Source organism: Aedes aegypti, chromosome 2 (genome assembly GCF_002204515.2).
Source record: "Aedes aegypti strain LVP_AGWG chromosome 2, AaegL5.0 Primary Assembly, whole genome shotgun sequence".
In the NCBI taxonomy this organism is placed as follows: domain Eukaryota; kingdom Metazoa; phylum Arthropoda; class Insecta; order Diptera; family Culicidae; genus Aedes; species Aedes aegypti.
This window is the reverse complement of record NC_035108.1, coordinates 309,009,992-309,271,185: the sequence shown is the minus strand read 5'-3', so window position 1 is coordinate 309,271,185 and position 261,194 is coordinate 309,009,992. Positions and strand designations below refer to the sequence as shown.

The following is a 261,194-nucleotide window of genomic DNA, read 5'->3' as shown; positions in this document are numbered from 1 at the left end:
CACAGATATCTGTAGGCAAAAACAGAAAAAATCTGTGTAATTACAGATAAATCTGTGTATGTGGCATCACTGCTCGCGGTCCGTGCATATGAGGCTGGTCATGATTGAACAGAGCAGAGTGCATCTTACTAATTGTGCCTTGCGTGGAAAAAATCTCTCTGCTGATGGAAGTTTTGAGACTACCAAAAGCAATCATTTACTGTATTAGTATCATTTCAAACATAACATTCATATTTTTTTATCTCTAGGTTATCTGTGTTAGAAAACACTATAATCCTAATTTGGTAAAACTAAAGTAAGCTTTAATTAACATTTTGTTAACAACATATTACATATCATTTATCTTAGCAGTTCAATTTTTTTACAGCTGTGTTGATAAAAAAATGCTTTCAATTTACTCAACCTAACCTAAATATATAATGCACCAATCGTGGCAAGGATGCAACGTTTTTAGTCTGAAATGATTGATAATTTCATTTGACATTTGTTCCAATATTTCAACATTGGATATTCTATGTAACTCATTAGTACTATCTCCAATCAATAGAGAAAAGGCTGCAATAGACCGGAAGTCTTTCTGTTTAGAAGCAAAAAAGTTATACCTAGCGAAACTAAAATGCGGTTCACCCCCGGAAAATAAAAAGTTTTCGGATCACCATAACCGGAACAAAACCGCTTTCATGCCAAAACAAAAATAGACCATCGTTGTTTGTTTGTTGATAGCCATGAACGAGCATTCTATTTTTTTCTAATTTATTATTCATTATGGAAAAATAGAGTGGTGTTGCAGTGGTAAGCGTGATTGCCACTCACTCCAATCGGTTGGGTATCAATTACTGTTGATTCGGGATTTTCTGAGGCATAAATCTCTGATTACGTCTTCCTTCGGAAGGGAAGTAAAGCCGTTAATCGCGGTGCATGTATCGATGGGTTCGATATGTAGGGTCCTAGGTGTGTGGAGGGCTTCTCTGGGCGTTCTTGTTTAAGCTTAGTACCACAAATTGGCGGACATATCACTACAACTGATGTCAAAGGGTGTCAGTTGGCCAGAGAGAAGTTATTCAGCATGACCATGCTGAGGGTCGTGGGTTCGAATCCCGCTAGTCGAGGATCTTTTCGTAAAGGAAATTTTCTCGATTCCCAGGGCATAGAGTATCTTCGTACCTGGCACACGATATACATATGCAAAAATTATCAAACGGCAAAGAAAACTGTCAGTTATTAACTGTGGAAGTGTTCAAAAGAACACTAACCTGAGAAGCAATACCTATCCCAGTAGGACCGTAACGTCAGAAAGAAGAAGATTAATTATAAGAACAAGAAAAAGATTCATCCTTCAAACTACTCTTGACTTATTAATCGACTCGCTCAACTCCCACTGCACACATTTATGAATGACTCGACTATCAACTCTTTGGAATGGTACACAAATTATGTCAAGCTTAATTTCATGCTTCCCTTCATGCTTCATGCTTCCCTTCCCTTTGTCACGTTTTTTGTATGAGTCCTCCGACATTTTTGTATGGCTTGTCACGCTTGGCTCAACCCCTCCCCCCCCTCATAGCGTGACGCAATTTGAGCAAGACCCCTTTTTTGAGTAACTCTTAAATTACTCTTGGTACTAATTCTACAACCTTTTGTTGACCTTAACTCACTCAATCATTCCTTTTGCATAACTCTGGATCAGTTCTCATCTACTTCCATTGGCGTAGCTGTGATTTTATCCTGAAGGGGGCCTAGGAGGGCCAGCAAATTCTTTATTTACCGAAGTAATGTTGGTAGCAATAATCACGATATTGGTTTACTTGTTTGTGATTTTGTCTCATATGTTCGCCAGTGCCAACAACTTCGTTACCAGTTTTCACTGAGTTCCTTCTGGGATCCCCTCGGAAAATTATTCCTGGGATTAGTAGATTTAGTTTTTTTTTTGTCCTGAAGCTTCTTAAGATTTCTGATCTTACCAGAAAATTTCTCTAATAATCTGTACCAAATTGCTAAAAAGAATCTGTGTAAAAATTCCGAATTCGAATTATTTCTCCATGAAGGTCCTCTACGTACTTATTGCACATACATTTAAACTTGTTGGTTTAAAAACCCAGTTGTTCATTGATAAATTATTAATTGACAAAACCGTCGTCAAGACTATCAAAAAGATTCTTATTCAAATTCTTCATAAAGCGTTCCAACAGTTCTTCAAACTTTAACTTTGAGATTTTCCCTAAAATTCTTCTACAGATTCCTTCCACAAAATTTTCAGAAATACTCTCAGAACTTCTTCAAGGAAATTATCCAGGGCTTCCTGCAAAAAAAACCCATTAAATGCTTTTTTTTTAGTTTACTTTAAAGATTCCCCCTAGTATTTCTAATTACCAAGAACTTTTTTTTAAATTACATTCCTTTAAAGTTCTTTCATAAACTGTTTCGCGAAAATATTCAAAAATTTCCCAAGCTATTTGTTCAGAGATTTCTTCGGAGAATTATATTATTGTCTCAGAAGAAGGATGTCATCCTAGGGTTCTTCCAAAACAAATCCAAGTACTTTCCAGAGATTAGTAATCCTTTGCAGAGATTAGGATTTTGAAATTCATTTTCGAATTTCTCGGAAGTATCAAGTGTTTTTTTTTTCAGGTTCTGAAAATTACTCCATATTTTCCGAGTATTTATGCAGGTATTCTTCCATTTATATCTAGAAATCTTCCTACTCTTCATATTTGGTACTCCAGGAATACCTTAATATTTTTTATGGATTTCTTCACAAATTACTCATCAAATCACTCTATATAAATATCCCATTTTAAAAGTTTTGGAAGAACTTCTAAAAATATTTTTGAATAATTTCAGCTTAAATTGAATTTGAAAAATTCTTTTCGGAAACTCATGAACTCAACGTAAAATTTCTAAAAGTTTTAAACGAAACTTCGCAAAAAAGATAAGATATTTTTTGTAAGATGTACCGTATAACGGGGTAACATTGATAGTTTTTTCAAAGAAAACTTCAATATTTATACATTCTGCTTCAAAAAATTACAATTTATATTTTTAAAACAAGTACTGACATCCTAGCAATCGATTGCACTTGATAGATTTCCAAAAGAATAATTCTGAATGGACATATGATTTTTCATATAATCGAAAGTCGGTTTTCTGTTTTGGGGTAACTTTGATGATAGAGTATAAATCGAACAAAATTTAACTAATTACGGAACATTCATATGACGTTGCATACCTCTAGGCGTTTAACGCTATATGGAAATTTCTGACTTAGATTACAAAAATGGTCCCAGTTTGTAAAATGGTTTTCGCAAAGAGATTTGAGAATAAATTCATGTTCTACTATAACTAGGCTGTCAAGGATAAGTGACGAACTCATTATGACTTCATCAAATAGTAATCGTAGAACATATTGTTTGTAAGCGTAGCAAAAATGCTAAAATCTTATAATTTTTTAATATTTGCATATAAATCCTCAAATTTACTTGATTCCAACGGAAATAGCTTTGACATGAAGTGTCATACTAATACTCTTTACTTTTGCATTTGTTTTGCTAAACTGATCAACAGAAACCTCGTTATTTCGTTTAACATGTTGTGGGTCTCGCACTATCAAAGTAACCCGCATTATCAAATTTACCTCGTTTTACGGTACTACAAAAAATCTTGTTTTTTATTCGTCTTCAATAATAGTCATTGATTAACGTTACAACAGAAGGAATTTTAACTGAAAGTATTTGTATCTATCATTTTAGATATTTTTGAATCAACTCCGAAGTGTCATGATACTATGGCAAACAGATTAATGTAAAAAATAATTTCTTTCTACCTGCATTCCAAACAAACTTTGTGGAGGGATTATTTTCAACTATTGTGGCAGAACTGCAGAAGATTAACGTGGCTATATTACTTAAGAAGATTGTCAAAGATGTCATCTGGTAAAATTCGTAATATAAGATTTTACCGAATTAATATCTTGAAGGAAAGTTTTGCATTACTTTGTTTTTTTTTTTTCGAGGGACTTTTAACAGATTTTCAGAAATCAGGAACCATACAAATTTTTCAAAACTTCGGAATTTATTTTTTATGAAAAGATTTTTTGTATAAAGTTGCTTAACCTTCCTTAGTCCCTAACAAAAAGTATCAAATTGTGACTTAGGGTCGTTTTCGATTGATGAATATTTTGGCATATTTTTTTTTCTGTTATAAGGAACCAATTATCGGCGCACATTCCCTGCAAAATTCGGTCCAGTATAGTCCATGCGAAGGAGTAGTCCCGGGAGGTGGTCTATCTGGACAACACGATGAAATTACACGGATTTTTACCGCAAAACCAAACGAATTGTGCCCAATTCTTTACGATTTTTAATGTTTGGATGTAGTTTGGCAAAAAAAAAATGAATGGATGAATATGAATATCATGGAGATTGAGCCGTCGAATGCCTACTTTTGGTGCTCAAAGTTTGTTGTCCAATAGTACGGGTTTCCCGGTGGCCATTCCGGTGCTCCAGAAGGACCAGAATAACCACCCTTTCATTCTTTAGGCAAAATACATCCAAAAAATCCAGATTTGTGCTCTTGAAAATTTGATGCTTGGCTTCGATTCATTTCCACCTTAAGGAACTAACTTTCCATGATACTGACGCATTTTAATATCACTATTTTTTTGCAACGGAGATGTCGACAAATTGCGTTTATTGCCAAATTTCGCCCAATAAAGCGTAAATGATAAGTAATCAACCATAATTAGCACACCAAACGAGCATAGCTTTCGCAACAAAGTTTATGCTTATTCACCACTATGCCACAACGAGGAAAGCTTCCGTGTCTTAAATTTATAGCGTAATCGAAAGCTTTTCCTCTCTCGACAAACACACGCTGAGATGAGGCAACTTATTGGAAAGATTCGAAAAAAGAAAATTTTCTCTTTGGTTTTTCTTAGTAAAGTGGAAAATACTTTTATGAAGCTGCAGCAATTTAATATATACAAAATGTAACGCAAATCAACAAACGCTTATGCTGTTCACTGTCAACTAAAAAACGATTTGTCAGAAAATGTCACCTCTAAAAACTGCAGCATATCTTGCCCTACTTTTTCAACTAACTCTGAAAAGCTCTGCAGGCCATGGCCTTACAATTCTGAATGCCTCCTGAATGAATCCAAGATTACTTATCTCTTATTACATTATAAATTCGTATGAATAATTTCAACGACTGTTCTATAAAATTCATGTCAGCCGTGATAACTCGTAGAAGCAACTAAAATACCAAACGGTAAAACTGGATCCTTTTCTAAATGCGTCTGACACGAACGCTGAAACGCACGTTTCCGGCCAAGACGAAGGTTCCGTAGGTTCCAGATGGCGAGGATAAAACAAGATACGCGTTGTGAAGGATGGTGCTCATTACCGAGATGTGTACAATATTTTTCACACGGTAACAATTGCCGCCTTTTCTCGAGTGTGGGCTCCGTCAACCTACCGAGGAGAAACTTGGAGCACGGAAGCCATGGCAATTCGCGTGCATGTGTATCCAATGTCGTGTCTGATGCAATATCTAGTATCTACCGTTGACAGAGTGGGTGATGATGCTGCGAAGAAATCGATAAGGAGCATATTTGGTCTAAGGTTCATACTGCGGCGGGATGAAATTGATGTCAGGTGGTAGACAAACAGGCATACAAAGTCGGTTTGATATGGTGGTTTAGCTGTAGAAACGCATTGCCATCTAGCATTTATAAATTGTGAGGAACTATAGGAGCACTCGATGCCAAAAAATATTTGTCTGGGGAGGAAAAGGAAAACTTAACACTTCAATTCTATCGTCCAATTAGTTTGCTTACTCCCATCGGTAAACTTTTTGAAAAGGTCATTTTGAACAGAATGATGGTCACCATCAACGAAAATTCATTTTTTGCCAATGAACAGTTCGGATTCCGCCATGGAGATCCCACCACTTATAAACTTTTACGTGTCACAAATTTGATCCGTTCCAACAAATCTGAAGACTATTCTACTGGTCTTGTTCTTCACACGGATAAAAATCTGATCCCCACACCATGATTTACAAATCATGAAATTCATAAATTGGTTAGGTCATAATATCAGGATCACAAATCTTGGTTCCTGGAGTCATAATCATGATTCCTCATAAGCGTAACATCCAGTGTGAAAACACTAAGGGGCTCATTTTGCTTCATCTCATTCGTATTGATCACTCCTAATTCAAGATGACGAAGCGGTTGAGTGGCTTACAATCGGAAGGTTCTTGGCTCGAATCTCAATGTATGCTATTTTTAACTTTTTTTTTTTATTTTGTCGATCATAAACGGATGCGCGACTCAGCACTTTTGGCATTTGAATCATGATTCCGAGCAATCAGCAACAAAAACCTAACGCGTGTGTTGCGTTACGGCAATCTGACTCATTATATCATGAGTCTAAATCATGGTGTATTTTCATAAGATGAAAACACGCTGCAATCATAATATCATGAGTCATAATCTTGTTTTTGGATTCTGATTTCTACCCGTGTAGACATAGAAAAAGCATTCGAAAGTGGTTGGCATGAAGGTTTGATCGTAAAATTAAAAAAAAACATTAATTTTCCAACATACATTGTTAAAATAATTCAAAGTTATCTGTCAAATCGTACACTTCAGGTTAATTATCAGAACTCCAGATCTGAAAGACTTCCTGTAAGAGATGGAGTTCCGAAAGGCAGCATTTTGGGACCAATATTATACAATGTTTTCACATCTGACTTACCTGAGTTACCTCAGGGATGTCAAAAATCGTTGTTTGCGGATGACACAGGCCTCTCCGCCAAAGGACGAAGTCTGCGTGTCATCTGTAGTCGATTGCAAAAAAGTTTGGATATTTTTTTTTCTTCATACTTGCATAAATGGAAGATTTCTCCTAATGCTTCCAAAACTCAACTAATAATATTCCCACATAAACCAAAAGCTCTTTATTTGAAACCTTCAAGTAGACATGTTGAGATGGGAAGAGTTCCAATAAATTGGTCAGATGAAGTTAAGTATCTAGGGCTCATGCTGGATAAGAATTTAATTTTCAAAAATCACATTGAGGGCATTCAAGCCAAATGTATCAAATATGTAAAATGTCTCTATCCCCTTATTAATAGAATATCAAAACTTTGTCTTGAGAACAAGCTTTTGGTATTCAAACAAATGTTCAGGCCAGCCATGTTGTATGCTGTACCAATATGGTCTAGCTGTTGTAATACCAGGAAGAAAGCTTTGCAGGGAATTCAAAATAAAATTTTGAAAATGATTCTGAAGCTTCCTCCCTGGTATAGTACCAATGAGTTACATAGAGTATCCAATATTGGAACATTGGAACAAATGTCAAATAAAATAATTGATAATTTCAGGCAAAAATCGTTACAATCTTCTTTTGCCACGATAAATGCGTTTTATATTTAGGTTAAGTAAGGTTCAGTAAACTGAAAACATTTTTTTTTTCTCTGATTAGCAGGTAAAATCAACTCACCTGTAAAAAAACTGATCTGCTACGGCAAATGAAATGTAATATATTGTTAACAAAATGTTAATGAAATCTTAAATTTGTTTTACCAAATTAGGGGGGACGGACCTGGTGTAGTGGTTAGAACACTCGCCTCTCACGCCGAGGACCTGGGATCGAATCCCATCCCCGACATAGTCACTTATGACGTAAAAATTTATAGTGACGACTTCCTTCGGAAGGGAAGTAAAGCCGTTGGTCCCGAGATGAACTAGCCCAGGGCTAAAAATCTCGTTAATAAAGTCAAATCAATCAATCAATTTACCAAATTAGGATGAAAGTGTTGTCTATTAACACAGGATACCCAGATATAAGAAATAAATGTAATGTTTGGAATAATACTAATAAAGAAATTGAAAAAAGTCATACCATTGTTTTTACTCTCCCCCTTTCTCTACAATTCGCTTTTTTTAATTTGTTCGCTAATGCACTCTAATTTACACAAACATATTCAATGAGTAAAATTGACACTTCAACCAAAAGTTTCACACATCTTAACTGAAATGTGAGCTACTATTTTAGTCAAGAATTACATACATAGCGGCTTGCCAGCGGCCTTGTTGTTCTTGAGCTGTTGAATGGCATCCTTAACTTCCCCCATCGTGGGAGCTGGTTGGTTTCCGCTGTCCGCTGTGCTGACGTAGCCATCGCCTTCGTTGTCCTGACCTTCTGTGCCTGTGTTCTCTGCACCATTCAGGTGTTCATCGTAGTGCTGCTTCCACCTTTCGATTGAGAACGGTACAGCAACTCCATCTCTTGGCATTCCACCTCTTCCAGGCGGCGTTTTTTGTCCCGGAATAGGCGGGTTTGCTGTTTCCGCTTCAGTCTGTATCGTTCCACGTTTTGCCGTGTACCATGCTGCAGCATTGCAGCCCGCGCTGCATTCTTCTCCTCTAAAACCTCCTGGCACTCCTCGTCGAATCAATCGTTTCTTGAGCCCCGTTCCACATATCCGACAATGCTTTCGGCAACGTCGTTAATGGCTGCTTTGACTGTCCTCCAGCAGTCCTCAAGAGGGGCCCTATCGAGCTCGCCCTCATTCTACAACGCTGCTTCAAGATGCTGCGCGTACGCATTGGCGACATCCGGTTGTTTCAGCCGCTAAAGATTGTACCGGGGTGGGCGTCGGTACCGTACATCATTGATGACGGATAGTTTTGGGCGCAGTTCACCATCACCAGGTAGTGGTTGGAGTCAATGTTAGCGCCACGATAGGTTCTGACGTCGGTTATGTCGGAGAAGTGCCGTCCATCGTTCAAAACGTGGTCGATTTGCGATTCTGTCTGCTGAGGTGATCTCCAGGTGTACCGATACGGGAGGCTGTACTGGAAATAGGTGCTACGAATGGCCATATTCTTGGAGGCGGCAAAATCTATCAGTCTATGATGATCTTGACGTCGTGGCTTGGGCAGCGGTCGTACTCGCGTTCGAGCTGCGCGTAAAATGCGTCCTTGTCATAATCAGTGCTTCCGGAGTGTGGGCTATGCACGTTGATTATGATGAAGTTAAAGAATCGGCCTTTGATTCTTAACTTGCACATTCGTTCATTGATCGGCCACCACCCGATCACGCGCCTTTGCATATCATCCATCACTATGAAAGCTGTTCCCAGCTCGCGTGTGTTGCCGCAGCTCTGGTAGATGGTATGATTACCTCTAAACGTTCACACCAATGCTCCTGTCCAGCACACCTTCTGCAGCGCTACGATGTCGAAACCGCGGGTCTTTATTACATCGGAGAGTATGCGAGTACTTCCAATGAACTTGAGAGATTTGCAGTTCCACGTACCGAGTTTCCAATCGCTAGTTCTTTTTCGTCGCTGTGGTCTTTGCCGATTGTTCCGGTCCGTATTCTTTCGTTGACGTTCCTGTGCTGATGTGTTTTTACGGTTGGCTTGCAGGGCCTGACACCAACCCCCTAGATTTCCGGAGGACCATTCCCAATAGACAACATATTAGAGTTTAAATGTATTTGCTCGCCTTACTAGTGATTTTAATATATTATTTTTTGTGCAAAATATGAAGTGTTAAAGTTCAATTACTTGGAGATGAACCAGCCACGGGCTGAAAATCTCCCTAATAAAGCTAATAAAAATAAAGTTCAGTTAGTAGTTTTAAACATACTCTAATAATCCCTCCCCTAAATTTAATAAAAAAGTGTATGGATAAAATGCTTAAGATCGTCGTCCATAAAAACTGTTACCTTTCTTAAAGGTCTCATTTTTATTGTATATTTTTTTGCATAATCTTCTTATTTTTATTCTTTATTTTAAAACTACTATAGATTAATTTGTGTGTGTGTGTGTGTGTGATACAATCCACCTCCCACTGGCCGGCAGTGCTTTTATGGAAGAAAATTGTATGCATGTATTCAATAATACCCTTCGATATATTTATATCTGCAGACAATTTTAGCCCAGGAGATGAAAGGTGATAGCTCTACTGAAATTCCAACGACCCATTTCAAGAATGGCAGTAAATACACACACATTCTGAGGTCATTTTCATTTACAGTAAGCCCCGCATAAAAACATCCAGATATCAAATGGATATATGCAATGTTTTTACACTTCCCGAATCGAAAATTATATTTTCGACCCTGGCACGTATTTAGTTTGAATTGGTAATAAGTGAGTAAAGTAAACAATAATAAAGAACGATTTTACCAGGATGTGAAGCAGTTTTTCTCCGTCGCCGCACTGGGGTTTCCGTAAAATACTATACACTTTTTCACCGCACTCCACGCGTAACACGTTCGATCCTGACCGCATCACCCGCCCCGCAGGAGCAAGTGTCGTAGTCAAAGGATCACACACTACTGAACCGATCCGCGAGTCACGCCACTTTTTTTTCCCTGCACTTCGCGCGTAACACGTTCGATCCTGATCGCATCACCCGCCCCCGCAGGAGCAAGCGTCGCAGTCAAAGGATCACACACTACTGCAAAACAGGGGAAAAAATTCTCCGGCAACGAAAATACGCGCGAATCCGTCAGGAAAATCAATCGGACGACGCAAAACCGAACTGTCCTGCTTGGGCTTCACAAAGCACTACCCAGCAAGGCGCTCCAAAACAGGAAAAAAAAAAAAAAAAAAATTCTCCGGCAACGAAAATACGCGCGAAACCGTCAGCCAAATCAATCGGACGACGCAAAACCGAACTGTCCTGCTTGGGCTTCACGAAGCACTACCCAGCAAGGCGCTCCAAAACAGGAAAAAAAAATTCTCCGGCAACGAAAATACGCGCGAATCCGTCAGGAAAATCAATCGGACGACGCAAAACCGAACTGTCCTGCTTGGGCTTCACAAAGCACTACCCAGCAAGACGCTCCAAAACAGGAAAAAAAAATTCTCCGGCAACGAAAATACGCGCGAATCCGTCAGCCAAATCAATCGGACGACGCAAAACCGAACTGTCCTGCTTGGGCTTCACGAAGCACTACCCAGCAAGGCGCTCCAAAACAGGAAAAAAAAATTCTCCGGCAACGAAAATACGCGCGAATCCGTCAGGAAAATCAATCGGACGACGCAAAACCGAACTGTCCTGCTTGGGCTTCACAAAGCACTACCCAGCAAGACGCTCCAAAACATGGGCAAAAAATTCTCCGGCAACGAAAATACGCGCGAAACCGTCAGCCAAATCAATCGGACGACGCAAAACCGAACTGTCCTGCTTGGGCTTCACGAAGCACTACCCAGCAAGGCGCTCCAAAACAGGAAAAAAAATTCTCCGGCAACGAAAATACGCGCGAATCCGTCATGCAAAATCAATCGGACGACGCAAAACCGAACTGTCCTGCTTGGGCTTCACAAAGCACTACCCAGCAAGGCGCTCCAAAACAGAAAAAAAAAATTCTCCGGCAACGAAAATATGCGCGAATCCGTCAGGAAAATCAATCGGACGACGCAAAACCGAACTGTCCTGCTTGGGCTTCACAAAGCACTACCCAGCAAGACGCTCCAAAACATGGGCAAAAAATTCTCCGGCAACGAAAATACGCGCGAAACCGTCAGCCAAATCAATCGGACGACGCAAAACCGAACTGTCCTGCTTGGGCTTCACGAAGCACTACCCAGCAAGGCGCTCCAAAACAGGGGGAAAAAATTCTCCGGCAACGAAAATACGCGCGAATCCGTCAGGAAAATCAATCGGACGACGCAAAACCGAACTGTCCTGCTTGGGCTTCACAAAGCACTACCCAGCAAGGCGCTCCAAAACAGGAAAAAAAAAAAAAAATTCTCCGGCAACGAAAATACGCGCGAAACCGTCAGCCAAATCAATCGGACGACGCAAAACCGAACTGTCCTGCTTGGGCTTCACGAAGCACTACCCAGCAAGGCGCTCCAAAACAGGAAAAAAAAATTCTCCGGCAACGAAAATACGCGCGAATCCGTCATGCAAAATCAATCGGACGACGCAAAACCGAACTGTCCTGCTTGGGCTTCACAAAGCACTACCCAGCAAGGCGCTCCAAAACAGAAAAAAAAAATTCTCCGGCAACGAAAATATGCGCGAATCCGTCAGGAAAATCAATCGGACGACGCAAAACCGAACTGTCCTGCTTGGGCTTCACAAAGCACTACCCAGCAAGACGCTCCAAAACATGGGCAAAAAATTCTCCGGCAACGAAAATACGCGCGAAACCGTCAGCCAAATCAATCGGACGACGCAAAACCGAACTGTCCTGCTTGGGATTCACGAAGCACTACCCAGCAAGGCGCTCCAAAACAGGAAAAAAAATTCTCCGGCAACGAAAATACGCGCGAATCCGTCATGCAAAATCAATCGGACGACGCAAAACCGAACTGTCCTGCTTGGGCTTCACGAAGCACTACCCAGCAAGGCGCTCCAAAACAGGGGGAAAAAATTCTCCGGCAACGAAAATACGCGCGAATCCGTCAGGAAAATCAATCGGACGACGCAAAACCGAACTGTCCTGCTTGGGCTTCACAAAGCACTACCCAGCAAGGCGCTCCAAAACAGGAAAAAAAAAAAAAAAAAAATTCTCCGGCAACGAAAATACGCGCGAAACCGTCAGCCAAATCAATCGGACGACGCAAAACCGAACTGTCCTGCTTGGGCTTCACGAAGCACTACCCAGCAAGGCGCTCCAAAACAGGAAAAAAAAATTCTCCGGCAACGAAAATACGCGCGAATCCGTCAGGAAAATCAATCGGACGACGCAAAACCGAACTGTCCTGCTTGGGCTTCACAAAGCACTACCCAGCAAGGCGCTCCAAAACAGGAAAAAAAAATTCTCCGGCAACGAAAATATGCGCGAATCCGTCAGGAAAATCAATCGGACGACGCAAAACCGAACTGTCCTGCTTGGGCTTCACAAAGCACTACCCAGCAAGACGCTCCAAAACATGGGCAAAAAATTCTCCGGCAACGAAAATACGCGCGAAACCGTCAGCCAAATCAATCGGACGACGCAAAACCGAACTGTCCTGCTTGGGCTTCACGAAGCACTACCCAGCAAGGCGCTCCAAAACAGGAAAAAAAAATTCTCCGGCAACGAAAATACGCGCGAATCCGTCATGCAAAATCAATCGGACGACGCAAAACCGAACTGTCCTGCTTGGGCTTCACGAAGCACTACCCAGCAAGGCGCTCCAAAACAGGGGGAAAAAATTCTCCGGCAACGAAAATACGCGCGAATCCGTCAGGAAAATCAATCGGACGACGCAAAACCGAACTGTCCTGCTTGGGCTTCACAAAGCACTACCCAGCAAGGCGCTCCAAAACAGGAAAAAAAAAAAAAAAAAATTCTCCGGCAACGAAAATACGCGCGAAACCGTCAGCCAAATCAATCGGACGACGCAAAACCGAACTGTCCTGCTTGGGCTTCACGAAGCACTACCCAGCAAGGCGCTCCAAAACAGGAAAAAAAAATTCTCCGGCAACGAAAATACGCGCGAATCCGTCAGGAAAATCAATCGGACGACGCAAAACCGAACTGTCCTGCTTGGGCTTCACAAAGCACTACCCAGCAAGGCGCTCCAAAACAGGAAAAAAAAATTCTCCGGCAACGAAAATATGCGCGAATCCGTCAGGAAAATCAATCGGACGACGCAAAACCGAACTGTCCTGCTTGGGCTTCACAAAGCACTACCCAGCAAGACGCTCCAAAACATGGGCAAAAAATTCTCCGGCCAAAACTACTATAGATTAATTTAACACAAAATGAACTTGAACTTAATGAGATGAAAATAAAAGAAATAAATTTGAATTTGAAAATCCACCATTTGCCGTTACCACCGATTGCCACAGTTCATCTTTACTGTCGGCTAACTAAATCCTATACCAGCGAGGACGAACCCCATAAAAGGAGTTGTCATCGCGGTGCGGAGTCTCTATTAGGTGAACAATCATTGCACCCAGACAGTCGTGCGCGTTATGTTAACCGTCTAATTTAACCCCCAGTGAACAGTTTGCGGGACCGAAAACCTCAAGAAATCGGCAATTTAATTCCCGGTGGCGAATAAGAGTGACCCCGAAGACTGTGCCGTGGTGATTGTGGACGAGGACCAACTACTAGCAAGCCCGCCGGAGTTGCAGGTGAAGTTCTTCGGAAGTGCGCCGAGGGCCAAGTCAAGGCTGGAATCCGCCCAAGGGCGAAAACGTCACTCGTCCGGAACGGAAAGCCACCCTCGGAGAAGGTTTAGAAGGTCCAATATTCCGGAGCTGAAGGCCGCCCAGTTTTGAGGAGATCAAGTGAACCGAAACGACATGCAGAAGGTACCGGAAATCCAATCCTACGGGCCGAAGTTGCATGCCACGCCGGAATCCTCCGATCCAGCCGGTCAAGTATGCTGTCAGGTGGAAGTAGATCGATATGTGCCTCAATAATCCCTTACCTTTTCCTGAAATTCCTATGGAAACAAAATGAATATAAGATGTTGAATTGAACTACCCTCGTAGTCGTGAATTTTTTTACGTAGCTAATCCCTATTTTTCACTTCTTCACTTGTGAGTTTATCCACCTTGGCTTTAACGTAGAAAAAACGTTCAGTTTTAAGGAAGTCGTTCCACCCACCCTCTAATTCCTTCACGGAGCCATTTTGAACGACCCTGAGGTCCAGGATAAAGCCAGGACCGTGGACAAAAGGTCCCTTATAACAAAGAATTTCTAACAAAACCTATTAACATTCTTCTCTGTACATTTTGGTATAGTAATACCCCTTGGCACCAACAATGAAATTCTTTAAAGTTAAGAGAAGTTTGTTATTAACAAAATTTGTATAAAAAGAAGTGTTAACGACAAGATTTCTTGCAAACTGTGTTTTTCAATCGGCTCTCAAGTAATTAAAAATGGAATATTGATTGAGAATACCTTCATGGGAAATTTGAAATGTACCAGGGACATGATTAGAATCAAAGTCATCGTAAGTTTCCATTGGGCTTCAAAGATGACTAGCATCGATTAAGACAAATGACTTGGTCTTAGCAGGGTTTCTAGAAATGGAAATACAATAATTTTGAAACGAGGGACACACTGAAGAGCACTGGGTTTCAACAGCAATACCGATAGTTTCAAAAATTTTGGTTTCAAATGCTGAGAAGAGTTGATGTCTTATTTGCCTGTGGATGCTGGTAGCAATTTCACCACATGCTCTATCCAAGCGATCATTACGATGTATGAAAAAGTTTAGATCTCTTTTGAATTTAAAGAGTATGTTTAAATGGGTTTCAGTAATTTTTTTTATTTATTTATTTATTTATTACATGTCTTCGAACAAGTCGCACAGACTGATACTTATGAACTAATACTTCTTTTGAATGTTAACTTAGACATATTAAAATCAAATCTGTCAGATACTTCGTTAAAACGACGACAACAAACAAAGAACGGATTGTTCTGTCCAAACAAAGTACGATGCACAGGGAACCGGAGAAAATCAGCTTGTCGAGTAGTTCTAGCGGGCACATTTAAATTAATGTTGGTCAACAGCACTGAGCAGTCTACGTTGTTACTTAAGAAGTCAAACACGAACAAGCGTTGAAGCAAAACCCTCCTGCAAGCCAAAGTTTCTAGATGAACCAAGGCGCATCGATGCTCGTACGGTGGAAGTCGAACTGAATCAGTCCATGGTAGCCGACGGAGCGCGTAACGAATAAAGTTGCGCTGAATTCGTTCAATCCGGTTGGTTTGGGTGGTATGGTATGGCGCCCAAACAAGTACGCCGTATTCCAGAATACTTCGTACTAACGAGCAGTAGAGAGACTTCAGGCAGTAGACATCTTCAAACTCCTGAGTGTTGCGTTTGATAAATCCAAGTACCGCATATGCCTTGGCAGTTGTTGCAGCTATGTGCTGAGCGAAATTCAATTTGCTGTCCAATAGAACCCCGAGGTCCTTTACGGTGTTGACTCTGGTGATATTAGTTGCCGACATTCTGTATCCGAAGTCAATCACATTCCTCTTTCGGCTAAAAGTGATGACGCAACATTTTTGAACATTCACTTCCATTCCATTCAGCATGCACCATCTCACCAAGGCGTCAATATCAGCTTGCATAGCGCAACAATCAGTCAACGATGAAACCACACGAAATAATTTCAAATCGTCCGCGAACATTAGTTTTTGAGATTTAATAACTTCACAAAGGTCGTTGACAAACAGCACAAACAACAGCGGACCCAGGTGGCTCCCCTGGGGGACGCCTGATGTAATTTCAAAGGGATCGGAACTTATACCAGCAATACGTACATGAGCGCTGCGTTCGGTGAGGTACGAGAGTATCCATCGTGTCAACCAAGAGGGCAGACCCATTTTATCTAATTTTTTCACCGACAGTGAGTGCGGTACTCTATCAAATGCTTTCGTAAAGTCAATATAGACCGCGTCGATTTGTTGGCGCTTCTCCATCGCTTTCACCAACGAAGACACATACGACATTAAATTTGAAGTTGTTGACCGTTTTTTCACAAAGCCATGTTGGAACTCAGAGATGATGTGTTGCACGTGAGGGTAGAGGGAATCGTGAATGAGGCTTTCAAAAGCTTTTGGCAGACAACTTAGAATGGAGATGCCACGGTAGTTTTCGACGTTGTTCATATTACCCGATTTGTGTATGGGAGTAATAGCAGCATTTTTCCAAACGCACGGGAATGTTCCTTCGGACAATGAACGGTTGAAGAGAATAGTCGCAGGAACAGTAAGCGAGTCAGCACAGTTTTTGACGAAGAGAGGAGGAAGGCGGTCAGGTCCAGCGGTCTTTGAGTCGTCTATTCCTCGCAGCTTGCAGCACACATCCCTCGTCGAAAAGTTGAAAACAGCAACGTTCAAATCGTATCGTGGCAAACTGCTCAGGTACTCTTCAGACGAAGGTGATCGGTTATTACTTAGCACACTTCGAAAGAATGACGAGAACAGATTTGCCGAATCAGATGGTGTTTCGGCGTTCACGTCCTTGTAAAAAATATAAAATATCTGCTGTATGTATATTAAAAACTGATTGTAAGTCTTTACCACTCAAATAACGAGCAGTCTACTATCGAATATTAAAAATGGATCTTTTAATGATGCATAATTCAATTACAATTTAATTTATGAATTTGACGCCAACTTATACTACTTCAGCCATAGTTGCGGTTCTGAATATTGCATCAATCATTTGCTACATTTGCCAACCAAATTAGAGGTAGGCTTCTTAAGAAAATTAGATATATGTATAAGAGATATATTTCAATATTTTTCCATTAGTTCCTTTGGAGCCGCTACGTCATTGGTAAAGTTACCTTCGATTGTCAAACAAAAGATAGTGGATTGAAAAATGAGAATTGTTGGGGGTCATTTCAGTTCAGCTTTCAGATTTCTTACGCAATAAATAATTATTTTTAATTCACATACAAACATTTAACCATGGGGAGAGGGTTTAAGGGAGCAGTGTTGAAATAACGAGAAAATTATTGAATGTAATTAATAAAGAGCCTCTTACATTATGTTGAATGCAACTTCATATTTGTTAAACGACGCGAATCCTGTGGAGCGAAAAGGACATACAGTACAGATCTGATTTTGTCAGCTATCTATTGCTATCTTTCAAAGCGCAGTAGGCCGTCATTGGAATTTGTAAACGTCGTTGATAATTGTTGATAAGTCATGTTACAATGGACCAATGCATGAGTTCACTTATTTGACGTTTGAGCGGTGCTGAATTCACTGGTTTCCATGGTCACATAAATAACACGGCACCACTAAAACGTCAAATAATGAACCCGTGTTAGCCCTTGTGATACTGAGCAACTTTGCCGAAGACGGCATCTTTCTAAGTGGTCAGGCGACTGAGCTATGCGCAAAACAAAAATTCCACGCCCACTAGCGCCGCCTGGTGGCGTAATTCCATATCAGAATGACCACCGCATGTCAGCCCTTGAGCTACTGAACAACTCTTCCGAAGACACCAACCTTCCAAAACATCAGGATCTAGTGATATCATATGTTACAAAATTTTGCATTCTTATCCCTCATGGTTCATATAGTGCAAATCAGAAAAAGCGCCCCTACCAGCCAAGTTCTCAACTAATAGGATGATCCTCAACTCCTAAAGGAAGATCGTACGTAGCACTGAAATATTCAACAACACCCCCAAAGTGATGAAATCCCATAAGCCCTGGGTCTCCTATAACGCAGATTCCTATTACGCCCCCCAACCATGTGTCTAATAGGAGACCTGACTGTATTCGGAGTACCGTAATTTCGGGTGAAATTGATCATTTCTTACGGTTTTTCTTGTCTGCTTTCTATAATGTTGACAATACCAAACAACTGAATGCAGGAAAATATGTACGAAGGGGAGCCTCATCGACTCATGTACCGAAATTTTGTAACAAATGTAATTTTAGTGTTAACAAATATCTCTAAAATGAAAAAATCAGAGGACCTCATATCGGGGTGAAATTGATCACTTGTTAATGTTAGTTTTCAAAACAACTCTACATGATAAATTTCAGCTCCCTGAATCCGAATATGCTTGTCAAATTCTTAACAATGCAATATTTATATAAATAATAAATATTTAAATTTCAAGAATTACGCGGAAAACGCCTAAATGTATGCAATTTCCTAAGGGATTCAATGATATCTAACAGAAATTCGATTACTTCAAGCATATGTGCTAATTGGTACGAGTTTTGGTGATTAAACCTGGTTTGGGGATATATCTCAAGCATCCTCACAAACTTTTAGGTTTATACCATGTTCAAATCCTTGTTTAGAACTAGAAGTTCATGGATGTTTGTCAATAAAGCACTGTCCATGATTTTGAAATTTACATTATTTCCATAGTAATAAACATTCTTTAACGCAAAAAACTTCACAACACACAATTCGACAATAGTTACGACAAACAACGTTCATTTACTGCAGGTTACATTGATATTTGTGCTCCATTAGGAATAAATAAAATCGTGGGATACGATGATCAATTTCACCCTTCTGATAAATTACACCCGATTTTACGGTAATGGTGTATTAGGAGTAGTATCATTAGAGGGGATGGCATTCGGGGTAATGGGGTTGAACCATATACCACAATAGATAAATATGCAAAGAACGATATATATTTTTTTTTTTTTTATTAACGACACTTTACACCGATCGGTGCATTCTTGTCGAGTAACGTTTTTATTTCAAATATTACTACATCTACTTTACATCTAGTTTTTTCTTCGATCTGGTATGGTACACTTTCCATTCTGAATCCTGCGTTTTCATGGGTTGTTGGCTGACCAGGCTACACGGTCGTTTCGATATGTTTTCTTCCGTTTCTTCATTTGTTCCATTGGATGTTCCAGTTGACAACCGCCGCTTACCAGCAAGTTCAGTAACTGTTTCGGTTTCGCGCTGGTCATTGCTTCCATCATCGTTGTTGGCGTCCTCGTCATCGTCATCGCTTCTATCGGTTGATGCAGTCGAAGGGAAATCGTTTTTAGTGCGATTGATTTGTTCTTCGTTGTGTGTCGATTGCGATTGAGGTTGTTGTTGTTTGCGAGTCGTTTTTTCAGCTTCATTTGGTAGTGATGTTTTCGGCTGTGGCTTGACGTGATCTTTCGGGTAGCTAACATAGCTGCTTTGACCGTTGATTACAATGTTTGATGGCACTGGTTTGTCCAATATCATACGAACCAATCTGACACCGTTTGGCAATCCGGGAAAGAAGTTTTTCCACACATCATTCTGTATGGACAGAACTTTGCCATACTGCTTCATATGGTCAGAGATGTCAGTGTTAGCCATTTGCGGTGGGAGATCATGGATCTTAACAGTAGCTGTTGGACCATCTACGAAGACCGGGATGGTGTACGTCATACCGTGATAACTGTACGAGTGCCGCAAATGATGTTGTTTATGTATGCGTGCGGCTACTCCTGCATTGCATACTTCAATGTACAGGCAGTTTCGGAGGTTATGGAGCTGGATGCTTTTAACATCAGCCATATCAATTTTGATGCAATCCTTCACAAATTCCTGCACTTGCTCCAAAATAGGTCGCTTTGGCAAGACACTAAAGTCGACGACAATGGTATTTTTCCTGTGCGTCATTGTGCCACGGGTGTTACACTTTTCGCTATAAGAATCACGAAGAAATCTATGTAGATTCCGCAACGTATAAAGACATGCGTCGCGCACGAAAAGCGGTTGTCAACTGAAAGAACGATATGTTTCTTTGTTTTGCATAGAAACAATTCCGTTCCGGAGCACTGAATAACATTCAGATTCGGTAACCCTACGGTAGTTACAAAACATTGCGCAACGGAAAAAATAAAAACTTCTTCATCATTAACGCGTAAAGGTTTTCGAAAATGTCATGAAGTTACACGTGCTCTTCCCAGCCTCAATGCGTAATCCCATTCCTCTCTATGCCATTAAAATGAACGGTGTTAACGATTTTCTCTATTAATCTTGCCATCAGTTTCAATTCATTTCCTGCAAAAAAAGAAATCCGAATCATGTCAATTTGACTCGCACGAATCAAAGTATAAACATCAGTAGCTCGACGAGCGAAAATGAGTGCCTGCCGAGTTCCCATATCCTAGGAAAAACGCAACAGGAGCTTCATCCGAACGCGGCAAGTCAATCAGTAAGAGTTGGGATCTCCGCCTCGGTAGACGTGTCTCGCGCGCCGTATTCATCCCTCGGTGACCTCGGTTATTAACGGTTGACTTGCTGCTGTCTAACTCGCGACGAGCCTCGATCTTGAAGCTTGGAGGCTGCAGAAGTCAGTCAGTGTTCAGTTAACGAACGTGTGTGTACAAGGGAAAATATTGATTTTTCCGACCGCTTGTCGCCCTTTTTCCTGCAGCAGCGCCTAGGATTAGGGTGGGGTTTTTTACAAAAAAAAAAATCGTAGTCAAAATTTACAGAGTGGAATATGAGCATGAATCCCAAAATAACTTCCTGTGAAATAATACAGTTTTTGGTGAAGGTTAAGGTTCAAGAATCCATCATCCAATCATCAGCAATCATCAAAACTTAAAAACCAGTTTTTTCGTTCCAATTTAAAGCAATCATCATGAAAATCTATCATCGTATTTCAGATAGCAATGGCAATGCAATGATAGATTTTCATGAACATTGCTTCCATTTTGAGCAGAAAAACTGGTGTTGAAAATTTGTAAAACGTTGATGGTTATTTTCCTCTTAAGAAGTGGTGTTAAGAGAGTAGGTGCATTTTTCTTAAGTTTAGTGAATTCTTGATAATTTTGATATGGTTTAGGCCATGGTTTCAAAATTGCGATAGCCCTACTCTTTCAGGAGATATTTGACAAAAAAATCTGATTAGGTTGACTGTTTAGAATAGATGAATTGACAATTCGAGTGACAATTAGAAATTCGGCAGTCAAAACTTCGGCGAAGGTCGGCGTCGGCATTCTAATTTGGTGCTTCACCGAAGCATAAGGATTACCTTTGTCGACGTAGCACTTGGGTAGAATGCCGACGGCGAACTTTTGATGGTGATATTTCACTTCTCTTATGAACTTTGGTCTAAAGATAATCTGAATGCACAATACCAAATATGGCTATGGTTCTGGCCGCATTGGCTCCGCTTCCGTTGCCGTTCCGTTATTATTGCGTTTGGACCTTAAAGGGCACTAAAAGATGTCATGAGACTACGCCACGGCTCTGATGGCAGGAACCTTATTAGAAAAGACAGAAATCATGAAATATTTGGAAGATTACCGATTAAACATTTTTCGGAACTTCTATTATAATACTATTTTGTACCAAAGTCCAACCATGACTCATATTCCGAACAGTGACCATTTCTAAAGTAAGAATTGATATCTTCTCAATTTTTAAATGTAGAAGACTTGAATCATACAAGAATGTATCATCCAGTGAAGAAATTTTAGTGTTTTTCTTGAAAAATCGATATAAAAAATCGAATGTTTGGAATAAGAGACAGAACGGTAAAAATGAAATAAAAATGTATGTCAATACCACTGAGAGGAAAATTGTTTTTTTTTTTATCTTTATTAACGAGATTTTTAGCCCTGGGCTAGTTCATCTCGGGACCAACGGCTTTACTTCCCTTCGTCACTGATAATTTTTTTAGTGACTATCTCGGAGATGGGATTCGATCCCAGGTCCGCGGCGTAAGAGGCGTGTGTTCTAACCACTACACCAGGTCCGTCCCCGTCAAAATTGTTGAAAATTATTATTACTGAATTTAGGTTTTTCTTGCTTGTGTGCTGTTGAAGCTCTGAAAATTTAAGGAAATTTTCTGTCCTTGAATAATCAAAACGTCCTAAAATCATCAAGAGGTCTTTAATATTTAAAACAACCTTAGAATCATACCCAAATTATGAAAAAATAACTATAATCGCAAAAACGTGCTTACGCCCACTGTACCACTTCTAAACCTTCACCAAGAAATCTCATTTTTTCACAGGGTGTTATTTTTGGACCGATGATAATTTTCAACTTCGCAAATTTTCACTGCAAAAGATTTACAAAATACGCCCCACCCTAGCCTAGGATTGTACAACGATGCTACGACGTTGACAACCGACGTGAGTGAAAGTTGCAAATTTTCCGGATGGCGCTACATTTCAGTTTGGACCGTAACCGTTTCGGTTAACATCAGAAGCGGCAGCAGTTCGTTGGCAGGGTAATGTTTCGCCACTAATTAAATGGATTAAATTGAAGTGGCGGCGACGGTGGAATCCCTTCGCGCGGTGCGTGTTTCCAGTAAGTCAGTAAGCATTTACCGCAAACAGCTTTCGTAGCTTAATTTGTGTGATAGTTTTTGCCATATGTAGGCTCCTTCTCGTGAAGAGTGAAGTTGATTGATGAGCAACTAGGATTCGCACGAGTACCTTTCCGTCACGCCAATTGGGCACCGTAACGAACGTTGTGTCTGTGAATAATGTGCTAAGTAGTATACCAAGAACATGAGAGCTAATTGATATTGATGGACTGTTGGAAATGTCATCACTGATGGAGAATCGTCGGTCGGTTGAAAAGTATATTAATGTAATTGCCTGAATGGTAAGTGTTTTGTTGATAATAGTTTTGTTGAGGCTGATAATTTATGTTTCATTTAAAATCAGTGTTTTTCTTACACAACATCAAATGGTTTTAAAATATAAACAGTCGTATGCATTAAATTGCAGACTAATAACTTTAGAGACAAATCACTAATTACAACTTATGTTTCAATTCAAAATATTTAATTTTTTCATCCATATACCTCATTGATCGAATAAAAACAACGCTTTGAATTGTGTTCAAACGATTGGCTTATGTTTCCTTTGTCATAATTGGCATTCATTTATACACAAAGCGTGATAAAATATAGTGAATTGTTCCACACGGAATAAATGGTAAAGGTAAATCATTTAAACGAGTTCGATATGGATGAAACAGTAATTAAGTTGTGATTAATATGGTGCTGGCTGTATTTTGGCTCACCGGTTTTATTTTGTTACTTTGTCATACCGAAAAATAAGCTATTTTGAAAACTGGATTAGGTTAGGTTGTGGCACATGCTCAACCTTAGTGACATCATCAATATTCTCGAAAAAAAACTATAGCAGTTAAGAAGTAATAAATACCACAAAGTGGACTTTCAGCATAATGGCCACAATGAGCATGAGCATGAGCTTAGATGACCGTACAATTCGTAGTTGCTACTCCGTGATTGACCAGAACAATCGAAGTTGCACAGAAATCTAATGAATAAAGCTTGGGATTAGCTTACCATTCTTCAATGTGCACAAATCGAGAGCTCAAATTTTAAAAGTCAATAACGGCACCGGCCACGTCCTTACGGTCATCGGGGAAGGGAAGGAATGTTAGTGTGACTACCGTTTTTACTAGAGACCGAGATCACCATCTCCACGGTTGTCATGGAAAGGATATTGGGTTTGTGGAATAAGGTAGAGATCTGGGAGTCACCAATTTTTGGTGATGTGATCCATGACATAATTACGCCTCACCGTATTCGCGAAATTATTCGATAATCGCAGTGTAAGCCGAACAAGTGTTCATCACTCGCCCACGCAGAAACAAGCGACGCGATCAATAGATCAAACACTAGGCTAACGATCCGCGGCGCTTTTTCCTTTCACTAAGCGAATGACGCGCGGCATGTTTGATCCTGCCCTCATCGCCACCCAGGAGAAAGTGTCAAGGTCGAAGGATCAAACACAACTCCTTTCAACGTAATGGCCACAATGCAGCTGAACCAACTTGTGCCAAAATATTTACCTATTTTTAGTTACAAGTGTTGCAAAATTGATTATCTTTGACGAACTTTTGCTCCACCAGTAGGTAAGAGTTTAAATCAAGTGTGGAGCATAAAATATCGAAACTTTTGTCTAACTAAGGGTATGCGAAATACCGAATGATTCCGTCAAATACGCTTCGAAACGAAATTCCGCGGAATTCCACGGAACTTGCACAGGCGAAATTTGTATTTTGCTATTTCGTTTCGTTTCGCCAAATTGTTAAAATATTTCCACGGAAAATTGAAAATAAACGGAATTAAACGGAATTTCGCGAAATTCAAGTTTTATTTCGAACAAAAAAAAGCAAAGCGTTCGCTTCTACTCCTAGCTGCAGTCAGAAATGGGTCCGTATTATGGATCAAATCGACTCATATCATGAATCAGAACACTATAACAGCAAATTATCTGCGAGGCAAACGAATGGTGTGTTAGTGAAAGCATACGTTTTGGCGTTTCTTTATGAATCGTCTTATCTTGGATTCATAACTGTGGAATGGGTTTCAATGCCCCACAAATATGAATCAACGCTTCTAGGCATATGTATGACATTTTATTTCCTACAAATGGAACAAATGTGTTTAAGCATGTTACAGTTAAACCTCCATGAGTCGATGTTCCATTACTCGATATCGACTCATGGAACCATACTAAAAATCAAATTTCATGGTTACTATGATGGTCCCGTCAAACAGCTTTCCATAGCATAGCTGTTCCATGACTCGATATTTCCATGAGTCGATGGTCCCTTCAATATCGACTCATGGAGGGTTGACTGTATTTTTGATTGCGATGCTGTATAGATTTATGGTTCGCGTAGGTAAAATGGGTTCTGCGTATTTGCTACTTTATTTGATGAGATATTCGCCGTTTAATCCAACTTTGATCCATATCTGTGTGCTATTCATAACTGTGGGATGACTGTAGTATTGACTGGTCCGCAGGATATGATAAACTGCACTGCCGTTGTAAAGTTTCCAAAAACACCCATTTGCCCTAAATTCCTCACGGCGAATAGCCCAGGAAAGGAACAACTGCGTTTGATGAACTACCGCAATGTTATCTTCCATAAGAATGAAAAGAGCAAAACCACAGTTCCCTACGGGGAACATTGCGTGTCCTTTTGAGCAAATCCGTTAATATATCGCAAAATTTTTTTGTACACAAATGTCAAAAAAAGCTGCGGAGCGTGAGTCCCTGATGTTCTGGATTTGCTCAGGTGGTGCAGATTATTGATGCACGCATTAGTTCTCTCTCTTGCTTTCCCGCTATGACGTCACTTTTAACTCTGCATAAGAACAGCGGGAGAATAGAAGAGAAAACAAATAGTACGCATCAATGAGTAAAGGCTCTCCGCGATTTCGTTGTTGTGTCATAAAATTCTACATGTAGCAGCGAAACCAATTGTTTGTCGCTGTCGCCGTAAAAAATCGCGTTGATTTGGGTGATCCAAAGCCACACCTAAGACCTTCAAGAGCACAAATCTAAAGAACCAGACGTCCATTCAAGCTGAAAACACTATCGTTTGATTACTCGATGACCAATCGATCGAGTGTTCAGCTTGAACCGCTGTCGGGTACGTTAAATTTGTGGTCTTGAAATTCTGAGGTATGCTTTTGATATATATTCACCTTAAACAAGGAAGATGCATACATTATTTTATATCGAAAAATAAATCTAGGTTTATTCACGCTGTACCACACCACCAACTCCCTCTCTCCTCTTATAACGTGACATAATTTCCTCACGACCACCAATTAAAAAAAAATGCGAATATTGATAATAAATCATTACAAAATTCTCTAGTTTCGCCATCTTTCGATCGATTTTGATGATTTGTTTTAGTAAAAATCACAAATCAGTTATAAATTTGCATGCATCATCAAAATTGATTCTGGATTTAGATTCAAGTTTGGTGGCGTACCTAGGGCATTTCACAATAGAAAAGCGCAACAATTTTTTTGCGATTTTCGCACATCTAAATCTTGAGAAAAAAATAAGCCAATCATTAAATTTAGCTCATTGAAAGACGGATTGTCTGAACGAACATGGGTGAACTGTCAATCTTATTTGCGGTTCCTCTATGCTATGTAGTCCAGGTTTATTTTTCGAAATTTTCAAATATTTTTTAAAATACTCTCGAGGCTCAAAATTTAGTGAAAATGTGATTTTATAGTCAGTTTTACACAAAGAATCTGAAAATGAGATAATATCAATTCCAGAAATCGTCCAGAAATTCCTTCACAGATTTTGGAATAGGATCATTTCTCCAGTATTAGCTCTACACAATAATAAAAATACCTTCAGTATTTTCTACAAGGTTTACTCTAAAAGTTTGCATTCATCTAGATTTGATTCCTCCAAGAATTAATTCACAGTTTATGCAAGGCTTTTCCAGAAAATTTATTAGGAATTTTAAAATTAACCCCAACAGACAATCCTGGTTAAGTTGCTGTCGCAATATTTCTTGGAGTTTATTACTTTTGCAGTTCTTTTAAATTTATGTTGATTGATTTCTTAGGTATGTGTTGATGGATTTTTTAAAATTTAATTTAATTCAATACTCCAGCAAATACTAAAGCAAATATTCTAGTGATTCCTCTGTTCTACTTATTTTTCTTCTTCTTTCTGGCGTTATGTTCCAACTGGGACAGAGTCTGCTTCTCAGTTTAGTGTTTTCATGATCACTTATCGACTTGTGTCCCCAATCACACTCATTCAAGCCACAAAGCATAAAGTACAGCAAAAAAAAATGAATATCATTTTTCCATGGTATATATTAGCATAACATCACATCCACATGATTAAAAAAATTGTATGGCATTTCTAAAAATCAAATTAATTTTGGGCTCCTCTCAATATTTTTGAGATTGTTTTAAATGTTTGTAAGTGCTTTTCAACCCACTTCTTAGTTGTAACATTTAAATTAAACCCACTCGTTGCCTTGTGTGAGTGTCAGATATATTGAAATGAAACCTTATAAAGTTATTAAGAAAATTTCAAACAAACAGAAAAAAGTCTTACCAAAACATGTAAGGATTCCGCTGAGGAACGCTACACACTAAGGTCTTACGGTGAATTTCACCGTAATCTCAACAGCTGAACAGTTCGGTGAAATAAAACACCGTAATTCCGTCGAAATTTTACGGATTCCGGTGATTTTTCACCGAATACTGTAAAAATTTACCGTACTCCGTTAATTTATTTCACCGAACTGTTCAGCTGGAACAGGTTCAACAGGAATCCGTAAAATAATTTAAGTGTGTAAGGTTTCCATATGATAGAGGATTTAAAAATACGTTTTTTATGCCTATTGTCAAATTTCCAGCTTTTGACAAGAAAAAAAAACTTAAACTCGTATTCCGCGAAACAAATTCAAAAATTTCGTTTCGTTTCGAAAAATTCCGTGAGATATTTGATTTCGTATCGAGTTACACGAAACATTTTTAAATTTCGTTTCGTTTCGTCATTATCAGCGCAAGATATTCCGCGTATCGTTTCGTTTCGTATCGACATGGAAAAAATCCATATCGCATACCCTTATGTCTAACTCACCGTAAAATGATTTTTGCCTAAACATACACTCTAAAATTGGGTCAAAAATTGGCTCAAAGTGTAATACAGTTAACTCTCCCTTACTCGATATTCCGTATCTCGATATCGATTTAGAGAACCATAGCAAAAGTTGGTTTTCAAGGCAACATCGATGCTTCCTTGCAAGGATGGAAATCTAGTGATCATGAAAAAATCCATGATGCCTCACGTTGTTCTTTATCGTACGATCATAGCAAATTATCACAACGATTAACTTTTTGTCGTCAAATTATCCAAACTACGCTCCGCGAATAATGCATCATGTTGCACGTGTGCAAGCGATTAACTGTTCGCGAATAAAAGTTTAATCATTTTGAGGACTTTTCCACTTTTACTTAATGATCTACCTCCATATATGCTGTTTGTGATTCTAAAACCAATCGGACCTTGGTTGAGTGATAAATAATAGCGCGAATGCGGCATGATTCAAGTTGATCGCTACTTGTAACAATATCCGAAGGGTTTGTCCCACGACAAACAGTGCATCTGATGCTTCATATATCAGCTCTACGCGCGCGTAATGAGGTGTTGAAATCATGCTGCTGCGAGAGCAATGGCCCTCTTAGATTATTCCAATTCTATGTTGTTGATCGCTAGGGACAAACTCTGTTAAAACGTGAAATTTTTGTGACTTTTTTCACAAATTCAGGCATACCGTTTTGATTCATATTACGGACACTTAAGGACTCAGTGAAGTACAACTCAGCATAGAGCATACAAAATAAATCATTCTGTATGATTCCTTAGCGCTATCGAGCGTAGGAAGCCCTTATCTTTCGAATGGTGGGTAAAGAATACGCTTCCGCAACTTGAATAATTTTAAATAAATCAAAATGTGTGGCCTTTTCATGATTCTTATTCCGGACGCTTCCTCACTTTTGCCTCATATTCCGGACACTTTGAATCGAATTCCGGATAGCTCATGATAATCATTAATGGAACAGTCATATCATCAATTGAAATCATCAAACCACTAAAGAGACATCTAGGTAGTTGGGCATTATAAATTTTCGGAGATATTTATGGAAAAAGCTTACTAAAACGAGCCTCGAAAATGAGAACTTTTGAACGACAAAAATTGAAACATTTCGTGTGAAATGTTTCCCATACAAAGTAGAGTGTCCGGAATTTGAAGCTGTCCGTAATATGAATCAAAACGGTATTAACTAAATTTTAGGCAATTTGCAAGTTTTTTAATGAGATAATATCCCAGCAAACCAGAGATCATAAAAGCATGTTAATTTCAAATTGTATAAATGTACAGTATACGTTGAAATCGGATACGATGCAAAATTGAATCGATTGAAATTGTTTATGGAGTAAGCAATATGATCTGATTTGAATTTACATCTTACCAAATACAAATTTCATCTGACAAAATATGCAGCTTAAAATTGTCATTTTTTACGATTTGTGTTTTACTTGATTTGCTTCTATTGTAATCTTCAATGTGAGATTGGATATGAGTTCATCTGATGTAAATATAATATCATACAGGGGAAGCATCACAAAACCAGGCATGAATAAAAAAAATGTTCATGAATAAAACTAACAAAGTAGATAAAGCTTCATAGAAACACAATAACATCACTTTATATTAGCATTTCTATATATTTTTCAACAATCACTTCACTTCACTTTGAGGAGGGGCGACTGGGGTCACAAATCGTTTCCAATTTGTTCCCCAGTCTTATAGTGCTGTCACAGCTGCATACTTACATTTGATCGATGAAAATTTTAAATCACACAGGAAAAGGAACTATCACCCAACCGTTTCACTCGCAAATTGTAACAAATTTTATTGTTTTAAAGGTACCGACGATCAGAAATCTGCAGCTTGTCTCGCGATCCTCTACTCGTGTTCCTTTTCTTTGTTTGTAAAAATTAAGTTATTTAAACTGCAACACACATTCATACACGAAGTTATAGTAAATGCCAAATAAACTTCTCTGGAATTGTATTGACCATAAGGCATTGGCTAAAATGTATGTACATATATGGCCTCCATATTTATGCGAATCGTGAGTATTCATTCAAAAATTTATCTTTATCCAATAAATGATCGTTTCATTGAGTCTCCGTCAAATGAAGAACAAATTGATTGCTTCATAACATGTTTCAACTGTGTTATACTTGGAGATAATTGATGTAATTATGAAATATACCTATAACAAATTCTCTTGCACATAGGTGGCAGTATGAATGCTCTTTTGTCGCACAAGTGCAGATGAACTATATTGTTGGATTTATATGTAATTTCCGTGTCATTCAATAATGACTCAACAGCACAGTGGTAGCTTGTATGATTAGCGATCTGAAGATCATTGCATGGAGGCTTACACCTACATGTTTTACCTTTTTTATGTTTTGTTTGTTTGTAAAAACAAAGTTACATAAAATGCAAAACACTATCACATGCGAAGTTATACAAAGCATCAAACTCAGTCGTCTGAAGTTGTATTTATCACACTGAGTTTTCAGGAATGTACGTATACCCGAGATGAACTAGCCCAGGGCTAAAAATCTCGTTAATAAAGATAAAAAAAAAATGTACGTATATGGCCTCCAGATTTGTTCACATAGAGGGAATCTATGCATTTTAAACAATCTATTATTTCCGAATAAGCGTTCACATTTCTGAGTTGAAACTCTGCTGTGTGAACAAATTTGTTGGCTGGGATGGTCGGCGTTAAGTCAGAGTGGACCAAGTGACATTTTTCATTTTTTTGAGAAAAATGGGCTTAAAGTCTAAAGCTTTGTAATTTTCAAACTCGTTAAAATTTTGGTTGAATATTTATACACATATTTGTGTTCCTTTCAAACAATATAATGTGAAGTGATAATCATGACGAATCATAATCCAAACCTCTGATATAACGATTTTTTGATGGACTATGTGTACTTGGTCCACTCTGATTGAACTAAAGCGCACCGTTCAGTGAGTTGGTTCACTCTGACTGAACAATTTATTGGAAAATAACAATCATTTAATACTTGCATGGTCAAACTGGGTACATATCTCTAAGATAAACAGATTATCAAAACCCATCGACACCAGTATTGTAAGCTCTTCATTAATCCATATCGTCAATCCCGAAATGAATGGCATTACGATAGCTTGAAAATTAAGATTTTGTTGGGTCAGGGTATTGAAGACCAGATATTCAAATATGCGTTCAGTCAGAGTGGACCAAGTGAAAATCTTCAGTACCGACCAAACTAAGCTGGTCCAATAAGCGGGTTTCAGGACATTCTTTACATACTCCATTGAACTACCATAAACTTCTATCGAACTCTGAAATTGGCTCAAAAAAATACAATAGTCAATCAGTTTAGTGCTTTTCAACACTTGGTCCGCTCTGTCTGCACAGAAATTGTTGCAATTTCTGATCACCCATCAAAATATGATAAATGGCCAAAACCCAAAGTCACATGCGTCGAATCAAGTAATATTTATGAATTCCTATTGATAGATGAATAGAAGAATCATTCAATGTCGAAATATCTGACAAATCTCCTGAAATATATTTAATTTCCTCGTATTCCTCAGCGCGCTGATTATTTTCGCTGAGTTGGTCCATTGTGCCTGCATACTTTTATCGATTATTGATCATCTAAAGTAAATTTGTAACATATCACTCGCAGTTCACGAGATTTATCAAATCTTTTTTTTTTAGTATCATTCCAAACATTACATTCATTTCTTATATCTAAGTGTTCTTTGTTATTAGACCACACTATCATCCTAATTTGGTAAAACAAATTTAAGATTTTATTAACATTTTTTTAACAACATATTACATTTCATTTGCCGTAGCAGTTCAGATTTTTTTATAGGTGAGTTGATTTCACCTGCTTATAAGAGAAAAAAATAACACGTTTTCAATTTACTTAACATAACTTAACCTAAACATATAACGCATTAATCGTGGCAATAGAAGATTGCAACGATTTTTGCCTGAAATTATTAATTATTTTATTTGACATTTGTTCCAATGTTTCAACATTGGATATTCTATGTAACTCATTGGTACCAGGGAGGAAGCTTCAGAATCATTTTCAACATTTTATTTTGAATTCTCTGCAGAGCTTTCTTCCTGGTATTACAACAGCTAGTCCATATTGGTACAGTATACAACATGGCTGGCCTGAACATTTGTTTGAATATCAAAAGCTTGTTCTTAAGACAAAGTTTTTATTTTCTATTAATAAGGGGATAGAGACATTTTACATATTTATTACATTTGGCTTGAATGCCCTCAATGTGATTTTTGAAAGTTAAATTCTTATCTAGCATGAGCCCTAGATACTTAACTTCATCTGACCAATTTATTGGAACCCCTCTCATCGTGACAACATGTCTACTTGAAGGGTTCAAATAAAGAGCTTTTGGTTTATGTGGGAATATTATTAGTTGAATTTTGGAAGCATTAGGAGAAATCTTTCATTTTTGCAAGTATGAAGAAAAAAGATTTTTGACATCCTTGAGGTAACTCAGGCAAGTCAGATGTGAAAATATTGTATAATATTGGTCCCAAAATGCTGCCTTGAGGAACACCAGCTCTTACAGGAAGTCTTTCAGATCTGGAGTTCTGATAATTCTGATTTGACAGATAACTTTGAATTATTCTAACAATGTATGTTGGAAAGTTTTTTAATTTTACAATCAAACCTTCATGCTTAACACTGTCGAATGCTTTTTCTATGTATAGAAGAACAAGACCAGTAGAATAGCCTTCAGATTTGTTGGAACGGATCAAATTTGTTACTCGTAAGAGTTGATGAGTGGTCGAATGTCCATGGCGGAATCCGAACTGTTCATTGGCAAAAATTGAATTTTCGTTGATGTAGACCATCATTCTGTTCAGAATAACCTTTTCAAAAAGTTTACTGATGGAGGAAAGCAAACTGATTGGACGATAGCTAGAATCTTCTGCAGGATTGTTGTCTGGTTTTAAAATTGGAACAACCTTAGCATTTTTCCATTTGTCAGGAAAATATGCTAATTGAAAACATTTGTTAAATATATCAACTAAAAATAATAAGCTACTTTCTGGAAGTTTCTTGATGAGGATGTACAAAATTCCATAATCGCCAGAAGCTTTCATATTTTTGATTTTTTTAATAATAATTCTCACTTCTTCCAAATCAGTCTCACAGGCATTTTCGAAAACGTTCTCTTGATTAAGAATATTTTCGAAGTCCTGAGTAACTTGATTTTCAATTGAACTAGTCAGTCCTAAATTTAAATTTTGCGCACTTTCAAACTGCATAGCAAGTTTTTGAGCTTTTTCGCAATTTGTTCGTAATAATTTGTTTTCCTCTTTCAATGCCGGTATTGGCTTCTGAAGTTTTTTCAAGATTTTAGAAAATTTTCAAGAGGGCTTAGAGCCAGGGTCCAAATGAGAAATTTTATTTTCAAAATTTTTGTTTCTTGTGGGCTTCGTGGCCTTGCGTTTAGCGGCGTCAGCCGTTTAGGCGTATTGTGCCACGAAGCGAGGGTTCGATTCCCGCTTCAGTTGGTGAAAACTTTTCGTCAAACGAAAAATTCATCACTGGACCACTGGGTGTTCCGTATTGTTCGTTGCCTACTGTATGTGATTGTTCAGTCTGTGCAGCCTTTGGCTGAAGACGGTGTAGAATGTCTTTTTAATTGTGAAAAACGTTTCTTGATTTCTTTCTGCCAATCCTGCCATATAATTTTCATAGCAGGATCGCGAGTGCGTTGAAATTGCCTTCTCCTCACGTTTTTAAGACGGATCAAGAGTTTAAGATCATCGTCTATAATCACGGATTCAAATTTTACTTCACATTTTGGAATTGCAATGCTCCTGGCTTCAACAATTGAATTTGTTAAAGTTTCAAGAGCATTGTCAATATCAAGTTTTGTTTGAAAAGAAATGTTTACATCAAGATTAGAGTCAATAAATGTTTCATATATATATTCCAGTCGGCTCAAAAATAATTGAAAGTGGAGTTGATAGGATTGAGAATCGCTTCATGGGATATTTGAAATGTAACAGGGACATGATCAGAATCAAAATCAGCATGAGTAATCAGTTGGCTACAAAGATGACTAGAGTCGGTTAAGACCAAGTCAATCGTAGATGGATTTCTGGAAAAGGAAAAACATGTAGGGCTATCAGGGTATTGAATTGAGAAATATCCTGAAGAGCACTCATCAAATAATATTCTGCCGTTGGAATTACTTTGAGAATTATTCCATGACTGATGTTTGGCATTAAAGTCACCAATGACAAATAATTTTGAATTATTGCGAGTCAATTTCGCAAGTCAGTTTGGAGCAAATTAACTTGCTGTCCAGAGCATTGAAAATACAAATAGGCAGCTATGAAAGTATATTCACCAGACTGTGTTTCAACAGAAACACCTAAAGTTTCAAAAACTTTAGTTTCAAATGACGAAAACAATTGATGTTTTATACGCCTATGAATGATGATTGCAACTCCCCCACATGCCCCACATGGGACTCTCTTGCGTGAAAAGCAATTCCAAAAATTTGACTTATGATTGGCCCCGCAATTAGAGCATATAAACTTGGTGGTATCTTCCTTCACTGGACAGACGTCCTTGGCGTGAGAAGAACCACCGCAAATCATGCATTTAGCATCCATTCGACAATTTTTTTGTACCATGACCCCACTTTTGGCACCGACGGCACTGAGTGGGGTTCTGGTAATTTCCCCCAGATTTCTGGAAATGTTCCCATGTCACACGGACATCAAACAAAAGTTTTGCTTTTTCTAAAGCTTTAATATTATTTACTTCTTTTTTGTTTAAGTGAACTAAACAATATTGTTGAGAAAGCCCTTTCCGAACAATGTCAGATTGGATTCTCTTTTTCATAATGATTACTTTGACTGGGGAAAATCCAAGTAAATCATTTATTCCATTTTTGATCTCTTCAGGTGACTATAGTCACTTGAGAGACCTTTCAAGACAACTTTGAACAAACGTTCAGTTTTGTCGTCATAAGTAAAAAATTTGTGCTTCTTCTCTTAAAGATGTCTGAGAAGAAGTTCACGATCTTTAAGAATTTCCGGCAAAACGCGACAGTCTCCTTTCTTTGCGATTTGGAAGGAAACCTTGATTCCCCTAATGGAGTTCAAGATCTCCTGCCTAAATCCCGCAAATTCGGAACAACTGACCACGATAGGCGGCACACTTTGCTTCCTCACTTGAATCAAAGAGCCTGGGCTAGAGGCTGCTTCGATTTGGTGTTCGGAAAATTTGTCTAGAGCTTCGAACTGATTGCTCATTTCGATACAATTATTCATTTCACCCTTTCCGGGGAAACGTCCTTTCTTCCATTCTTGCCACGTTTAGTGACAGTTTTAAAACCCACTTTTTTGGAAGGAAGTTGTGAATTCAGAGATTCACCCTTCCTTTTGTTTGTTGTTGATACCATGTTTAGTTAATAAACGGAAGAAGACGTGACCTCCTAAGAGGTTTTTTTTTTCCCAAGACGGTGTCCAAGAAGGATTACCACCGCTAGCTTTCGCCAACGGGTCCAACGAAAAATCGAAGGCACGGGTCCAAACAAGGTTCGTAAAGGGATCAATAGTAGAAAAAATAGTACTGAAAAGTACTGTTTTAGTAGCACTGAAAAGTACCGTTTTTAATTTTAGCACTGAAAAGTACTGTTTTATTGCTTTAGGTAGTTTTTAAGAAAACTTCCAAGAGAAGAGAGAATTCGTGTACGCACAGCACGGAGGTACGATGCGCACTATAAGAAAGTATTGTAATTATTGTACATAGTCTACCTATGCTTGACAAAATAAATAAATAACCAGGCATGTAATTTGTAAGCGTATTTACGAGAAAACTATAAGATAAGTATCCCATATCGGCTTACACTTACAAGACAAACCTCATTCAGCTTTCTGCCGAAGATCCTACCAGAAATCATTCATTTTATCCAGAATACGCAGCGGATCTTACCAGAAATCTGCTTAAAAAATATTTCAATGTACAGCTAAAAAAATGGTGTAAATTTCAGTTTATTTGCATGCACATATTTGGAGCATCAAAATAAACTGAAATGTCAACGACAAATCGCTTATTTTTCAATAGAATACACTTTATATTTATACGATCATGTAACATTCAAGCGTCTTTAGTTGAAGATCAAACGTGATGCTGTAACAATAAATGAATTTGGTTTACTTTTACTCTCTTCTCCTGTTTACGCTACATTGAAATTTAAATATTTTTATCTGTGTGGGTTGTCAAGATTTTTGTGAAGGATGTTGCCAGCAGAAAAATCAATGATCTCAAAATCTATTAAGCCGTGAAGGATAGCTGATAAATTCATTAAAAAAAAAATCATGTGATAGATATCCCTCCAAATATTTTCCTGAAAATTTGAGCAGAAATTCATGCACGAATCATTTGACACTTCTTATTTTTCTTCTTTCTGCTATTTGGCATAACGTCTACACTATAACAGAGCCTTCTTCTCAGCTCAGTATTCTAAGTCCACTTTCGCGGTTATTACCTGAAAGCTTTCTTTACCTTAGTCGTGTGGCAGGCACAGTGGTACTCTATGCCCAGGAATATCAAGGACATTTCCATTACGAAAAGATCCTGAATCGACCAGGAATCGAACCCCAACACTTTGTTTGTAACCGCGGACTTTACCACAAGGCTAAAAAGTGTACACGTATACGCTATCCCCATTTTAGGTATACATAATATTATATAAGTTATCCACGGTGCTTCAATTACCGTTATTATCAAATAAAATATACCATCCAAACGGCAGTCGGCAGTTGATTCCTGACATTGTTCTGCACCTCTGGGCCGAATTTGAAAAAAATCCTTAGGCAGAATTTTGAATTACGCCCTTTTGAAGTTTATATGACAGAAATACCACTTTAACTTGTTAAAACAAACAGAATTAAATTTTGTAGTTTTGTTTTTTTATTGCATCTGGTTTAAGATATTGAAAAAATCTTTTTTCTAAAATTTTTCTAGACCGACATTTGAAAAGGGCCAATGCTTTGTTTAGTTATTACTAATCAGCCAATACTCGAAACATGATATCTACCAATCTTATGCCTGATAGTGATTTTAGGAAATTGTCCAAAGCAATCAAATATGTTTAAGCAATTCTTGAAAAGGATTTCTAGATACGCCTTTTTGAAGTGTATGGAAAGAATATTGCATGGTGAATTTCGTTCCATCTATAATCAAAGTTTGGCTGCATACACAATCATTCCACCTTTGCGGTTGTTCTTATTTCATTCAATTCATCAAGTTGCATAAAGTTTACACATACACATATTTTCTAGACTGAACAGTAGAAAAGGGCCAAAGTATAATTAAAATATATACAAATCAATATAGCTGAACAAATTATATCAAAGTTGATGAAATACTCGAACTTCACATATCTGCATATGTATTATATGTCTGTATTCTATTCAATTCTTTTATATTCTAGTGTGTTCTATTGTGTGCAATTCTACTCTATTTAAATTTATTTCATTCTGATCTACTCTACTTGATCTTATACATTTTTTTACAAATAGACACTGCATTAATCAACAACTGCGCCCAAAAGATTTGAACGGTACACCTTCGATGTTTGTATGGTTTTATAGCGCTCCCAGGTCTGTGAAAAATAGCTATGCACAGATTCTGACTCCTCATCAGTGCTTCTTATGTGCTCTAAGAAAATGAAGCTTCAAATGTTTATTTCACTCTAAGTTGAAATAAGGGTTTTAACTTATATATGTTATTTTTTTTATTTATTTTAAGGAATAATTGAAGCATTTTGTATTAAATGTTTTTCTTTCGAGCTAAATCCCAGTTTTAAAGGTAATATGGGCAAGCTTGTCGAGAGCTGTGAGGAGCTGAGTCTGCCGAAATCTTCGAAATATCAAATAACCATGTTTGATGTATACTTCTGCAATGCGACTGGTCGAGGGCTAGGCTGACATAATGAGCAGGTGTCGGAGTCTATGCGAAGCGCTTTTTCACAGACCTGTCAGCGCTTTCACCTTTCAGTCGTCGCGCGGTTTGCTACCTTCAGGACCACCACGCTGATGCCGTGTACGATAAGCGAGGTTTTTTCACCACTGCTGTACAAAATACAACAACGCGACGACTGAAGTGTTAAAGTCGTACAAACTTCGAAAGTGTACCGTTCAAATGAGTTGCACGCAGTTGTTGATTACAGCAGTGGTTATTTGTAAAAATATGTATAAGAACAAGTAGGGTGGATCAGAATAAAATAAATTTAAGTAGAGTAGAATTGAATAGAACCAGTAGCGCAACCAGGATTTGACTCTAGGGGGGGTTTTGTGAAGCTGAAGATTATGTGTTTTTGGTAAAATAAAACGGGTGTAAAAACTTTCGGGCTGAATAATTTAAAATTAGGCTGATACAAATATTAATTTTCTTTTATGTCATCCCCCTTCAAAAATCTGAAAATTTTGCAGGGGAGAAAAAAAAGATTCATCAATTTGTTGGCATCAGTTGGGATTTTTTAATTTTCGAAGTAAAACACAGGTAAAATAAAGGTCCAGAGGACGATTGAAAAAAGTTGAACAACTATCGTTCAAAATAAAAATTCGAAAAATAACTTTTTTTCTCTTTTTATTTTTTTGTTCCTTATTTATTTTTATCCCCCCCCCCTCGTACCTTTCAAGTGGTCTCGGACATAAAAGAAAATTAATATTTGTATCAGCCTTATTGCGAGATTACCATAAGAAAAAAATAACACCAAATGCAAACTTAAGCTTTTCTCTTCCATTCTGGGCATACATTTTTATATATAAGTTTACAACTCTATTCAAAGGAAATCTTTTGTACCTGGTGAAGTTTTCCAAAATGCGTATTACATATCGCGTAGTTTGTTCGAAAGTTTATCCAATTTACATATGGATGCGCGCACATACACTGTAAAGGATCAACCTCTGGCAACCAGGCCTGTATGAATACCCAATACTGTATGCATACTTTTATAACTACTTGGCTGTATTTTGCTAATGTCAAATGTGTTTACTTTGTTCTTTTATTACCAACCACGAATTACAAGATTATGTTATCTCCCGAAGTAATATCTGGATTTTTAATCAAGTTTCTCCGTCCATCTGAAATCCCATTTTATACACACTTTTCAACTATCAGAATCTTTCAAGTACAAGTCGCAGTAATAAGCATTGCGACTGTCATTAGCAGTTTGTCGAGGGCAAATCAGCATTGTAGATATTGAAGCATTTCCATATTGCAGACGAATTTTCAGCTTAGCAATGGAATCACCATCTTCCATTATCTTTCCTAGGGTTTTTATTTGTAATCATATACTTAAAACTAAAGAATTGCTTCTCCGGAAATTCACGTGCTATCTGGAGATCTTGAAATTTGCCAAATGCTGAGCCAACTAAAAGATTTTTCAAAGCATCGAATTTTGCATCAAACAGCTTTTTGAACGGTATAGATATACAAACATATTTGCATGTTAGTTTGATACAAACTTTTCTTCGAAAATCTGTGGCTATTTTATCAGAAAAAGCTAGTAAACTACGTTTTTAACTCCTTCAAAAGTCTTAAAATTAGAGATCCACAACTCAAAACAACATAATTGTCAATACAACTTACTGGTCCAGTGTTTGTGGACTTTGGTGTTGAGTTTCAAAAATATATTTAAAATTTATTATAAAAAAAAATCTGCTCTGGGGGGGGTTTGACCCCCAAAACCCCCCCTTGGTTGCGCCACTGAATAGAACAGAACAGACTAGAATAGAAAAGAATTAAACAGAATTGAATAGAATACATATTATATTTTTAGTATCATTCCAAATATTACATTCATTTCTTATATCTAGGTGTTCTGTGTTATTAGACAACACTATCATCCTAATTTCGTAAAACAAATTGAGGAATTTATTAACATTTTGTTAACAACATATTACATTTCATTTGCCGTAGCAGTTCAGATTTTTACAGGTGAGTTGATTTCACCTGCTTATAAGAGAAAAAAAACGCTTTGAATATACTTAACCTAACTTAACCTAAACATATCACGCATTAATTGTGGCAATAGAAGATTGTAACGATTTTTGCCTGAAATTATTGATTATTTTATTTGACATTTGTTCCAATGTTTCAACATTGGATATTATATGTAACTCATTGGTACTATACCAGGGAGGAAGCTTCAGAATCATTTTCAAAATTTTATTTTGAATTCTCTGCAGAGCTTTCTTCCTGGTATTACAACAGCTAGTCCATATTGGTACAGCATACAACATGGCTGACCTGAAAATTTGTTTGAATATCAAAAGCTTGTTACGATCAACTTTGATATGGTCATTGTTTAGCTATATTGATTTGTATGTATTTCAATTATACTTTTGCACTTTTCTTATGTCAGTCTAGAAAATATGTGTACGTATAAATTTTCTGCAACTTGCTAAATTTAATGAAATAAGAACAACCGCAAAGGTGTAATGATTATGTATGCACCTAACCATTGATTATAGATGGAACGAAATTCACCATGCAATATTCCTTCCTTACACTTCAAATGGGCGTGTCTAGATATCCTGTCCAAGAATTGTTCACGCATATTTCAATGCTTTGGACCATTTCTTAAAATCACTATCAGGAGTTGATAGGTAGATATCATGTTTCGAGTATTGGCTGATTAGTAATAACTAAACATAGCATTGGCAGCACCGTGTATCCATATCGGAATATGCTTTTTTCGCCTACTCGGTTGCCTGTCCTAGTTTCTGGAATAATTCTAGCAGAAGTTTGTGAGAGACTTTCGGTTGGAAAAACTTTAGATTTTTTTGTGGCTTTCAAAATTAGTCATTGAAAAAGCTCGAAGATTCATTATCATTGAAAAAGTACCAGGTTTCCATTTATAGCAACTCACGGAGAATGCTTCTTAAAACTTATGGAGAGATATATGAGGAGAAATGTCATCAAATATATACATATATAATTCAAAAGTATACCGTATGCTTTTCTGATGAAAATTTGGCTACACCCTTCCATGCAGCATATGGGATTTTAGTCCCTACACGGTATCATATGGCAACAATCATAATCCGTTTTCTCCATCGTTCAGCGAAATCAACTCTATATAGGTGCTTGGTGGAGCTCAAATTAACAAAAGAAACCAATTAGTTCAAATCCTCCAACCGCTAATCCGAATCCCATCGTCTGTTAAAGCGATAGACACGCCTAATACTCCAGAATAAGCCGTCCGTTTTTGGTTCTGTGTCTGATTCACATCTGCAGATGAGGTTTCTGCAACACGCTACACTGAGGCCTCCATTTGAGTAAATTCAATTTATGTTACTTCCATTAACGTAATATTATGTAAATGGAATTCAATACCATCATACTTCTGAATTTATTATCTTGATAAAATCTTTCCAACAATATGTCAACAATTCATGTTGCTCCTGGTCAATCCACCAAGTTCATTGCACCCCATGCCTTATTCTTCTGACTGGTTTCGAAACAATTACCATTTAAACAGGTATAGTTTTCGGCATTCTTACAACATGCCCTGCCCACCGTATCACTCCAACTTTAGCTACCTTCAGGGTACTGCGTTCGCTGTAAACCGTTCTGCTGTACACCGCCAAAGATCGTCCTCAGCTTCCGGCGTTCGAAAACCCCAATAGCTTACAGATTCTCTCAAGCAGTGGCGAACACACGAAGGAGGGGTAGATTTGTGTTAAATCCACTGCCGTTATACGCATAATTGCCCATGTTACATTTTGTGCATTTTGGCTTTTTGTCATCAAACAGTTTATTTTTACGTATAGTTTTAGAAAACACTCACCAAAAATTAACTTTGTTCGGAAACTCAATGAAAAACAAACCAAGTCATTTTGTCCCATTGTTGAATTTCCACGCATAACTGTCCCACTACTGTATTTCTCCGCATAACTGTCACACTATACAATTCGCTGCGCTGGACTCGAGCAAAATATTCAGTAGGCAGTTTTAAATTAGCTGGTTTCAGTTGAATTTTCAGGGTCGATCACAAAATTCTTCTAGTTTTTGGAACCGTGGTCATCGATTAGAAATTTATCGTAATTTTGGATTCATCACGGGAAGTACTGAAATAATCCCACTTGAAGAATCAGTAACCTCTTCAATTTCGAGTGGCTGGCTTGCGACAAACCAACTTCATGATTTAGCAAACGAAGTCTAAATAAAAATAGTTCGACCGATATTGAATGACTTGGGCACATGCTGGGTTGTTCCGTATACCGGTACACTGGTGGAAGTGGCCATTATATTGGCGAATCTAAAACCTGGCTTGCGACATATCAATGTCAAAGGTGGTTCAAATCAAGTCTTAAGGTGGTTCAAATGAATTTGAATGACTTGACCACATGTCGGATTGTCCCAAATTCCCGGTTCCATGGGGGAATTGGCCACTAAAATGTCGGTTCTGAAACCTAGCTGGCAACATTAAACTTCATAAATTCCCAAATCTAGGCTAAAGAAATGTAACTCAAAGGTTCTTGGATGACGTGATAACATGCCAGGTTGTTTTGGATATCCTGTTCCCCAGAGAAAGTGGCCATTATATTGGCGGTTCTGAGACTTGCGACATATCAAACGGATGAATTTGCAAATCAAGTCAAAAGAATAATAGTTCAAGAGGTTTCAGATGACCTGACCACATACTGGGTTATTACGGATAACTGGTTCTTCGGCGCAAGTGGCAAATATGTTGGCGGTTCACAAACTTAATTTGCGATGTATCAAATATCATGATTTTGAAAACCAAGTCCAAAGAAATGTCAAATCGTGTGATGATTTGTATCGTGAATTTTGAGTTAAATAATAATTCCGCAGAATAACCTTGAATTCGCAGATGAGTTTCTGTCAAGCCTGTAGCTGGAAGAGTCGATATAGGAATTTATTACATCTTATAAACTCTTTAGCTTACTCATCCACTCTTTCTATCACTAACTCATACATTTTCTCATTATCACACATACAGAAAACTTTGCTTTCCATCTCATACTATAAAATCGTATTTCTTCACTTCCCCACACGTGGCTCCGTTTGGCACATGTCACTTGAGCCTTCATTAGGTGCCTTAACATAGTCTTGAGGTTATACGTCCTCTACATTCGGTACAATATATACGTAAGAACAGCATCTACATCTACAGCAGTATGCTTAGCACATAATTGTTCACTACTATCAGTGGGACTGTTATGCGTAGAAATTCACCAAAAACCTCGTTTTTCTAGGCATAACAGTCCCACTTTGAATTTCGTAGCTTAATTTACTTTTTTCCAGTAACACAAACTCTTGACTTCAATAAACACGCTATTTTTTATACTATTGTTAAGATTTTAATTTAATTTACCACACACCTGATCAATACGAGGCCTAAATGCGTTAAAATCTTTAAACGCGTTTTTCTCGATTGCATGTTTTAGAACATGGGACAATTATGCGTATAACGGCAGTCCACTGCAATACCATTTTTTCATAAGCTTGGCTTAAGGCATTGTCTGGCAGGAAGATCAAATTTTCTCTCATAAATTCATCAGCAAATGATACGAGAACCTTTTCTAGCGATCGGCAATACAATTCCGGATTTTTTTTTTTTTTTTTGTAGGAATCAACAAATTTGAGTTTTATTTTCTATCAAGCTGAATCAAACACAGATCCTTCAAAGTTTTCCTTCTCCTTTGGTTGGCATATCACGTGCTCTCTCATATCAATTACTACTGAATCCATCTGAACCATCCTAAACTGTTTTTGTCCTTGAAGACAACATATGAACATTCGTTATTACAGAATTGATATTTTTGGACAAAGGCAAATCTAGCCTGCGAGTTTTTGAACAGGATTATCGTTTGTAATTTATATTTGTTGCGATCGCTGTCTGCTGAAAGTAGAGTGCCCTTACAATCATTTCCCCCAGTGTATTACCTTAAACGGACATTACAATAAAAACTTGTGATAACTAATTTTCATGAGCCTAAATAAGTATGTATTTTGTTCATAAACTTCCATAAGGTTACGCTTGTAGATTTGAAGACCTGTTTTCTACAGTTTGCCGCTGACCCAGAACACCAAGGTACATATCATATAGCTAACTTAGCTTTACACAACTTTTGCCACACAAGTCTAGTTTTCAGACTATTTTATGTTAATCAACAAAACTTTACACAAATTAAATTTCAAATGTGAGAATTTCATTTAGGTATGTGAAAAATAATTCTTTGCACGTAGTAGTTCCATTTTGATCCAACATTTTGAGAGGCATACCATGCTGTGGTGAATCTACGAAAAATTAATTAAGTGTGCTCTTAGGCATACTAGAAGGAGATACAAACAGAAAGGCATAGAAAATAAGTTAGGCTCTACTTACAAGTTTAGTTCGAAAACATTAGAGAGTTGCAAGAAATCATCATTTAAATAATGGATTTTTTATGTTACCTGTTGATCAAAGAAAAGCCCACTGATAACAGTTACCCTCATCCATCACATCATCATACCTCATGTCACAGAGGTAAACCTGTCAACCTGCCAACCAATTAGCCTAATTGGTATTTACACATTGGTGCTCAGCTGGTGTAGGTTACAAAGATGGACGGCCTGGTTGGGTAACTCACACAACAGCGGAAATCCGACCTTCCTCCTGTGCGCTTTGGCTTTGGATCGATTGGGCAAACAGATAAGGTTGACTGTGATGTATGCCCAATCAGAGAGAGGGACACTTTCAGTACCAACCCGAAAGTTTGCCCGAGCGGAATGTGATAATGGCCAGACGATGCCTCTATGAATAAAGAGCCATGGCACAGCTCATAACCGATGTGGGATGAAATTTCTTGCCCTGCATCCTTCGGTCTTCCGTGACCCATTATGACCCTGGTGTACGGGATGCAAAATATGAAGTAGGTATGGGTATCGGGATATTCAATCAATTCTTCAGCCACGGCTACTCACTGAGAGAACACGGTAAAAATATGTAATATCACATCGCTACACGATATACACATTCAAAAATGGTCAATTAGTAAAGAAAGCTCTCAGTTAATAACTGTGGAAACTATCAAGAACACTAAACTGAGAAGCAGGTTCTGTCCCAGTTGAGAAGTAACACCTCAGAGAAGAAGATGTTTTACTGTGTAGAATGTTGATCCTCGAAGGCTTTCTAGCTTCAGAAGAGCTCAGACAATATACTAAATTGAAATTTTGTATATTTACATTTACGTCTAAAATACAACTTCGAACAACTTAGGCTCTCAAAGGGTTGAACTCTTGCTGCCAGGGCTGATAAAGTGGAATTCCTTCATAACCCACTGGAATTTTTTTTCCTCCGTTACGGTCCTATGAAACAGCGACGTGGTGAGATGCTCCACTCCTGTAGCTTCATAATGAATTCAACTGAATTATCTTTACTCTTGTAATTGAAGCGAAATAGGAGTGAAACAGGGAAGGCAAACGCAATAATGCCGTGGAAAATGTCGTTTACAGCCACGCAGTATTCGCTTTGTAACTAAGTATCATCCTTCTGCAATTTATCAGGGCATGTGACACCGCGATTGACTTCCCACTTGTTGAGTAACTGTACGCAGGATAAAAATTTCTTCAGTTAAATGTCAATTGTCGCGCTTATTTCAGCTTGAATTTGGTGATGCAAAAAATGTCACGTAGACGAAAAGTTCACGTTCACAGTGGAACAAACTTTTTAATTGTATCCGTATCAACTTGATATTCTTTTGTTCACTTCCAAAAAGTCTAACAAGCAAAGCTTTCAAAAGTTTTCATGAAGAACAACTCCAAACATATCCAGCCCCAGTAGGATTTTTTTCATTTTGGAGAAATATCCAAGCCCCAACCGGATACATAAAAGGCACTGTTGCCATAGGAGAACGATGAGAGGTTTTCGGAATATCGTTCAAAGAAAATAGCCAGTATTGGATGGCAGGTATAACGTCCAGATAAAATGTCTGCTTATTTCAAATAAACAAATATCAGGTACCAACCTCCGTACCGAAAATTCTGCGAATCAAAGCGTATGCTTCCTTTGGTGAATAGCCTTCTGAGAATGAGGTGATTGAAATCAGTTTTAAATTTCTACGTCTACCAAGTACTCTTTAACGATTTTTGAATGTGGTATATAAATATTGAAAAATTGAGAATGTCTATGCATTTGCCACTTTCCATTACAAAGTAAACGTTTATTGTTTGTAATTCAAAATCACAAGGATGTAGCCAACCAGGGAAAACGACTGCAAGAATTCTGTCTAGGAAAACTCCAGCAATTATTCCACAATTTTGTCAATAGCATTTCTAAAAATGTTTCCTAGATATTCTGCAAAAATTCAAGGAATCCTTGATAAGAGTCTATCTTAAAAAATCCGAAAATGACTCAACTTTAAAGAATAACACGATTCTAAGAGTTCAGATTCACCCGATAAACATAGTGCTTTCTTCATATCTCTTGAATAACACGTTTAAAAAAACTCTTTATGACTCATTCAAGAGCCAATGAGTTGGTCTTACTTTCAGGTATTTTAACCTAAATATTTTTTTTATTTCAGAAGTAGACTACTGAAAATGCAAAATATTACCAAAATTGATATGTATGCCTCGCACGTGAATTCAAAACTTTTGCACGATACATACACCATACTAGGAGATGAACTCAAAATTTTATATTATTATTATTATTTATCTTTATTTAAGTTGCTTTTCGCCCTTGGCGAGTTTGACACTTTCAACTCAAAATTTTGCACAATGGCCTGTATGGTTGTTTTAATGATTTTAAATAGTTTTCAGACTTCTCTGTCAAAATGTTGCAACAAATCTTCAAACATCCAAAGATTGCAGTTCAAATGCTGCATTGATTAACAATTTTGGTCGATTCAATGCTGAGATAATTAGCCATGTATTTTTTTATTGTAAATTTTGAAAAATGTCGTTGTAAAAATTGATTGAATAAAATTAAAAAAAAATAGAGGGGGTTGTGTCAAGACATGACCACATGACGTTAACTTGGTTGCATGCTGATAGTTTCTAAGTTCGATACTCACATGATCCATGATTTCTTCACAATGCAAATGTTCATGACTTCTAAGGCCCATTGTAGCCCCACGTATCCTATACGATATAAGAAGTACATTACTTTTAAATGGCTATAACTTTTAACCCGTTGGGTGTTTTCTATTAAAATGTGGGGTGAAATTTGTTCAATGTGTATTTGTTTAAGCTGTGTAAGTTACACTGGCAGATGTACAATCGTTGTGAAGATGGAGTCGGAAGAACAGCAGCGCACGTTGCTCCCCTGACCGTTATTATCAGAAAAAAATCTCCATCAAATCTGTGCTCACCAGTCGTTTAAAAAATCGTAGGGCCCGTTTTGAAGTTACACCCTTTTGATTGTACAAGTCCACAAATTCAAAGAAAATCTAAGATATTTGAACGGATTTTTATTGGTCGTGATTATCAGAAGTACTAAACCATCAAAATTTGGTTCGAAGTAGGTGTTTTTAGTTGTTTGTAACCTCTGGGCGGAGTTTTGAATGAGAATGTTGTCGAAATTTTGAGTTACGCCCATTTTTAAGTGTAACTATTAAAATCACTAATTTTAAATAGATTAGTTAGCCATTCTATTACCGGTAATCATTTTCAAATGTTTTCAATGGCATATTGCAATTACATGCCGTCTAAGTCTTTCACAATTGATCGATTTTCCATAGGCTCAAGCAATCAAGGCATTACGGAGCCAATTTTGTATTGTTATCTATAGTCATAAAATATTGTTATATCCCAATAAGCTGCCTCCGGCTATTCTGGAAGTTCAAAGTGAACTGCCCCAGAACTTGAACCTTAATAACTGAGTAATGCAGTATTGGCCAAACTATGGCACTCAAGACGATTGTCAATACTTCAGTCACAGACAAACAGACGTAACACTTCTATTGTTTTCATCGTACAGTCGAATAGTGCCCAATTTTAATATTTGTTAGCTGGCCGACGTGCTACTCTTGGCGCTCGCATTGCTTTTGTTCGAGTTTGACGTTTGCTCACTACCGCCACCTAGTTCGCGGTTGGCCAAATGGAGTATTTTTAGCAAGGGCGTGGCAACTTTCAGATAATCTTTAATTTTATCTTTTGTCGGTCTTTTCGATCACGAAAACACGTAAGAATCCTGGATAAATGCAATAGAGAAAGAATTGTATGAATCAATCAACCCATTCTGCTGAAACATCAAATATGTCTACTTGTGGATTACGTTAATTGAACAACAATGCAAAGAATTCGGACAGCTTCACAAACCAGCAACAGTTTTTCGTGTGGATCAACATCGCACAATAATCAAACAGTTTTTTTTTTTCAAAATCAAATTATTATTAATATACCATCTTATAGAAACTTCTCACGGAAATACAAGAGAGTTGATGGATCTCGAAATTACCGGGATTATGACTTCAACAACTTGGCAAACTGCCTGAAATCTATTAATAGCTGAATGTCGCTCCGCAAATAAACTATTTCCGAAGGTGTAAAATAATCACGTTTTCAGTGCACTTTAGGGGAAACTGAATAGACTATATTTTAATGAAGATAAGATTTTAAAAACAATTCGATTAAAAACAACAAGAGAAATTATGTAAGCTTGATGATAAATGCTGGTTTTACATGCTATTTACATAGCTATTCTATTTTTTTGTACAATCATACTTTTAAAAGGGTTTGTCATGCTTGTGAAACATCTTTAATGTCATTTCATCTTGTTTGTATCGTACTTCATCAATATATTTCATCAGTGAATGGTTTCGAAATCATATCCTCAAAAACAAGTTATTTTAATTACAGTGTCACCCATTGGAGAGGCGAATGAGCGCTTTTGCGGTTAAAGGCTCTTTAAACCAACAAACAAACAAACGACAGTGTCACCCCGTTTATTGAGTGAGATTGGGTTATTTTTCTTTCGCTTGTAATGCTGTAGTGGATAAATATTTTCCTTTAATTTTTTGGATAGTTGAGGATGTATTATCAAAGTACATACACACCAAATTTGAAGTTTATTGGAGTTAAACAATTCGTACATATCCTTTTTTGACCCTTTCTCACCCCCAACGACGGTAGGTGACAAAAACAAATATTTAAAATTAGGCTCTGTAAGTGCTACAATTTCAAATTATATTTGACAAAATGATAACGGATGTTCTATACTTTGCATTATTTTTTCCATTTTTTATCGCTGCTTCTACTAAATGAAATTTTATTCTATACCCTGCTACCCATAATCTAAAATTGACGTCAATTTACGCTTTTCTGACGTTAATTTACGCTTCGATATACATGATGAATTGCATGTTAAATAATCTGAATCGTGAGTTTATTGCTTCACCAAACTATCCAGAATATTGTTGTATGAAAACTAATTTGGTAACATAATGAAATTGGTTCCGTAATGCCTTATAGCACTTGAGCCTATAAAAAATCAGTTAATTGTGAGGGACTTTTGCGGCATGTAATTGCAATTTGTTATTGAAAACATTTGAACGTGCCTGACGTTATTATAATGCCTAATTAAAATATTGTAAATTAGTGTCTTTAATGGTTACACCTCCAAAAGGGCGTAACTCCATATTTTGTTGATCTTCTAATTCAAAACTCCACCAATAAGTTACAAATAACTTGAAATACATAGTTTAAACCAAATTTTGATGGTATATTTCTTCAGATAATCATGACCAATAAAAATTCGTTTTAATATCTCAGATTTTCATTGAATTTTTAAGCCTAAACAATCAAAACGGCGTAACTTCAAAACGGGTCCTACGATTTTTTTTTAAATTTTTCCCAGACATGTAGCTTGGCTATAGAAAACGACTGGTGAGCACAGATTTGATGGAGATTTTTTTCTGATAATAACGGTCAGTCAGAGGAGCACCGTGCAGCGGTGAAAAGAAATTTTAGGCCCGTGCCTCGAAAATTCGAATCTACATATATCATCGTGCCATCGGCAGAACGCTGAGAATGGTACATTCTACGCTGTCTCGTGTTTTAAATCGGTACCACGAACGTTGAATATAATTGTATGTATTGTAATATGGAATTGAAATTTAATATAACTCCCTGAAAGTTTGAAAATGATTGGCTGAACGTGCGAATTTTGCCAAATATTTTTGTGTGCCGCAATTTGATTCCGTATACCCTTTAGTTTGCCCACACAATCATAATTTAATTAATCGATTATATACTATTGAACAGCATCGCATCTATTATGTGCTGGCAAAATAAGCGAAGATAGGTAGAAGATAGAAAATATTACATAAGATCAAATCCTCAGTGGGTCTGCTGTCAACTTGGTAGAATATTTATTCAATGGTTGTTTTGAATGATGTAATAAAAAAAAAAACTTTAAAAAAGATAGAAAAAAAAATACGACGTATTTCTCGCTTAACTCAATTGTATTGAAATGATGACCCAGAAAAGGGCTGATGGTCAGATTGGATGATGTTACCGATGGATAGCACTATCGGGTTGTTATTAGTTGATTGCCATAGCCATAATGTAAATGGAATGAATCCAATCAGACGAAGGTAGTATGATTTAAGCCATTAGAGTAGCTAATAATGCTCCTACTTTTATTACTCTTCACTTTCTGATTTGGGAAACTGATGTCTTGGCAATGGAAGTACAATATGAGCATTATGATGCATTATTGCATCCTAACGGCACTGCAGCTGTGTCATCGGGTACATTCTCAAATTTCCGTGTTGTCAATTATGGCAAACCAAATATTGTATGGTACTATATGATAATTATTAAGGAATTATTACAATTAACTCTTTTGTACACATTTGTTGGCCCTGAAAAGGGCCGATTGAACTGTTAGATTCGAGGCTGTCGATATGGAAATTAACAATTTTCTGCAGATTATCAGGCAGAAAAATACATCAGTTGATTTTCAGTCGACTCACATTTTATCGGTTGAATTTCATACCGCCAGTAACACGGACACATATATGATCCGCTGAATTTTGACGGTTCCAATACTCCACTCCCGATTAAATTTGCGATGGCGATGGCACTTCTCCGATCTTCTTCGCAAGGCTGTAAATGAGCCTTGCGTCCTCCGCGTTGAACGTCCAAAACAGAACTGAGACGGATGTCCAAACCAGTGTTGCCACATTTTTTTTTCGAATATCATCTGTGTTTTCGACTGAAAACATCTTTTTTATCTTAAGTCAACCTCCATAAATCTTGGTAAAAATCAGCGATGTGAAAAAATTCGATTCAAAAGAATTATGAATGTATTTTGCACATCAATAATTATTAGTTTGAACTTATTCTACTAAAAGCAAGTTGAAGATGTATAACTGTTTCTTAAAGTTTAAAATACTTAAGTTTTTGAGAACAAACTAAACAGAGTAATGGCATTTCAACTTTATATCTTCCAAACGTGTGTCCTAAACTCGTGAAATATCCTAAAATTTTAAAAATCTTTTCCATTTAAAAAATCTGCGATCTGCGATCACAGATATCTGTAGGCAAAAACAGGAAAAAATATGTGTGATTACAGATAAATCTGTGTATGTGGCATCACGGGCCCAAACGCAATAAGGGAATGATTATAGAGCGAAGCAGAACGCAAAAGAAGCGTGGAAAACTGCTTGAACGTGATTGGTTGCGTAAGAAAGGGGTCGACGTTTTCCCAATTTTCGATAGTTTATTGTCGATAATCAATAGTTTTCTCCATTTGAGTAATTTTCTTTATAAATTTCCAACCGATTGGTGGGAATGACTAGGTTGTTAGCGTTCCAAACCTAACATAATTTCGTGACGGTCTCAAAATTTTAGATTTTTAAAGAATACCTAGTATACCTATACACCTATTGTAGTATACACCTATTGCCGTAAGATGTATTTAACGTCAAAATGGTAAAAAATATAAGAAATGAAGAATTCTCAATAAACTTGTAATTACTGAACTATGGACAGAACATATCTGTATGTTTCCTAGGGGGTGACCACGAACTTTCACACGAGAGTGTATCTTTAAAGCTTCGATTAGTGCAATTCGCAAAGTAGCTTATTGAATGATTCCCACAGAAACCCCAATAAATAATTTAGAAAAAATACTAACACAATTCTGCGAGGCACTTTTATAACTATCTTATGATTTCTAAAGATTTCTTAGAAAAAAAAAAAACCCTATACGAAAATTCATTGTTAATAGTTATTATTCATGTTCCTAGTTGAAGTTTTTGATTATTTCTTGGATAAATCAGATTATTTTCTAGGTTTAGAAGATTCACAGGAGATTGCTGAAAGGAATTTCAACAGTAATTCATGAAACTATTTTAATTTGAGCCTTCCTGAGCCTAGTGGTATCGTCCGCATCTACAAAGAAAGCCATGCTGAAGGTGTCTGGCTGCGAATCCCACTCGGTCCAGGATCTTTTCGTTAAGAAAATTTTCGTGGCTTCCCTGGGCATAGGGTATCATCGTTCTGCCACATTTGTGCTGCATTCGTATGCTAAAATGGCTTAGCTTAGCTTAGCTTAGACTGACTACACATATCAATGGTTGCTATTCCGTGATTGACCGAAGTCAGTGAAATTGCACAAAGATTCAACTAGAAGATCGGCTGGGATTGGCCATAATCTTCTTCAGTGTGCATAATTCAGTGCCTCTATTTATATATGGTCAATAACGGCGCCGGCCACGTCCTTGCAGTCAGGTGGGATTGGGGGAAGGAATGTTTGTGTGTAACCTTTGCTATTTGGAGACCGTGTTTGCCTCTGCATCTCCACAAAGGTTACTGGGAGGGATGTTTGTTAATGGGGAGGATCGTTTTGTCACAGGATTCACTTTGATAAGCGATTAGACCATGATAAATAATTATTGGTGAGATATAAACATGCTTATATGTAAATATAATATTTTGATTTGATATGGACAATATCTATGTAGAGAAAATTATGCCGACACTTGACGTGACGAACCTTTCAAAGTTTGTTGAATAAACTAAACCTTTCGCAAGTCCACACTCGTAGTGTCAAACCATTCAAAGTTTTTTTTTAATTACAAAAATAAAGGTAAAAGGAAAAAGGTGTTTTGAAAAAAAAATTAGACATAAATAATTTATGAATCAGGGTTTATGTCGACACTCACAGTGACGAACCTTTCATAGTTTGTTGAAAAATCAAATTTACGTCTCACCGTTGTAACGATTAAAGGTGCAGTCATACATATTTTATAGAATAGAAATAGTAGTATGAAACGAGCTCACCAATTGATCCGTCATCCTTGAGCAGCAACAATCCACTTTCAGCTTCACTCGTATGCTCGGCTATATAAAAGCACTCAGAAAAAATAGGCGCGGACCCGAGAGGGACAACAACTGAAGACTGCTCGGGCTTTCTTGACGCACTGGAGCAAGCGTCAACGTCGAAAGATCAAAAAGAACTAATCGAACGCGGCACTTTTTCACTTTACTCGACCGATGCGCGACATGTTTGATCCTGCCCTCATCGCCGGCCCCCGCTGGAGCAAGCGTCAAGGTTGAAGGATCAAACACAACTCGATATACGAATGCAAAAATGGCAGTTAAAAACTGTGGAAATGCTCATTAAACACAAAGCTGAGAAGCAAGCTCTGTTCCAAAAAAAAAACTATTTTCAAGAAGTCTTGGATCTTTGAATTTTCACCGAATGGCCTAAAGAAATTCTGATGATATGTTGAAAATGATTCTAACAGGAAGAATTCTGAAGTCATGAAGCATATCCGTAAATAATTTTCAAAGTTTCTTACAGTAATCTCTTAGCCAATATCTGCAAAATTAGTTCTTATAGTAATTTCTCCAGCTGTAATACAAGAGGTACATAAGTTCAGAAGTTCAATGATGATTTTTTGGAGCTGCTTGGGTGAATTCCTGTAGTAACTAAGATACGATTCATTTGATGAGTTAGTGCACGAGTTCTCACAGCAATTCTTAGATGTGTTCTTAGTATTTCTGGTTGATCAAATTTGGGAAACACAACAGTTAGTGGAAGGAACGAGTGGTATGCTCCATTTTCAAGAAACGTGAGAATTTGGAGTGAGAGAACTTCTAAGCGATAATCGTCATAAATGTGTTATCATTCCAGATGATCTTCCATCGTCTGTCACATGTGGTAAATATGTTTTTGAGAAGTCTTCAAGCCAACTTCGTTGACGACCGATCGCCAACCAACCAGATTTTTATTGTGCGACAAACCTTACAAAATAACGTAACACCAGGTAAACGCAATCGATGTCACTGGCATGGGATAGTATCAATCGCGTTGAGCTTTCCCGAGATACTTAAAACAGCGACGACAAACGGTGTGACAAACTGTGTTTCAGGCGAACATTCATTTTGTTTGAGTCCCACCGGAGACTATGTCATGGTGATGGACTTTTGTGCCTATTACTCTACAGGGGATAGGCAGAATGATTGAGATAGGTAAAATTTTGCCCAAATTCAAATGCTCATAACTTTATGAAAAATAGACGAAATTGGATGCATCTGGAAGCATTCGATGGCAAATTTGGTCTAGTTTCAGAAAATTGCTTGGTCATGCATATTGGCCACCAGATACCGGAGATGTTCCGGATTTTCCGAGGTCATGTCCAAAACACCTTTTTTCTGTCACTTGTAATTTTGTGTGGTGTGACGTTCTATGGATGTTAACATTTTTCCAAGAAACTAGATCCAATTTAAAATTAAATGCAGGCGGACGCAATAAGTTTCGTTGGAAATCTTCCGAGATACGGCCATTTCAACCGGAACTCTATCCAAGTAGGCATCACATTTTGAGATGATGCCTCCGAGAAAATATTCAGATCCATTAGATGCTCTGACCAATTTATAGTGGGTTCTAGGTGCCGTGGGGGAAGTGGTCAGTTAGGAACATGTGCGGTGAAATATCAATGTGGGTGTCAAATTTTAAGATTTTTGAATGTGATGCTTTCGAAAGCACATCCAGAACTACTGGCTGTCCAGACCACTCTATAGTAGGTTCGAGGTACCCCGGGGATGTGGCCAATTTCGAACCTGTCCATAATTATATTAATATAGGTATCGAACTACGGTAAATTTAAAAAGTCAGTAAAATCAAAGTACCGTAATTTCGGGTGAAATTGATCATTTATCTCGGTTTTCCTTGTCTGTTTTCAATAATGTTGACAATGCCAAACAACTAAGTATATGGAAACAAGTACAACGGTGAGGTTCATTGGCTCGTGTACCGAAATTTTCTAACAAATGTGATTTTAGTGCTAAAAATCATCTTCAAAATAAAAAATCGGGGTATTCCGTTTTGGGGTGAAATTGATCACTTGTCAATACGATTGTTGTTAGTTTTCAAAACAACTCTACATACTGAACTTGAGTTCTCTGAATCCGAATATGGTTGCCAAATTCTAAGCAATACAATATTCATTGAAATAATGAATGATTAAATTTGAAGAATTACGCAGAAAACGCCTAAATGTAGGTAATTTCCCAAGGAATTTTATGATATTGTACAGAAATTCAATTATTTCAAAGGAATGAGCAAGTTGGTACGAGTTTTGATGATGAAATCTGGTTTTGGAATATATTATAAGCATCCTCACAAACTTTCAAGTTTATACCATGTTCAAAACCTTTTTCAGAACATGAAGTTCATGGATGTTTGTCAATACTGTTCCATACATGATTTTGAAATTTTGCGTGATTTTCATACAAATAAACATTCTATAACGCCAAAAACATCACTGAACACAATTTGACAAAAGTTCCGGCAAACAACGTTCATTCACTGCAGGTTATATTGATATTTGTGCTCCATTAGGAAGAAAGAAAATCGTGTGGCATGGTGATCAATTTCACCCTACTGATCAATTTGACCCGAATTTACAGTAGATTGTTATTTATCAAGATAATAGACACCGAGTGTATACATTGAGGTTCTAAAAACCATTGAGTTACGGAACTTATTGACCATCGAGATAGGGAGAGATCGAGGCAAAGAACATTAATTTAATGAACACTAGATTGAAAATCACTCCGTTACTAAAAGGCGAACACGAAATTATTGCGACACCGAAAATGTCATGCCAATTTTCTTATAATGTTTAGAAATAATAAAAAATAGGGTAGTTTTATACATATATTTAATTCAAAAATCAAAAGAAAAGTTAATCGATGGAGCCTTGAGTGTAAAATTGAAAGCATTTTCGCTTGATGCCCTCCATCCTTCTCGTCTTTGACTGTCTTCTTGCTCTTCCGAAGTTCCCGCTTAATTATTGCCCAGTACTGCTCCACCGGGCGCAGCTCCGGACAGTTTGGCAGATTCATGTCCTTTGGAACAAAATGGACATAATTGGCCTCATATCACTCCACGACACTTTTAGAATAGTGACATGATGCCAAATCTGGCCAAAATAGCGGAGCTTCGTCGTGCTGCTGCATGAACGGCAAAAGGCGCTTCTCGAGGCACTCAGATTTGTAGATCTCGCCATTTACTGTGCCCTTTGTCACGAAAGGCTCACTCCTCAGTCCGCAAGAGCAGATGGCCTGCCAAATAAGATATTTGAAGGCGAACTTCGATAGTTTCTTCTTCTTAAATTTGTCGTCCACATCGTACTTGCTCTTGCCGGTGAAAAACTCCAACCCCGGAATTTGCTTAAAATCGGCTTTTATATACGTTTCGTCGTCCACCACACAGCAGTCATATTTTGTCTCGTAGAGCTTCCGTGCCCGAGTTTTAGCCGTCGATTGTTGCCGCTCATCGTGGTTTGGGAAGTTCTGTACCTTGTATGTATGTAGTCCAGCTCTCTTCTTTGCATTCTGGACGTAGTTCTGCGACATGCCGATCTTTTTAGCCAAATCATGGCTTGAGACGTTGGGATTTGCTTTAATCATCCGCTTCACCTTTCCCTCCGTCTTTTTGTTCTCCGGTTCCGGTTTTCTTCCAGCTCCTTTGCCGTGGCCCAACGTCAACCGCTCCTGGAACCGCTTCAACACTCTGAAGACGGTTGAATGGTGAATGTTCATCATTTTTCCCAACTGCCGGAGCGACAGGTCAGGAAATTCCAGGTGTTTGGAAAGAATTTGTTCTCTCGACTCGCGTTGGTCCACCTCCCTTTTCGTTGAATCGAAAAACACGACTTCGAGTTTGACAGCATGTAAACAATACACATCAATGAAAAAGTGTGAAAAATTTGGTTGATTTTTACCCAATTCCGACCAACCAGTCTTCATAATTCTTTATAGATCTTTGACCAACGATGACGATCGCTAACGGTTCAAAATGAATCTATATCGATCGCTATCGAAAATCACTGACTGGTTGACCGGAATGGTAGAAAAGTTATGCCCTGTTGAATGTGTCGCAATAATTTCGTGTGCGCCTTTAGGAAAATAATAAACAAACAAACTTCATTTCGAGTTTCCAAATTGTTCTGAATCACTTAAATCTGGTCTAGTAACCTTTGATAATGTTCATATCGATATATGGAACGAAAATTGGGAACAAACAATCAACAGGAACACATCGAGATATGGAGATATCGAGATAACGAGATCGAGATATGGAGGGAGAAATCGTGTGCAGAATGAAGGGACCGAAGCAATCATCGACATGGGGAGAGATATCGAGATATAGAACATAGATATGTGGAGAGTCGACTGTTTATGTATCAAGTTGAAATCTGTTGATATTTAAGAACTTATTCTGGCTGATTTTCGATGTTTCCGTGAATTCATCGAATTCCATATCAAACTTGCATAAACCTTTCAGCAGAATAATTCAGGATGGTCTCAAGAAGTGCGTTGCCGTAAATAGACTCTCAAACTTATTCTCAATCAAGTTATCAATTGGTTTGTAACGCGTGCTCTGAGAGTATTTTCGAAAGAACCCTTACGGATACGCTGAGAAGCGTACAAAAACCATATTCATTCTATATGAAGTATGCATAAAAACGAAACTTTCTCCAAAGCAATCATACAAGATAACTCCTAGAAAACATGTGGAATGAATAGATAATTTGAATTTCATCAATTTAGATTGTTGGGTGATTTAATTGAAGGTGTTTGAAACCTATTGCCAAACAATTAGTTCAATGTCATGGCATGCTAGTCAGACTTATCAAAACAAACTCGCCAACTGTCATATGCGTTTCCAACATGGTTGAATGGGCGATTTTACACATTGAACTACCTCCCTTCTAGATACCTTGGTCCCATCAATATTCGTCAGCCATTTGTTTCCGACAACCGGTGTTATTGAAAGGCTTATCATTTTAGGATTCTGGACAAACTACAAAAGCGTATAATTACACTTTATGAATAGAAGTAATGCACTTCGAACTTGCAATGGAATCAGAGACGAACATTTCACCTTTGATGGAATTGTACACTGCCCGTTTCCCGCGTTTTCTGATCATCGGATACCGAAATAATACATTAAGATAAATACAAATAGGTATTTGCAAGAGACTGCAATTAACTCAGAGTATTGAAAAGAAACTAGTTGTGTGAACACCACAGGGATAACGAGAATTCGCCACTCTACAAATCGGATTGAAGATAAGATAATGGGAAAGGAGGAGAAAACAAGAAACAAAACCTAGACTGAATGTGAATCGTGCTTTATAAAACTATTACAAATTGATGAATTTAAGTCGAAAATAATTGAATTAAAAACTAAAAATTGGTGGTAATTTACGAGCATTTATTAAGTAAGTTGTTGTTCATGAATTTGAAGGATAAAATTATAAAATACATTCTCAAATGAAGGTTTGTGCTTAGGTGAACAAAATCTATCAACTAAAGTTTGGCAACATACAATCCGAACAAGCTGCCTTTGGTAATGAACTATCCTAGTGAGGAAATATACTTCTCCCTTGCATTACCAATTTTTAAGGTCCATGGAAAGTGGCCGTACATTACGTCCCTTTTATCTGCAGCAGTGTTGTGAAAAACTCAATTTCCAATAACTCACTCTTGAGATTTTTCATGCGTGAGTTGTCAATAACGCAACTCAGCAGTCAAAAAATCATGGATGAGTTGACTCACCTTTTTGACTCATAGGCTAGGGGAAGTGGTTCACCTAGCATGAATGAGGGATGAACTTATCGCTGAGAAAAAGTAGATTTTGTATGAAATTTGACAAGTATTTGAATGACAGATTCATCCTTGTTCATCTACTTCTCCTAGCCTATTGTCTCGTATTTCCATAGTTTACTCACACACGGCAATAATTTCTTGTTAGTCTGGTAAAATAACAGTAATACTTTCTAACATAAACAACAACATTTGGGTTTCACGAGTTTTTGACAGGTTTGGCGACTGAATCATTCTTTACGGTTTGAGTTGATTGAGGGATTTTGCATCCAAATCTCAAGCGTGAGATTTTCAAAGCAGATGATCTCTAATGATGGGGGCCCAGATAGCCGTAACGGTAAACGCGCAGCTATTCAGTAAGACCAAGCTGAGGGTCGTGGGTTCGAATCCCACTGGTCGAGGATCCTTTCGGGTTGGAAATTTTCTCGGTTTCCCAGGGCATAGAGTATCTTCGTACTTGCCACAGCATTTTTTTATGACAGCTCGAGAATCTTGTCGGTTTACGGAGTTGTCAGTTCTAATTAAAATTACAGAGAAAAGTCTGCTGTTTAAAAACCCAGTAATATTTTACTATTTTTGGTCACATTCTGACTGGTTCAAACTCATCATCCTGGCCACCTAGAAAATTAGTGTCTTTAGAAAAATTGCAGTGTACAAGTTCGTATAAATATACCTTCTTCTAAATTTTCGTACTTAAAAAATATTACTTTTTGAATATTTTGTTATTTCTCTCAAAATTGTTTCATTAGTTTCTCATAGATTAAACTTCAAGTTATTTCTGACATGTTGCTTTCAAGCTTCTGAACAACTTTGCTGAAATCACAAACTTTCTAGATGATCGAGATCAGGCTAGAGCCTGCTAGAATATGACCAAATTACATGCACGCTAGCGCCACATAGCGGCAAAATTGCGCTTTTAAAATTTTACCTAATGAGCGCGATAAGGCTGCTGCAGACCGCAAAGAAGTAAAGATTACGAGATACTGCAACATATAGGGAGTCAGACCCAATTCTTGGCACTCTTGATTCACTTCGGCAGTGGGGTTTCTTGAAAGCTACTGAGCTCATATTTTGCCACAATATGCGTCGTACTGAAGTGCTCCTTATTGCAAGGAATCCCAAAAGTGAAGTTTTTGATTCCGGGGTGAAGTTTATCAGTTACTGCGATAGTTTTCATAAACTAAAGAGGTATGCTATTAACTAAATTTGGGGTCATTGAATCTGAATCAAGTCTCAAAAATCTTACACTTGTTGATAAATCGGTCAATTTTAGAATTGAATGTTGTGAATTACAGAATACACCACACCTAACGCCTAAAGGTATGCAATTTTCTTTGATATTAATAACTCGCTCACTGGAAGAACATGTTTTTCTCTGAAAATGATTTTTCATCCTCAATATACAAATTCAAAACTGCAACAATATGCAATCCAAAACATATCTGGAATATGTGAAACAGTTCATTTTAATGGTATCTTTATATAGCCTTGACAATAGTAGATTGTTTGGAGAAGAACCCTTCAACAGTTCATCAAAAATTTCCTAAAATATCTGTTTTTCCATGGTACAATTAGCTTGAATGTTGAACCGAAGTTAGGAACATCAAGAGCAGCTATCAGGTAATGCGACATCACATAAATTGTGATAATTGAAATTGGATCATAGTTCTCTCGACAGTTTATACATGAGGGTACGGGAATGATCGACTACTCCCCACTGGTCAACTACACCCTGATTTAAGGTATCGCATAATTAGCCCCTACCGGAAGCTCGAAGCCACGCATTGGTCGAATTCTGAACTAGATTGTTTATGTTGTTTGTTCATCAACCAAGATTGTTGCCAATGCGGAAGTTATTGGACCCCGAAGCAAGTTTTCTGAAGACAGTACGTTTCCGAATGATCTGCATCTCGACCAATTTAGTAATGACTGCAGCTTTCGGGCATGAGTGTACTGTAAACGATGGACTGTTATTGCGCTGATTTATTTTGCTCATTTGTACATTTCTGAGTCATAATGACCCCAGCTTCTTATTCGATTTTTTTGCGAAACAAATTAATCTGTACCTTAATTTATCCTACGCGAAAAGTAATATTGGAGTGGATCCAGATCTAAAGAAATGTCAGACTCATCTCGGCAAACTTCCCAGCATAAAAACCCATCTTCAACATCTTCCAAAAACCACAAGCAAACTGAATCATCAGTCATCCACTTTCACGTATCACCCGCACCAGCATGGTGCCTCCGGCAAAAACACGGAACGGAATTATTGGATTTATTTCAAATGAGAACGAATGGCACTTTCTGCCCAGTCAGAGCATCATCATTGTGCCATCAACAGAGGGCTGAAGTGGGGACAACAAACTGCTGCTCCGTTTTTATCACTGCCAAGGATTGTCATATTGTTCGGTCCCAGCTTCGTCGTATTCCGTACCAACCGTGTGGAACCATCACTGATATTTATGACCAGAAAGCGTAAGCGATTTTTTTTTTTTGTTGCACCTTTGGATTCGTCCACTGATGGTGGTGCAAATAACAGCAAAAATATGACAATCCCAGGTTCAAATCAGATGAAACGCTGTTAGGGGTAGGTATTGTGGAGAAATATCCTGGAGCACGAGTTATTTTTAAATTTGATTTTATGTTTTAAGGCGACAACTCTCCGTTTTGTTGTACATACATACTCAAAATCTACAATAAGAAAACTTTGTAACGAAGAAATAACCCGCAGTGCTCTCTTAAATTGATATTTGTGAACATGGTTCGAGTTTTATAGGAATTTTCAAACATGAAGTTCCCTCTTGTGTTTTTATGACTATCATGTATTTCTGTTGCAAAAAAAAAGTATCGATATGTTGTGTCAATCAATTTTGTAACTGTCATAACAAAAAATGGATGAATATTTTGGCACAACATGTTGAAAGTCCATTGTGAAGTATTTATTCCTATTCAACTGTCATAGTTTTTCCTAGATATTTTGATTATTTCACTAAGCTCAAACTTGTATCCAACCTTAATCTACGTAGCGGTAGAATAACACATAACTTTTCTGTGGAGGAAATTAAAAAATTGTTTGACAGACAAAGCTTCGCATTTTAAACTCATTCATCATTCCACATTTCCCCCATCAATGTCACCGGCAGGCAATCAGAATGTTAATCCAAGCGAATAATAATTGTTGCCGCCGTTTTGCGCTTTATTCATCCATCTTCGCTGTCAGACATACATATACAGATGGGCTGAAAAATAGCTCGCCAACAACGCTTGGCACGGGCACAATAGCACACAATGTATTATTCTAAACAGTTATCCCCGACAGCTACTTCGGGGCACATCTTTATCGTTGTTCTGTAGCGCTGCTGTAACGACGACTCAATCTAGTAACGGAGGCAGACAGTTGTAAGATAGCAGCTAGATAGATAGGGGAACTAGGTGTAAAACGCGCCATTTTTTATTTCTTTTCTCTGAGATATGGTTGCCTCAATCCAATGAATATTTTCAGTAATTGCTAACTCATTTATTCGACTTCTCTGTAAACCCAATTAAAATAAAGTTTTAGATGAAATTCGTAGTTACAATTGTGCTTTCCTTAGGGAGCGCACATTAGCCCGTCTTTCCTTACTATTGGCACCAGCACGCGTCCCGACTGTTGCTTCTGGCCCAGGCGACAAACTTGGTAACCCGTGCGTACACTCCGGGATAGTTTCGCTGGGCGCACTCTTTGCCCCACGAAACGACTCCCACTATCTCGTGCCGACCGGTCGAGGGATTCACCAGCTGCAAAGGTCCACCGCTGTCACCCTGAAATGGATAAAGGGAAATGAATGAGAAAAAACACGAATCCATTTCGATGAGATAGCAAAATGGACCTTCACTAATGGCAGTTATTTTTTTTATTTTTTGTGTCTATTGGTGCCGTTTCAAATATCTCGTTCCTTCTTTATATCGAGGTTTTCTGTGTTAAGCAGGACTATCAGCCTAATTTGGTAAAGCATATTTAAGCGAGCATTGTTTTAAGAGAATTTGCCATGACCGGGCATTCGTGGAAAAAATATCATCTACAGGGTGTCCGCAAATTATCCGTACAAACTTTGAAGACATGGCTCTATACAACCAAGCATAATAAATTCAATATTCTTGCATGGTTTTAAACATTGGCTTGTTATATTCTTAAGAAGTAAGTTTGACACATTTCCAATTTCAAATAATTGCACAATCAACCCAAATGTATTGAGGTGTCTTAAAGGGAGCTGTTTCCGAGCTTTATGACGGAAGAGAAATGTCCATGCAACTCACTGGATTTGAACCGTAAAATTTTCTATTTCCAGTCTAACTCGAAGCCACTTACCTGTAGATTACTTCAAATAATAATAGGACATTTGGATTCATCTCTTTGCGGTTTTAGGGATAACACATCTCCAGTATGACTAGCGGCCCTCAGGCAAACGTGGCGCCATACCAGCGTCGAAACGTCGGGTTAAATAATAAAACTCGTTTTTAACAAAAAACACTGCGTTGCCGATATTTCATCAATCATTGAAAATACAGTCGAACTCTCAATAGAAAACAAAATACAACTTTAAAAAATTTCGAAATAATTGCTTGATACTGATATAGGCAAATTTCAATTTTTCGGAGACGTTTTGCCTGAGGGCCGCTAGTCATACTGGAGATGTGCTATCCCTAAAACCGCAAAGAGATGAATCCAAATGTCCTATTATTATTTGAAGTAATCTAGAGGTAAGTGGCTTCGAGTTAGACTGGAAATAGAAAATTTTACGGTTCAAATCCAGTGAGTTGCATGGACATTTGTCTTCCGTCATAAAGCTCGGAAAACAGCTCCCTTTAAGACACCTCAATACATTTGGGTTGATTGTGCAATTATTTGAAATTGGAAATGTGTCAAACGTACTTCTTAAGAATATAATAAGCCAATGTTTAAAACCATGCAAGAATATTGAATTTATTATGCTTGGTTGTATAGAGCCATGTGTTCAAAGTTTGTACGGATAATTTGCGGACACCCTGTATATAGGCTGCATCATAATCATCTCCTAAATTGCATTATGAATCCTAATCAGAGCATTCTTCCTGGTGTTACAAATTGGTACAAAAAAGGAATGGCTCGTAAATTAGTTTGTAAATCAAAAACGTGTTTTCACATTTTTTTATCTCTATTGATTTTATTCAAACAGTACAAATAACGATTGAGCTTATATCCCGAAATTATCATCAATGATTACGTTTCCATAAAATAAACAGTTTCATTATAAAAATTAAAGTCTATGATGAGTAAGCGTTGAAAAAATATTTTCGGTTGGAAACTTTTAACTCATTTACTACCGTGGTGGAGAAAACTTAAGCTCACAATAAAGGTTAAAAAAAATAAAAGACCATATTTGGCAATGCATATCTCCGTCGTTTTCTAAGCGATTATTATATTTTTTGCAGCAATGGAATAAAACACTATTCAAGATCAGTATACATTTAAAATTTATTTAAAAAAATTGTATACCAAAAGTTTTTAACAAAAGATACTTCTTATTGATATCTGGTTAGGATTTGTGGCACAAATTAATAAAAACTCATATGTTTGGGTTGAAATATAAATTTTTGATTACATTCAAAATTTGTTTCACTCAAGAAACCTCGGAAAATTCTATTTTTAATTTTTTTTTTTTTTTTCCATAAATCAAAATTTAACTCAGGGACATGTAGTTTTTTCTACATCAATTTGATTGTAGAACCTCAGCAAACATTTTAGGGCATGAATAGAGTTTTTTTTTATTACACTCAAAATATCTTTCAATAAACAAACTGCAAAACATTTAATTTTTTATCACTGTTTGCCTATGAAGCGAATTTCAAAGCAATGACTGTTGGAATTCTCGACGGAAACATGACTGTTGAAGTCTGTTGAATATATTTGTGCTGAAATATGATTTTTTGATTACATTCTAAATCGATTGCAATTTCGAAAATGACGAAAAGCCCATATGTTTATAGTATTTGCCAATAAATCAACATTTAATGCGTTGACGCTATAAATTTTATTATAGGAATCTGGTAAACATGTTTGGCCAGGAAATAAAAATTTGGAGCGTATTCAAAATTTATTTTATTTCAAAAATTACGAAAAGCCCTTTTTTAGACTTTTTCCTGCAAAACAAAAATTAACAACATTTTTTCGACTTCCACGTTCCCCTACAAACGATACGATCTTAGCGAAGAATGAAATTGTATTTGTATTTTTGTCATTGGTTGTGCTTTAGTTTGTAACAGGTAATAATTGTCAAACTGAATAAGTCATACATCATTAAGATCTGTTTTTTTTCTGTTGATGTCATGCAAATAAATAAAACAAAGACTTGTAATATATTTTACATCAATCATCTAATATAAGTATAATGAAAATTTATGGTTTGAAATATAAAGTTTATATTATGCTTAAATTTATGTTACCGTAAAACGGGGCAACTTTGATAGTGCGAGACCCACAACATACTAAATGAAATAAAAAAGTTTCTGTTAATCAGTTAAGCAAACTAATGCAAAAGTAAAAAGTATTAGTATGACACTTCACGTCAAAGCTATTTTCGCAAGCAGAATCAAGCAGGGTTGGGAAAAAATCTGAAATTCACTCTACAGTAGCCAAGCAAAGCCGATCACAGTCAGCAAAGTCATTGAAACTCACGCCCATTGCTGCTGTAGGCAAAAAGCCTTGAAAATTGCAAAACACCCGTTGCTAAGGGCAACGCAAAATTACTGTAGAAAAATATTCTATTTCCCGCTGCATTTCCCGCATTTAGAGCGTTCAATGACACTAACGTTTTAGAAAATTCATGCACCCAACATAGGCTACTTGATTAGATTCACGTTTTTGAACTACTGCACTGGGAAGAGCCACGTGATTTTTGCGAAATTCAAGCCTACTACTAGTACCATTCCAGTGCACTATGGTCCAGGGATTAGTTTTACGCGGAAAGATGCAATTTGAGCTTTAGAATGAAACATTAGACAAAAACGGTCTTCTACAAAGTTGTTTGTATTAGTTGAACCCTTTGTTAGGTTTTATTGAAAATTAGGGTGGACCACATTTTCATAGAAATTGTGTAACTAACTTTCTTATTTGTAGAAATTATACATGCTTCAGCAAAGTTATAGACCATTCAATTTCAAGCAACTTTGCCAAAAAAAGTTTTTTTTTGTATCTCTTAAATTGATCGATTTAGAGCTTTTTTCCTACGGTGACATAGGGTGGTCCGAACAAAACTAGTTTTCTGGCTCTAGAGTTTTCAATTCAAGTTTCTCATCAAAGTAGTCTATGAAACACTTTAAGTGCTTTAAAAAATGCGTAATTTGGTGAGTGAAGAAACTTGCTATCTCTTTCCGTTTAGGAGTTATTGTTGTTTTTCTCTCAAAACATGCCTGCTTTGATTGTGAATTTCTCTGATTGGGGCAAACATAAAAAATACCTTTTGACGGCGTTCAAAAGACAAAATAAAATTGTATATTATATCAAAAAATTACAGATGTGTTATTTTTGTAACTCTAATAAAACGTCTTGAAAGTCAAATATTTTTTATCACAAAAACTTTAATAACTTTTGAACTAAAATAGATATCAACAATCTTTTTGCATGAAAATTTGCGTTTTGTTAAGTTCTAAAAGTCGTTTTCAGACGACTTTGACGAGAAAATAATATTAAAAAAAAAAACTAGAGCTTGAGCTTGAGCTTGAGCTTGATTGGCCGCCCGTGGATGCACTCCAGTATCGCCAGATCAGCTGCACTTACACAAGGATCCTACCGAATGACTGCTTGGGACTAACAGGCATCCTCAGTGTATAAGTGCTGGTGATCTTCTATTTTTAGGCAACAATGGCACCTGCCACGTCAGAATGCAGACCAATGAGGGGAAGGGGGAGGAATTGATGATGCATTGAACTGACTCCCACGTAGACCGTATATTCCACTGCATCCACGTCAGTTCATGCGGGAGTGTATGGATTGGGGGAAAGGCATGGCAGAGAGGTTTGCTTTTGTGGTTAGCAGACTGCCTATGTATCAGGCGTAAGAAAGGCGTGCGCGTGGAAGTAGGAAGCGTTAGGGAAACGGTTTCTTGTCCGTCTCTGGTTCTAGCGTTTGCTATGAACGAATAGTTTGAGTGTGATATATTTAGAATGGAAGATAGAAGCAAGTGAGAGATATACAACTACAAAGTACGAGGAAAGGGACGGGCCTGGGATTGAACCCATGACCTTCTGCATATGAAGCAAAAGCGGTAGCCATCAGACTACCAACCCCGTCCAATATTAAAAAAAAAACTAGAGTTTAAAAATTTATTTTTGTTGGACCACCCTGTGATGATTAGGAAAAAATGCTCTAGACTGGTCAAATTTTGAGCTACAGAAAAACTTTTTTTGGCAAAATTGATCAAAATTTCAAGTTATACCGCTTTGCCTAAGAGCATATACCAGTATTTTTGCAAATAAAAAAGTTGATTATATGATATGTGTGATACTGTGGACCACCCTAGTTTCAAATGACACAGTATGAAAGCATACATTTTTAGAAACAAATTTGTAGAAGATCATTTTTGTCTAAAATTTCATTTTCATGCTCAAAATGCAAAATAATAAAGAAATACATACTATGAAAGTCTTCAAAATAGTTTTAGAGCCCTATCTTTCTTATTTCAGATTTCTCGTCAAAGCGGTCTATGAACGACTTTAACCCTTAAAGTGGCAGGACGGACCTTAGTGCACAAAAATGCTTCAATCTCAGTCAATAGTCATCCGAATCCAATTCTTTAAAAAGTTATGGAAAGGGGATTAGTGTACCTACATTTTGGGGGGTGACCCATCCCTCCATACCCCTCCCCGCTTTTGTTTGACTCGAAAAACCTTGGCTCTTTAGTGTTTTTCTATAGCAATTTTACTAAGCATCATGGAAACAAAAATGCCATGCAGATTTTCGCTCTCAAAACTGGTCAAAATGATGAATTCAGACCAACGTAGGCATTTTGGACCGTTATGGTCCTCTCGGAAGAGGAAACCGGTGAATCCGGATTTATATAGGAGTGTTGATGTGAAAATGGCTGTATCTCAGTCATATACGAATCAAATCGCATTCTGTAGCCAGCATTCGGCAGCAAACCCTTAGGCTTATTTTTTTGGTGGCGCTGGAAGTTGACGCATCCCCCGTAGCCCATCCCTCTCGATGTTTAGTTTAAAATTTTTATAATTTTTTATGCAAAACTATAGAAATTTTGCTAACTACCGCAAAGAGGCTGTTTTCAAAGCAGTTTATATCTTCCACATATATCACAATGATGGCAGAATTCCTTCCTGGCTTATAATGACCTTTCTGGCCCTTCTGAAACTGATCTGGACAGCAGTGAGTACGAATTTTTTGGAAGGACTTTTATAGATGGCAAAATATTGGCCATACGTCAATACAAAAAGCATTCGATAGGTGCATCGTAAGTCTACTTTTTGAAGATCACAATTCAATAGGAAGTATCACATCCGTTGGCGAATCAATGATTTCAAATTAGTTGAGTCCTGATATGTTGAAGAGATTACCAAGAATCCGGTAGAAGCTTTTAGAGTTACTATACGAATTTCTGGAAATTCTTGGAATACGAAATCCTGGGATTTCAGTAGGAATATTTCTTGCATGCATGTAGGTATTCTAGGGTATTCTTCGATTCTGGTAAGAAATATTACAATCAAAAGGAATTTTGGACTTTCGATAGAAGTTAGTTTTAGTGGGAGTTAGGGATTCTAGTGGTTTATGGTGCATGTTCTATATTTTTGATTTTGGATCCCAATTGGTGTTCAGAAATCTTTGAGGATGCTTCAAGACACCGGTATGAATTTTGAGATTGCAATGGAAGTTCTAAGTTATCAAAACTTTTTTGTTCTGAGATTTCAGTTGAAATTGTTGGTATTCTAAGATTTAGGCTAGAATTCCGAAGATTTATAGAGTTTTCTAGGATTCCAATAAGAATTCTAAAATACCTATGAGAACTCTGAAATTCCAATGAATCCTAAGGTATATTGAAGATTATCTACGATTCCGGAAGAAATTATGAGGGGTAGCGTTGAGTTCCGGTTGAAGTCCATGATTCCAATGACAATTCCCTTGAGATTTCATGTAAGGTTTTCTGGGACTCCAATTGGAAGTCTGTGCTTCTGGTGGGAGTTCTTAGGCCCTGAAAGCAATTCTGAGATTTCTATAGGTGGGAATTTTTAAATTTTGCAAGGATTACTGCAAATCCTGTAGGAACTCTCAGGATTCTTATATGAAATCTGGGTTTTCGATGAAAGTTATGAGTTTTTAGTAAAAAATCCGGGATTTATAGGAACCTACAGAAACTGTGCAGGTTTTATGGGAGGTTTTACAAATTTTTGGTGCGAATGCTGGATTTCAATGGGCGATCAGAAATTTTGGCGTGAGTTCTGGGCATCTAGTTGAAATCTTTGGATTCCTGTAAGAATTCTGAGATTTTGATGGGAGTTCTGGGATTTCAGTAGAAATTGAATAGAATAGAATAGATTTTGGTAAGAATTCGGGTGTTTTTGTGGTAATTCTAGAATTCCGAAGATCATCCTGGAACATTAGAGAGAATCTTGTGATTCCGGAGAGAATGCTGTCTGGAAATTTTGGAAGGAATGATGGAATTTGAAAACAAATCTTTCGATTTCTGAAGTATTGGTATTTCGATGGAAATTTTTGGATTTCGGTAGGAAATTCCACGATTTCAGTATCATTTCTTGCATTTCGGTATAATTTCTTGCAATTTATGGTGGAGCTCTTGGGAGTTTTTATTCACTACCAATGAAAGTTCTTGGACTCTGAAAGTAATTTTGAGATGTCAATAGAGATTCTGGGATTCCCGTATGACGTCAAGGGAATCAGTTGAACTACACTGAAATTTAGGGTTTTAGTGTAGGTTTTCAAGGATTTCGGTGAGAATACTATAATGTCTATAGAATGTTTAAGAATTTGAGAAGAATCCTAAGTTTTCAATACAAATTCTCAGATTCCGAAAGCGAAAATGTTAGTTTTATGGTATAGTTTCTGTAAAAATGGCAATCAGGATTTTTTTAGGGTATTTTATTATCCTGATCAGCATCTAGGGATTATGGGGGAATTACTAACATTACAAGGAGAATTCAGCCATTTCAATAGGAATCCTGGTATTATGGGAGAAATCCTGGGTTTTCAATGTGTGATTTCAATCTTCAATTTCGGTGGAAATAAATGGAAGTTTTATAATGGGTATTGTGACATAAGCTGGAATACTGGAACTCCGATTATTACTGGAATTTGGAAATAATATATATGATGGAATTCAGATAAATAGTGAATATAATATAATATCTGGTGTTGTGGTAGGAATCCTAGGATTTTGATAGTGATAGATAGGGAAAACTATAGTTGTGAGATTTCGATGAGAAGGCGATTGAAACTGCATTAGAAGTTCAGGTTTATATTGTGTGTACAAAAATTTCGGCTATTTTTTCTGAAGAAATTTAAAAAATGATAATTGTTGTAGGATTTCTATACAGAAATTAGGAGATACAGGGATTCAAGAAAAATCTCGTGGATTGGATTATTGTATTCCAAATAATAACGATTATTGGAGATTTTTTTTGTGTGGAAATTCTTGGATTCCTGAAGATCTTTTCTAAATTCCAAAATTCCAATCAAAATTCCAGAATTTCAACCGTTTCTCCTACTATAGTCATAAGCCAAATTTCATATGCCATTCGACATCTAAAATATACCTGCCAATGCATTCAAAATTCCCAACAAAGTTTCAAGTGTTTCTTTCGGAATGCTAGCACTTTTGAGGTATTTCATATTTTTTTCTTGACAATTTTTATATATCCAAGACTTTTCCATATTCCTATTTTATAAATTCGAGTTTTCCATCGGATACCTGCACCATATATTAAAATTCCTGAAATTGCACCGAAAAAATCCCTGACAGAATCCAAGAATTTTATCGATATTCAAATATTACAACCGGAAATTTTGAGTTTAGAATCCTCCCTTGAAAATCTCATTAAATCTATAGAGAACTCAGAGAATGTCTATTCAAATGAAAGGATTTCATCCTCAATCACATAATGCTTATAGGATTTCCTCAATCTCGGAATTCCCACTATCTCATCAAAATATCAGCATTTATTTCGAATTCCAAGAATTCTTCAGAACACTCATCATGTATCAAGAACTTCTATCAGGATTTCCATAAAAATATTACAACTGCCTTCGGAATAAAAGATTCTCTGCCAAAATCCCAGTAGTTCAAACCAAAGTATTGGATATATACATTTTCAAATATAGGAACCAAGCATGCAATCGATTTCTCCGAAATTCCAAAATTCCCATTGAAATGCATGTACGTAATGAACAAAATCCAGAATGTCTATACCATTACCAGCACTTTCTCGGAATTCCAGAACAATGTTCATAAAACCTAACTCCCACTGCAGTTCAACCAAACCAAATTTCTATCGAAAATCCAGATCCTCAAGATATAAGATTCCTTTTTTTTTTATTTCCCAAATATTTGGCAAAAAAAGCATTTGCCAATGGTGCCTGTTTTTGATGTCTATTTTCTGATAAGTGAAATTCTGATGACATTCCGATTCTTAGATTTTGTTAGAGGTTATAAGATTTCGGTTGGTGGCAATCTCAAGGTTCAGGAAAGTTTTCTGAGAATCGGGTAGAAGCTCTTAGCAGTCTCGTATGATTTCTGAGATTCCGTGGATTCCGAAACGAGTTCTAAAATTGCGATGTATGTTCTGTGATTGCAATAGGAATTCATATAGTTCTTCTGGTTTTATTGTGGGTATTCTGAGATTTAGGTGAGAATGTTGGGATTTTGAAGTAAATTCTTGGAGATTCACTCTGGGATATTGGAGCAATTCTTGAGTTTCTGGAGAAAATTCTGAAATTTCACAATTCTGGGTCTGTGGAAATAATTCTGGAATCATGATGGGAATTCTTGGACAGGTTCCTCAATTTTCTTACTGTTGAAATTTTGGTAGGTTTTCTTAGGAATTTAGTTGTAACTGTTTGGACAGCAGTTGTTGTTCTGGGATTTTGGTAGAAAATTTGCTATTTCGGTGGAAGTTACTGAACCTGGAAGGAATTATCGGTATTTCTTCTGAGATTCAATGAACAATTCAATTCAAATATACATTCTGAGATTATGGAAAGGGTTCTGGAATTTTAATACGAACCTTCCCGAATTTTCAGTTGGAGATTCTAAAATTTCAGTTGAAATTCTTAGATTCAGGTAGGAAATCTGTGCTTCAAGTGGGTTTTCTCCGAAATTGAAATTCTAAGATTCCGATAGGATGTTCTGGGAGTTTTGTGTGAATTCTGGAGGGAATTTTGGTAAGGATGCTGTAATTCTAACAAGCATTTAAGTATTTTCATGTTACCCAACATTTCAAGCAAAATTTCAAAACGTTTGTCGAAATTACAGCATTCGAAAGAATTCATGCCCAACTAACAATTCAGAGCCACAAACAAGCATGCATGTTTAATTATTGTTCAATAATGGTAATGGCAGCTGAATAAAAAAATTGCTCTATAAAGAGCTGAGAAGGTGCTTTTTTAACACAAACTTAGATCAATGTTCAACGTTATGCATTAGAATGGACAAAAGTTGAATCGCCACTTATTAAACGTTTCCAAAAATTCTCATTCGACTAGTCAAGATTGTTCTACAAATGAGCTGAACAAGACATGTTTCCCCCAATTAAAAAGCCAATATTCCACTGTACAAATGTATATGTATAAAAGAATATTCAGAAGACGAACTAACGTTTTACTTGCGTCGCACTTCAGCTATTCCCACATGTTTAACATAAGCATGAATAAGAGCTGAATAAGTATCTTATAAAATCCTAATTCAGCTTCAGTATATTATAAGAACAGTTGATCCAATAGAGGCCAAAATGACGATTAACAAACACATTGTTCAGCAATAAATAAGCCTTGTAAAAGCGATCACACTATAGCTAAATTTCATAAAATGGACAAAATATCCGAAACTCGTTTTGAGTTCCGAATGCATTTCAAAGCTCATAAATTCTGTTTTCATAAAACTTTTGAAATAGCAGTTTAGAAAATAAACATGGTCAGTCTCCAGAAATGCAGAATTATTGTGAAAAACAAAAATAAACATTTAAGCTAAGTATTCCGAGTAGGAGCAAAGTACTGACAAACAAAGCGTGATATTGACTTGATTGACATAAGAGATAAAATATCTGAAGACAATATCAAAATTTTGTTCCTGGAACTTCTAAACCTATGAAAAATTTGATGCACGCAGATCTAATGAATAGCTCGCAGCTATTGGTAAAATCTTGCAGAATCTAAATATGACATGCCAATTTTGTTCTAGTTATTTATTTTAGATATCATTTCCAGATATTTTATATCATATATCTATCAAGTTAATATCACTTTTAGCTATCCATATTATATTTTCTATTGCTAAGCTTTTTTCGCCTGCTCGGGATGTTTTTCCGTACAAGAAAAATAGAAATTTCTTTGACAGAATTGATTAAATAAATTTCTATAGCAAGCTACATTTGAAATGACATTTCTTCACAACTGAATAAATATTGCGCTCTAAGAAAAATGATTTACTTGGCCATTTCCGAAAATAAAAATCGCATCAAGATATTCGAATATTTTTCTATTCAGGTGGGTTCTGAGGACTAACCCTTCAAATCTCGCATGATTTGGGATAACGCCCTAAAAGCCATTGGTAACCATGTGTGTAGCTCGTTGTTTCTGAGCAAATGAATGAATCAGCATCCAAGCCAACATCACTGGCGTGTAGATAATGATCCTTTCTTCACCATACCGTTGTAAAATAACATGTAACTCAATTTAAACGCTCAGAAACAACGAGCTACACACATGGTTACCAATGGCTTTTAGGGCGAGATCAGAAGTTATGCGAGAAATGATTCAAATATATTCATACAGAGAACTTTAACTTCAATACATATGTAATAGGTTTATGAAAAATACAAATAAAAAAATAATCAAACTATTATTTATAAAATTATTGATGTTAATTAATCATTTTTGAACAAACTAAAACTTATTATGAAATTAGATTAATCATTTCAGGCTGTTTTTACTTTGTGTAAATAAACATTATTTTGACCAACATCGACTTAAATTTTCTCACTGTGCGCTAAAAATAGCCGACTGAACTCAACGTGGATCAGCACTAAACAGCAGCTGAATAATATGCTTGTTCAGTTGTAGATTAGCGTACCATGTGTTGATTAGACGTTGTCGAATAGAAGCTCGAACATGGTCAATATTCAGCTATGAGAAGTTTATATTTTGCACTGGACGGTATAATCATCAATTCTAGGATGGCGCAGATGGCAAGGCATACCGCTGACGATTGGAAGGTCTCGAGTTCGAATCCAGTATACAGGCGATTTTTAAATAAGATTGTTATACTATCATAATAATAGTGCACACTACATTTATAAAGTGCCTAGAAAAATATTTTTTTGTTTTTATTAGTCTTTAATTATTTTTAGACCAGTCGTATAAAAGCTAAACTAAATGCTTGTAAAACGCTTTTTAAGCTGAAAAATAAAATTGGTATTCAACGACATGCTTTAAAGTTTCTCCAAATTTGTGTGAACAATGCTTTAACAAAGGTTGGCCATGGAAATTATTAAATTGTTATAAAACATTATGCTGGATAAAACTGCCATAATGGTGTTTGTTAAATGAGTGAATGTTAGTTGGGTGTAGTATAGGATGCCTGATTATACTTTTTAGAATCTGATTGTATTTTTGATATTTCGATTGTATTTTGATATTTCGTTGCATAACATTGGATTCTGGTTGGGCTTCGAGAAATTCGATGGAATATCTTAGATTGTGGTAGAAGTTCAGTTAGTTTGATTTGTTACATATAATATTTATTCAGTTCAATGTTATTCATTTCTTATCAATTGCATGCTTACAGTTAGTACACAAAATTATAGGTTTTTCTATAGAACAATTACGGCAAACAAATAGACTGCAGAAACAACATTTTATGTTCGTTTTGAATACTCTCCGCTTCGAACACTTTTGGCATCTCCTGCTCACTTCTTGAGTATTTTCGAAATTCTGGACTTTATCCTTTTCCCCGCAACTACGACAACACACCATGTTGTGGATATCTATATCTCTTTCGCAGCTGAAATGCGTGCATTGCACGCATCTGATGCCGGACATGTTGCCACAGGTATAACAGATACCCTCCGTGTCGAATTTTCCAATAAATTCTTGTATTTCATTTCTCAAATCTTGGCTTAGGTGGCCTTTAGCGATCATATCGTACATATTGTCGACGGCAAGCTGTTCGGAAAGAATTCTTAAAAATTCCGATCTACGAGTACTTTTTTTCGCCAACCAGTTTGGAAAAATTTTCAAAAATATGTAATAAGAATTCAAGCAGGCTATATCGAGCTCTTCAAAAAAAATCTTTTTCGACCATACTCGGCTCCTGCGAGACACCGTGGTACTTCTAGTCCGCTGGTCGCCAACATCTACGCCACCTTTTGTTTTATTGTAGTACTCTATCACGGCTGGCCTACCGGAGTCGTTACCAATATGGAATTTCTTTGACGTTATGACGTTGGCACATTTTTTTCCTTTTCTTTCATAATAAGAAGTCAGCATCAAATTTCCGTTATAACCAACAATGGCTGATTTCGACTCTCGTCCTTTACCCTGCAGGAACTCAGGTGGTATTTGAGGTTTGTTGGCTCGCATTGTACCTGTATACACCGTGCGATCCTGCCAAAGATCTTCCACCAGTTGTACGGAAGAGAAAAGGTTATCAGCAGTTATTTCCCTGCTCGATCCAATAAAAGGAGCCACCAGGTCTTTGACAACCCGCATCGCCTGACCTTTCTCTGCTGTATTGCTTTTTTTGCCGGAATATATCTGCAAATTACATATATACCCGTCAACCGCCGAACACACCCAAATTTTTATCCCGTATTTGCCAGGCTTGCTTGGAATGTACACTTTGAAGGAACACCTCCCTGTTCATGGGAATACAAAACTGTCAATATTGTATAACTCATAACAAATATAATTACCTCTGAATAAGCAAAGCCTTTCGTCGACGGTCAAAATTTTGGGTGCGATGTAATTTCTCAGACAATTTGTAATAAATTGGTCGGATATTGTTTTTATTGGTTCGAGCTTTTTGTCAGCGGAATGCTGAACTCTTTCTGACCGAGTTCGTACATCGTCAAACCGCAGACAAACGTAAATAAGCTTGAATCGCCTTTGGCCCATGGAGTATGCATAAAAACCCACTCTCCAGGATTTTTGGTGTGTCCACAGCACGTCAAGGCTCATGTGATTTTGTTTGTTACGTCCGGTGGCGATTAGAATAGCAATGAAGCTTCGCATTTCATTGATAGTTACCGGTTTCCATTCGTCTTTCCTTTTCCTCATTTCAAAATATCTTTCACCGTATATATTTGTGCATCGAACAATATGATCGATCATATCATTAGTGAAGAACTGCTCGAACACTTCTCTTGGTGTTTTGAGTCCTAACATATGTTCTGCGGGTCCCACATTTGTGTCATCGAACTCTCCAATTTCCTCACGATCTTGAATAGGCTCACAAGACCACTTCATGCCATCTTTTCCGTAGTATGCTTGAGATGTTCTTCCAGTACTTTAGAACAACGTGAATTTTTGACATAACTGTATTATTCAATCAATATTTACTCTTACCTCTGGGAATTTTTTTTTTTTTTTTTTTTTAATTTCTTGATTAGTATCATTCCAAACATTACATTTATTATTTCTTATATCTAGGTGTTCTGTGTTATTAGACAACACTATCATCCTAATTTGGTAAAACAAATCTAAGATTTTATTAACATTTTGTTAACAACATATTACATTTCATTTGCCGTAGCAGTTCAGATTTTTTACAGGTGAGTTGATTTCACCTGCTTATAAGATAAAAAAAAAGTTTTTAATATACTTAACCTAACTTAACCTAAACATATAACGCATTAATCGTGGCAATAGAAGATTGCAACGATTTTTGCCTGAAATTATTGATTATTTTATTTGACATTTGTTCCAATGTTTCAACATTGGATATCCTATGTAACTCATTGGTACTATACCAGGGAGGAAGCCTCAGAATCATTTTCAAAATTTTATTTTGAATTCTCTGCAAAGCTTTCTTCCTGGTATTACAACAGCTAGTCCATATTGGTACAGCATACAACATGGCTGGTCTGAAAATTTGTTTGAATATCAAAAGCTTGTTCTTAAGACAAAGTTTTGATTTTCTATTAATAAGGGGATAGAGACATTTTACATATTTGTTACATTTGGCTTGAATGCCCTCAATGTGATTTTTGAAAGTTAAATTCTTATCTAGCATGAGTCCTAGATACTTAACTTCATCTGACCAATTTATTGGAACCCCTCTCATCGTGACAACATGTCTACTTGAAGGTTTCAAATAAAGAGCTTTTGGTTTATGTGGGAATATTATTAGTTGAGTTTTTACCTCTGGGAATCATCGTCTATGTCATCAGAGCTATTCTCGAGATCAGATATAGTGCAGTCGGATACATTATCATCATCTTCATCGCTGAGCTCAAATTCGTACTCTTGATCACTCATTTTGATATTTTCACAAAAAAAAAGGCTGTACCAATTACACTCAATGACAAATGAATTCTGCAGACATTGTTCTGCAAATGTAAGCAACAAATTACAGCGTAGGCTACTTATCATAATTTATAACATAGCCTACTCTATAAAATAAAACAAACTAGATAGGATGTCGGATATTATTTTTGAATATAAATGCAGTTTCTCGATCAACCAGTTAGTGAATTTTGATAGCGATCGATATCGATTCATTTTGCATCGTTGGCAATCGCAATCGTTGGAGCTCTAAGAAGAATTATGAAGACTGGTTGATCGGGCATTAGTTTACCTACATATGTACATATAAAATAAAATAAAATATAAAATTAGCTACAGCTTTATGAATCTATATCAGATACGTTATAACTTTGATAAGGATTCAGATGTTAGGTTGAATTCAAATGCTAGGTTGACCAAATCCTGTTTCATGGTTATAATCAAATTGTATGTAAAATATAAAAGTATATCGAGGATACATAGAAATTATAGACTTTTTAGTGAAATATAGAAAGTGATGGATCGATAGGATCTCAAATACTGGTTCTAGAAATAATCACGGTTCACACATATATTTTGGCAGTAATATACTTTATTAGGCTTCATCAGTATATATTGTGTGATTCATTAGCTTGAGAAACACTCTGTCTGTAAACACAGTAGAGTAGGAATAAGTCACTAGCAACATTTTTATATAATTGAATTCTTTTCAAGCTGATAGAAATATGTACTAACGGCAAGCGCAAAAAAGTCATATGTAGGAAATTATCAATGGGAAGTTTTATATTTCTCCTGTCGAAAGCTTGGAGCAAAATGTTATTCATGCACTTTATAGTAATACTCCTAGATAACCTAACTAATGCAAGATTTACAGACCATCACTTTTATATGAGTAACTTCACAAAATATCAGATTTCCAGCATTTTCGAAGTGATCAAAAAACAGCCTTCATAAAAACGAAATTTCTATTGAAATTTTCAGCAAAATGTCGAAAGTTTGATCTTATTATCAAAACTCTAAACGATATTTTAAAATTTCTACTGTAATCCAAGATTGTTCCTATTGAATTCTTCTAGTTTCTAGCACATCAGAATCTTAAATTTTCTACCAGTTACTATTACTATAATCCCACTATTTCTAACTGAAATTCCAGAATTTTCTATTGACATCTTTTAACTCTCATCTAAATCTTTCTGGACTCGAAGAACTTTCAAAAAAAAAATATTTTAAATTCCAACAATTCCCACCGGATTCTCATAAGTTCCTCCAAAATCTAAGGCCTCCTATCATGATTCCCATTTACCGTAATCCCAGTAGTTTCAATATAATTTCTAGGATTATCTGTAAAATTCTAAGTATTGTTTTGAAAACGAAGGATTTCCACATGCAAGTTAGGTGTTCCTCTAATATCTTAAGATATTTATTCAGATTCAAGTATGCACATCAACATCGCATGACACTCAGTGCAAAACCAGTATTCTTCTTAGAATATGCAAAAAAACCTGAAATTTCCCATCAAAACCCAAAATTTCTAAAAAAAAGAAAGAACTAAATAAAACCCAGGAATTTAAAATCCTAGAAACTTCAGACTTGTATTGAATTTTTAGGATTCTTACCGGAATCTTATGATTCCCTCCTAAATCTTCATCCTTACATAATGTGGGATTTGGGATTTAGGCTAAGAATGAATAAGTCACTTGAGCTTATTTGTATAGCACGCGATATGAACATGTGAACCATCTCGTTGTACTCACATGAATTTAGTGAAAGTTGGACGAGTTGACTTCAAATGAAATCAACTCAGTTGATTCGACTGCAATCTATTCCGAATTGATCAATCTAATTCATAACTCAAAACTTTTATGAAAATCTCAGAATTTGAACCGATATCCAAAACTCTTCTCAAGCTAAAAACTACACTCAAATTCAAGATTTTCCATCGAATTCATTGGTTTTTTACAGCTTTACAAAATTCTAGGATTCAGATTGAAATCGCAGAATTCACTGGAACCTACATCTAAAATTCCAGAGTGCTATGGGAATCCTATTGAAATCTCACAACTGTTACTGAAATAAAAGAACCTTTTCCATAACCTCAGAATGCATATTTGAATCTGAAATTTTGTCGCTATCTCAGAACACCATTGGAATTTGCACTGACATCCCGGGACTTTCATTGAATCTCAGAAGAAATACCGACAATCCCTTCCAGGTTCAGTTACTTCCACCGAATCCTAGAAAACTCTATAAATCTTCGGAATTCTAGCCTAAATCTTAGAATACCAACAATTTCAACTGAAATCTCAGAACAAAAAAGTTTTGATAACTTAGAACTTCCATTGCAATCTCAAAATTCATACCGGTGTCTTGAAGCATCCTCAAAGATTTCTGAACACCAATTGGGATCCAAAATCAAAAATATAGAACATGCACCATAAACCACTAGAATCCCTAACTCCCACTAAAACTAACTTCTATCGAAAGTCCAAAATTCTTTTTGATTGTAATATTTCTTACCAGAATCGAAGAATACCCTAGAATACCTACATGCATGCAAGAAATATTCCTACTGAAATCCCAGGATTTCGTATTCCAAGAATTTCCAGAAATTCGTATAGTAACTCTAAAAACTTCTACCGGATTCTTGGTAATCTCTTCAACATATCAGGACTCAACTAATTTGAAATCATTGATTCGCCAACGGATGTGATACTTCCTATTGAATTGTGATCTTCAAAAAGTAGACTTACGATGCACCTATCGAATGCTTTTTGTATTGACGTATGGCCAATATTTTGCCATCTATAAAAGTCCTTCCAAAAAATTCGTACTCACTGCTGTCCAGATCAGTTTCAGAAGGGCCAGAAAGGTCATTATAAGCCAGGAAGGAATTCTGCCATCATTGTGATATATGTGGAAGATATAAACTGCTTTGAAAACAGCCTCTTTGCGGTAGTAAGCAAAATTTCTATAGTTTTGCATAAAAAATTATAAAAATTTCAAACTAAACATCGAGGGGGATGGGCTACGGGGGATGCGTCAACTTCCAGCGCCACCAAAAAAATAAGCCTAAGGGTTTGCTGCCGAATGCTGGCTACAGAATGCGATTTGATTCGTATATGACTGAGATACAGCCATTTTCACATCAACACTCCTATATAAATCCGGATTCACCGGTTTCCTCTTCCGAGAGGACCATAACGGTCCAAAATGCCTACGTTGGTCTGAATTCATCATTTTGACCAGTTTTGAGAGCGAAAATCTGCATGGCATTTTTGTTTCCATGATGCTTAGTAAAATTGCTATAGAAAAACACTAAAGAGCCAAGGTTTTTCGAGTCAAACAAAAGCGGGGAGGGGTATGGAGGGATGGGTCACCCCCCAAAATGTAGGTACACTAATCCCCTTTCCATAACTTTTTAAAGAATTGGATTCGGATGACTATTGACTGAGATTGAAGCATTTTTGTGCACTAAGGTCCGTCCTGCCACTTTAAGGGTTAAGAACTTAACAAAACGCAAATTTTCATGCAAAAAGATTGTTGATATCTATTTTAGTTCAAAAGTTATCAAAGTTTTTCTGCTTAAAATCCTTTGTTTTTCAAGGCATTTTATTAGAGTTGCAAAAATAACACATCTGTAATTCTTTGATATAATATACAATTTTATTTTGTCTTTTGAATACCGTCAAAAGATATTTTTTATGTTTGCACCAATCAGAGATATTCACAATCAAAGTAGGCATGTTTTTGAGAGAAAAACAACAATAACTCCTAAACGGAAGGAGATAGCGAGTTTCTTCACTCACCAAATTACGCATTTTTTTAAAGCTCTATAAGTGTTTCATAGACTACTTTGATGAGAAATTTGAATTGAAAAGTTTAGAGCCAGAAAACCAGTTTTGTTCGGACCACCCTATGTCACTGCAGGAAAAAAGCTCTAAATCGGTCAATTTAAGAGATACAAGAAAACTTTTTTTGGCAAAATTGCTTGAAATTGAATGGTCTATAACTTTGCTGAAGCATGTATAATATAATTTCTACAAATAAGAAAGTTGGTTACACAACCTCTTATAGGGTGCCTTGTGGTATTTTCGGCAGCTTTCTTCTCTTCGTCATTGGTGGTTTCCTAAACCCTATTAGGCTCAAAATCTGCATGAATACTTTTGACATATAAACGCAAATTATTACTGCCAAATTTCAAGAGATTTTTCCGGACAGAAACTCGACTCCTTGTCGAAGAGAACGTAACTGCCTGAAAAAAACGTTAATTCCCCCATATATTCTAATTAGCTCTGCAGTATTGGAAGTGGAACTGCTTGTTTCGCGGAAAGTTTGAAATGTAACTGGGGCATGATCTGACCGTTAACCGTTTAGCGTCAGCGACCGTTAACCATCAGCGTGCGTTACCCGTTAGCTACAAAGCTGACTAAAATCGATTTAGACTAAATCAATCTTAGAAGAGTTTATCGCTCCTGGACGAAGAAGTACAATTAAGAGGCCCAAGCGTAGAGGGTTGTAAGTGACATTTTGTTCGCCTTTGAAGTAAACTGACAATAGGGTCCTAAACTGCCCATAACTGCATAACAGTCACATTCGACATTTTTGACAAACTGGAGTTAATACCATGGAGAGTCATCAAATGATAAATACTTTCAATCAGCTTACTGAAAACTGTGAGATTGTTCTAGAAAATTCGAAAAAAAAATACCAAGTTGTTTTGTCACATTGGTAATTATAACCGCATAACAGTCACATTGAGATTATAAATAAGCCTCGTAATGTAAACGGGGCCCAGATAGCCGTAGCGGTAAACGCGCAGCTATTCAGCATGACCAAGCTGAGGGTCGTGGGTTTGAATCCCACCGGTCGAGGATCTTTTCGGGTTGGAAATTTTCTCGACTTCCCTAGGCATAGAGTTTTTTCGTACCTGCCACACGATATACACATGCAAAAATAGTCATTGGCATAGTGAGCTCTCAGTTAATAACTGTGGAAGTGCTCATAAGAACACTAAGCTGAGAAGCAGCCTCTGTCCCAGTGGGGACGTAACGCCAGAAAGAAGAAGAAGAATGTAAAAGCAATGAAATTTCTATCAGAATTATTTTCTGACTATTAACCTAGTATGCGATATGAGTTGTACAAAATATCAGCCTCAAATAAGCACTTTTGAGTTCCTGGTAATTTTTGGAAATTTTAGTTTCCTCCCATACTGCCATAAAATGCAAGCTTGGCATTCCATTTACTCAACGCCTACTTTTGTCGAATGTTACAAATATGCAGTTATGGGCAGTAAAGCCCTGTCCCAATTTTAGTGCCAAACGCTTAAGTTTTGGTTAAAAACACATGTTTACTCATTTTTTTAATGTTTTTCGTTTGTTTAAGCCCAAACACATGTTTTTAATGTTCCTTTTAGATTGTGTCACACCCCTTGGCTTAAACTTAAATTTTGGGTGTATTTTGTTTTACATATCTCTTCCGAAATGTCAGATAAGAACAACCCCGGTGTTGAAACTAAAACCCGTGTGGTGTTTTGGTCGACTAAGCGAACGTCAAACATGATCAAAAGTATCAAGGTTCATTTATGAATCCAATTTTTAAATTAAAGTTTAAATATGATATAGTCGTTATTTGAGCGTGAAAAATTGCTAAAAGAGTTGCAGTAACATGCTCGTTCGTGTTATTAAATAAGAACAAGATTTCATTTAACATTTTAAGACCCTATTTGCACTGTTTCCTAGCATTCTAACGGTATTTTATATGATTTTTCCATCCAACAGAAAAAATAACATGAATTTTGAAAGATTCTCTTGTATTTTTAGGATTAAATATGTCATATCTGTACGTAACATAAAAGAAACTCGAGCTCAGGAAGTGGTACCCAGTTTAATTTTTTCATGTTGGTATAAGTACATCGAAATGTCAAAAAAGTTATACCACCATTACAATAAAGTGAACCAAAGATAACAAGGAATGAATCAGGAAGAAAATGGATATAACTATTATCCCAGTCAACATTTTGGTTGGTATAACTTTTGTTATACATCATTCTATATGAATCAATTCAATCGTATAGAATGCACAAAAAGGCTATATACCTACCAAAATGGAGGCTATATGCGTACTTGGCACGACTTTTTCGGACTTTCTGCAATCAGATATACGATGTCACAAAATTTGGATGAAAATTTAAAAAAAAAGTTTTCAGCTAGTTTCGAATGCGGGACCTCTGGATCAGGAATCAGGCACCTAACCACTGTACCACCAAGGGTTACATATCCGACGGGTGATAATTTGCCAATATTAATACAAGTTTCATGTACAGCGACACATACTTTGTTGTTCTTTGAGGCCCATCGTCAGCAGATACCAAGTTTGGGTGGCAATTTTTGCTAAGTTATTGCGATTCCACTCGATGCTTTCTGGATTGATATATGATCTGTCAGTTTATATAACATAACGCGATTCTATGTTGCACTATTTACGACATGGTTTGTTGTCAACACAGATTGTCGTTTATGAATCGTATTGGGGATTTATATACAACTTGTATTGACATTGATAACGCTTAATATGGCATCTTGTGTGATTCTGATTTTGGACGTATGAATATGTGATTTTGGATGCATATTCTTATACGATACGTGGTTCACTGGGATTGATACAACTTTGGAATTAGATTTAGGCCAGTCATATCCGAGAATATTTACTCAATATTTAAAGTATCTATATTAATTCTAACATGAAGTATTTTCTCGGTGAAAGGAAGTATTTTGGAAAACAAAGGCTTTTTCACGTAATGAAATATTACCTGTTTGGATACGAAATAATATTTTACATTGGATCACATTCTATGGCAATGAAACATGAATATGAGTGAAGTTGACTGACTGTAAACATTTAGTATTGGTATTGATGTCAGCCTCGTATATAGGCTAACCAACGCGCAGATAGCCGTAGCGGTAAACGCACAGCTATTCAGCAAGACCAAGCTGAGGGTCGTGGGTTCGAATCCCACCGGTCGAGGATCTTTTCGTGTTGGAAATTTTCTCGACTTCCCAGGGCATAGAGTATCTTCGTACCTGCCACACGATATACGCATGCAAAAATGGTCATTAGCATATTAAGCTCTCAGTTAATAACTGTGGAAGTGCTCATAAGAACACTAAGCTGAGAAGCAGGCTTTGTCCTTGTGGGGACGTAACGCCAGAAAAAAGAAGAAGAACGCGCATGATGTCGACTTGCTGTCATTTATTGTTTGTTTACCGCGCACGATGAAAGAGCGACATGTTCCGGCGGTTGAAATCCGACGGGGTGAAGCGGAATTTCATTTATACCACCATCCGTCCAGAGACGGGCTCGGTCAAGGACCGTATGAGATCCAGGCGGCCACATTTGGAAAGGACGTCTTCAGCCATGAAAGTAGTGAGGAAGCGGGTTCACCGAAAAATGAACCAATCGATCCGGAAGACCACTGCTGACCTAGATGACCATCATGACGAAGGACCTGCGAAACAAGCCAATCAAGAAACGCAAGGTTCACGGATTAACGGAGGTTTCAAAGAAAAAGAGGTTGGACAGAGCCAAACTGATTCTTTCGCGGCACGCAGGTCAGCAGTACGTGTGTTTTGATGAGAAACTCTTTATCTTGCAACAGCCGCACAATGTCAAAAATGATCGGCTGTGGGCGCCGACGTTCTCATCCCCCCGTCCCTCATAAACATTCCACTGTTTCGAAACGCCGCAAGGGTGATTGTTTGGGGGCCGTATCTGAGCGCGAGAAGCTCCCACTATGTTCTTTGAGAAAAACATGAAAATTATTATATGACCGAAGTTCTGGAGAATGTTGTGGCCCGGCACTTCAGGACATCTACGGGAAGAATTATCACGGCTTTCAACCGGAACTTACACCGGCCACACGGCGAATATCGTCCAAGTGTGGTGTCGAGAGAATTTGACTGATTTTCTCGATAAGACTATATGGCCTCTCAGCTTCCCGGACCTTAATCCCCTGGAGTTTTATGTATGATCGTACAAGCAGAGCAAATATCAAGTGAGCGCTATGGACCAATATTAGAAGCTCATTTTCAAGATCTGGGACGAGATACCGATGGACCAGGTGCGTGCCACGTGTGATTGTTTTGAGAAACGTCTCAAGCTCATCATAAAGCACAAAGTGCGTAGAATTGATGTAAGCAGCAACTGGTAACTCAATGAATATGTATTACTTCAATTAAGCAATATTTGGACCAGTGCCATTTCTAAAACCAAGCACTAAAATACTCATTGGTGCTTATTAGTGACTGAGATCAAACTAGTGATATCATGGTGCTAGCAAAACTCGACCACCAAAACCCCGTGTCGTGCATATCTCCCTATCAAAACTCACCTGACACGAGTCCCGTCCGCCATCCAAATAGCCAGCACACATCATGCGGTTGGTTATCTGGAAACGAAAATAGCCGGAACGCTTGCATTCCTGATTGGACATAATTGGAACGGTTAGCTGCTGCAGCGTATCTGACAAATCTCCATCGGCTGTGGTTCCCCATCCAATCAGCATTGCCTGCGATTCGAATGATATGGTATACATATGTAAGTAATAAGGTTTTGCGGTTCCGGATGGCTGTAATCGAAAAGCAATGCTCTCAAATTACCTCTCGCCCCACATAGCTATCTGATCCTTCGGGTAGGCAAATTGGCACCAAATTTGGTTCGATTGAAACGGGCTCCGTCAAACGTAACAAAGCCACATCGTTGTTGATTCTGCCTCCCTGATAATGGTTGAGGGTAATTGATTCTACCTTTCTCTGAAGCATCTCTACAAGCAAATTAGAAATGTCACATGGTTTTACTTCAAAGTCTTTTGATCGTTCCAAAATACACCCAGCGAAATAAAAATAGCAGCACTCTGATTTTTTTTATAAACAGCCACATGAAAGCTACAGTTAGGTCTCCTATTAGATGCTGTCACCCACTTTACGCCCACCGCAATTCCTCAGTTGTCGTGTGGCAGACACAAACAAAAAACAGCTTAAACTCATTAGAAACTGCTTAGAAATTGCGGTGGGCGTAGAAAATAATGTTCCAGAGATCGAAAGCAAATTTAATTTGGAGAAATGATAAACCGGTGCACTTGATCCGGAGATATTAGAGTTTAAGTAAAAGCATTAGTTTAAAGTATACAAAATTCAAAATTCGAATGTATCTCAAAAACGGTTCTACTTACAATTTTTTCGACCGCAGTTTGGAATCAGCGCGTGATTTTACATAGAAAATAATGATCAGCTCATCGAGTTCAAAAATGCTGTAAACTAGTGTAATTCTATCGAATATAATATCGACATTTCGCAATATCGGAACGTCTCTAGGACAACAAGTGAAACAAAATTACAATCGTATTTAAGTTATAAATTTGAATGTTTCGGTACCCCGCTTTCATTGTAAAGGCCGGTTTGCTACTGACAAGAAAAGGAATCGCCTATCTCGATGCGTGGAAAATTTCTCCCAAGAAATGGTCAAGAAAATCACTTTTTTCTGATCGCAGTACGCAGTTGAGAAGAAATGTCACTTCAAAGGGGGCTCTCTGTAGGAAATTTCTTGACCCTTTCAGTCAAGGAATTTCTTTACTTTTCTTGAGCGAAACAGCATACTTAGCTTAAAAATGTATTTTACAATTATTTCAATGGCCTAACCAACAGAAGATATGATGAATGGAATGGAAAAAAATACATTTTGTTCAATGATAAGCTTGTTGGAAAATATGAAATTGTTACAATAAAAACTATTATTTTATGAATATTTTTTGACGGAGGATAAAAATAGCAAACATTTTTGAGTGTTCAGAGCATGTTTGATTGGATCAATCAGCATAACAGACAAATTTGTCTAGAAAATAGTTTATCACAGCTGTTGTAAGACTTGTGGTATAATGTAAAGAATTTAAACAATTATTGGATTGAACTTCATGTGGTGCTTTATTTATTTCGTACCCTTTTTTTAAGAATCTGTGCTAAACAAATACATGGTCTTCGAAATCAAATACAACTACATTTTAACCTAGCATACATCAATGCATGGTTCCTTAAACAGTTCAAATCAGAGAGATAAATCAAAAAGTTTTTATGAAAAGCATAACAAATGTTTTGATATTCCAATTTCGCTGAGTGTAGAAAGCAAAGCAATTTAAAACTAACCATACCTGGATTGCTACCTCTAATGTTGATTCGTCGTAAAAACACTTCGAACTGTTTAGCGCTCGATCTGGCGACACAATGTGCTGCGGTTAAAATGTAACGATCATTAATCAGGCTTCCACCGCACGTGAACTGGCCCTGGTAATAAAGTGCTGCCATCCATGGATACGCACTTATGTTGCTTTGGTTGCCTCCAATTATGCGAGAATCCGAGCTCATACCACCACACGCTTCAACGAAATGCAATCGATAAAATTAATTATAACTTTAATCCATACCATCTTAGAACTTTCAGACTTGCGGCAGAATCTTCAATCAACAATCAACATCACTAGTCTCACCACAAGTCGGGCAATTTTGCCTGGTAGATGAGTCTCCACTCTCAGAATTTTCCAGTTGCCAGGAAAATGCAATCAGATGGAAGCACAATAAACTTGATACCAAACTAGATATAACTTTGGCGGGCATCTTCTAACTATCAGTGGTTACGTTGAAAACTTTTTAATCACTACCGCGCGTCTTAGCTATTGCGAGCTAAAATAGCAACTGATGGAGTGCTAGCCCGTGTTGGAACTTTGGAACACCGGGAGAAAGTGGACAAGTTTATGGGCTGCGGTTATAACTGCCCTCCAGCATGGCAAACCGCACATGAAGAAAGTGCTTTAGAGAGAAAGAAAGCTGCGATGTTGAAATATACGATTACATTAAAATCGAAGTTGACATATACGATTACATTAAAATCAAAAACTTCGTTGAATATACATCTCAGATACATAAAAATGCATAGCAATTCAACGCGAAGCCTAATAAGCATAAATAATTCGTGTGCTCTTCTAAATTAAAATCACATGAAAAGTCAAACCTCAAATTTTGAGCTAGTAATATTAAGATCTAGAGGTGGCGCAAGCAACTTGAAGATGAATTTTCAAGTTATGAAACATGACCTTCAGTGAAGTCTTGATAACTTTATTGTTTTCAAACCACCATTCTCTTCAAATTTATAAAAAGTTTGTAGAATATCAATTTTATTCTAAAATCAAAACTAGTTTTAGTTAAAAGTGGTTTTCTCCAAATGATTCCTATTTTTTACTAAAAAAAAATTATCTTTGATGCCCTAGAATTTCTGATAGGTTCAAAGCTGAGATAACTGAAATGAAAGTTGTTCCCCGATCATAAGTCATTGGATTACCATTATAATTCACCTTCATCACAAATGGCAATTACATCCTTGCACGCTTGCCTTCTCCAAAAGTGAAACGTGACCTGAATTAGCAGAGAAGAAAATTAATTCGCACTTCGGAGGATACCGCTACTGCTTTCACGGTTCAGAACACAAACGTGAAGAAATACCGTATCCTTGATAATGAACGGAAGCTCAATTTTAATCAAATTAGCATCATTTATGTATGGTTCATCGTTAGATATAGGGAACAAAAACCTAGAGTAAGTTTTGGGACAGAATTCATAGTCGTAAATTACAATTAGGACGAGGGAAGATGACAAACCATAAACGATGACGAAAGGTCAGAATAAATTAGCGACTGATAGGGTTGCAAACGCATTGAATGTAAATATTATTCAAAATGGAAGGGGAAATTTGGGTTCATAATCTAAATTAGCGCCTTATGAAACATCGTTTAAATAATAACGGATATGTTGTTAGTTAAGCTTAGTTGTCATAATAGTGACATCACTCGTCTTCTACAGTGTATTATGTGCTCTTTAGACCTTGACGACTTCTAATAGATACCGATCCAATTATATCGTTCTCGTGCTGTGATTGATAAAAAGCGTAATTGTGCCTAGTTCGGGTAGTAGCTACGGTTAACATGGCTCAGATCAGTCTTTAGAAGGCGATGTGAAGCACGGAGAAGTTATTCACCCTCATTCTTGTTTCCGGCGGATCAAACTTTCGATCGATAGGGTTCGAATCCAAAGCCCACTTGATTTTGCTGTCGAAAACGAGAATGCGAAACGGTTTTCGATCGAAAGGGCATTCGAACGTAAACAAGAATATGGGTGATTGTCGGCGCAGATGTGCGGAGCATAAGGCGGACTAGGATTGATGAAATGATCCTAGTCTTAAGGACGCCAAGCAAAAGGGTGCCGGCACAAGAAGTACTTGGCGACGAGGTTGAAGTAAGGTCCATGACTTCAGAAGCGACTCTCCAGTGTAAAAATCTGGATGAGATTACCGATGCAGCGGAGGTCTCGGCGGGTGGTGGCGATCAGGCTGCCGGTCGCAGAGGCCAACAAAGCGAAGAACTTGGGCATACTCAAGGTAGGCTGGTCGGTTTGCTGGCTGAGCATACAACAGCCTCCTGATGTTTGCTTCAGGTGTTTCGGAAAGGGCCATAAGTCGTGGAATTGCAATGGTCCCGACAGAAGTAAGATGTGCAGAAAATGGCACCGAAGGCCATAGGGCAAACGATTGTAAGCAAATCGTTGTATATGTCGACAGAGCAGACAACGGACACTTAACGGGTGGGCCCAAATGTCCGGGCACTAGCGGAGTATCAAAGCAGGCAAAAAGGAAGTAACACAGTTAAATTTAAACCACTGTGATTCAGCCCTGCAGCTACTTTGGTAGTCAGTCTCGGAAACTAAGACTGATGTGGTTTTACTATCGGACCCATACCGCATACCAGCCGACCACGGGACCTGGGTGGCGGACAGGTCTCAATAGCTAGCAGTTATTGCAGTCGTTACGCATCCCCAAGGTGGTCGGTCGAGGAATTTTCCCACATAGTCGACAGGATGATAGCCAAACTGGCTAATCGACAGCCAGTAGTGATAGTAACTTTAGTATGACTTTAATAGTAGGTGACTTTAATGCATGGGCAGTGGCGTGGAGTAGCCACTGCACCAACCAAAGAGGACAACTATTGTTGGAATCCTTCTCCGCATTAAATGTAGAACCGGCAAATATGGGTACAGGGAGTACCTTCTGCAGAAATGATGCAAAATCGATCATCGTCGTGACGTTCTGTAGTCCCAACCTTTAAGGTACCATGAACTATCGCGATGATGACGGTTATACTCATAGCGATCATCAATCGATTCGCTATAGTATAATAGCAGGCGGAGGGCAGTACGATGTAACTAGATCCAAGTCCGAGGTTGGAAAACAGCGCGCTTCAACGACGACGTATTCACTGAAGCTCTGAGGCACGAACGGAATACTCTGGACCTGAACAGTGAAGAGCTAGTTTCTGTGATATCACGAACGTTTGATGCTTCCATGCTGAGAAAAGTTCCTCCCGGAGAGAACAGGCCGCCGGTGTACGGGTAATGCGAATCAATTGCAAATCTTCGAACGATCTGCTTTCAGGATAAACGAAGATTGCAACGCACACGCACAGAAGCACAAAGAAAAGAACGTAGTTGAGCATTCAGAGAGGCAAAGTTAGCTCTTAAAAAGGAAATAAGGAGTCAAAAACGGGCATGCTTTGATAGTCTATGCCAGACTGCCAACTCGAGTCCGTGGGGTGACACCTACAGAGTGGTAGTGGTCACGGCATAAAAATTAACAAGGCAGGCTCTTTACTGATGTAACTATCAAGTTTCATTGTAAACATGGGACGTCACTCCTATCGTACCATATACTATCCGGACCACTAGATCATTTTTTCGCAAATTTGTTCAAGGTGGATAGGAATGACGTCGTCAAGTAGCTGTCAGTTTTCGGAATATATCACCTCTTTAATATAGTACATCGTTGTAGTGGCTAAGACCAAAGGTACCATAGTGACCCAAGAGAAGTTGCCCGAGTTGCTGCGATCGATGGTATCCCGAATGTTGCCTTAAAAGCGGCAGTGAATGCGGATCCGTACAAGTTCAGAACCACGATGTAACGCTGCATAGATCAAGAAATCTTCACGGATGTAATCGTGGACACCACGATGAAATGAAATTGCCACACACAAAATTGATTCGCAAAATTCGAGTTTTCACCCGATTGCCATCAAATTTCAGGGATTGAAAAATAACTATTAAGCTTCATTTTACCATTTTATTCGTATTTTATTTACAGTCCATACGCAAATGCCCGCACCTTGGCCTTAACCCCGGCCATAAGATTCTGCACAACCTGTGAACAACCATTTTTTGCATGTAAACCTATACTTTCTTCAGTTCCTCGATTGTCTTCACTACCTTAGGTCGTTTAAGAAGGTGCTGCTTCATAATCGCCCAGTACTTCTCGATGGGGCGGAGCTTCGGAGTGTTGGGAGGGTTGAACATTTTCGGCACGAAATTGACCTTTACCACTTCAGCACGTCCTTGGAGTAGTGGCATGAGGCTAAATCTGGCCAGAAGATTGTTGGGACGTTGTGGGCCTTCAGGAGAGGAAGTAGCCGCTTCTGGTGGCACTCTTTCATGTACACCTGTCCGTTCATCGTGTCCTGGGTCACGAAAGGTGCACTCCGCTTCCCGCACGTGCAGATGGCTTGCCAAACCAGGAATTTCTTCGCAAATTTGGACATCTTCTGAGTGCGGACATGTTCCGGAACGCTGAACTTATCCTGGGCCGTGAAAAATAGGTCGCTGGAGATTTGTTTGAAGTCGGCCTTCACATATTTTTCGTCGTCCATGATGCAACATTCAACTTTTGTCAGCATGTTGAGGTACAACTTCCTGGCACGGGTTTTGGCGGACTTGTTCTGCTTCTCGTCACGATTAGGGGCCTTTTGTACCTTGAACGTTCGAAGCCCAGCCTTAGTTTTGGCCTTCTGGACAAAACTTTGGCTTAGGTGCAGGTTCTTAGCCACATCCCGAACGGAGACGTTCGGGTTTCGGTTGAAGGCCCCAACTACGCAATTGTGATTTTTTGTGTTGTACGGAATACTTTTTCCTTCACTTCTGGGCTTCTGATTGGTGGTCAATCGTTCTTCGAACCGATTAATCACTCGCGACACCGTGGAATTCGCGATTCCCAACGTTTTAGCGATGGAACGATGCGAGAGATCCTTGTTCTCGTGATGAATGCGCAAGATTTTAACACGCACGAGCTGTTCTTTTGACTCCATTTCCGCGAGTTTTGATCACAGGACTTTAAATAATGCACTATGAACTAAATCCACCCAAATTTTCATTAAATTCTACCCAACGGTTAAAAAGTTAGAGCAATTTCATAGTGTGGCAATTTCATCGTGGACACCCTTTATGGAAGCGACAGAAATTGGTGCTACTACTAAAGGCGGGGAAACCACCAGTTATCTGTAAACTAGATACGACGGCAAGTTATTGGACAGGTTGATCCTCAACAGGTAAGTGCCGTATACGGAAGGTGCGGTGCCTGTTCAACAACCAGTTTGATGTCAGGAAAGGTAAATCTTCTCTGGACGCTATCCAGTCAGTCGTTCAGACAGCTGAGGTGGGAATCTAGCATAAAAAGAGTGGCATCCGTTACTGCGCGGTTGTCACTCTGAATGTGAAGAATGCTTTCAACAGCGCAAGCTAGGAAGCGATAGCCTACGCACAAAAAAGGTGCAAAACAGCGTTCGAATTAGCGTGGGAGTACCTCAAGGTTCAATCGTGGGCCAAGTAGAGGAATGGATGAAATCTAGGAAACAAGGACTGGTCCATCACAAGACTGAAGAGGTGGTGGTCAACAACCGCAAGCACGAGCAACGGGCGCTTACCTCGGTAGGTGATTGCACCATATAGTCCAAGCGAACCCTTAGACATCTTGGGGTAAATATCGAGAACAAGCTCAGCTTTGATAGCCAAGTTGAATATGCCTGTAAAAGGGCATCTCAAAAGGGCTTAGAACGGGCAGAAACCTAAAGTGGTTGTAAAGCACATACAGAATCATGTGCTTGAGAGTAGCAAGTGCATATCGAACGGTTTCTAAAGAGGTAGAGTGAATAATAGCCGGGATGACGCCAAATGGGCTCATCATCAAGGAAGATGCTTAGTGCTTCAACCAGAGAAGTCCGCAACGCGTGTAAAGAGGCAACATTCAGAGGATGGCAGCAGAAATGAGATAACACCACTAATGGTAGATGGACCCATCGGCTAATACCAAATGTTTCAGATTGGTATAAAAGAAACCATGGGAAAGTGAACTTCCACCTGACGCAGTTTCTGTCAGGACATGGTTGCTATAGGCAGTACCTGCATAGGATCGGGCACTCAGAATCTCCTCCGTGCCCCAATTGTGCTGGTGTGGAGGAAACAGCGGAGCATGTCGTGTTCGATTGCCCCGTTTCATTGTTGTGAGAGAACGCATGCTCGCTACAAGCGGGGACACGTCCCCCGACAATACAATAGAGAGAATGTGTGGGGATGCCGAGTGCCGGAATGCTGTAACCACGACTGTCACTCACATTATGTTAGAATTGTAGCGCCAATGGCGCGATGGCCACGAGTTGGCTGCCGAGGCTGGTCCCTTGTAACATTGTTTCAGTCGAATAGGATAAGCAGGCTTCTTTTGCTACATGTGCTAAGTGCTATATTCACTGGCCCCTCCCCGAAGAAATACCGGAAGGTGGAAACACCGGAGATGAAGATCTGAGGCCAAGGGTAATGTTTGTGCACTCTGTACACCACTTGAACAATACAGTGAGAATTGCTCATGTACAGTCCATGGGTTTACGAACTAGGACCACCAGGTTCTCGGCGAGTTTAGGAGTTGTAGCAGATGAAAATGAAAAAAATACTAATGTAACAATTATTGAAGTTCAAATTATACTGAACAATTAAATACACCTTGTGTTATTAATTTTATTATGCCTATCTAAAATATCGAAAGGATTTAAATGAGTATGGGTCTGTAGTCATTAATTTGCTTATTAATTGAATGGGAACTAAAAACAAGACAAGATTTTACAAATTGATTTATTTTTCCGATTAGATAGAAAAATCTCCCGAAAATACAGCTGTAAAATTTGAAATTTTTCAGTATACTTAACTCAAACCCGACCTTAAAGAAATCGCGCCTCAAGCCATAACCAGCACTAGCATGCTTGTGCAGTTCATGACAAGCATAATTTAGAAAAGGTGCGGGTAATCAAAGCACAATCCGACCGGTCTTGGGTTAAATATATTGTTGAAGCTCCCGAATTCTTAAAATCCTTACCCTTATGCAGTTATGTATGCTTTGTTCATGATTACCCAAACACGCTGTTCATTTACTATATAAATGTGTTGGCCATTATGTAATACATAAATTAGCTAGTTTGAAACATATTCAGCACGCTCAGTAAATATTTCATAATTTTAAAGCTTGTTAAACGATAGCCAGTAGCCTCGACTGAGAAGACTTTAGTCTGCCTTTGGGTTCCTGCTGCTCGCTGGTACGAATTATTTTCCCAACCAAACACGCGTGCAGCTCGACGTCTCCACACCCATTTTTCCTAAGGTAAACGTAGGCCAGATGGCACAGTGCCCCTCTACAGGTGATGTTTACTACCTCCGGAAGCTAGACATAAGGTAACTCATCGGAAGTCCGCGCTCGACAACGGCTTCTCGTTGGGAGCATGCGCCCACCGAAACGATGAACTGGGTTACCGAATGCGGGAGTTACCCAGGGAGCCCATATGGAGGCAACAAGTGTAATGTTAGGAATTCCAACAATTCAGTTCACTAGGAACGGTATCTCGTGGCAGACGACACTCTAGGGAGCTTGGGAAAATTCCGTCAACCGTTGTCGCTGCCATCCGTCTGTGTTGTCTGTGAATCCAGGATAGAACATTAATATTTAATCAGTAGATTGGATCAGTGAAGACACAACGCCACATTGGTTGACGACGGACAGCCACCCGACGGATGCTAAACGGAACTGTTGCGTCCATGTGGTGTTGGGTTATCGATTTTATGCTCGGTATCGGTCATACGCGGTTCGAACGGATTCTCCCGGTGCGGTGGATTGGAGTGTTATCCAGATTGTGTAATTAGAATTAAGTGTCGCTGTACATTGACCTGATAATAACATATGTACTTGGCATGTAAATCAACAGATGGCTTCGTGTAGTCCCACTTAGTACATACGCAGTGGATGGGTGAATTAGCACGTTCAACAAATTATCGTATTGTCCTACAGCAACCGTCGATGTGTGGTTCGCAGTGCATGTGAGAAAAATGTTTTCAGCTGCTGTTCAAAATGTTCGCGTAGTTACAAGTTACAAGCCTACGAAGACCGAGTGATAATAAATTCGAATACTAGCTAAAGCAAGGCAGATGTTCTGCAGGAAATCTATTTAAAAACAGGTGAGCATTTGTTCGATATCTTCAAAGCGTTACCAGCAGGGCAGCGAACGGCAAACTTGCAATAAGATTCTCATCTTTCGGTAGAAGCTCGTGCAGAGGATTTATGAGTGCTAAGAAAACATTTCTAAGGTTGTTTTGTAATCCTTTTCCAGGAATAAAAGTACCATCTCTCGGTCTGCAAGAGCGTTCTACCAATCTTTAAATTAACCTTTACGTTCCCAGCGTCTGCTTTTTGGAATTGTAGATTTAAAAATCGTCAGATTTTCAAAACTATTTTTTTTTTTTAATTATTCATTCAAACTCTTTTCGAGAATTATTTTTTTAATATTTAGAATGCCAAGAAATACTTTGAACGAGCTCAATAACTCACTATATTACTCTGAATTGCGTTATGTTTAATTCATCGAAAAGATGGTGATGATGGTGAAATCATGTGATAACATACGTCAAGGTTAAGTCAATGGTATTTTTTTAAATATTAGCCTAATTTTCAAATTTTCGATTTGTCACATCATTTGACTCAATTTTTGAAAAAAAATCCACTGCAAGAGCAACTTAGAATATAAATCGTTATGCAGACATAAATTTCTCAAGCTTTTTTGTTTCAAATCCGACATGTATTGCACAGTGGTACAGCAATCAGATTTATTAAAGAGAAACTCTAAACGAAAACTGTCCTCTTCAAAGTTGTTTGTATTGGTTGGGTCCTTATTTGGTGTTGTTTAAAATAATGGTACTCCAAATTTTCATAAAAATTATATAACCGACGTTCTTTTTCTTCTTCATGGCATTACGTTCTTACTGGGACATTATACTTTATGCCCAGGGAAGTCAATGCAATTTCCATTACGAAAAGATCCTGGACCGACCGGGAATCGAGCTCAGACACCTTCAGCATGGCTTTGCTTAGTAGCCGCCGACTCTAACCACTCGGCTAAGGAAGGCCCCTAGCCAACGTTCTTATTTATGATGGATTTCACGCCAACTCGATACGCGATTGGCCGCACCCCTTCAGAATTCAATGAAAAATTCAGGATGTCAAAAGTATGTGAAACTTAGATTCTTTGCATATTTTGTTTTTTTTTTTCAAAATCGATCTAGACTAACATTTGGGAAGAGTAAAAGTTTTTTAACTTTTTTTTATAAACCCGTATAACTCGAAAACAGTAAGACCTACAAAAAAGTGTTTTATGGAGGCTGTCGTAAAAATTCTTGAAGTTATAGAAAAAATATTTACAAAATAAAATAAACATTTTCTATACTGAAAAAAAAGATTCAAAACTTTAAAGTCGATTTGAAAAATAAACGGCCATCTTAGATTTTGATCATCCTTAAGCAAAACGTTTCGTCATTAAATTTACTAAAAGTCGTCCATACAATTTGGGCATATTTTAGAGAAAAAAGTTTTTCTAACATCGAATTTTTTAAGTCCAAAATGAATGTTTTATTTCATTCTTATTCCGCTTTAAATAGTCTAGTATGATCATATTTTCAAGCGATAAATGAGTTTGAATCACAAAATAGATTATATTTGTTTTATTGGAAAAGAAATAAAACGAAATCATACAGTTTTTTTTTTTAAATTAAATACAATTGATCTCGCACCAAACCGCTTTTGAGAAAATCAACTCCGTCTAACAATGCGATGGGTTTTGTATGGTTGGAAAGATATCACAATAATGTTTCAATTCCTATTTGGTCAAAGCCAATCTTAACAGGTGTCTGGAAAGGGTCTATATTATGCTTATGAAAAAAAGTCGTGGTGTGTTTTTATCATGCATAATTATTTTTATTATTGCTATATATCCTAAAACGTAGTATCTGCACATATAATATTTACATTATTTTTTGGGCTTTACTGAATAAACTGAATATTTTTGGTTCATCCTCTGAATTGGTATACCGATTGGCTGCAATTTGTGTATCACTAATAGGCATAAAACAATGATATTTTTGGGTACCAGGGACAGTTTTAACCTTATCAATCAATTCCATCAATTCCTCTGACATTTTATCATATTGTTCATTAGATATATAACAGAAATTTAATTTGGTGATACTTGTATCACTTTGTTTCACTGCCCAGTCGAATAGTTCTCGCGGAGTTGCGATTGTGTTTCCATAGTCTTTTGCAAGACATGCTCATTTGGCCATTCGCTTGAGAGTGCCACCAATAGCGTCACAGGGGTCTTTGCCATGGGATGTGGCAAAAAAAGTGCCACTCTGCTTCCAATCCATGTATTTTCTTGAAATTACGTAAGCTGGCATTTTTTTTTTTTTTATAATGACCTGCAGCTCCATCTGACATAAAAATAACTTTTGAGAATTTTTTTTTTTTTGTTCAACAAAATTTATCAATTTTGAAACAAATAGCTAAACTGCTACTGTGGCATGGGTCAACACTTCTGATATTATAATAAAACTAACGTTTTCCAATTTATTATCTTTTTTATGGTAAATCTCGAATGGGTGTATCGTTGCTTGGGAATTATTCTAGTGATATCCTTGAGCAGCGTTTTGTATGATTAAACTATAATTTTCAGAAAAGTCGCTAATTACCAGTATTTTACTTTGTTTTAAGGAGTTTTTTTTGTTTCGTAGAAAAGAAGACTGTTCTTTGCAAATAAAATCATGAGTTATGAGCTTATCAACTTTCTCCACGAAATACGTAACAAATACTTCTACAGGCTTTATTATAGTTTTTAAGTTGCAGCGATCGGTGATGAGCCATTGCTGAAAAACTACATCTTCTTTGTCGCTTTCCTCTATTGTTTGATTGTTAGACGGAGTTGATTTTCTCAGAGGCAGAGGCGAAGTCCATTGATTGCCTTCATTTAAAAAAACATAATCACTGTATAATTCCGTTTTTAACTGTTCTCAATAAAAAATACAATCTATTTTCTGATTCAAACTCAATTATCACTTGAAAACAGGATCATATTTGACGGTTTAAAACAAAATCTTTGAAAATATTTCAGTTTTGGGCTTGAAAAATTCGTTGTTAGAAATTTTTTTTCCGTTAAATATGCCCAATTTGCAATGTATGGACGACTTTTAGTAAATTTAATTGCGAAACTTTTTGCCGAAGAACGAACAAAATCTTAATGGCCGTTTTATTAAATCGACTTTAAAGTTTTGAATCATTTTTTTTTCAGTGTAGAAAATGTTTTTTTATTGTTTCAATATTTTTTCTTAAACTTCAGGAAATTTCACGACAGTCCCCCATACAACACTTTTTTGTAGGTCTTACCGTTTTCGAGTTATACGGGTTTATAAAAAAGTAAAAAAAAAACTTTGACCCTTTCCAAATTTGAAAAAAAAAAACAACAAAGTATGTAAAGTATCTTAGTTTCACATACTTTTGACATCCAGAAAGTTTCATTCACCCCTTCAGGTGCTGCCAATCCCTTTGTCGAGTTGGCGTGAAATCCGTCTTGTAGAAATTCTGATGCACATGCTTCAACAAAACGAGAATATGAGGGCGGACCTCCATCGATATGTGAAATAAACCATCAAGGGCTTTCCTGTCTTCTGGGTTTTCCACTTTATATATACTATATTCTGCAAGAATCTGAAAAAGATTCTGCAAGAACCAGGGACAGATTCTGCAAGAATCTGGGACAGATTCTGCAAGAATCTGAGACAAATTATTCAAGAATTTGAGACAGATTCTGCAAGAATCTGAGACTGATTCTACAAGAATCTGAGACATATTCCGCAAGAATCTGAGATAGATTATGCAAGAATCTGAGACAAATTCTGCAAGAATCTGAGACAGATTCTGCAAGAATCTGAGACAGAATTGATTTTGCAAGAATCTCAAAAATATTCTACTTTGCTTTAATATGCTTTGTACAAAGTACACCATACTACCTAGTTTCTGGTTATTTTACCGAAAAATCCCTCGATTCCAAAGCAAAGCATGAAGGCGCCCAAGGAATCCATTATCCTGTTGAGAAAAATATCAAATGTTCTGTCCAGAGAAATCTTTACCGTATTTGAAGAAACAACCTTCGAACTGATAATATATGAAAATGAAAATATTAAACTTCCAAAACATAATGAACCTTTCAAATTGCAGACGCAACAAATATTCATGCATATTTAACATCGCAGCCATCAACCTCGTATTTCAAGGATTGCTGCAAAACATACAGCAACCAGCAGAATATTCTTTTGCTTTTTTTGTTTCGCTTGTCTGCAGGTTTAACTCACTCGGTTGAATTATTTTTTGGGAAATAATCCGTTCTTCTTTAAGTGAACTCGAGCAAATAAATACGCTTAAATGCCTTACGATCCTTGGAATCATCTGAACTCAACCGTCACTACCCCGCCGAGGTTTTACATTTGAAAGGATGTAAGTAGGAGGACCTTGAACGCAACAAGAAAATTGCTCTGCTGCTCGGGGACAGTTACTGAAGAGTTTTCAGAAAGTGTACATAGCACATTTCCTCCAAGAAATGAAATGTATCGCATTCAGTTGCAAGAAGAAAAGACAACCGTGGAAAATAAAACATATTGTGTTTATTTGTCCTCACACCGAAACTATGACCTCGATATATATCCTAATGCATTATAAAACTTGATTGCAAATTGTTGAATGCGTTCATAAAAACTGAAAGCTGGAAACAAAAGTGTATGGGGAGGAAATGGGTCCGAGAAAGTTGAACAAATGATGATAACGTTTTCCATGCTCATAGTGTATCTCGCGCTGAAATACGCTCGCTCTCAAGGGACTAACTCATTGGGGTGCTCCACGATTTTCAGGAATTTGCTTTTTGGAATTGGGATAACATAAATCTTGATCTAAATTATTTATAAGATTTTGCTCATGGAAACGTTTCAAATTCAATCACGGTGCTGACTTGCCCGAGTTACCTCAGGGATGTCGAAAATCTTTGTTTGCGGATGACACAAGCTTTTCTGCCTGTGTGTGTGTAACCTATTATAACCTACAACGCATTGATCTTGGAAATAGAAGATTGCAACGGTTTATATCTAAAATTATTAATTATTTCATTCGAAATTTGTTCCAATGTTTCCACATTGGATATTTTAGGTTACTCATTAGCACTATACAGGAAGAGAGCTTCAGAATCATTTTCACAATTTCATTTTGAATCCTCTGCAGGGTTTTGTCCTGATATTACAACAGCTAGTCCATATTGGTAAAAGATTTTCTGTTAATAAGTGGATAAAGTGGAAACTATTTATTCTCATTTGAATTTTTCCCTCTCAACAACTAACATGCGCGAAGAATTAAAATTCATCCACTTGCGGACAAATTGCTTGCATAGAACTTAAGTCCTTCTGCTTACGGAACTGATTATTTCATAAATCCCAGCCGTGATCGTGATCCACCGATGCTATCTCTTCAGACACGCACCAACATCCTATCCCCCAAGAAGCATCGTCTATTTTAAAAGCATACCCATTGTTTCAGCTTCCGCTCCTCGAAAACCGTTCAACAAGACATGACGTTCATGCACGTACCCTCCACCCACTCGTGTTTACTAAAAATAAACCTTAGGCGCTTTACACTGCACATACCAACACACTTAAGCACATATGTTACCGGCGATTTCCCGGCTATGAACGCAATGTCGGGAGCTGTTCTACGAAAATTCCATAGCGTAGGTGCACCGAGGTGCATTGGTGGATCTTGTTACACTAGTTTATTGTTCGCTGGTACACTGAGCTAAAACGTGGTGCAAGTTTTTTGACAGCTTGATTTTGCTTCCAAGATACATCATCATCATAGGCCACATTCCACAGATGTTTTTTTTAAGACACTGACACGTTTATGGTTCCAGTGGGCATTTATGCCCTTTGAAGGAAGCACCACACTAGACAACGGACTAGCACGCAAAGCCCAGTGGCACAGTCGAAAAGCATTACTCACGAGAAGTTTACCGGCCTGCGGCGGGAATCGAACCCACACTCCCTAGCACGATGCGACTAAATGCCTGGTGACACTATCCGCACGGCTACTAATCCCAGCTTCTGCAGGATTACAACAACCTTTTAGTCTAAACGAAGACCTAGTCACGCCCAAACCGAACATCTGTCAATTTTGCCCCATCGTAGTAATGAAATATAAACATATTCATTACTGAACGTTGGAAAATATTTGAAGAGCAGGATAGATGCATTTTACGCGTGAAATAACGCGTTATCAATAAAACGCTTGTATTTACAGAATGCGCTGATTTAGATAATTGATCGCCTGGTTTGAAAGATATTATGATGTTCTATTCAGATGACCAATGATTAGAAATAATACAGATTCTAAAAACAAAAGTTTTCCAAAAACTTGTAAAAATGGCGCAAAAATATCAGAAAACCAAAAAAGTTATCGCGATTCAAGTTCATTTCTTTGTGGTAAAGGAATGGAATGGAATTGAAAACAGATATGATCAAGAATTAAATATTATTCTTGTAAATCAAAAACCTTCTCTGGCGCACATTCGGAGCTGGTCTGGAAAATTATTTTATTGGATTGTGGTGTGATGTGTTAATGAGGCTTAAAATACTATTTATAAATCTGTTGAACTGTCATGACCTCCACATAAATAAAAAAATGTGTAAAGCGTTTGTAAGAAATCAAGTACCGTAACTCAGGGTGTAGTTGATCAGTGGGGAGAAGTTGATCAATCCCGTACCCACATGTATAAACTGTCAAGAAAGCTATTATCCGTTTTCAATTATCACAAATTCGCATTACTTGATAGCTGCTTTTGATGTTTCTGAATTCGGTTCACCGTTCAAGATAGTTATACTATGAAAAAATAACAGATTTTTATGGAAATGTTCGATGAACTGTTGAAGGGTTCTACTCCAAATATTCGACTATTGCCAAGGCTATATAAAAAACACCATTTAAATAAACTGTTTCATACATTCTAGATATGTTATGTGAACCCACTTTTGAATTTGCATTGAGGATAAAAATTCATTTTAAGAGAAAAAAAATGTTCTTTTTGTGAGTGCTTTGCTAATTCCAAAAAAAAAATTGCATACCTTTAGGCGTTTAATGTGATGTATTCTGTAATTCACAACATTCAGTTTTAAAATTGCCGGATTTATCAACAAGTTGTAAGATTTTTGAGACTTGATTCGGGATCAGAGACCCCGAATTTAGTAAATAGCATGTCTCTTTATTTAGGACACCTGTCGCACTAGCTGATTAACTTCACCACGGAATCAAAAATTCCATTTTTTTGATTTCTAAATAACGTTTTTGATATTATGATAACATATCGTAAAAAAATTGTTTGTATAATTCGATAAACATCCAACCAGTACAGGTTTTAGAAATATGTGGATTATTATACATGCATCCTACTGGCGATTATAGAACAAAATCGATCAAAACTGATCGACTTCAACCCATTTTACGGTAAGTAAAACGGTTTTTGGCTTTATGTGACGACAACAGAGGCGCTTTCACTTACTTGACGCGTTCGAATTCTACTCAGATTTTCAATAATGCTCATGTGTTGATAAATGTTTCACATGTTTAAGGCATTCAAATCAATACCAAATGGAAGGATGTGAAAATAACATTACTAGCTACACTTGATAGCAGGAATAGATCAGATCAAATAGCTTTTAATGTTACATTTTGACGTAGGACTACGTCTTTCTTCTCTATACAGGAGTGAAATTGGAGTTTCAAAACCTAGAGCCTTACGTTGGCATGAAATATTTTTAACTCTTATAACTTTTTGCTGGTTTAACGAAATTCCTTGAATGGCACCTCAATTGAAAGACAAGACATCAAAGGGTCATGTCGTTTACTTACTGAATCCCACATACCTGTCCAAATAGTTTAATAACTGTTTTAAAAGAGAGCGTTGATTTCAAGCAAATCTATGAATAGGGGTGCTAGAGAAAAAATGACGTCATTTGCTTTCCACTCTCCGCTTGGATCGCATCTCAGCAGGCAACAGGTCGGCTTGCTCTGACCGGGCGTGCTTCTCAGGCACAGACTTCGATAGCGAAAGACTTGCTCAAATTTATACATATGAGTTGAGGATTCCCCGTTTGACCATGGCAATCAATTGATAACATCCCGCGGTGTTATTTATCTGTAAGAGCATCGAAGCTAACAAAGCCATCGGCCCTTTTCAGGGCCATCAAATTAGTGGAAAAGAGTTAAAAGAGAAATATTTCCGACTTATTTATGACTTCTTATATTCCTAAATCAATTTCATACCTTTATTCAAAATTTCATTTGTCATGAATAATTTATGACTCAACAATTTGAGACTGTATTCGCGGACGCTGCTGCAGTGCCGTCGGGGTGAGTGCTCAACATTTCACAACGATTGTAAAATAGAGTGGCATTTCCAACAGTGTCTTTGAAGTTCCATATTTTATGGGAACACTTTGATTAGGAAAATTATTACATGTAACAAAATTGCGACAAATTTAGAATGCTTTTGAAAAGACATTCTCATTGAACAATTGTAATAATTTTGGCACCCATGAATCTGAAATTTACCTCCATAATAGAGAAAACTCTTGATTATCAATAACTCAATTAATATTTGGTTAATGTTAACCCTTCCATTATGTTAGGGGACGGACCTGGTGTAGTGGTTAGAACACATGCCTCTCACGCCGAGGACCTGGGATCGAATCCCATTCCCGAGAGAGTCACTTAAAAAAATTCAATGACGACTTCCTTCGGAAGGGAAGTAAACCATTGGTCCCGAGATGAACTAGCCCAGGGCAAAAAATCTCGTTGATAAAGATAAAAAAAAAATTCCATCATGTTCGACCAATTTCTCACGCATCAGCAATGTTCACAATTTTCAATTAATTCAAGCCCAACACATTATTGGCACATACCCATTTCCCAGATTGGTCGATCAGAAAGCGAAGAGCACAAAAGGGAGGAGCATCATCTGCTATTCTAAAGTTATAATACATTCTTCCTTCGTCGGTTTCAGTTTCATTCCATTTCCGCTTTCGAGCTGGTAAGAGCTTCTCCGAAGTACCTCGCTGCTAGAAACCTCTGCTGAGCTGTTAATCTTCAAGCTGCCAATCCAGCAACTGGTTTGTGAAATCGCTCAAGATTTCTAGGTTGACCGACCCACGCTTCCAGATTTCGACTCGTGATAAACTCAGCATCGGTAGTGCAGTCAAGAAACAAGCCCGCTAGGCACCAATACCAGAGCTGCTGATCCGAGGAGCTGCTTATCGAGTGTCTGGCTTGTGAAATCGCTCAATCCCTGTGATCCGCTATCTTGTTGCTGTTGTGCACCTATGAAATATTCAGCTGGTTTGTCGTATAAACAGAGAACTTATTCACATATACACTTTCGTTGAGTTTTCCCTATTTAACCATGGCAATCAACTGATAACATCCCGTAGTTCTATTTATCTGTGACAGCATACAAGCTCAAACAGCCCTTTTCAGGGCCAACAAACATTGTTTAAAGGGTTTATTGAATAATATTTCCTAATTTATCTATCATGATCTAAATCTAGCGGTATTGTACAAAACTTGATTTGGTTCACATAATTTATCCCACATGAAATTTGAGAATTTACTCGTGGACGCCGCTGCAGCGCCGTCGGACCGTAATAACATCATAGTACTCAGCATTGTTTGGCATTTCTAACAGCCCCGTTGATTTATCATATAATGGGGGAACACTTTTTAAATTCTCAAGTACGGAATTTGAGAAATGTATTACAATAGATTTTAAATACTGTTCACTAAATTTTTTCTTGACCAGATGTAATAAGCATCTATTGATCTGAAATTTTTCTAAATGTTAGCTTCAATAAAGAAATCCAATGCAAATGTCATACTATATAGAAAAGATGAGCATTCATATTAACGCTTGTATTGGGTTTCGAATTCCGATTTCCATAACTTTTACGCACATTGATCAGAAATATTAAAAATTTGCTAGAAGGCAAAACATTCTTGTTTTATTGGCCATCCAAACGCGTCCATTAATTTTCAAAGGTATGTAAATCCCTAATCAAGACATCAACTTTATATACCTGATGCACCAGATTGGTCGATCAGAAGAAGGCGAAGAATAAGAAAGGGAGGGACATCGTCTGCTATTCAAATTGTGTAAAACATACTACTTTCGACTGATTCGGCTCATTCCATTTAAACTCTCGAGCTAGTAAGAGCTCTTCGTGATAATCGCAGCATCGGTACAGTCAAGATACAATCCCGTTAGGCACTACAAGAAGCCTCATGATCGGCTGATCCGAAAAGCTGCCAATCTTCGGGTATGTGGAATCGCTCAAGATTGAGCTATGTTTCCAGATTTTGACTTAATCCCTGTGGTTGTCATATAGCCTATTTCCCAGATCAGAAAGCGAAAAAATAGGCTTAATAGGAAATAAGCTATATGAAATTGATGTCTTGGCAAGGGATTTAGAAGATGAGCATTATTGCATCCCGACAGCACTGCAGCAGTGTCCCCGGAAACATCCTCGAATTATCGTATTCTCGATTATTCCTAATAAATCAGATATTGTATGATGCTACGAGATGAATTAGGAGATTATAGCAAGTATGCAATTTACACATTAGGAAATAATACACAAATAACTCATCAATCAGTGGGGGCCTTCCTTAACCGAGTGGTTAGAGTCCGTGGCTACAAAACAAAGTCATGCTGAAGTTATCTGGGTTCGATTCCCGGTCGGTCCAGGATTTTTTCGTAATGGAAATTTCCTTGACTTCCCTGGGCATAGAGTATCATCGTACCTGCCACACGATATACGAATGCGAAAATGTCAAGCTTAGGCAAAGAAAGGTTATCACTGAAAAAGGCCAGAGGCCGGGTTAGGCTTAGCGTCTACTAGGCCGAAACGTGTGCTGCTGGAAATACACTTTCTCTCCCAATTTGTACGGATACCACTCTCTTTTCTTAAAACTTGAGAACACTTTCAAAATTTTCCTTGAGCACACGAACACCTTTTACAGAGTGAAGCAATGGCGATTCTTTAAGTTGGCTTGACTCTCTTGTATAGTTTTTCTCCCTTCCCCAACTTCCTCAATAGTTGATTGGGGGTTGTTACCACCTGTTGCGTGTAATACGCCTGCTGGCCTACTTATCGTTTATGTTGTGTACTTGTACCCACAGCTATTTTTACATTTTTATGATTTGCAATTAACAATTCTACTACTCTACTAACAATCATATTGTATACATTTTAACAATCAACTAACATTGATAGCATTTACTAACTTTTTATCTACTAACCCTGTACAAATCCAACACCACTAAACACTAGAAACGTGACAGTATATACATATAAAAATTGCACGAATTTAAAAAGTACTACCAATTTGTAACACATGGTAACAAAAACGATTACAATTTCAAAAGCTTCCAAAACTCCAAATAAATCATTTAGTACATACCGCATGAAAAATAGTTTACTAACTTCTCTAAATATACCAATGTATTACTCGAAAAAAACTCGAAACACACGAATTAAACATGGAAAATATTTGAAATCTCTGCGAATAGTTTTTGACCAAGAAAAATTTACGAGAATTTTTAAGCTGTCAAACTGATATCTGGTAATGAAAACCTTACCAGGAAAAATATCTTAGAATTGTTAGGAAAAATATATTTATTTCATAGTATCAGAAAAGGAGAAGAAATCTATGTTGAATGTTGTAGGATAATGATTCACAAAATACGTTCCAATAAGCTAGTCACTGAACATACAGATTAGCCACTTAATAGTAAGTTTGAGGTGTCCCGGGGTACCCAAAAATGTTTTATGTAGAATCAATCATATATAGGCAATATAGTTATCCAATTCAATCGTTTCTCAAAAGGTTCACACTGATGCATTTTTCTTCAAATTCTTCGATATAGTGGCCACATTATAGGCGATCCCGGAAACTACATGTCACTTGAAATTTGATTGCCTACAGGGGCTTAAAAGCACAGAACCTTTTGTACCTGACCTGACTCAGAGACCCAGCGGAACAACTCCGGCCACAGGAACTGTTCTGCATGTTTTTTTGTTAAACTAAGCTAAAAGGTATTTGGTAGACTCCTGTCTGAGTTTTTAGTTCTAAGCAATCTTGGCATAATTCTCGGATAGATTACATGTCATTTTTAAGTTTTTCCAGTATATCTGTAAAATCGCTCTGAAATCTTCAGCAGATTTCCATTAACATTGATTATAAGATCGTCCATGTTTAGGGGTCCACGATGTGTTTTTAAAACATAAAAGGGGATCGCAGCTTTAAAAAGATTGGTAACCACTGCTTTGCATATTTCAATAAACATCCAACTAGTACCGTCAAACGGGGTATCTTGCAACAGGTTGGTTGGTTGGTTTGACTTTATTAACGAGATTTTTAGCCCTGGGCTAGTTCATCTCGGGACCAACGGCTTTACTTCCCTTCCGAAGGAAGTCGTCACTATAACGTTTTACGTCATAAGTGACTATGTCGGGGATGGGATTCGATCCCAGGTCCTCGGCGTGAGAGGCGAGTATTCTAACCACTACACCAGGTCCGTCCCCCTCTTGCAACAGGTGTGATTCTTACAACATTTCGACATGTAACCGAATTGTCGTTTCTTTCAGCATTTAGTTGGATTATTATTATTCATTTCACCATTTATTGACCTTAGGTATACAACAGAAGGTTTTGACGAGAGTTTGAGTAATGTTTCTTTTTTAGTTGGTTTGCTGGAGATGAAAATCATATCACACGTTGGAATGTATAAAATTAATGTTGAAAAACGTTCCTCGTACCACATAAACAGTAAAATTATGCCATTCGAGGCATTTGCTATCAGTTACAGTACGTAGCAGTGTACAAATTGATAATAAAAATAAATATAAAAGTTTTGAAAATTTGATGCTTAAACACTATAAAAAATCCAAAACGTTTTTGACTACCCTTGTTGGATAACTTGCTACAGCATATTTGATCCTATTTTTGTTTATATTTCTGGCCGTTTGTCATCGAAAACGCATAAAAAGGCAAAATTGAACATATATTTTTTCAGTAACATTAAAACTTTTGTAACTCAATCAATTCAACCCAAATTTTGGTACTAAATATTAGAAAATTTACATGAATCGCATTATTATTAGATTTAGTTTTATTTTTTTCATGAAAATAAAGAAAATATTTAGAATTTATATAATAATTAACTTGTATATCTGTCATTGGGAACTTTCTGCATGAAATATGATGAAATTTATGTCAAAATACTAACAGAGACCATTTGAAGACAAACATATTAATATATAATACGTCACTTCGATATAAATATGCATAAACAAATAGGTAATGTGTAGTATAAACTAAAATGCTATTGTATTTGTATAACTCGATATCTCCACTAGTCGATGTCACGTGAGAGGGAAATTTCTCTCCATAACTCGATATCTATTTTAAAATCTTTCTTATTTGGGGAAACGTGGTTTAATTCTTGTTTGGAGATGAAAAAATACTTGCAAGTTGTAATAAAAGTTGAAAAAACATGAAAATAAAACAAATATTGTTAGTCAAAATAATGTGATTTTTTGAGGATTTCGAAAAAAGTTTTCAAACAATAGTTTGTAAAGTACAATTAACAAAATAATATTACTTTCTTACAGAGGTGATCATTTATGTATTAGAAATACAGAAATTTGTTCCTTCGATTTTGTGATTTTTTGATTCGGTACAGTCTATAACTCGATAATTCTATAAGTCGATGGTCCCTTGAATATTGAGTTATGGAGGGTCGACTGTAGTTGCATTACAACGTTTCAATGACATTCCAATAATTGTCAAGACTTATGATATGCATGATTTTCCTCGTCTATGTAATGCCAATGGAGTTTTCAATCGAATTGACCAATAATACTCTTAATTCAATCCATAATAATTAATTTTCTGAAAGTAGAGTAGCGTGTTTCTGCTTATTGTCATGCTTTCACTGCAGAAAAGTATCAAATGATCATAATAACACGATAAAGGTTAAGTTTTTAATTAAAAATAAATAATGTTTAACTTCAGGTAGCACCATGTGTTGCATGTTACCCCACAAAAGGGGTAGCATTAAAAATGCATATTTTTCGTCTCTCCTGATCCCAGAAAACCAAATACTGATAAAATTAAAACATCGTGGTATTTTTTACAATCCTCCCATTTTTCATCCATATAGTTTTGAAGTTGAAAATTGTTGCAAGTTACCCCGTTTGACGGTAACACTGCGGAACACGTTTTTGTCTCCAGTACCAAAATACCGCTATTCACTTAATTAAGGGTTGCTGAATCCATTGCCGTTTTCAGAAATATCATAGCACGTCTAGTTTTTGAGATATTGACTGTTGAAAATGCAAAAAATGACTATTTCAGCCAACTTGCATGCAAGTTTGCCAGCTTGTAAGGTAATATATTGGCTTAATTTGCCACAGAACTCAAACTTTATGTGTATAACAATACTTATCATCAAAGTTTGTATTACTTTCGATACGGAAAAGCTATTTTTTGAAGGTTTAGAGAATTGTTGTATTTTGCCATATAGAAGAAACGAAGAATTTTGTATGGAGACTGCAAGCATGTTGAATCGAAATTTAATCGCGCAATTTCAATCAAATTATGTCTGAAATGAAAGTTCAAGTTCTATTTTGCATGTTTGGTGGATTAGATTACAAAAAAGTATGATAAATTGTACTTTAAATTTCATGTAAACATTAATAAAACCAGTGTTTTATACAACTTTGGCGACCTGTAGCTAAAAATTGTGACGTGTTGGAACATTTCTGAGAATTGCACCAGATTCAGCAACCCCAAATCTACTAGAGACACATAATTTGATCCTTGAGACACGCAAAAATGTCATTTTTGTAACGCTGTGTAATGGTTTAAATAATACATGCATCTCCTTAGATCCCATTGAACAGAATCATTCAAAAATGATCAACTTCACCCCATTTTACGGTAAGAACGATAGTTTATACTTTAAAAATAATGAAATAATTCATAACTAAAAGAAGAGCGATAAGAATTTTGGCTGCGAACATTGATTACGTTACGCTAAAATTGAACATTTTTGACCCCTCTTCGTATTTGAAAAAAAAATAATAATTTTTGTGTGAGCAGTAACGCTTTCTAGAGCGTGACATAATTTGTGGATGATCACCTTTTTACTAAATAGGACGGACCTAGTATAGTTGTTAGAAAACATGGTTCTCACGCCGAGGACCTGGCATCGAATCTCGTTCCCAAGATAGTCCACTTGGTCCCGAAATGAACTAACCCAGGGTTTAAATCTGATTAATAAAGATGTAAACAATAAATAAAAATTAGAACTTTTTAACTAAAACACTAAAAACAGTCGAAAACGTTCACCTGGCCATGTTATTAGCGTACGAGAAAATCGATCATTGCATTTATGCCCTTATGGTGCTGAACGCGAGAGTTGTACACTATGAGAGAAAAAGAATAATGTTTCATATGCATTATGGTAGATAATTTAGCTCAGTCTATCTGTATCGGTGCACTTGCATACGATACTAGTGCGTTAGAAAACTAGAGCACCGTTAGTTCCAACATGAGATTTTAAATTCAATCTATCTTTCTTGATACGGTTATGAAACAAATGATGATGTATTTCATAATGCAATTTAGATAAATATTGGATTTCATTGGCAGGGTAGACGATAACCTCTAATGAGGGCCACATATAACACTCTTGCGCCATCAGATTTTATAAAACTGCACTTTTTAAACGTATAGTTTTTCGTTGTTGTAATTAGTTTCTGAGAATATAGTGGATGTTGAAGTATTATGTCATTACTTTCTATGTCACGCTTTTTCCAATGCCGTAAAATTGGGTAAATTTGATAATGCGGGTAACATTGGTTGTAGAGACTCACAATACAGGTACTAAACGAAATAACATAATTTCTGCTAATCAGTTAAGCAAAATGAATGAATGAATGAATGAATATTCTTGTGAGAACTCTTTTCGTAGGAAGCGATAACATTTAAAGCTTTATATTTGAATTGGGATTTTAGCATTTTTGGAATTCTTACAAACAATATACGATCATTATTTGATGAAAATTTAAAGAGTTCATTACCTACCTAACAACTCAGTTAGAGTAGAGCATGAATACGGGCTCTAACCTCGTAGCGACAATTATTTTAAACGAATGGAAGCCATTTTTATAATCGAAGTCAGAAATTTCCATACAGTGTTAAACGACTAAAAGTATGCAACGCCCTATATTCTATAAGTAAATCATTCGGTATTGTTCGAACTATATTTGTGATTTATGTTGAATCCAATGTCGAAACGTGAATATCAATCGATATATTTTCAGAAATATTTTCCATACCATTTCATACATACTTAATGGTGAAAATACATTTGAAGGCGAATTTTTCAATAAATTCTGTTATTTTCAAATCAGAATGCAGAAACATTCAGATTTTCTTTCAAACTATCAAAGATACCGCGTTTACGGTACTTTTACACGTACTGTCACACTTTCGTAGGGGGGGGTCCCCAATGACAGACTCATTTCTGAATAAATCCGGTCGAACGAAAGGGAGCAGTTACGTGTGGTTGTCCATGATACTACCTTCCCATTAGTAATATTCAACTCTCCGGATAGATTGGGTAGATCAATATCCGCTGAATATCAAATGTTATGCTTTTTGAACTGCTGACCACATTTTCTTGAAAATATCGATGGAGCTTGCTTCTCTTCCATCCTTCTTAAGATGCCGTTTGATTATTGCCCAATATGTTTCAATGAGGCGTAGTTCTGAGCAATTTGATGGATTCGATCATTTTTCTACAAATTTGACTTATTCCTTCTTGAGCATCTCCAAAGTAGCTGAAGCATAGTGAGCCGATGCTAGGTCTGGCAAAAACAATGGAGGCATGGTATGCTTTCAGTAGATGGGCAGAAGCCATTTTTTACTCTTGCTGTTCAGCTTTCATTGTTACTTGGGTATTTAGGTGTCCACTTTCTTAAATGAACAGTCCTTAAGTGTGTCACATTCAACTCGTTTACTATCAAACCTGTGACTACAGTTTAACATGTTTATGTTAACCAATAAATGTGCAGGAGAAAACTCTCAGCAATGTGGTTATTGCGGAAAAAAACTTTTCCTTTTTGTTTAGCTACGCTGTTTCATGAGCATTGTTTGACTATGCTGAAGTTTAGCGGATTTGTCGGAGGTGACACACTTTCAAAATAATCCTATTTATTTTTGGTCCCGTAATAGACAATTATGCATGCTGGGAATAAAGCTGGTCTTCAACTTAAAACGAGATTTGTCTGAGCTAAATTCTAACTGCAAATTTAATTAAAAGACATTGTATACCATTTTCTTGGCAGAATAGCTCTAAACTGAAAATAAGCTAAAGCCGTCAGATTTTACAAAAACCACAACGGTTGGTTTACAAAAACCACCACCAAAACCAATTCAAAGCACCAGTCCATCTACCTTACATGGTAAAGCAACGCCCACAATCAGAGTACAAAATAGAGCTATCAAAAATAAAAACCTTCAAACCACTTAATCGAATCATAAACCCATTTCCGAACGGACGCCCGAGCCGATGGGAAACGCATCAGGTGGACGATGGAAAAAATAACACCCATTTCGGCTAGGCACAAATCCTTCCGCCGCCACCAACAGTCAGCGATCTGAACCCTATTGAAGAATGGCTTTTCCTGCCGCCATCACGTTGAGTTTCCGTTTTTCCGCTAGGTTTTTAATAGCCCTCTGTGGCGATGACGTCGAGAGGACGTTAAATTGCGTGCCGTTCGGCTTATACGTAAAATATCAAGACACTCGATGGAGGACTACTGTCAATAATTGATTTATATTTTGATATATTGAGTTGATGTATAGATAGCTCCTTGAATAGAAACAGATAACACAAATTTTAAAATTTGTTTGGACAGTGGCCTTTGGCCACGCTCTTCCCTGAATCTATCACGCGGTTAATGTAGCCCATTATGACTTGCCATTTTTCAGAGCGGCAGCACCCCACGTGTTCTGTAAATATGCTTAATCATTGATAATTTTCACATTCGACAGCATGTGCAAAAGTGGAACGTGATCAGGAAAAATGTTTGACAATTCACATGTTAATCGAGCTACAGTTTGGCACTTATCAACGTTGTACTGAGGAGTCAGTTAGAGGAAGTATTTCATTTTTGAAATATATATATTTCATTGCTAAGAACTGTGTCGAAAATAATTTATTTTGTTTGGTCAAAATTGCATGGTGGTGTAGCTGTTTGATGTCGGATTCTGAAACCAGAGGTCCCGTGTTCAAAACTGATTGGATTTTTTTTTATTTTCATCTGAATTTTGAGGCATCGTATTGCTGACCACGGAAAGTCTAGAAAAGTCGTGCTAAGTGCGTGAATGGTCCACTATGGTACGTATATAATCTTTCTATGCTTTCTATACGAGTATCAATTCAATAATAGAGAATGATGTATAGCAAATATCATACCAACCAAAATGTTGACTGGGGATTCGCCGATTATTTTATGACTGCACACAATACTTTTTTAAAACATGTGGGCTTCGTGGCCGTGCGGCAGTGTTGTGAAAAACTCAGTTTCTCACAACTCACGATTGAGATTTTTCATGCGTGAGTTGTCAATCATGCAACTCAGCAGTCAAAAAATCATGGATGAGTTGGCTCACCTTTTTAACTCATTGTCACGTATTTCCACAGTTTACTCACACACGGTAATAATTTCTTGTTAGTCTGGTAAAATTACGTTAATCCTTTCTAACGTAAACAACAACATTCGGGTTTCACGAGTTTTTGCCGGGTTTTGCGACTAAATCATTTTTTACGGTTTGAGTTGATTGAGTTGATTTTGCATCAAAATCTCAAGCGTGAGATTTGCAAAGCAGATCTCTAATGAGTTTGCTCTCACGGGAGAGCGTATTGATTGATATTTTGAGTGTGAGTCAATCAACACTGCCGTGCGGTTATAGTTACCAAGCATTTAGCCGCATCGAGTCAAGGGGTGTGGGTTCGATTCCCGCTTCAGTCCGGAAAACTTTTCGTCAGGAAGGTTTTTCGGCTGTGCCACTGGGCGTTGCATGCTAGTCCGTTGTCTAGTGTGGTGCTTCCTTCAAAGGTCAAATCGCCCACTGGAAGCATTAACGTGTCGGTGTCTTTTTCTTTTTCAAAACATCACCTTTTAAATATCAGACATATTACAATATACGTTGATTCGTATTCTATAATGCATGAAAATTGATTTTTGTAGTGAGTTAAGCACATAATTTAGCATACAAGATTGCCAAATTGGATTCAAGTTGACTGAAATAGATAAATAGTGCATTTTCAAAAGCAAGTGTCAACACATTTTAACCTAAAATTAAGCATACAGCAATATTTGGTGATTTGAAAATACTAACGCTGTGTTATTATATTTTTAAATATACCCTTAGTTATGCCTTTCTTTCCACGACCCCACCCTACTCGAAGCTTCTACGCTAAATTTCCCATATTTCCTGCTTACATGTGATTACCGGTTATTCCATAAGGCTCCCTTCGAAGGCGATCACGCAACCAAGTCTGCATCTTCTAGGGCCTATGCCGACAAAAAAAATCATTAAACGAGAGAGAAAAAATGTCCATATATTTCATAATGCTCACGGAAGCAACTAAATGCTTCCGACGCAGCATGTGGCACAAAGGAAACGAACCTTCCAAGGATTATTAGGAACCAAACACACATTTGCATTGGCTCCACAAATCCTGGTCAGAGAAGAAAAATTTAGACTACATGCGGAACTGTGTTGCCGTGAACAACAATCAACAATTCTCTGGTACCGTAAAATCGAGTGAAACTGATCAGTAGGGGGAATTGTCACATGATTTCATATCTCACAAATAGAAAACCAACAACAATATTATTTTAGCGATATATATTTTATTACATAGGGTAAGTGATCCATTAGTTGTGGGTGTTCCTATAGTTGCGGTAGTGTCATTTTCACTGATTTCATTGAATTACCTGCAGATCCGACATCGTCAATCAACGTATTGACATGTTGATACAGGAAATAGCTAAAAACATCTTTCAAATTGCTTCAAATTTGATGAAATGCCACCAAAACTGCTAAAACTCGCCTCACTTGTACCAATCAGTGGCGCAACCAAGGGGGGGTTTTGGGGGTCAACCACCCCCCCCCCCCCCAAGAGCCGAAAAAATATATGGCTTGCCAAGTACATTTTTTAAATGCAACACTACAAATCATACAACTACAGAGCAGTAACTTAGTTTGATTCGTATTAGCACTGGGAATGTTGGTGGTTTTCACAGTTATATTATTCTAAAGCTATCAGTACACTATGGCAAATATTTGGCATTGATTGATACAGAGCCAAACAAATGTTCGTCATCGCAAAGATTTGATCGGTGTTGAAACCGATGTTTGTCTGTTGGTTTATGCCTTGCCAAATATTTGCACATTTGGCAAAGCGTGTACTGTTAGCTTAAGTTGTGTTTATTTGAACTATTGAACTCTTCAGGAAGTTTGATAATAACAAAATCATCTGTGAATTATTACTACAATAAGCTGATAAATAAAAAAATTCTCTAGCCTTTTTTGAAAACAAACTGATCAGAAGGTTGGTTCCAAAGGCACGTTCTCCACCATTCTTCCCCACCATTGCCTCAGCATTTTGCCGAAATTGGCGAATTTCAGAGCATACGAATTCTTTTATTTGAAGATACATCTGTATTTAGCTGGCAGTGGAAGCATTTGGCACCTTTGAAAATTTCGACAATTGGGTCCTAAAATGTTTAATGAATTCTTGTTTTTATTTAATAATACAAAAGAGCATGTTATTGCAACTACTTTAGCAAGTTTTCCAGCTCAAATAACGGCTATAACATTTTTAAACTTCATTTTTAAAAATGGCTCCAAATATGAACCTTGACACTTGTGATCTTGTTTGACATTCACTTTTTCGACAAAAATGCCACAGGGCATATAGTTTTAACACTGGAGTTGTTCCTACACTCAAAAAAATCCAAACGTCATTGCTACGTGAAAAATCACGTAGATCATTACAAATTCATTTTACCTCCACTTCACCTGACAAAGATAAAGATCACTAAACCATTTATAACTACCAAATAGTGACTCGGTAATATTTACTAAGGTTACCTATCGCACTTACGTGGAATTCACGTAGGTGCCTAAGTTCATTTTGACATCTGCATATTGTACGTACATTCGGTGTTGAGCTCAAATCCTAAGATGGCGCCCGCTTGATTTTTACAGAACTTCAGAAGCTGCTGAACTTTAAACCCTGTGTAAGATTGATTTCAAGGTAAATATGCTTTGAATACCGAAGAATCCCTGCATTACTTCATATTTTATATCTCATTTATAACCTCTATCAATTACAGCACGCGAAGGCTACAACAAGACAGACCAAACTCAAAAAAATGGGGAAACAGGATTCAAAATGCTCAGATTGACAATAAAAATATCACAATCTTTTAAGTTTGTTTACATTTTCCAGTTGGGAATTATTTTCTTCCAAAACCTATTAGAAATAAGGTTGGTCTTCATTACAGTTAAATTTAATGCAAAACCATCTAGGTCCTACTGAAACGCTTTACGCTACCGGAAAATCCACGTAGCTCTTACGTTTAGCGACGGTGGAATGGACGAACTTCCAAAGTTCATGCGTTCATTCCGGGCTACCTATGATTTACGTAAGAGCTACGTGAAAAGTGCGATGGAAAAAAATCACGTATGTTTTCACGTAACAATGACGTTTGGATTATTTTGAGTGTATCTGACATTTCGGAAGGGACACGGAAAACAAAATATACCCAACATATGAGTTTAAACCAAAGGGTGTGACAAAATCTCAAAAATCGTTAAACAAAAATTTTGTACTTAAACCAATGAAAATCATTTAAAAATTGAGTAAACATGTGTTTCTGCCCTAAACTTAAGCGTTTGGTACTAAAATTTAGACAGGGCTTTAGGACCCTATTATTAGATTTTATTAGTGTGGATAATGAATATTTTTTTTATTTTTTTTTAAATAAATCGTGAAAAAAGGGTGTTAAAAACTTTTGGAACAAAGTGACTTGGATTTGTCCATAAGAAATATGGATGCATTAGCGTCCTACTCAATATCAAATCAATCGGATTACAAAATCATCCAAAACAAAGTTTGTAAGATGTGACAGTTAGTTTTCCACCGCAGTTTTAGTTTTGCAATGTTGATCTACTTTCGAACTACTGCAACAATAATGTGAATGATTTCTATTGTAAATTACTGTGCTTAAAGATTGTTCTCGAAGTCATTCTCATTGTTGCAAAACTCGAAAACATATAAAAAACAACACAGGAGAGACATATAAGGAACAGCACAGAAAAAGAGCGGATGAATAGCATCACGATAATTTACTAAAATAATGCTTAAATCATTTTACTATCCAAAAACATAAAACTTACTTAAATGTTTAAACTCGATTTTTTATATCAAAAATATCTTCTCAAAAAGTATTTTAAAATTTGCAAAACCCCCCCTAGAACCAAATCCTGGTTGCGTTACTGGTACCAATAGTTGCGGTAAAGTGTTCCTATAGTGGAGGATCCTATAAGAAAACCACGGATACCGCAACTATAGGAACACAAATTAAAAATATACCGCAACTAAAGGAACAGTGTACCAATAGTGGAGGTATTATTTTTCACTGACATGCCGATGGTTACTGTGATGAAATCAATTTTCTCATTAAGTGAATGGTCGTTACTTCCCGTTACAACAATAATATGTACATGCATTACGCTACCGTCGTTGGGGGTGACAATGAGTCAAAAAGGGATATGTGCGATTTATTTTTTTAATAACTATCGCAATTTAACTCCAATAAACTTTAAATTTGGTGTGTATGTACTTTGATGGTACATTAACAACTGTTTAAAAAATTAAAGACAAATATTTATTCACAGCGGCACCACAAGTGAATGAAAAATGACCCAATCTCACCCCATAGAGGGGGTGACATTGGGTCACTATAATTGAAATAACTTGTTTTTGAGAATAAGATTTCAAAACCATTCACAACTGAAAAATATTGACATAAAACGATGCAAACAAGACAAAAAGATATCTAAGATGTTTCACAAGTATGATAAACCCACTTAAAAGAAAGATTATACTGAAAATTGAAGAGCTGTGAGAAACAATCTGTAAACCCAACATTTATCGTCAAGTTTACATAAATTTTCTTGGTTTTTCCCTCAAATTGTCTTCAAAGTCTCATCCCCATTGCTATAAAGCCCATTCAGTTTCCCCAAAGGTGTACTGAAACAGTGATTAGTTTAAACCTTCGCAAATAGTTAAATTTCGGTGCTACATTCCACGATCAATAAATTTCAGGCAGAAGTTGACGTCATAATCCCAGTATTTCAGCGATCCAACTCATTTATACTTCCGTGAAATGTTTCTTTAATATGAAAACACTGATAAATAATCAAATTTGAAAAAAAAATACCCTTTTGATAAAAAATTACGATGTTGCTGCGCACGAAACACAGTTGCTGGTTTGAGAAGTTGTCAAAATGCGTTGTATTGTTATTCAATGCACGGAATACTCAAGTAGACTTGTTTGATGCTTCAAAGATGCTGTATTTAGAAAGAATAAACACATCTTAATGAAAAAAGAGAACACCCGGCACCGTAAAATGTCAAAAAAGTGGACTTGGAATTTCATTTACTATCGTTCTTGCTTGACCCAATCTCACCCCCATTTTCAATGTTTTAGACATCGTACCGAAAAAAATGATTTTTTTGTGAGAAAATCAAACAGATTCCGGAAAATACCTGTGATGTGTAATGAAAAGACTTTCAACATTCTACTAATAAAACGTTAGAGGCTAGAGTACATGTGTGATACTTTGTACAGGAGAAATTTTATGTTGTAAATTTTATCTAGTTTCAACATGCAAGTTTACTGATGTAGTACACAAATACTACTATTTCTAGAAATGTATATTGTTATGAATTATGTGTAATAATATGTTCCCTAACATATGAATTATACATTTTAGTAATATCAGCGTTATTAGCTGAAATATTTCACAAAACATATTTTTCCGTTTTGACCCAATCTCACCCCCTAGACCCATTGTCACCCCCATCGACGGTACTTGAATTTTGAGCGGTTAAATTAAGTTGAACCGTGCTTAGTACCTCCACTATTGGAACATTTACCCTATGTATCAAAAGACAACTTTTGTAAAAAGAAACACAAAATCTTCAATGGTACCTTGATGATGCAAGTAGTTATACACTCCCGTGCAAAAGTTTGGGTTTACCCCCTAAAAAACATGCAAAAGTGTTCAGTCCATATCTCTGTGATTACACGTCATATTGAATCTCTCTAAGCCGCATTCGAAAAGCATAGAGTTATTCTTACTTTGTATGTATTTTTCCAAAAACATTTTTTGAATTTTGTATACAAAATATTTACTTAAAGTTGTGACATTTTTCAAAAAAAACACATCGAAAAATCATATCTAATTTCCTCAGCATTGGATCGATCAAAATTTGTAATCAAAGTGTCATTAGAATCGTAATCTTATATTCTATGAAGAGCACTCACGTAATTCTTGCGGAAAAATCTGATAACTATTCAAAATCAATGAAATAGTCATTCAAGTCATCGTGCAAAAGTTTGGGTTCACCTGAACATACTTTAAACATGAAAAATCTGTGAAATCTCAAACCAATCATTATTTGCACTCGAAAAAACTTTAAACTATTAAAATCGGTTTAAAAATGGCAGAGATATTGACAAAAATGATGTGCGTTTCATTGATTTTGAATACTTTTCAGATTTTTCCGCCAAAATTTCGTAGGGTCTCTTTAAAGAATATGAGATTACGATTCTAATGACACTTCGATTAAAAATTTTGGTCGATCCAATGCTAAGGAAATTAGATATGATTTTTCAGTGTGTTTTTTTTTTTAATGTCACAACTTTAAGTAAAAATTTAGTATACAAAATTCAACAAATGTTTTTGGAAAAATACATACGAAGTAAGAATAACACTTTGCCTATCGAATGCGGCTTAAATAGTTTCAATTCGACGTATATTCACAGAGATATGGACAGAACACTTTTGTATGTTTTTGAGAGGGTGAACCCAAACTTTTGCATGGGAGTGTACAAAGTACCGTAATCCGGGGTATCATTGATCAGCGGGGTAACATTGATCGGAATGACTCATCCCGTAAAAAGTTCGTACCATCATTTATTGATGGCACATTTCCAAATCATGAATGGTGCTTCTTTTTTTATATTCATGGGCTAATGAAAGTGAACATTTTTGCGAAAATTGCGTTTACCTTACGCGAAATTTGTTAACTTTTCGAAACAATGTTTTTAATGGGTAAGGATGACACTACCGAAGATTCATGTCTCACATACATTCTGCAAACGATATAAGCAAGGAAAATGCGGTTCTTACTAAAAATGGCATCGCCGAAAACGATTCCATTGTCAAAACTTTCATAAGTATTCTCAATTAGGTAACATTAACGAATTACTGTTAAGAATATAGAAATCCCTTAGGAAATTGCCTATCTTTAGGCGTATTCCGTGGTTCGAGGTGTTTTTAATTTTAAAATAACTCAAAAAGTAAATGACTTGTAAGCGTTTGGCCTTCATATTCGGCTTCCGGGGTTATGATTTAAGAAGGTAACGACATTTTCAATATTGCCGAACGTTGTTTACATAGGTGATCAATGTTACCCCATATCAGCTAAATAAAAAAATCGCATAAAACATTTTTTTAAATATCCTTAATTCTCTCAAAAACCAAAATACAATACATAGCCACGAGCTATGGGTGACAGTACTTGTTTTAAAAATATAAAATTCACAACATTTGCATTTGCAAACGGCATGTTCAAGAAATATTCAAAAAAAAATGATCAATGTTACCCCGGATTACGGTATATTTTTTTGCTTCGGGAGAATCGTATGAAAACTATTCAAATCTATCAAAAGAATGTTTTGAAGATGTTCATGACAAATTCTTGTAGAAATCGTTCTATACATTTATATTTTTGTTGCAAATATTCCGGTGACTTCTTCACAATGTTTAGAATGGATTTCTAGTTAATCCTTTCAATACAGATTTAAGTCACATATTTTTTGTTTTTTTTTTTCAGAAAAAGAAGAAAACGTCGGATCCTCAAAGTTTTTCAAAAATTCTGCCTAGGAATCTGTGAGAATTCCGGTAAGCATTCTCAAAGAATCCTGTACAAGATATTCATTTTTATTTTGTTCTTCTTACGATTATAAAAATCCTACCTCTGGTGCTAGGGCACCTGTGAGTACTCTGCCAAAGATTTTGTGGGGATTTTACTTAGTATTTTATGAGAATCTTGGCCAAGATTTTGTGAATGTTCTGCAAAATTGTCTGTGAAAATCCTGACCATATTTCTGTGTGAAAGATTAATACTCAAGGTTACTTGCTAAACGAATTTGTGAAATGTTAATTGACTGTTCAATGATGATTTCAAGAATTTCTCTTTAGACATCTTAACTTGCAATAACTTCTAAGACACTTTCAGCATATATAGTTTCTACTACTTAATGTTTCTCCAATACTGAGCTGGGCAACTTGTCATTGATAACAGTTTTCACTCTCGCATTGCTTCCAGGTTAATCCTCAACTGAATAGTACAAACAACATCCTCAAGAACCCAACCGAACACGTCGCCATCAATATGTTGCATTCGCATGAGTAGTTCCTAGAAGTGAACGGTTATCTCTTGGGCTCGTCGTAAGAGTCGTCAATACAACCAGCCGGAGAAAAAAAATGAAACTACTGAATGGTGTCTTCGGTGGGCAGCAAGGCGAAGAAGACGAAGACGGATCCGGTCAATCCTTGGCGCCACTGCAAGTGATATTGTACGTTTCGATCTCCTTTCTGATAGTGTCCCTGCTGGGGGTACTCATCTACATCACATGCTCCAAACGGTACCGACTGAATTGGTTCGAGAAAAACCTGCTGGAGACGGCCAAGGAGCGGGAGGCCTACCGGCAACGGTAAGTGTTGCATGCTGCTGGGCTTTTGAGGGGATATATGTTGCTGGTTTCTGGGATAAACTGGTACGATTGTAATCATACTGACTAGAGCCTGAGCGTTAAGCAGTTGGGAAAAAAGTAACCATATACAAGAGCAAATACATTTCATTTTTTATTTCTGTATTAGTATCATTGCAAACATTACATTCATTTCTTATATCTAGGTGTTCTGTGTTAGACAACACTATCGACCTAATTTGGTAAAACTAAATTAGGCATTTATTTACATTTTGTTAACAGCATAATACATTTTATTAGCCGTAGCAGTTCAGAATTTTTACAGATGAATTGATTTCACCTGGTTATAAAAGAAAACAACGCTTTCAATTAACTTAACCTAGCATAACCTAGACATATAACGCATTTATTGTGGCAATAAAAGATTGAAACGATTTTTGTCTAAAATTATTAATAATTTTATTTGACATTTGTTCCAATATTTCTATTTTGCGCATTATATGTGACTCATTGGTACTATACCAGGGAAAAAGCTTCAGAATCATTTAAAAAAAATTTAATCCTGTGCAGAGCTTTCATCTTGGTAAGTAGATGCATTAACCTAAGAATGCTAATGTCGCTGCTGTTCGTGTTACCAACATCTAGTTTGCCACGCGCTGACAGCTTGAGTACCGGTCCTCAAAGTGTCAAATAAATTTTAAAATCCTCCACTTCAACATGGCATCGAATAAACAATGGAAAGATACAGTTAAAGGTGATGATAAACTAATTGAGTTTTGTGAGAACAGCGCCATTAGCGTTCTACTACTAATATTTCTATTTCTTGGTATTACAACCAGAGTTGCTTAATATCAATCATATCAGCTGATGGCTGATGGTCTAAAACTATCAATATCAGTTGCTAGCTATCAATATCTCTTTGATTTGACAACCAACAGCAATGATGAGACATCGCACTCTAGATCACTGCAGAATAAGTGATCACGTGGTCATTATCCATGCTATTTATGTTTTTCAGTGACCAACACATAGTTTCAATCTATCTGCAACACTGTCAAAAATATCGTATTGATAAATTGCCATTTTATCTGCTTAATTTAAAGTTAAACTCAACCCATCAGTGATATCCATAGTCTATCGCCCTCAATGCACTGGTGATTGAGTAGACAGCATGATGTTGATGTGATATGGAATGATCCGATTTGTATCGCAGTCGGCCTGTACAAATCAGCAAATATTAAACATTGATAGTGACAGCGAGCAACTCTGATTACAACAGCTAGTCCATATCGGTACAGCATACAACATGGCTGGCCTGAAAATTTGTTTGAAGATCAAAGTTTTGATTTTCTATTAATAAGAGGATAAAGACATTTTACATATTTGTTACATTTGGCTTGAATGCTTTCAATGTGATTTTTGAAAGATTAATTTTTAGAAACTTAACTTCCACTGACCCATTTATTGGAACCCCTCTGATCGTAATAGCATGTCTACTTGAAGGTTTTAAATAAAGAGCTTTTGGTTTATGTGGGAATATTATTAGTTGAGTTTTGGAAGCACTAGGAGAAATCTTACATTATTGTAAGTGTGAAGAAAAAGTAACCAACCTTTTTTGCAATCTACTATAGATGACACGCAGATTTTTTCCTTTGGCGGAGAGGCATGTGTCATCCGCAAACAAAGGTTTTTGACATCCCTGAAGTAACTCAGGTAAGTCAGATCAGGCATTGAAGAAGTGAGCGATCATAGTGAGCATGAGCTTTGCGCAATCATAGCGACCATGGTCTGTGAGCGAACTGTGCCACTCAATCAAATTCCAGCTTGCGATTATGAGCGATCACTGTTGCAATAAACAATGAGCTTGAAATATCACTTAGCAACAGTGATGCAACACCAAAGCGTATCAGTATCATGGAAGCAAACCAAATGTCACAGTAAAAATTAATGTTAGGAGCATCATTATTCGACGTTTTGCAAAAATCTGTCTTACTAAAGTGGTATCAACAAGTTTACCTGTAGGACAGTCGTGACCTCAATAACCCTCAACAGCACCAACCCTGTGAAATGCTTTTCTCAGACTGCGTGAACAGTAATGATGCAAACAATCTTGTCAGTTGATTTCTGTTGCTGATTTGCTCTGATCACAGAGGGTTCAATCAATGATCGTCAACGCTCAACGAGCTTGACAAATCACGGCCCACCCCTTAGCTAATCATCAAGTGCGCCTAAAATAAGCTGATTTCAGCTCATGAGCTGAGCATTTTCAATACCTGAGTCAGATGTTAAAATATTGTATAATATTGATCCCAAAATGCTACCTTGAGGAACACCAGCTCTTACAGGAAGTCTTTCAGACCGGAAGTTCTGATAATTAACCTGAAGTGTACGATTTGCCAGATAACTTTGAATTATAGAATGTATGTTGGAAAATTAAAGTTTTTTAATTTTACGATCAAACCTTCATGCCAAACACTGTCGAATGCTTTTTCAATGTCTAGAACTCCAAGACCAGTAGAATAGCCTTCAGATATGTTAAAACGTATAAAATTTGTTTTACGTAAAGGTTGGCGAGTGGTCGAATGTACATGTCCGAATCCGAACTGTTCATTGGCAAAAATTGAATTTTCATTGATATGGACCATCATTCTACTCAAAATGACTTTTACTGATGGAGGAAAGCAAACTGATTGGACGATAACTAGAAGCTTCTGCAGGATTTTTGTCCGGTTTTGAAATTGGTACAACCTTAGCATTTTTCCATTTGTCAGGAAAATATGCCTACTGAAAACATTTGTGAAATATATCAACTAAGAATGATAAACACCTTTCTGAAAGTTCCAGAAAAGCCAGGAGCTTTCATATTTTTGAATTTTTTAATAATAGTTCTCACTTCTTCCAAATCAGTCTCCCAGGCATTTTCGAAAACGTTCTCTTGATTGAGAATATTTTCGAACTCCTGAGTAACTTCATTTTCAATTGGACTAGTAAGTCCTAAATTAAAATTGTGCGCGCTTTTAAACTGCATAGCAAGTTTTTGAGCTTTGTAACATTTAGTTAGTCATAAATTGTTTTCTTCTTTCAATGCCGGTATTGGCTTCTGAGGTTTTATCAAAATTTTCTTTTTTTTTTAACTTATTGAGCTCTTATTCGCCAGCTTGGGCATCACCAGAGCGAATTCCAATTAGACAGTGGTTCTTTTTTTTTGTCTGCTTTATCGATTAAATCTATTTGTTGGTTTTCCAGAGAGAAGTTCATTATTCCTTGCCGTTGGTCGATCGTCATGTTATCCAGGTACATTAGAGCATGTTCGCTCAGAAGAGGGTCAGTTGTCAGTCCGCTTTCAGACGGCCATAATGTTGGATGGGTGGAGCTCGTGTAGTTTTTCAAGCGGACTGACGAAGAGTTTTTTGTTGGGGGGCTGGGAATCAAACCCATGACGATCCGCGTTGCCCCCCTTTTCAAAATTTTAGACAATAAAATTTCTCAGTTAGAGCCTGACTGTAAGCCATTTTGGAATCCAATTGAGAAATCTTATTTTCACAAGTTTTGTTTCCTATTATGTGATTTTTTTTTAATTTCTTTCTGCAAATCCTGCCATATAATTTTCGTAGCAGGATCGCGAGTGTTGAAATTGCCTTCTCCTCACGTTTTTAAGACGGATCAAGAGTTTAAGATCATCGTCTATAATCACGGATCCAAGTTTTACACATTTTGATATTGCAATGCCCATGGCTTCAACAGTGAAATTTGTAAAAGTTTCAAGAGCATTGTGAATATCGAGCTTTGCTATCGATATATTTTTCATATATATTCCAGTCAGCTCGAAAATAATTGAAAGTGGAGCTGATAGGATTGAGAATCGCTTCATGGGATATTTGAAATGTGACAGGGACATGACATGATCAGACTCAAAATCAGCATTAGTAACTAATTGCCTACAAAGATGACTAGAGTCGGTTAAGACCAAATCAATCGTAGAAGGATTTCTAGAAGAGGAAAACACGTAGGGTTATCAGGGTATTGAATTCAGAAATCTCATCACTCACTCATCAAATAAAATTCTGCCGCTGGAATTACTTTGAGAATTATTCCATGACCAATGTTGGGCATCAAAGTCACCAATCACGAAAAATTTTGACTTATTGCGAGTCAATTTTCACAAGTCAGTTTGAAACAAATTAACTTGCTGCATTGAAAAAGCAAATAGTATGTTTACCAATCTGTGTTTCAACAGAAAACCTTGAAATTTCAAAAACTTTGGTTTCAGATTACAAAAATAGTTGATGTTTTATACGCCTATGAATGATGATTGCAACTCCCTCACATACCCCATCACGTCGATCATTACGATAAACAAAAAAGTAAGGATCTTTTTTTAGTTTGGCTCCGTGTTTCAAATAAATTTCGGTAATAACTGCTATATGTATGTTATTAGCTGTTAGAAAATTCAACAGCTCGTCCTATTTACCATTCAAAGAAAGAGCATTCCAATTTAAAATATTTAAATAATTATTTGGATCCATTAGAAAAAAGTAATCCAATAACAATTTGATTAGTAAATTTTACACCAACTTGGACTGCTTCAGTCATAGTGATGGTTTTGAACATTGCATCAATCATTTGATTCAATTGTTCAGTTATGAAAATAAAATCAGAGGGAGACATACATATTACTTAAATTAGATGCATTATCTGATGGTTTTCCGTTAGGATTTACGGTACACGGGTAGAAATCAGAATCCAAAAACAAGATTATGACTCATGATATCATGATTCCAGCGTGTTTTCGTCTTATGAAAATACACCATGATTTGGACTCATGATATCATGAGTCAGATTGCCGTAACGCAACACACGCGTTAGGTTTTTGTAGCTGATTGCTCGGAATCATGATTCAAATGCCAAAAATGCTGAGTCGCGCATCCGTTTATGATCGACAAAATAAAAAAAATGTAAAAATAGCATATACTGAGATTCGAGCCAAGAGCCTTCCGATTGCGAGCCAAGTACTCTACCACTCAACCGCTTTGTTATCTTATATTGAGAGTGATCGATACGAATCAGTTGAAGCAAAGTGCGCCGCTTAGTGTTTTCACACTGGATGTTACGCTTATGAGGAATCATGATTATGACTCCAGGAACCATGATTTGTGATCCTGATATTATGACCTAACCAATTTATGAATTTCATGATTTGTAAATCATGGTATGGGGATCAGATTTTTATCCGTGTAGACAAAGAGGCGGAATAGAAGTTTCTCGTGGCGGCAGGGTTTTTTTATTTGATTTGAAACAATAAGAACGGTTATTCGTAGTATGAAAAGGGGAGGAGTCCAAATTACCTACTACAAAATCGGCATAGGATTTTCCTTAAGTAGATACATTCGAAATTAAAAGGTTCGAACGGCTATCCGACGGTATAAAATTAGTTTGTGAATAAGCATGATTGTAATCTTCCTGATGGGTATGATTTTTAATCAAGGCATTGGGCATTGTTCAATACTCTACCAGGAGAATTCCGGAAATGAAAAACATGGCCGTTCATCTGCCTGGCACGAGTCTCGACGACTCGCCTACGCGTAGGGAAATGCTAAAAGTTTGACTTAAGAGGGCCCCCGCAATTCGCGCATACAAACTTTGTGGAACGTATCATCCTTCACAGGACAGACGTCCTTAGCGTGAGAAGAACCTTCGCAAATCATGCATTTGCATCCATACGGCAATGCTTTGTTCCACGGGCACCGACAGCACTGAGTGGGATTCTGGAAATTTTCTCCATGTTTCAGGAATTGTTTCCATGTCACGCGGACATCGATCATAAATGTTAATGTAAACTAAATAATATTGCATGAGAATGGGCATGAGCATGATTGACCGTCCGCATTTGCTACTCCGTTATTGCAAGAACAGCTGTACTTACACAGGGAACCAACAGATGCTACTCAGGATCAGTACACGGATAAAAATCTGATCCCCACACCATGATTTACAAATCATGAAATTCATAAATTGGTTAGGTCATAATATCAGGATCACGAATCATGGTTCCTGGAGTCATAATCATGATTCTTCATAAGCGTAACATCCAGGGTGAAAACACTAAGCGGTGCGCTTTGCTTCAACTCATTCGTTTCTATCACCCCGACTTCAACATGATACAGTGGTAGTGTGGTATGATGCAGGACTCTCAATCGAAAGGTTTGTGGTTCGATTCTCGGTTTTTGTTTTTTTATTTTGTCGATCAAAAACGGATGCGCGACTCAGCTTTTTTGGCATTGGAATCATGATTCCGAGCAACCAGCAACAGCGTGTGTTGCGTTACGGCAATCTGACTCATGATATCATGAGTCCAAATCATGGTGTATTTTCATAAGATGAAAACACGCCGGAATCATGATATCATGAGCCATAATCTTGTTTTTGGATTCTGATTTCTGCCCGTGTAGCATCTTCAATGTGTAAGTACTGGTGCTCCCATCATTATAAAAAAATACCGGCACCGGCTGCGTCCGAATGCGGGTCAATTTGGGAATTGGAGGGAAATGTTGACGTGCTACTTGCTTTATGGAAGCCGAGGAGTCTTCTGCACTTCCACAAGAAAACACTGGGAGTTTGAATATGGAAAAGGATTCTTTTTGGTAAACTATGAAGATATAATTTTAAATTAATACGTGAACATATACACGGATGATCGATACCGATAGTGCGGTTACTATGCGAACCGGATACGATCCTGATTCCGTCGCTCGCCCTCAAAGGATTATGCAACAGATTCAACGGATCAAACACTACCCCTTTCACCGCCCCGTTGTATGGAGAGACAAAGTGACTTAACACTTCAGTCGTCGCGCTGTTGTATTTTGTACAACACTATTGAAAAAACTTTTTTCGTTCAAAACAGCAGCGTGGTGGTTTTGACGGTGACGAACCGCGCGACGACTGGAAGGTTAACCAAAAATCAAAACAAAACACTACTTGAGTCGATTTTACACTGGTACAAAAACGTCGTAAGGAACTGAATGAAACGGCTTATCATTTTGCCATACAATTTTTGTGGGAAATGATTGATATATCTTGTATTTTAACGCGAGCTGATTGCATGCAAAGCTTAAGCGAAAATTGACTCGCAATAAGTCAAATTTTTTCGTGATTGGTGACTTTGATGCCCAACATTGGTCATGGAATAATTCTCAAAGTAATTCCAACGGCAGAATTTTATTTGATGAGTGCTCTTCAGGATATTTCTGAATTCAATACCCTGATAGCCCTGCGTGTTTTCCTCTTCTAGAAATCCTTCTACGATTGATTTGGTCTTAACCGACTCTAGTCATCTTTGTAGGCAATTAGTTATTAATGCTGATTTACGTCGAAAAATGTCAAAAAAAAATGAATCATTTTCAAACAGTTTTAGAAGACAGATTGTGATTCTTCCTAATTAATTTTCTCGAAAGTTACTTAGGTTATTTGAAAAAGTAATCGAGAAATCATGATGAAATTTAGACGCACGGTAAATGGTGCACTAGTGTGCACGGTGAATGGTTACATAGAAAGGTACGAGGCGACCTTAACATAACATTTGTAAACACAATTGTTGAGAATTTTTGTGTAATGTACCTACCACTAATTTCGGATTTTTTCCTGAATTATGGTAAAATTGTACGCTTCGTAGTAATATTCTAGTTTGCTTTAATTTGTTTGGAAAAAATATATAATTTTTTGGAGTGTAGATTTTGTTTAAATGCACGGTGAATGTTCTCTATTGACGGTATTATTGTATAACAGGCAAAAAAAATGGAATGTTTTCATCTATGTTTCATTTGTTCATGAACGCCACCCAACTGGAATTGTACTTGCCTTCACCAACATAACAGTTTTTTCAATGAAGTTTTAAATTCTCCAAAAAATATAACATTGATTTCCCTACGACTTTCTCCAACATTCCCGTTTAGATGTCCTTCAAGAATTCAAAATTGCTTCAGGAATTCCTACATTTTTTTCAATTGCTTCAGGAATTTCTCAAAGATTTTATTTAGTTTTTCATACAGGGCACAATGGTCGAAAAAAACGAAGTTTGGCCAAAACTAGTTTTTTTCGACCAAAACTAGTTTTAATCGATGAAATATGTAATCTAAATATGTTGTATGGCGTTTTTATTGTTTCAGAAGGGATTATTCACATATTACGTAACTTAAACATTTTTTGTAAAATCTAAGGATGCATTTTAAAGTGCAATATTCGAAATGGCGGCGACATGACGCAACAAGAGTTGTTTTTCATGTTCAATATCATCAAATTTACTAAAGTGTAATATTGAACAGTATTGAAGCTTCAACCAAATATTTGTTTCCATCCTCATGCTCGATAAAATTGGTGAACCATAAGCTTTCAGATAGTGCGTAACTTTGGGAAAATATTGCATTCCTTAAATATGAAATTGGTATTTTATTATGTTTTTTTTTTCAATTTTTTGACTTCTGTCAGTTCGACGTCATAAAAGTCAAAGAAATTTAAACTTCAATTCAATTTCAATTAATGATTGCTAATTGAAATGGAATTGAAATTAATTGAAATTAATATAATACATGAGGTATTTTTTAAAATGATAAAAATCTCAAAATAGTGTTTTGGTAGTTTTGGCCGCTCCTTTATATGGAGCCCGACCATTGTGCAGGGGTGTCTCCACGGAAATGCCAGGGAAATTTTCCAGGTTGTTTTAGAGCAAAATTTTACAAAATATCCGCGAAGAATTTCGAAAAATAAGAGTAACTTCAGATGAAACTTGTTTGAGTTCTAAGTATGCTTTGATGATTTGTTACAAGGATTTCTGAAGAACTCCTATATCGTTGATAAAATTCTTCGCAAAATTTTCTTGATAAATTGCAAGAAAATTATAATCTCTGAATAATTTCCCACAAGACGTTCTGAAGAAATGCTTTGATGAAATTCGAACACAATACCTGAAAAAAACTATCTATGAATAATCGGAGCAATTACCGAATTAATTGCTGTAGTATATGTCGTGACGAAATATATATATATATATATATATATATATATATATATATATATATATATATATATATATATATATATATATATATATATATATATATATATATATATATATATATATATATATATATATATATATATATATATATATATCCCTTTCGGGACGAACCAGCACAATTGTGCTGTTCGGCACCAATCACATTGAATGATTATTTTAGCCAATAAATCATTGTTTTACTAAACTTTTTTGATTTCGATTATTGAATTATCATTGCTACTTGTAATTAGGAACAACATATTTTGTTTACATCGTGTTTAGAAAACACCAGCTCAGGGTAAACAAAATGTAAACAAACACCGTAAGAATTGAAAAAGTTTTATCTGTCGCAACTTTTCAACTACCGTAATTTCGGGTGAAATTGATCATTTTTCACGGTTTTTCTAGTCTGTTTTCTATAATGTTTACAATGCCAAACAACTAAATGCAGGAAAACAAGTACGAAGGTGAGCCTCATTGACTTATGTACCGAAATTTTCTAACAAATGTCATTTTAGTGTTAACAAATACCTCTAAAATAAAAAATCAGAGGATCTCATTTCGGGGTGAAATTGATCACTTGTCAATGCCATTATTGTTAGTTTCCAAAACAACTCTTTATGATAAATTTGAGCTCCCTGAATCCGAATATGCTTGTAAAATTCTTAACAATGCAATATTTATATAAATAACGAATAGTTAAATTTCAAGAATTACGCGGAAAACGCCTAAATGTATGCGATTTCCTAAGGAATTCAATGATATCTAACAGAAATTCAATTATTTGAACCATATGAGCTAATTGGTACGAGTTTTGGTGATGAAATATGGTTTGGGGATATATCTCAAGCATCCTCACAAACTTTCAGGTTTATACCATGTTCATATCCCTGCTTATAAATAGAAGTTCATAGCTGTTTGTCAATACTGCACCGTGCATGATTTTGAAATTTTACGATATTTTCATAGTAATAAACATTCGTTAACGCAAAAAACTTCACAACACACAATTCTACAATAGTAACGACAAGCAACGTTCATTTACTGTAGCTTACATTGATATTTGTGCTCCATTACGAATAAATAAAATCGTGTGGTACGATGATCAATTTCACCCTTCTGATCAATTACACCCGATTTTACGGTATTCGTTTTTTCTAGGTATGCACAGATACGAATCGAGATTGAAAGAGTCATCCTTTGAAATGGTGAAGACCAAATGAGAATTGATTCACACAGCAAATATTTCTGGAGGGACAAAGTGAGACCAGCACAATTGTGCTGGTGCCGGCACTTACCCGGTCGATGTTCGTTGTAGACTACCAATTTTCATTTTCAGTATTTTGATCGAATTAAGTGGCTGAATCTGGTTCTAATGTACAGAGCCTGCTTCTTTAATCATTGCATTGTATGTAAACAGTTGATCTGTGTTAAAATCAGAAATTGTATGGCGACGTGACGTCCAACGTAGAACTGTTGCTTCAATTATTATTGTGTTGTATGTAAGTACAGAGCATATATTGGTATTTCAACGAAATTGACTACGAGGTATAAAATACTAGTGTAAAAGTTCTCCTAATGTTCAATGTGTATAATTGGCCATACATAATGTGTGCCTGCAAACGTAATAAACGTGATTGATGCTGACAATAAAATTGTAACAGCAAAAAAAAAAAAAAAAATGTCCACAATAGTGCATAACATTGCATTAAAACATGAATGAGTGATTTCCTACGAATCAAAAGGATGATGTACCGTTCGAAAACTATGTAACAGAAACTCATAGCTTTACATCAAAGCTTAACTCTTATTTTTTATACGTCCATATTTGAAATAGATTGGGAATCACAGTTAATGTTTTAAATCTCCTACAGCAAAGTTTAAGACAAAGTAAAAGTTTAGGGGAACGTTCAAAAATTACGTCAATCATTTAGGGGAGTGGATGTGTATGAAAGTGCGACAGTGCATGTGGGAAAAAGCGAGATAGTGGACATGGGGAGGATTTAGATTGACTTAAAAACAATGGACGTAATTTTTGAATTTCCCCTTGCTTTGATAATCGATCAATACCATGTTGACGCGATAATCCATTTTGGTGTTCTACAATGTATGCCGGTTCAATATCTGCCATAATATATATGGAATTTGACAACTGTAGCTGAAAACCTTTACTTACTATTTGCTTCCGAACCACAGAGTCCTTTAAATGGCATACTATTGATGTATGCATCCCATGCTGGTCTTCCTCTTCTTCTTCTTGACTTTACATCCTCACTGGGACAGAGCCTGCTTCTCAGCTTAGTGTTCAATGAGCACTTCCATAGTTATTACCTGAGAGCTTGCATTGCCAAAGTTGTCATTTTCACATTCGTATATTATGTGGCAAGTACGATGAAACTCTATGCCCAGGGAAGTCAAAGAAATTTCCATTACGAAAAGATCCTGGACTGACCGGGAATCGATCCCAGACACCTTCAGCATGGCTTTGCTTTTTAGTCGTGGACTCTAACCACTCGGCTAAGGAAGGCCCCTGCTAGTTTTACTCGCAAATATGTTGTTTATGATGTATGAAATGCGTTTGAAATACTCTACTTAACTATTAAACAATGTATGAAGTAATGGAGTCTAGATTATCCGCTCATATAAAAAATATCGTTTCATTCCTTTTACGTTTGAAAATATATTGTCCAAATCTTGAATTTTGAGACTTAGATAAGCTAATATATTAAAAATAAAAATCTGTACTTCATCGCCGTGCGTATAGTGTTGCAAAATAACTAGCAATATCGACCAAAGAAGTTTAGGTTCAATTCCCGCTGCAGTATTTTTTTCGTCAGATACGTATTACGATTGTGCCATTTGGCGTTGCATGCTATTCCGTTGATTCGTGTGATGATCCCTTTAAAGGCCATAATCGTACAAAAACCGAAAAACACAGCCCAGTTCACGAAAAAGAAATTTGGTATGTATGTTCATTCATGAATTCCTCTAAGAATTTCTCTAAAGGTTAAGATGCATCGAAGCCAAAACTCGAATTTTCTAGAGCACAAATCTAGAGGACCAGGCAACCGTTTGTACTGAAAATTTAACTCATTGGTCACATTTTGTTACATTCTTTCAGGGTTTTTTAAAGTAATATCTTGAAGATTTCCTTTAAAATTTCCTCCTAATGTTTTATTGGTTTTCTGCCTTGAATAACTCTATAAGCTCTTGAAAGTATCCCTTTAAAACTACATTTTGATGAAATTTGCTCACAGTATTCTTAATATAGTTTGGCCTAGGACTCATCAATAGTTTCAAAAACTCCTCTTAAAACTGTCTTAGAGATTCCTTAATTTCACTTCTATTTTTCTTTTTTTTTGCAAAATTGCTAAGATTGTGAAGGATTCTTACTGGAATCATCTCACGAGATTTTTCAATAATTCGACCAGGAGTTTCACGAAGATCTTTTTCAAGCATTTAATCATCCCATGAGTATAGAAATAATTTCAGATATTTATTCACGACTTTATCGAATGTCATTTATGAATACTTCTAAGAACACGAAAAAAAATCGCAAACTAAAGAAAGTTTTTAAAAATATTATTTTTTAATTTTATACTGGAAACATTTTTTTTTTTTACAACAATTCCAGGTCAAATTCTTGATGAAATTCCTGCGAAACTTTTAAATTAATTCTATAAAAATCTTAAAAACAGTTCTGGATGAATTTAAAAATGTTTTTAAATTTACATAGAAATCTCCAGTTGAAATATTCATTATACTTAAAGGAAAGAGCTTCGAGGCAATTACTGATGCCATTTTAAAAGAAATTCTGGAAAAAAACCTAAAGAAATTTTTGTTTGATTTTTCTTAGGAATTTCGGTGTCCTAAGAAAAATTCTTAGATAATTCAACGGTTAGGTAGAACTAAGATTCAGATTGATGCCGGTTGTCTTACAGGCCAGAACAAAATTGCCGATTAAAGGGATCCTTTGGCGCGAAATTTGAGAATGAAATTGTGAGGGCCGCGTTTTTTCTCCCTGATAAATAAAAAAAAACCTGACTACGCCCATGTCCCTCGCCCCCTTTAAAGGCTATGTAGGTCGTTACGTAGTTCATAAGCAAATATTAACACGTTAAAATTTGAAAAACAGAAACAAAAAATATGTCCCGATTTTGTCTGGTTCCCCATTTTGTCAGCCTAAAATTCATCGGGAGGCTGACAAAATCGGGTCTCTACTGTATTACAATGACTTAAAATCCATTTTAAGCAAATAGACTCGATGTAAACAAAAAAAAAATAAAGTCAATTTGATATTGGGAGCCAGATAGCCATAACGGTAAACGCGCAGATACTAATCAAGATCAAGCTGAGGGTCGTAGGTTAGAGTCCAGCCGGTCGAGCATCTTTTCGTAGAGGGAATTTTCTCGACTTCCCTGAGCGTAGAGTATGATCGTACCTGTCACACGATATACACATGCAACATTGGTCGAATGACAAAGAGAGCTGTTAGTTAATATCTGTGGAAGTGCTCATAAGAAGTTGAGAAGCAGGCTTCTTTAGCGTCAGAAAGAAGAATAATAAATTTTATGGTAATTATTTGCACTTAAAAATGTGCCATTCTTGTTAATAACCGTCCAAGCTGTCGGCACATATGACGTAAGTTTACATGAATTTTTAGGGAAGCTGCTTACGCAGACTGAATATTTTGACGTTTCCATTTTAGCTATAGGAATAAAATAAATGATTCCAGTTATTTAAAATAAATTAGTTCCATGTTATCAACCTTAACAAAAACATCGTTCAAGCATCATTTGAAGGAGGGCTGTGTCATTTCAAAAGTGATAGTGTATATGTTAGGTAAAGTGAGTGAAAGAGGTTGGAGGGAAAAAATAATTTAATTTTCGAGTCAAGTACACGACTCTGACAACGGCCTTATAGTGGAGGTCGAATTATGCGTAACTGTCAAAGGATGGAAACTGTAGTGGAATAAAATGATATAGTTCTCAATTCGGTTTTCATTTATTTATAGGTATTCCACTAAACAAACATAGCAAAACCAAGACGTTTTGATTGAGACAATTAGTTTTCAAGTTATTCACACATGTATGTTTACCCATTTTTATATGACGTAGACTAGTTCTTGAATAATCTCGATAAACGTCATCGTCACGTGATGCTCTAAATCTTAGAGAGAATATGAAGTATTTTTATCTCTCGTACATTGTTTTCGTTCCATTTATAAAAAAAATCATATAAATTAAGGTATATTATTTTTTTTTTAATTTCAATGTGCATTAAAAAAACATAAATATTTCTGAATTCTTGGGTCACCCTATCTCACGAAAGAGCACCCTAATGACGAAATAAAAAATACGGGTCCATTTTTTTTAAAAGGCATGACTTAAGCAATTTTCTAAAAAAATTAAAAAAAATTTTTTTTTGATGGGTTTATAAGGTAAATTTTGAAATAATCACTCAAATATGGTCCGTCCCGAAAGGGATATATATTTTTAAGAATCTGCCGAATAACGTAATTCTCCAGATTTAAACAACTGCTAACGTCCATTGTCCATTTACTTCGATTTAAGAAACACGGAACTTCGATTAAACACGTCCGATCGAGCTAACATTAGCCAACAGAATACCTTCCTATACCTTCGTGGTGACTTCATACCTCTACTCTTTTAATTCTCAGTACCGATTCGCGATCGGTTTCCAACTTCGTTTTTTCCGTTTCAAGCGAATCGCAAGCTCAACGAATGTCTCCCCAACGCAGAATGCGATGTACGTTCTCTTCCGGAGAACCAAAGCCATCATCACATCCGCACACATACACCCCACTTTCAACATCTGAAACCATACATAGACCGACGTCGTCCCGAAATCGACAGACCAAATCGCTTTCCACTCATTATGCCGAAGTATGCAACCAAGGGGCGGGACAGCCTACTGATCTTGAGGTAGATCATGAGTTACTTTTGAGCAACTCTGAGTAACTCGATTTGCTCGGCTTCATGTGGACATAGCAACCATAAGTGTTTGGTTGTTTGTTTCACAAAGAAAAAAAAATCATATCGTGTCATAGGTATGCGGAACGCCTTCGTTATCAGAGGTCTATTTTTTCCAGTTACAATCTGGAATCAAACACTTTCTTTAAGGACATATCCCCATGAGTACCAAAATGGCCTCTAATATGGCACCTTACTTCCCCCTTTGCTTTCCGCTCCCTCCTCCCACACTTCTCACAGTGTTTTGGAGAGCGATCACAAAAAATGATTATTTGAAGTTACTAACCTTATTGTAGCGCGGTGGTTTCTTAACTGAAAGCATTCCATAATATGTTTTTCACAAATCACCAGTTTTTGAATGCAAATACGTAGTTATTGCTGTGATTTGTGTTGTAAAATACCACGCACTTCCGAATCACTTCTTCTTCACGCACCGAGATATTGCTTGATGGCTTTCCGGTGCCCGTTCTAAAACTCACTTTTAATCATATTTCTACTCACCGTAGCAATTCAAAAATCTAATGAAATACTTTGATTATTCACGCACGATGCTCCTGGGAGCAAAAAATCACTTATATTAATCAATTTGTGCTCGAAAACAGCACCGGAACGCGAATTCACTGAGCCAACATTATTTATGATTCGGATGCACCGCTCTCACTGATTGGAAGTGATGCCAGTTTTTATGTTTGCAATTAGAATGGTTTGGATATTCATACACTTGCTACAACCACGTATTTTACAATTTCATAATACTCAAAAGGTGTACAATGTCACAAGTGTTGCAAAACGAGAAAAACAATGTACGACGCAATTTAACAGCAAAAATGAATGTAAGATATTATACAGTACAATTGACTGTAGAATTCAAATGCATACTGATGGCAACTTTCTCCGTCCGTGAGAAGCGAGAGAAGAGAGGAGAAAACTGCCAAAAATAGTAAACAACACACGCATGGTGTGAAAAATGCTTATAATTTTGGTCAAAAAACATGTTTTCACTACCAAATGAAATAAATTGTGATTTTGATTTTTTATGAAGTTGTTGATGAATTCATATCGACAACAATACCTTTGTATGAAACGTGTGCAAGTAACACTACCCGACTAGAGGCTTGTAACAAAAATATAATAAAATTTTATCAGAATATGATATGCATATCATATTATGATATAATTTTGTTAGGCTCCGTCATTCATAGAACATAATAAAACAGAAATATAGCATAATGTATTTCATTTCCCTTTTAGATATTTTTTTGTTCATTTTTAACAACTTTATAACAACATAAATAGATAGTTATGCATTTCAATAATATTCAATATTATCGTATATCGAACAGTATTACAATTTTGATACTTTGTATCAAACATTATAACTTGGTTTGAAATGTTTTTGATAGAATTAAAACACATTTTGTTATGTTTATGTTACTATTCATACACTTTTTGTTATAATTTTAGTTATTTTAACAACATCCTGCATCAAGTTTGTAACAACCTATGTTCGAAAAACACTTATAACATAATAACATATGCTGATATAATTTTGTTATGTGCCCTTAGTCGGGTACCTACATAATTTTGTTGGTGGAGGTATACATGAAGCATGATGATTTATTTTTGGCCGACGCACATAACATTGTGCTCCGCCTTGTTGGGTGGCTCGAGAGGGTGCTTTAGCGGGTGGCTCGAGTGGGTGGCAACATTATGTTTACGGGCTCAATGAACCTTCACCTTAAGTTTTGCGTGTGAAGTTTAGCATAGGTACTGGGGCAAAAGAGATGATGCTTATAATTGCCCATTGAGCTATTTATTTGCATTACATCAACCCGAAACGAACCTCGTGATGTTTATGTTGCAGTGTGGGACGGCTTCGCTAGTCATGTACTGCAAGGACCACCCTTGCACCATCGCGTTAAAGCAAAATTACAGTAAGAAACATATGTGCATATTATCTGTGATCAACGATCAAAATTGCTGCTTGAACGGCTATCTGATTCCATACATTCCATGCTATTGAAATTCCGAGGTTTTATTCATGTTTACTTTGAATTAGACATTTCAGGTATCTCATTTCAGGTATCAATAATCATTTTGATTCGCCTAATATTTGATATAAACCCATTATCTACTACAGTATGGAACCTCGAATAATGTTATGAAGAATACATGGAGATTGGTAATTTTATTAGATTTTTGTGGGTATATGTTTGAACAGCAACGATAATATTTTGATGAAATGCTGGGGAAATGCCATGAGAAAAATCTGGAGGAACTTAATGTGGAATCCCAGGTCAAATTTATCGAGGAATTCTTGTAAAAGTTTATATTGTGTATTTCTTTCACTACTAGACTGAGAAGTGCGGTCTCATAAATGCGAAAGCGCGGGATTGCAATGAATCCTGTTGGTGTCTTCAGAGCAATTCTTTGATTAACGAAGGATAAGTCCCCCCCCCCCGATTTGACGCAATTGTGCACTTTTATGTTAAAGTAAACTAAATAATATTCTTGAGAAAGCCCTTTCCGAAAAATGCCAAATTGGGTTCTCTTTTTCATAATGATTGCTTGGACTGGAGAAAATCCGAGTAAATCATATATTCCATTTTTGATCTCTTCAGGTGACTTATAGTCACTTGGGAGACCTTACAAGACGACTTTGAACAAACGTTCAGTTTGGTCGTCATAAGTAAAAAAAAATGTGCTTCTTCACTTCAAGATGTTTGAGCAAAATTCGCGATCTTTAAGAGTTTCCGGCAAAACGCGACAGTCTCATTTCTTTGCGAGTTGGAAGGAAACCTTGATTCCCCTAGTGGAGTTCAAGATCTCTTGCCTAAGTACCCCAAATTCGAAACTACTAAAAATAACATAACATTTGTAAACACGGCAGCACTGTTTGCTTCCTCACTTGAATCACTCTTTGCTTCCTCACTTGAATCAAAGAGCCTGGGCTAGAGACTCCTGCTGGTTGCTCATTTCGATGCAATTATCAACATTATCCATATCACCCTTGGAAGAAAGTTCGTATTCCGGAGAAACGTCCTTTCTTTCATTCTTGCCACATTTAGTGACAGTTTTAAATCCCACTTTTTTGGAAGGAAGTTGTGAATTCAGAGATTAACCCTTTCTTTTGTTTGTTGTTGCAACCATGTTTAGTGAATAAGCAAAAGAAGACGTGACCCCCGAGAGGATTTTTCCCAAGACGGTGTCCAAGAAAGATTACCACCGCTAGCTTTCGCTAACGGGTCCAACGAAAAATCGAAGGTACGGGTCCAATCGAGGTAGTAAAGGGATCAATAGTTAATCAAAAATAATACTGGAAAATACTGTTTGAGTAGCACTGAAAAGTACCATTTTTAGCACTGAAAAGTATAAAAGCTTAATTTAGTTTTAGGATGATAGTTTGGTCTAACACAGAACCCCTAGAGGAATGAATGTAATACTTTAAATGAACTAATAAAGGAAATAAACATAATGGCGATTTACTTTTGTGAGTGAATCGCCTACGATTCGCTCACTGAAAAGGATTATTTTGCCGATTTCTAGTATACCAAGTTAATCCCGCAGTATGGCGCCTACGACGGGGGCCAACCGCATGCTACGGCCCTGTATGTACTTCATGGTCATGAAATTAAAAACATCTGTGGAATCATAAAAACGAATTACATTGATGCATGTTCATTTACTCCAATTGAATTGCCATATTACATCTGTTTCCATTTTTCTCCCTTAGAAATGAAAGCCAAGTTAGTTGCCCCATTCCGTACAACGTGGACGCCGTAGCGGGCACATCCCGGTATTTGAATCGCAACACTGGCAGCCCACTGGCCAAAACGGACGATCCACCGTTTTGGGCATCCCAAGGGATTTACAAAACCACCCAATCCACTGGGCAGCTTATTGACTCTTCCGATGGTAACAAAAATGCATGGGATATTTTTACAACCATACACACCAGTGAAAAAGTCTGGGGTCACCTCCTAAAATCATACAAAAGTAATTTGTTCATATCTCTGTGTTTACTCGTCTAATTGAAACTATCCATGACTCATTCGAAAGGCAATGAGTCAATCCTAATCCTACTACGCAGGTATTTTGATAAAAATATTTATTCTATTTTATTTCATCAAAAACATGACTAATTTACACTACATTGAATCGACCATACAAACTTACAAAATCAACTGAAAACTATTCAAAATCATTTAAAAAGTCATCGTGAAAACGATTGGATTTACTAGATCTTACTTAAAACAAAAATTTTGTAAAATCTCATATTAATTATATACGCCTCATTATTTACGTTTAAATTAAACTACGTTTTTATTAAACAACTGAAAAATGTTAGAAAAAAATAGCAGCTATATTGACAAAAATGCTTTGCGGCTCAAGCGGTCCAAATTTTTTTCACGATTTACTTGAATGTCTATTTAATCGATGTTTAATAATTTAGTGTTGTTTGAACATATTAGATTACGGTTTTGTTTAATTATAGACGCTTCAACCATAGTAGGTAATTCGCGTCTGATAAGATTAAGGTTCTAAAGCTAAATAATTTAAAAATTTAGCCCCTTTTTTCAGGGTAATTTTAGGAAAAATGCCACAACTTCAAGTAAAAATTCAGCAAACAAAATTCAAAACTTGTTTTTGATAAAATGCGTACCAAGTAAGATTACCATTGCCTTTGGACAGTTTTATTAGACGTGTATTCACAGAGATATGGACAAAAAAAACACTTGTATGTTTTCCAGGGGGTGACCCCAAACTTTTGCACAGGACTGTATCACCCTACCAATCTTTATTATCTTTGCACAGAGGAGCCCCCGGACGACAGCGCCGATTCATCGAGCAGCTGTAAGTCCGTTATAGCGGTCGGTTCGGTGCCCATTGCCCGCACCGATAAACACGTTGTCCTGAGCACAACGAGCCCAGCAAAACCGACCACATCGATGGTGAAGGCGAAAAACAACCAACAAAAGTCGACGACGGATGCTTCCGGTGCCGGGGACACGCTTGATACATCCGCCTCCGGTGGTGTCGCTGCCGGTGGAATCAGCTCTAGCTCTTCCGCGAAACTTGAACTCAGCGAAGACTCCCGGGGAGCAATCCACCTAACGCTCAACTACGACCCCAGTGCGGGGATTTTGAATGTCAAACTCATAGAGGTTGACAAACCGGAAATATTTTAGCACTGGAGGAAATTATTCAGTTGATTTTTCTTTTTCGTAGGCTCAGGATTTGCAACCGCGTGACTTCAGTGGCACCGCGGATCCGTACGCAAAGATAAGACTGCTCCCAGATCGCAATAACATGTGGCAAACTAGAATACACAAGAAAACGCTAAACCCAGGTAAGGGGGTGGGTATTTTATGAAGTGTAGAATCGTGCTTTTTTCATATTTTCTACGGAAGTATTTTAAGCATCGGTGCAGTTAAGTGAAAGGATTGTTATTTATATTTAGAAACAATGCTATGCTTGCGATAGATAACAATAATGCTCAGCAAATACCAGGAGCCAGATAGATTTGTTTGCATTTGAATCTGCGATATTGTTATCATATGAAAAGATAATAAGGTTTTCTAATGAAAAGAAAATATAATTTTCTTGAATAATGGTAACAAATCAGAGCAGATAAAAAAGATTTCGAGGGCTAAGGGCAACTTCACCGGTGGTTAATTTTTTGGTCCAACTTTATACCAAAAATGGACCTGTCAAAAATAAATAGACCAAACCGCACGTGCATGCACCAGTTGTTGTGTTTTTTTTTTCGATCCATTTCGAATGTGATCAACAAAAACAAACGAATAGTGAATTGAACAGCAGAATTTATTAAACCTGAAAAATTCCGAAGGAACTCTGAAGGAGTGGATGAACTGCAAAGGAATTCCCGGATGAATCTCGACAGAATTCGCGGCGGAACTTGGAAAAAAAAATCCGACAGAGCTCCGAAAGAATTCTCGGCAGAGCTCCGAAGGTATTCTCGGTGGAGCTTTTCTCCAGGAATTTTAAAGGGAATTTCCAACAGCCATTCCTTCGGCGATTTCATCTAGAAATTCTTCCGGAGATTTACTCTAGACGCATCTCCAAAGATTTCATCAATAAATACCTTCAAGGATTCAATTAACAAATTCATTTGTGGATTTTCTCCAGAAATTCTTTAGGAGATTTCTCAGAGAATTTAAAACAGCAATTTCTCCGAGAAGCTTTTTGGTGATTGCACCAGGAATTTATCCGGAGATTTCCTCCAGGAAGTCCTCTGGGGATTTCAAAGATACCTCCAGGGATATCCCCCACCATTTATTCCAAGGATTTTCTCCAGGAATTTCTTTCAGTCATTCATCCGGGTATTTATTGCAGAAATACATCCGAAAATTTGCTGCAGGAATTTCTCCGAGGATTCGCGTCAGGAAAATTTTCAGAAATTCCTCCGGGATTTTTCCAAGAGCTCCTCCTCTGAAGATTTCGTATAGAAATTAATTAAGAAGTTCCTTCGAGGATTTTCTCCAGAAAATCCTTCGGAGACTTTTTGAGAGAATTTATCCGAATATTTCTTCCAGGAATATCTCTAGGGATTTGCACCAGGAATTTTTCCGGAGATTTCTTCAAGGAATTCCTCAGAGGATTTCCAATAGCAATTCCTCCGGGGGATTGCTCCAAGATTTTCTCTACAGATTCCGTCCAGAAATTTATCAAGAAAGGAGGAGGGTTTTATTCCAGAATTTCTTTCGGGGATTTTTTTAGACATCCTTCAGGAATTTATCTAGGGATTTGAACCAGGAATTCCTCCGGAGATATTTGCAGGAATTTATCCTAGAATTTCTGCAGAAATTCCTCCGAAGATTTCAATGATGCTTCCGGCGATATACTAAGAAACTCCTCCGGGAATTTTCTCCAGAAATTTCTCAGGGGATTGTCAATTGCTATTACTTCGGAGATTTCGTGCCAGAAATTTCCAGGTGAATTTTGTCCAGAAAATCTTCCAGGGATTTACTCCAGGAATTGTTTCGGCGATTTTCTCAAGAAGCACCACCGAGGATTTTCTCCCGCAACTCCTCTTGGGATTTCCTCCAGGAATTCTTCTGGGGATTTCGTCCAGAAATTCCTCCAGAGATTTCGTCCAGAAACTCCTCTAGTGATCCGATCCAAAAATTTCTCCGGAGGTTTTTTTTTTAAGATTTCTCCCGGGATTTCCCTCAAGAACTCCTCCGGGATGATATTCAGAAATTTTTAAGGGGATTTCCAACAGCAATTCCTCCGAGGATTTCCATTAGAAACACTCCTGGGGATTTCGTCCAGCAATGGATCATTGAAGGTAGTTTTTGTCAGTGCTCACCGCATCAAAACAAAGGCGCCACTGTATATGGGATTTAACATTGTGACAGCATTGCTGTTCTGTCAAACACACAAGGCTACGGTGGCGCTATCTATGCTTTCCATAGCGGTGGTTTTGATTATTTTAATGATCCATTTCTCCGGGGATATTATCCAGGAATACCTCCAAGTATATCCTCCAGAAACTCCTCCGGAGATTTGCTCCAGAAATTCCTTCGGAGATTTCCTTAAGGAATTTCTCCGATGATGTTATCTAGAAATTCCTCCGGAGATTTCTTCATAGAATTTCTCTGGGGTTTTCCCCCAAGAATTCTTCCGGGGAAATTTCTTCGAGAATTTCCTCTGGGAATTTCAAGGATTTCTCCCCAAGACCCCTCGGGAATTTTCTCCAGGAATTCACCAGGGGATGTCTAATAGTAATTCGTCCGGGGATTTCGTACAGAATTCTTCCGGGCTTTCCTCTAGGAATTGTTCCGGAAATTTCCTCCAGAAGCACCTCCAGAGATTGATCCAGGAATTCCTCCGTGGGTTTCCTCCAAATTTACTACACGAATTCATCAGGGGATTTCATTCAGAAATTCTTCCGGGGATTTCTTCCAGGATTTTGTCTGGGGATTTCGTCTAGAAATTCAGTCATTAGATTTCTCCAGTAATTAATCCGGGGATTTCTCCCCAGAGTTCCTCTTGAGGTTTTCACAAGGATTTCCTCTGGGGCCGAGGGTTTTCTTCAACGATTTCCTCCAAATATTCCTTCGGAGATATTCTCCAAGAATTCATTCGGGAATTCTTTTGGAGCACTACCACGAATTCCTTCGAATTTCCTCCTTAATTTCTCCAGAAATTTTTTCTAGATTTCGTCTAGCAATTGCCCCGGAGTTCCTCCATGAAGTTTTCCGTAGTTCCTCTAGGATTTCCTTTTGAAGATCAACTAGGATTGTGTCCAGAATTCCTCTGTAGATCCTCCAGCAATTCTTCCGGAGTTCTTCAGCAATTTCTCCGAAGTTTATCCTGAAGCTTTGGAGGAACTTCGGAGGATATGCTGGATAGAATCCAAAAGACTTGCTCCGGATCTCTAGAGGAGGAATTACCGGAGAAGCTCCGAAGAAATTCTAGAATAATTCTTGTAACTCTAGAAGAATTCCTGAAGGAACTCTGGACAAAATCCTAAAGACTATCCAAAGGAAATCCTAGAGGAACTACAAAGCAATTCCTGGAAGAACACAGGAGGCGTTGCTGGAGGAACTTCGGGGTAATTGTTTGACGAACGCCGGAGAAATTCCTGGAGAAACTAAGAAGAACATTCGAAGCAAAGGGAGCAAATCCTCGGAAAAAAGAGGTAATCATCGGAGTAATTTATAAAGGAATTTTTGGAAAAAAATCCCGGAGAAATTCCAGGTGCAATTTTCAGAGAAACTCATAGATGAATTGTCTCCCCGGAAGAATTCCTGGACGAAATCCTCTGAGGTTATTTTAATGAAATCCCCGAAAGAACTTCCAGACAAAACCCCAAGAGGAATTCCTGGACGAAATCCCCGCAGTAGTTCTTGGGGGAAATTCTCAAAGGGAACGATTCCCCGGAAGATATTTTGGAGGTAATCTATGGAGCAATTTTCGGAGGAATTCCTGGAGGAAAGCTCCGGAATAATTTCTAGAGAAAACCCCCGGAGGAGTTCTTGGGGGATATCTCCGGAAGAACAATTGAAATCCCCGAAGTAATTCTTGGTAAAAGGTAGTTCTGGATATCCTCGGGGGATTCCTCGAAGTTCCTGGAGGAAATTCCCGGAGAAACTCCAGGTGCAATTTCCAGTGAAATGCCTAGATGAATTCTATAAAAAATCATCGGGAGAATTCATGGACAAAATGCTTCGAGGAATTTGTTTAATGAAATCACCGAAAGAATTTCTGGACAAAATCTCCAGAGGATTTACTGGAAGAAATCCCCGCAGGAATTCTTGGGAGAAATTCTCAAAGGAAGCAAATCCCCGGATGAATTTTTGGAGATAATCTACGAAGCATTTTTTAGAGGAATTCCTGGAGGAAAGCTCCAGAAAAATTTCTAGAGAAAATCCCCGTAGGAGTTCTTGGGGGATATCTCCGGAAAAATCATTGATATCCCCGAAGGAATTCTTAAAAAAAAAAGAAGTTCTTGATATCCCCGGGGGAATCCTTGAAGTTCCCGGAGGAATTCCTGGAGGAAATTCTCGGACCAATTCCTGGAAGAAATTCCCGGAGAAATTCCACGAGCAATTCCAGATGAATTCTTGGATGAATTCTCTAAAAAATTTCGGAAGAATTCCTATACGAAATCCCCTGAGGAATTTTTTAATGAAAGAATATCTGGACAAAATCCGCATAGGAATTCCTGGACGACATCTTCGCAGGAATTCTTGGAAGAAATTCTCAAAGGGAGCAAATACTCGAAAGATATTTTGGAGGTGATCCACGAAGAAATTTTTGGAGGAAAGTCCCGGAATAAAATAATTTCTGGAGAAAATCCCCGGAGGAGTACTTGGGGGATATCTCCGGAAGAATCATTGAAATCCACGAAGGATTTTTTGGAAAAAAGGTAGTTCTTGATATCTCCGGGAGAATCCTTGAAGTTCCCGGAGGAATTTCTGGAGGGAATTCTCGGACCAATTCCTGGAGGAAATCTCCTAAGGAATTCCTGGAGGAAATTCCCGGAGAAATTCCAAGCACAATTTCCAGAGAAATTCCTGAAAGAAATCTCTGAATGAATTCTCTGAAAAAATCCCCGGGAGAATTATTGGACGAAAGCCCCGCTGAAAATCCCCGAAGAGAATCCTTAAAATCCACTTCTTGTGCAAATCTCCAGAAAAATTTCGGGAGGAAATCTCCGAATGAATTCGCTAAAAAATCCCCGGAGGAATTCCTGGAGGAAAATCCCGAAGGAATTCCTTGAGGAAAACCCCGGAGAAATTCTTGGAGCGAATCCCCGGAGGGATTGTTGGACGAAATCCCCGAAAAAAAAAATGTGATGGAAATACCTGTAGGGTTTCCGGGAGGGAATATCCTCGGAGCTATTTCTGCAGCATGAATTTCCTAAAAAAAATCTCCAGAGGAATTCCTGGAGGACATCCAAGGAGGGATTCCTGGCGGAAATCCTGTTAACCACACCTAGAAAACTTTTGAATTCACTTTCTAGACTACCAAGCTCGGGGAGAAAAATCCGAACTGGTAAACAAAAACGTGTCAAATCAGATTTGGAACAGCTCAAATCTTGTTCCAAATCCGACCAAAAATGGACCAGGCAGTTAGCCTGTTCCAAACAAATAGACCAGAAAGCTGGTATAAAATAAAATTGAAACATTTAATGATCGTAATTCAACAATTTTAAGTTACACTCCCCAAATTTATTAATATAGACCCCCATGATGAAAGTTTACGAAAATTTGAGCAGAATCCGTCAACTCTTAGGGGCTCAAGGGGGAACGAGCTAAGAAAATCGACCAAATTTATGGGAAAACAGTTCCAAATTTCGACCGTAGATGGCACTGTAGTCGATGAATAACTTTCATTATTGATTTTAAGATTCTCCAAACCGAAACATATCCAGTGTTTTTTTTTTTCTTAAATTCATAAGCTAATAAAAATTAAGCTTTTTTAAAATTTGAGTTTTGTTTGGGCGTAAGTTGTAATACTTTTCGAAACAATATTTTTTTTATGAATTTGGATAACACTACCAAGGGTTCAGGTCACACATGATGCTGAATCTGAAACTAACTGTGCTGCCATCAGCGCGGACGAAATTGTCAAAAAAGAAAGAAAGGAGTAGAGCACACAAGGAGCAGGAGCGACCAGATTAGAATAGTTCTTGACAACACTGTTTCTCCAACCAATCAGGAGTCAATCTCTCGACTACCTGTCTCAGGTGTTTGTTAACAAAACGGCCAGCTCTTCCTCACCTACCCTGTCTGGTTTTCTCCACAAAGTGAGCATAATAGGACACCTTAGAGAATTGGACCCGCCTTGTTGGGTCAGGGAGTAAAAGTCAAACGTTTTATAGCATGCATAGGCTCATGAACTAATCTACGATGACGTCACGCTGCAACTTCCAGCGGGAAGAAAACCTTTACTGCGGGCCGTGTTTACAAAAAATGAACGCTGCACATTCATCCACTCAATGTTCATCCGGTGAACATTCATTCACTGGATGTTGGTCCGGATGTCATTTTATGTAAACACGGCCCGCATTTACAGCGGAAAAGAAAAAGAAAGTCGACAATAAAGGAAGACCGTGGATAAGTCCATAGGCTCATGAACTGAAATTATAGGAAATCATTCTCAGCAAACATTGTCATTCTAAGGTTTTGGAAACGGACCGGTACTTGCGATACAGAGTGTCACGGATTTGTGACGATGTGTGACGAGGTGTCCCAACTAGTGGACGTAGCATTTTGAATAATTTCCGTAAAAAACAACGAGATAGGCCTACCGTTCATGTTTTGTGGCTGTGTTAGTGTGGCTCACTACACTGCTAGACCGCCCGTTGTTTGAGTGTTGAAAAGCATCAGCGTTTACTGCTTGGCTTGGCCCGCGTTTTCATCCAGTACGGTTTGGGCCGGCCCGCGTGAGAGATGATTGTTAGACGAGCTTTGTTCCTAGTTGACAGTCATATACCCACCCTGGTAAAAACAGAATCGCTGGAAAAAAATGACAAACAATATTTTAATCAACCTTTTTTGTCTGACTTATTTAACTTGGGTGAATAAATGATGATTAAGTTTCATAAGATATTAATAGATTTTTTTAAAGAAATGTTCAAGCTTCCTGATAAATACAATCAAACAGATTCTATGGAGCTTCAAATAGTTATGTAAATATTATATTGTGATCGTGTCTAAATCATTTTATTTATAAATAAACAAATCAAAAGTTTAACAAATTAATCAAAAATCAATGCTTTATTAATTTGGAAAATATTGGTTTCCCATTTGTTAACAAGACATACATAAAATCAACCATTTTAGTTTCAATCATATTTTCTTTTGGAGCTTTTATTCATAATACTCTTTTGAATGCTCATTTAGGCAAATATTAACGTTATTATAGTAAGACAAAATATTTATTTGATGCGTTCAATGTTGTAGGTGATCTTCACTTAGTCGATTTGTTTTGATACATCAATTCTCTTTTTATAATGAGGACATCAAATTTGAGTATTATCGAGATTGTCATATCATTCTGTTTTCTAAATCACTCGGTTATTCAGCGAAAGAGCATATTTATTGTTTCATTATGAGTTTTGTAAGAATATTTCAGAATGGGGAATGATGATTAAGTTTAGTTAAAACATTCAAAAAGATGATTTTATACAACCGCTGATTTTTGAAACATCCCAAATATAAAAATTCTTATATTTTCTCTTATATAACAACTTTTATCCTCTTATATAACAAAATATATGTTTAATAAATTATTTAATATTTTGAACCCTTAGCAGTTAGCTTTATCAATCCGAACAAGACAATACCTTCTTTGTTAACCTGTTTTAGGTTTTAACAACAGCAAAAGTACTAGGGTAATTTGCCAATTATTGCGGTATTCCCTATTATTGCGGTATAAGAATTAAACCCTTACTACTAATCGAAAACTCTATTTTCTATGGATATTATTGATGATGATGAAAGTTTATAGTATTCTCAAGCTGTACCACATAAATGCTTTGAAAATTAAACGATTTTGATTGTTGGAAGAACAGTTTTAAATGATGCATCTAGAAAAGCCTATATTTTTAACCAGTGCGTTTTCATAAGCGTGAATTTTTAAGCTTAGAACCAAAACAATTATATGTAACGGGTCTATCAGTTCACTATGGATGTAGTTACATGATGGATATTGAATTTTGAATAAAAGATCTATATTTTTGAGAAAAATCATATACCGCAATAATAGGACAATGAAAATAGATGTTTGCCTACTATTGCGGTATCTGTAAATCATATTAAAAAATTCTATATTCCAATAGTAATTTTAAATGTAATTGCTGAAAACATTAATTATATTATCAGGATATCATTGATTGAACTGCCATCTATCTTCCACCAAAATCGATCCCCGAGCTGTAACGCCAAACATGCTGATGCAATGCATTTTATCGTTGAACAAGCAGAAGCGACTGACATTGTTATGTCGATTGGTGATTTCAATTTACCCAACCTATGCTGGCAGCAGGATGACGACATAAATGGCCTCATTCCAACAAATGTTACACTGAGAACAGCGTTGCGGTTGAAAATACTATATCAGAGGGTCAAATTAAATACACAACGCCACTTGATTTGTGCAGACTAAATTCGCATTTATTTAGAAAATTTTGTGCATTCAATTTTACCATGGCACCATTTGTATAGTAAAAATTACTATATCATGGTTAAAAACTTGCAGCAGACCAGAATCGAACCGAGGATCTGGCGATTGTCAAGCGCGAACGCTTACCGCTCGGCTATCGATGCGGTTGGGTGGAGAGGGAACAAAACGCAAATAAAAAGCCTTCATGATAGCTCAATCGTGGTTGGAATATTAAATTTAAAAACACGTTCATGGTTCTCATTACTTCAACGCTTGTTTCAGTATACTGCTGAATATGAACAAAGTTTAATTCAAGCTATGTTCGCTGTTGGCTTTCGACAAATCAATAGTCTCGTTAATTCAAATGGTAGACTTCTTGGTTTAGCTTTCATCAATCTTCTTGAACGCGTAGACTTGACTGCTCCCTCTTCATCGTTGTTGCCGATGGACATTCATCATGCACTGTGTTCACGCACAACGCGAACGGTGTGCAACGTTTCAACCCTGGTTTGTTCAGTCGTCGTTTTCACCCTGTTGTTGATCCTGTCTATGTAATCCATTCCCCCCTATTCCCATTCATGTAAAGTAACCACATAACTAACCTCGAGTCGCCGCGAGTATTTCGGCTACCACCACTAACAAAAACCCTTTCCTACCTGAACCTCACACTCATTACTTCACGCAACCCGACCGACTAGCTTGAGCTCTCCATCATCACACCACCCGGACCACCGATTGCAGCATCCAGTATGTAGTACATAAGACAGTGGAAATTTCCCACCGAAGCCATTTCACTGTGCATGCAATGAATCCTTCTACCTGCAGCCTACTTAAGGAGCTTGCGTGCACAGAATTGATTCATTCAGTATTTAGCCGTTGTATGGCACGCGCAATAAACCGTCGTAGTTCGAAAACCGATACCCAAAGCGTTTCTCTCACCGAAGCAGCCCAGCTAGTAGTCCTTTTCAGGACTGTTGTTAAGAAATCATATTCACAGTCTGAGCTATCGACATCCCAGGCATTCCTTCAGGAGAAGGAATTGGCCGATCATCCCTGGCATTCCGAATTGGAATTGGCCACCGAAGCAGGGATCCTTCAACCGGAAGGATTGCCCTCGTCAACTACTGTCCGTGATCGGACACACTGTTTATCCTCTTGCTCTGTGAGAACGACGAACTTCTGAACTTAGCGGACGACGAAAATGACGAAGTCAAGTTCAATTTCGAAGTATGAGATTTTGAGCTCTTGAATGACATTTATGGAAACACAGATTGGAACGCATTGCTTGGAAATACGAATCTTGAAGCGATGTTATCAGCCTTTTACCAAAAACTGAACAATGTATTCGGTGAACACGTTCCAAAGACAAGACGTAACTCGAGATCGATTTTTAGTAAACCCTGGTGGACTCCCGAGCTACGAAACCAACGTAACAACCTCAGAAAAGCACGGAAACGCTTCTTTAAATCAAGGGACGATCGCGACAGAAATCATCTTCAAGAAATCGAGATACGGTATAAAACGCTACTTTTATCCACCTACGAGAGCTACATTTCTGCAGTACAGTCAAGTCTCAAGCAAAACCCATCTCGTTTTTGGGACTTCATGAAAAATCTTCAATCTAGTAATCGCATTCCTCCGAACGAAACATATAACGGTATTGAAACTCACAACACTTCGAAAGCCGCTGATCTATTTTCAGAGTTCTTTGAAAGTGTATTCAGCAAAGTATCGCCTGTGCAGCGTTCGAATATTTTTGGGGTTCATTCAAATATTACGTAACGCAAAATTTGCCAATTTAAGACCGCCTCCCTCCCCCACGTAACAGCATTTGTATGGGAATTTTTTTAAGTTTTGTATGGACCATAACACTATGTAAGACCCCCTCCCTCCCCCTGTTGCTTTACGTAATATTTGAACGACCCCTTGCACACTTACAAGAGCATGACTTTTCACTTCCTGATTTGCAATTTTCACCGGATGAAGTCCTAGAAGCTCTACGCGATCTGAATATAAAAAAGGGCCCGGAACCAATGGTATCCCTCCCCTGGTAATAAGGAATTGCGCTGCTGCATTGTATATTCCAATAACATGCATTTTCAATTGGGTTGTTTAGTGATGAAAAATTCACTGTTTTTTGTAGCTTGATCGAAAGAGCACGTTTTTCTAAGCGTAACACGGTTTTATTGCACTTTATTATTTTAATTTTGATATAGTAAATGATTAAAACAGATTTAATTCCGTTGACTTAATGACATTTCATTTTACACAATGACAGCTCGTCCCGAAGTAAATTTTACCGAGGGGTGATTCAAACGCGATTTCCATACTAAATTCAAACGTGTTTTAAAAATAGTTCCAGGGCACTAAAAATTATGAAACTTTGGATTCTGGCTCAGTTTTTAACGTAGAATCAGAATATGTTAAAAACAGGATACCTCTAAACAAGCCAATTGTTCCCTTCGTGAAAGGACATTCCCGGCTGCATGGAAAATGGCCTACATTGTTCCGGTATACAAATCCGGGAGCCGTAATCATGTTTCTAATTATCGGGGTATATCCATACTGTGCTGTCTTTCGAAAATTCTGGAGAAGTTGATTCACACAACTCTGAGCAACACACTGACATCGAGCATCTCCGAAAGTCAACATGGATTCATGAAAAATCGTTCAACGACAACGAACCTAAAGAGCTGTGTATCGACGTTGTTTCGGGAAGTGGAAGCAACAACAGGTTGACTCTATTTACGTAGACTTTGCCAAAGCATTCGACACGGTGCCGCATTTTGTGGTGTTCGAGAAGTTCAAGCGCTTGGGCTTTCCACGATGGCTCACCGAGGGGCTCTACTCATATCTAACGAACCGATACGCCTTTGTGATGGTCAACTCAACGCGTTCTCGTACGTTCAACATTACGTCCGGAGTTCCACAAGGAAGTGTTTTGGGGCCACTTATATTCAACGTCTTCATAAACGACTTGTATTCGTTGCTCTCTTCACACAATCTGTCGTTCGCGGATGATCTGAAATTCTACCGCAGCATATCATCTCCTCAGGACTGCATCGCCCTCCAGGAGGACATCGACGTCATGCTCATCTGGTGCGACAACAACGGCATGCGTGTGAACAGCGGGAAATGTAAAATAATTTCGTTTACTCGCTGCAACACCTCTTACCAGCATCGGTACTTCATCGGGGCATCTAGTCCACGTTCATTCAATTTGCGACCTTGGTGTTACGATAGATTTCAAGGTGAGATTTAACGAGCACATCGGGCTGTCTGCCGCCAAAGCTTTCACCGTTCTAGGAATGATTCGAAGGCACACCAACTCTTTCACAGATGTTTACGCCCTAAAAACGCTGTACTGTTCTTTGGTGCGGAGCATCTTAGAATATGCCTCTCCTGTCTGGTGTCCATCTCAGGTTACGCTGATACTTTCAATGGAACGAGTGCAGAAAAAAATCCTGAGGTTTGCGCTGAGTAGGCTACCGTGGAACGATGCAATGAATTTGCCGAGCTACCATGAACGATGCCAGCTGATAAGATTGGAATCTTTGTCAGCCAGACGTACCAATCAGCAACGTCTATTCATATTCGACCTGATCAAAGGGGGAATAGATTGCCCTGTACTGCTGGAGCTGCTGAGTTTCAATGCTCCTTCTAGAAGATTTCAGAACACTGTTCTTCTGTATATACCGTTTTGTCTCAAATTCCGAACAGACTCATATTCCGAACACCCACTTTTTGTATAGCGATTTGGTTGAAATGTTTCACTGAAATATGTCATCAAATTACGAGGAAATGGCAGTCAATTGCAATTCAATTTAAACATATTCCAATCTGTTTTAGACCTCGGGAGTAGTGATGATTTTCTAGTTCGAGGATAGTAAAATCAGCTCAGATAAATTTATTTGCAAAATCATTCATTTGAATACGATTTATTCGTGCTGTTCGGAATTTGAATCAAGGTGTTCGGAATATGAGACAGAATGAACGAACACTGGCATTTGAATCAAAATGTAAATAATAAAAATAAAAATAATACTAAATACGTTAAAATAAACATTTTTGCCGACACACCCAACAGCTAACAAACAGACTTAGCGAAAAAATATAAATTTTTATGGATATCATCTTATTTATGTCTATGAGATGCATTTGAAGTCACGCTTGGCCTTAAGTGTTCGGAATATGAGTCAAAACGGTACCAAATCATCGGACTAACTATGGTTATAACGGTTATAACAGCTACTTGAGTTCTTGCTTGCGAGCATTCAACGATGTTGGAGACAAATTTGATTTTGACGTGACGAAGAACATATTTTTAAATAGAATAAGAAATTGATTTTACTTTTTTTATGTATTAAATTCAGTCTGTACGATATTTCGAAGACGGTGTAGTAAGGGATGGTACACAAATTACGTCACGCAAAATTTCAACTGCGTACGCGTACGCTGCGTACGCGAAAGCACAAAATATTCGCGCTAAAAACCTGGCGAAAACAACTGACGTTTCCCACGTGGTCTTATATCAGCATTAGTGGTGCAGAGAAGCACGGTTATATCTTTGCACTATAATGGCACGCTATTTCGCCTTTTCTGGCATTATAATAGCATTATATACTTATATAAAGCTGACATGCATCAAATGATTACCCTATATGCGCATATAATGCGGCACGGTAACAACAAAAAACACTTTGAGGCCCGGTACTCACGCTGCCAGTTCATGGCAAACTAGATGTTGGTAACACGAACAGCAGCGACATTAGCATTCTTAGGTTATTGCTTCTACTGATTATCCTGACGTTTCAGACAGTAATTATTATCAAATAATAACTTTGTTTAGAATTTTTGGATTTTAATGTTTCGTTTTAGCCCAATCGCTAAGGAAAACAAGTAAACAAAATTAAGAGGGGGTTTCTTGATATGCTACGTATTATCCAAGGGGGGTATCAGCATTTGTGACTAAATGCTACGAGGGGAGAAAGGGCTGTTAACAATCAGTCAAAAAATACTACGTCATTTATGGACGGCCCCTTATTTGGCAGTAAGCAAACAATAAAGAAAAATCAATGGTTGTTAAGAACAAAATGTGATTTTTAAAGCAACCTTTTATAAAAAATGTGCCAGTCAGTGTGCCTAGATGTGGCACACTGTGTAGAGTGACCACCCCATGTGTAAACCCGAGTCACTCTCACCTCGAGTGACGTGAAATGAGTATTTATTGTTAATCAAATGGGAGCGATGCGACAATTGTCACCTCATTCGACTCGTCTCATCTCACACGCCGCGCGGAATAAACGTACCTGTCAAAAGTATGGAATCGCATGACTCGTATGACTAAACTTCTCACTGGGTCTGGTTACTTGATTTTCTGGGGAATGGGGAATAGGGTTTACGGGGAAAGAGGCCTTAGGGCTCCATTATTACTTAATTATTTCAATGCAGTCCAAACCAAATAAGTATTTGGTTTTATCACTTTCTTCTATCTATTTCAGTGTTCGACGAAGACTTTGTCTTCGAAGTCCGGCCGGCAACCATCGGTCGACGTACGCTTGAAGTACTGCTGTTTGACTTCGATGCCTATTCCCGGCACGTGATTATCGGTGGATCACAACTCGCGCTGGCGCACGTTGATCTTTCGGATCGTCTGGACATCTGGCGACCGCTGGGACCCTGTACCGAAACGGTAATAATTCAATTCTCCCCAATAACTTCATTTTATTGTACTTTATGTATCTTGCTTTTCAGGACCCAAAACAAGACCTTGGGGACGTCATGGTTTCCCTTTCATATCTTCCCTCAGTCGAGAAGCTAACCGTAGTAATTATTAAAGCAAGAAATCTGCGCATCGTTGATGAAACCCGAGGCTCATCGGACCCGTACGTAAAAATATCGTTGCACAACCTGGACGGGAAGCGTCTTAAAAAGCGTAAGACAACCGTAGCCAGAAACACGGTTTCACCCGTTTACAATGAAGCACTTACTTTCGACATAGCCAAAGAGACGCTTAAAAATTGCTCCATCGAACTTCAGGTTCGCCACGATAGTTTACTGGGCAAGAATGAAGTGCTCGGATGTGCTACCATCGGAAATGGACCGGACGTAAGACCGGAGGACCGAGCTTTCTTTGATGAACTTTTTCGCAATCGGTCAGCCACAGCTCAATGGATTGCACTCTCCGATTGGAAGGCCGCCAAATCAGCGGCCAGCAAATGAGTGCATTGCCAGTCAAGAAAGGAGGTGGAATGTTTCACTCAGTATAGCTACAACTTTTAAAGCAAACGTCCAATGTACCTTATTCTATTGCTAGTTGTTAATCAAAGGGCAAAAATCTATAAATTTATTGCATTGTTGAATGTTTCAAGCGTTGCTGTGTATATCGATGTTGTATATCTGTTGTAAACTGATGAAGGCGAACAAAGTCCCACTCTTCTTTACTTTCGATCATATGAGTAACGATATTTACTGTAGATTATACATTCTAAACTTATACACCACCCTTACCGTATACTGTAGAAAACATGATTGGTATATTGAAAAATTTCTTACCTCTGAGTTTCCGATTTAACGCATTACATCAAAAATATTACGACCTCAAGACTATGCTGTAGAATTTTAAACTATAGACACACCAAAGAACGCAAAAGACAAATGAAAAGGTTTTGCTGATATATAGTAGAAATAATTATGTAATCCAAGATATAAGAAGAGCTGCGTCTAATAGAACAGATGTAGAATATCAAAATAAAAAGAATATACAAATCAATTATGATACCTATGAATATTTATCTAGTGTTAATAAAGTGCAAATATATATACCAATAATGATTATGGATCACTGTTTCAATTCGAACATCTTTACCAGTCAAAAGTAGACTAAAGTAGGTTATCCTGCGCGTGTGATATCGGACTAATTTGAAACACGTAAAGGGCGTCGACAAGGCGATGATCTTTCCTGCTTCCTGTTCAACATTGCGCTAGAAGGTGTTATGAAACGGGCGAGTGGTTAGAGTCCGCGGCTACAAAGCAAAGCCTGGGCATGTCTGGGCATAGAGTATCATCGTACCTGCAACACGATATACGAATGTGAAAATGGTAACGTTGACCAAGAAAAAGAAGAAGATAGCGCCACCGTAGCAGTGTTGCCACATTTTTTCTCCGACTTTCATCTGTGTTTTCAGCTGAAAAAATCTTATTTATCTCAAGTCACCCTCCAAAAATCATGGTAAAAATCATCTGTGTCACGCAAAATTAAAAAAATATGTTGATAGTTATTGTTGAGCTTGTTTTCCACAAAAAGTATGTTCAAGATGTCGATTTACACGACTGCCTTCCATCTAGCGAATCCGACCCGTTAGTTGGAACGACTGACAGCTGGCGAAAATGCTTCACACTAACGCATGTGGAGAGCAAATCGCCACGAAACGCACTAATACATACGCATTTGTTTTATATATGCAGACTTCAATGCGACGGTACTCAGACGTCAAAGTCAGTTTGACTTTTTAGTTGGAATATTTTCCAACCAGCGAACATCCAACCATCGAGTCATTACATGTAGCGGACCCCCAACGAGCGAATCCCCACTGTAATTGTTTCCAAACAATTAAAATACTTAAGTTTATAGAAAAACTTAACAGAGTAATGGCAATTCTGCTTTATATCTCCCAAAAATGTGTCCTTAACTCGTGAAATACCCTGAGATCTTAAAAATCAATATTATCTCTAAAATCTGTGATCACAGATATCTGTAGGCAAGAACAGGAAAAAATCTGTAAAATTACAGATGAATCTGTGTATGTGGCAACACTGCACCGTAGTCTGTGTGCTTGACATTTTGAATTTACTTTCAATAGGCCTGTTCACATGACGTCTCAAATCAGCTGATTGGGAAGCACTTTGACAGTTCTTCTATGAAAATGACAGGCTCGCGTTAGCACCGGTCCTCCACCGATGTAAACAAATGCATAGACGGATCTGTCACATGAAAAGGCCTATTAGCAGAGAAAACAAAACACGTGCGGATTCGATAAGAACAACAACATAATGATTTTTTATTTATTGACGTTTCTCTTCTTTACACTGTCAAAGTGAATCAATTGGATTTTGAGTAAAAGATTGTTACACTCAATATTCCCCCTCAATTGATTATTCCCAGCAATTCACGAAGCATTCTGAACCTTGGTCCAGCCAAACCTTTTGTCATGACATCAGTAATTTGTTGTTCAGTTGGCAGGTACACAAGACGGACCTCACCTGATTCCACCAACTCACGGACGAAGAAACTCTGGATATCGACGTGTTTCAACCTTTTCTGCTTTCCTGGATCAACTATGAAAGCAATACAAAGTTGATTGTCCTCGAAGATGTTGACAGGTTCCATGAGGACGCATCCAATTGAGCTGAGCAAGTTTGCCAACCATATCAGCTCGCAAATGATCGTGCATAACGCCATTAGCTCCGCTTCCGTAGTAGAAAGCGCTACCGATGACTGTTTTCTGGTAGCCCAAGCAACGACGGATCCATACAATTTGATTACGAACCCAGAAATTGAGCGCCGATCGTTCGAGTCATTACCCCAATCGGCATCAGCATACGCCTCCAGCACACTTGATCGGTCTCGTCGACAATGCACGAGCTTGCAGTCCATCGATCCTCGGAGATAGCGTAAAACCCGTTTTAGGTGTACCCAATGCTCCTCCGTAGCACAACTCTGAAACGCAGCAAAGTAGTTTACGGCCGCACATATGTCCGGCCTGGATGTCACCATTAGGTACATCAGACAGCCGATAAGCTCTCTATAAGGCTTAGATGTCATCTCCTTTTCTTCTTTATTCTTCTCTAGCTTCAGACCAGGTTCCATGGGAATGACAGACGGCTTGCAGTTACTCATTCCGAAACGCTCGAGAGCGCTGTTCACATAAACACGCTGGTCTACAGTCAGAAATCCTGCTTTGCGATCACGGTGTATGTTCAAACCGTGAAACGATTCCACCTCCTGAAGATCTCTTGATTCAAACTTGTCACAAAGTTTTGCTTTCAACTCTTGCACCGCTTGCAACGAGTTCCCGATAACGAGTATATCGTCCACGTAAATGATTACGTACAAGATAACGCCACCATTCGACCAACTGTACAGGCACGAATCATATTCACATTGATTGAATTGCAACCGGACCATAAAGTGATGGAAACGCAAATTCCACCTTCTCGACGCCTGCTTTAGTCCGTATATCGCCTTGTTCAATTTACGAACCAGTCTACCTCCCCGCTCAAAACCAGACGGCTGGCGCATAAAAACTTCTTCTTCCAGCACGCCGTTTAAGAATGCACACTTCACGTCTAGCTGATGCACTTCCAAATCATTCTGATTGGCCAGAGCCAACGCAGGGTGGTCATTTTCACTACCGGAGAGTAAGTGTCCACATAATCAAAGCCTCGTCGCTGCGAAAAACTGCGCGCCACTAGTCTGGTTTTGTATCGTTCCACTTTTCCATCACTGTTTCGTTTAACTTTGAATACCCACTTGTTATCCACGAGTTTCCGATCTTCCGGCAGTTCAACAAGAGTCCAAGTGTTATTCTTTTCCAGTGATGCAAGTTCTTTATAAATGGCCTTCTTCCACATGGGCCAATCATTATGTTGTTGTTCTTATCGAATCCACACGTGTTTTGTTTTCTCTGCTAATTGAAAGTAAATTCAAAAGGTTATGTGTCCAGTTTTCGTGCGATCAAAGTTTTTTCGGTGATTTTTCGGTTTTCCGGGAGTAGTTCGCGAAAATAAAACTTTGCTGTAAGGGATGGTACACAAATTATGTCACGCTAAATTTCGACTTTTTCGACCACCCCCCCCCCTTTGTCACGTTTTTTGTATGATACCTTCTAAAATTTTGTAAGGCTTGTCACGCTTGGCTTGACCCCCTCCCCCCCCCCCTTGGAGCGTGACGTAATTTGTGCATGACCCCTAAAAGATAAATATTGCCAACAATATTTCACCAATTCACTCGATTCATGGCCACTTCCCTCCATCCTCGGCTGCGACCCACGCTCTCCAGGTCCTGGTGTACCTGGTCAATCCACCTAGCTCGCTGCGCCTCTCGCCTTCATGTTCCGACCGGATTCGTGGCAAACACCATTTTGATTGTCGTTCGCAAGCTGGAGTTATCTTGCAGTTTGTAAAAAATGGTTCATATTTCGTGTGTAGTATCTGTGACTCCCTCCCAAGTTGGCCCCTTTAGGCTAGTTTAAAGGGTCAAACAATAGAAGTAATAAACCATAGAAGAAGGATGTCGCTGGCGTCGCTGTCGGAACATCTTTTGCTGGCGGAGATAGGCGGGGCTATAAATGTCCATGTCATTGTTTTGATCAATGTCGACTAAATAAGATTCATCAAGAACTTGACAAGACGCTTGCCGTTGTCACGTGCTGCGGTTCACATTGTGTTTGAGGCTTAAGAAAGACTCGCGAAGAGGAAAAATATCAACGTGCCCGGTAAGGGTTTACTCGCAAATTTTATAAGGCCAAAAATTGTCATGTTTTACTCCCACCTTACACCCTTGTAATGCATTTTGTATGAGGATGTTAGAAATTTTGTAAGATCTGTAACATCTTTAGGGACACCCACCCACGGGCTTATTCACATATTTCATAACGCTGAAGGGGGTGGGTGGGTGTCCTCACGATGTTACGACTCATACAAAATTTATAGAGTATTCATACAAAATGCGTTACGAAGGGGTGGGTGGGTGTCAAAAATGGTCATTTTCAGCGTTATGAAATAAATGAATGAGCCCCACCCTCATGGGCGTAAATAGCCATCAGACTTGAGGGGGTCACGGCCCCTTCTCATGAGAGATGAAAAAACCTAAAAATTGTCCAAACCCGACTGATCAACTTTCTTAGATACCAAATGTCACTTTTATGGAAAAATAGTAATTTATTTAAAAATTTATGTTTTCGTTTTAGATTGCCAACATGACGTATTCAACCCAATCTTATGAATCTCGAATAGAATACAAGGATTTAAAAGCTGATTATAATCAGGATTTACCATTCCAATTCGATTTGAACTAGATGTTTGCAAAGTTATAAAACAAGATAAAGATTTAAATGTATCAGCCAAGCCTTTGAAAAACAAAAAAAAAATGCTTGGTAGTTTGAAAATATGGATTATTGTTGCTTAGCATTTCTGTAGCAAACGATTCATTTCTCGAAACCAACATTTGTACAAATACCTTTTTTGTTAGAGTTAAGAACTTTAAATTCTAAAGCTGCTCGGCTACCATCATATTGGGCCCTATTCTGAATATCACTTTCACGCTCACTTACACTTCACCTTCCAGTCACTTCACTTGTTTTGCTCTATTCCCGTTGTCACGGACGGTGAAGTGACTGAAAATGAACTCAGTGGAGTGACAACTGCAGTGAAGTGGTATTCATAATAGCATTGAAGTGAGATGCCACGAATAGTCACTAGTTGCGTTGAATGGTTTTTGAACATGATAAGGTAATAGAAATGTCTTCGTTTATTATTTGTCCGATTCGAATTGTAAAATTTTGAATCAATGTCAGTGTTGATAGAATCACACTCAAATATCAATCAATACGCTGTCCCGTGAGAGCAAACTCATTAGAGATCTGCTTCGCAAATCTCACACTTGAGATTTTGATGTAAAATCACTCAATCAACTCAAACCGTAAAAAATGATACAGTCGCAAATGCCGTCAAAATCTTGTGAAACCCAAATGTTGTTGTTTACGTTAGAAAAGATTGCTATAATTTTACCAGATTAACAAGAAATTATTACCGTGTGTGAGTAAACTGTGGAAATACCAGAAAATGAGTCAAAAAGGTGAGCCAACTCATCCATGATTTTTTAACTGCTGAGTTGCGTGATTGACAACTCACGCATGAAAAATCTCAAGCGTTAGTTATGAGAAATTAAATTTTTCACAACACTGATCAATGTATCGAGAATTACATAACTATTATAATACAGATTTGTTTGGTGCGACTTTGAAAGTTGATTTGAAGCTTTCGCGCGGATATGAACTGTTAAATTTCAATCAGATTATCTAAATTATAATCAATAATTCGGTTAGTTTTAATTGATTATGTAGAACATATGTTATGTCTAACAAGAATTGTATTCGAGTTCCTTCAAGCGTCGTATTTTAAATAGTGGTGAACGCAAACAGGACTTCGATTATTGTGGAATCTGATGAATACATTTCGAGATAGATCATTTTTTAGCTTTTAATTGTCTATCAAGTTTAAAATATTAAATGTTATTTTTAAAGTACGGAGCGCTTATTGATTCTCGGCAGAAGACCTAACTCAATACTCTGTAAACAACAGCTAAAACCATACTCATTTTATTATTTAAAATAAAGAACTTTTTTAGAGTGTGATAAAATATATTTCGTTGTAATCCTTTTATCAATAAACTTTTTATTTGTAAGTCATTTATTTAATCCTTCTAGGAATATAACAAGTTTATGTTTTATTAGAGCTGGTTTACTGCAAAAAAGTGATCGCTTGTCTCGATGCGTGTGAAATTTCTTGGAAATCATGGAAATGATTTATCTTTAATCGCAGTACGCAGTTGAGCAGAAATGTAATTTGAAATGTAGCTCTTTGTTGGAAATATCATGATCCTTTCGGTCAAGTATTTGTTTACTTTTCTTGGACGTAGCATCGCACTTACCCTTTGAACTACTTTGATGTTAACAATAAAGCAATTGTATGATTTTTGTGCCTCCTCCAGTAGGTCCAACTGCATACTTATTGTTCTGTAATATTTGTTTTACATATATTGGCCCATGCCTAAAGTCTAATTTGCAACTAAAAAAACGCTATGAGATCTCTCGTCGATTTCTGGTAGAAATTTTCTACAGTGAATCCCTTTCGGATTTACCATTATGTTTTCTTTTGCGTACAGAAAAATCGTTTTGAAATCACTCAACAACACTTCTGCCCCAATTTCCCACAAATAAAGATAGGCCAATAGATTACTTTGAGGCGGCAAACCGAGCCTAAACATATTGTTCTACTTTCTAAAATAACAAAAATATAAGATTTGTTAATTAAAAAGCAGAAAAAATGCTGTTTTGAGCTTATTTCATTTTACGTGACAACTCTTCACCACCGCAAACGGCGGTGTAAAGTTTCCACTTCAAGTGATTGCTTTTGTCGATCTTCGCCGGGTAGCGTGCCATTCGTAATAGCTCGTGTTCATGCGCGCGATCACTTGCGATGAACTTCTCCACATTTTCTTACTTAGGTGATATCCGTAATAGGAAAGTGATCACTTCACCGTTTTGTCACCGTGAGTGAGATCCGTAATAGGGCCCATTGAAAGATTGAAGTTTTTTGTATTCAAATAAAGCTGTCGTCAGCAAATTCGTACGATAGCAGTTGTTTGAATAAAACAGGATGGAAGGTATTTTGCTCATGGATTTATTAATATCCAATCTAAGTAAGGCAAAGCAAAAGTTCGACCTTAGTGGTACAGTCATCTCTCCCTTACTCGATATTGAAGGGACCATCGAGTTAGGGAGGTATCGAGTTACAGAACACAAAACCAGTGCAACTGCGATCTAAGAGACCATCGAGTTAGCCATGAAAACCAACTTTTACTATGGTTCTCTAACTCGATATCGAGACACGGAATATCGAGTAAGGGAGAGTTAACTGTATAATCATTTTTTTTTTATAAAAACAATAGCAGTTAAAAATAAATACCATTCAGTGAACCTTCAACATATTTGCTATAATTCCGCTGATTTTCTTAAATAAACTTTTGCCCCATCGGTGGGGTTCAACACTTTTACGACAGACATACTTTATATAAACTTATGTTTACAGATAAATACACTCAAATTTGTCATCAAAAAATTGCCCAAAGCCCAAAAAACCGTTTTTCGCCAAACTAGGTGAAAATGAGAAATGTTGGTGACTTTTTTCGCACGATCATGCAAATTTCGCTAAACTTGAAGATAATATGTGAATAAGGTAATTTGCAAATTTCTCTGCTAGATTATATGGGTCGAACTTTTCGCCCGCCGATTTGAACTTTTGGGTTGGGTGACAAAACGTCGAAAGACAAAATGTCGAATGCCAAAACGTCGAATGCCAAAATGTCGAAAGGACAAAACGTCGAAGGGACAAAACGTCGAAAGACAAGACGTCGAATGCCAAAATGTCGAAAGCTAAAATGTCGGAAGGACAAAACGTCGAAGGGACAAAACGTCGAAAGGACAAAACGTTGAATAAACGTTGAATGCCACAACGTCGAAAAGAACAAAAGTACCCGAATGTCTTCGAAATTTTCCGAAATAATTTTTTTTCCAGTTCGGTTATTAACTTTTTGAAACTATAATTTGATGGAAAACATAGTAAAAAGTAATAATATTTTTTTTTAGATTTCTTGAAGACACCTCAACCGATTTGTATGATTTATTAAGAGAAGCTCTCTTTTTTTATATTGACTAAAACAAAATGTCTTCAAAAGAAATTTTATATAGGGAATATTAATCCCCCGGAAAAATCGGATCAGTGCAAATACATTGTTTTCCAAAGATATCTACGGGATACTATAATTTATAGCTGGTCTTAGAAAGGAAAGTAAAAAATAAATAGTCAAGTCTTGTCAGAATTGTTTTAGTATATTTTTTTTTAACTTTTTGAAACGATAAAACAACTATTGGTGTCTCTGATTAAAGTGCTCATTTTGAAATTCTCTATACAAAAAAAAAATCAATGCACAGAAGTCATTTCAAAAGTTCATATAAAAATGTGCTGGATATCCTGATGAAATATACCTATTTTCGAAAAGCAAATCAATGAATTGATTCAATTGTACTTATCCGACAAAAGAATGAGTATTTTTTGAAGAATAAAGAAATCACTAAATGTCGAAAATCCAGTCAATTTGATGAAATTAATGTTACTGATTTGTAGAAAGAAGAGCGAGTCATAAGGTGCGGCGAAAGAAAGCTTATCATCTTTTTCATCTTCAATCGGTCTTATTCTTTAACAGGCTTGTTTTGTCTTGTGTAATTGCCTTCTCATTACCAGCAATTAAATATAGCCATTAGAATGTCACCTTACCTCCTTGAACATATCTTAATTATCGAACATCATCTCAGGCCTCCATTTCAGTTTCCTTCTCAAAGTGCTTCACTGCTTCTTTTCTCGCCAGAAATGACATTTTTCTGAAAAATTTGTCCCACGATTACTTTGATGAAAATTGTAAAGTTTTGCTTTCTCAGGCCGCGCCGATCGCATCGCAACCATTTTTTCCTTAGAAACGCTTGCCAATAACAATCGCTAGAAAAATGACTGCTTTCGACGTTTTGTCCCTTCGACGTTTTGTCCCTTTCGACGTTTTGGGATTCGACGTTTTGGCATTCGACGTTTTGGGTTTCGACGTTTTGTCTTTCGACATTTTGTCCCTAAACCGAACTTTTGCCACACTATGGGCCAAAAATTGATTCCAAGCAATTATGTAGTAACTAATACACCTCAAAGCATCCTCATGATGCATAAAAACGCCCGTACAAAAAAAATCAAAAAAGTTTTTATCCTTATTTATTTCCATGCAATGAAAGTTTGATAAAAAATTATAATGTTTACGTCAAAAAAACAACAAATAGCCATCGATTCTTATGATATTTGTAGTGGAAGTCTCTTACTTGAACACTATGGCATTTATAAGCTTTGATTTGATTTGAGCTAGAAATCCTAAACATTCGATATTTTATCATTAATCTAGAAACAAGTTTTATCTATTTTTCTTAAAAATAACGCAACGTCTTCTAATTACAGAAATTTTACATGAATGCATATATATATTTATAATGAAAAAAAAATCTCTGAACCGAATTGATGTAACCGTTCGACCGATTTTCAAACTTTTTAGACGAAATGAAAGCTAAAGATTTTGACTTTTCAGGAAAAATATAAAATTTTACAAAAAATGTTTTTTTTTTACATGAAAAAAAACATTAATTTCCGTTTTTTCGTGTTTTGAAGGCCTCGAGACCAAAGGGGCTATTGCTATACTCATTTTTTTTTAAGTTTAGACAATTTAACGTTTACTGTCAAATTTTCAGCGATGTATATTTTTAGTTTTAGAGATATGTTTTTTTGAAAATAAAAAATCAGTCATTTTTCATCGGCACACACTGTAGGTCTCAGCGCATTAGATTTTTTATTTTTAAAAAAAATCATGACTTTTAAACAGCTCAACCGATTTCCAATCTTTTTTTACAGAATGAAAGCTAAAGATTTCAACTTTTCAGAAAAAAATATAAAACTTTGAAAAAAAAAAAAATTTACATGAAAATAGATGAAACTTTCTAAAAAAAACTATAAATTTTTATATATTTTCATGTAATTTTTTTTTCAGATTATTCAATTTTGTCTGAAAAGTTGAAATCTTAAGCTTTAATAAAAAAAGATTGGAAATCGGTTGAGTTGTTCAAAAATCATGATATTTTATTTTAAATAAAAAAATTAATGCGCTGAGATCTACAGTGTGGGTCGATGAAAAATGACGTCAAATGATTTTTTATTTTCAAAAAAATATATCTCTTAAACTAGAAACATACATCGCTGTCAAGGGCTGAAAGTCTCGTTAATAAAGACAATAATAATAACATACATAACTGAAAATTTGACAGTAAACGTTAAATTTTCTGATCTTTGAAGAAACAATGAGAACAGCAATAGCCCTTTGGTTCCGAGGCCTTCCAAAAAGATTGAAAATCGGTCGAACGGTTCAAAAGTTATGACTTTTTTTTAAATAAAAATTAAGCAAAATCGCGATTTTTCTGGTCACCCTATTTCGGAAATGGTCACCCTTAAGAGAAGTATGCACTTCAACAGAAAAGTAATCGCCTATCTCGATGCGTGGGAAATTTCTTGCAAGAAATGCTCAAGAAAAGCATTTTTCTTTGATCGCAGTACGCAGTTGAAAAGGAATGTCAATTCAAATGGAGCTCACTGTAGAAAATTTTTTGACCATTTCTTGGGCAGAAATTTTTACTTTTCTTGGGCGGAACAGCATACTTAGCTTTATCAAAAAATCCAAAAACACGTGTATCCTCATTTCGGATAAGGAACAAAATAGCAAATTTTCACGGAATTCGGTGACCCACTAGATCGGTTTTTCATGGAATGGCTGTATATGTAAAGGAATTTCAATGTTCACAGTTTCGCTGTTGTCTACTTACTAGCAGTTTATATCTGTTCCCGACGTCTCGGAGACAAATTTATCTAATGGCTCATAAATTTGAATATGCAACATTTAAAAGTTCGCGAAAAATGTACACATTTTGAGATTTTTTTTTGTAAAACTTTACCATAACTCTCATACACAAACATTTCCCAATAACAACGATTCGTTCTAGATAATTAATCACAAAATAGCGCAGCTTGTTTTAAAATATGAAAAGGCTTTGGTTTTCTAATTAACTATACCATTATAAATGAAACAAGCCAGTTCTTCTAATTCTAAAACATTATTCAATGAATTTCAGTATCGGGAAATGCAAAAGGGAAACAGTATGGTAGTATGTGACGTTTTAAATTGCCTGTCAAACAATGATCATCCATAAATTGAATGCGTCTAGTATCGATACTAAAAACTAGTTTTAACTGTATTGTCATTTCTTCTCCATTTTTTTCGGGGGGGGGGGGGGGGCAAGCACATGGTTCAGGGGGGCCAGGCCCCCCCTGGCCCCTCCCTATTTACGCCAATGCCCACCCTCTTCAGCGTTATGAAAATGAAACCCCTGGGAAGTGTGGATTTTCTTCAGAGTGCCATTCAGACTGACTAGAATTCTTTTACAATGTTAATCTTGTACTGGAGCGCGTTCATAAGTTTTAGAACACATCCTTCTTTATCGATGTAAACAAAATTGAAGCAACCAAAACAAACTTAGAAACTCGCTAAGTTTGGCAGTAAGACGTAAATAGCATTTAAGATCATGTACGCAAATGTTCTCAATTAATTTCTGAATTTTCCATGATAATTCATTTGGATGTAACTGTTTTTAAAATGTCTTCATACACCCGTTATATATCGACAAGTTGAAAATTCCTAAAAGTTCCGAAAAAGTCTAAGGAACTCAACATTATTTGGCCTTATTGAAATATTGTGCGAGAAATCGCATTTTTATTCGAATCTCACCTTGCGCTCAAAAGTCGGTATTATTTTATTACTTTAACAATGTCCTCGCAACAAACGGTGGTCCACTGGTTCCGCAAGGGTCTGCGGTTGCACGACAATCCTGCGCTGCTGGCAGCAATTCGCCGTTGTCGCGATTCCCCTCAGCAATATGCACTGAGACCGGTTTTCATCCTGGACCCGGCCATCGTTCAGTGGCTCCGAGTTGGCCCAAACCGGTGGCGCTTCTTGCAGCAAACTTTGGCGGATTTGGATCGGAATCTCCGGAAAATCAACAGCAGGTAATTTTGCGGTCATAGCGATTTAAGTTAGTCTGAAACATTCATGCACCTCATCGCTCTTTGTAATAATCATGATCCGCTACACTGCCCATAAAAGCATAACTGTCCCATATGGAATTGCTATCGAACGAGAAATCTATAGATGAAGTTAAATATCTTGTCGTCAAAAAAAAACACCAATTTAGCGTCGACAATGCCAAAATAAATGCCCAGCAGAACATCATCGTGTTCAATACTTAGTGCTCAGATGTATTTTGAGTAGTTTCTCACGGAAATATAATTATAAGAGCATAAAAATGAAGAAAGTTCTCTTTTGCCTTTATTTTATTGCAAGGCAACAGAAATAAAGCCATATCAGGCTCACCGCCAGCTCAGAACGATGAGCAAAATTTTGGCTAATTCCAAATGCTAATAACTTTATGACCACATCGACATTGCCGCCAGAAGCGGTTCTGCTTTGTGTACAGTAAAGGGCGCGGTTTTGAGTTATGTTACAATATTTAGTAAGACACTACTGTTCTTATGTTAAATATATAGGATATTCTACATTACAAAATGGAATGAATTGAATGTATAAATGATGCTAAATTTCAATCAAAATGTGCTCGCGATAATTTTTTATCGCAGATAATTTTTACTAAAGAATAATTATACTTTTTTCAAGCTGATCTATATAGAGACTGTTATGCCTTTATTTTTCAATATGGGACAGCACTAGTTTGAAATTTTTTCGCAATGTTTTCGAACAAACTGATCAATTTTATGTGTGCATATGAAAATATACATACAAATATGCGTAGCCCGCCAAAAAAAATTTTTTGGAGGAAATCCATATGGGACAATTATGCTTTTATGGGCAGTACACATCATGAGAGTATTTATCGTATACTGCTTCAACTATGATTATATTGAGACGAAGACATAGCAGTCGTGTTTAAAATGGTTACCACTTCTAGTACTACATTTGGTCCCTTGATACTACACTTGCTACCAAAGTTTGAGAGATCACAGTTCACTTTTCAGGGCATTCTAGATTTTTCTCTATCACTGGTAAAAAAAAAAATGATCACCATCGGTTGCTCTGGATGCCCCTTTTTTAATCTTTAAAACTGTAAGCTGCAAAAAATGCCTTGCAGTTTATCCGTTATATATAATAGAATACTAGATGATGATTTGATTGGCCACACAAAGACCATCAAGGAATTCAATTTGAATTCAGATATGAAAACAATAGACGATCTAGAAGATTGATAGACAACGAAGACCAACTAGGAAGTTCCCTTCAAAGGGTTTATTCACAAATGTCAACGCCGAAAATGGTTATTTTACCCTGGGAGGGAGGCACCGATATTACACACGAAATATGACACAAAGTTATTTAGAATTGCAAGAAAACTCCAGCTTGCCAACGACACTCAAGGCAGACTTGATGAAAATCGCTAGTTTTATTTTGTTGTGTTCCTTCTATAGTTCTGGACAAACATGGAAAAAGGGCCAAAGTATTCTCTGCATTTAATTTTCGTTTTTGTTGGAAAAAGTAAAATAATGCGTATTTGAACACTTTATATTCAATCAGGATAAAAGGTGCTATTGTGACATTACTTTTGAATAAGCATGAATAGCTTTTCAATCGATTTTTGTCACCTTTGATAAAATGCAAAAATATTGTTTAATCAATTACGCGCTTTTATCATGTTTGTCCATTGTTTTAGATCTGGGCTCACAGTGACAGTTCGCAGAATCTCGGCTCACTTTGACGTACATAAATTTCGTATTGGTTTCTCCCTCCCAGGTAGAATCCAGTTCGAACGCCACGGATCATCCAAGCAAGCGAAAAAAATCATAAAACCCAGCCTAGCAAAAGCCCGGTCTGCACTGCACATCTTAATAAAGGAAATCTTAGAATAATAACTGGCCTGATGACCGGTCACTCCCCAAGTGGGTATCATCTTAAACATATAGGAAAAATAAATCCTCTGAATGTCGTGTTTGTCAAGCTGACAACGATACTGCTGAGCATTTACTCTGCAGCTGCGGAGCATTGCTTAATAAAAGAATGTTAATATTTGGAAAAGGGCTATTAGAGTTCTTGGACATTTGGCGAAATAGTCCTGATAGGGTAACAATGTGCCACATCAACCAATGGCTATCACATCGTAATTATTTAGGCGACATCAAGTCAAAATTAGGTTACTCAATTTCCATAATTTTCCGAAATATAACAAAATTTTTATTCGTCGATCGGATCCAATATAGATATTTATATATATAGCCAGGGATTGAATCCTTAGAAAATTGAGAGAATCTCACATATCGCTCTCTGTAACTATCATAATATGCTGCACATTATGAGAAACTGTTCATCGTATACTGCTACAACTTTGATCAGATTGGGAGGATAGTAGTGCATGATAAAACCCCTCTAAACATGCTCCAAACCTGGGGGATACTATTGCTATTAGAAGTTCGTGGATTGTTCATCGTGCCAGTTAAGAAAAACACCTATCTCCAACGGTAAACAAGCGAGAAAAAAGGATTTTACCATCGCTCTCTCTTTGGGGCTCTTGTTCTCTGCTTCCATTTATCAGACTTGTTACAACTTGCGATACAATGACGATCGTGGACCGCAACAGATGGGATGTTTTTCTTTGCTTGTTTTGGTCGTGCTTCATACTCAAATGAGAGCGAATTCTGCAATGCCTGAGCGTTGCCGATATCGATATCTCGCATAACTTATGACCTCGCCCTAAAAGCCATTGGTAACCATGTGTGTAGCTCTTTGTTTCTGATAATTTGAATAGATTTTGTAAGTATTGGTCAGCCAATCGGGAGCGTCTTGGAGACTCCCCGACTCAACTGCCTCAGGGTCGGCACGCTCGCCTAAATTCATTGCGGACAGGGAATCTTGGCACTAGAATTAGGAAAACCCACAGCACTTCACTGGTCAAAACTCCTACTTCCTTCACTAGGTACAGTTTTATTGGGCTACAACTTTCTTCTCACTGACCACTTCTTTCCCACTTTTTTATTAGCTAATCTGACCTTTGTCTCCTGATAGGGGCCCCTTCTTCTCGCAGCTACCACCAAACTCCTTCCTCTCGACCTGGTATCGGCCTTCGGCGCTCTCCTGCTTTGACCACGTCGGGCCACGCTCTTCTCGGGTTGGCATGGGCGAACTTTGGCTGCAGCCTGCTGGGACCCTCCTACGCGTCCTAGGCTACCGATTTGGTGACGGTTTGGTCTTCGGCTTATAACGGGGCCGGAAAGTATCTGGAATAGGCCTCTAGGACGTCGTAGGGCGGTAATAGAAATCTTGTGGTTTCTAGACCAAAAACGGCGGGGTCCTGGTGTCCACTTTACGCTATCTTCTTCCTCACATAACTCTTCGTCTGCTTTCCACTTAACTTTATAATTCTAGCTTAACGACTAGCTTTTTCAGCTTGTTGCAGGTTTGTAACGCGGACACGTTTGGAGAAGGATTTTTCTTTTAGTTCAGTATCCCTACTATGGTGAGCTACGAAAGTAGTCACCAGTAGAGACTGATCTTACTCAGTTGATTGCTAGTCAAACATTGATTTGTATTTCGATCATTTGAGTTTATATAGGTCTGACAATATTTGGGTTATACTATATTGCATATGAGTTAGAATGAGACAACTGGATTGCAAAACGAACAATTTGTGCATCTTCGCAAGGTCGGCAATTTGGGTGCCTTGGTGGTCCAACCCGATATGCGCAATGTAAAGTCATTTGCAAATGGGTGGAAAAAGGAATAGGGGAAAACTCGAGTGCAGTAGCCTCGATGCGTATTGCTTATGGTGCATATGGTTGCTATTCTGTTTTGTGTAACTTGATCTACAACGTTTCTTGTTTGGAGTTAATGACTTACTTTGATTTGTTTATGACTTGAATTGTTGGGTGATAGGTATTCACGTAACAAGCTGTATCCGGGCAAGTGAACGACCAGTAAATTATTTTCGACCGTAGAGGTTCTTGACCTAGGTCGTTGGTCATTTCCCTTTTCCATTCGGGTTTTCAACGATGGTCCCTGTGGAGTTTTCATGTCTTTTTAGCTTGACAGTTTTGTGATAACTATCCTCCAGATTAGCATGGCCTACTCGACAGTATGCCAAATCACCACATCTCCTTTTCTCTTGAAGAACACGGGGCTACGTGACGATTCAGCTGATTCCGTGTCCGTCCATGTGTACCAATGCGTTGGGTATTCTGTCCAGCCTCAATTCGTATTTGTTCGACGCTTTGCCTTCGATGGCCGACTTTCCCACCATAACCGACATCCTGATCCAAGCCATTCCATTGCTGACGGCTTGTTCGGATGCCATCAACCGCTCGGTTGTCAGTGCCAACAAAGTCTATGCGGAATTCTTGAAGATCGACGAAGGAATTGGCTTCAATAGACAAGTTGCGCTGGTCGGAGATGCCATGGGTTGCGTTCTAGCTCACGACTGAGTAGAGTTAATGTCCGACATGGAAGCGTAGCTTCCCGGCTAGATCACATCGTTGACTTCATGGAAGTTAATGACCTGAACGTGAACAAGTTATTGCAGCACCCCCGTGAAGAAGATTTTCCTCTACCAGCGGATCAAGACTTCCCAAATTCGACTTCGAAGTCGGATACTTCATGTTAGGAAGCCCGTTGACCGTTATCTTGGCAGCTCGACGCCTGAACGAATCTCGTAGCGGAACCAACAAACCTTCCTGTACGCTAAGTGCCCGCTCGTTAACGGTCAACCCTACCATCTTTTGGAACTTATCCAGTGTAGTCCGTAAATTTTTAGTGATGGTCCACCACCGTGACGACTCTATGACACCTCGATATGCTCGATATACAGCACCAATCAACCAATATTGTTTCAAAAATACTGAAACTTCTTGTGTGGCGTTTTCTGCGGCATATGGTTACAATTTCGTTTGAATGTACTTCTTCGGCCAGATTCTATACCGATTGGGCCACAATGGTCGTGATCTGAATTCCATTGCATCGTGGACCTGTTTTCCTATTTCAATCTGAAAAAATGGTTCAACACTCGTTATTGACGCGTTTTTATACTTTGCCAACAGTTATGGTTGAGTCCATCTATAGGTCACCTAGCTCCTATAACGAGCATCATCTTTATCCGCCGGACCCAACGGATAGAATCCGTTGCTACGGCAGCCCCTTCATAAGGCGAGCTTGGTTTTTCCTCCGTATCCAACAGGTCTAAATCTGTTGCTACGGCAGCTCCCTATTACGGCGAGCTTTTTCGTTTTTATTTCGCCGGACCCAACGGATAGAATCCGTCGCTGCGGCAGCCCCCTTCTAAGGCGAGCTTGGTTCTTTTTATCGCCGGACCCAACAGACCAAATCTGTCGCTTCGGCAGCTCCGTTGTATGGTGAGCTTGATTTTTTTTTTCCGCCGGACCCAACAGATCAAATCTGTTGCTAGGGCAGCCCCCTTCTAAGGCGAGCTTTTGTTTCCGCCGGACCCGACGGATAGAATCCGTCGCTACGGCAGCCCACCTCTGGGGTGAGCTTGAACATTTCCGCCGTCGTTACGGCAACCCGTTATTCAACGAGTTTTCATTTTAGTTTTAACTTACACTATTTTCGATTGTTTTATTTTGGCTGCTTCTTTCTGTTCTTCAACAGATATGCTTGCAATCCAAGTATTTCCATCTTAATTTTCCATTTACTACTGCAACACGCAGGAACGCTCGTCGCCAATGTGGAGTTTTCATGTCTTTTTAGCTTGACAGTTTTGTGATAACTATCCTCCAGATTAGCATGGCCTACTCGACAGTATGCCAAATCACCACAGTCCCCATTTTGCCCCATTGCGCCCTCATGGCCGCCCGAACGTTATGCTACCAGACATCTGGTGGTGGGTTTTGGGAGCTCGGTGGGTGGTAGCCTGCATGGTTACGGTCAACTGACATACTTTAGCCTTATTTCCATGCCTAGCGCTACTGGGGAAAAGCTACACAACTACTACAAACATAACCTGTCATACATTTTTCGAACAAACAAAATACAAAATCTCCTTAACACTATCGATTAACAAACCAAATACTTACAATTTACACGTTATTTAACAACGCTATGGTGAAGAAAACCTGCCAGTGATGTTGGTTTCGATGCTTATTCCTTCATTTGCTCAGAAACAACAGCTACACACGTGGTTACCAATGGCTTTTATGGCGTTATCTTAGATTATGCGAGATATTATCGATAAACACACAGTACTCGGCACAGTACTAGTGACTTCTAATCGATTATCCTTTGTTTCAGGCTTTACGTCGTTCGAGGAAACCCAGTAGATGTGTTCCCAAAACTGTTCCAGGAATGGAATGTCTCTTTCTTAACATTCGAACATGACATCGAACCATACTCAATAAAAAGGGATGCAACTGTTGAAGAACAAGCCAAGAAGCACGGCGTTAAAATACAAATTGAGAAATCTCTAACGATTTACGATCCGGATGCGATTCTAAAAATGAACGCAGGAAGGCCACCTCTAACTTACCAGAAGTACGGTTCGTTGGCATCGACTTTGAAGATCCCTGAACCCGTAGCTACACCAAAGGAGATTCCATCGGACTGCGTTCCGAAACAGGATTCGAATGAGCGAAAGAGGGCCAACTGCTACGATCCACCTTTGCTCGTAGAATTGGGAGTCAAGGAGGAAGATTTGGGAGAATGCAAGTTCCCCGGTGGAGAAACGGAAGCGTTGCGGCGTCTTGAGGATCATATGAAACGGAAATCTTGGGTCTGTTCGTTCGAAAAGCCAAATACGTCGCCTAATTCATTGGAACCGAGCACAACGGTTCTGAGTCCATACGTAAAGTTTGGATGTCTGAGCGCTAGATTATTCATGCGAGAGTTGCAAACCGTTATCAAAGGCCAGAAGCATTCGCAGCCGCCAGTATCTCTAATCGGACAGCTGATGTGGCGTGAGTTTTATTATTGCGCTGCGGCCGATGAACCGAACTTCGACAAGATGGTGGGGAACAGCATTTGTCTTCATGTTCCTTGGGACAGCAATAAGGAGTTCCTGGAAGCGTGGACTCATGGTCGAACCGGTTATCCATTCATCGATGCAATAATGCGTCAACTAAGGCAAGAAGGCTGGATTCACCATCTGGCTCGGCATGCCGTCGCTTGCTTCCTGACGAGAGGTGACCTCTGGATATCCTGGGAAGAAGGACAACGCGTATTTGAAGAGTTCCTCCTTGATGCAGATTGGGCCCTGAATGCTGGTAATTGGATGTGGTTGTCCGCCTCTGCCTTCTTTCATCAGTATTTCCGAGTGTACAGTCCGGTGGCCTTTGGGAAGAAGACCGATCCAGAGGGAAAATTCATCAAGAAATACGTCCCCGAGTTGGCGAAGTACCCTTCCGGTATCATTTACGAACCGTGGAAGGCAAGCGTGGATGTTCAGAAAAAACTCGGATGCATCATTGGGAAGGATTACCCGAACAGAATCGTCATTCATGAGGAAATACACAAGAAGAATATCCAAAAGATGACGGAAGCCTATCGCAAAAATAAGGCGGTCAAAGAAGGGATAATGAAAGGCGATAAGGATCCGGAAGCTCCTAACGCTGGTGGAAAGCGAAAATCGAGTTCCTCGTCATCGCCATCGTCATCGAAGCCGACAGCGAAGAAACCTAAACTCAGGGAAACCTTGATCAAGTACCTCAAAAAGAAGTAGAAATCTGTGGGACAGTTTAATTCAGTACTATTATGGCCTTATAATTGGAAGCAATGATAATAAATCTCTAATTTCACCGTTTCGAGACATCAAGGGCTTTTCGGTAAAGTAATTAAAAATCTTACTTACGATTCCAACGGAAGTTTTTGCTAAAGCAACGGATATTTAACCCTAAACCATTATATTTCACATCTATTCCAGTTTGGGAGCCGGCTTTTTGGGATCCCATGCTTCCACTTTCGGGCGGGTGGTAGAGTACGGCATGTAGGCTTCTAAAACATACAAAAAGAATGCATTCAGCAGATTGTGGATTAATAGTATCAAATTTGCCATGTACCTTTAGTTCCGGAAAGGTTTTCGCTATGATCGGCCATCCATGAATAATGCGGGCGCATTCCATCTCGGTTCGGTGGCAAATCGGTCTGCAACATATTGTGAAACGAAATTAAAGCTTATATTCCTCCATAATAGAATCGAATCTTATAGTGGTTATCACGCCCAATGGTATGCACAGTATTTCGATCGGCCGAAATCGTGAACTTAATTCTGTAGCACCTTTAAACGTGGTTTTTTCGGAATGGTGTCTTCGGACGAAAATTTTCTAAAAATATAGCGCATATATTGACGGTAAATGTTAGTTCGCAACTTTGCCACGGGCGGCGCTGTGAAAATATTTTTTTTTGAAATGACGATCTTTAAATATGATGTCTTCGGCAAAGTTGTAGATAATTCAATCACAAACAACTTTGCCAAAGACACCTAGTGTGTATTCAGCCGCATTTCCAAAATACGAGAGTATTTTATGAACGACCCCCTAAAACTAGTTTTTCTCGTATATTTTGAAAATACGAAGTTTCCGGTTGCAACAATGTTCTACAAAATTGTGTAAACAGTCAAAATGAATCATTCTCTAGAAGACACTAGGTTTCTAAAGACCAAGGAAAAGCAGTTATAACCATTTAAGTGCAAAAATCAGTCACTTTTGGGTACCGTGTATTTATTCGGGTGGCAGCTGGTGGCAAATGAAACCTAGTAGGATTCAAAATACATCATTAGTAGTTGTGAATGTCGATAGTGTCATTAGTATCCACGAGTATCCCTTTTACTTAGAGGAAGATTCATCAATGACTCTTATTACCCTGTAGTACTTAGTTATATGATGGGTAGAGGGCTATGTGGCTCCATACTTCTTCTTTTTCTTCTTCTTGACACATTCTTCATCATTACGCACAACCAATAGGTTTCAAACATAGTTTTGAAGAAAATTTTCAATCTCGAGAAATGACGCTTTACGAAATGACTCGCCCTACAACTATTTTTCACTTGAGATTTTTGCGTTTTTTTTTCGTAAATCGCAAGTAATCAAATAGCACTTTAATTCGCTCTGCGTGCTAGCATTATACAGCTGACATGCTTAATTGGTCGAATAATGGCACTAAAAGACCAAAAAGTTGAACTAGCAGGCTAGTGTTTACTTGAGATATACACTATGACACGTGCAAGCACGATGCGGTGAGTAGCAAATTAAGTGATGTATCAAATTCAAATCCAAAATCAGGCAAGAGCCTCAATATCCGATCATTTTGTAAATGAGTGTTGCAACCATATGAATTGCGTTAACATTTAAACACTGATTTAATTCACAGAATAGTGATTCAATGATTTAGTCTTTTCTCAACAGAATATTTCTCCAAATTTGCATAGCTTGCACTTGCTATAGTCTCTATGTACGAACAATAGCTAAAACGCAAGCAAAAAATAGTTGTATGGCGAGACATTTTGTGAAGAATAATTGAGAACTTTCTTCATAAAAGTATTTGGAACCTATTGAGTGTGTGTGTATAAAGATGAAGAATGTGTCAAGAAGAAGAAAAAGAAGGCGTTTGGAGTCACATAGCCCTCTATCCATCATATAACTAAGTACTTCAGGGTAATAAGAGTCATTGATGAAACTTCCTCTAAATAAAAGGGATACTCGTGGATACTAATGACACTATCGACATTCACAACTACTAATGATGTATTTTGAATCCTACTAGGTTTCATTTGCCACCAGCTGCCACCCGAATAAATACACGGACCCCAAAAATGACTGATTTTTGCACTTAAATGGTTATAACTGCTTTTCCTTGGTCTTTAGAAACCTAGTGTCTTCTAGAGAATGATTCATTTTGACTGTTTGCACAATTTTGTAGAACATTGTTACTACCGGAAACTTCGCATTTTCAAAATATACGAGAAAAACTAGTTTTAGGGGGTCGTACATAAAATACTCCCGTATTTTGGAAATGCGGCTGAATACACACTAGGTGTCTTTGGCAAAGTTGTTTGTAATTGAATTATCTACAACTTTGCCGAAGACATCATATTTAAAGATCGTCATTTAAAAAAAAATATTTTCGCAGCGCCGCCCGTGGCAAAGTTGCGAACTAACATTTACCGTCAATATATGCGCTATATTTTTAGAAAATTTTCGTCCGAAGACACCATTCCGAAAAAACCACGTTGAAAGGTGCTACAGAATTAAGTTCACGATTTCGGCCGATCGAAATACTGTGGTATGGGTGCCCTAGTGTAGGCATAGTTGTGAACCTTACACGCAGCGAACTGGACTATCGAATTTCATACATTTTGCCTTATGAAAGGTGGAACGATTATTGCAATACGAACGCTTTATGTATCGTTTTAGCATCACTCCTCATAAAGGCGTCGATAGGCGCGTGGTGTATACTCGGGCCTATCGATCGCAAGGTTCTTGGTTCGATTCTGGTTTCATAAGGCAAGTTTATGAATTTCAACCCGATTTCTTGTGGCGCATTTTCATAAGGGATTCCTATGTTTATCGATAGTCCATTTGCCTGAGTGTAGAGGAAAACAATATGCACTCAGTCTCGAAAAACACCCTGAAACCGAGTGTAAATTTTTCAAATTGGGTAATATTTTAATTGCATTTTGATGAGTCTGGAAAGCGTGTGCAAGTTTCTTTGAGGAAAACAAAAACAAGTTGTGTATGACGAGCGTATGCTAGTCTACGTGTGTTCAAATGTCACTGAGCTCTATTAGGCATTTCTCGGCGAAATTCTCTCTCTTTCGCTCTTCAACAAAACGTGAAAACAATGGTGCCAGTACCTGTCAAAGTTGACAGGAACTGGCACCGTTGTTTTCAGATTTCCCGAAGGAGGGAAAGAAAGCGATTTTCTGATGACGTCAATGCAATGGGCAATAGGGAGCCGGATCGTTCACTTAGTGAAAGACTTTCACTAATAGGCCAGGGGAAGTGGTTTACCTTAAAGAGTCTAAATTATAAAGAGCCGAAATCTGATCATATTCAAAATAAATTAGCTAGCAACTATGCCAAATCTATTTCGCTGCAGCACTGCCAATGGTGATTCCCACGCTAAAAGCGAGTCACAGGTTTGATGTGTTGAATTTTCACAGGTTTGGGTAACGAATGAAAAAAAGCCGACCCTACCGCGTCGTCTAGTTTGGAACCGTCAGTGTAGACGATTGTCGAACGCTGTAAGCGAGTCGACAGCAGCTGCTGTACGACTGGGCGAACTCTCTCCGGTGGGTCACCGGCTCGGATACTTTTCTTGACACCCCAAATAACGGATGGTTTTCGTGCATGCCATACACGATCTGCCTGCATCACGATTGGCTGAACAATTGGAAGCGCGCTTCCCGTAAGTTCCTCCAGACGATCCGAAGCTCGCCGAATCAGCGGAAGGTTGCCATTGTTTTGGTTTTTCGACCAAATACGGATAGCCGTTCGCGCTGTGGACTGTGCTGCAAGGAACTGAAACGGTAGCGTGCCCGTTTATAGGACTAGTCACAAAAGCTCCGGATGCATATCGAATCATTCTGTTGTAAGTTGGGGCTAGAATCTGTAGGTTTGCTGCTCCTGCTCGACTCACTAGGCCTATTCCGTAGGTCAACTTCGCAGTAACCAACGCTGAGCCAACTTGCAGTAAGGTCGATCGATTTCCACGAGGAAGTTTTGCACAGATCATCTGCAGTATCCGTAGGCGAGATTCACACGATTTTTTTTTTACCATTTGGCAATGGGGCTTAAACGTTAACGTTCGGTCTAGAGTTACACCCAGAATTCTCAAACGGTTGGTCTTCGGAACGGGGATGCGGTCGATTGTGATCTCTTTGGTTGGCTCTCGACGCGCATTCGGGCTGCAATAAAAAAATTGCGATTTTGTTGCAGATAAGGCAAAACCTACGCTTTTAGCCCATTTGTCGACAGCCTTCACGGCAGCTTGCAGTTTTGGGTGTAAACCGACTGTTTTCGCCCTGCGCACTACAAGAAGAATGTCGTCGGCATACAAACGTAGGATCCGACAGAAAAAAGGACAAACATTTTTTTAAATATATTTTTTCTCAATCTCCAAGCGTCGCGACTAATATTTGAATAGTGCGCTGTGTTCATAAACATCGTAAGAATGCAGCGCCACACATGTCATTATGACAGTTATGTCGGGAACGAGTCACACGTCGCGTGTCCCACACGCGCGTTCCGATTTGGTGGGCGCGCGACAATATATCGACTCCACTCGGTATTACCCGAAAGACAGGCTGCATCGCGACGAGAAAAAGCGTCACGGACAGTACTGAGCCCTGTGGAACTCCATTTTCCAGCTTATGTGCGTGGGACACCTGTCCGCCGACAGACACCTGGAATGTTCGTTCCGGAAGGAAGCTCTGTAGCATATTGAACATGCGTTCACGTATCCGCCACGACACTTCTAGGGCTTGTTCATTTATTTCATAACGTTAAAATTGGCCATTTTGAACACCCTCCCACCCCCTCGTGACGCTTTTTGTATTGATAATCTATAATTTTTGTATGAGCCGTAACAACGTTCGGACACCCACCCACCCCCTAAAGCGTTATGAAATTTGTGAATGGGCCCCTAGTACTACATTCGGTCTCTCGGTACTACTAAAAATCCAAACGTCATTGCTACATGAAAAATAACGTAGACCATTCGAAATTCATTTTACTTCCACTTAACCTGACTAAGGTAATGCGTACTAAACCATACATAACCACCAAATGGAGACTCGGTGATTATCACTGGGGTTACCTACCACATTTACATGAAAATCACGAAGGTACTCAAGTTCATTTTGACATTTGCATATCGCACGTACATTCAGTGTTGAGCTCGAATGCTAAGATGGCGTCCGCTAGACTTTCGAATATCGTGAGGAGCTGCTGAACTTCAAACCTCATTTAAGATTGATTTAAAGGTATGTATATTATAGCATGTATTGTGCTCTGCAAGATAAATCCACGTAATGCGTTTATATGAAAATTTCGATATACCGTCGCAGTGATAATAAAAATCACCAAATGTTTCAGATTTAGCAAATTTGATACATTTGCGTTCTTCAAGAACGAAAAAATCCAAGCCTACTAGATTTTTGACGTTGTGTTTTAATTGCGCGCATATCTTCTGCGCGTTACCGCCGCCGCTGGATGTGGATTTTACAGCAGAATCGACCAGAAAACAGTGTTGCGATGGATCTTCTTCGTGAACAATGATCGACGCATCTTCGTCGTCCAACATTCGCCAAAATTCATTTTTCATTTTTGGGTCACGAAGAGCATCGCAAAAAGCAAACGGATGCAACGCCGAAGCAAAATGAACACACCGATAAGGATTCATTTATCCACGCGCTGTTCATTCTCGTGATTCATTGCAAGGTTGCTTCTTCTCGTAAAGTCAAGCAAACACTCCACGCAGCGCATGTGTTAAAACTACACAGAATGAGGCAACCAATGCAGAACTGTCTGACTGAGTGAAAATTCTGTGTAAGTCGCACTCATTCTGTGAGTTGCCGACGTTTTGGCTTTCGGCTGTGTGGGGATCGATGGAAACGTAACTGTCAATGATCTCCCGCGAGGCAGCAAACAGTTGGCCGTTGGTAAGATGGGGAGTTTTCTGAGATGTTTTCTAGCGAAAATCCGGAAGATGGTCGCAAATGCGAAAGTTTTTTCCCCATTTGCTTCCGCTTCGGCTATTCAAATAAAAAAATCTCTGTAAAATTTTATAATTGGATTCTTTTTTTTGTGTATTTCGAAGCAAAACAAAAATTGAAGCGAATTACGCATTCCAAGCGTTTCTCCTCTGTGCGCATTTCACTCGTTCAGTTTTATTTACGTTTGCACAAAACTGTGTACTGCCCCTTTGCACGAAAAAAGGTCAGTTTTGTGCGCTCGGCACTCATTTTTGAGCGGAGCAACTTTAGCGTGATTGTTTCGAGCCCGCATGAAGATGATCGAAATGAAAATTTTCCTGCGTGGATCGTACCGTTCACATTACCGAGTGATGGAAAATCACCCGATAGCATCGGGAGAAACAGCGATCCGAAAATGAAACACGAACGAATGAAGCGCCCGAACGGTTGTTTGTGTTTATTCACAGTTTGTTTTTTTTTTTTTTCTCAAGGCACTCCGTGCTCGTGGCCACTACTGTGCCGGACTCAGTTGATCTTGTAGCTTCTTTACCGATACAGATCTATTTTCAACTTATTTATATTTACATCTAGTTTCACTCTCTCCTACTCTTTTACTCTCACACCGAGCAGGTAGGAGAGAGCTCTGCTGTTAGTGAGGCTAGCTGCCTGCAAAGAGGGTCAGTTTGTCTCAGTCACCATCTGATACTGACGGAGGATGGATGTGCTCCCCAAAGCACGGTCCTCTGTGAGGCGTCTTCTGGTGGCTGGACGGTTTTTTTTTTTTTGTGGAGGGGCTGGGAATCGAACCCATGACCTTCCGCTTATGAAGCGAAAGCGTAACCTCAAGGCTACACTGAAACAAGCGTTGCAGTAATGAGAACCATGAACGTGTTTTTAAATTTACTATTCCAACCACGATTGAGCTATCATGAACGCTTTTTATTTGTGTTTTGTTCCCTCTCAATCCAACCGCATCGATAGCCGAGCGGCTAGCATTCGCGCTTGACAATCGTCAGATCCTCGGTTCGATTCTGGTCTGCTGCAAGTTTTTAACCATGATATAGTAATTTTTACTATAAAAATGGTGCCATGGTACGATTGAATGCATAACATATTCTAAATAAATGCGAATTTAGTCTGCACCTAGGACAGGACGTGACAGCTCAACTAAAACTGCCCCGTTGTTTTTCAGTCGATAACCTTGACAATACAAAAGCCAGTGCTACCAGTATCCTTTTTAAGCAAATTATTTGGACAAATTCAAACGTCAAAGCTCATAATTTGGTTGTTTCTAGCACGCTGCATTCATTTAGAGCAAAAAACAAAGATTCTATCTATTTAAAAACTCAGGATTATATTCAAAATCAACTTTATATTTGGAGAATATTGACACAATTTTGAATATTTTGCTCTCAATTCAGTCTTTTTATTTGTTTTAGCATAGTAAGAGCACATGTGGTAAATTTAACATCGAATTAAATAGATTTAAGACAAAAAGATTTCATGGCAAATTTCCAAACTTTTGATAAAAACTCTAATTTATGAACTAGCAACACGGCCTGACTAGCAACAAAGTGCCCTGTTGCAATCCAACTCAACAATGTGAAAGTAGGCCTTTGCCAAAACGACCAATCAGAAGTGGTCTTTTTTGACAGGCAATTGGTTTCATTTTTGTACTTTGACCTGACACGTCTTGTCTTAGGTCTGCACAAATCAAGTGGCATTGTGTATTTAAGTTAAACCTCTGATATAGTATTTTCAACCGCAACGCTGTTCTCAGTGTACAGACCCCCCTCAGTTTCTGTTTTGATGCCTACGAAAATTCATCATGGCCTCGCGTCTCCGATCGTTGTTCAGCAACATAGGCCAGGAGAAGTGGATGAACTTGTCATTCATTTTTCTGTCAAATCTCATACAAAATCTACTTTTTCTCTGACAGAAATTCACTCTAGGTGAACCACTTCCCCTGGCCTATTGCTGATTAGTACAAAGGATGCTACAGCTCGTGTAAACGGACTGAAACGTCAACAACCAGCACTAGTTTATTTGTAACTACTGAGCCCTGGCGGTCCGTCCGTTCGAAGAGGACCTGATAATATGCCGAAACATATTAACAGATCCTCCACCTGAATGCAGCCGTTTCATGATAAACCATGAACCGTTAGATGTGTGCCAAAGTATTGGGAAGGTGATATGTTTCACAGACGGATATTATTACAGATTAGAGATAACGAAACTGGTGCTGCTTCCGGATTTGGCGGTAAAAGGAGTGCTGTATCTTTTACTGGGGTATTCACACTATCAAATGGGAAAACTAAAGTTCCCTTGCGCTGAGTGTCCGACGATAGCTTAAGCTGACGCTTATGCGCCAACACTATATCCTTCCCCCAAGAGAAATCTGGAAAGTAGCATCAGAAATTTGTCTTAAAAAAGTGGCTGGCAACCATCTTCTGATGTCTGTAGTGTTATTTTTTTTTTTTATAAAAATTCAGATCTCCATTCTTGAGTTTAGTAAATTCATCAGGTTTCTTATCACCTTTTTCATCGACAAAATCAGGATCATCATGCGAGTTAGTCAAGTGGTGTTTAAAATTATTCTTAGGATTAATCAAGTCCAACATAGTTTTTGGTTTATAAGAGAGTAATCTTTTAGAAGGAAACTGGCCTTTGTCTAAACAAATATTACGATAATTAGACAAAAAAATATGCTATTTGTTCATTAATATCCAATCTTCTCATATCTGGATCAAGGAAAAACTTTATCAAGACGTCCTTGACCAGCCTAACAGTTCTCTCTGCTTGTCCATTACTCTCCGGGTGATACGGTGGACTTTTCATCACCAAAATCCCCTGATTTTCCAAAAACTTTACAAATTTGTCGGAGTTGAAAGGTGGTCCTCCATCTGTGACCACAACGTCCGGCAAACCATACCTGGCGAAAATTCCCAAAAGAACTTTTAAAACCTTGTTGCAATCCGTTCCATATCGCATGTACTCTAGCTCGATCCACTTGGTAAAGCTGTCCACGACAACAAAGAAAACTTTCCTATCAAAGTGGAAAAAATCCGCATGGATTCTGCTGAAGGGTTTTGTCGTTGGGATCCACTGGGAATACGGAGCTTTTTTGTTTATCACTGTCATCTGATGGCATATCACGCAGGTTTTTACGAGGACTACGTCTTTATTCAGTCCGAACCAGTAAACTGTCCTCCGTGCTAGTTGCTCTATTTTGCTAATACCTGAGTGGTTCATATGAAGCATTTTAAGAATTTTGTTCTTCATTCTCTCAGGAATAACCACGCGATCCTGGAACAAAACGTACAAAGAGTACACATCCACGAAACGCCTTTCCAATATCTGAGGCCAACCTTGCTTCAGGTATTTCAAAATTGATTGTAAAAATTCGTCGTTCAAGGTTTCTCTGGCAACTTCTTTATAGTTTATTGGAAATTCGTCGGAAAAGTTAAGGTTTTTGATGTACTCCCTTGCTAACTCTTTCGGAGCTTCGTCGGATAAAGGAAAACGACTACAAAAATCGGCATTACCCATCCTTGAAGAAGGTCGATACACAATATCAAAATCGTAAATTGAAAGCTCCATAACGTATCTCTGTAAACGCGTCACTGAAATGGAATTTTACCCTCCTTGCCAAAAACACCGATTAAAGGCTTGTGATCGGTGTAAATGGTAAAATGCATCTCGTAAAGAAATTTATGAAATTTCTTCACTGTGCTAATAACTGCTAAAGCCTCAAGATGCAAAATAAGGTAGTTTTTCTGTGCGCTGTTCAAAGAAAATGAGGTGAAACATATTGGCTTTTCTTCGTCTTCAACCAAATGAGCGATTACACCTCCTAAACCATAGCTGCAAGCATCTGTTACTACGACAATGGGCTTATACGGGTCAAAATACTCTAAAAGGTTTGGGTTCAAAAGAAATCCTTTACAATCGTTGAATGCTTTTTCGCATTTGTCTGTCCAACAATATGTCACGTTTTTCTTTAAAAGATTGTAAAGGCAACTGATGCGAGTGGACAAATTAGGAATGAACTTAGTCAAGTCCCAAAAATGCCTTCAATTCTGAAACATTTCGTGGAGCTTTCGCTTCACGGATAGTTTTCACTTTATCGGGACAGGGAAGTAAACCCTTGTCTGTTAAAACATGTCGCAAGTAAGGCAACAGCGAAACAAAAAATTTGCATTTTTTCCCATTTACTTTTATATTGGCCTTGGCAAATCTCTCCAAAACCAACAAAAGTTTCTTCTTGCAATCGCTGAAGTCCTTACCCGCAATCAGTACATCGTCCAAATAAACTGAAACATTCTAATATAGAACAGAAATCTTTAAACCTCTCACTTTACAAGTCATTACACAACTTTTTAACGATCGATTCATATATTGGGTAGGTGGTCAATCGACCACCCGCAGCGCTCGCGTCGTTTTTGTTCGTGTTTGACGTTTACACACTACCGCCACCTGTTGGTCAATCGGCCAACTAGTGTTTTTAGCATTGGGCGTACATGATTTCGCGACAATGATTTTGATCGAGATTTGTTCTAAGTGTTACGTCTGTTTCTCTGTGTTATTATGGTGCACCTTCTACTTTGGCATCGTCAACCCCTGTGATCTTGGCCAGGGTACAACCTGTCGCCTAAAACTGTATTCAAATGAATATAATTTTTCGCCGAGTAGGTACATCGCTTAAATATTGCATGCAATCAGCTCGCTTTAAAATACTAAGGAGTTTCTATCGTTTCCCACAAAAATTATATGACAAAATGACAAGCCGTTTCATTCAGTTACGACGGTTTTTTTTCCAGTGGAAAATCGCCTCAAGTAGGTATGTAGTGTTTTGTTTTAATTCGTGGTTAAGTCACTTTGTCTCTCCATACAACGGAGCGGTGAAAGTAATGGTTAGGTTGCGAAAGTTAAAAATCTACGACGTGTAAATCTTAAAATTAAACGTTCTAAGAGTGAAAAATCGAGTTGGTTTAGAGAGAAACGTATAGAATTTCGTCTGCGAAACACGTAGGATTAATAAAGTAAGATTTTTTACTTTTCTGACTTGAGGCTGTTTGAATAAGTTTTTGAGATAAGTCTATCTGAACGCTATGAAAAGTATTTTTTTCTATCTCATTATGTGGATGGATCACAAAACTTTTTACCTCAAAAAATGCGCTTTAATATACCAAGAAACATCTCCTAACAAACTATACTGTTAAAATCAACGGTTTGGGCGCTATTAAAACAAGCGCACGAAAACGAAATCCACAAGCCTGGAAGTGCCCAACTAGTTCTTTACCCTACCTTGTAATGCATCCATCCGAACCATTCGGCCGGGATCTGCGAACCGTCGTATTCCAGGTTGAAGTGCGGCGCGTATTCGACCCAGCGATTCCTTCCGTAGAACTGTGACGGATCTTCGTAGTATTTGTTGCCATACTTGTCCTGTCCGACCAAACGCCCCGCTTTCATTTCATCCATTCTGGAAACCGCAAACGATCCAAGAATCAAGTGTTATTATTGCGATCGCTCTTATGTGTTCCGTCCGGGTTACATAAGATAACAAAACGATCTGACGGCTTACCTGTACAGCTTGTACAAACTGGCTCGGATGCCTCCATTATCGCGAATGTAGCCGAACAGCTTACCCAACTTATCCAATCCGACGTAGCGAGCCATTCTGTTGGAATAAAACGTTTTTGTAATAGGTTTACGCAAAATAAGAATCTAGATGCGCTGACCTCTGGTGTTTTCAGATTTCCTTTCGGTAAAGGCACGAATTTTGATAGGTGAAGAAACAGCTGGACACCGCTGTCAAAATGACGCAAATTTGCTACCATCGATAAAGCAGATGCCTAGCGCAACATTACAAAAGGTACGGAACACTGAGCGTGTTTTAGTACATACCGTGAACGTGATTCATTATCAGTTTATTTTTGTTTTGGTGTCAAATTGAAAACTGAAAAATTTAAAAACAAAATCAATCGCAACTAAAAATTTAAAATTTCCCTTATAAAACAATATTTATTGGTAATAAACTGAACTTCTTACAAGCATTAAACATGGCCACGTCAGGTGAGATCGATAATTTTTCTGTTTCTTTGTCCAGATTCATGTAATTTTTGTTCCGTAGATGCACCGGCAAAGTATGCCTACAAAATTCCCGAAAAGCTGATCAAAACCCGAGCCGATATGGAATTGTGGGAACGTTCAGAGGCATATTACGACGTGTTCGGTTTCATCAGCAGTATGTGTGTGGCCCTGCAGGGAACGAAACAGAGCCAACCTTTGGAGCTTAGTCCGATTATAGAGAAGTTGATCGAGGCGTTGAAACGATTGGAACAACTGGCAATAGAAACTCCTCCCGTTGATCAGCCGGCTCGTTTCGGAAACATTGCCTTCCGGAGCTGGTTCCAAAAGATGCAGGGCGAAACGGCCAAACTGATTGAACAGGCGATTCCTGAACATCTGAAGGATGCCGTCCCGGAGTTGAACGTATACTTTCAGGAATCATTCGGCAATGCAACCCGGATCGATTACGGAACGGGACATGAATTGTCCTTCATCATGTTCCTAATGTGTTTGTTCAAAATCGGGGCCATCGAACGGAAGGATGAGGTTGCCGTCGGATTAAGGCTCTTTGTTCAGTACTTGAACTTTGTACGAAAGCTGCAAGTGACCTATCGGATGGAACCGGCTGGAAGTCACGGCGTGTGGAGTTTGGACGATTTTCAGTTTGTTCCGTTCATTTGGGGAAGCGCCCAGTTAGCTGTTAGGAGTCCGATTGAGCCAGCCCAGTTTATCGAGGATAACATAATCGACGTCTACCGGAAGGAGTACATGTTTGTGAGCTGTATCGATTATATCCGTCAGGTTAAAACTGGCCATTTTGCGGAGCATTCTAATCAGCTGTGGAGCATCAGTGCTGTGCCGTCGTGGGCAAAAATCAGCACCGGTCTGATCAAAATGTACCAGAAAGAGGTCATGTCCAAGTTTCCCGTGATTCAGCACGTTTACTTTGGGTCTATCCTCACGTTGACCCCGGTTAAACCAGGCAAAATGCTTCCGAGTCCTCGTTTGGGAATATTGCCAAGAGTAAACTTGGCTACAGTGGCTGCTCCGCCGAAATTTGATGCCGCAGAGAGCAAATAGGACACATGGGACTTATCTATTGCTATTTTGTGAATCCGTTTCAAATAAAAGTTCGAATACTAAATTTCTGCTTTACATTTATCCAAAATTCATTGCTCGATTAATTATGAAAGATGGCTGGGAGACATTTTAGAAAAGGGTGTTTGGTTTCGGACTTTATGAATGTTAAGGGTAGATAGATCTGCACGAGTTATGAAAAAGTGCCCAAGGAACATAGGGTCGCAAGTCACTGTTAAGTGAGTTATTCACAAATTAAAGTTTTTCAATTTTCTCATCTTTGACGCTTTATATCTAAAAAACTTTGTGTCGTTCATTCGATTTCTGCGCATGAATCGAAAAATTATGGACTCATCTTTCTTGGCTTCTTTGACATATTTTTTTTAGAAAATGTTCAATAGGCACAAGTAATGAAAGTTTGCCAAAGATGACGATTTTCAGCTTTTATTCAGGTATTTTCATGAAATTAATTTAATACGATAATTTGAGATGAAGAATATGACAAAAAGAGATGAACCAGCCCAGGGCTGAAAATCTCTTAAATAGAGATAAGAATATTATCATATTTATAATGAAAGCCCTTGGGTGACGGGATTGACGGTGATTCATCAAGTTGGCATAACATATTGTTGATATTGTGAAATTACTCTAATCTAGTAGTAGAAATGGAACAGCTGCATCGTTCACAAGAAACGCGAAAGTTCTACGAGAAGCTTGAGCAAATGAGCCCAGAGAGGTTGACCGCCTGTCTGCACCGGCTGATTGTCAGAATCTGGGAAACGGAACAGCTGCCGGAGGAGTGGAAGCAAGGGGTCATATGCCCCATCTACAAAAGACAAACTGGAATGTGAAAACTTTCGTGCGATCACTATCCTGAATGTCGCCTACAAAGTGCTATCCCAGATTATCTTCCGTCGTCTATCACCAATAACAAATAAGTGTGTGGGAAGTTATCAAGCTGGTTTCATCAACGGCCGCTCGACAACGGACCAAATCTTCACTGTATGGCAAATCCTCCAGAAATGCCGTGAATATCAAGTCCCAACGCATCACCTGTTCATCGATTTCAAAGCGGCTTATGATAGCATCGACCGCGAAGAGCTATGGAAAATCATGGACGAGTACAGCTTTCCCGGGAAGCTCACAAGACTAATAAGAGCAACGATGGACGGTGTGCATAATAGCGTGAAGATTTCGGGCGAACATTCCAAAGGGGCTATTGCTGCTCTCATTTTTTCTTAAAAGTTCAGAAAATTTTACGTAAACTGTCAAATTTTCAGCGATGTATGTTTTTTAGTTTTTGAGATATATTTTTTTGAAAATTAAAAATCAGTCATTTTTCATCGGCACACACTGTAGATCTCAGCGCATTAGATTTGTAATGTTTAAAAAAAATCATAACTTTTGAACAGCTCAACCGATTTACAATCTTTTTTATGGAATGAAAGCTTAAGGTCTCAACTTTTCAGAAAAAATAGAAAAAAAAGAAAACTTTGAAATAAAAAAAAAAATTCACATTAAAATATATGAAAATTTCTAAAAAACTAGAAATTTTTATATTTTTTCACGTTTAAACATATTTTATCAGATTTTTCAATTTTGTCTGAATACAGTGGGATTCCGTTTTTGGCATGCTCCGTTTTTGGCATGCTCCATTTTTGGCACCCCCCGATTTTGGCAACAAAATGGATCCGATTTTGGCAACATTTTTTAATACCATTAAAATTTGTAAATTTTTGTAAATATGATCGTGTCTGTTGCTTTATTTATCTGAATAGTATGTGCAACTATGCACTTATTACGTTTCAGAGCTCAATTTTCGTCGATATACCCGCAAATCCCAATAACTACTAAGGGCTCCCGTACGCGCTCATTTACTTCAGGATGGTCGTTGGTGTTGCGTTCGCATCATTTCATGAGGTCATTAATCTCCACCAGAACTCATTAATCTCTTTGGCATTCATACTGAGTGACCAGCCCACTTTAGTCTGCCAGTAGGTGATACACTAAAAAGAGTGTATATTTTGCTATATTGTATGATGTTGTAGAATTCAAATGTGCCATTCAATACCGGCACCATGACAAATGCGAACACAGTCCAAACTACACTTTATTCTCAATAATATCAATGCGGCATACGATAAAAACAGTTCAAAGTGTATTTTAACTTTTGTTTTTGATATTAGAGTGTATATTGATCTTTCTGCGTCAACTTTTAAGAGCTACGTTCCCGCTTTGTTGAGGTTCTTCAAGACGTTAGGTTTGTTAAGAGACGATCCAGAATTCTGTACAAGATTTTTAATCTAGGATACGGGTCTCAAAGTAATCAAAATGTTCCTTACGAGCTGGGTCTATGAATTTCCTAGCTAAACTCTGGAGAATCCTTAGGAGACTCTTGGTTCTTAATGGACTTCTCAGACATTTTAACGGATTCTTGAATATGTCTGCAGATTCCTAGCGGACACTGACGGTTTCTTGCGGAATCCTGAGAATTTATAATTGATTATTAGGGATTAAGTTCAAAGTTTGGTGATTCCTAAGAAACTCTTAAGCAGGATCCTGTAAATATCCGTTGGTTTCATAAGGTAGGTGTAAAACATATATCAAGCTCAATTAGAACTTAAACGATAAAAGCATGGTTGTGTATTCTACAAAATTGTGAGCCGCATTTATGGATCATGAGATGTAGTTGTTTATGTTTGCCCTTTTGACTGCAATTGCATTATTGAAATGCTTTACTGTTAGGGGATCAAAAACATAAATTAAAGGAGGAACTCTCTTCTTCTTTCTGGCGTTACGTCCCAACTGAGACAAAGTCTGCTTCTCAGATTAGTGTTCTTATGAGCACAGTTATTAAGATCCTCGATCAGCGGGATTCGAAACCACGACCCTCAGCATGGTTATGCTGAATAGCTGCGCATTTACCGCTACGGCTATCTGGGCCCCCAAGGAGGAATTCAAAACTTACCGAATTTTGTAAAAATTCATTTTAAAGCCTAAAAGTTAAAATGATTTATAATGTTCATTAAATAAAAAAAAAACTTATGCCGTTTTGCAATATCCAGCGATTTTGTTTTGTAAATACGTCTTTGTATGAATACAGTAATATATTTTATTTTTTTCGTATTCTAACACAGTTCCAGGAAAATGTTGAGTTCTTGTATAAAGGTCACTTTTGCGAATATTGATTTTACATGGCCCACTCATACAAATAGTGCGTATGAAGCTTCTTAAAATCATTAAAGACGTTCAGGCGTGAAAAGTTTGTATGTAAAACGTTTGCTACAAATAGCATTACGGCGCTATAGATTCATATCATAGTACAAGCCTACGGAAAACTGCTTCGAAGTGAGCCGTTTTGAAGTCTAGATGCCATATGGTTCCATAAGGATGATGTAATAACATTCTAATGATGTTTTCAAAACCAATAGTTGAAAAATAAAATTTAAAATAAGGGTTCCGATTTTGGCACGGTTCCGTTTTTGGCAACTGAAAATTTAGACTTTGTTGCCAAAAACGGAATCCCACTGTAGTTGAAATTTTAAGCTTTCATTCCATACAAAAAGATTGAAAATCGGTTAAGCTGTTCAAAAATTATATTTTTTTTTAAACATTACAAATCTAATGAACTGAGACCTACAGTGTGTGCCGATAAAAAATGACTGATTTTTTATTTCAAAACAATATACCTCAAAAACTAAAAAACATACTTCGCTGACATACAATTTGACAGTATACGTAAAATTTTCTGAACTTTCAAGAAAAAATGAGAACAGCGATAGCCCCTTTGGTCCCGAGGCCTTCAAAACACGAAAAAACGGAAACTATTGAGTTTTTTTTATGTAAAAAACACAATATTTGTGAAATTTTATATTTTTTCTGAAAAGTCAAAATCTTTAGCCTTTATTTCGTCCAAAAAGATTGAAAATTGGTCTAACGGTTCAAAAGTTATAATTTTTTTAAAAATAAAAATTTTGCAAAAGCGCGATTTTTCTGGTCACCCTATTTCAGAAATGGTCACCCTAATCAAAAAATCCAAAAATACGTGTATCCTTATTTCGAATAAGGAACAAAATAGCAAATTTTCACGGAATTCGGAGACCCACTAGATCGGTTTTTCATGGAATGGCTATATATATATATATATATGTATATATATATATATATATATATATATATATATATATATATATATATATATATATATATATATATATATATATATATATATATTTCTATATATATATATATATATATATATATATATATATATATATATATATATATATATATATATATATATATATATATATATATATATATATATATATATATATATATATATATATATATATATATATATATATATATATATATATATATATATATATATATATATATATATATATATATGCTCGAGAATCTATTGAATTTCGATATTTATAGAGGATACACATAGAAGAATTCATTAAATAATTCAAGAAGCAAATCGGAAATGTTGTTTTCTAGATATATTTAAACGATTTTATTAGGGAATCAAGAAATGCATTTCAATATAAATCTATATATGTAGATAAATTCATCAGGAAAAAACACTTTGGCCAAATTCATATCCGATTGCTTAAACGTGAATAAAAATAAATTTCCCGCGAAGAATTTTTTAAGAAAAACTAAATAATTTTTTTAAGAAAAAATAGATAAATTTTGGGAAAAAATACTTCAAAGTGATGCCTGAATAACTTTTTGAAGTATTTCTGATGTATAGAAATTTTTGTTTGTTTTATAACGTTTTTTTTTGAAAAGATAAGGTGGTTTTATGCCTTTTTGAGAACGATTTGTAAAGATAATCACTCAAAGGAGCTTTTCCCTCTTTCTTAAATCAAAGTAAAAATAAACAAATTTATTTGTATATATAAATTTTTGAAGTAATTCGGGACCTGACCATCTTTAGCAAATAGGTACATCAAGGAAAAACCCCTCAAACTATTTAAAAAAATGTTTATTTCAGTTTATGGAATAATCTTTATTAGAGTTCTTGGATCATAACACTAAATAATTCCTTGTGATATTCAACAAATATATGTAAAAAAATAGGTTGAGAATTTTTTGCAGGAAATTTTAAAAAAGGACTTAGATTGGATGTGGAATGCTTATGGGAAAATCCCTGGTAAATTCCTTAAAGAAATCGTTCGAGAAATTTCTTCGGCCATGCCTGGAAATTTTGCTGGAAAAGTAGCTGAACAAATTTCTGGAGGACCTTTTATCCACTAAAAAGAACATGGATGAAATTATGGAGCATCTAATAAGGGTTCAGTTACAAATCTCATAACACCCAAAATGATCGCTCACTTGGAAAGTAATTCGTGTGGGAATTGATCACGCAGACCCACCAGGCAACACAGTGGAACCGAACAAAACCACCGGGGGAATTTTCGGTCGCGATACGGGAAAGAACACGGAAGGCACAAAGTTACGTTTGCTCGTCGAGGCGGTCATACATAACATACATACGAATCACAGGGTCGGCGCAAGGCAATGATGATAAACATCGTCAACATAAAACAGACTGGTCCAAAATTACAACAATCCGTTCTTTTTTTCAATTTTTAATTAAATTTTCACACTTGAAACTCTGAACTGAGCATGGTCAGTAGGTGATTCAGGATTTTCTGAGCTTCTACTCAGCTTTTTCCGCTTTATTCATACCAATTTGGATTTTTTATCATACCAACTTGAATGAATGCTCAGGAAATTTATTTGACAGGTGTGTTTGAGTAAAGTAAAAACAAAGCGGTGAAAGCTTTTACTTAGTTCATTAATGCGACCTATTAAAACAACAAGTTGAATTTCAACCGTGCGCATGTTGTTACTTTGTATCTCAAGATTTATACCTACGCACAGTGCCGTAGCGTGCGGTTGGCTAGGTTGGCAAGGGCGCCAGCCTTTGAGGGGCACCAAAATGCGTCAAACGAGCTAGAGATTTATTCAATTAGAGCTCCTCTCAAGTCACAATTTCAAAGTAAATTCCTTAACGTAATACACTAATGTTTTTTACACGGTTTTCTTTTGCACATTTTCTTTTTACACGGCTTCTTTCACACGCCTTTCATAATTAACACGGTACTTTTTTTGCACGGAATTCGGAATCAACACCGATTTTTTTTCTTATTTACATGAACTTCGGAATTACAACATCTTTTTTCTTATTCACACGGATTACAGAATTAACACGGGTCTTTTTACACGGATTCTAGAATAAACACGGTTTATTTTTACACAAATTCCGGAAATAGTCTCGTTTTTTTTGTGCCCTGAATTTTTTTGCACGGCACGTATCCCCCGTGTTAAGAAAAAACTTAGTGTAATGGAATATTTGGTTTCTGAATCGTTTTCAAACATTGCATGATAGTGATCTTTCTTGTTCTTTCAATAGTCTTTATAACTTGTATTTAATTAGAGGTTCATATTGATAAGGGAATATTCAAATGAACTTGAAGAGAATCATAAAGACATTTTGAAAAAAACAGCTTAAACAAAAATTCTGTCGAGTGTGAACGAAAGTTATTGCCTAACAGCTATTTTTTCAAACCTAATCTCACTGAATCACAGACTGAATTCTCGAAAAATCCTGAATGAAATTCACATATTCTTTCCCATGGTTCTCAGAGCGAGGAACATAGTTTTCAACGGAAAATCCTGAACAGGCCTTTCACATGATGCAAGGTGAGTTTTGGGCAAGGATGGAAAAAAATCAGATAGATATATCGTGCATCCGAGGAACTGTTTGTCGTAGGACAAAGGATTTGTCGGATATTGTAACATGTTGCGATTAATGCGAATCAATTTAAAATTCAAGGATAAATTTTCTCACATTTCATGCATCATTGACTTTCAAATTAAAAACGACAAGCTAGGTGACAAATCGTGGAGTGCAATCAGAAAAATCCTCCAGAATTATAACTTTGATTCGCGAACAATTTATCGTCAGCTCACATGCCGAGCGATTCATTTTTCGCGGAGCGGAGTTTGTTGTGGTGGCTTGTCGACTAAGGGTTTATCGTTGTTGCTAGGATCGCACGACAAAGAACAACCGCGATGCATCATTTGTTTTATCATGATCACTAGATTTCCATCCTTGGTTTTGGGAGGATTTCTTTTATAAACTTCTGAACAGCTCGTCAAAATATTTATATTTAAAAATATTAACTTTTACAGAAACCAGAACAACATTTTTAGAGAATTTCATGTCAGTGAAGAACAAGCACGAGCTTGAAAGAATTTTTTTTCCTAGTATGGACACGACTGACAATTGTTAATTTCTTTTTTTTTCGAAAATTTTTGATTTTGTGGAGAGGATATAGCACTAATATATTTTAGATCACTTTTCACCTGTTGGGTGTTCTAGAACTGTTGCAGTCTTACTCTAGTGAATTTCTTACAAAAACATCACTAAGAACAGGCTATTGAGTGAAAAGTGTTTAAAAAATCGCACCGAATTCTGCGATTGTCTCTATCGCCTTTTTTCAATTAATAGAATAATTTCCAATTTTTACATGTTACTATTTAGGAATTGAAGTTCTTAACAATATTTCGTCGAAACAAAAAAAAATTGTTTTGACTTTATTTAAAGGATTTGGTGAATCTGCTTCCATTTATTGGGAGGCTCTTCGAAAAACAACTAAAAAAATGTTTTGAGGAGGAGTTGTTATGCAAATTCATCATAACGTTTCTAAAAGCCTTTGCAATTATTTTTGAAACCAATGTATAAACATTGTTTTTAAGACATTTATAAATTAAAACAAATGGTCCAACGATTTGAAAAAGAATTTCTTAGTTGTTTCTGCAGATGCACCTCATGAATTTTCTTGTGTTTACTTCAGAGCATCTTTAAGATAATCTTCTACAGTTCTAAAGAAGGACTATCGTGTACACCTTCTATTTATAATTACAAAATATTTAAATGTACTCTGAACAAGTGAATACTTAAGTGTCAACATGATTTTATTTTGTTGATTTCGATAATAGTTTCAAAAGAGTCTTCAATGGCTATTGAAATTTATCCCAAGTAATTATGCTGCTGAAGCTGCAATTGAATCGTGTAATCGGTATGAGTAAAGATAGCATTACTGTATAATTACAGTTGAAACTAATTTAAAAAAAAGGAAGAGCACCTCATGAGCCATATTGATGTTATAATTTATAACATTAAATCGACATACATACATACATAATTTATAACATTTATACGACATACATCGACCCACTCTAAATCAACTTTACATGGGAAGTTTTACGAAAATCACTTACACACTTGCATTATGAAAACGAAATTGACTTGGGGGCGCCCAAAGGGAGGTTCGCCAAGGGCGCCGTGAGGCTACGCTACGGCTCTGCCTACGCAAAAGTATTCCTTCATTTTTCTCGGGTTCGTGTGTCCATCTTAGGCCAATATGTATGGCAAGTGAAATTATTCAACTACTGCTGTGCATAATAGAAGAACGTAACTACTGTTTTTTGTCAATAATAAGAGTAATGTTAATTCATTCAGAACATTTTTTCGCGTAAGAATCGTGTTTTTTTGTGTTAAACTTTTATACTTATTATCATACAAAATTCTGGGGCGAACTGGCCTCCCTGTTCCTACGCCAATGCTTAACACCTTTCGTAAATGCATTACATGTTTCAAAATTATACTGAATGCTTCTGGTAAGCCTTTGAAATATTTTAGTTGGAAATGGGATCGAAATATTCGATGGCTTCCCGTGCTGGAACGAAATAAAGAGGAATTGTAACAACTAGAATAACACTCAAAGGTTCATGGTTTGAGCGGTGGCAACTTACTGGGATCATAATAGTCGTAAACCTTGATCCATCCCGGAGCCTGGTTTAGAACAGTTGATTTCCGAAATGCTTCCACATCAACATAGACGGGATTGTTTGGCCGCATCGGATCCAAATATAGAATCAACCTGGTGTCCCCATCTGCAGTTTCTGACCGCTGTGGATTTTAGAAAAGATAATTAAACAGTTTGCTTATTGTTGGTTGTATGACGGAGCATCACTCACTCGAATTTGGTTGTTTTTTTCGAGTTGCTTCAGTTGGCTATTTGTTACAACGTAACCGTTTGGAAACATAACTTCGATCATGACCATGTTAGTTTCTTCAAAATCTTTTTTCGGTCGGTAAATGGCCTGAATTGTCATATTGGCAACACCGTCAGAACGGATTTTGAACAATGTTTTTTCTATTTTAAATCGTGGCACACTGTCATGAGCAATATTGTTATATTTGTGTGCTATCTGAAATACTCCAGCACCGGTGCCTTCAACGTCTACTTTGACTTGTCGTACATCTGACGGTATATTAAATTTATGTCCAACTAGAGAAGTCGTAGAATTCATGTGCAGCCGTTGGCGTTCGCTATCGTAATTTACGAAGACATCGTAATTTTGATTCGACAAAGACATGACACGCGAGTATTTTCCCAGTGCTTGGAGACCTACAAACGTATTCTGAGTGTTACTGTACCCTCCTTTGTCATATCTTTGTGACACCATCCATCTCATGATCGATTTAGCATCAATGTACGATCCTCTACTCATGTAGGTCAGCAGGACATAAGCCGTGGTCTCGATACTGGTGGACCCACTTCCCCACCAACGCATAGTTCTATCCTCATTAATCTTTGAGAGCTCTACAAGCTTATCGAAAAAATAATGTTTTCTTGGATGACCTGCAAGCTGGAGTACGTATGCAATTAAAGCAAGACTATATGGATTTCCATCAAATCTGTACGTTTTGGCAATGTATTCTGTGCCTTTATTTACAACTGACAAGTATTTCTGAGTAAGTGATTTATGTTCCAGAAAGGCTATTAAAGTGTAAGCCGTCAATGTTGTGCCATCTTGCACACCACTTTGTAACTCTTTGTAGTATATTCGTCCAGATTCTACGAAGCGTCCATCACTTAATTGCCTTTCCCGAAGCCAATTAAAGGCCTTCTCTATAACATAATTGTCGATTGTTATATGTCTTTTAGCGAATGTGAATACTTTCGCTACTAGTGCAGTCAAAAATACACTTCCGCGACCGTCAGATTGACCAAAGACGCTAAAGGATCCATCTCTTAGCTTGTACTTGAGTTGATTCTGGTAGCCTTTCTGCAGATAATCGATGGCTTTGGCTTTGATACCGTAGGTCAGTGTGTCAGTGTTGTCCATGTATTCCAAAGCAATCACACTTGGCACCAAATTGAGCATGTTCTGTTCACCACAGCCAGATGGCAATCGAATTATATGATCGAGATTAGTCAGAGCTGCTCCTAGCAAAAATCCCTCGACTGAGAAAGTAATTGATACCGATCCATACGTTGCAGTTCTCGGTATTACCAACTTGATAGGATCGAACGACATCGATGAGTTCTGAACTTCAATGAATCGTGCAGAATTTTCAAAGTATTGCAATCCACCAGGCGTCACTCGGAGGTTACGTTGTATGGCATCTGTCGCTAAGGAGCAATCGGCTAATATTGTAACTGTAAGGTTCCCAGATCGCTTAGGTTTCAATGCAAATGTCACTGTTTTAACGCTGTTACTCGGTGCGAAAACTGTTTTTGAAACTTCCAGGTCCGCTATAAGCAGAAACATATTAATTATTAGGTGCCTATACAAATTTGAACTAACTTCCATACTTACAATGAATGAAATCTTTTTGTGCGTTCTGTACTCGTACCGTGACGTGCTGAGCTTGGTTCAAATAATTATGTACGAATACTTCAACGACTGCTTGTTCCGTTTTTACAATTGAATACGGTAGATTAACGGTGACGAAGAAGGGTTTAAGCACAGTTAAAGCAACCGGATTTTTTACTACTCCCAGCCCATGATTCGTGTTGATTGCAAAGGCACTGATTGACCAACTGGTCATGGTGTCTGGTATGATGTCTGTGATATCCACGTGTCCCTTGTCACTAATTTCACGGAAAACGTTACCATTAAATAACAGATCGCTTTTCTTAGATTCAATGTTTGAACTCACTCCACTTCTATCATTTCCGTCCAAAGCCAGGTCTCAGGAAAATTCTTTCGAAGAATACGAGTTCCATGGTCTGCTTGCATATCTTGGCCTAAGTGAAGCTCTTCATCATCACCAAACCGTTGGGTCAGCAGGTGAGGTGAGCTTCCCAGCGGGCTCGCCATGAAATGGCTTTTTGCATTTGTCAATACGGTAAAACCTAAACGCTGAAAAAAAAACAGACGATTCAATCGAAATTCAAGCATTAACCCTTCTACCTGAACTGGTAGCGGTTGAGTGTTCTAAAACAGGAAATTTTGAGACCACATTTCTGAAAAAGAGACATGAAAGACAAATATGACAATCACGAAAGACGAATAAAAAACAGACCAATCAGAAAACTAAGGAAAAAAATACAGAGCATACAAGGAATATTTTAAAAGTAGTTCAGAGAGAGACCGAACGATTTTTTTTTCAAAGGGCGCTTCAAGATTTTATTGAAGTTTTCTCGTGATATTACGGCAGGTATTACTCTTATATTTTGCTCATAATTTCTCCAGGAATTCCATCACAAGCAATTTCAGAAATTGTTCAAAATTTTCTTCATTTATCACTTTTAATATTTGTTCAGAAATTCATCCAGTGATTCTCATATGGATTTTCGAGAATTTAACCAGTATGTTTTCTACAACTCTAGTCGAGAGTTCTTTTTGACCCTTTGACCTTGACGCTTGCTGCTGGGCAATGCGTCAAGAAAGCCAAGTTTTTTTTTCCTTTTCGGGTCGCATGCCTATTTTTTTCTGAGTGCTTTTATATAGCCGAGCAAACGAGTGAGGCTGAGAGTGGATTGTGGCTGCACAGTGAAGGATAAAGGATCAATTGGTGAGCTCGTGTAATGCTACTATTTCTAATCTATAAAATATGTATGACTGCACATTTAATCGTTACAATTGTGGGACGTAAATATGAATTTTCAACAAACTATGAATTGTTCGTCACTGTGAGTGTCGACACAAACTCTGATTCATGAATTATTTATGTTTCACATTTTTTTTTATTTTCAGAACACCCCTTTTTACTTTTATTTTTGTAATTAAAAAAAAAAACTTTGAATGGTTCGACACTACAAGTATAGACTTGCGAAAGGTTCACTTTATTCAACAAACTTTTGATGGTTCGCCACTGTAAGTTTCGGCATAAGAATAAGAGTGTTCTATGATGTTCCAACCAATCGAGTTTTTTGTTTCTTTTCAAATAAGTAAAATATAATAACACATGCTTTCGTCCTGACAGCTGTAGGAATGTTACATTTAGGTATTTGTTCAACAAACTTTGAATGGTTCGTCACCTCAAGTGTCGGTATAATTTTCCACTACATAGAAATTGTTCATATCAAATGAAAACATTATTTTTACAAATAAGCATGTTTATATCTCACAAATCATTATTTATCATGGTCTAATCGCTTATCAAAGTGAATCCTGTGACCCAACAATCCTTCCCATTTACATACATCCCTCCCAGTAACCTTTGTGGAGATGCAGAGGCAAACACGGTCTCCAAATAGCAAAGGTTACACACTAACATTCCTTTCCCCAAACCCACCTGACTGCAAGGACGTGGCCGGCGCCGTTATTGACCCTGTATAAATAGAGACACTGAATTATGCACATTGAAGAAGATTATGGCCAATCCCAGCCGAACTTCTAGTTGATTCTTTGTGCATTTTCACTGACTTCGGTCAATCACGGAATAGCAACCATTGATATGTGTAGTCAGTCTAAGCTAAGCTAAGTATGTTTTCTACAACTCTAGTCGCTACCCGAGCAATGTCTAACATCAAAAAGAAAGCAAGTCGAAATCATATCTTGTTTTCAGCATCAAGTTGATTCCATGATATGATATTAATTTATCATTGAAGTATTTGATAGTATATATTGTTTCCGAAAAGCTATCATTTGAAATTTTTGTTAATGCTGTCATTTTATATAATTATAAATTTATTGGTTGACTCCTTGTACGCTAGCTAAACAGTTTGCGAAAAAGCCCATTTTTTTGATAAATCTTAGGTACCGTAATTTCGGGTGAAATGAATATTTAAATTTCAAGAATAACGCAGAAAGCGCCTAAAAGTATGCAATTCCCTAAGGAATTTCCTGATATCTAACAGAAATTCATTTATTTCAACCAAATCAGCGAATTGGTACGAGTTTTGGTTATGCAATCTAGTTTGGGAATATATCTTAAGTACCCTCACAAGCTTTCATGATTATACCATGTCCAAATTCTTGTCTAGAATCAGAAGATCATTGATGTTCGTCAATACTGCACCGTAGATGATTTTGAAATTTTACATTATTTTCATAGAAATGAACATTTTTGAACGCAAAAAACTTCACAACACACAATTTGGACATACTTACTACAAACAACGTTCATTCACAGCAGGTTACATTGATATTTGTACTCCATTAGTAAGAAATAAAATCGAGTGACACAGTGATCAATTTCACCCTACTGATCAATTTCACCCGAATTTACGGTATTTCTTCACGTGATATCTCTCATATTTTCCTTGGAACACATAGTAAACTTGTAGCATCGTATAGAGGAAGGATATAGCTTTCATCTGAGACAAAAAATATTTTGACGACCATTTTGAATTTGGCCGCCATCTTGAATTTAAATAGAAAACCCGTTTTTTCACCATTAGCGCACCGCTCGTTTAGAATTTCGTGCACTTGCCATCATATACGTCAAAATCGTAGAACATGATTAAGAAAATCGTTCATTTCATAGGATAAATACCATTGCTCACCTAGTTTTTGTAGTCTATCTTACTCAGTTTTTATTTTCAACTTTCTGATGATGACCTCAGAATTCTAAACGAGCTCAGCTTTTGTCTCAGATGTAAGCTACATATATATTTCCTCCACACGATGCCACTAAGTTTGCTAAGTGTTCCATTATAAGACGTATCACGTGAAGAAATACCTGAGATTTATCAAAAAATTGTCTTTTTCGTAAACTGTTTAGCTAGCTGGCGTACTAACAATCAGTAACATAAAGTTGGAATTCTAATGATGGGTGCCGATGGCGGCCTGGTTTCAGCGAGAATTGTTAATGTATAAATATAAAAAAAACTTTATCTTCCCGGGCAAAGTCCAACACCGAAAAGAAAGCAAGTCGAAAACATATTCTATTTTCAGCAACTCGATGCTGAATCATAATTTGATATCAATTTGTCATTGATATACAGTGGCGCGGGAAGTGGGTAGGACAGGTAGGACATGTACTACGCACAAAAACACCTGGGTAGGACACTCAAAGGATTGTCCTACCCACGATTTAGCAAAAAAAAAAATAAAAAATAAGATCAGCAGAAAGATTGTAAAATAAATTAAACTATGCTTCAGAGAAATTTCAGAGACTATGAAGAGCCTCATGAATTCTATCTCTGATCGAATTTTTGAAAAAAAAATCGCTGTGGGTTTTTTTTTAAGAAAGCCTGCAAGAATTTCTTCTGTTCATGTAGATTTCTTCAAGAATACATCCACAATTTATCCCAAAATCCAAAATTTCTTAAGGGTTCTTCGAAAAAAAAAAACATTTATTTACTTAAAAATTTCTTCAGCATTTCATCCAAGTATTACTCCTGCAGTTTTTCCAAACATTTAAAAAAAATTTTCCCAAAAATTCTCATGCAACTTTTGAAAGTTTATTTAAGTTTTCACACCAGCTAATACCATACCAATTTTCCCAATAATTCCTCCGATCATTCCTACACAAGCTTCTATAGAGATTGTTTCCAATGTTTTTCGAGGAATTCCTTTAGAAAATCCTGCAAAGTGGTATCCCGAGATTCGATTGATTTTGTTTTTAAGTTTATCTTAGCAAATTATCTAGAAAATCCTCTGCAACTTACTCAAGAGTTCAGGCGTTATTTCAGAGATCATTGATAATTAATAGTGACTTTAATACTTCCACTAGTTTTATATGAGATAACTTCAGAATTTTCTTTAGAAGTTCTTCACGGATTTATTCTTCCAAAATAATTCATTGGCATTTTCCTGGAGAAAATATAAGTATGACAGGATGAATTTCTGAAGAAACCTTAGAAGAAATCTCTGAGGGAATTCCTGAAGGTATCTTTGGAGAAATCTAGTTGAAATCTTATTTTCACTCTCGTTCATATAAAACATGAAATCCCTAGAAAATTTGATTAATCATTGGATAAAATCTTAGAGGAATTGGGACTTTCTTGAAAACATTCACAAAGAATTTCAGGAGGAATTCTGATTGTCTCTGAAGAAATTCTGTTTCTGTGGTTTTCTTTGGGTAAATCTAGGTTGAATTCTTGAGGCATCCAAAACAAAATTCCCTAGTCAAATTCTTTAGGAAATTTTCGGAGTAACATCTAAACATTTTATCTTAATAAATTGCAGATGAAATTCCTGGGGAAAATCACGTAATTCCAAAAAAATCTTGGATCTTGAAATGCCTGCTCTGATGCTATGAAGAATCAAACTCTTCAAGAAGGAACTGCCTGAACTCCTGGCTTCTAATAGGTTTCGTTTTGTTTTCTTGGTTCCTGTTACGACTCTTCACAGTCTCTTTCTGAATCTTTTAAAGTCTCTTTTTTCAGGCAATAGGTCTCTAATTTCCTATTTTAAGCCACTTGCGTAGTCTGGCGTGAAAATGAGGGGGTTAGAAGCAAAGGGGTGTCAGTGGAAAAAAAAACTCAGTTTTGAAAAAATCTACTACGAACTTTAACTGAAATTTTTCATTCCATACAAATTGTATGAGAGCCAAAAAATAAAAACAAGCCAGTTTTCTAACAAAATATCTTTAGAAAGCTTGGAAACAGAAGAATTTCCTCAAATCAAAACCGACTGAAATGTCACTTACACCCCTTTGCGTTTGAGCCCTTTGAATACGGTAACTTGAAATTTCCAGTCTAGGATTCGAAAGGGTCAACATTTTTCTTAGCTTCAATGTGTTCAAAATATTTTCCAACGTTTGTCCTACCCATGGTTTCGAACGTGGACGCGCCTCTGTTGATATATATGATATTATATTTTGTTTTCGTTGTTTCGTTTTATACATGAAAACACTATGAGGATATAAAAACGAAGCAGCCTCGTTTCAATATCAATCGAAAATATGTACATCTCAATGAGTTCTCAATTTGCTCTTCATGATAGCAGAAACCGTTTTCAATTTGCTGTAACTGATATCAAAAACAGTTTTCAATTTGATTTCATGGGAACATTTTTCTGCTCTCAGTTTTGATATTTTAACCGTTAAAACGACCAAGTTTTAAGTTTTGAGTTATCAAAATCCATGACATCATGGGGTCTTCCTTAGCCGAGTGGTTAAAGTCCGCGGTTACAAAGCAAAGCCATGCTGAAGGAGTCTGGGTTCAATTCCCGGTCGGTCCAGGATCTTTTCGTAATGGAAATTTCCTTGGCTTCCCTGGGTATGAAGTATCATCGTACCTGTCACACGATATACAAATGCGAAAATTGCAACTTTGGCAAAGAAAGCTCTCAGTTAATAACTGTGGAAGTGCTCATAAGAACACTAAGCTGAGAAGCCGGCTCTGTCCCAGTAAAGAAGAGAACATCACAACATCAAAATTAGTTTTCAATATGATCTCAAACTTTGCGCGGGTATCCAGCCTGTCGTTCAAACAGCTGAGGTGAGCATAAAAGAGGCGGCATCCATTACTGCGCGATTGTCACTCTGGATGTGGAGAATGCGTTCAACAGCGTAAACTAGAAGGCGATAGCCTACACCCTTTTTGAAGTGCCAGTTCTGCTACTATTATTATGATTATTTATCCTTATTTAAGTGGTTTTTCGCCTTAATAAAGCTTACCGCTCAGTGAGTACTTAACGCATTTGAAGGATTTTTTGTCAGTATACTCGTACACATATATAGTTTCTAAAAGTGGCCCGTTGGCTACACTGCTCATAAATGCATATTTGTCACATTCGAAATTTCCGTCGATTTTGAGTATATACCGTGGAGAGTCATCAAATGATAAACACTTTCGATCAAATTACTGATATCTGTTAGGTTGTTCTAGAAAATTATAAAACACCAAGTTGTTTTGTCACACTGGTAATTGTAATTGCACAACAGTAACACGGGCATTATAATGTTTTAGCAATGAAATTGTGACATTAGAATATTTCTTGAAACCTGGCGGAAATTTGCAGAACCCCACCCAGTGCCGTCGGTGCCAAAAGTGGGGTTATGGTACGAAACATTGCTGCGTGGATGCTAAATGCATGGTTTGCGGAGGTTATTCTCACGCTAAGGTTGAATCAATTGATCAATAAGGTTGAATTGAATCAAATGATTGATGCAATGTTCCAATTTACCAATAACATTGTTATCGAAATACGTTTCTCTATTCAATCCATTTTTTTATATTTTAAATTGGAATGCTTGTTCTTTGAACAGTGTAGAGAGTATATAAATAAGATCATCAGATATAATTTGGTTGAAATCACACGATTAAATTTGGAATAAATCGATTTTTTCAACATGCTTCCATATAAAATTCTTCGTTTCTCTTATATGGCAAAATACAATACTTTTCTTAACCATCAAATTATAACTTTTGAGCATCGAGAGTATTATGAACTTTGTTGATAAGTATTGTTATACACATGAAGTTTGAATTATGTGGCAAATTCGGTAAACAAATTGCCATATAAGTAGGCAAACTTGAATGCAAATTAATTGGAATAGCCAAATTTTGCATTTTAAATAGCCAATATTTCAAAAACTAGACGTGAAAACGGCAATGGATTCAGCAACCCTTACTTAAGTAAAAAGCGGCATTTTTGTGTTCCGGAGTGTTATTCATGGGCATGCATCAACTTTGTTCGTCATTTGAAACCAAAGTTTTCGAAACACAGCTTGTCAAACAGGGTAGATGTACCAATAGTGGAGGTACTAGGCACAATTGAACTTCATTTAATTACCTAAATTCAAGAAGCGCAATTAATGTACATGTTAATGTTTTAACGGGAAGTAACGACCATTGGCTTAATGGGAAAAATAATTTCATCGCAATAACCCACGGCATTTCAGTGAAAAATAATACACTGTTCCTTTAGTTGCGGTGTATTTTTAATTTGTGTTCCTATAGTTGCGGTATCTGTTGTTTTCTTATGGGATCCTCCACTATAGGAACACTTTACCGCAACTGTTGGTACAAGTAAGAAAAGTTTTTGCAATGTTTCTGATATTCCATTAATTTTAAAGCAATTTTAACGCTCTTTTCAACTATTCCGTGTATCAACAAGCCAATACGTTGATTGGCAGTGTCGGTTCGGTGGGTAATGTAATAAAATCAGTGAAAACGGCACTACCGCAACTATAGGAACACCCACAACTAAGGGAATACTTACCCTATACTTTCATAGCTGCCTATTTGCCTTTTCAATGCACTGGACAGCAAGTTGGTTTGCTCCAAACTGTGTAGTGGTTTGCTCCAAATAGTAGTGAATTATCGTAGGAGATACACCAATATTCAACCGGTAGATTTAAAACGAGCGTAGAAGAAGGGAACTCGAAACACTTGTGGTCCGACGTACAATTATGTTTAAGACATACATGAAACGAGTGAACGGAGTGATCGTTGTCTATCCTTCGAAAAAGGCACAATAAATGTGACCGAAACGTCAGGTGTAGAACGGAAATCCGTTTATGATCCTTAGAGACTGAAAGCCGAAAACCCAAAAACATAACCTCCATCACATTCGATTCCTGTACATATATAAACAAATTCTCTTGGCAAAACAACCCTAATTACCGGAGCTCTAAATGGCTCTTTAAACTAGAATAATCAAATTAATTATCAACCAAAATCAAAATTGAAATACTCTTGCCAAGATTGAATAGCCCTTGGCCGACCATATAACCTGTAAAAACAATTGTACCCCTCAAATGAAATATTGAAATAAACACGAATTCAACCAAAAAAAAAAAAATAACAAAACAACCCAACCGTGGGTAAAAGATAAATGCAGTTTATCCAAATGTGAGTTTAAAGAACTTATTTTTTGGGTAATCTGATTTCTCCGTGTACGTTAAACCAAATCTTCCATGTTCAGCAAGAAAAACATAAAAGCAAGTCAGAAACTTTGTTTTTGTATTGAAAATTGGGGTGCCGAAAAATGGACCACTTGAACCAGAAAACAAAAATATTTCGGCTCCTGAATTCGAGACCTAGAGTGCAGCGCTACTTGGGTACTTCCATGGTCCACTTTGGCATGGGGGTATTTCTAATAGAAATAATAATTATAAATAATAGAAATAATAATTATAAATAATTATTACTTCTATTGTATTTCTCGGCCGATTTGTCTGAAACTTTGCAACAAGAAACGCTTCAATGCGACGCATGCTGTGGCCAAATATGAGCTTAGTAGCTTTCAAAAAACCTCACTGCCGAAGTGACAAAAGTGCCAAGAATAGGTTCCGGCTCCCTACGTTGATTTTTTATAAAGTGTGGCGAAATTAGGAACATATTGACGAAAATAGGTGCAAAGGATTAATCATTTTGAGAAAAATGTTTTATCTATTATTTTTTGCACGCTCAGAAAAGTCGTTGAAATTTACTTCTTATGTGCCCGACACGTTGAAGCAAGTAAAATTACGTAGTTTTCCGTTACATTATACCGAATATTGTTCAAACAGTTATTTGCACAAATCATTCTGATATAGAGAAGCGCGAATTCTGAAACCAAAGGTTCCGATTGAACCGTCAAACGTGGTTCCAATCGAGCAAATTCAACGAGACTCAGAACAGATGTTACGCAAAAAAGACGATGGTTTTGTGTTAGTGAAAAGCGATGCGTACACTCAGGCAAATGGACTATCGATAAACATATGAACCCCTCATGAAAATTCGTCTCAAGGAATCGGTTTGAAAATCATAAATTGGCCTTATGAAACCGAAATTTGAAAACAAAAATAGTTTTCGCGGCAACCTGGAATTGGACCAAGGACCTTGCAATCGATAGGCTCGTGCGTACATCCCGCGCCTATCGACTTTCATAAGGCACAATGTATGAAATTCGATAGTTCAGTCCGCTGCGTGTGACGTAATTGATAAGCTTGACTGACAGGACGCACACTAAAATATTGTTTGAATGACCTAGATTATTGATAGTCATTGCAAATGTTGTTTATAAACAAATTCAAAATCCTCTCCTCGTTTCTCTAGTATAATCATAATCTCTGGTTTTGCCTCTCTCGCAACAACAATGTTTGTTTTCACTAGTTCATTTATTTGGGGCTCAATCGGTACAACAAACAACAATGTTGTCAAAAATAGAGAGAGACGCACCGACCTAGCGTCGAAGTTCAATGTAAGAAGCCAAATTTGAGTTCTTTCGAGTTAACCTAACTTTAAGTTCTCGCATAATCTGAGAAATCGCCATTGGTAACCACCTGTGTAGCTCGTTGTTTCTGAGTAAATGAATGAATAAGCATCCAAACCAACACCACTGGTAGGTAGAGTTGTTAAATAACGTGTAAATCCATTCAAATACTCAGAAATAACGAGCTACACACATGGTTACCAATGACTTTTAGGGCGAGATCATAAGTTATGCGAGAGTTGTTTTAACAAAAGAGTCTAAAATACAAAGAGACGAAATCTGATCATATTCAAAATAAATCAGCTAGCAACTATGCTAAATCTATTACGCAGCACTGCCAATGTTGAATCCCACGCTAAAAGTGTTTCATGTGTTGAATTTACACAGGTTTGGGTTACGAATGAAAAATTGACTGAATGTGTGGAAAACCAATGTAATGAGTAGAGCATGCAAATTGCAACCGACACTCGTGTATTCAGAAAATATGCTACTTCATAAGAAGCAAAATTTTCGTGGGCGGTAACATTTTTGTGTGAGCCATTTTCAGCTTGTGTGAAAAAATGTTTGACAAGTCTCCTGCTCAAGGATGGAAATCTAGTGATCATGACAAAATAAATGATGCATCGCGGTTGTTCTTTATCGTGCGATCATAGCAACAACGATTAATCATTAGTCGTCAAGTCCTAACAACAAACTCCGCTCCGCGAAAAATGAATCGCTCGGCATGTGTGCTAACGATCAATTGTTCGCAAACCAAAGTCATAACTTTTGAGGGATTTTTACGTTTTTATTCCGCGATATGCCTTGTGGTATGTCATTTAAGATTCAAATGTCAATCGGGTATGGTTTGGGTGAAAAATTATGCCATGAACGCGTTCTGATTCATGTTAATCGCGGCTTGTTACAACATCCGACAAACGGTTTGTCCCGCGACAAACAGTTCATTGGATGCTCCATTTATCCTTACTATGCGCGCGTGATGAGCTGTTCAAATCATGCTTCTGCAAAAGCAAAGGCCCTCTTCGACCATTCAAAAACTATGTTGTTAGTCGCTAGAGGTGATTTTTTCCATCCTTGCTTCTGCTCGATTGGAATGGCATTGACGACATTGACAGTAAACTTGGAATTCCAATTGGAACATTTCGCTTCTTTGCTTATAGTTTCTTTAGTTTTAACATCGAAAGCTAACGTTAGGTTATTTTGTTTTGCATTGAGTCGTTTTTTTTCTTGTTGTCAAACAAAAAAACTAATGATATGTGTCAGTTAACCTAAATTTGGGTTATCCCACAGAAGAGCCGAATTGAATCAAAAGAAGTCAAAGTTGGGTTGTGGCTCTGTAAAGAGATAGTAATCAAACGTACCGTGAAACGGGGTATCTTTGATAATGCGGGTAGCTTTGATAGTGCGGGACCCATCACATACTAAACGAAATAAGATAATCACCCCTATTATTGTTTACTTTCAAATGCTCTTTCTATCGAAAACCGTTTTGCATTCTCGTTTTCGCCAGCAAAATCAAGTGGGCCTTGGATTCGAACGATTAGGATTTGATCGAAAGTTGGATCCGCCGTAAACAAGAATGAGGATGAATATCTGTCAATCAGTGAAGCAAATCGAAAACAAAAGAAAAAAAATATTAGCATGAAACTTCATGTCAAAGCTATTTTCACTTGAATCGAGAACATTTGAGACTTAATATACGAATATTAAAAATTGATGCAGCTCTAGCAATTTCGAAGCGTTAACGAACAATTTTCTACAATCACTATCACAAACTGGGACCATTTTTGTATACTAAGCCAGAAATTTCCATATAACGTTAGATGCCTAGATGCCTCATAAATGTTACGCAATTCACTCAATTTTGTTCGATTTATACTCCATTATCAAAGTAACCCCAAAACAGAAAACCGATTTACGATTATATGTAAAATTATATATACATTAAAAATAAATATTTCGGCAATCTATCAACTGCAATCGATAGCTAGGATGCCTGTACTTGTTTTAAAAATATAAATTGTAATTATTTGAAACAGCATACATAAATATTCAAGTTTTGTTCTATAAAACTATCAAAGCTACCCCGTTTAATGGTACCGTAAAACGGGGTAACTTTGATAGTTTTTTTCGAAGGAAACTTGAATATTTATGCATGCTGTTTCAAATAATTATAATATATATTGTTAAAACAAGTACTGGCATCCTAACTATCGATTACAGTTGATAGATTGCCAAAAGATTTATTCCGAATGGATATATAATTTTTCATATAATCGAAAGTTGGTTTTCTGTTTTGGGGTAACTTTGATAATGGAATACAAATCGAACAAAATTGAATCAATTTCGGAACATATATAGGGCGTTGCATACCTCTAGGTGTTTAACGCTATATGGAAATTTCTGACTTAGATTACAAAAATGGCCCCAGTTTGTAAAAATGGTTTTCGCTAAGAGATTTCAGACCCAATTCATGTTCTACTATAACTAGGCTGTCAAGAATAAATGACGAACGCATTATGACTTCATCAAATAATGATCGTAGAACAGATTGTTTGTAAACGTTTCAAAAATGCTAAAATCTTACAAATTTTTAATATTTGCTTAAAAATCCGCAAATGTATTTGATTCCAACGAAAATAGCTTTGAAATGAAGTGTCATACTAATACTCTTTCCTTTTGCATTCGTTTTGCTTAACTGATTAACAGAAACTTTGGTATTTCGTTTAGTATGTTGTGTGTCTCGCACTATCAAAGTTATCCGCATTATCAAAGTTACCCCGTTTTACGGTACTTGGATTTATCGATGTGTAGAAAATATGTTTCATTTGGGTGGTGTATACTGGAACACCTTCTCTGTACCTTTTCTGATGAATAAGTAAGTTCACAATACTAACCAAACCCGAATAAAACCCTATTTTTTCGAGCCGACCCGCATTCGATAGCTTTGTAGCTTTTCCATTTTCTAACCCAGCCGTCTCTACTACGTACCTCCAGTTCAACATCTTCATCAATCTTTGGTTTACCGAGCTTTTCAAGCACAATCTGTTGAGTGATGTCATTCCCAGTACCGAGTTGGAGCAAACTTCTGTCGACTGCCAGCAGACCTATCGTTGACCCTGGATTCGATTTTACCTCCAAAAAAATTTGGGCACGTGGCTCTGCGCTGTTGCTGGATATTTCTATGTCAACCTTGGAAAATGAGATATGATTTTAGTTATTTGCGTAACAAGATGTACCAGTTTTATCAAGCTTACGAAATTGTCCAATTCATGCACTTTGAATCTAACAATGTCTTTCCACAACATTGCATCGTTTATAGTAAAAACGACTAGACTGGCTTCCGGTACCATGGGGAAGGTAGCTAAATAACTAAAAGTTGCAGTTCGTTTAAAGTTCACGGAAATCCTCCCACTGGCCAATATTTCTCCTTGTGATATCACGTAGTATATAACTAGATTCATACGAAACGAACTTTGCACTAAAACTTCAACTGGATGTTTCAACATGGGTTTCTGAACAAGCAGGGAAGCTTTGATAAAATCGTTGCGCGTGTTATTATTATCTGATCCGTGTAGAATTTCAAATTTAGTAGTTTCCCCTTCATACGTGACTTCCAACTCGAGTCGATCGGTCGTATTTGACGAATCTATTTTCAGGCTTACAACACCCTCATCATCTGGTTCCTTTTGAAAACTGTAATGCTTGTTGGACCGGGATCCTAACATCTCAGTGACCTTCACTGTCATCACGTTCCGATTCGTTAGAGGCATACCATCAGGATTAGTTATCGTTAGCCAACACCATATTGATTCTTCTTCTAGCAGATATTCTGAAGATTTCCGTAGCGTTATTTTATAAGATCTTTTGTGGATTGGAATTGTTTCACTTGCTTCGTAGATTTGTTCGGATTCATCTTCTTCAATTTTGACCTGGACATTAAGGTGGTACACATCATCGCCAACATCCGTGTCAACTATATCACTCAAGGGAATGCTAATCACAGCTCGTCCATTAATCTCATACATGTCAGGGTAATTAAGTTCGTTGAAAGCTAAAGTCACATAACCTATGATTGGTTTGCCAAATGTATATTTTGCATCTATAATCAGCTTCAGTATTTCGTCATTCATTTGGACTTGTTTCGAGGCAGTAATATGTATTTCGTGTAGTGGAAGAACATATTCAGCTACGTTAAACGTTTTCGTTTCTTCAATACCATTTAGTGCCGAAACTTTGAGCGTCCAGTTACCGAGAGGTACGAAATTTGCGAGATCTATCTGCGATTGAAATACTCCCTTTTGGAGTCGTGCATAATGCCATTGTCTTATTAGATCGCTGTTGCTATCCTTGAGCTGAACATTGATAACTTTCAAAGAGTCGATGGGTCGCGTCAAATGATTAAGAACTAGCACACGGAATTTGACCGTGTCTCCTGGCTTGTACAGAGGTTTATCGGTCTGTATAAAAATAAAAACTGGTCGTTTTGAGACTTCCACATGAGTTGTCTGAACACTTCCATCGGGATCGTGTATTAAAAACTGATAAGGTTCATTATCAAGTGATGAAACCTAAAAGAAGGATTAATTATGCGACAGTTAAGACAAAAAGGGATTCCATCACCGGACCGTAAATTGAACTAGTCGCGTATCACTACTTTGACGATGTTTCTCATTTACAACTTCTCCTTCTTTATCATCATACTGCTCCTTTTTCAGTATCACTTGAAATTGCTTGTTCTCCTCATAACCTACAGTAGACAGGCCGATCGACACCTTGGAGTGGTCATGGATTACAGTAGGTACCAATATGATGTAGTGGCTAGAAGGAATATGTGTTAAGAAACTAATTAAGTTTATAATGAAGTAACACTAACCCCACTTCGCTTGAATTTGCAGGTGCAGTGTACTGAAGTATGAAGTATAATGTGGCAATCAGTAAAGGACACATCTTCTCAAAAATCCTACACCTCACTGACGCTTAATTCATGACATCACACGCTTTTAAATGATGCTGTGTAATCAGCTTGCACCGTTGTTCAGTTTTAATCAGACATGGCATATAAGCCATTTTATGAGACGTTTCGAATCATATGGTTTCCGTTTGTTTACCAGCTTTGAAAGTTTCTGGTGGGCCGATTTATTTACGTTTCTTCTAGCGCTACATTTGGAAGGAGCTTATTCAACAATGGCGCTGGTGGCAGTGTAACAAAGTTTTTAATTTTCGCATGTAAAATTGAAATCAGCAGGCAGAGAAGATATTTTTCATTTACAGGTAATATAATACATGTAAACCGAGTAGAACCATGCGCTGAAAGAGACGCGGACGTCATCGCCAACAAAAATGTGACCAGCGCCATTCAGATATCAGGCTAGTTTTTTGAACAACAACAATGAGCGGCCCGCCAGAAAACGTCATTCGAACGTCTCGTAAAATGGCTTATTGAAGATTGTGCTTAGTTTTGCTGTGTGCGTTTGAAATGCAAATATCAAATGCGGGAACATCAAACGCGGTAACATTTTTCACAAAAAATGCGATGTCAAAGATAGATTTTTCTTGCTAGGGCGGCGGTGATTTATGTAATCATTGCTAGGTGTCCTTTGATTATTTTGTATTACCGCATTTCGAGGACGTTTACTCAACATTTGCATCTCAAATGCAAACATCAATAATTATTATTCGAAACATGGAAATAGTCCAAAAACACAGAATCGACACACCAGATAATCGAATCCCTTTGAATGCCATTCAAGATACTGACATAGAATAAGAAATGTCAAAACGTTTTTGAAAAAGTAGATGGGCCTACCCGGGTAAAAACGTACCATTCAGTGAATGGAATAAACCATTAGTGTACAATACAATGTCTTCATTAGATACAATACAACGTATTGTAATCGAATGCGTAAGCAACATTATTCTTGTGTGTAAATACAAATCAAGCACAATTTGATATTATGTAACAGAAAACTGTACTGTTTTGTATTGGTTTTGTACCTTACAATTTTATCCAAATTTTTTTTTCCAAATTTTCGTATAAAACAACTGTTGTTTTTTTCTGTGAAGCTTAACCGTCAAAAGTAAACAAAATAAGTTCAGAACGCAAGAAATATTGTGACTATAGCTACGATTTTCCAAAGTACTAATGCAACAGTGTTAACCATCGGGTTGGGAAAAAATCTGAAACTCATTCTACAGTAGCCAAACAAAACCAATCGCAGTCAGCGAAGCCAATGAAACTCACACCTATCGCTGCTGTAGGCAAAGAGCCTTGAAAATAGCACAAAACCCGTTGCTAAGGGCAACCCAAAATTACAGTAGAAAATTGTTCTATTTCCCGCATTTAGAGCCTTCAATGACACTAACGATTTAGAAAATTCATGCACACAACATAGGCTACTTGATGAGATTCACGTTTTTGAACTACTGTACTGGGAAAGCCACGTGATTGTCGCGAAATTCAAGCCTACTACTATTACCATTCCCAGCACTGCTTCGGGCTGTCGCGCAGTTGTACTTTGTACAATGTACAACAGCTGTGATTTATATGCTATCATTTTACAACAAACATATCTATGGGAACCAATCGAAAATGTATTCCTCGAAAATCTTCATAAGAACAATACACAACAGGTTTTGTTTACAGTATAGCCCTTTATAATGCGGTAAAATCATCTAATGTACATAGAAGTCACATAATAATGAACGCGCTACTTACTCCTGCAGTAGATTACAATGAAAACGATATACAGTCAACTTTCGTTTGTTGCACTAAACCTATAGCCCACTTAGTGAAAGACTTTCACTAATCGGGCTGAGCTTCGAGTAGGGTTACCAGACGTACTCTTTTTAAAGTACATGTACTCTTTTTTGTCTTGAAAATGTGTGTACTATTCTTTTTTGCTAAACAGGCTCACGTGTACTCTTTTTCAGATTCTACTGAAAATTGTATGGCTTTCGAGAAAAATAAAAATAATTTAACTAATAAATGATATAAATGACCTTATGGTAAAAAAAAATCGATCAGGTAAAAATTGTTAGTCATTTTATATAATTTAGCAAAAAGATTGTCCAAGTACTTTTTCAAGAAATGTCGCTTTGCCGATCCAGTTATTGAACAAAGATGTGTGGAAGCAAGGAAAATATAAAGTAATAAAAACACAAAAATGAACTACTAAATCTATCGAGCTTTCATCTGTTAAAATGTTTTCAAGTTCTTAGCAAAACTTAAAATAAAGATCTTATGGTTCTTTCTGATCCAAGATTTTAAAATTCACTGTTCTCAGCTCTTATGGTTTCCTTTACGAACAACTATTGTGTTTAAAAACATCTTTGCTAAATACTGAAAAAAAAAAATATGAGCAAACCTTATATTAAAGATAATAAATATTTATAATTGTTGGTGTTTACGTTTAGCTCTATATTAGCCATGCTCCAATCTATCAGCCTGTTGTATAACACTTTGTTTCCATGCTACCAAACTACTCGAATGCGCAGTGAGGTAGTGAGATGATTATAGAAACCATGAGATAGCTGATACATTTTTAGTAATGATGCGTGTGGAGGCCCTAAAATAATGCGACACTCTTTTTACAAGGCTAGTTATAGGAAATCAAATAAATCATTTCTTGTCCAGCTACCGAATCGTTAGGATCGGCCTACAAACCGGTCCAATTTTAATCTGTAGTTTTGTCAAATAAATGTAAAGTCTGTAGTGTTAATAAAGATTAATTGTAGTGTGTAATAAATGTTGTTTTAGTGTAATAAAGTGTGTTAAAGGACCAACCGCGTAATTACCTGTGATGGAGTGCCAAGAAAATACTTACCACTATCTGGAACACCTACATACTCACCTGGGGACTGCAGACTACCCGGTACAAAACGGACTTCAAGAAACCCTCAAACTACCCTGGAACCAAAATTTAGACGATCAACGGAATCTCTGGTGGAACACTTGGTAAGGGCCACAACAATAATATTATAAAAATAAGTTAAACGGCTTTTTTTATAATATCGTGCTCATAATTTTTTTGAATAAATAAAATTATTTGCCCAGAGTAAACGTCCAGTTTAGTAAGCAAGCATATCACAGAACTGGCAAATAAAACCAAGGTTAAATTTCAAAAAATTTATAATAGAAAGTTGAAATTAATATTTCGCTAAAAAAGAACTGTGATAAAACTGTAAAAGGCTGTGATTATGAATCCGACAATTGTGCATTATTTAGGCGTTTACATTAGTAAACATGTAATTATTTTTTTTCTTTTCAAAATCTAACTTTTAGTTGCCAATAAAAATGCGACCTATGACTTCGGGTGAAACTTCTCGGGATTCATAAATGGCCGTCATAATGGCCAGCTTGTTCTTCTAGTCACGTTTTCAAAGATACTAAACAGGAAAAATAGTAGACCTACGTTTCTGGCCCAGTTTTAAGCTTTATGCCAGTGAACAAAGCCAAAATAAAAATAGCATTTTTATTGATTGCTTCCTTCGCGAGTTCAGTGCCTTGAAATTTTGGTGCAAGTTGTATTATGAGTTTTTTCACCTTAAAAATCAAGAAAAATTAGTCAAAAAGAGAAAATTAAACCAATCGCATTAGTAAAAAGCACATTTTCAATTTTCCAAAATAGGCTAAGTGTAATTTTTAGTACTCTTTTACAGAATTAAAAAAATGTACTCTTTCCGATTAGAGTATATATGGTAACCCTAGTTATATGCCCTGTCTACAAAAAGGGTGACAAACTGGAGTGCGAAAATTCGTGCAATCACTATCCTAAACGCCGCCTGCAAAGTGCTATCGCAGATTTTCTTCCGTCGTCTATCACCTATAGCAAAAAAGTTCGTGGGAAGTTATCAAGCAGGTTTCATCGACGGCCAGATCTTTTCCGTGCGGCAAATCCTCCAGAAATGCCGTGAATACCAGGTCCCTACGCACCATTTGTTCATCGATTTCAGGGCGGCATACGACAGTATTGACCATGTAGAGCTATGACAGATCATGGACGAGAACAGCTTTCCCGGGAAGCTCACAAGATTGATTATAGCAACGATGGACGGTGTGCAAAACTGCGTGAAGATCTCGGGCGAACACTCCAGTTTGTTCGAGTCTCGGCGGGGACTACGACAGGGCGACGGACTTTCCTGCCTGTTGTTCAATATTGCGCTTGAAGGTGTCATGCGGAGAGCTGGACTTAACAGTCGAGGCACGATTTTCACGAGATCCGGATAATTTGTTTGCTTCGCTAACGACATGGATATTATTGGGAGAAAATTTGAAACGGTGGCAGATTTTTTCACCCACCTTAAACGAGAAGCAACAAGAGTCGGGCTAATGGTGAATGCGACGAAAACATGCTGGTTGGCGGAACTGAGCGCGACAGGGCCCGCCTAGGAAGCAGTGTTACGATAGACGAGGATACCTTCGAGCTGAAATAACTAAATTTGGAGGAATTCAAACTAATACTTTCGAGCTTATCACATCAGTTCAGAAGAATTGAGTTGTAATTTTTGGTTATAATAATTCGTAATTCAACCACATCAACAACAGGTTTAGTCTATATAAATAAAAATGGAGTAGTGTTTGTATGTCACACAATGGCTTGAGAACGGATGAGCGGATTGACGTAAGGTTTTCAGTGTTGTAAGTTTGGGAAAATCTCTGGAATAATCGGGAAAATGAAAGAGGCTGATGTGTCATTTTGTATAGGGGATTACATTACACGGAGAAAATGAAGTACTCAAAAGTGAGTTTGTTCCACTCAATTCCGGGGGTTCGTGCGTTAACCTAATTTTGAATTGATGGGGTAGAAGTTGTTTTCATTTGCAGCCATGCGAAAAAATACATCTGGCCAAGTTATTTTCACTCAATCGGTGGATCAAAAATCTCAACTTCCAGTACTGTGCCACTTACTCAAATTTGAGGTAACGCACTAAGCTTCGGTTTTTGGGTTGTTTTGCTCTTCGCTCTCTGACAACAATAGCAGGAGCGAATGAAATAGGGAGAGAAAAATAACTCAAAAGTAAGTTAAAAAATACTAAAATATGGGTTTTCCGCAAGACGAAGTTTGCCGGGATCACTAGTTATCAATAAAATTATTTGCATTTATTAAGCCGCATTCATTTTTGCTCGGGTAGTCGACAATCGGGGATTTCCAACTGGCATGAATAATCATGGGGAATCACTCTGTAAGTGGTGTGGTTTTTGAAACATCTATGGAAGATGATCCGTACTGACAAACATGTGTGTATATTTAATCTGGCAGATCGTAGTTTAAATGAATTTTGTGGTCCCACCTGGAACGGGTCAATGTTTTAATCTCCCTTTCACAATGACGGAATTAGGGTTTGCCCTCATCCGGGAAGTCGGCGGGTCCCGATGAAATAGGCTACCCGATACTTAAACATCTTCCCTCAGAAGGAAAATTAGTGTTACTGAATGCAATAAATAAAGAGTGGATAGACAGTGCGCATCGTACCTTCGTGCTGTGCGTACACGAATTCCCTCTGCTCTTGAAAGTTTTTTAAAAACTATCTAAAGAAATAAAACAGTACTTTTCACTGCTACAAATACAGTACTTTTCAGTGCTAAAATTAAAAACGGTACTTTTCAGTGCTACTAAAACAGTACTTTTCAGTACTATATTTTCTACTATTGATCCCTTCACGATCCTTGTTTGGACCCGTGCCTTCGATTTTTCGTTGGACCCGTTAGTGGAAGCTAGCGGTGGTAATCCTTCTTGGACACCGTCTTGGGAAGAAACCTCTTAGGAGGTCTCGTCTTCTTTCGTTTATTCACTTAAAATGGTTGCAACTACAAACAAAAGAAAGGGGGAATCGCTGAATTCACAACTTCTTTCCAAAAAGTGGGATTTAAAACTGTCACTAAACGTGGCAAGAATGGAAGAAAGGACGTTTCTCCGGAATGCGAACTTTCTTCCAAGGGTGAAATGAATAATGTTGATAATTGCATCGAAATGAGCAATCAGTTTGATGCTCTAGACAAATTTTTCGAACACCAAATCGAAGCAGCCTCTAGCCCAGGCTCTTTGATTCAAGTTCAGGATATTCGCCGTCAATCATTGGACGAATCCTCAGGCCATAAGCCTTAATCGCCAAGGAGGATTTCCCCTCTCGGCTTTCCAAGGTGGCTATGCCACGCCCGGCCGATTATCGTCCATGACGCCTGCAACCCCACCGTCCAGCAACGCCCGCTGGCCCGTCAACGGAGTAGAAAATCAGCCCGTACATCCGCCCGCTTCGCCATTCCGGCGAGAGTTCCGGCCCCACAGCAGGATTGGTGTCGCTGTGTCGGCCATTCGTCCATCTAACAGCAAACGGCTGCGGTATGTACCGGTACGAACATTAGTCTAGGTAACACATAACAAATTAACACTGAAATTGAAAACTCAGAACAACACGCCACAATTTGGGATTTTTAATGAAGCGAAAAAGTTACACGTCTTCTCAGTGAGAATCGAACTCACGACTCCCCGATCTCTAGTTGGGGCGCGTTACCACTACGCCATGAGAGGACTCATGAACGCAGAAGTTAACCTGAATTCGATTTCAGATCAATAAGAGATCGGGGAGTCGTGAGTTCGATTCTCACTGTGAAGACGTGAAACTTTTTCGCAAATCTTCACATCAATTTGTCCATCTAATCCAATTGTAAATTATCTTCTTCTTTCTGGCGTGACGTCCCTACTGGGACAGAGCCTGCTTCTCAGCTTAGTGTTCTTATGAGCACTTCCACAGTTATTAACTGAGAGCTTACTATGCCAATGACCATTTTTGCATGCGTATATCGTGTGGCAGGTACGAAGATACTCTATGCCCTGGGAAGTCGAGAAAATTTCCAACCCGAAAAGATCCTCGACCGGTGGGATTCGAACCCACGACCCTCAGCTTGGTCATGCTGAATAGCTGCGCGTTTACCGCTACGGCTATCTGGGCCCCAAATGCTAATTATATGTAATGTTTAGCTTTCCGGTAGTTGTTAAACTTCCACTCGGCTGGTTAGCCGTAAACCACGATTCATAATTAAAAACAAGTATTTATCGAGCAACGGACTCATGTTCCGTAACCGGTCGTTTGAGAACGTCGCGACCCATTGGAAGCCCACACAATAGAAACCTCAGCCAGCGCAGTTGCTGGCTAGTGTAGTGTGCTATTCCTATACCTAAAAAACAATGCGCTCTCGGGCTAGGCATTCGATATATATAGAAAGCGTTGTGTTTGGATGGGCATCTAATCTAATCACACAGGTGCACTTTGCGAAAAAGGATCACGTGATTATTGAGCTGAAATCGAATTCATGTTAACTTCTGCGTTCATGAGTCCTCTCATGGCGTAGTGGTAACGCGCCCCAACTAGAGATCGGGGAGTCGTGAGTTCGATTCTCACTGAGAAGACGTGTGACTTTTTCGCAAATCTTCACATCAATTTGTCCATATAATCCAATTGCAAATTATAAGTAATGTTTAGCTTTTCGGTAGTTATTATACGAAATTTTCACATCTGACTTACCTGATTTCCCTCTGGGATGTCTAAAATCTTTGTTTGCGGATGATATTTACAGGCCTCTCTGCCAAAAAACGAAGCCTGTATGTCATCTGTAGTCGATTGCCAAATAGTTTGGATATATTTTATACATACTTGCAAAAATGGAAGATTTCTCCTAATGCTTTCAAAACTCAAATAATAATATTCCCACATAAACCAAAAGCTCTTTATTAGAAACCTTCAAGTAGACATGTTGTCACGATTAGAGGGGTTTTAATAAATTGGTCAGATGAAGTTAAGTATCTAGGGCTCATGCTAGATAAGAATTGAACTTTCGAAAATCACATTGAGGGCATTCAAGCCAAATGTAATAAATATGTAAAATGTCTCTATCCCCTTATTAATAGAAAAATCAAAACTTTGTCTTAAGAACAAGCTTTTGATATTCAACCAAATTTTCAGGCCGGCCATTATGTATGCTGTACCAATATGGACTAGCTGTTGTAATACCAGGAAGAAAGCTCTGCAGAGAATTTAAAATAAAATTTTGAAAATGATTCTGAAGCTTCCTCCCTGGTATAATACCAATGATTTACGTAGAATATCCAATGTTGAAATATTGGAACAAATGTCAAATAAAATAATTAATAATTTCAGGCAAAAATCGTTACAATCTTATATTGCCACGATTAATGCGTTATATATTCAGGTTTTGTTAGGTTAAGTAAATTGAAAACGTGTTTTGTTTTCTCTTATAAGCAGAAGAAATCAATTAACCTGTAAAAAATCTGAACTGCTGCGGCAAATGAAATGTAATATCTTGTTAACAAAATGTTAATAAAATCTTAAATTTGTGTTACCAAATTAGGATGATAGTGTTGTCTAACACAGAACACCTAGATATCTGTATATAAATAAAAATGGAATGGTGTTTGTATGTCACGAAATGGCTCACGGACGGGGCAACGGATTTTAATTATTCTTTCTCCATTTTGTTCGTAAAGGGTTCCGACGTGTTTGTGTGTATAAAAGTTCCAGGATGATCACCGGGAAAGTAGGAAAAACGGGACTGAACGGAACTGTCATTTTGTATGGGACGATTCAAAGCGGTTTTCAGCAGCCTACTTGATGGCAAGACGAAGTTTGCCGGGACCACTAGTAAGAAATAAATGTAATGTTTGGAATGATACTAATGAAGAAATTTAAAAAAGAGGATAGGAAGACTTAGAACGAACAACACGAAGGGAAGTGACGTCACGAGCAGGGACTGAGTGACCAAGGAGAAGTTCGGTACCGTAGGCTAGCATTCGCTCCGGGAGAACTTTCGATGGTTTGTCAGTAAGTAGCTGGCTCTTACAGGAGTTAGATCAGGGGATTGTATGATCAAAAATGAACATGAATTTTAACCGCAATGACTGGATGAATGAATAAAGTTTGGGAAATTGTAGGAATTTTATTAACGGAATTTGGGAAATAATAGGATTTTGGACTTGGGTCGAATGATTTGGAGTTTGGGAAAACGAAGAAGGATTCTGTTGTTAGGTAGAACCATAGCTTGCCGGGCACTCGTGATCGGAATTCTTGGTAAGCGATTCCCGCGTCTGGCGCTAAAGCCAAGGATTTTAGGACCCCTAGCAGGATCCTCGTTATAAAATTAATGTATAGTTAATACTAATAAGGGAAATAAAAACACCGCGACGCTTCGCTGGTGCTTTGTACGACAAGCGAAATTATTCCACTATTGCTGAACAAAATAGTAGAACATAACTTCTGAAGAGTTTTGTTTTTTGCCGATAATAAAAGTTATGTATATTAATTCAAAACATTTTTTTCACGTTAGAACTATGCTTTCTTGTTAAACTTCTATATTTATTTTGATCCAAAATACTGGTGCGAATAGCCCCCCTGTTCCTACGCCAATGCTTAACACCTTTCGTAAATGCATTACGTGTTTCAAAATTATACTGAATGCTTTCGGTAAGCCGTTGAAATATTTTAGTTGGAAGTGGGGTTGAAATATTCGATGGCTTCGCGTGCTGTAATGAAATAAAGTTGAATTGTAACAACTAGAACAACACTCACAGGTTCATGGTTTGAGCTGTGGCAACTTCCTGGGATCATAATAGTCGTAAACCTTGATCCTTCCCGAAGCGTGGTTTAGAACAGTTGCTCTTCGAAATGCTTCCAGGTCAACATAGACGGGATTGTCTGGCCGCATCGGATTCAAATATAAAATCAACCTGGTTTCCCCATCTGCAGTTTCTGACCGCTGTGGATTTTAGAAAAGAAAATTCAACAGTTTGCTTATTGTTGGTTGTATGACGAAGCATCACTCACTCGAATATGGTTGTTTTTATCGAGTTGCTTTAGTTGGCTGTTTGTTACAACGTAACCACTTGGAAACATGACTTCGATCATGACCATGTTAGTTACTTCAAAATCCCTTATCGGTCGGTAAAGGGCCTGAATTGTCATATTGGCAACACCGTTTGAACGTATTTTGAACAAAGTTTTTTCTATCTTAAATCGTGGCACATTGTCCTGAGCAATATTGTTATATTTGTGTGCTATCTGAAACACTCCAGCGCCGGTGCCTTCAACGTCTACTTTGATTTGTCGTACATGTGAAGGTATTGCAAGTTTACATCCAATTAGAGAAGTCGTAGAATAATTCATGTGCAGCCGATGGCACCACCAAATGATCATGTTTGAGTAGGAAAATGAACCTGCAAATATTTGCAAATAAGTTAGCAGCGTACCTTCAAAATTGTTTGTTTTTACCAATAAAGGCAATGGTAAAATTATTCATAGAATTTATTACGTACCAGTACCTAACTGGAATGAATATACAAAATAATAAAATTTTCACTATTCATACTTCAATTCGATATGGATGCACTTGCAACATTGTATATTTATTTAATAAGTAGTTTTAGTGAGGGCGCTGAGACTGTAAAATCCTATTAAATTTGTATTGGTACAACAGCCATTCTAATTTATATGACCCGACTCCCCAAGGTGTGGGAGGAACGACATGAAATTGTTCTTGTATTTATTATGAGCATCAAAACAAGATATTCAACAACATTCCCGTATCAATATATCCAGCGGTTAAAAAAATAAAATGGTGAGATTAAAAATATTAAGAAGCAACAAAATATTAACAAATAATTCATTGATTATTTCTTAGTTGTAAGTATTTGAAACGTAAGGTTTATTAAATTAAGTGACATTGTTGATATTTGGTTTCGGTAGAGATTTAATATGAAATTGGCATAATCAATAAATAAGAATTTCAAGTATTCATTTGGTATGTACAACTTCGGCACTTATATAAGTGTTCATTAGCTTTCTAGATCCAAATACCAAATGTAGGCTTATAAGCATGTGAAGATAGTCTGTGCGGGAACCTTCTCAAGTTGGACAATAATAATCTTGATATATTGTTTCAATGTGCTTATCAATAAAATATTAAGTACTATTATTAATCTTGGACACGGAAAGATAGATAATTGCACAGTTGGTTTTATGCACATATAACAATTCATATAACAGAGCATTCGCAATATGTTCTCCTCATCCTAATCAGAAATTTTAAAGGATATCAATAACGACATCAACCTCGATGGAGTTTAAACAGTCAAAAATAATTAATTTGGCGATTTCTGATGGTATTTCCCATCGCATATTGAGTAATATGATTTATGACCGCTTCGTAGAATAAATGGAACCACTGTGCGTTGTATCTCATCATTAAACTGATATATAAACAACCAAAACGTTCTACCACTAGCGGCATCTTGTAAGTGTTTTCCGAACTAATCAGGTTTTAGGCGGATAGATCTCATTTAGTTGATCAACTTTTTCAAAGGCACCAATTTTGTATCTCATCGCTGAACTGGAATATAAACGAAGCAAATATTTGTATGCCGGAAAGTTGTTTCATATGTTGCTTATATATGCGACATTTGTTGGCGTCTGTGCGCCACCTGGTGAGTTAATTTTGAATTAAAATTGCTACCAAGTGGAAGTCAGCAGTCCTATGATCAACTTTGCAGAAAACAGTTTTCTCCTAAATCCCATTATTTTCAAGATATTTGCACTACAAGTCCTCTTTATAGGACGCTGGGCGGATATGGATTAATGTTATTGTTAACAAAATGTTAATAAATGCTAAATTAGGTTTACCAAATTAGTATGATAGTGTTTTCTAACACAGTACCTGGATATAATAAATTAATGTAATGTTCGGAATGATAATAATAAAGAATTAAAAAAAGGGTTTGCATTTCAAGTTTATTTACCATTTCATAACCAAATGTTCAATTTCCACATTCAGGAAGACAATCGTTGTCACAGATCTCACATTTGTCAAGCTGCTTGCCATCAAAATGTGTTATCGCCACTCGAGCTAAAATTAAACAATATAGATGGAAACTTCAAGCGTAAGAAACATTCCTACTTTCAAAACTACTCACAATCATCGAAAAAATCGTAAACCCTCACGCTGCCGGGGATTTGTTGTAGCACATCGCTCTGTCGAAAACTGGTCACTGGTATACATAGGAAGTGTTCTGGAAGTGACTCAAAATATAACCATAGGGATGCATCGTCGTACTTCGTTGTGATTTTCTGTAATTGAATTTAAAAACTGTTTAAACGGAGTAAATTTTTGCGAGTCTTCCATAACGTACCCTAATTGTGTCCATTTTTTCAAGTTCTTCTACCGATTCGTCAAGGGCGATATATCCGCTGGGAAAGGTGATTTCCATCAGTGCTAGCTTAGATATCTCATATGCTTCACTGGGCTTGAATTTGGCGCAGATTTTGAGATCGAGATAGTGACTCGTGGTTGTGTCCAGAGTTTGCACTTTAACATCGAAGCGCGGCCGAAGGTTCAAAATGTTTGTCTTGTATCGATAATGGATGCTGAACGTTCCCGTGCCAGTTCCGTTCACCATAACTCTAACCTTTCTAACGTTCGATGGAAGAGATACGTTTTGTACCGTTAAGGAGGTTTCTGGATTGATGTTGAGCGTGACTAATTGGTTCGACTCTCGAGATATGGATACTTCGTAATTGTTTCTATTGGGGGAAATTCTCTTGCTATGTTCTGCAATGGCTTGAAGTCCAATGAACGTGGTTTCGATGTTGTCGGGTCCAAACAAATGTCGCTTACTGATCAGCCACCTCAAAATTGGTAAGGGATCTACGAAATCGCCCCGTTGGATATAACACAGCAATGCATACGCTGTAGCTTCGGCAGTGTTATCGTCATTCCACCAGCGAAATCCATTGTTACTTTGCGAATTTTCTAACAGCTTTGAAAACGCATATTCCTGTTTGTATTGAGCAAGTTGTAGTGCATAAGCAGTTAATGCAAGAGCATAGCTGGATTCCAAGCCTTGTATTTTAGAGACAAGGTATTGCGTTCCTTTGTCGATTATAGATTTATGTTTCTCAGAAATTCGATCGTTTTCTAGAAAAGCTACCAAGGTATAAGCTGTCAGGACAGATTTCTCCGTATGCTTCCGCTGTAATCCATATTCTGGTATATTTCCAAGTTCGGTAAAACTCCCATCCATCTTTTGCTGCTGCCGTAGCCAATCATATGCGTTTTCAATGACCTTTTCATCCACTGTAATAAACTGAGAAGCTTGATGCAAAGTCTTCGCCACCAAAGCAGTTAGAAATACACTCCCAGCATTGTCTTGCTGTCCAAACATACTAAATGATCCATCGTTGCGTTTAAACTTGAGTTGGTTTTGATAGCCCATGCCTAAAAATTTTATCGCGCGGTTTCTCAAAGGTACATTCACTTTTCCTACGCCAACCATGTAATCCAACAACACTAAATTTGGAACCATTTTGAGTACATTTTGCTCGCCACTCCCTGTAGGCATCCGTATCATTTCGTCCAATCCGTCAACTGAATCTCCTAGTAGATTCCCTTGTACCGAAAAGTGAATCTCTTCCGAGTTCACATCAATATGCCTTGGAATTTTCAACTCCAGCTCGAAAGATTGTCTATTGTTTTGTAGCTGTATGAGGCGTTTCTCCGTTATTGAGTAAGGCAAACTTTCAGGAGTTACACGCAGCAATTGCTCTGTAGAATCAGACGCCTCCGTGGTTTCTGCAATTACTTTGATCACAATGTTTCCCATTTTCTTCGGTTTGATCTTGAACAATACGGTGGTAGCTGAGTTTGCTGTGACTATAACATTTTTGGCCTGGTAGCTGACATCTTTTCGTCCTCGATTATCCACGAACTCGAATTCTTGTCGACTGTTTTTCAGTGTGACTCCCACATATGAGGTATCGTTTAGTACGCTGAATATAGCCACTTTAACGATGGCAACTTCGCTCTTTTTGATAGAATTTGGTACGTTGATCGTGATGAAGAACGGTTTTGAAACGGCGAGTGCAACGGGTTCATCCTGTACGCCAAGGCCATGTTCTGGACTAATGGAAAATGCTGTAATTTCCCAATTGGTGATGGAATCTGGTACGATATCGGCGATATGGAGTTTACCATCCATACTGTTTGGAGAGAAAGAAAGGTTAAACAAGTGGTAAAGCGATATACCGTAATCCGGGGTAACATTGATCAGTTTTTAGGATATTTCTTAAATATTTAATTCAAAAATGCAAATGTTCTGAGTTTTATATTTTTAAAACAAGTACTGCCACCCATAGCTCGTGACTTTATACTGTATTTTGTTTTTCGGATGATTTAAGCATGTTTACAAAAATGTTTTAAATGATTTTTTCATTTAGCTGATATGGGGTAATATTGATCATCCATGTAAACAACGTTCGGTAGTTAAATCATGGCCCCTGGAGCCGAATATGATGTCCAAACGCTTACATCTCATTTACTTTTTGAGTTATTTCAAAATTAAAAACACCTCGAACAGCGGAACACGCCTAAAGGTAGGCAGTTTCCTAAGGGAATTCTTCATTCTAAACAGTAATTCGTTAATGTTGCCTAATTGAACATACTTATAGAAGTTTTGACAGCGGAATCGTTTTTGGCGATTCCATTTTTAGTGAGAACCGCATTTTCCTTGCTCATATCTCTTACAGAACCTATGTGAGACATGAATCTTCGGTAGTGTGATCCTTAACCATTGAAATCATTGTTTCGCAAACTTGACATATTTACGCATAAAGTTAACGCAATTGTTGCAAAAATCTTAATTTTTAATAGCTCATAAATATAAGAAAGAGAAGCAACATTCATGCAGTGGAAATGTTTCATCAATTAATGATGATACCAACTTATTACGAGATGAGTCATTCCGATCAATGTTACCCCGCTGATCAATGATACCCCGTTTTACGATATGTTTTTTTTTATTTCTACCCTGTTTTCTGCAAATCCAACCACAGCCATGATTCTGGGAATTCCTTCCGAGGTGGTATATAGGCATCCTCTTCATCTGGCACAAAATTTCCGAATCGTGCCGTCAGTGCTGCATGTTGACAATATATATGAAAAAATAAAAACACAATAATGGTTTCACGTTCGCCATAATTGGTGAAATATGACTTATTACATACCTGTTGGAATAATTCCATTGGTAATCAACTCCATTTCTGATATCTGGAAAATATAATAACATGGACATTGTTTTAAAAAATAGAAACATTGGTGCTTATGATTAACAAACATCGGCAAGGAGATATTCAATACAGCTGAATGATTCCATTGATTTTTATCGTAGCAGTCGTAAGCGAGCTAAATTTTTGTCGATCAACTTGAATATTTTAAGAGGGACACGGAGAACCGTGTTTAATAGTCAGGGTTCGATTCTCAACAGATCCAGTCTATTTGTTTGCATCGCGGATGATATGGACTTTATCAGCCGAACATTTGAAAAAGTGAAGCAGTAACATTCAACTGGTATTGAATGGATTAAAGACGAAGTACCAGCTAGTAGACAAAGCCGAGTGCGACACTTAGGAAGCAGTGTGACAGTTTGAATTTGTGTTCGATTCATAATACTGTGGTCAGGGAATGTTTGAAAACTCACTGCCAGCGTTGCCAACCTTCCAGATTTGTCTGGAATATTTCAGATTTTCGAGGCCCTATTTTACAGAAATCAGGAAGATCCAGATAAAATTTAGTAATTAACTTGTAAGGTTCTCCATACACGACATACACGAGATCCAGATTTTTTCAGACAAATTTTCAAAATCTTTTTGAAAAAAATGACTTGGCATCTCTGCTCACTGCTGTGCCAAAAACATGCGTGCCACTGAGAAATTAACTGTTCGAGTATATTCAAAGCAAGGAGCAGGAGACAATTTGTTTTTGTGATACACTAAGCAAAGCACAATCTCTACGATTTCAATCTCTTTCGTGAAAGCACAAAATTCACTCTAGGAAATTTCAGCAAAGTATGCTTTAAAAGCGGACAAGCTGATGATGATGTCATGTCTACCTATCTCAAGTGATATGCCTTATGACTCTGGTACCTTTTACTTGTTCGTACCTACGGATTTTCTGAGCTATAAATACTGGCTACCGTAGGCACAGAAGTGAGACTTCCCTCACTGTGGACTGATTAACATATTATTTTATTCTTTATTTGCAGGATATAAAAGTGGCGACGAGGATCATGGAAACGTGTGTTGGCGATTATCGTTTTTCTTTGAGGTGGCGAGTTTGCCAATTTTATTTATTTGATTGTGGTGAAATTACCAATTTGAGTTGAACTAAATTGTTCTTCAGAGCTGACGAAATTGTCGTATATTGTGAACATAGTTGTTCTTTTGTGAAGCGACTGCTATATTGAGATGAACGAAATTGTTCTTTAGTGTTGACGAAGTGGTCAAATTTAATGTTGAGCAGAGCAGTATGAATCCAATGATTTGAATGTTGTAGTATGAAATAAATACTTTGAAGTTACAGTTGTGGAATTTGTTGGATATATTTTCGATTGTTCGTTTTTGTAATGTGAAGGCGGCATTTTAAAGAGTTGTTAGAAAGTTTCTAAAGGGGAAAGGACTGTCATGTCTACCTATCTCAAGTGATATGCCTTATGACTCTGGTACCTTTTACTTGTTCGTACCTACGGATTTTCTGAGCTATAAATACTGGCTACCGTAGGCACAGAAGTGAGACTTCCCTCACTGTGGACTGATTAACATATTATTTTATTCTTTATTTGCAGGATATAAAAGATGAGACAACACCAAAGCCCATTGCGAATCAGCACTTCCAGAGTGCAATGCAGAAAAATAACTCGTGCACGTCTCCTTCGAATTTAGGGTGCTTTCTCGCAGCAGCGCGTGTATCACCGAAAGAGATTTGAGTCGCATCCCATCCCTGTACATTTGATAAATGGCTGGGCATGACGTATAATTGATACCACGCGTACCTGTAGGAATAAAATAGATCCCTCTGCGCGGTCCTTAGCCTCCTGCCCAGCTACTCGAATCCTTACCTTCTTGCGGTACTGACCGGAGTACGGGCAACCTTGGGGAAGATCGGGTAACCAACTCCGTTGCGAAACTTTGGTCGTATGCTACGAGGGAAGGGGGGTTTGCTTCTGCAACCTGGAGCGTCTATAGGGGGAGATCCCCCAGTACCGGACACTTAAGCCACTAAATTCATAATTCGAAAAATATTGATTTTATGGGCTCGTGTTACCCATTTATGATAAATATTATCATTTTAATAGTGTACAAATATAAATTTGAAAATATAAATATGAATTTTGACATTGTGTTTTGATGATGTATTTTAGTACCAAATTGATCGATCTTGAAAGGTGGCACCCAATACCGGACACGATCTGGAAATGCCTCGAATTCTGTAAGTTTGAACATCATTGAATGTGTAAACTAAAGAAATAGTTTATAATTACCAATTCAATGCACTTGCAACATTTACAAAAATAATTTGAGTTTTTCTTAGTTTGCAAGATGTTCATCAAAAACCTCTTGCATGTATGATGAAAAATAGCACATTTGACGATGTTGTTCTGAATGTTCATTCTTGTTAATTTTATTGCATGTTTGATACCATGATCGACGAAACCCATGAAAAATGAAAGTATTTTGAGACACTGGTGCAATAATTACAATGATATCATATAACAAATCAAGCTGTCCGAAACTGAGGGACAGGAGGTGCATAACCAAAATTGTAATTTGTCAATATTTACTTCAATTATGGTACAAAATACATTCATACTATCAAATTAGGATTATGTTCAATCATTCTTGCGGGATCCAAAGTATTTTTTCATATTCAAAATAATTACTAAATAGGCTCAAAATTAAGAAGATACGTCAATTTTTTAAAGATTTTCAAACCTTTCTACTTTTTTAAAAAGGGATGCATATTTCAAGGATGTGTTATTCTACGCAAACATTAGTCTACATAATAGCTTTCTTTTCTACTAATACACCATCTTGATTGGACCATGATTTCTCAATGTTTCAACTTTGTCCGGTATTGGGTGCTGTCCGGCACTGGGGGATCTCCCCCTACTCCATGTTAGGAGCGGCTCACAACTAACGTTGAGCAAATTTGACCAGAACATCAATGCTACTGAATCGATACGAATTTGATATGTCGAATCGATTCATCGATTAAATCGAATCATTTGAATCGACGTTTTTCAAACGATAAGAATTTCAAAATCATATGGAAATTTGCAGAAACAAGCACTCATAATAAGATCAAATTCAGATGCTTTTGATTTAAGAATTCCTGCAATCATATAGTGTTTGAAATCAAAAGTTGTACAATAAGTACTTAATACTCAATTCAAATCTAGGTTTATGATTCATCAGCTCATTCATCAATATAATAAATTTCATTCCTTTGAATCGAAACAAAAAATCTAATAAAGAAATCGATTCACTCGATTTAGAATGCTCCTTACATCGATTCAAAAAATCGATTAATCGAAACGAAAAAATCGATGTCCGGAACATCGATTCAAAATCACCCATCGCTACTAGTGATCCTTTATAGAGAGATAAGCGGAAGTGTTGATTTTGCTCGACGTCGAGAATATTACTGTAACACGGACATGACTTCCTCATTGCTAAAAAGTGTATTTTGTTTCGTTATATTTAGATCTTTGAGCTACATATCCAAACTAATAAACAGCCGAAAAAATCAATAACTAAAAATCGCATTGACAAAAAATTTATAAATAAAAATATTTCAGTTTTTGCTTCATGCAACATTACTTTTACCGAAATAATTTCAAGCGGATTACATTACTCTTCAAGAAAAGTTCAAAACTAACATAACGCATGTTCGTTTGGCCCACACTTTGACAGCGAGTAGCGACTCGATTGGCTCACAATTTGACATAAATATCAGCTTCCGCGAATCTCTCTTATAAACGATTACTAATCGCTACTCACAACAGCGTCTGTTCCCCATGTCAGGAGCGGCTGATCATCGTCCGAGTGCCAGAGAAAGATTCTTAGCTAAACTGTGCAATAAGGCCCTCCGAACATTTGGGGAGAATGGTCCTCCGGAAATCTAGGAGGTTGCTGTCAGGCCCTGCAAGCCAGTCGTAAAAAATCAAGCAATGAATAATCAACGAGATAATACGGACCGGCAAAATCAGCGAAGACCACAGTGACGTAAAGGGACTAGCGATTGGAAGGTCGGTACGTGGAACTGTAAATCTCTCAACATCATCGGGAGCCAGGTATCAGAAGGCCGGCTCCAAAGGCACGTTCCCCATCAAGGCAACACACACGAGCTGGGAACAGCTTTTAAAGTGATGCAAAGGTGCGTGAAAGGGTGGTGACTGATCAATGAGAGAATGTGCAAGTTGAGGTTCAAAGGCCGGTTCTTCAACTTCAGCATCATAAACGTAAACAGCCCTCACTACGGAAGCACTGATGAGGATAAAGACAGTTGCTCAAGCCACGACGTCAAAATCATCATACGAAATCTTAACGCTCAGTTTGGCCAGGAGGGATTCAGACCGACTATAGGAAAGTTCAGCGGATAGATTTTGCTGCCTTCAAGAACATGGCCATTCGTAGCACCTACTTCCAGCACAGCCTTCCATTCCGACATACCTGGAGATCAGCAAAGCAGACAGAATCACCTATCGACCACGTTCTGATTGATGGACGGCACTTCTCCGACATTATCGACTTCAGAACCTATCGTGGTGCTAACATCGATTCTGACCACTATCTGGTGATGATTAAACTGCGCCCAAAACTCTCCGTCGTTAACGACGTACGGTACTGACGACAGCCCCGGTATGACCTAGAGCAACTCAAGCAACCGGATGTCGCAGCTGCATATAAGCAGCACCTCGAAGCTGCATTACCGGAAGAGTGTGAGCTGGATGAAGCCTCTCTTGAGGACTGTTGGAGAACAGTGAAAGCAGCCATCAACATTGCAGCTCAGAGCAACGTCGGGTACGTGGGACGGAGTCGACGGAACGATTGGTTCGACGAGGAATGTAGGAAGATTCTGGACGAGAAGAATGCAGCGCGGACGCTGCAGGCTACAGACTTGGAACATTATAGACGGAAACGGCAACTGTAAACCCGTCTCTTTCGGAAAAAACGCCGCCTGGAGGAGGAGTAGTGCGAGGAAATGGAACAGCTGTGCCGGTCTCAAGAAACACGTAAGTTCTATCAGAAGCTCAACGCATCTCGCAACGGTTTCGTGCCACGAGCCGAGATGTGTAGGGATAAAGATGGGATCATCTTGACGGACATGCGTGTGGTAATCGAAAGGTGGAAGCAGCACTTCGACGAACACCTGAATTGTGCTGAGGGCACAGGCAATGGGCACAGTAATGCGGGCGGAGGAAACCAACCAGCCCCCACTTTGAGGGAGGTTAAGAATGCCGTTAATCAGCTCAAGAACAATAAAGCTGCTGGTAAGGATGGTATCGGAGCTGAACTCATAAAGATAGGTCCGGAGAGGCTGATCATTTGTTTGTACCGGCTGATAGTCACAATCTGGGAAACAGAACAGCTACCGAAGGAGTGGAAGATACGAGTATAAAAAGGGTGACAACTTAGATTGTGAAAACTTTCTATCGGCAACCATTCTAAACGCGGCCTACAAAATACTATCCGAAATCATCTTTCGTCGTCTGTCACCTGTAGTAAACGAGTTCGTGGGAAGTTATCAAGCCGGTTTTGATGACGGCCGATCGACAACGGACCAGATCTTTACTGTACGGCAAATCATTCAAAAATGTCGCGAATACCATGTTTTCTGCATCGATTTAAAGGTGGAATACGATAGTATCGACCGCGTAGAGCAATGGAAAATCATGGACGAGAACAGCTTTTCCGGGAAGCTTACGAGACTTATAAGAGCAACGATGGAAGGTGTGCAAAATTGTGTGAAGGTTTCAGGCGAACATTCCAGTTAGTTTGGATCCCGCCGAGGACTACGACAAGGTGATGGATTTTCGTGCCTGTTGTTCAATGTTGCACTAGAAGGTGTTATGCGGAGAGCCGGGCTCAATAGCCGGGGAACGATTTTAATGAGATCCAGTCAATTTGTTTGCGTCCAAGACATAGTACATGCTAGCTGGTAGAGCCGAGTGGCACAGGGCTCGCTTAGGTAGCAGTGTTACGATAGACGGGGATACGTTCGAGGTGGTCGACGAGTTCGTCTACCTTGGATCCTTGCTCACGGCTGACAATAACGTTAGCCATGAAATATGGAGGCGCATGATCAGTGGAAGTTGGGCCTACTATGGCCTCCACAAAAAACTGCGATCAAAAAAGATTCACACCCGCACCAAATGTACCATGTACAAAACGCCCATAAGGCCGGTACCTAGTCCTCTAAGTGCATGAAATGTGGACAATGCTCGAGAAGGACCTGCAAGCACCTGAAGTCTTCGAACGTCGGGTGCATGTTCAAGTGTTTTCAATGACACATTGTGATTCCATGCCACAAAAGTTTTCCACTATCAACTGATTTTTCATATGCCCAAGTGCTTCAAGGCATTACAGAGCTAATTTCATCATGAAACCAAATTAGTTATTGTAGCACAGTATTCTGGTTGGTTTGGTGAACCCATGTCCTCAATATACAGATTATTTTACATGCTACTGATTGCTACCTGTTGTATAGCGAAGCGAAGCATACGTCAAGAAGTACTTTACGAGTTGAGTTTTCGGTTATGGGAGGCAGTGTAGGGAATAAAATAAATTTAACGACGCAGTGCGCATCGTACCTTCGTGCTGTGCGTACACGAATTCTCTCTGCTCTTGGAAGTTTTCTTAAAAACTACCTAACGCAATAAAACAGTACTTTTCAGTGCTACACAAACGGTACTTTTCAGTGCTAAAATTAAAAACGGTCCTTTTCAGTGCTACTTAAACAGTACTTTTCAGTACTATTTTTTCTACTATTGATCCCTTTACGATCCTTGTTTGGACCCGTGCCTTCGATTTTTCGTTGGACCCGTTAGCGAAAGCTAGCGGTGGTAATCCTTCTTGGACACCGTCTAGGGAAAAAACCTCTCGAAGGTCACGTCTTTCTCGTTTATTAACTAAACATGGTATCAACAACTAACAAAAGGAAGGGTGAATCTCTGAATTCACTACTTCCTTCCAAAAAAGTGGGTTTTAAAACTGTCACTACACGTGGCAAGAATGGAAGAAAGGACGCTTCCCCGGAATGCGAAGTTTCTTCCAAGGGTGAAATGAATAATTGTATCGAAATGAGCAATCAGTTCGATGCTCTAGACAAATTTTCCGAACACCAAATCGAAGCAGCCTCTAGCCCAGGCTCTTTTATTCAAGTGAGGAAGCAAAGAGTGCCGCCTATCGTGGTCAGTTGTTCCGAATTTTGGGGATTTAGGCAGGAGATCTTGAACTCCATTAGGGGAATCAAGGTTTCCTTCCAAATCGCAAAGAAAGGAGACTGTCGCGTTTTGCCGGAAACTCTTAAAGATCGTGAACTTCTTCTCAGACATCTTGAAGAGAAGAAGCACAAATTTTTTACTTATGACGACAAAACTGAACGTTTGTTCAAAGTCGTCTTGAAAGGTCTCTCAAGTGACTATAAGTCACCTGAAGAGATCAAAAATGGAATAAATGATTTACTTGGATTTTCCCCAGTCCAAGTAATCATTATGAAAAAGAGAACCTAATCTGGCATTGTTCGGAAAGGGCTTTCTCAAGAATATTATTTAGTTCACTTTAACAAAAAAGAACTAAATAATATTAAAGCTTTAGAAAAAGCTAAACTTATGTTCGATGTCCGTGTGACGTGGGAACATTTCCAGAAACCTGGAGGAAATTACCAGAACCCCACTCAGTGCCGTCGGTGCCAAAAGTGGGGTCATGGTACAAAAAATTGTCGCATGGATGCTAAATGCATGATTTGCGGAGGTTCTTCTCACGCTAAGGACGACTGTCCTGTGAAAGAAGATACCGTCAAACGGGGTAACTTGCAAGAGGGGTGAAACTTGCAACACAACGACATGCAGTGCCGTAGCGTGCGGTTGGCCAGGTTGGCACCCGCCAAGGGCGCCAGCTCTGAGGGGGCGCCAAAATGCGTGACGCACTTGGCTAAACTTTGGGAGAGACATATCCAATGAGTACCAGATTCAAGGTGAAAAATGGAAAACATTACTGATATTTTAACAATATGCGTTGAAATCATCTCAGAAGATTACATTAATCATAACTTGAAAATTATTGAGATATTTTCATGAAATTATCAATATATAATAATTGAATCTATATCGATATCTACTAAATAGTTTTCTAATATATTTCCTATTTTTCTATTCTTCAAACTTAGAATACGATTATGTTTAACAGACAGATTATAACTACCGTTTTGTCTCAAATTCCGAACAGACTCATATTCCGAACACCCGCTTTTTGTATGGCGATTTGGTTGAAATGTTTCACTGAAATATGTCATCAAATTACTTGGAAATGGCAGTCAATTGCAATTCAATTTAAACATATTTCAATATGTTTTAGACCTCGGGAATAGTGATGATTCCCTAGCTCGAGGCTAGTAAATCCAGCTCAGATTAATATATTTGCGAAATTTTTATTTTGAATACGATTTATTCGTGCTGTTCGGAATTTGAATCAAGGTGTTCGGAATTTGAATCAAGGTGTTCGGAATATGAGACAGAATGAACACAGTGTTCGGCATTTGAATCAAAATGTTGTTCCATACTTTTACATAAAAACAATACCAAACACGTTAAAATAAACATTTTTACCGGCACACCCAACAGCTAACAATCAGACTTGACGAATGAATTGAAATTTTCACAGATATCATATAATTTATGTCCTTGAGATGCGTTTGAAGTCACGCTTGGCCTTAAGTGTTCGGAATATGAGTCAAAACGGTACTTTTCTTTTATTTTTTCTAATAAAATAACTTCATTACTTTGATATGAGATTCCAAATAAGAATAAACAAGGTTCTTTTTATAAATCAGAACAAAATATATGAGCATCATAAGGTACGCTTCCTCTCCTATGCCTTTTAAGTTGAAGTATAATTGTCACTCTTCAGCAAAGTTCGCCAAATACAACTAATACATTCGTGGATCAGAATTCTGGAAAAAATGTCTACGTAAATTGGGTACTGTCGTTATATATAGTTGAGTAGAGTTCTTACATTATCTTAAGCAAGTTTTCCACAACATTACAAGGATTGATACAGGATGCTCTGCAGAACTCCACAGAATTACAAATAGGAATCTCACACAATCGGGGTCTTAGGGAAACCAGTGCATTTTTTGCAGTTTTTACTATTAATAATGAAAGGTTTTTGGATGTCAAACATTCTGAAATTTAGCTTAACGATAAATTTTTATGCGAAGAATTTTTTTACTAATTTTGACAGTTTCAAAAATCGTGCATGACAAATAGAACAAAGCTGTTGAAAATATCATACCCTAGTCAACCCCGGTCACTGAAATTGAATGACATATCTCTTAATTCTATCATAATAAATTGGAAATGGTGTTATTTTGATATAATACTTTTGATGAAATACTGAGCATAAATCTGTGAATATCCTGACTGCAATAATCATATTGTCTGGGGCACAATTTTCAAAAAATCTCCTGGCAGGTTCACCTTCGGAATCCTGAACAGAATGAATACACCAACTTTACGTTTATAAAAATTATAGAACATAAATAACTAATTTTGGCGAACTAGTCAAAAACTTTCAAAAAGCTAAATTTAACAATATTTAAATTTGTTATGAATATATGCTGAAAATATTTAAAGCGTATTATTTTTTTCTGAGATAAATATGTGTTGCTGAGAGTTTCATTTAAGAGTTCAACTGTTGATTTTCGCTGAAAAATATCCCAGGAATTTCCGAAAAAAAATCGACGATTCCAAGAAGAATCTGTGTAAGAATCTGAAATACTAGCTGAGTCTCCAACAGACGTTTTATTTTTAGTCAATGCATTTGATAAAAATATAAATCGCAAATGTTTGCCAAATGTAAAACTATTAGATGTTTTTGCAGGTTTGTATCATGTCAATTTCATGGAATTCTAAAACAGTTCATCCAAAAACAAATTTATGATTTCGTTCAAATTTTATCAACAGTTTAATGTAATATTAATATAAGGGAATACTTAAGCTTTAGCTTGATACTTCTTCAATGTTTTGGTGAAGTTCATATAGACACAGAGGTAGTTTTTGAGTTTTTAAAAGAAACCTTTTGAGTTTTTTATGGTATGTTTAACGTAAACTTGTTTCATGAAAAGATATCGATAAATTTTGACTTTGACTTTGACAAGGGGGCGCCCAAATGGTGGTTCGCCAAGGGCGCCATGAGGTGACGCTACGGCTCTGACGACATGTAACTGAATTGACGTTTTCTAAAGCATTAAGTTAAATTGTTCTAATTTGTTACACCGGTTAATGACCTTAGGTATAAAAAGAGACGTTTTGGTGAGGATTTTGGTATTATTTCTACTTTGGTTGGTTTGCTGGAGGAGAAAATCATATCACACGTTTGATCGTATAAAAACAAGGCGGAAAATCGTTCCTAGTACCATACAAACGGGTTATAAATATAATTCTAGGTATTTGCTTTTCGCTACAGTATTTGATAGTGTACAAAAGCACTATAAAAAAGTTTAGTTAATTTCACGTTTATACACTGAAAATAATTGAAAACGTTTTTGACTACGCTTGTGGGGTAACTTGCAACAGCAATTTTAATCTCAATGGCAAGATGTTTTCTGCCGCTTGTCATCAAGAACACATGAAAAAGCAAGATTGACCATTTATTTGTAGAATTGCATTAAAATGGTTAAACCTCAACCAACTTATTACACGTTTGGTAGAAAAAAGTAACATTAATCGCATTATTATTGGAATTTATTATTTTTTATTCGTGAAAACTATGATTAATTCTAAAAATATGTTTCATATGTAACTTGTAGATCATTATGAACTTTTTGCATAGAATATAAATATAGCTATTTCCAATGACCAACAGAGGCCATTTCAAGACATGCGATCAATATATGATACGTTGCTTTGGTTAAAACATGAATGAAAAATATCTTATGTGAAGCAAAACCTTAAAACCATTGCAGTTGAATAAAAAGTAGCACTAAAACTTTTAAATGGCTTTCTACTAGCCGTCAAGACTTGTGATTTGCTAAAAATTTCCACTTATGGAACAAATAAAATACAAAATTAATCGATTTTTTAATCGTATATGGTCAATACTCATAGTTCTATCAAAAATAATGATTCTTCAAAAATGATGGTACCTAGTTTCTGTTTATTGTCATGTTTTTACTGCAGTTAATTATTTAATGATTTAAAAAACGGTATTGATAACATTTTTGATAGTCAACTTCAGTCTGTATTGTGTGTTTCATGTTACCCCACATCAGGGGTAGCATGAAAAAATCATATTTTCAGCCCCTCCTGATCCCAGGAAAACAAATTTTAATAAAATAAATACCACATGGCATTCTTTACGTAGCGATTAGGATACCAGATTGTATTTGGTTCATCTAAGTCCTTAAAACTTTCGTCCAAATAGATTTGAAGTTGAAAAGTGTTGCAAGTTACCCCGTTTGACGGTACCAGAAAGTTTGAATGCGCCAATTGCAAGGGCCCTCACAAAGCTAACTTTTGGGAATGCATTTCACGCAAAAGAGTCGTTGAGGCTCGTGCCAGGCAGATGAAGGATAATATCCGTTACGATAACGGTCGTTTCCGGAATTTACCTGGTAGAGTATCGAACAATGCTCATTTTTCAGTTAACGATCGCTTGATTAGGAATCATACCCACCAGGAAGATCATAATCATGCTCATTCACAAACAAATTTTAATTCGTCGGGTAGCCGTTCGAATCTTTCAATTTCGAATGTATCTACCCACGGTAAATCCTTTGCTGATATCGTAGCAGGTAATTTGAACTCTTCCCCTGTTCGTTCCATGAGTACCCATTCTACTTGTTTCAAACCAAATGGAAAAAACCCTACCGCCACAGGTAACTCCTACCCCGCTTCCTCGTCTACTGAAAATTCCAATGGGAAATCATCAGATGATATGTCTGCCTCTGATTTTAATTTTCTAACTGAACAATTGAATCTAATGATTGATGCAATGTTCAAAGCCACCACTATGACTGAAGCAGTCCAAGTAGGTGTAAAATTTACAAATAAAATTGTTATTGGATTACGTTTTTCTAATGGATCCAAATAATAATTTAAATATTTTAAATTGGAATGCTCGTTCTCTGAATGGTAAAGAGGACGAGCTGTTTAATTTTCTTACAGCTAATAAAGTGCATATAGCAGTTATTACCGAAACTTATTTAAAACCTGGATCCAAATTTAAAAAAGATCCTAACTTTTTTGTTTATCGTAATGATCGACTTGATGGGGCATGTGGGGGAGTTGCAATCATCATTCATAGGCGTATAAAACATCAACTGTTTTCGTCATTTGAAACTCAAGTTTTTGAAACTTTAGGTGTTTCTGTTGAAACACAGTTTGGTAAATATACTTTCATAGCTGCCTATTTGCCTTTTCAATGCTCTGGACAGCAAGTTAATTTGCTCGAAACTGACTTGCGAAAATTGACTCGCAATAAGTCAAAATTTTTTGTCATTGGTGACTTTAATGCCAAACATCGGTCATGGAATAATTCTCAAAGTAATTCCAACGGCAGAATTTTATTTGATGAGTGCTCTTCAGGATATTTCTCAATTCAATACCCTGATAGCCCTACCTGTTTTTCCTCTTCTAGAAATCCATCGACGATTGACTTGGTCTTAACCGACTCTAGTCATCTCTGTAGCCAATTAGTTACTCATGCTGATTTTGATTCTGATCATGTCCCTGTTACATTTCAAATATCGCATGAAGCGATTATCAATCCTATCAGCTCCACTTTCAATTTTTTACGAGCCGACTGGAATATATATGAAACGTATGTTGACTCTAATCTTGATGTTAACATTTCTTTAGAAACTAAAATTGATATTGACAATGCTCTTGAAACTTTAACAAATTCCATTGTTGAAGCCAGGAACATTGCAATTCCAAAATGTGAAGTAATATTTGAATCCGTGATTATAGACGATGATCTTAAACTCTTGATCCATCTTAAAAACGTGAGGAGAAGGCAATTTCATCGCACTCGTAATCCTGCTATGAAAATTATATGGCAGGATTTGCAGAAAGAAATCAAGAAACGTTTTGCAGATTTAAGAAACAAAACTTTTGAAAATAAAAATTCTCAACTGGACCCCGGCTCTAAGCCCTTCTAGAAATTATCTAAACTCTTGAAAAAACCTCAGAAGCCAATACCGGCATTTTTTTTTTTAAGAGAACATTTTTGAAAATGCCTGGGAGACTGATTTGGAGGAAGTGAGAACTATTATTAAAAAAATCAAAAACATGAAAGCTCCTGGCGATGATGGAATTTTCTACATCCTCATCAAGAAACTTCCAGAAAGTAGCTTATCATTTTTAGTTGATATATTTAACAAATGTTTTCAATTAGCATATTTTCCTGACAAATGGAAAAATGCTAAGGTTGTTCCAATTTTAAAACCAGACAAAAATCCTGCAGAAGCTTCTAGCTATCGTCCAATCAGTTTGCTTTCCTCCATCAGTAAACTTTTTGAAAAGGTTATTTTGAACAGAATGATGGCCCACATCAACGAAAATTCAATTTTTGCCAATGAACAGTTCGGATTTCGCCATGGACATTCGACCACTCATCAACTTTTACGTGTAACAAATTTGATCCGTTCCAACAAATCTGAAGGCTACTCTACTGGTCTTGCTCTTCTAGACATAGAAAAAGCATTCGACAGTGTTTGGCATGAAGGTTTGATTGTAAAATTGAAAAACTTTAATTTTCCAACATACATTGTTAGAATAATTCAAAGTTATCTGTCAAATCGTACACTTCAGGTTAATTATCAGAACACCAGATCTGAAAGACTTCCTGTAAGAGCTGGTGTTCCCCAAGGCAGCATTTTGGGACCAATGTTATACAATATATTCACATCTGACTTACCTGAGTTACCTCAGGGATGTCAAAAATCTTTGTTTGCGGATGACACAGGCCTCTCCGCCAAAGGACGAAGCCTGCGTGTCATCTGTAGTCGATTGCAAAAAAGTTTGGATATTTTTTCTTCATAATTGCAAAAATGGAAGATTTCTCCTAATGCTTCCAAAACTCAACTAATAATATTCCCACATAAACCAAAAGCTCTTTATTTGAAACCTTCAAGTAGACATGTTGTCACGATGAGAGGGGTTCCAATAAATTGGTCAGATGAAGTTAAGTATCTAGGGCTCATGCTAGATAAGAATTTAACTTTCAAAAATCTCATTGAGGGCATTCAAGCCAAATGTAATAAATATGTAAAATGTCTCTATCCCCTTATTAATAGAAAATCAAAACTTTGTCTTAAGAACAAGCTTTTGATATTCAAACAAATTTTCAGGCCAGCCATGTTGTATGCTGTACCAATATGGACTAGCTGTTGTAATACCAGGAAGAAAGCTCTGCAGAGAATTCAAAATAATGAAAATGATTCTGAGGCTTCCTCCCTGGTATAGTACCAATGAGTTACATAGAATATCCAATGTTGAAACATTGGAACAAATTTCAAATAAAATAATCAATAATTTCAGGCAAAAATCGTTACAATCTTCTATTGCCACGATTAATGCGTTATATGTTTAGGTTAAGTTAGGTTAAGTATATTCAAAGCGTTTTTTTTTTCTCTTATAAGCAGGTGAAATCAACTCACCTGTAAAAAATCTGAACTGCTACGGCAAATGAAATGTAATATGTTGTTAACAAAATGTTAATAAAATCTTATATTTGTTTTACCAAATTAGGATGATAGTGTTGTCTAATAACACAGAACACCTAGATATAAGGAATAATGAATGTAATGTTTGGTATGATACTAATAAAAAAATAAATAAATTTAACGACGGAGAAAGCAGCGATACAAAATGGAAGAAAATAATGCAAAGTTTAGAACATCCGTTATTATTTTGCTGATTGGAATTTAAAATCATAGCATTTACAGAGCTTCATTTTAAATGTATGTTTTTGTCAGTTTGAAGAACTTTGTGTAGCTTCCAAAGTATTTCTTTTTCGTTTGTGAAGGATCATGGCAGCTGGTGTGTCTTCAAGCAAAGTTCACGATCGAAAAAAAATTAACTTATAAATCTTCAGTTTGTGTAAGATTCAAACCATATTATGGTAGGACTAGCAGGTAAACAACAGGACCACAGACTAATTATCGATATTTTTGTAACCAAAACTATAATTTAAGTAGAATCCATGAACAACTCTGTTTTTATCATATTTAATATACCTTTTTAAAATTATACCCCTTAATTTTGAATTCCATTTCCCCGAATATCTGAAGACCATCACTGCGAGTTCCAGTTCCAAGAATGGCATTACTTCGAATTCCGTTATCACGAGACAATGTGATTGAAGGTAATAATATATTCGGGACAATAGCATTCAGCGTAACAGTGCGTTCAGTGTAATAACACTTGGGCTAATGAAATTCGGGGTTAAGGTTCAGAACCTCCTCAAGAAAGTTTTGATACTTAAGGAAGACATGTAACATTAAGCCCTGCAAGTGCTATGATTTGTAAATCAATGAAACCAAATTAAAACGCATGTTTCTTACTTCTCTTACGCGTATTTCAATAACTAAGGCTTTCTCTTTACGAGTTAGCTTGAGAATGTGTCAATCAAACTATACATTTATTTCACTATTGTATTTATCCAGGGTTTTTATGTGTTTATGTAATAAAAAAAAACCGGGAAACCCAAAGAAAAAAATGTAGCTTTGTGCAAAATCTAAATGAAGTAAAGTTTGCAACAAATGATCACAAAAGTATTGGCAGTGGTCTAGGGTTCTATAGTTTGGCCAATAGTCTATTACTCAGCGATTGAAGTTTAAGTTGTAGGGCAGTACAAAGCTAGCCGGAACAGCCGAAGGGGTAGCTAGTCGGGCTATAACAATAGTTTTGAATAATAAGGCTGATACAAATATTAATTTTCTTTTATGTCACCCCCCCCCTTGGAAAATCCGAAAATTTTGAAAAGGAGAAAAAAAAAAGATTCATCATTTTTTTGACATCAGTTAGGTTATTTCAATTTACAAAGTAAAAAACAAGTAAAATAATGATCCACAGGACGATTAAAAACAGTTTAACAACTATCATTAAAAATAAAAATTCGAAAAAAATAACTTTTTTTTCATTTTTATTTTTTTGTTCCTTATTTATTTTTATCCCCCCCCCTCGTACCTTCCAAGTGGTCTCGGACATAAAAGAAATTTAATATTTGTATCAGCCTAATAATGTCACAAAAATGGCTCCGTAATGCCTTACAGCGCTTGAACATTTGAAAAATTATAAAAAATATGAAATTGCACAGTTAATTAATGATCATGCAGGCAATTCTTGCCTGAGGAAACTTGCTGTTAAAAGGTTTTACCGTTTTGATTTGAGTTTAATAACATATATGAAATACTTTTGTGACATGTAAGTGCTATAGGGGGTGACCCATTTCGCATAAAAACGTTTCGCATAAGGACGTTTCGCCTAAAGCAGTTTCATATAAGAACAGGTAGCATTTTAAAGAAGGCATATAATGCTCTTTATGCCAAACGTCCATTAGGCGAAATGTCCACCCATAATATTATGCGAAACGTCTTTATGCGAAACTTCCCACCCCCAGAGCAATGTGTCATTGACATTATTTGAACATGCTTATCGGTATTGAAATGCCTTATTAATCTATTTGAAATTTGTGTTTTCAATAGTTACACCTCAAAAAGGGCGTAACTCCAAATTTCATCTATTTTTCCATATAAAACTCTACAAAAAACTAAACAAACAAACATTGAACCAAATTTCGATGGTTTATTACTTCTGATAATCAGGGCCAATGAAAATCCGTTTAAATGTTTCATATTTTCGTTAAAAGAGACTTATACAATCAAAAGGGCGTAACTTAAAGACGGGCCCTACGATTTTTTTTTTTAAATTTTGCCCAGACATGTAGATTAGCTATACAAAACGACCGGTGAGAACCGATTTGATGGAAATTTTTTTTCTGATAATAACGGTTTCGAAAACTCTTAATGTAAATCACAAACGTCATGATTCAGTTTTTGCGCAGTGCTCATGGTTGCTTAGTTTACTTACATCATCATTATCACCTTCGATTTCATCTGAGAAAGTGCCAATCTCATCCAGCACGCTCTGTTTCGTGATCTGATTTCCATCGCCTAAAAGCCAAGCTCCCCTATCCACTGCCAACAATCCAACGAGCGAGTTTGGTGTAGATTCGACTTCCAGCTGAATCCTACTGCCAGGTTGAACCTTTTCGTTAGGTAACGTTACATTCACCTGGAACAAGGATCATGAATAAGTAATGAATTTCGAAGGATCCTCTTCAATCGCATACCCAGTTTGGCAAACTGCTTATCATCAGAGGTACGGTGTCCTTCAATATCAGACCATTGTGCATGCTGAACACAAATACCTTTGCGTTGGGAATCATTTCCGGCGTCGCAGTGATATTGAACTGAACGCTATCAGTGTCATCGAACCGCATTTGCTGAACGGTTTGGATTTTCCCCTTTGCAATAATTTGATACGTCAGATGATTCAAAGCGATGGATGACTGCACCTGAACCATGATTGGTGTGTTGAGGGTTAATTGCTCTGTAATTATTGATGCCTGAATCTGTCCGGTGGTACTGAAATGGATTCTCTGCAGTTCAAAATGCTCATTTGTATCGCGGTAAGAAATGTTAAGTTCAATATGTGTGACTTGTTCAGGAACTTCCAAAGTCAATGGTACAGTTCCATCTGACTCTGGGTTCAAGCGCATTTCGCTAGTGTTGTGATAGCCATTTGGTCCGGAGTAGACTACATTCACAAGGGCTTGATGATTTTCAATGGACGTTAGACGTCTTCCATTTTGATCTTTGATCTCTACAATGCAACGATACGGGTGTCCAGGAATGAAATACTTCGAGGACTTTTTGAGAGACAGTCGGTACGATTGGTTGAAGATGCGAAACATATTTGTTGCTTTGATGTTCTCTCCTAAAAATATACATTTTCAATATGATTCTAATTGCTTGATGCTGTATATTTACTTGTGTATTGATCGTGAATTACAACAATCACTTCTACAGGAATAATTTCATCCACTATCGACGTTTGGTGTAGTAAATCTATCATGCTAAAAGATAATCTAATTTTTCCGTTTATCTTTGCAGTTTTTGATTGCTTTTTTGGTCCGTTGACTGTAATGGTGGCGTTTCCTTTCACAGGTCTGCCAAAAATGTACCTCGCTTCGACATCCACGCTGAACTCTCTGTCCGATACAGTTGCCGGTTGTGGCGTACTTACCTTGAGTTCATACTTTGGTAACTTGTAGTCATCGACTAGAAACGAAAAGGTGTGATCTTTCCCATAGGCATTGGCTGTGATCGACCAGTTGCCAAGATTGGGCTCGTTGGAAATTTCCAACTGAGATTGAAAAACTCCATTTTGAAGCATTGCATACGGCCACACCTTGATTTCGTTTCCATCGGGGTCTGCCAGCGTAACGTGAATAGCTTTAGGTTTGTGCACTGGCTTCGTTGCTTCATCTAGAAGCAGGACACGAAACTTTATTACATTGCCAGGTTTGTAGATAGGTTTATTCGTTTGAATTAGTACGGTGTATGCTTTGTCAAGTACTGTGAGAGGGATTGTGAGGTTCACTTCGCCGCCCGATCCTGATAGAATATTCAACGAGAATGAACCTGGAGGCAAAGTTGTTGTCTACGAGGCAGAGAATAAATTGTTTTTAAGGCTGTAACTTTAGCAACTCATAATAAAATTACTTACATCAATTTCGACCAATTGAGTTTGACTTCTTTTCAGATGCACTTCTTTAATAACGTTGGCGACCTCGTCGTTTTCCGTGTAACCATCGATGGCCAGGTGCAGTTTGGTAAATCCATTGAAGTCATGTGTAGCAATAGACAGCTGGTAAGGATGTTTGGCTCGTAGATATTTTGGCGCCAAAATAACGTAATTTCTAAAATTATCATCATAATTAACAATCCTAAACAAATCTAGAAACCATTCTCACCCAGTTGTCTGGGATTGTGTGTATACAACTGATAATAGCGCGCACAAAAATGTACATTCACCGTACTTAACCATGCTTGCTCCGCGGATCCCCACAGACTGGTTGAGTGCAGATCAGTCTTAGGAAAGCGAATCCAGCGAGTAGATAGTTTTCAGGGTTGAAATAGAAATCTGTTTGAAGGATTAAATGTTCTGTAGATATTCTGATTCCGACCCTGAGCGTGTTGTTTGTAGCGAATAAGAAAACAGTGATTAATCATTGGTACACCCCAGCACGAGGGAATCCCCCTAGGTTGAAGGTGGGTCAAGACGCGTCGAGCAGGTTATCACGGGCATGAATGCTCTTCTCCTTCATCTGAATAGCGTTATGCTGAGTTTAAACTGGGTTGTACATTTTACATGAATACGTCCTAATGTCTTTCAACTGAATTAAATTGAACAAGGAAACCTGTACAACTGTTGGCAGTCAATTTATTTATCTCACATATTCTAACTCACTTGTCTGGTCTTCTCAATGGAAAGTAATATAGTGAAAATTAATCGAAGCCAAAATTCAAATTTTCAAGAGCACGGATCTGGAGAACCAAACATCGTTTTGAGCTGAAAACCTAATCGATTGCTCACCACCAGCTAGTGATTAATCGATAAGGTTTTCACCTTAAACGGATGTTTGGTTCTCCAGATCCGTGCTCTTGAAAATTACAAGTTTGGCTTCGATTCATCTTCACCTTAAACAAGAGAAGTACTGTATACCGTTATATGCATAATTGTCCCATGTTCCAAAATATGAAACCGAGAATAACGCGATTAAAAATTTTGGCACATTTAATGATAATTGTTATTACAAATTTGAATATTTTTTTTTATAAATATATAAGGCAATGGGTGATCTTTATAGTCAAGATTTGCTTTTGGCGATAGAATTTGAATGTTGGTATTAGATTCAAATTAGGAAAGTTATGCCTAGAAATACAGCGTTTTGCTGGAATTTCTACGCATAAGAGTCCAAATAATTGTAGCAGACCGATTTTTGCCAAACACTTTGCCTTTGATAGTGGTTTTGACGCGAATTTCATACCGAAAGTGAAAGATTTGTATTGTAAAGCCTATGTTGAGGGTCCAATCGAAGGCTCATGTTGCATGTAGCAAAGTGTTAATGAATGCGGTTAGACAGGACGCACAGGCACTTGAATGCAAAGTTGAGGGGAAAGTCGTATGTGAGATGGAGTAAAGTGGAAGGTACGAAGAGAGCAAGAGAGAGATCCTCTACCTTACAAATTTGTTCATTAAAAAATCTTGAATAATGATTTAATTTGGAAATACAAACATGACTGACCATATTTTGCGGAACCAGTTTTCGGAATCGCTCATATTTCGGAAGAGTTCTCACGAACCATAATGCGTCCACTGGTATTAAATTTTTAATTGGTTGCTGAAAGAAAAAGAAGGGTTAGGGTAAATGTACCAATAGTGGAGGTACTAAGCACGACTGAACCTCATTTAACCGCCTAAATTCAAGAAGCGCAATTATTGTACATGTTAATGTTGTGACGGGAAGTAACGACCATTGGCTTAATGAGAAAAATAATTTCATCGCAGTAATCAACGGCATGTCAGTGAAAAATAATACCACCATTATTGGTACACTGTTCCTTTAGTTGTGGTATATTTTTAATTTGCGTTCCTATAGTTGCGGTATCCGTTGTTTTCTAATGGGACCCTCCACTATAGGAACACTTTACCGCAACTATTGGTACAAGTAAGAAACGTTTTAGCAATTTTAGTGATATTTCATCAGTTTTAAAGCAATTTGGACGCTCTTTTCAACTATTCCGTATATCAACAAGCCAATACGTCGATTGGCAGTGTCGGTTCTGTGGTTAATGTGATAAAATCAGTGAAAACGGCACTACCGCAACTATATGAACACCCACAACTAAGGGAACACTTACCCTACCTGTTTTTAGCTGAAGCTTGTAGGCAGTGAATCAATTGTCAACCAACACGCAGCAACAGAGACAACCTCTCCTATTTATTTATTTATTTACTACTTTAGTCAACAGGTGAAGTTCAACCCCAATTGATCTTGTCTAAAAGCACATTTGATTTACGCGATACATTAAAATTAAACACATGATAACAACCATTGAAAAAAAAACGGGACATGCTACGCATTGATTCGTGAAGACCATAATTGGTTCTAGCGGAAGAAATGTTCGGAAATGGATGAAACCGGAGCTTTCGGCGACGAGTATGTCAGAGTAAGGTCAGAGATGAAGCACGTCTTTGTCACATTGCGTCTTGGCTTAAGAAGGTTCAAATCGGATTTCATAGCTTGGCAAGTTCAGTGGATATCTCCACCTAAGTCGGCGAAGAGCGAAGCGCAAGAATTTGCGTTGAACGGCCTCAATTCATTGAATCTCGTTCCTGTAGAACGGTGACTATACAACCGATGAGTATCCCGGGAAAGGGCGTACAATTGAGCAGTATAAAGTGAAATTTGTTCACTTATTTCATTGTTTTCAGTTATTTTTCATACACTCACAATATAGATGTTTATTGAACTCTTAGTTACATGCGTTTTTTTATTTTTTTCAAAATTACTTTGAATTAATTATTGCGAAACATTTAATGAACACCGTAATTGTGCGCCTTGTGAGCTGAGCAGGTAGGTTCTTTGATTATGGTAGATATGCAATCCAGCGTAATCTTCGGTACGGGAATCGCGCCTGCGAATTGATAAATGTTCTGGAACTGGCTGGAACTTATATACAAAATAGAAGAACATTGGTTTTTCAAACACTTTCCGGCGGATGATGATTGAATTCGTTCGTTGGAAACGAATTCTAGTGACCTGTCCAGGGAGGAGATTCCGGAACTGCTGGATCGTTGACAGGCAGCATCTGTATTTGAAGGAGCTACAGCTTGTATTCTAATGGTATACACCAAGGCCACGGAATTTCAAAGAAAGAAAGGTTCGGGGAAGCAAGGCGAATTTTCATCGTTTTTTTTTTCTAAATATTGTTTCCTCACTTTTTTGCACAAACAAAACAAACATAAGTAGATGAAAAACCGAATTTAGTACTATACCATTTAATTCCACTAGAGTTTGTATCCTTTGACAGATACGCGTATTTCGACCTCAACTGTAAGGCCGTCTTCAGTGTCGTGTACTAGACTCGACTTCCAGTCTAAGATAAAAACTAACGAAAGAGCAACTGTTTGTGATACACTAACCTTAACAGATGAATGTATTAAACTGCCAATAGATCGGTTTACACTACCCGCCAATACATCATTTCATTTCATTTCACTAAGCTCATTTTACCGGAATTCTGTGAATTTCACCGTAATCTCAACAGCTGAACAGTTCAGTAAAATAAAACACCGAAACTCCGGCGAAATTTCATAGATTCCGGTGAATTTTTACCGAATACTGTAGAAATTTACCGTACTCATTTCACCGAACTGTTCAGCTGTTAAGATTTTACAGGAATTCGTAAAAACAATTGAAGTATATATTGTATTATATAATTTTCCACCATGTTTCGATTTTTTCCCTAAGTGTACAAGCTTGCAGAACTACCTTGCTGAAGACACGAACTTTCAAAGTTGTTGTGATCATGAGGGATGGTACACAAATTATGTCACGAAAAATTTTAACTTTGATTTTCAATTGGACTAGTAAGTCCTAAATCAAAATTGTGCGCTCTTTCAAACTGCCTAGCAAGTTTTTGAGCTTTTTCGCAATTAGTTAGCAATAACTTGTTTTATTGGCTTTGTTATATTGGCTTCTGAGGTTTTTTCAAAATTTTAGATAATTTCCAAAAGGGCTTAGAGCCAAAGTCCAATTGAGAAATCTTATTTTCAAAATTTTTGTTATTAATTGTGAAAATCATTTTTTAATTTCTTTCTGCTAATCCTGCCATATGATTTTCATAGCAGGATCGCGAGTGCGTTGAAATTGCCTTCTCCTCACGTTTTAAACCCTCTAATACCCAACCCCGCCTCTAGACGGGGTACACTTTGCAAATTTGTGTATTTTTTGTAGCTCGAAAATAAAAATGATTTTAATTTTGGTTTGAACCTTGGCTCATAACACGCATATTAGGGAAGTTCTTTATGACTTTTGAAACTTTTTTGTATATTTGAAAATTTTTCAAAAGTTGTATTCTTATATAACCTACAAATGCCTGGGGTTAATTTAACGTGTAATATAAAAAATCGTATCTCTAATTGTTAATTAGTTTAGTTTAGTTTATTCAAACAATTTCGTTATCAATCCCACTCTGCAACAATCATCATCCTCAATGATGATTGTGAGATAGATATAGCTCTCACTCTCGCAGCATCCGTATTACCAGCATATGAAGATCATACACTGTAATCGGGAGAATTGAGAAGAGTCTGCGATCATGTAAAATTGAATGTTTCGTTAGTCAGAAATAAAGTGTGCTCATGAGCAGTCGCGTTTGTATTAGCCGCCGTGTATCATTTGTCCGCGTTCCGTAGTGCATCAGTCCGAATATCTAAAATCCAGTGACCTTAGATCGAAGAAGCTACATATTTATGGTCCTTCGAACCGGATGCGGTCGAAGTGGAGAAGATTTGGTGCTTCGAAGTGTGAAAGTAACAGCGTTTTCGAGCCAACGTGTACTCCACCAAGCGGCATTGTTCCAGATTCTTTGTAAAGCCTTTATCTCAGCGAACGTGCCATTGTTCAACGCTACAACGTAGTTGGTGCGACGGTGCGGTGGCAGTGCGGTGGCAAGGCGACTATCCAGCTTCTTTGTTCCTGATTCCCGACTCATCTGTGGTGCATCAAATTCGCTACTCCGAATGCATGCAGCGATCAATTGACGAGCTAGCTTCTATGATCCAGCCAACGGATAGATCAGCCAGATAAGTATTTCCCAAAGGTTTGTCTGTAGTGGCGATTGAAAGCATGATCAGTCGTCTTACATCCCGACACTGATGCCAAGTTGCATGTGGCTTTGAAACGTAAAATAAACGATAAATTGCATGCTTTGCGTTTCTTTTGGAATAAGTGGTTGATTTGTCTGCTGGATTGAGTCTGCTTTGAGGTTGATTGGCCAATTTCGATCGATCGATACATTTCTGTCTGTTGTTTGGGTTCTGTCAATCGCGATCCGTTTTGCCACGCGTTCGGGTAACTGTGGAGTTGAGTCAAGTGCAGTGTAGCCGTACAAGTGCACAGTGGTCAAAATGGTAGATCTTCGGAGATGGACGAAGAAGGAAAGGCTGTTACGAGATGTAGTTGAATCGATCAGTGAGTTTGTGCAAAATTATGATGTAAACCGTGACAAGGGTTCAGTGGACGCTAGGCTCAAAAAACTTGATGAAGTTTATAATGAATTTTGTGAAGTGAGAGTGAACATTGAGTGCATCCTCGAAGAAGATGAAGAATTAACCGAAACAGATGAGAAAGAAGAAGACACAGTTAAGCGGAAAGCACTGCAACCGAAGATGGATGAGTCGAACCGCAAGGTCATGAAAGATTTTGCTAACAACTACTTCAACCTGAAGAATATGCTGCAAGCATTTCAGGCCAGCCCGGTGGCAAGCACCAGTGCATCGTCAGCTTCGTTAGTGCAGCAAGTCCCTTTGTCATCGATGCGAGTGAAATTACCAGAACTCAAGCTGCCAATTTTTCGTGGCTCTCTGATGGAATGGGTAACATTCAGAGATACGTTCCAGAATCTGATTGCAGATAATCCCCATCTGTCAGACATTGATAGGTTCACCTATCTACGCTCGTCGTTAGCTGGAGAAGCGCTTGAACAGATAGCTTCGATAGATCTGACGGCAAACAACTATTCCATAGCGTGGAGATCGTTAGAATCACGCTATGAGAATAAGAAACTATTGGTAAAATCTCATATCGATGCAACCCATGAAGAAGGAGACGTTTGATTCACTCAACCATGTGATAAATGAGTACGACAAGCACCTACAAATGCTGGATAAGCTTGGGGAACGGACAATCAATTGGAGCACCCTCTTAGTCCATATGCTATCGAGCAAGCTGGACGCAACAACGCTTCGTTTATGGGAAACGGAGCATCGCTCGAAGGAAGTTCCCAAGTTTGATAAACTGATGGAATTCCTGAAAAATCATCGTACAGTTCTACGATCGATCACCGGAGAGACGTCCGGTCCAGCGGAACAGAAGAAGGCACCTCGGGTAAGCAACAGTTACGCCGGTGTGCAGTCCACCTGTTCGTTGTGTGGTGAAGGACAGCACCCGCTGTTCTAGTGCAAGCGGTTCAAGTTCATGAAGGTCGACGTCAGGAGAAGCACTGTGAAATCAGCTCAGCTTTGCTTCAACTGTTTGTCACGAGGTCACGTTGCGAAGGCCTGTACACGGGGAACCTGTCGCGTCTGTGGTCAGCGACATCATTCTATGTTGCCCTTGAAGACGAACGAGTCGTCGGATAACCAGTCAACTCCACAGCCGAACAAGCGTTTCCAACAAAACTCACCGAACCCACAATCAACACAGACACCCACAACCTCACCAGTCAATAAGCAATCACCCAATACTCTCCAGAGTTCCTCAAATTCCACAAATCTTCCACCCACAATCTCCACTCCAGCTATTTCCAATCCGCAAAGTTTTTCGCCACTTGCCACAGACATTCCTAACGTGGTACTCTCTGTTAATGTACCCAAGAATCCACGATCGGTTTTACTTGCCACTGCGGTCGTGGTTCTTGAAGACCAGTTTGGGAATACTACTCAAGCTAGAGCATTGCTAGATAGCGGCTCTCAGCTTTGCTTTATTTCGGAGCACGCGTCGCAACGTTTGAGATTCAAACTATCACGCGAGGCACTTTCAATCAGCGGTATTGGTCAAGCTGCAAAGAAGTGCAAGCAATCTGTTTTTGCACGAGTTCGTTCTCGTGTCTCGTCCTTCTCCGGAGAGGAAACCTTCTATGTGTTACCCAGTGTGACGCTGGATTTGCCCCCCAGGAGGGTAGATGCATCCAAGTTGCGGCTTCCTGAAGATATTGTGCTGGCTGATCCATTCTTCACCGAACCGAGCAATATTGATATGATTATTGGAGCAGGACTTTTCTTCGACCTGTTACGCAACGAGAAGATCAATCTAGGAGAAAATGGACCTGTGGCGCAGAACACCACCCTCGGCTGGATTGTTTGTGGAAATTTGCTGGATAGTCCAGATATGCGGAGACCCCAAGTGGCTAATATGTGCACGGAGAATCTGGACGAACTTCTGACACGCTTCTGGGAATTAGAGACGTGCAAAACGGACAGCATACTATCGTTGGAAGAATACGCCTGCGAGAAATTCTTCGATCGTACGACAATACGAGACGCAACTGGAAAATTTGTGGTCACGCTCCCAAAAAAGGATTATCTCATCCAGCAGCTCGGGGACTCAAGACGGCAACGAAGCGCTTCCTATCCCTCGAGCGTCGATTGACTGCGAATCCTGATCTGAAGCGAATGTATCGTGATTTCATACACGAGTACCTCCAAATGGGGCATATGGAAGAAACTGTTGGAGACGAAGAAGATGCGGCTGTCCCGGAATATTTCATTCCTCATCATTGCGTCATCAAACCCGATAGTACGACCACTAAATTACGGGTTGTGTTTGATGCGTCGTGTCCAACATCGAGTGGCGTCTCGCTGAACAACGCACTGATGGTAGGACCTACAGTGCAGGACGACATAATATCTATCGTTCTTCGTTTTCGTTTCCACAAGATTGCCATAGTGGCAGATGTAGAAAAAATGTACAGAATGGTACCGCAACAGTTGTCGGACAGAAAACTGCACAAAATCTTGTGGTGGGATAATGAGAATGATCCTATTCGAGTGTTTCAGCTAAACACCGTCACTTATGGGACAGCTTCTGCGCCGTATTTGGCTACCAAATGCCTCAAACGGCTTGCAGAGCTAGACGGGAACAAATTCCCAGAAGCAGCCAAGATTCTCTATAATGATTTCTATGTCGACGACATGATGTCCGGAGTTGATGATGTTGAAGAAGGGAAGAAGATATGTAGCGACATTCAGCAACTCCTGCAAGGAGGAGGGTTCAATCTGCGGAAATGGAGCAGCAACTGCTCAGCTGTGTTGGAGAATATACCTGAAGAGCTCCAAGATGATCGAACCTCGTTTGAGCTGGACGACTCAAGTGCAACAATCAAAACGCTAGGTCTCGTGTGGGAGCCTAGGTTGGACGTTTTCCGATTCAAGATACCTGATTGGAATACCTCGGAGATCTGTAAACGTACGGTCATATCTGATTTAGCTCGAATATTTGATCCAATCGGGCTACTTGGAACAGTGATCGTTTCTGCTAAAATATTCGTCCAGAATCTCTGGAAACAGAAGATTCCTTGGGACGAACCGTTATCACCCGAACTTCAAGCTCTGTGGTTGGAATTTAGAACAAGCCTGACCAAGCTTGAAACATTACAGATTCCAAGGTGGATCGCATTTAGAAAGGAATGCCTTTCAGTAGAACTCCACGGCTTTTGCGATGCATCGACGAAAGCCTATGGAGCGTGCTTATATGTGCGATGCACACATTTCGTTGGCACTGTCACGTCCAACTTGCTAATAGCGAAATCTAGAGTCGCTCCTCTGGCGGAACTAGGAAAGAAAAGGAAGAAACTCACGATCCCTCGCTTAGAACTCTCCTCGGCTGTATTATTGGCTCATCTCTACGAAAAGGTGTCTGCTAGCATCAAGGTTTCAGCGCAATCGTACTTCCATACCGATGCCATGATTGTTCGGTATTGGCTATCTTCTCAACCGTCACGATATCAAATGTTTGTCGCAAACCGAATATCGGAAGTACAACATCTTACGAGGGCCGGAACATGGAGACATGTAGCTGGTACGGAAAATCCTGCGGACGCTTTATCTCGTGGCATTCCGCCAGCTGAACTGGAGCATGACTCGCTATGGTGGCATGGGCCACCTTGGTTAAGGGAAGACAAGAATTGCTGGCCCAACACACAAGAAGTTGTACTGGAAGACATGGATGAAGCTAGTCTTGAAGAAGGGTCTACGGTGGCAGTCGTTGCTACCACATCAACGGCCAGCGAGATATTCGGCCTACGATCAACTCTGCACCGATTGGAGAAACTAGTAGCATGGTTGTTACGGTTCAAGCATAACACACTCCGTTCTCGTGGTACGAAGATAACGGGGCCGTTGACTCTGAAGGAACGAGAGGCAGCATTATTGCAACTGGTGAAGCTGTCACAACGGGAGTGTTTCGCCCAAGAGATTAATGACTTGGAACGTAAAGGAGAAGTGTGACCGACTTCTCGCATTAGTGCCCTATATCCACAATGGATTGACGGCGTACTCCGGGTTGGCGGCCGGCTCGAAAACGCTCGGATTTCGATGGAGAGGAAACATCCTATACTACTAGACAAAAATCATCCCTTGACTGTCATGGTCATGCGACGCTACCACTTTGAGCATTTACACGCAGGCCCTCAACTGTTGGTGGCTAGTGTACGAGAGAAATTCTGGCCACTCAGTGCCCGTAGCCTCGCCAGGAAGATCGTACACAAGTGTATCACTTGTTTCCGGAACAAGCCAACTTTGCAAGACCAATTGATGGCCGATCTGCCAGCTGAACGTGTCACTCCAGCTCCACCTTTTTTGCGAGTTGGGGTCGACTATTGTGGTCCTTTTGCAGTTCGCTATCCAAATCGAACAAAAATCTCCGTCAAGCATTACGCTGCAATCTTTGTATGCCTTGTCACAAAGGCGATTCATATTGAAATGGTGGCCGATCTCACAACCCAAGGATTCGTGGCCGCATTGAACAGATTTGTTGCGAGACGGGGAAAACCAACGTTGATCATGTGCGACAATGGGACGAATTTCGTTGGTGCACGGCGGGAGCTTGACGAGCTCGCTGTCTTATTCAAAAACCAGCAATCTCAGCAGTCCATTGCGCTAGGAGCAGCAGATATCGGAATCGAATTCAAATTCATTCCAGCCAAATCCCCAAACTTTGGCGGTTTGTGGGAGGCGGCTGTAAAGTCAATGAAACAGCATTTACGGAAAACAATTGGCTTGAAAACAGTCACACCCGAAGAATTGAACACGGTGTTTGCACAAATCGAAGCGTGTCTGAATTCTAGACCACTTACCCAGATGAGCAGTGATCCTAATGACCTTAATGTACTCACCCCTGGACATTTTCTTATTCAGCGACCGCTGACAGCGGTGGCCGAACCTTGGTTGCAACATGTCCCAGAAAACAGGTTATCTAGGTGGCAGCAAGCTCAGGAATTTGTCCAACGGATTTGGTCCAGGTGGTCAACTCAATACCTGTCG

The 261,194-nt window shown here is 37.6% G+C and overlaps 7 protein-coding genes across 18 annotated transcripts; 3 read left to right on the top strand and 4 right to left on the bottom strand.

The window, feature by feature from the left end:
- Positions 1 to 20,619: 20,619 nt before the first annotated feature.
- LOC5568830 (synaptotagmin-1) lies at positions 20,620 to 158,776 on the top strand. 11 transcript variants are annotated; one of them, XM_021845660.1, is made up of 9 exons: positions 20,620 to 20,790; positions 22,602 to 22,736; positions 22,792 to 23,036; positions 122,875 to 123,262; positions 142,038 to 142,219; positions 143,120 to 143,469; positions 143,534 to 143,654; positions 157,447 to 157,637; positions 157,700 to 158,776. In XM_021845660.1, the coding sequence occupies exons 4-9, from the start codon at positions 123,033 to 123,035 to the stop codon at positions 158,165 to 158,167; spliced, it is 1,542 nt and encodes a 513-aa protein (XP_021701352.1). In that variant the 5' UTR covers positions 20,620 to 20,790; positions 22,602 to 22,736; positions 22,792 to 23,036; positions 122,875 to 123,032; the 3' UTR covers positions 158,168 to 158,776. The 11 variants fall into 11 exon arrangements, with proteins under 11 accessions (XP_021701352.1, XP_021701349.1, XP_021701350.1 ...); XM_021845657.1 differs by having other exon boundaries at positions 20,620 to 20,864; XM_021845658.1 differs by having other exon boundaries at positions 20,620 to 20,864; positions 22,519 to 22,656.
- LOC5568831 (trypsin) lies at positions 62,487 to 88,489 on the bottom strand. The gene is made up of 5 exons (XM_001658147.2): positions 88,285 to 88,489; positions 87,949 to 88,173; positions 86,405 to 86,568; positions 86,137 to 86,313; positions 62,487 to 62,794 (listed from the first exon to the last, which is right to left on the bottom strand). Exons 1-5 carry the CDS (start codon positions 88,409 to 88,411, stop codon positions 62,615 to 62,617), a joined length of 873 nt encoding a protein of 290 aa, XP_001658197.2. The 5' UTR covers positions 88,412 to 88,489; the 3' UTR covers positions 62,487 to 62,614.
- Positions 158,777 to 169,911: 11,135 nt separating the features above from the next.
- On the top strand, positions 169,912 to 178,224 carry LOC5568829 (cryptochrome-2). The gene is made up of 2 exons (XM_001658145.2): positions 169,912 to 170,425; positions 176,715 to 178,224. Exons 1-2 carry the CDS (start codon positions 170,187 to 170,189, stop codon positions 178,135 to 178,137), a joined length of 1,662 nt encoding a protein of 553 aa, XP_001658195.1. The 5' UTR covers positions 169,912 to 170,186; the 3' UTR covers positions 178,138 to 178,224.
- Positions 178,225 to 178,262: 38 nt separating this feature from the next.
- On the bottom strand, positions 178,263 to 189,992 carry LOC5568828 (probable NADH dehydrogenase [ubiquinone] 1 alpha subcomplex subunit 12). Its single transcript, XM_001658144.2, has 5 exons — positions 189,852 to 189,992; positions 189,695 to 189,790; positions 189,415 to 189,592; positions 178,475 to 178,559; positions 178,263 to 178,409 (listed from the first exon to the last, which is right to left on the bottom strand). The coding sequence occupies exons 2-5, from the start codon at positions 189,787 to 189,789 to the stop codon at positions 178,330 to 178,332; spliced, it is 438 nt and encodes a 145-aa protein (XP_001658194.1). The 5' UTR covers position 189,790; positions 189,852 to 189,992; the 3' UTR covers positions 178,263 to 178,329.
- Positions 189,993 to 190,042: 50 nt separating this feature from the next.
- Positions 190,043 to 191,326, top strand: LOC5568827 (serine/threonine-protein phosphatase 2A activator). The gene is made up of 2 exons (XM_001658143.2): positions 190,043 to 190,185; positions 190,244 to 191,326. The coding sequence occupies exons 1-2, from the start codon at positions 190,173 to 190,175 to the stop codon at positions 191,260 to 191,262; spliced, it is 1,032 nt and encodes a 343-aa protein (XP_001658193.1). The 5' UTR covers positions 190,043 to 190,172; the 3' UTR covers positions 191,263 to 191,326.
- An 8,468-nt stretch (positions 191,327 to 199,794) lies between these two features.
- LOC5568826 (CD109 antigen) lies at positions 199,795 to 217,434 on the bottom strand. Its single transcript, XM_021845650.1, has 10 exons — positions 217,296 to 217,434; positions 216,554 to 216,690; positions 216,306 to 216,498; positions 214,935 to 216,248; positions 214,669 to 214,869; positions 202,298 to 202,500; positions 201,955 to 202,229; positions 200,326 to 201,890; positions 200,101 to 200,257; positions 199,795 to 200,024 (listed from the first exon to the last, which is right to left on the bottom strand). Exons 2-10 carry the CDS (start codon positions 216,625 to 216,627, stop codon positions 199,984 to 199,986), a joined length of 4,023 nt encoding a protein of 1,340 aa, XP_021701342.1. The 5' UTR covers positions 216,628 to 216,690; positions 217,296 to 217,434; the 3' UTR covers positions 199,795 to 199,983.
- Positions 217,435 to 228,454: 11,020 nt separating this feature from the next.
- LOC23687443 (CD109 antigen) lies at positions 228,455 to 250,954 on the bottom strand. Of its 2 annotated transcripts, none has more exons than XM_021845649.1 (10): positions 250,837 to 250,954; positions 250,590 to 250,782; positions 249,851 to 250,523; positions 249,151 to 249,797; positions 248,889 to 249,092; positions 231,742 to 231,784; positions 231,545 to 231,653; positions 228,873 to 230,718; positions 228,657 to 228,810; positions 228,455 to 228,589 (listed from the first exon to the last, which is right to left on the bottom strand). In XM_021845649.1, exons 1-10 carry the CDS (start codon positions 250,908 to 250,910, stop codon positions 228,501 to 228,503), a joined length of 4,032 nt encoding a protein of 1,343 aa, XP_021701341.1. In that variant the 5' UTR covers positions 250,911 to 250,954; the 3' UTR covers positions 228,455 to 228,500. The 2 variants fall into 2 exon arrangements, 1 of the variants encoding a protein (XP_021701341.1); XR_002500650.1 differs by having other exon boundaries at positions 228,461 to 228,589; positions 228,657 to 228,829.
- Between the last annotated feature and the right edge of the window lie 10,240 nt (positions 250,955 to 261,194).

Coding starts and splice junctions, on each gene's coding strand:
- LOC5568831 (XM_001658147.2), bottom strand. CDS start 88,411: ATGCCCGCCAAAGTTATATCTAGTTTGGTATCAAGTTTATTGTGCTTC. Junction 88,174..88,284: donor GCAAAATTGCCCGACTTGTG/GTGAGACTAGTG, acceptor ATTTCGTTGAAG/CGTGTGGTGGTATGAGCTCG. Junction 62,795..86,136: donor GCGGACGGGACTCGTGTCAG/GTGAGTTTTGAT, acceptor TATCCATTTCAG/GGTGACAGCGGTGGACCTTT.
- LOC5568830 (XM_021845660.1), top strand. CDS start 123,033: ATGAAACTACTGAATGGTGTCTTCGGTGGGCAGCAAGGCGAAGAAGAC. Junction 143,655..157,446: donor CAAGAAAACGCTAAACCCAG/GTAAGGGGGTGG, acceptor TATCTATTTCAG/TGTTCGACGAAGACTTTGTC. Junction 157,638..157,699: donor TGGGACCCTGTACCGAAACG/GTAATAATTCAA, acceptor CTTGCTTTTCAG/GACCCAAAACAAGACCTTGG.
- LOC5568829 (XM_001658145.2), top strand. CDS start 170,187: ATGTCCTCGCAACAAACGGTGGTCCACTGGTTCCGCAAGGGTCTGCGG. Junction 170,426..176,714: donor CTCCGGAAAATCAACAGCAG/GTAATTTTGCGG, acceptor CCTTTGTTTCAG/GCTTTACGTCGTTCGAGGAA.
- LOC5568828 (XM_001658144.2), bottom strand. CDS start 189,789: ATGGCTCGCTACGTCGGATTGGATAAGTTGGGTAAGCTGTTCGGCTAC. Junction 189,593..189,694: donor AGTTTGTACAAGCTGTACAG/GTAAGCCGTCAG, acceptor TGCGGTTTCCAG/AATGGATGAAATGAAAGCGG. Junction 178,410..178,474: donor AAACCTTTCCGGAACTAAAG/GTACATGGCAAA, acceptor TGTATGTTTTAG/AAGCCTACATGCCGTACTCT.
- LOC5568826 (XM_021845650.1), bottom strand. CDS start 216,627: ATGTGTCCTTTACTGATTGCCACATTATACTTCATACTTCAGTACACT. Junction 202,501..214,668: donor ATGAAGATGTTGAACTGGAG/GTACGTAGTAGA, acceptor TTTTTTTTTCAG/CGTTTAGGTTTTACCGTATT. Junction 200,025..200,100: donor TTACGACTATTATGATCCCA/GTAAGTTGCCAC, acceptor ATTTCGTTCCAG/CACGGGAAGCCATCGAATAT.
- LOC23687443 (XM_021845649.1), bottom strand. CDS start 250,910: ATGGTTAAGTACGGTGAATGTACATTTTTGTGCGCGCTATTATCAGTT. Junction 231,785..248,888: donor TCGAAGGTGATAATGATGAT/GTAAGTAAACTA, acceptor TATATTTTCCAG/ATATCAGAAATGGAGTTGAT. Junction 230,719..231,544: donor TTGGATTTGCAGAAAACAGG/GTAGAAATAAAA, acceptor CTCTCCAAACAG/TATGGATGGTAAACTCCATA.